We start from the raw sequence: 288,358 nt of genomic DNA, 5'->3' as shown, positions 1-288,358 counted from the left end.
CTGAAGGAGCAACTATCGGAATGCATTTTCGTGGCCCACAGAGCTTACCTGAGCAGGGGGAATATTGGAAATCCGCAGACTATTGTGTTCACCGTGCTGCAGACTGAGAGTGATAAGCAGCTGCTCAAATCGTCTCTAAGTAGAACTTTGTTCCTCCACGTTGATGACAAACCTTCCTTTTGCTCATTCTGTCAGTTTGGTAGATTTACATTTCAACTCTCTTCTCTCTCTCGCTCTCCCTCCCCTCCCCCACTGCCAGTACTTTACTAGAAGCCTCTAGTTGTTCAAGTCAGTCTGTCTGACTCACAATCAAGGCAGCAGTATAATTAGAAAGTCTGCACAGCCCTGATAGAAAATGCATGGTTTGACCTCAGTTTCAACTTTTGATTTTTGTCTAAAAATTGCTGCTATCCCATAATTCCAGGACTAATAGTTGGCACAAATCCCAGCAAAAATATGGACTCGGTGTAGGAATAGGGATCACAACATATCTTGGCCTTCTCCTCTTAGGCTTCAATGCAGAGATGATTGAATGTGGCTCAGTGGACGTCACATTCTACTCCAGAGATTTCAGTGCATACTCTAGGCTGACAGTCCCCAATATTGGAAGTGCCATAATTTGGATGGGCCATGGGAAGGTCCACCTCCTTCTGGAATGTGCCTTTGCAAAGAAAGTGTGGAGCAAGATTAAGTGGTTTTTGTCGAGGTTCATCTCAAGCAGCTCCGTGACACAGGACTCTGTTCTCTAAGGGCCGTCCCCAGGAACACACACCAAGACAAACATTAACTGCTACTTGAGAATCAGCAACTCGGTGAAAGACGCTCTTTGGTCTGTCTGAAACCTGTTGGTCTTCCACGGAAAAGAGTTGTCCCCGACTGACTATTGCAGACTGGCACATTCCGAAGACCACGCCTACATGCTGGGGGACACACTAAAGCTTGGGGCAGCCACCACAGAGACGCAATGGGGAAAGGCTGCTGTCTAAGACCTTTCAGCCAGTGTAGACAAAGGAGCTGTATAATTTGTAGACCTTCTAAGGCTGTATACTTAACAAGGTGCAAGGGTTCATTCCCCGCTTATTCCCTTATTTCCCCTTTCTTTTATTATTGCCGTTACATTTTTGACCCATGGATGATTAAGAGAGCTCTGTCTTTAAGGCAGTCATCCTTTATCTCTAATTCAAGGAGAAGAATCCAAAAGGCTGTGCTGGTTGAAACTGGAGTTCCAGACTGGCCGGCATCAGTGATAGAGAGATGGGCTGGGACTTGGTTTGATTGATTTGGCTGGTGGCCAATGAATTGGTCCAAAAGGCTGTGCTTTGCCTGGTAACCGGTGGTGATTGGATCCTATTCCACTGGGATGCTTTTCAGAGTCCCGAGGTTTCAGTTTAGTTTCAGTTTTGATTCAGCTAACTCTATCTAGAAAGATCCAGCTGACACTCGCCGGAGGCCAGCTGTGAGTGCTGTCTGTCTCTCCAGAAAGCCTGTGGGTGCTGCTTTCCTAAAACTACAGAAGCCTGAATATAAATTACGAACCCGGGAAAAGCTACGAGTAATACATTTCTAACTACAGAAAACCTGAATGAATGAATCTACAGGGTGGCATGGTAGCACAGTGGTTAGCACTGTTGCTTCACAATGCCAGGGTCCCAGGTTCGATTCCCGGCTTGGGTCACTGTCTGTGCGGAGTCTGCACGTTCTCCCCGTGTCTGCGTGGGTTTCCTCCAGGTGCTCCAGTTTCCACCCATAAGTCCCAAAAGACACATTTGTTAGGTGAATTGGACATTCTGAATTCTCCCTCCTTGTACCCAAACAGGCGCCGGAGTGTGGCGACTAGGGGCTTTTAACAGTAACCTCATTGCAGTGTTATTGTAAGACTACTTGTGACAATAATAAAGATTATTATTATACAGAGAAGATCATTACGGGCTGCAAACCAAATATTTTAATTTGCAAGTTTGCTGTGAAGAAAAGTGTGCTAAAGACCCATCCACTTATATTTTATTACCCCTTTCCACCCCTCTGTGTTTGTCTGACTTGTGTGTGTGCAGAGAGTGGGGGAATGTTAATAGTTAACCAGTTGTACTTGCTGCCTCTTATATTATAGCTATTGTTATAAACAAACAGTAATTGTGTTTTTACTAACATTTATATTTACAAACCTGGCAACTGTGATTATTGGGCAGCCCAGGAGCAAAGACTTTCAGTATTTTCTATAAGAATTATTGGTTATTTCATTGTGTTGTTATCCCGGAGCACACTGGCCCAAGGTGTTGTAACAATAGAATAAATATTGCGACAATCAAGAATATTGCATTGATTTTCAGAAGCCTCAGAAAACAAACAGGTTGTATGGAGAAAAAAAGTTCAAATCTTTTGTAATGTACTATAAATAAAGTATATTTTGGGGGGAAAGAAAAGAGGACAAAATCCTTTGGATAAGGAACATAAGAACATAGGAATAGGCCATTCAGCCCCTCGAGCCTGCTCCACCATTCAATGAGATCATGGCTGATCAGTAGTCTAACTCCATTTACCTGCCTTTGGCCCATATCCCTTAATACCTTTGCTTACCAAATATTTATCTATGTCGCATTTAAAATTAACAACTGATCTAGCATCAATTGCCATTTGTGGGAGAGAGTTCAAAACCTCGACTACCTTTTGTGTCCAGAAGTCTGGGCAAGGATTCTCCCCTACCCGGGGGGGCGGGGGGGAGGGCGGTCCCGGCGTGTTGGAGTCGCGTGAACCACTCCGGTGTCGGGCCGCCCCAAAGGTGCGGAAACTTCCGCACCTTTAGGGGTCAGGCTCTCTCATTGAGGGGCTAGGCCCGCGCCGGAGTGGTTGGCACTCCGCCGGCTGGCGTGAACGGCCTTTGGCGCCCCGCCAGCCGGGGCCGAAAGGACTTTGTCAGCCGGCGTAAGTCCGCGCATGCGCCGGAGCGTCAGCAGCTGCTGACTTCATCCCAGCGCATACGCAGGGGAGGGGGTCTCTTCCATCTTCGCCATGGTGAAGACCATGCTGAAGGCGGAAGAAAAAGAGTGTCCCCACGGCACAGACCCGCCCGCCGATCGGTGGGCCCCGATCGCGGGCCAGGCCACCGTGGGGGCACCCCCCCGGGCCAGATGGCCCCGCCCCCCCCAGGACCCTGGAGCCCGCCTGCGCCGCCTGCTCCCGCCGGGCAGGTAGGTGTTTTGATTCCCGCCGGTGGGAGAGGCTTGTCAGCGGTGGGATTTCGGCCCATCGCGGGCCAGAGAATTGTTGCGGGGGGCCCGCCGACTGGCGCGGCGCGATTCCCGCCCCCGCCAAATCTCGGGTGGCGGAGAATTCGGGACACAGCAGGGGCGGGATTGACGCCGGCCCCGGGCGATTCTCCAACCCGGCAGGGGGTCGGAGAATCCCGCCCCTGATGTTAAACTGAAAACTCTTCCTGCCCTCTTGGGTGAATGGGTGGGTCACCAGTCCAGTGAACAGCATGACGCCACTACTCGAGGTATGGGAGGTGTTTCTTGGAATCCATTCTGTCCTGCAGCATTGACTCAGACTGGGTTACACTCTCTTCAATTCCTCACTCATCTGGTCAGTAATCCATTGAGTCCATACCCCAATTTTACAATTATTACAAAATAGAGACCAGGAGCAAGAACGTTGGCAGATATTTTTGCCCCTTCTGAGCCAAGACGAGGTTATGGGTATCAATCTCAAAACCTATTAGTCCCCTCAGTTTAGATCTTGCATCATCATTGAACCTTCTCACACTGTGCCATATACAGCTCACGTTTCTTGCCCGTCAGCAGCTCAGATATCGGGATATAAACGCTGGGTCACTTGAATAAAACAGAACAGAGAAACAGGAGGAGGGCATTCAGCTCATGGAGTTTGATTCAACATTCAATCATATCAATGCTCTTCTATATCTCAACTCCATATATATTCCATTCAGCCCACAGCGCTTCAGGTCTTTACCGACAAGAAAACTAACCAACTAAGCTGTAAAAATTCCAATACAGAGTAAAGGTCCCTCTACACTGTCCCCATCAAACACTCCCAGGACAGGTACAGCACGGGGTTAGATAGAGAGTAAAGCTCCCTCTACACTGTCCCCATCAAACACTCCCAGGACAGGTACAGCACGGGGTTAGATACAGAGTAAAGCTCCCTCTACACTGTCCCCATCAAACACTCCCAGGACAGGTACAGCACGGGGTTAGATACAGAGAAAAGCTCCCTCTACACTGTCCCCATCAAACACTCCCAGGACAGGTACAGCATGGGGTTAGATACAGAGTAAAGCTCCCTCTACACTGTCCCCATCAAACAAACCCAGGACAGGTACAGCACGGGGTTAGATACAGAATAAAGCTCCCTCCACACTGTCTACATCAAACACTCCCAGGGCAAGTACAGCACGGGGTTAGATACAGAGTAAAGCTCCCTCTACACTGTCCCCATCAAACACTCCAGGACAGGTACAGCACGGGGTTAGATACAGAGAAAAGCTCCCTCTACACTGTCCCCATCAAACACTCCCAGGACAGGTACAGCACGGGGTTAGATACAGAGTAAAGCTCCCTCTACACTGTCCCCATCAAACGCTTCCAGCACAGGCACAGCACGGGGTTAGATACAGAGTAAAGCTCCCTCTACACTGTCCCCATCAAACACTCCCAGGACAGGTACAGCATAGGATTAGATACAGAGTAAAGCTCCCTCCACACTGTCCCCATCAAACACTCCCAAGACAGGTAAAACACGGGGTCAGATACAGAGTAAAGATCTCGCTACACTGTCCCCATCAAACACCCACAGGACAGGTACAGCACGGGGTTAGATACAGAGTAAAGATCTCTCTGCACTGTCCCCATCAATCACTCCAAGGACAGGTACAGCACGGGGTTAGATACAGAGTAAAGCTCCCTCTACACTGTCCCCATCAAACACTCCCAGGATAGGTACAGCACGGGGTTAGATACAGAGTAAAGATCTCTCTGCACTGTCCCCATCAAACACTCCCAGGACAGGTACAGCACGGGGTTAGATACAGAGTACAGCTCCCTCTACACTGTCCCCAATAAACACTCCCAGGACAGGTACAGCATGAGGTTAGATACAGTGTAAAGATCTCTCTACACTGTCCCCATCAAACACTCCCAGGACAGGTGCAGCACGGGGTTAGATACAGAGTAAAGCTCCCTCTACACTGTCGCCATCAAACACTCCCAGGACAGGTGCAGCATGAGGTTAGATACAGAGTACAGCTCCCTCTACACTGTCCCCATTAAACACTCCCAGGGCAGGTACAGCATGAGGTTAGATACAGAGTAAAGATCTCTCTACACTGTCCCCATCAAACACTCCCAGGACAGGTGCAGCACGGGGTTAGATACAGAGTAAAGCTCCCTCTACACTGTCGCCATCAAACACTCCCAGGACAGGTGCAGCATGAGGTTAGATACAGAGTACAGCTCCCTCTACACTGTCCCCATTAAACACTCCCAGGGCAGGTACAGCATGAGGTTAGATACAGAGTAAAGATCTCTCTACACTGTCCCCATCAAACACTCCCAGGACAGGTGCAGCATGAGGTTAGATACAGAGTAAAGATCTCTCTGCACTGTCCCCATCAAACACTCCCAGGACAGGTACAGCACGGGGTTAGATACAGAGTAAAGATCTCTCTACACTGTCCCCATCAAACACTCCCAGGACAGGTGCAGCATGAGGTTAGATACAGAGTAAAGATCTCTCTGCACTGTCCCCATCAAACACTCCCAGGACAGGTACAGCACGGGGTTAGATACAGAGTAAAGATCTCTCTACACTGTCCCCATCAAACACTCCCAGGACAGGTGCAGCATGAGGTTAGATACAGAGTAAAGATCTCTCTGCACTGTCCCCATCAAACACTCCCAGGACAGGTACAGCACGGGGTTAGATACAGAGTAAAGATCTCTCTACACTGTCCCCATCAAACACTCCCAGGACAGGTGCAGCATGAGGTTAGATACAGAGTAAAGATCTCTCTGCACTGTCCCCATCAAACACTCCCAGGACAGGTGCAGCATGAGGTTAGATACAGAGTAAAGATCTCTCTACACTGTCCCCATCAAACACTCCCAGGACAGGTGCAGCATGAGGTTAGATACAGAGTAAAGATCTCTCTACACTGTCTGCACCTACACACACCCAGGCTGGTAAAACGGGATTTGAAAGTGAAGAAAATCAGCATTGTTCTTATTTTTCGCAATTTCCTGGATTTTCTTTGATGTGAGCTTGAAAAAGCATAAAGTCCCAGTCCTGTCAGATCTTATCAAAAATTAAACAAAGATTTACTCTGGTTTTTAATTAACACTTACCCTTTTCCCTGAAGTGTTTGGAAATGAGAAGCGGAGACAATTAGTTTTAAGATAACCATTAAAAGGAAATTAAATTATGCAGCAAAGGAACAGAGTGCATTCTTTGAAGTTTGTGGAGATACCTCACTGGATTGCCAATAGCTTTATGGCATCTTTGACACATCACCTTTCCATTTTCTCAGGCAGTTAAGTGTCAACCACATTGCTGTGGGTCTGGAGTCACTTGTAGGCCAGACCGGGTAAGGACGGCAGATTTCCTTCCCCAAAGGACATTAGTGAACCAGGTAGGTTTTTACTATTATATTCCTTGCCTTTTCCTCCAAGATAGCCAGATATGTAGTGTTGACAAAGAATATACAAATAAGAAGATGGAATCAAACCTAATTTATTTTACACTACTAAACTAAATGAAGTTCGAACACTCAATGGAGTTACAGATAATAAACTAATGTTACTGAATCTATAGTACAGTATTCAATATTCTATCTAACTATTACACTACATTATGACTAGATCTTGTGCTATATTTCTCTATTCAATTTTCACTCTACTCTCTTCATGTTCTCTTCAGCTTCTCCCAGAATTCCTTGAGATGCTGTCTTATATACAGTGAATTATTAACGCCCTCTAGTGTTTGATTTATACATAGATTCAGATATTAACCCTTTACTATACTTTCATTATACATATCATCACATTTACAACAATCTAGTTGCTTAATTGTGAGCAATGCCAGATTTGTTTAATTAGACTTAAATCTCCCTGACTGCTTTTGTTTTATTTGAATTCATATTTTCTGATTGGTAACCCAGAATTCTGGATTTCTAGCCCCAGGGACATAACCATTATGCCAATACACCCCAGTATTTGTCCCTTTCCAATCTAAGGTCTTCACAGTTTCCAGTGCCACTTGGGCACCTTGGCAGTGTCAGGCCATGCACCAATGTGGAACTGCCAGGGTGCCAGGCTGGCATGGCCAGGTTGCCCAGGTGGCACCAGCAGGGCACACCCTGCCCAAAGGGCATGGAGCTGGGGGCCTCCAGTTCCCTTGGAGACTCCCTACGAGTGCCATTCCATCTGGTCCCCGTTTGTGGAGACCAGTACCAAATGGCGCTCGCCCGAGGCGAAGGGGTTGATTCTCAAAGCCTCAGACACCTCGGGAATCTGCACATCAGGGTGAGGTTTCCTGCCTCGCTCTAATATGCAGATTTAGCAAGAAGCCCATTCACGCTGAATCACGTGAGCCGGATAGATCCCGGGAGTGGGGGGTCCCGGCTTTCACCAGTGACGCTGCGCTACACGGGCTGTTTTTCTGGCGCAGTGTGGCCATAGGTTCGCTCCATTAGTCTCAGGAATGGAGAATTCCACTGGATGTCTCTGCTTTTGGGAGAGTCCAGAACCAGGGGCTGTAAATATAAGTTCGCCATATAAGATGTTATATGTGGCACATACTGCAAGGAATTCCAAAGAAATGTCTTCACCCAGAGAGAGGTGAGAATGTGGAACTCGCTATCACGGGGAATAGTTGAAGTGAATGGCATTGATACATTTAAGAAGGTAGCTGGATAAATACATGAGGGAGAAAGGAATAGAAGGATGTGCTGATGGAGTGAGATGGAGCAGGAGGAGGCTCATTTGGAGTCTAAACATCAGCAGGGGCCAGATAGGCTATTTCTGTACTGTCAATAGCATTTACCGTGGACCTCAGTCAGTTTTATCAAAGGATTGCCTTTAAATGTCTAAAAATAAAAATCCATTTCTTCCCCCACTTCTTTTTGTGTCACATGATGCAGAGATGTTGCTGAGTCTCGAGTCTTTATGGTTCCTTTTAACATCTCTCAATATCTGACAACACTTTGTGTACATTGAATTAAGTTGAAGTGTAGCTGTTTCACAGCTAAACACCACGGCAAAATCCTGCAATATCAACAACAAGTTGTATTTATATAAATATCCCAAGGTGCTTCAGCAGGGAGTTATTAGTCAAACATTGGCCCTTGGCCAAGGGAGGAGATTTGAGGATAGGTGATCAAAAGACTGGCCAACGAGGGTCTTCAAGGAGGAGAGTGAGATTGAGGAGCAGAGAGGTTTGTGCAGTTCTAGATCCGAGTCCAGGAAATAAATGAATGGTTGTTCTGTTTCTTTTTGATGGGTGGCGAGGAATAGAGTAAACAGCAAAGTTGAACATCCTAGCTGAGGTTTAGATCCCAAAGCCCACCTCATGATCTCGCTCTTCACAGCATCAAAGAAAAAGAACTTGAATTTCCAAAATGCCTTTTACAGACTTCAGGAAGTCTCAAAACACTTTCACAGCCAATGGTTTTGCCACTGTTATAATGTAGTAACTGGTGTCCTGGTGGTGACATCACTAGACCACTAATCCAGTAGCAGTAACATTGAAAGGAAGAACGTGCTCCAATGTGGGTCTCCAGAACAAAGGGGCTTAAAATTAGATCCTGGGCCATTCGGGGTAACGTCAGGTTGAATACTTCTTCGCACACAAGTAACAAAATCATCAACTCATGCAAAAAAGGAAGAAGCATTTCAGTCTATTGTGCCTCTTTTGAAAGAGATAGACAGTTAGTCATATTTTTCTCGCTCTTTGCCCATAACCTTGCAAATATTTAATTTTTAATTAAATATCTAACACCCTTTTGAAGTTATTATTGACTGTGCTCCCATTCGCCTTCCAGACCGATTATTGCAGATCATAACAACATCGGGTGTCAGATTTCTTATCAGTTTGGGGTAACAGCAGCAATCTACCTGTAATTGTGCACTGGATTGCCAATCGCTCTTGGTAAAGTGGCGAGCTAACAGGAGAGAGCTGACCCAGGCACTGAGGGAGCTTCGCTATTGAAACTCTGCATCTCGCCCATGCTGTCAGCACACTGCAATCCTTACTGAATAAACATCACAAAAGGTGAAATAAATTCAAAGTTAGTAAATTGTTTGATTGAGTGGAAAGGTATCGGAGCACCATAATAACAGACAAAGGGAGACCTGCTATAAAATTGTTTATTGAACCATCAGCGAATTGTCAACGTTTAATGAAAATGGAATGAAATGTCTGCACGCTTGGCAGGGTTGTGAGTATACACTCAACATTGTAGTGGGTGTCTTTATTAAATAAGCAATTTCTGTTTGAACATCAATCAGCAGTGTGGTTCACTCTTAACTTCCCTCTAAATGGCCAAGAGAGCCACTCAATTCAAGGGCAATTAGGGATGGGCAAAAAATGTTGACCTTACCAGCAATGCCCACATGAAATGAAAATGAAATGGAAATCGCTTATTGTCACGAGTAGGCTTCAATGAAGTTACTGTGAAAAGTTACTGTGAAAAGCCCCTAGTTGCCACATTCCGGCGCCTGTCCGGGGAGGCTGGTACGGGAATTGAACCGTGCTGCTGGCCTGCTTTACAAGCCAGCGATTTAGCCTGGTGAGCTAAACCATCAAAGAACACTCCGTGCATCATTTTGGGTCAGCCTGGTGGAGGGGGGGGGGGGGGGGGGGGGGGGGGGGGGGGGTCCGACCCGGGGGGGGGGGGGCCTCCTCTGTGGCCGGTCGCAGCCCACATGCGCGAGTTTGCGCCGGTTTCAGCGCACATGCGCAGACCCGCGCCGCCCATTTGATGCCGGTATCGGCAGCTGGAGTGGTGAGGGTCGCTCCAGTGACGTGCTGGCCTCCTGTAGGGCTCAGAATCGCTGCTCCCGGGGGCCTGTCCACACCGTCGTAAAACACAACGGCGTTTACAACGGCGTTTACAACGGCGTTTACAACGGCGTTTACAACGGCCTTTACAACGGCCTTTACAACGGCGTCAACACTTAGCCTCAGGATCAGAGAATCTTGAGCTATAGTCCCTTGAGCAGAAAAGGCTTCTTCTGCACTGTAGCAGTTCTATGGTTCTATGAATGATCTAATTGTGATGTTTATGATGGAAATAAAATCTTGACAGGGTACATCAAGAGAAACTGTTTCATCTGACAGAAAGTGTCCATAATAAAGTGACAGATTGGAAGCAGAGTAAACCAGAGGAAAGATGGGAGGAGATTCAAGTGGAACATAAACATCAGGATGGCTTGGTTGGGCCGAATAGCCTGTTTCTGTCCCGTGTATCCTATGTAATCATTTTTAAAAATGTTTTTTTAAATTTAGTGTACCCAATTCATTTTTTCCAATTAAGGGGCAATTCAGCGTGGTAAATCCACCTAATCTGCGCATCTTTGGTTTGTGGGGGCGAAACCCACCCAAACATGGGGAGAATGTGCAACCTCCACACGGACAGTGACCCAGAGCCGGGATCGAACCCAGGTCCTCGGCGAGGTGAGTCAGCAGTGCTAGCCACTGTGCCACCGTGCCGCCCCTGTATCCCATGCAATCATATATGTGAACTCAACAACAACCTGCATTTATATGGTACTCTAATGTGGTCAGACAAAAAAGCTGATTCAGAGCAACAGAATGAGAGAAGATTTGGCACTGAGCTGTATAGAAGCTATTTCGACAGCTTCCCAAAAGCTTGATCAAAGAGGTAGATTAAAGGAACATCTCAAAGCAGCAGAGGGAGGTCAAGTGGTTTACAGATAAACAAATCTCTCTGTTCAACGCTCCAGCAAGTTGCTTAACTTAAACTGAAGCTGGAGTCAATTACTCTACCTTTTTTAAAATGAAGGTTGATGTGTTATCCGTGTTGGTCTAACATCGACTGCAACTGGATGCAGTAAAATGAGAAACAGGCTTCCGACACAGGAGATGGTCCAACACTGTTTTATTGAACCTGTTGATTGCTGTACATAATCTGCTGTAGGTTGACACTCTATTAACCTAACTGATAACCTCCTACTGGCTTGGCCAGACCAGCTCTCTATCACATGGTGATGATGTTCATTGGCCTGTGCACTGCGACTATCTCCCTGGCCGTGTCCTGTGAGAGAGGGAGAGCCTTAATGCCCTGTGGGCTTTATAGTGGTGGTGTCCTGTCTGGTGATTGGTTGTTCCGAGTCGTGTGTGTTCATTGGTTATCCTGTGTGTCAATCACTGCCTGTCTGCATCTCATGATATACATGAGTGGATATTATTAGAATTAGAATTAGAATTAGAACAGTACAGCACAGAACAGGCCCTTCGGCCCTCAATGTTGTGCCGAGCAATGATCACCCTACCCAAGCCCACGCATCCACCCTATACCAGTAACCCAACAACCCCCATTAACATTATTTTTTAGGACACTAAGGGCAATTTAGCCTGGCCAATCCACCTATGGCAAAGGTATGTTCACAACTTAGTTGAATCTGATGTTCCAGCACTGGCCTAACTGGTGTCTCGTAGGCAAATATTAATAGACTGGAAATCATCTTCTCCAACCAATGCCTCACTATAGCTCGAAGATCTTATGGAATTTTAAAACCTTGAAAATGGTAAATATACTGTGAAGGGGTCATGGCAAATTTTACAGTTGATAGCAGCCATTCATTTTGCACTTTAAAGAGTTGATCACGTCACCTGTTAAAGGAAAATAAGAGGGGGGAAAGGGTGGGAGGCATTTATAATTTATTATTGAAGAGGGAGGGAAGGAATTTAATGCTATTATTGTTATTCTTTGCATTGTTTGTAATTATATTTAATATTTTTTAAATGAATAAAAATATTTCAAAAAGATAGAGAGTGAGAAAGTCGATTCTGAGACTCTTCTGAAACTAAACAAAGAAAACTACAATGATGCGAGGCGTGAGTTGGCTGTGATCGATTGGGAAATGTTACTCAAAGGGATGGGGGCAGATAGGCAATGGCAAAGATTCAAGGAGCGCAAGGGGGAACTGCAACGATTGTTCATTCCTGTCTGCCGCAAAAATAAAACAGGAAAGGCGGCCAAGCCATGGCTTCCAAGGGGAATTAGAGATGGTGTTAGATCCAAGGAAGAGGCAAATTGGTCAGAAAAAAACAGCAGCCCTGAGGTTGGGACCAATTTAGAATTCAGCAAAGGAGGACCAAGGAATTGATTAAGAAGGGAAAATCGAGTATGAGAGTTAGCTTGTGGGGAACATAAAAACTGACTGTAAAAGTTTCTATAGGTAGCTGAGGAGGGGACAATTGGTGAAGACCAATAATTGTAGGTCCTTACACTCAGAAATAAGGACATTTTGAACGGGGAACAAAGAAATGGCTGAACAAAATACATATTTTGGTTCTGTCTTCACAAAGGAGGACACAAATAATATACCAGATAAGTTGGGGAACACAGGATTTAGTGAGAGGGAGGAACTGAAGGAAATCAGTATTAGTAGAGAAATGGTGTTGGGGAAATTGATGGGATTGAAGACTGATAAATCCCCAGGGCCTGATAATCTACATCCCAGAGAGTTTAAGGAAGAAATAATGGATGCATTGGTGGTCATCTACCAGGATTCTATAGACTCTGGGATAGTTCCTATAGATTGGAGGGTAGCTAATGTAACTCCACTATTTAAAAAGGGAGGTAGAGAGAAAACAGGGAATTATAGACCAGTCAGCTTGATGTTGATAGTGGAGAGGAAAATGTTAGAGTTTGTTACAAAAGATTTAATAGCAGAGGGCTTGGAAAACAGTGGCAGGATGGGGCAGAGTCAGCATGGATTTACGTAAGGGAAATCATGCTTGACAAATCTACTGGAATTTTTCAAGAATGTAACCAATAGAGTTAATGAGGGGGATCCAATGGATGTGGTATATTTGGACTTTCAGATGGCTTTTGACAAAGTCCCACATAAAAGATCAGTGTGTAAAGTGCACGGGATTGGGATAGTGAATTTAGATGGATACAAAACTGGTTGGCAGACACGAAATAAAGAGTAGCAATTACCAGGTCTTTTTATGTATGGCAGGCAGTGAATAGAACATAGAACATACAGTGCAGAAGGAGGCCATTCAGCCCATTGAGTCTGCACCGACCCACTTAAGCCTCATTTTCACCCCATCCCCGTAACCCAACAACCCTTGCTAACCTTTTTGGTCACTAAGGGCAATTTATCATGGCCAATCCACCTAACCTGCACGTCTTTGGACTGTGGGAGGAAACCGGAGCACCCGGAGGAAACCCACGCAGACACAGGGAGAACGTGCAGACTCCGCACAGACAGTGACCCAGCGGGGAATCGAACCTGGGACCCTGGAGCTGTTGAATCCACAGTGCTATCCACTTGTGCTACCGTGCTGCCCACAATAATGGGGTATCACAGGGATTGGTGCCGGGACCCCAGCTATTTAGCTGAAGAAACAACAATTAATATCCCCAAATGTGTAGATGACACATTGGGTGGGAGGGTGAGCTGTGAGGAGGATGCAGAGATCCTTCAGTGGGATTTGGACAGGTTGAGTGAGTGGGCAAATGAATGGCAGATGCAGTTTAATATGGATGTGGTGATAACCACTGTCGATATGCATACTTGCAGTAGGGGGATGTATGGCTGTACCTGTAATACAGCTTCCTCCGGTAAGCCCCTGCCGGCTAGCTCCGCCCACAGGGAACTTGTGTATAAATATGCGTGAGTCACTCAGACTCTAGTCTTCAGTTGCAGCCGGAGGAATAGCATCACACAGCAATAAAGCCTGTCTTGTACCCATTCGAGTCTTTAGTACAATTGATAGCGCATCAATGGATAAATGTGAGGTTATCCACTTTGGTAGCAAAAACAAGAAGGCAGATTATTATCTCAATGGCTATAGATTAGCAGAGGGGGATGTGCAACAAGACCTGGGTGCCCTCGTACACCAATCACTGAAGGTAAGCATGCAGGCACAACTGGTAAAGAAGGCAAATGGTATGTTGGCCTTCATTGTGATTCGAGTACAGGGGCAGGGATGTCTTGCTGCAATTATACAGGGCATTGGTGAGGCCACACCTGAAATATTGTTGCAGTTTTGGTCTCCTTTTGGAGAAAGGGGCTGTTTAGCACACTGCGCTAAATCGCTGGCTTTGAAAGCAGACCAAGCAGGCCAGCAGCACAGTTCGATTCCCGTACCAGCCTCCCCGGACAGGCGCCGGAATGTGACGACTAGGGGCTTTTCACAGTAACTTCATTGAAGCCTACTCGTGACAATAAGCGATTTTCATTTCATTTCATTCTTATCGGAGCAAGGATGTTCTTGCGAGAGAAGGAGTGTAGCCAGGGTTTACCAGGCTGATTCCTGGGATGGCAGGACTGACGTATGAGGAGAGACTGAGTTGGTTAGGATTGTATTCGTTGGTGTTTAGAGGGATAAGTGGGATCTCATAGAAACCAATAAAAATCGAACAGGACTGGACAGGGTAGATGCAGGAAGGATGTTCCTGGTTGTGGGGGTGTCCTGGACCAGGGGTCACAGTCTGAAGATACGGGGTGGACCATTTAGGGCACAGGTGAGGAGAAGGTTCCTCACCCAGAGAGTGGTCGGCCTGTGATTCTCTATCACAGAAAACAGTTGACATCAAAACACTGTGGGCAGAATTCGCCAGCCATGGGGATTCTCTGTTGCCGCCGGCAGCGCATGTCCAGACACACAGCTGGAGGGCTGGAGAATCCAGCCCATGTATGTTTTCAGAAATGAGTGTGATACTCAGTGGGCAGCAGGGTAGCATGGTGGTTAGCATAAATGCTTCACAGCTCCATGGTCCCAGGTTCAATTCCCGGCTGGGTCACTGTCTGTGTGGAGTCTGCACGTCCTCCCCCTGTGTGCGTGGGTTTCCTCCGGGTGCTCCGGTTTCCTCCCACAGTCCAAAGATGTGCGGGTTAGGTGGATTGGCCATGCTAAATTGCCCGTAGTGTCCTAATAAAAGTAAGGTTAAAGGGGGGGGGGGTGGTGTTGTTGGGTTACGGGTATAGGGTGGATACGTGGGTTTGAGTAGGGTGATCATGGCTCGGCACAACATTGAGGGCCGAAGGGCCTGTTCTGTGCTGTACTGTTCTATGTTCTATGTTCTATAACTCTTGGGGCTAGAGGGATCAAAGGGTAAGGGGGGAAAGCGGGGACAGGTTACTGACTTGGATGATCAGACCTGATTATAATGAATGGCAGAGATGGGCCGAATGGCCCCTCCCTGCTCCTATTTTCCATGACAGCCGTGAGAATGTGGAGCTCAGTATCATGGAGAGTGTAGATCTGCAGGTCAGGAGGATGTTTGACATGAAGCACAGAGGAGACAGATATATCAATAAGAGTTTCATCTGCAGAATAAATCAGCATGGATTAGTTCAGCCGGATGACCTGTGTCTCAGCTCTGAACCACTGGGGAATTTGAGAAGTGGATGCTATTTTCCACCAATCTGAGCCCACACCCATTCAAACAAATCCCTAACCGTCTAGCATCCAACTCATTTCCTTAAATTCCATAGTTCATCAAGGTTATCATTAATCAGGAACTGAATTGGACTAGCCATATAAATACTATGGATACAAGAACGTGCTAACCAGTCAACGCCAATAAGCAGTACTCCCTCAGTACTGACCCTCTGACAGTGCGGCACTCCCTCAGTACTGACCATCTGACAGTGCGGCACTCCCTCAGTACTGACCCTCTGACAGTGCAGCACTCCCTCAGTACTGACCCTCTCACAGTGCAGCACTCCCTCAGTACTGACCCTCTGACAGTGCGGCACCCCCTCAGTACTGACCCTCTGACAGTGCGGCACTCCCTCAGTACTGACCCTCTGACAGTGCAGCACTCCCTCAGTACTGACCCTCTGACAGTGCAGCACTCCCTCAGTACTGACCCTCTGACAGTGCAGCACTCCCTCAGTACTGACCCTCTGACAGTGAGGCACTCCCTCAGTACTGACCCTCTGACAGTGCAGCACTCCCTCAGTACTGACCCTCTGACAGTGCGGCACTCCCTCAGTACTGACCCTCTGACAGTGCGGCACTCCCTCAGTACTGACCCTCTGACAGTGCAGCACTCCCTCAGTACTGACCCTCTGACAGTGCAGCACTCCCTCAGTACTGACCCTCTGACAGTGCAGCACTCCCTCAGTACTGTACTGACCTAGATTATCTGGTCACATTCTGGCTGGGAATTGAACGTACAAACTCTTGATTTAAAGAGGAACATGCTACTGATTATGATTTCAGATAGACGAACCTTACATTCATGTGTTCAAAGTGGGATATTTTGCTCTTAACAATTAAGGCATGACAATGTATTTTCACCACTGAAACAGGCCATTCAACCCTTCATATTCTATACAAACCTCATCCCACCTTTTGCCATGTAACACAGGCCCAGTCAGTAAAGTAATAAGGACACGTATAGAGACTGAGATATTGCATGGAACATTTTGTTTCTAGTCCTTTTGGAATGTGTGGAATTAAACCCAGGGTTTAATAATGCAGGAGACATGTCAGCTTCATCTGCTGGAGCTCTCTTCTGATTGCATTTTGGAGAGGAGCAGCCAAAAAGTGTTTTATCTTTCTCTGCCAAGTTTTCTTCACAATATTTCTATCTTTGAGACTTTGAGGGAATAAAGGGAAATGGGGAACGGGCAGGAACGTGGGGCTGAGCGAAGATCCTACCGAGTGACATTGTTTATCTTATTTTGACTGTATGGCCTGTGGCCCTCCTTAGGCACCTTTAGCCTTTATTTCCAGAACAATCTGACAGACGGAGCGTCTTTGTTTCTGTTGTGGCTGCTGGCCTCCAGAGCACATTATGGTCGCCCCCATCCCACCCGGAATTATTATACTCTGGCAGAGTTGGTTAGCCTAGCTGGGGGGGGTCTATTCAGCCAGTGGTCTATTCCTGCTTCTATTTCTTCAGATTAATTGGGAGGGACTATCCGTCCCCGCCAGCCCCGTTTTCTGATGCAGCGCACCCACCATTCCCGCAGCCGGCCAATGGGGGGGCTGGATCCGACGGTTGCCGACGCCGAAATCGTGTTCGTCGACCGGCCGGAGAATCCGAGTTCCCGATCAAATCGGGGGGCGGTGCCGTTTTCGCTATGCTCCGGTCCCTCCAAAGCTGCGTGCACGAGGAGTACGCCGCGTGTTGTATCGACGGCCTCAGGAACCCCGATGCTCCGCCCCCCCCCCCCCCCCCCCCCCCATCGGCCAAGATCCTGACAGCGCGGGTCGCGTGTGGTCCCACCCGTCGGGAACTGGGCGTGGCGGCTGCCAACTCAGTCCAGCGCCGCCACAGCCGGGGGAAGGCTGACCCGAGGCTGGGGGCGCTGTGGGGGGGTGATCCGGGCATGCGAGCTGCCATGAAGCACGGAGCAGCCGCTAAATCCCGGTGCTCTGCGCTGCCGTCCTGCTAGCAATACTGGGAATCGGTGGCCGTTTTGCCCCAGTTTTTCTCGCCATTCCCACGCCGGCGTGGGAACAGACCCCAGAATCAGAGAATCCAGCCCCTTGGCTTTTGAAGCAACTGTCTAATTGATCTCCAGGCAAATTTGTTGCTTTCCCACCTAATTCCTTCTTTTCAAGATGTATTTATTGGGAAAAATCACATGCTAGAGAAAGGAATAGCAGGATATGCTGATAGGATGAGATGAAGGGGGGGGGGGGGGGTGGTGAGGGCTGAGGGGCCATAATGCACTTGGTTCCAATGGCCTGCTGTCAGTTCTATGGTAAAAAGCTATTTTTAATTTTCCTTCATAATTCACTGATTTCTTCACGCTTTGTCTATTTACACTGATCCAACAGCTCTGTAACACTTCCCAAATAAATCCTTTCCTCACCATATCACGGAATTGTTACGGGGCAGAAAGAGGCCATTCAGCCCAACGTGTCAGCACAGACTCTCCAAACGAGCATCATGACTTAATGCCAGAGTGTCCACGCCGTTGTAAACGCCGTGGCGTTTTGCGACTGTGTGAACGGGCCGCTCCCAGGGCTAATTCTGGCCCCTCCTGGGGGCCAGCACGGTGCTGGATTGGTTCGCGCTGCTCCAGCTACCGATCCCAGCGCAAACTGTGCGTCGCGGGATCTGCGCAGTTGCGCCGGCACCAACAAGGACATGCGCAGTGCTGCAGGTGCCAATGTGCGCATGCACAGTGGCCTCCTTCAATGCTCCAGCCCCGACGCAACCTGGCGCAGGTCTACAGGGGCCGGCGCGTAGGGAAGGAGGCTCCCAGCCACAGAGGCCGGCCCACCGATCGGTGGACCCCGATCGCGGGCCAGGCCACATCGGAGGCCCCCCCCCCCCCCCCCCCCCCCCGGGGTCGGACTCCCCCACCCGACCCTTCCACGCCGAGGTCCCACCAGCCCACAGCAGGTTAGAACGGCGCCGGAGGGACCTCGGCTCTTTTCTTACAGCTGCTCGGCCAATCCGGGTCGGAGAATCGGCGGGCCGGCTGCGTAGAGCTGCCCACGACTGACGCCGAATTGCGTACCGGCGTCGGGGCAGCGTGGCCTGTTCACGGGGATTCTCCGGCCCGGCCCAGGGCTGGGATAATCCCGCCCACACTTCCTTCATGGCCAGCTCGTCACCAGCACAAAAACATATTTTCATCTGTTCACGTCCCTCCAGATTATATTTAGTTATTTCTCTGTGTAGTCAGAGTGATTTGACAGATTTCTGCAATGTAGGCATTGGGTTTCAGGCAGGAACACACCAGATGCATAGAAATGAGAATAAACGAGAATGACAGCTACAATGTGTGTTGCAGAGACCAGGGCCACAATTGACAGGTTACAGATGGGTTGAGTCCGGATTTCACAGGAGAAGCAAATTCAGCCCAAAAAATAGAGAGCTAATCAACTAGGTCCACATCTCTCAATTCACAAACCCACCAAATCGTCATTGTTGCTGAAGAGTGATTTCTCCTGTCTTTCTTTGCATCTTATCTCTTCACCTATTGTCTTTTAAGATCACAGGTTGTTCTTCAAAGAGCTCGCAAAGGTATAATGGGCTGATTATCTCTCCTGTGCTGTAAGGTTCTATATTCTCTGTGGTGCGAGGGAGTTCCCCTCGACACTTTGCACTGTCCAACATTCCAAGCCGTCTCCTGTTTTCAACCTTGTTTGGAAATTACATTCTGCAGGATGTTGGTCCCTGTGTGTTTCATCTTCATCAGAATGGGAGGAACTCTTGTCACTTTTAGTCCTGGGTTATATCGGTGGACATGTTTCAGTGTGATATGAGACAGCACCTCTCACAGAATAAGCCTCAAAGAGCCGCTTATACATAATTTAGCACAAAAAAAATCAGACAATGCGGGAAAAGCAGGCAGAGCAGCATTGGCGACGAAAGAAACAGAGTTAGTGGGAGTGATCTTCAGGGCAAATCCAACCTCAGGTGACTGTCAGTGTGGAGTTTGCAATTTCTCCCCCTGTCTGCGTGGGTTTCTTCCCACAGTCCAAAGGCGTGAAGGTTAGGTGTTGGCGATGATAAATTGCCCCATTGTGTCCAAAAGGTTAGGTGGGGTTACGGGAAAGGGTGTAGGCATGGGGATTAAGTAGGGTGCTCTTTCCAAGGGCCGGTGAAGACTCAATGGGCCGAACGGCCTCCTTGTGCACTGTAGGGATTCTATGAATCTAGCCCATTATGCTGAGAATGTCCAACATTTCTATTTTTATTCTAGATTTCCTGCATCTGTAGCATTTGTACTTTGTTTAGTTTTGTTCTGCAGCTGTTTATACTCTCCAAATTATAACTAAATGTACCTGCATGTCTATCACGTCTGATGGTTCAGAGGCAATAGACTCTGGCAATTACCCAGTAACTTTCCACCTGGGATTTGGACTATCAGTCTGAACATTGTGTTCAGGCAGGCCATTAGCATGTAGATAGTAACATAGGAACAAGAGGAGGCCCTCCAGCATGTTAAAGCAGCACAGTGTTCAGCACTGCTGCCTCACACCGCCAGGGACCCCGGTTCGATTCCGGCCTCAGGTCACAGTCTGTGTGGAGTCTGCACGTTCTCCCCGTGTCTGCGTGGGTTTCCTCCGGGTGCTCTGGTTTCATCCCACAAGTCCAAAGATGTCCAGGTTAGGTGGATTGGCCATGCTAAATTGCTACTTATGGGGTTACAGGGATAGGGCGGGGGGCTCTTTCAGAAGATCAGTGCAGATTCGATGGGCTGAATGGCCTCATTCCGCACTGTAGGGATTCTATTCCATTCTACCATTCAGTTACATCATGGCTGATCTCCATCTAACTACCTTGCTTCCATAACTCTTTGTAATGATGCACTTTCACAGACTTCATCAGAATCACAAAATAATTTATTAATCAGAAGAACTGCAGAGGAGTGCGGCAGCCAAATAGCTGCACCCAGTCCCCGACGTCTGCTGCCTAATGAGGACTCCACCCCCTGGAGTGATTACCCACTCTGCCTCCCGATTTGACCATCATGCTGCTCGCCCCTTACTCTGTCGTGTTTCACCTAACGGGGCGACCGCCACACTCTTGAACACCTGACTCAACAAAAATCCACCAATCCCATTTGGACATTTTCCAATGACCTTCAGCCTCAGCTGAAAGAGTTTCCGATTTCCCCCCCCCCCCCCCCCCCCTTTGTGCCACAGTGCGTCCTCACACCAGCTCTGATGGGGCCTGGCTCTCATTTCCGGGTTCTGCCCCGTGTTCTGGACTCTCTCAACACCAACCGCCCCCCCACCCCCCCACCTTTGTCCCACAAGAGGAAATAGTTTCTCCCTATTGACCCTATCAGCCTCTTCAATCATTTTCACCCCAAATGTCTGTGAATCCAGTTCTCGCAAGTTAACCCTTTACGTACCGACCCCGTTCTGAAGCCGTCTTACCATTTGAGGGGGAGAGAGGACATGGGGGTCAGCGCAATCCTGGTTTCTATCAAAGCAAGAAAACATTCCTTCAGAGGCGGGGCCTCCTCAACTTCCATTAAACCACATTAAATTAAATAAATATGGACGTATTGCTCTGATGTATCTATTTCGATTGGGAGGAACGTGGCGAGCACCCAGCAACAGGCCTGAAACTGACATATCCCAGGTCACCATTGCAACATTCAGCAATGTGACACTCGATAATGTGTCAGTGAGTGAACTGATAGAACTTGTCAGTGTTATTGTCTAAAAATGAATTAAAGATTGTATCAAGTTCTTCAACAACTGCTTCTCAGCACAGGAACGAAACCAAAAACAGAGCTTATAAAGTTCCCCAGTGAGAGTCAGTGTGTGTGGGACCCCAGTGAGAGTCAGTGTGTGTGGGACCCGTACCCCAGTGAGAGTCAGTGTGTGTGGGGCCCGTACCCCAGTGAGAGTCAGTGCGTGTGGGACCCGTACCCCAGTGAGAGTCAGTGTGTGTGGGACCCGTACCCCAGTGAGAGTCAGTGTGTGCTGGACCCGTACCCCAGTGAGAGTCAGTGTGTGTGGGACCCGTACCCCAGTGAGAGTCAGTGTGTGTGGGACCTGTACCCCAGTGAGAGTCAGTGTGTGTGGGACCTGTACCCCAGTGAGAGTCAGTGTGTGTGGGACCCCAGTGAGAGTCAGTGTGTGTGGGACCTGTACCCCAGTGAGAGTCAGTGTGTGGAACCCGTACCCCAGTGAGAGTCAGTGTGTGTGGGACCTGTACCCCAGTGAGAGTCAGTGTGTGTGGGACCTGTACCCCAGTGAGAGTCAGTGTGTGTGGGACCCCAGTGAGAGTCAGTGTGTGTGGGACCTCAGTGAGAGTCAGTGTGTGTGGGACCCATACCCCAGTGAGAGTCAGTGTGTGTGGGACCCGTACCCCAGTGAGAGTCAGTGTGTGTGGGACCCGTACCCCAGTGAGCGTCAGTGTGTGTGGGACCCGTACCCCAGTGAGAGTCAGTGTGTGTGGGACCCGTACCCCAGTGAGAGTCAGTGTGTGTGGGACCCGGACCCCAGTGAGAGTCAGTGTGTGTGGGACCCCAGTGAGAGTCAGTGTGTGTGGGACCCGTACCCCAGTGAGAGTCAGTGTGTGTGGAACTCTACCCCAGTGAGAGCCAGTGTGTGTGGGACCCGTACCCCAGTGAGAGTCAGTGTGTGTGGGACCCGTACCCCAGTGAGAGTCAGTGTGTGTGGGACCCGTACCCCAGTGAGAGTCAGTGTGTGTGGAACTGTACCCCAGTGAGAGTCAGTGTGTGTGGGACCCGTACCCCAGTGAGAGTCAGTGTGTGTGGGACCCGTACCCCAGTGAGAGTCAGTGTGTGTGGAACTGTACCCCAGTGAGAGTCAGTGTGTGTGGGACCCAGACCCAGTGAGAGTCAGTGTGTGTGGGACCCGTACCCCAGTGAGAGTCAGTGTGTGTGGGACCCGTACCCCAGTGAGAGTCAGTGTGTGTGGGACCCGTACCCCAGTGAGAGTCAGTGTGTGTGGGATCCGTACCCCAGTGAGAGTCAGTGTGTGTGGGACCCGTACCCCAGTGAGAGTCAGTGTGTGTGGGACCCGTACCCCAGTGAGAGTCAGTGTGTGTGGGACCCGTACCCCAGTGAGAGTCAGTGTTTGTGGGACCCGTACCCAGTGAGAGTCAGTGTGTGTGGGACCCGTACCCCAGTGAGAGTCAGTGTGTGTGGGACCCGTACCCCAGTGAGAGTCAGTGTGTATGGGACCCATACCCCAGTGAGAGTCAGTGTGTGTGGAAACCGTACCCCAGTGAGAGTCAGTGTGTGTGGAAACCGTACTCCACATTCAGGCCAGATGCGATGGAAATTTATTAGTAGGAATTTAAATCTCTAGGCCTTGGTTTCAGAACGTACGAAGATTGGGCAGTGTGATTTTAACACTAGTGACATGTTCCTGATGTACCACGGCAAACTGAGTTAAAACGGCTTTAAAACACAGTCGGCTGTGGACTTTAGGATGAAAAATGAAAATCGCTTATTGTCACGAATAGGCTTCAAAATGAAGTTACTGTGAAAAGCCCCTAGTCGCCACATTCCGGGGCCTGTGCGGGGAGGCTGTTACGGGAATCGAACCGTGCTGCTGGCCTGCTTGGTCTGCTTTCAAAGCCAGCGATTTAGCTGTGTGCTAAGATGCATGGTAAACAGAATTAAATGCTTGATTGTATTTTCTGATACCGATATCTGAGGCGTGACTTGGGGAGACAACACAATATAACGTGGACTTATGTTGATATTTTTCTTGAACATTCTTGCAAGTTGAACCCTTTAGACATCGCCATTTCCGGCTCCATTAATATTTGTGTTTCCCTGCCTCATGGAGAATGACATAACTATTTCTTAACCTTTCCAGTAAATTAGAATTTCAACCAATGGGAACATATCCAGCAAAACAGAAATATATACCTCTAATAATCCCGTCCCCTACCAATCAAACTCTCCCAGGACAGGTACAGCACGGGGTTAGATACAGAGTAAAGCTCCCTCTACACTGTCCCCATCAAACACTCCCAGGACAGGTACAGCCCGGGGTTAGATACAGAGTAAAGCTGCCTCTACACTGTCCCCATCAAACACTCCCAGGACAGGTACAGCACGGGGTTAATTACAGAGTAAAGCTCCCTCTACACTGTCCCCATCAACACTCCCAGGACAGGTACAGCACGGGGTTAGATACAGAGTAAAACTCCCTCTACACTGACCCCATCAAACACTCCCAGGACAGGTACAGCACAGGGTTAGATACAGAGTAAAGCTCCCTCTACACTGTCCCCATCAAACACTCCCAGGACAGGTACAGCACGGGGTTAGATACAGGGTAAAGCTCCCTCTACACTGTCCGCATCAAACACTCCCAGGACAGGTACAGCACGGGGTTAGATACAGGGTAAAGCTCCCTCTACACTGTCCCCATCAAACACTCCAGGGCAGGTACAGCACGGGGTTAGAGACAGAGTAAAGCTCCCTCTACACTGTCCCCATCAAACACTCCCAGGACAGGTACAGCATGGGGTTAGATACAGAGTAAAGCTCCCTCTACACTGTCCCTATCAAACACTCCCAGGACAGGTACAGCACGGGGTTAGATAGAGTAAAGCTCCCTCTACACTGTCCCCATCAAACACTCCCAGGACAGGTACAGCACGGGGTTTGATCCAGAGTAAAGCTCCCTCTACACTGTCCCCATCAAACACTCCCAGGACAGGTACAGCACGGGGTTAGATACAGAGCAAAGCTCCCTCTACACTGTCCCCATCAAACACTCCCAGGACAGGTACAGCACGGGGTTAGATACAGAGTAAAGCTCCCTATACACCAGTGTTTCTAACTTTTTGTTGCAGGATCCACTTTTACAAACTGGCTGACCTTCGTGACCCATGCCGGCTGACATTTGTGACCCACCATTGTCCCTTACCTTTGATGTGACAGGTGAGCCTGCTTGGTCCTCACGATCTCACTTGCTTTGTCATTCAATGTTACATTTCTGCTCAGGACTTCAGCTGATTAATTAAGTTCTCGCTGTAATCTTTGAAAAAAATCAAGAGGCTTGTCCTCAAACTCGCCATCCTTAATCTTGAAATGCCTTTGAATTTTTAAGGATGTTAAACTCTCATTTGCCAGTACTTCCCTGCCTATAGCACACATGGGCTTTGCATTTTGATTTGCACTGGCACAATTAACAAAACCATACCTTAAGAAATCATCTTTATCCTGCTTTGTTCCCATCTTCAGTTCTTCACAGTCCTGTTTCCTTGCTTGCTCGCAGTTAGAAATTGATGGAATCTCTCCTCCATGATTTTGCACCAAAAGCTCGGCCGAACAGGGCTTGTGACATCAGTGTATGTGCCGGCCAACGTGACCTGCTCTCTGCCACCCCTTCTGGCCGGAAGACTCCATCGTTCTATTGAAAAGCGAGTCGCAGCCAACATTCTCAATTTGAAAGCCGGTCACAGCCGTTGGGCGCTTCTCTCGCGATCGTGAGCCTCCCGACACCCGCCCACATCCATCCATGGGTCATGACCTGCAGTTTGAAAAACCCTGCTCTACATTGTTCCCATTAAACACTCGCAGGACGAGACCTCTGGCAGCAGCATATAGAAGAAGATCGCACATAAGGTAGCTCCCACCAAAGTCCTTGTGCTTTGGTCCTTTTTGCCCAGTTCCTGGGGGAAATTGGTGAACAAACCGACCCACCGAACTGTATTTGAAGAAAGGATGTTGAAAGCCGCGAGAAAGTCTATTGGAAATAGGGGTAGGAGTGTTAGTCCTTGGATGGAGACAGAGAGAGTGTGGAGGTCATTGGGAGGAAAGATGGCCGAGGTGACCTTGGTGGGAGCGGCCGTTCTGATCACAGTCGAAACGCTGACTGGGGTAATGGCACGCAAATTCGAAAAGCAATTTGGGTAAACACTGAAAGGTAAGGAAAGGAGATGGAGACCCTCAAAACGTCGATTGAGGAGGCGCTGATACTGATAAAAGAGAAGCAAATTGCTGCGGATGCTGAAATCTGAAACCAAAGAGGAAATGCTGGAAAATCTCAGCAGGTGTGGCAGCTTCTGTAGAGAGAGAAAAGAGCTAACGTTTCGAGTCCAGATGCCAAAACCGATAAGAGAGAAGTTGGGAAAGACTTTGGAGGCCATGGGAGAGCACGGAGAGTTGCTTAAGGAGTTTATTGTTGCGGCATAGAGACCAGATTGCCTCATTCGAAGCCGTAAGGCTGATGGTGGGGAGAGGAATAAGGCCCCGAGGGCGAAGGTCGAGGTAGGGTTGGAGGATGGAAGCACTTTCAGCATTTATAGTTTGAACTTTCAACGTCAGCGAAGGATGTTAAGGCCAGGTGGGAGGAACAGTTTGGGGCCCATATTAGATGATGAGATGCTGAGTGAGGCCCTGAAGGGTGAACTCCATGCTCTTCTGTGCGAAGATTGGCTTGTTCCAACTTAAGGTGGTTGTTAGGGAGCAGCTGACCATGTCCAGAATGAGACACCGCTTTGTAGGGGGAAAGACAAGTGCGAGCGCTGTTCAGAGGGTCCGGCCAACCATGTGCACATGTTCTGGTCTTGCCCCAAGTTTCTAGGTTTCTGGATCTCCTTCTTTTGCACCATGTCGGCGATTCTACAGTTGAGCTGGTGTCCTGACCTTTAGTGGCCATATTTGGGGTGTCAGACTTGCCCGAGCTGCAGAACGGTGCGGAGGCCGACATCCTGGCCTTCGCCTCGCTGATTGCCCGGAGGCGGGTATTGCTGGGATGGAGGTCATCATCTCCACTCAGTGCCTGGAGGATCTGATGGAATTCCTATACCTCGAGAAAGTGAAGTACACGGTGAGGGGAGCCATCGGAGGTTCGATCAGAGATAGCAGCTTTATTGTCTATTTCAAGGAATCAGTCACCATTAGTTGTTATGGGGGAGATGGGAAGGGGGAGGGGTTAGATTTTGTGAACGGTTACTTTATGTTTTGGTTTGTTATATATGTAACTGTGTTATTTTGTCTTGTATAAAGTGAAAAATGTGAATAAAATATATATATTTAAAATTACTCCCAGGACAGGTACAGCATGGGGTTAGATACAGAGTAAAGCTCCCTCTACACTGTCTCTATCAAACACTCCCAGGCCAGGTACAGCACGGAGTTAGATACAGAGTAAAGCTCCCTCTACACTGTCTCTATCAAACACTCCCAGGCCAGGTACAGCACGGAGTTAGATACAGAGTAAAGCTCCCTCTGCACTGTCCCCATCAAACACTCCCAGGACAGGTACAGCACGGGGTTAGATACAGAGTAAAGCTCCCTCTACACTGACCCATCAAACACTCCCAGGACAGGTACAGCACGGGGCTAGATACAGAGTAAAGCTCCCTCTACACTGTCCCCATCAAACACTCCCAGGACAGGTACAGCACGGGGTTAGATACAGAGTAAAGCTCCCTCTACACTGTCCCCATCAAACACTCCCAGGACAGGTACAGCACGGGGTTAGATACAGAGTAAAGCTCCCCTTGTCCCAGTCTGATATTAAGTTTATCTACCCGACTGTACAAGTGCGTCATTTACAATTCCCACACTCACCATCTGTGCTTTCTCTCTGTTGATGTTGCCAAGTAGTCGATAGTTCTGAGACTGTATATACTTATGTGTTCTGTTTAGACGATCCAAGATTCACTCCCAATACTCAATATTTGGCTGAGATAGTTTCCTTGTCAAGTTCCACGTTCCTCAATAATATACGTAGATTTGTAAACCTTCCTCTCTCTGACTATCTGCTATGACTCTGCAATTGTCCATCTATTCTGCCACTCTCTCTGCTACCTTTGATGTACCTAGCCCGGATAAAAAAACCTTCCTTGTTCTGTTGGGCGGCATGGTGGCACAGTGGTTGGCACTGCTGCATCACAACGCCAGGGACCCGGGTTCAATTCCGGCCTTGGTCACTGTCTGTGTGGAGTCTGCACGTTCTCTCCGTGTGTGCGTGGGTTTCCTCCGGGTGCTCCGGTTTCCTCCCACAGTCCAAAGATGTACAGGTTAGGTGGGGTTACGGGGATAGGGCGGGCATTCAATATTAACACACAACCCTCCTCACAAACCACCTCTCCTTTGCCACAAAGTCAAGCTTCATCCACTACCTCCCACAATCCTGCAAACTAGCCACTGAAATGCTGATCTAAGCAACGTCTATCCATCTCAACCTTGAAAATATCAAAATATTAATACTCTGCCAGCCTTTTGAGGCGAGACTTTCCAATTTCCAGCACACTTTCTGAAAAAATACTTCCCAATTTGCCTTCGGAGTGCCTTGCTTTAACTTTCAGATTGTTCGCCCTTTCTCGGGACACCCCAGCAGAGGACATCAATTCTTTGTATCGAGCCTAATATTTGAGGATTGTAATCATGCAATTGCCTCTTAATATTCAACCCATATGGTGCATTTGATGACGATTAAGTGGTTGCTTTCGCTACAATACAGCCATATATATCAGCTTGTTGGGGAGCCCCGAGTTCAGCGCTGTACGGGGAGAGCTTTCACTTTCCGAGGCATTCTTGGATCAAATCCTCGGTGCACAAGAAAATTGTCCAAAATGACAGATTTGGTGATGTGCTGATTCTCATTCAAGACAAGCTGCAAATTGCTGGACAGAGGACATTATACACAGGGACATCTCTGTAGCGTGAAGGAATATTTTCAAGCCTTGCGTCATGTTTGAATTACCCTGGGCAGCACGGTGGCACAGTGGTTAGCATTGCTGCCTACGGCGCTGAGGACCCGGGTTCGAATCCCAGTCCTGGGTCACTGTCCGTGTGGAGTTTGCACATTCTCCCCGTGTCTGCGTGGGTTACGCCCCCACAACCCAAAAATATGTGCAGGATAGGTGGATTGGCCGCTCTTAATTGGAAAAAAATAATTGGGTACGATAAATTTTTTTTAAAAAAATGTTTGCATTACCCGGGTGTTTGAGGAGCCTCTCATTCCCTGTTGCTTTCTCCATGGCAACGACTCGGCCAACCAGAGTTGACTTGCCGAATCAATCAGCACCCTTTTTTCCTGTGGTATAAATTGTGGTGATAGTTTAAAATTTGATATTAGAACATAGAACATAGAACAGTACAGCACAGAACAGGCCCTTTGGCCCTCGATGTTGTGCCGAGCAATGATCACCCTACTCAAACCCACGTAGCCACCCTATACCCGTAATCCAACGACCCCCCCCCCCCCCCCTTAACATTACTTTTTAGGACACTACGGGCAATTTAGCACGGCCAATCCACCTAACCCGCACATCTTTGGACTGTGGGAGGAAACCGGAGCACCTGGAGGAAACCCACGCACACACGGGGAGGACGTGCAGACTCCGCACAGACAGTGACCCAGCCGGGAACCGAACCTGGGACCCTGGAGCTGTGAAGCATTTATGCTAACCACCATGATACCGTGCTGCCCCTTGTGTGTCTCCTGATGAAGGCAGGATTAAAAAGCTCGAGCAACACCTCTCTCTTTTCAGCAATGCTCAAGGACTGGAAATTCTTCAACTTCCTGAAGGCAATGTGATTTATTCTGTGCGGAAGCGCAGGAAATATAACCGGAGCCATCACTGAATGATATCCTGGACTTTGGGGATTCCTGCTATTTGGAGGAAAATAAAATGTAGCCGACTCTCAAATTGTTCATGACTTCCCACGGGGAAAGCATTGAAGTCTTTGACTTCTTAGCAAGCCACACCTGCTTGTCACATTCAGACTGACTGATATTCCCTGTGGCAGCCGGGAATGAGCCATACAGCTGCCATAACCTTGACTGCCACAACTACAGCTGCACTTTGCCTTGGGGTGTGGTTCATGTCACACACCTGCGGCCTGCAGCGTGTCTGTCGCAGTCTCTCAGTTCACACTCTGCCCCTCAGACAAGTACAGATAAGTCTGCCGTTTGTGAACTGTTGGGAGGGTAAGATTCCAGTCCTCCTACGATGGAGGTGGACTTGCTCCATTCCTCTTCACTACCCTTGCTGCTTAGACACCATTGACCTGTCCTGTACAAGGCTTTATTAACATTACTGAAATATATACATATTTACAGTCAAGGGTACAGATATGGTGAGGTCTCCATTGTCATAATATACACCAGTATATCATGGTGCAGAGACACACACTGATTGACACACAGCAGGACCAATCAACACACACAACACCGCAGCCAATCACCAGTTAGAGCACGCTCACTATAAAGACAGAGGGCATCAGTTTTCCCGCTCATTCGGGATGCAGCCTCTCAGAAGGACGGAGCTCACAGCTTGTAGCACAGATCTTCACCATGTGCTGAGTGATTAGACTGGTTAGGATAGGCATAGATCTTTAGTTTAATCTAACATCGTGTCCACACACAGTGAAAGTATGTTCAACAGTTTTTAGGTTAATAAAATAGTGTTGTACTATTTCAAGTGTTGGTAGACTGTATGTGTTACTGCAGTCTCCACGGATCCAGAGTACCCAACACATCATCCAGTACATGAGCTTACACAGTAGCACTGTTGCTTCACAGTGTCAGGGTCCCAGGTTCGATTCCCAGCATGGGTGACTGTTCCCAGCGGAGTCTGTACGTTCTCCCTGTGTCTGCGTGGGTTTCCTCCGGGTGCTCCGATTTCCTCCCACAAGTCCCGAAAGATGTGCTGTTAGGTGAATTGGACATTCTGAATTCTCCCTCTGTGTACCCGAACAGGCGCCGGAGTGTGGCGACTAGGGGCTTTTCACAGTAACTTCGTTGCGGTGTTAATGTGAGCCCACTTGTGACAATAACAAAAAAAAAGATTATATAACATGTTGCTACTTAACTTTACACTGCTGACCTAATCTCGTGGTCAGATATTTTCTTACATCCCTGGTGGGCGGTCAGCACTCAGTCCCAGGTTAACCCTTCATGTACCGGATCCAACTACTACACCTTCCCTCTACCTCCGAACAGTCTAAAGACAGAGCCGTTCCCATGGAAACAACCCTTGTCCAACCTTGTATGTGGCTAATAACAAAGTAAGATGACCCACCATCCTCTCCGACCCCGTCAAATATTCTCTTCTGCTACTAAACTGGTCATAAAAGAAACTGTCAGACCCTCCAAGAAAAATCCGTTCAGCTGTATAAAACCTTGGTTAGGCCGCATTGGGAGCATTGAGTGCTGTTCTGATCACCACATTATCAGAAGGACGTGAAAGATTTGGAGAGAGGGCAAAGAAGGTTCACCAGGATGTTGCCTGGTCTCCAGGGTGTTGGCTATGAGGAGAGGGTGAATAAACTGGGATTGTTTTCACTGGAAAGATGAACGCTGAGGGGAGACCTGATAGAGATCGACAAAAGTATGAGAGGCACAGACAGGGTGGACAGTGAGAGGCTTCTACCAAGGGTGGAAGTGTCAATTAGAAGGGGGGCCAGGTTCACGGTGAGAGGGGGAAAGTTTAAGGGAGATGTGCAGGGTAAGTATTTCACACAGAGAGCGGTGGGTGTCTGGAACGCGCTGCCAGAGGATGTGGTGGAAACAGGCACATTAGCGACATTTAAGAGGCATCTGGATAGATACATGAATAGGGAGGAAATGGACAAGTTAAGGGCAGAACGTTTTGTTTTTAGTTAGGGCATCATGATCAGCACAGGCTTGGAGGGCCGAAGGGCCTGTTCCTGTTCTGTACTTTTCTTTGTTTTTTGTTCTAAACATTTGTGTTGTTATAAGCCGCTATTTGGTGTAGGCGTTGCTGAAGGATACTCCAGACCTTGAAGTAAGTTCAACGTATTTATTGAGCGATTAACAAAGCTCCTAAATGCGTTCTACTAATCTGACTCTAGAGTTTCCAGCGACCAACAGGAAGCTGGCCAACAACCCACATCAAACATGTGATAGGCAAAGCCAACCACAACAGTCCGCATTGATATAGCACCTTTAAAGTAGCAAAGCATCCCAAGTTGCTGCACAGGATACTAGTCACATTCGGCAACGCCCAAGACAGGCAATGAAAAAGTTGATCTGAGGGATAGGTTTTAAGGAGTGTCTTCAAATGAGGAGAGGGAGACAGAAAGTGGTATTGTCACTGGACGAGGAATCCAGGGACCAGGGGCATGCTCTGGGGACCCAGGTTCAAATCCCACCACGGCAGAAGTTGAAATTTGAATTCAATATCAGTCTGGAATTTGAAGTCTAATGATGGCCAGGAAACCATCGTCAATTGTTGTAAAAACCCATCTGGTTCATTAGATTCACAGCACCATAGAATCACTCCAGCGCAGAAGGAGGCCATTCGGCCCATCAAGTCTGCATTGACCCTCTGAAAGAGACCCTACCCCATCCCCCAGTAACTCCACCTAACCCTTTGGACACTGGGGGCAATTTAGCATGGCCAATCCACCTAACCTGCACATCTTTGGACTGTGGGAGGAAAGCGGAGCACCCGGAGGAAACCCACGCACACACGGGGAGGACGTGCAAACTCCACACAGACAGTGACCAAAGGCAGGAATTGAACCCGGGTCTCTGGCGCTGTGAGGCAGCGGTGCTAACCACTGTGCCACCATGCCGCCTTCGTTAATGGCCTTTCGAGAAGGAAATCTGCTGTCCTTACCCGGTCTGGCCTACATGTGACTCCAGGTCCACAGCGATGTGGCTGACTCTTCACTGCCCCTCTGAAATGGCCCAGCAAAATACTCAGTTCAAGGGCAATTAGGAATGGGCCTGTGGTAAAATGGGCCTGTGGTAAAATGAACAGCAGCCCGAATTTTAGGCCTGATATGAAATTAAGAATTGGATATTTTAAATTAAACCACAGTCAGCTCCAGGCTGACATTGATGGGAATTTGAAGTTCAAACACACTGAACACAGACAGATTGCCAGGTTTGCCGTGTCAACAACACATCAGGAGATAATCGGCCCCATTCAAATGGATCAATCGTTGTGGATTACCCAGACAAAGCTGGACTTTCTGGCATCCGCTATGCCGTATATGGAGTAAGGTAACATGTGAACAATACACCTAGAGATGGTCCCTGGAGAATTGCAATCACCAACTCCTTTGGGTGTTGAGACCCCCACCTTTAGACCTCATTGGCTGAGGGCCAAAGAACTTTCTGGAAAGGCAGGAAGAGGAGTATAAAGATCGGCCACCCAGGACCTTTGGGGAGGCAGGGTGGCACAGTGGGCAGTACTGCTGCCTCACAGCGCCAGAGACCCAGGTTCAATTCTGGCCTTGGGTCACTGTTGTGCAGAGTCGGCACGTTCTCCCCGTTTCTGTGTGGGTTTCTTCCGGGTACCCCGGTTTCCTCCCATCGTCTAAAGATGTGCGGGTTAGGTGGATTGGCCGTGCTAAATTTCCCCTTAGTGTCCAAAAGGTTATGTGGGGTTACGGGAATAGGGTGGAGGCTAGGGCTCAAGTAGGGCGCTCTTTCCCAGGACCAGTGCAGACTCGATGGGCTGAATGGCCTCCTTCTGCACTATAAATTCTATGATTCCCCAGCAAAGACTCAACACAGAGGTAACAGAGAAGATTCGACAACAGACCAGAGGCGAAAGGGAGCAGCGTGCGAGACCCACCTTCGCGGCCGGAGGCCGTAGGACAGGCGAGACTCAGAGAATTGGACCCGCAGCTGGACCATCAGTCCATCAGCTGGGATAGTATTAGGAACCTTGAGATTATTATCATTTGGGGATATTTAAGTGCGGGGGTGGGGGGAGTGACTCTTTTACTGTGTCTGATAATAAATTTGGTTGAATCATAAACTTGTATTTGCCCTTTGCTCATCTCTCAAATGCGAGCACCTGGGTAAAATGTTGGAGTGATAAACTGGTGAAAGTGTCTGCAGTTTGACAGGCAGCAGGCAACAAATGGCGGCCGAAAGCGAGGCCCACATTCCAGGAGTGAATTAAAATACTGCTGCTGAGGCAAACCGATTGGGCAACCCAGACCCAAACGGGAACAGGAGCCTCAATTCTTGAGATGAAATCCCAGTCCCCAGGGCCGCCTGATTCAAAGGCCCCAAACCACTTAGCAGTGGCCCAAAGATGTGTACAGGTTGGGGCCTGACTGCATTGGGAACAGACTGGGCTGTTATTCAAGGGTAAGGGGAGCTGTTATCATTGAGCCCGTTCCCCAGCCACATCAATTTCGACCCCAAATTCTCCCTCCTTTCAAAAGCTGCGTCAACCAGATTTCAGAATAATAGAAAATAACAAACTATCTAATTGTCGCCTCAGGCACTTTAATTGGGAGAATAATAACAAACTACTTATACAATCAGTGAGAAATCTCAAGCCAAGACAGATTTAATTTCTTGTGGTCAATGTACTTCCTCACTTGACTGATGTTGGTGAGAAATAAAAGAATCAATTGTCACACGTACTGCTCCTCTCCAAGGACTGAACTTCATTGAAAATGACACAATTCTCCCTGAAGGAGGTTGCTCACTCCTCACACTCCATTTTTACAATGCTGTGTCAATGTGACCTCACCCGCTCTGATTGGAATGAGAAACAGGCTCAACAGTTTATTGAGTTAAAAGATAACATACTGACCTAAAACTTTAATTACTTCAGACCTCATACCAAGGTTCATGTGGTGGTATGATTTGCATAGCTGTCTGCCATTGGTGCAGAACACCGGCTTACCATTGGCCCTGGTCGGTCATGTGCCTCTCGACCGATTGGTTGAGACCAGTCATGTGACGGCTCTCCGATTGGTCGAGAGGCTGAGTTAACCACGCCTCCATACCGAGGTATAAATAGTCAAAAAGCCCGGCGGTCGTCCATTTATTGTAGTCGACCGCAGGGCTAAGTTCTAGCTTATTAAAGCCTAACTTTTGTACAGCAACTCGTCTCTCGTGCTATTGATGGCTCATCAATTTAATAAGCTAGATTTTTGAAGGTGGAGTTCCGGATCAAGCCCGAATGCCTCCGCATCAGCCCGCAAACTCCGAACTCTGCAGAAATCTTTAAACATTGGCTGGCATGTCTCGAAGGATACCTGGAGTCTGCAACCAGCCCCCCCACCATGGCACAGAAGCTTCACATCCTCCACTCCAGCGTGGGTATAGCAGCCTACGCGATAATCAAGGAGGAGAAAGATTACGATGCCGCCATGCTAAAGCTGAATGGACAATTCCTTAAACCAGTCAACAGGGTATTCGCCCGACATCTGCTGGCTACCAGACAACAGCTCCCCGGTGAGTCATTAGACCAATTTTACCAGGCCCTCGCTATCCTGGGGAGGAATTGCTCCTGCCTCCAAGTTTCAGCTACGGAGCACATGGAACTGCTGATCAGAGATGCTTACGTGGCTGGGATGCAGTCCCCCGCTATCCGCCAGCGGATGCTGGAGAAAGACGACCTCAGCCTAACTGAGGCACGGACTCTCTCCACCTCCCTGGAGGTCGCCCATTTAAACGCCTGCGCCTATGTCCCCAGCCGCACTGCACCACCCTGGGCCTCCTGGCACGCTTCCCCACCGCCATCCGCCGCTCCCGACCCCCCTCAGGCCTGCGCCGCGGGACGCCCCGACAAGTCCACGGGGCCCCGCTGCTACTTTTGCAGGTTCGCGAAACACCCTCGTCCGTGCTGTCCAGCCCGCGCTGCCCAGCCCGCTCCGCCCTCTGTAAGAGCTGCGGGAAGAAGGGCCACTTCTCCACTGTCTGCCAGGCCAAAACGGTGGCTGCGGCTCCGCGCAGCGACCAGGTATCCCCCCCCCCCCCCCCCCGGGCCCTTGCTGGCCCCTCCTGGACGCCGTGCAACTCACCCCCCGCCCGCCCCTGGGCCCCTGCGCCCGGCCTGTGCGCCTCTCTCTCTCCTCCGGGCCCTCCCGGGACCCTCCGGGACGCCGCGCAACTCTCAGCACTGAGGGAGTGTGTGAGTGTGACAGTGAGGGAGTGTGAGGGACTGTGAGGGAGAGCTGCACTGAGGGAGTGTGAGGGAGTGTGAGGGAGTGTGAGGGAGTGTGGCACTGAGGGAGTGTGAGGGAGAGCGGCACTGAGGGAGTGTGAGGGAGTGTGGCACTGAGGGAGTGTGAGGGAGTGTGAGGGAGTGTGAGGGAGAGCGGCACTGAGGGAGTGTGAGGGAGTGTGGCACTGAGGGAATGTGAGGGAGTGTGAGGGAGTGTGAGGGAGAGCGGCACTGAGGGAGTGTGAGGGAGTGTGAGGGAGTGTGGCACTGAGGGAGTGTGAGGGAGTGCGACGCTGAGGGAGTGTGAGGGAGTGTGAGGGAGTGTGGCACTGAGGGAGTGTGAGGGAGTGCGACGCTGAGGGAGTGTGAGGGAGTGCGGCGCTGAGAGTGTGAGGGAGTGGGGCGCTGAGTGAGTGTGAGGGAGTGAGGGAGTGTGAGGGAGTGTGAGGGAGTGTGAGGGAGCGCGGCGCTGAGGGAGTGTGAGTGAGTGCGGCGCTGAGGGAGTGTGAGGGAGCGCGGCGCTGAGGGAGTGTGAGGGAGTGCGGCGCTGAGGGAGTGTGAGTGAGTGTGGCGCTGAGTGAGTGTGAGGGAGTGTGAGGGAGTGTGAGGGAGTGTGAGGGAGTGCGACACTGAGGGAGTGCGAGGGAGTGCGGCGCTGAGGGAGTGTGAGGGAGTGTGAGGGAGCGCGGCGCTGAGGGAGTGTGAGGGAGCGCGGCGGTGAGGGAGGGTGAGGGAGGGTGAGGGAGTGCGGCACTGAGGGAGTGTGAGGGAGTGTGGCACTGAGGGAGTGTGAGTGAGTGTGGCGCTGAGTGAGTGTGAGGGAGTGTGAGGGAGTGTGAGGGAGCGCGGCGCTGAGGGAGTGTGAGGGAGAGCGGCGCTGAGGGAGTGTGAGGGAGTGTGAGGGAGTGCGGCGCTGAGGGAGTGTGAGGGAGCGCGGCGCTGAGGGAGTGTGAGGGAGTGTGAGGGAGTGTGAGGGAGTGTGAGGGAGCGCGGCGCTGAGGGAGTGTGAGGGAGTGTGAGGGAGTGTGAGGGAGTGCGGTGCTGACGGAGTGTGAGGGAGTGTGAGGGAGTGCGGCACTGAGGGAGTGTGAGGGAGTTTGAGGGAGTGTGGCGCTGAGGGAGTGCGTTATTGAGGGAGTGTGACACTGAGGAAGTGTGGTATTGAGGGAGTACAAAACTGACTTTGTGGGGTACTGAGGGAGTGCGGCACTGAGGGAGTGTGGCGCTGAGGGAGTGTGAGGGAGTGTGAGTGTGGCGCTGAGTGAGTGTGAGGGTGTGAGTGAGTGTGGCGCTGAGTGAGTGTGAGGGAGTGTGAGGGAGTGTGAGGGAGTGTGAGGGAGTGTGAGGGAGTGCGACACTGAGGGAGTGCGAGGGAGTGCGGCGCTGAGGGAGTGTGAGGGAGTGTGAGGGAGCGCGGCGCTGAGGGAGTGTGAGGGAGTGTGAGGGAGTGTGATGGAGTGCGGCGCTGAGGGAGCGCGGCGCTGAGTGAGTGTGAGGGAGTGTGAGGGAGCGCGGCGCTGAGGTAGTGTGAGGGAGTGTGAGGGAGTGTGAGGGAGTGCGGCGCTGAGGGAGTGTGAGGGAGCGCGGCGCTGAGGGAGTGTGAGGGAGTGTGAGGGAGTGTGGCGCTGAGGGAGTGCGTTATTGAGGGAGTGTGACACTGAGGAAGTGTGGTATTGAGGGAGTACAAAACTGACTTTGTGGGGTACTGAGGGAGTGCTGCACTGAGGGAGTGTGAGTGAGTGCGGCGCTGAGGAAGTGTGAGGGAGGGTGAGGGAGTGTGAGGAAGTGTGGCGCTGAGGGAGTGTGAGGGAGTGTGAGGGAGTGTGGCGCTGAGGGAGTGTGAGGGAGTGAGGGTGTGTGAGGGAGTGAGGGAGTGTGAGGGTGTGTGAGGGAGTGAGGGAGTGTGAGGGAGTGTGAGGGAGTGCGGCGCTGAGGGAGTGTGAGGGAATGTGAGGGAGTGTGAGGGAGTGTGAAGGAGTGTGAAGGAGTGTGAAGGAGTGTGAAGGAGTGTGAAGGAGTGTGAAGGAGTGTGAAGGAGTGTGAAGGAGTGTGAGGGAGTGTGAGGGAGTGTGGCGCTGAGGGAGTGTGAGGGAGTGTGAGGGAGTGTGAGGGAATGTGAGGGAGTGTGAGGGAGTGTGGCGCTGAGGGTGTGTGAGGGAGTGAGGGAGTGTGAGGGAGTGTGAAGGAGTGTGAAAGAGTGTGAGGGAGTGTGAGGGAGTGTGGCGCTGAGGGAGTGTGAGGGAATGTGAGGGAGTGTGAAGGAGTGTGAGGGAGTGTGGCGCTGAGGGAGTGTGAGGGAGTGTGAGGGAGCACAGTGCTGAGGGAGTGTGAGGGAGTGTGAGGGAGCGTGGCGCTGAGGGAGTGTGAGGGAGTGTGAGGGAGTTTGAGGGAGTGTGGCGCTGAGGGAGTGCGTTATTGAGGGAGTGTGACACTGAGGAAGTGTGGTATTGAGGGAGTACAAAACTGACTTTGTGGGGTACTGAGGGAGTGCGGCACTGAGGGAGTGTGAGGGAGTGTGAGGAGTGTGAGGGAGTGTGAGGGAGTGTGGCGCTGAGGGAGTGTGAGTGAGTGTGGCGCTGAGGGAGTGTGAGGGAGTGTGAGGGAGTGTGAGGGAGTGTGAGGGAGTGTGAGGGAGTGAGGGTGTGTGAGGGAGTGAGCGAGTGTGAGGGAGTGAGCGTGTGTGAGGGAGTGTGAGGGAGTGTGAGGGAGTGTGAGGGAGTGCGGCGCTGAGGGAGTGTGAGGGAGTGCGGCGCTGAGGGAGTGTGAGGGAGTGTGAGGAGTGTGAGGAGTGTGAGGGAGTGTGGCGCTGAGGGAGCGTGAGGGAGTGTGGCGCTGAGGGAGTGTGAGTGAGTGTGGCGCTGAGGGAGTGTGAGGGAGTGTGAGGAGTGTGAAGGAGTGTGAGGGAGTGTGAGGGAGTGTGGCGCTGAGGGAGTGTGAGGGAATGTGAGGGAATGTGAGGGAGTGTGATGAAGTGTGAGGGAGTGTGGCGCTGAGGGAGTGTGAGGGAGTGCGGCACTGAGGGAGTGTGAGGAGTGTGAGGAGTGTGAGGGAGTGTGAGGGAGTGTGGCGCTGAGGGAGTGTGAGTGAGTGTGGCGCTGAGGGAGTGTGAGGAGTGTGAGGGAATGTGAGGGAGTGCGAGGGAGCGCAGCGCTGAGGGAGTGTGAGGGAGTGTGAGGGAGTGAGGGAGTGTGAGGGAGTGTGAGGGAGTGCGGCACTGAGGGAGCTTCTACCTTTCTGAGTTTATGGGATCTTGCTGTGCACACATTAAGTAACAGATATAATTGGGTTACAGCGATAGAGGAGCGGGTTCACACACCAGGGAACCCGATCTTCACACTCTGATCAGTGAGCAGGTTTTCTGACAAGTTTGCTTTGGGATACAAGAAGGTTTTTTCCCCTCCGGCAATGGTTGATAATCCTGGAGCTCATTTAAAAGCTTTGTTGACAAGGGTGACAGCAAGGACACACGATGTGAAGATCACAGAGTAATTAATGGGCCAGTTGTGGAAGGAGATAAATTGCAGGACAGAGCTAGTTTAAAGGAGTGATTGAGCTGTACGATTGGATTAAAGGCCAACAGAATCTTAAATAATGAGAATAGGAATGAAAGGTCACACATCCAATTAATATTCATGTTATTTTGTATTTTCTTTTATCTTTTGGCCGGTTTCCAGTGATGACATTGTCAGTCCTGCTCAATCTAAATATCCTGTAATATTCCTCCTCCCAGTGTAACGCTCCTCTCATACTGACAAACACTTTCATCATCTGTCTGGACAGTGGCAGATATCGGACGATGGCTGCTGTCCATTTTTCACTCGATGTATAATTCAAAGATGTGCAGGTTATGTGGATTGGCCATGATCCGGGGATATGGAGATAGGGGCGGGATTCTCCGTTATTGGGAATATGGATTGGCCATGATCCGGGGATATGGAGATAGGGGCGGGATTCTCCGTTATTGGGAATATGGATTGGCCATGATCCGGGGATATGGAGATAGGGGCGGGATTCTCCGTTATTGGGAATATGGATTGGCCATGATCCGGGGATATGGAGATAGGGGCGGGATTCTCCATTATTGGGAATATGGATTGGCCATGATCCGGGGATATGGAGATAGGGGCGGGATTCTCCATTATTGGGACTATGGATTGGCCATGATCGGGGATATGGAGATAGGGGCGGGATTCTCCATTATTGGGAATATGGATTGACCATGATCCGGGGATATGGAGATAGGGGCGGGATTCTCCGTTATTGGGACTATGGATTGACCATGATCCGGGGATATGGAGATAGGGGTGGGATGCTCCATTATTGGGACTATGGATTGGCCATGATCCGGGGATATGGAGATAGGGGCGGGATTCTCCGTTATTGGGAATATGGATTGGCCATGATCCGGGGATATGGAGATAGGGGCGGGATTCTCCGTTATTGGGACTATGGATTGGCCATGATCTGGGGATATGGAGATAGGGGCGGGATTCTCCGTTATTGGGAATATGGATTGGCCATGATCCGGGGATATGGAGATAGGGGCGGGATTCTCCGTTATTGGGACTATGTCTCCATACCGTCGCAAAAACTGTGGACTATCGCACCAGAAAAACTGGCATGAAAGGGCCAGATATTCCTCGCCCTGCACAGAGCTAGCAGTGACCTATCGGGCATCTCGCTGCTTTTGCTGCAGATACGGGCCCCCGCACGTCCGGGTCAGAGGCCGCGCATGATCACGGCGGCAGCCTCCAGCGGTCATGCCGTGCTCTATGGTGGATTCAGACTGCGGAGCTGGACCCTAAACATAGTGCCCCCGATCGGCCGCGCGACAGACCCCGCCAGCCTGCCCAAAAATTGGACCCTAAACATAGTGCCCCCGATCCGCCTGCCCAAAAATTGCCCAGCCGCGTATAAGGTCCCCCCTTGCCCTCCGATCGGCCCGCCCAGTGGCCGCAGACTGAGCCGCGCTATTATCCCGACTGGCAGGACCACGCCGTGGGGACTCTGGCCGGTTGGGGGTGGGGAATGACAGGGCGCGCCTCCAGCAATGGCCGCAGGTAGGGGCTACGCGACAAGGTGTACTCTCCGAGTACACTGCGTTTCAGGACCCGGGGAACCAGCGCCGGTCCCAATTCTGTGCTAGGAAGTGGATTCTCCGCCCCGGTGCCAGCCGCAATTTCGACATCGGGGTGCGGAGAACCCAGCCCAGGGTGTGAGAGTGGGCCTAGGTAGGGTGCTCTTTCAGAGGGTCGGTGCAGAGTAGATGGGCCGAATTGCCCTCTTCTGCAGTCTCAGGATTCTATGATTCTACGGTTAAAGACTCTGGGCTGTTGCTAACACATCTTGGTAAAGGCCCTTGACTTGTATTTTTGAATGATGACGCAAATTGTTCAGCCATTGGTTGCTGAGCGATTTGGAGCAGCTTTAATGTTTTGAATACTAATCCCCTTGAAGTAATCTTCAAACTTGAGTCCCATTGTCAACTACAAGTTGCTCCGGCCTTTTGAACCTGACAACCACCTCATCTGGATTCTCAATGGTTTGTCGATAATTTCATGGTTGGGACTTCTGCTCATTTTGATTGTGCGTCAACCATCACTAGGAACGCACTCCCCTCAATTGGACCAGTGTCTATGTGTATTCTCTGCCATTGCTGTGTCAGCCATTCCCAGAGGGGTAAGGGTTGCAGGGATGGAGTATTCCTTTGTGTAGCACAGGATTGGCATTGCCCCACCTTCTTCTCAATTTGGGCCACCAGAAATAACCGTGTGTCAATTCCTTCATCCTCAGCCCACCAGGATGTCCTTCATGCAACTGATCAAGGAGGACGGAGGATTGATCACTTGAATTGCCCATAACAGAACCTCACTCAGAGCTGTAAACTCAAGCCTTCCCGTGATGTAGAGCTTGAGGTCTTATTGTTCCGATGCACATTTGTTAACCTACACTTTAGGGTCATAATCATAACCTTCCCCATCACTGGATCGGTTCTTGTGTACTTCTGTTCTTTAGATGAAGTCATCGGCACATTATCCATGTGAGAGAGATATAATTGGGCTGGAAATTGCGTTCAAGCCTGGCGCCGGTCCAGTGATTCTCCGAGACCCGAAAATGGGCGTGATCGCGGAGCATGCCGCGTGGCTGGGTGCCCATTGACAGAGGCCAGCCCAGCGATCCTCCGCTCCCGACTGGCCGAATTCCCGACGGCGTGGAACTAACCACCTATTGCTGGTTGGGATGCTCGTGTGGCGGCTGCGGACTCAGGCCGCGGTCGCCCTGGTTTGTGGCGAGGGGGGATCGAACACTGGGGAGCCTTACAGGCAGCGGGGGGTTAGATCTGCAGGGTTAGATGATAGGACGCGCAGCCAATTGGGGGGGGGGGGGGGGGGGGTCTCATTTTTGCATCTGGCTCCGCGGTCCGAGTATGCCATGGCGCTCGGCGCGGCCGCTGGAGGCCGCCAGCGTGCGCGTGCGCGGACTGCAAACCAGAAGTGCAGGTGCCCGTATCTGCATCTAAAACTGTGAGATTTACTCCGAGTCCCTGCTCGCCCCCTGCAGGGCATTGAATTAGCTCATCTTTTTTCCAGGAATCTCTGGAGTAAAACTCCACCGTTTTCACGCCGGCGTGGGCACATAGTCCCATTTTGGCAGAATCCAGCCAAAGGTATTTACAACATTTTCTTCAGATTCTTGTGTGGTTTCTGTGACGCATGGAGGATTTTAGGATTATAATTTGGGTATTTAAAGGGTTAAAAGCCTGGAGTTAGAGTGTGTTTGACTGCAGTGGTCATGTTTTTAAAAAGTATTTTGCTTTGCAGGGCCTGGGAGCTTTTAGGAGCCAGAAGGTTAAATTATAGACAATAGAATAGAACATTCCAGCGCAGTACAGGCCCTTCAGCCCTCGATGCTGTGCCGACCTGTGAAACCCCTCTAAAACCCATCTACACTATTCCATTATCATCCATCATTTGACCTGAGGAATGTGTTTTTCAATCTGGGCTAATGCACTGTTTGACTGGGGAGGTCCCTCGAGAGTTAATTTGTTCTCCAACTTGAGGAGATGATGTTAGTGCTGGGTGGAGCTGAGGGATTGAGAGACATTTTGAGAAAGCTTTGGAGAAGAGTTGAAATCTGATGCGGCAGCCCTTGTTTTGATCACAAGTAAAGGCAAGAAATAGAGTAATAATATTTAAAGCAGAACAGTGTTGTCTGAGGACAAGGAAGAAGCTGAAACACGCCAGTTGATCAAGCTTTTCGAAGCTATTCAGCCAGCGTTAGCCATTTTAGTTATGAAGAGAGGTTGGATAGAGGTTGTTTTCGCTGGAGCAGAACAGACTGAGGGGTGACCTGATCGAGGTGCACAAGATTGTGAGGGGTATGGATAGGATGGATAGGGTTAGCGCATCTCTAGTCAACAGCTTCCTTTAGATGACTTCATTTCTGAGTTCACAGACAAACCTGTCTCCAAGTGTATCATCAAGTGTTTGACCAAATTCACAGTGCTTTGCTCATTTATGTAGTGTTCTATCAATAACAAAAGGCATTCCCCTTCCTCTTGACCACAGCTGATTGTTATCCGGAAACCCGGCAAAGAGTCCGGGGGTGCTCGGCTTGCAGCCCCAGTGCTCAGCGGGGGGGGGGGGGGGGAGAGGACCCTCAGCTGGGGCGGGGGGGGCACATTCCGGGGGTTGGGCCGCCATGAGGGGGGGGGGAGGTGCTGGGAGGCTATCGCTAATCGAGAATTAGCAATCGTGGTTAAGAGAGCATTTCACACAACCCAAGTGGATTCCTGTGGGTGGGCGGGTCATGTAGCATGTGGGTGGCATTGCCTAACATCCCAATCACACCTCGATGGCTTGACCACAGATGGCAGCAGCCAACATCCAAACACCCAGGGGATGGGACTCAGCTCCGGGGACATGTCCACAGCCGGAGGGAGGGTGAGTGCCACGTGGAGGGCAAATGCCTGGAGAGATGGGCCAATGGTTCGGAGGTCAGCCTGCATTGCAGAGGAAAGTGACAGAGGCGCCATACTGGTACCCATTGGGCGAGATCCGATTCAGCAGATTTAAATAAGTTGTTTGGCTCATTTAAATATGTCTGCGCCAGAGTCTCCCATTGCCCAGAAATTAACTGTCTCCCCAGTGAATCCCCACATAGGCGGCACGGTAGCACAGTGGTTAGCACAGCTGCTTCACAGCGCCAAGGACCCAGGTTCGATTCCTGGCTTGGGTCACCGTCTGTGTGGAGTCTGCACGTTCTCCCCGTGTGTGCGTGGGTTTCCTCCGGGTGCTCCGGTTTCCTCCCACAGTCCAAAGATGTGCAGGTTAGGTGGATTGGCCGTGCTAAATTGCCCTTAGTGTCCAAAGAGGTGAGGTGGGGTTTACTGGGTTGTGGTGATAGGGTGGAGGCGTGGACTTTACGGTGATCTTTCCAAGGGCTAGTGCAGACTCGATGGACCAAATGGCCTCCTTCTGCGCTGTAAATTGTATGAAAGGGGAGCCGTAAGGCAGCGTGGGAAGTGTCTGAAAAGGGGGGGGGGGGGTAGTTGAGTGACTCCATAACAGGGCGTGGTCATTTGGGGTGGTGTGGTGTAATCCCCATGTGGGGGGGGGGGGGGGGGTGGTGACATGACCCATGGGTGGGGGTGGGGGTGGGGGCGGTGGGGGCCCAACACGCCCATTTAGAGATCGTGGCACCCTTTCAAAATGGTGACCTGGTTTCTGAGGAGCGTGTCTGGTCAGTGAGTTCAGTTCCCCAGTGATGACAATAATTGTAGGGTTGCGATCTACCAGTTGTGGATTGGGGGTTTTCGGGAGTCGCGTTGGGGGCTAGAAAGATCAGACGCCCCCGCTCTTGCCCTGCACGGACAAGTTTCAGCGAGTTGGCCATCTCTGTGCAGGAAACGGGACTAAAGGGCGGTGGCCTCAGCCACGCCTTCCCCGCTGGCGCCCTGCGTCCAACCAACGCCTGAAAGACGTGCATTAACGCACTCGCTATGGGACATAATTCCCATTTGCGTGGGCTAGACCGGTGAGACACTACCCAGGGCCCAAGAAAATGATAAAATGCGGTTAGGAGGCGGTGGGGAACTCACTGACAGAGTCGGGAAGAGACTCTCAGCTAAACCCATCTGAAATGACACAAAGGGCGCGATCTACCTGACTGGGAGCAGAGTCCCGTAGCCCGAGATTATCCGGGTGTTTAGCAGCACTCAGAGCATCGAGAAACACCCCGTTATCTAACCCCCATCTGGGTAGATCAGCGGCCAGCTCCCCAAAGCACTTAGCCCCGTTTTCTGCGCGCGATCGGGGGCCATTTTTAAATGACGCCCTGACATCTCAAGCCCCCGAATGACCCCCGAAGCCCCAACTCACTATAATGAGGGGTTCCCCGGCCCCCCCGGACTCCCCCCACCCACCACTCTCGCTCCCCCCACCCCTCCCCCACTAGCTGCCCCACCCTAATATGCAGATTTGGCAGAAAGTGACCCTGTCCACAATGTGCGGGATTCACATCGTGACGTCTCGCGAGATTGTAAGTGGGATCTCCCCGCGTCCTCTGGTCGTGTTGCACCGTGCCGCACTGCCTTTCGGGCGCAATGTGACCGGTAAATCCCCGTTTAGAAATATTTCCGTTGAATCGTGCACAAAATGTGGATGAATAACGGTGTGGTCCTCACCCCTAGAGCCAGCAGCAAACGCCCACCAAACTCACCCAAAATGACATTTAGACATTTTTTTGGGGTTGAATTCTGCCAAATATTTCAGTCGTTGAAGAAATTCTCTCACTGCTCAGTTTGTTGTAGCAGAATGTAAACCTCATTAAAACATTGTGTGACACACTCCCGACCCCCGGTATATGTGCGAAAACATTCCACTCTAATTATTTGTAAAGGCATTCATAAACGTTACACACTGTTAACAAGGTTTGTAAAGTGTTTTTCTGGTGGATATTGGAATGACAAACTCAATGGTGTCTAAATTTAGTTGATGGCAGAATGGCGCACACAGCCTGGGGATTGTTAATATTTGATATTCCGTTTGAGGAGCTAATGTTTCAACAGCTGCTCCTGAGCAGGTGTCTCCATATTCTCAACCCGAAACGTGAAGCTGAATGGAAAGGGGGTGTGGGGCAGAGGGGGAAGGAGAAGACAGCCATGGGATGGAAGGGTATAGGGCACAGGAACTGGGCAGAGGGGCATGGGGTGGAGGGGTATAAAGTAGAGGGCAGAGGGGCATGGGACAGATGAACAGGGGCAGGGGGCAAAGGAACAAGGAGGGAGAGGAATGGTGGAAGAGAGAGAGGTTTAGGAAAGACACTTTGACAGAAGAACACGTGTCTCCTTTACCAAGCTGCTCTCTGCCTCCAATCTCTCTGCCCCATGTACCTTTGATTTATTGTCATGTGTACTGGGGTACAGTGAAAAGTATTGTTCTGCGTACAGTCCAGACAGATCGTTCCATACATGAAAAAACATAGGGCATACGATAAATACACAATGTAAATACAGAGACACAGACATCGGGTGAAGCATACAGAGTGGAGTACTACTCGGTAGAGAAGATGCGCAGAGAGATCAGTTCAGTCCATAAGAGGGTCATTCAGGAATCTGGTAACAGCGGGTAAGAAGCTGTTTTTGAATCTATACATGCATGTTCTCAGACTTTTGTATCTCTTCCCCGATGGAAGAAGTTGGAAGAGAGAATGGGAGGGGTCTTTGATTATGCTGCCCGCTTTCCCCAGGCAGCGGGAGGTGTAGACGGAGTCAATGGATGGGAGGCAAGTTTGTGTGATGGACTGGGCTGTGTTCACGGCTCTCTGAAGTTTCTTGCGGTCCTGGGCCGAGCAGTTGCCATACCAGGCTGTGATGCAGCCCAATAGGATGCTTTCTATGGTGCATCTGTAAAAATTGGTAAGGGTTAATGTGGACATGCTAAATTTCTTTAGTTTCCTGAGGAAGTAAAGGTGTTGTTGTGCTTTCTTGGTCGTAGTGTCGTCGTGGGTGGACCAGGACAGATTGTTGGTGTTGGGCACACCTCAGAATTTGAAGCTGTCAACCATCTCCACCTCGGCCCTTTGATGCTGTAGCCACCTCGGGTGCCACGTCCCGATTCCAAAATTGATACTCTCAAAGAGTGCAGGAAAAATGGACAGCACTAGAAAAACAAGCACATGCAAGGTTTCCCCTGGATTGGAAATTGCAGAGCCCAGTAAGAACTGAAACTACAAGCCATTAGCATAGTAATGAGCTATCTCCGGGGACAAAAAGAAACATTGAAACAATTGGTACCAGGACAGACTTCCCGGCGCCAATGGAAGCTAAAACAAAGGCAGGCCAACGGTTACCTAGAGCCCGCCCAGCGATCGGGGAACGACCCCGTTATTGGAGAGAATCGATACAAACGATTGGGACATGGTCCAATTAATTGGGACCAAGTCCAGGGTCCGCCCAGAAGGGCGCGAAACCCTGGGGGCTATAAAACAGAGTCCCTAAGGTCAGTTCGCTCTCTTATTTTCTCCATCTTCACCTTCACCTTGGCATTTGGCTCTCAGCGACGAGAGGCCACCAAGCACCAGCCAAGTAAGTCTAAGGTCAACGCACCCTACGAGATAGGCGCTCCTAGCTACTATTCTATACTAGTTCGAAGCCAGCAGTATCAGAACCGGACAACGGCCATTGTTCCTCTGACTGAGTGGGCCACTCGAAGCTAAGTATAGTCTTTTAGTAGTAGTTGTAGTTTAATGAATAGAGTTTGTGCATGAGTAATAATTGACTGTGTGTGTAAATAAATGTGCATTGATTTCAAACTTACTAACTGGCGTATCGAGTCATTGATCAGTATTCGGCTTTGAACCTTGTGGTGGTATCAGAAAGATACCTGGCGACTCTTGAGCAAAGGTAATTAAAACAGAGCAAATTAAGGGAAAGCATAACGAGCAACAATGCAGACAGGGGTGTGTCTGATACTTCACTTCCTGAAGTCAATTACCAGCACCTTGGTTTTGCTGCCATTGACGGAGAGATTGTTGTGGTTAAAACACTCCACTGGGTTCTCTATCGCCCTCCTGTACTCTGTCTCATCGTTGTTCGAGATCTGCCCTTTTGTCTAAGTTCTGAAGTTTCTTAAATGTTGAAGTATTTATGCAATTCTTTGTTCAAAGTTAATATTTGATCTTCTTTCTCTGGCCTTTCAGATAGTGTCAGAGCTGCTTTCCTATTATCCAGTGAGGTACCTGTGTGAAATACAGACAGGGATGACTCGTTTACAAATTGAAAGAGATGTTAAGGTTGATCACTGGCCTGGAAATTAGAACATTAAAATGCAGCATTTCCCAAATGCGGAGGCCTGACATATCTTATTTATTCTGCTGCATTTAATTTCTATCCCATCTTTCCATTATGGTCCATATGTGTATTAATTTTCTAGACATTTAAGAGCATGTATCTCCTGTATGGATAATGAACAGATGGCAGTAAGTCACACAATGACTAAATTATATTAAACTGCATCGGTGCTCAAGGCAAACAGGATGCAACAAGAATATTTGGAGTCATTCCTAACCGGCCTTTTTAAATCTATTTGTTATCTGTTGTTTCTCTGTCTGCAAGGGATCCACTTCTATCTACTTCTGTCACTAACTTCATGAAATATCCTCACTTCCAACTTTTGTTACTGGCTAAAAGAGCCCAAGGGTTAATGAATCAGTCCGGGGGCACATGGAGGAAGGTGTAGGCAACATTCAGGCTGATATGTGGCTGAATCCCTCAGTATCAACATTTGCTAACCAGGAACTGAATTGGACTAGCCACATTAATGCTGTGGCTACCAGAGCAGGTCAGGGGCTGGGAATTCTGTTGCGAGCAACTCACCTCCTGACTCCCCAAAGCCTGTCCACCATCTACAAGGCACAAGTCAGGAGTGTGCAGGAATACTCTCCACTTGCCTGGATGAGTGCAGCTCCAACAATACCATCCAGGCACCACATCCACCACCTTAAATATTCAATCTTTCCACCACCAACACACAGTAGCAGCCGTGTGTACCATCTACAAGATGCACTGCTGCAACTCACTAAGGTTCCTTAGACAGCACCTTCCAAACCCACGACCTCTACCATCTAGAAGGACAAGAGGAGCAGATACCTGGGAACCCCACCACCTGGAGGTTCCCCTCCCAGTCATTCTCAACCATCAAAGGGGCACTTAGAGATGGGGAATAATTACCGGCCTAGTCAGCAAGGCTTACATTGCAGAAAAGAATTTCAGAAAAACAGAGGCAAGGCTAATCAACATAGGCATGGGATCAGAAGTCCCGCATCTTAACACCCCCAACAAGGATGAATCAGCTAAAGTGACAGTCAACGGTCGGGCTAAAATTCAACCAACTTCACCCCTGCCTCAGTTGAACTGTTGCTGAAACCATTATTGACACCCTTCTTATCTCTAAGTTTGGCAACTCCAAGCTGAGCTCCGATTTTCAACTCAACTTTAGCTCACCTGAAACCTGGTTGCTTGTATCCTTAACTTGCACCAAGTTCCAGGTACCCATCAGCCCCTCTGCTCGCTGATGTCCATTCACTCCCTCATTGCTTTCGAATCCTTCTCCCCTCCCTAATTCCGTAACCTCTTCTCCTCCAATTCCGTTCTCTTGAGCATTCCCATTCCCAGTCTTTCCACCATTGGCGGTTCTTCCTTCAGCCGCCTGGGCTCCAAGCTCTGGAATTTCTTCCTGAAAACCGGACCCCTTCTTTCCTCCTTTGAGGCGCTTCTTAAAACCTGCGGGCGGGATTTTCCGACCAACCCACCGGGTGTTTTGGCTGACAGCGGGATTTACTGATCCCACCATGAAATCCGCGGCGGGGGTCCACATCAGCGGAATCAGACGATCCCGCGAGCGTGAACAGCTGGGGTGATCCAGGGTGGGATTCTCCGTCCTGCCAAACGGCCAATGGGGTTTCCCATTGCGGGCAGCCCCACGCCGCCGGGAAAATCCCCGGGCGTGGGTGCACTGCCGGCGAAATGGACAGCGGAGAATCCCAGCCCCCGGTCTGCGTCTCTAACCAAACATTTGCCCAGCTGCCCTCATATCCCCGTCTAGGTACTGATGTCAAAACTTTGTTTGAGAACATTCCTTGCGATGTTTTACCTGGTGTGGTGATATGATTTGCATACCTGTCTGCCATTGGGGCAGAACACCGGCTTACCATTGGCCCTGGTCGGTCATGTGCCTCTCGGCCGATTGGTCGAGAGGCTGTGTTAACCACGCCTCCTTGCCGAGGTATAAATAGTCAAACGTCCGGCGGTCGCCCATTTTATTGTAGACAACCGCAGGGCTAAGTTCTAGTTTATTACAGCCTAACTTTTGTAAAGCAACTCGTCTCTCGTGCAATTGATGGCACATCACCCGGTTCAAAGTGAGCTACAAACCCAACTGGCACGGTTGAAGAAGTCACCGCCATCTTCACAAGGGCAATTGGCAATAAATGCTGCCCGAGCCAGCGATACCCACATCACAAGAATGAATTCTTAAAGAAAGTTGTGAAAATCACAGCTGTCCATTTTCCACAGAACAAGATACCTCAGGTAATAAATAATAAGCCGATAATCTGTCTTTATCGGCTGGTTGAGGTATAAATATCAGCTAGGCCACCAGTACAATCTCTCTGCTTTTCTTCTTCACCTCTGGCATTGGTGAGAAATGTCTTTTCTCTGTTATTTCACCGTCTGCTTTTCCTGTTTTGGTGAATCAGATTACGACATGGATTGAAGTTCCTTAACTCCAGCAGGGCCAAGAGAGGAGTGGTGCAGAGGAGATTGTACAAGGAGTGAAACTGGTCATCTATGCAAGCACGAGATGGACAATTTTACACTGTCCCAAATCCCCCATTATAGAGAACCAAAGTGCATCACCGTGTAAAACGGATCAAACTACTTCATGCTTTCTTCAAAGACCAATTTCACCCCCATAACTTCGTGATCGGAGGGACAAAAGGAGACAAAATTCCTCCAGGAATGGTTTGGAGTCTTCAGGAATTGGAGGTCAAGCTCCAGGACACGGCTGTTGCAAACCTGGAAAAAAAATCATTCGGACGTTAAAATTGATTGTTTTAAAAGCAAAATTACTTGAACATTTCCATCTATCAGATTAAAAATAGGGTAAATGGCTGTTTGGCTGACAGCGAAACATCATCCAATTAGGTACTGGATCTGCTTGTTTCTAATTGGCGTAGGGAGGTCAGTGTGTCACAAAGATGGATAGTATTGGTCGTCTAATGGCTCAAGCATGGGGGGAGGTCGTGTGGTGAAACCTCCAGGAATACATGTCGTCACAGTTGGCAAACCTAAGCCCTCAATGGGGGGTGGGCCTCGAAGAAACAGGGGCCAAGCCTGGGAGGATGATTAGTGGATTGGATGTCCTGCAGTCTTTGATGCCTGAACAGTGTGTTTGTAAATTGTACTCCAGGAAAGTGCAATAGAGGCAGCTGCCAGCAATCAAACAGTAAAGAGCAGGGCTTCAGCAGTGAGGGCCCACTCACAGCCAAAGGGGAACTGTCTGGATGAGCGGAGGGCAGCTGGCACGGCCTCCCTGACGTTGCTGACAGAGATCTGGGATCTCGGGGTTCCTGATCTAGCCGGGAGTGAGTGTGCAGAGTGAGGTTTCCCGAACAACTGGCTTGCCGCATGGCACTTTGAGAGAGAAGGCAGGAGAGTCATAGAATTCCTGCAGTGCAGATGGAGGCCATTCAGCCCAACAGGGAGACAGTGGGAATGGGAATGACACCCTGTGTAGGAGGAGGACATCCCCTCCTGGTGGTCATGAATGTTACTGCAGCCCTCAATTTCTACACCACCAGGTCATTCCATGGTTTGAGTGGGGACTTGTGTGGCATCTCACAATCATCAGCTCACTGGTTGTTGGGGAGTTGGCGGATGCTCTGTATGCCCAGGGTTTCAACTATACCACTTTTGATCTGGACCAGACCCGTCAAGATGCCCGGGCTGCAGGATTCTCCATCACCGCCAGGGTGCATCGGTCCAGGGGGCAATCATGCACGTGTCTGCCTGCTACCCTGGGAGTATGCATGACAGCTACATCCTGGGGCAGTTGGAGTCACCCAGTGTCTTTGAGGACCATCCCATAATGACAGGTTGGCTCGTGGGGGACAAGGAATGGCCACTAAGCTCCTGGCTGATGACGCCGGTGCGGAGGCCAGAGATCGAGGCAGAGGCCCGTTACAATGAGGCCCATGTTGCCACCCATGATCTCATTGAGAGGTGCATTGGGCTGCTGAAAATGTGGTTCTGCTGCCTGGACCACTCTGACAAGGCTTTACAGAGGGTCTCCCGATTTGTGGAGATCTGTTGTGCCCTCCACAACCTGGCACAGCAGCAGGGTGACATGCTGGATGAGGAGGAACATGTGGCCTCGTCTGAGGAGGAGGAGGACCATGAGGGGCTGGAGTACGAGCCCGAAGAGAGGCTGGAGTACCAGCCCGAGGAGGAGCCAGAGGATGGAGAACAGGTGGCAGTAAGGGTCCAAAGTGCCAGGAGGGCCAGGAAGGCCCTCACTCCCAGAGGTGATCTCAGAGGATCAGGCAGGCTTCGTTAAGGTTCGGTAATTGTTGGCCAATAAACGCCACCTGCTGAAAGTTGCCCCTTTTCTCCTCCTCGGTGCGTGAACCCGAGGTGATTGTTTCCCGAGATGCCAAAAAGGCGTTTGATAGAGTTGAGTGGGAATATCTCTTTGAGATTCTGGGGAGGTTTGCATTTGGTCACAGGTTTATCTCCTGGATTTGATTACTGTACAGGGCCCCCACTGCTAGTGTTTGTAGGAATGCTGTGAACTCTGATTACTCCCCATTGAATAGGGGCACGAGACAGGGGTGTCCACTGTCTCTGCTCCTGTTTGCTATAGTGCAGAGGTCCTCTGTTAAGTGGAGGAGATAAATCACGGAGGGGTGGAGCATCTGGTTTCCTTTTACACAGATGACCTGCTTCTCTGTATTATGGACCCAGTACCCTCTATGGACGAGAAAATGAAGCTGCTTGGGAGTTTTGGCTCCTTCTCTGGGTACAAGTTGAACTTGGACAAGAGCGAATGCTTCCCGGTCAACCCTCACGGGGAGGAAAGTCCAACTGGGGACGTTACCTTTTCACCTTGTTAAGACTACCTTTCATTATCTGGGGAACCGGATGTCCCACAATTGGGCCTCACTTCATAAATGAGATTACACCAGTCTGGATGATGGTGTCAAGTCAGATTTACAGAAGTGGAATAACCTCCCCCTGTCCTTGGCGGACAGGGTTCAGGCCATTAAAATTAACATACTCCTGAGATTTTTATTTATCTTTCAATGTCGCCCCATCTTTGCCCCCCAAGTCCTTTTTTGTTAAAATCAATAAATTAATGTCCTCCTTTATTTGGGCGGGTAAGCCTCCCCAGGATCCATGAGCTTCGCTCCAAAGAGACAGACAATTGGACGGCCTGGCTCTACGCAGTTCATAGCTTTACTATTGGGCAGCCAATATTCAGAAGATGTTGTTGTGGTTCAGTGATCCAGGTTCCATGTGGAGACAAATGGAAGGGAGATCCTGCTCTGTTTCTAGCCTTGGTGGAATAGTAACCACATTATTGCCTTTCTCTCCAGTACGACTTTCCCTGAATCCAGGGGTGGTGTCCATCCTGAGAACTTGGAAGCAGTTCAGCATTTCAAGCTCTATTCCCTGTTTTTGCTCGCCCCCATGCAGGGGCTTTGGATTCAACGTTTAAGTCATGGGAGGGGAAGGTTTCGAGAGGTTTGAAGACCTGTTTCTGGAGGGGAGATTTGCCAATTTTAAGGAGTGGACGGAGAAATTCCAACTACTTGGTTCCAGATTTTTCAGATACGAGATTATTTTGTGCAAGGCTTTCCAATCCTTTCCCTTGGCACCACCCTATTCCCTGCTGAAGAGGATTTTGTCTTTGGCTGGGTTTTATAGGGGGACTATTTCGGGCAGAAATGCCATATCCACCAGCAGAGTCAGCTCCGTTGAGTGAGGTGAGGATGGATATGGGAGGCTGAGTTGGATCCCATTCTGGATAGTGAGGTATGGAGTCAGGCCTTTCACAGGGTCAACTCCACATCCTCCCGTGCTCAGTTACGTCTGATCCAGTTCAAGGTTGTGCACAGGATGCATCAGACTAAAGTGAGGATGAGTGGATTTCTCTGGGGGGGGGGGGGGGGGGGATAGGTGTGAGTATTGCTCTCGGGGCCGGCTAACCACACTCGTACGTCCTGGTCTTGTCCCAGGTTGGTAAGCTTCTGGGCTTCCTTCTTCAACACCATGTCAGAGATGCTCAATGTTGATTTGGATCCATGTCCGCTGGTGACCATTTTTTGGGGTATCAGACTCGCCGGTGATACAGACGGGGTGAAGGCGGATGTCACCGTCTTCAACTCTGGATAGCCCGGAGACGAGTTTTGCTTGATTGGAGGTCTTGTGTCTCGGATTGGCTGGGAGACCTCATGTCTGTATTGCATTTGGCGAAGGTCAAGGTCACTATCAGGGGGCCGGTAGAAGGTTCTGCCAAAGGTGGCAGCCATTCATTTCCTTTTTTAAGGAGCTAGTCACCATCAGGGGCTTATATTAGTTTTGGGGGTTAATATATGCTTTTGTTTGTTAGTCGTGTTCTTTGATTGTGTAACTTTGGTTAATTGTTTTGTATGATTTTGTTTATGATGAAAAACCTTTAATAAACATTTTTTTTAAAAACGGAGTCAATAACTACAGTGAGGAGGGTGATATCTTAGTCGCTTCTCAGTTCAGGCCGTATGGGTGGAAAGTAAAAACAAAAAGGGGGCAATCATGTTGCTGGGAGTGGACCGTAGACTGTAGTCAGGGAGAGATAGAGGGGCAGATTTGGAGGCAAATCTTAGAGAAGTGTAAAAATAATGCAGTGCAGAAGAAGGCCATTCGGCCCATTGAGTGCATCGACCCTCTGAAAGAGTACCCTACCTAGGCCCAGTCCCCCGCCCTACCTCTGTAACCACACCTAACCTGCGCATCTTTGGACTGTGGGAGGAAACCGGAGCACCCGGAGGGAACCCACGCACACAGGGGGAGAACATGCAGACTCCGCACAGTCACCCGAGGCCGGAATTGTGCCACCTCTCATAATTGTATGGGATTTCAACTTCCAATATTAACTGGGATAAGCAAAGTGTTAAAGGCTTAGAATTCTTAAAGTGCATCCAGGAGTGGTTTTTGGACCAGCCGGTAGAAAGTCCTACAAGGGGGTGGTACTATACTTAATCTTAGGGAATGAAGCCAGGCATGTGGCAGAGGTGTCAGTGTGGGAGCATTTTAATAATAATAATATAATAATAATCGCTTATTGTCACAAGTAGGCTTCAATGACGTTACTGTGAAAAGCCCCTAGTCGCCACATTCCGGAGCCTGTTCGGGGAGGCCGGTACGGCAATTGAACCCGCGCTGCTGGCCTTGTTCTGCATTACAAGCCAGCTGTTTAGCCCACTGTGCTAAACCAGCCCCTCTGGTGATAGTGACCATAACTCACTAAGGTATGGTAGTTATGGAAAATGACAAAGATGGACCCGAAATAAGGTTTCTGAATGAGGGGAAAGCCAATTTTAATAGCATGAGACAGCGTCTGGCTAAAGTGGACTGGCAGCTACTTGTAGGTAGATCCACATCAGAGTTGATGGGGTCATTCTAAAAGGAAAGAGAGAGAGTACAATCTGTCACATTCCTGGAAAGGTAAAGGGCGGGACCAGAAATTCCAGACAACCCTGAAAGTGTTATCCAGCAGTGGATAAGGAAAGAAAGGGAGGCTTATGGCAGATTCAGGCGGCTCAAGACAGTGCGTCCCCAAGAGGGAGTATAGAAAGTTCGGGGGGGTACTTTAAAAAAATTAGGAGAGAAAAGAGGGAGCATGAAAAAACATTGGTGTGGAAAATAAAGGAAAATTCCAAGGTGTTTAATAAGTATATTAAGAGGGTAACCAGGGAAGGAGTGGGGCCCATTCAGGCCCAAAGCGGCAATGGGTGTAGAGCTGAAAGAGATAGGTGAAATATTAAATGAATATTTTGTCTCTGTGTTCATTGTGGAGAAGAATGACTTCGCTACAGAAAGTGTGGTGGGGGACTGTGATATAACTGAACAGGTTAGTAATGAGAGGTCTTAGGGGCTTTAGTGGGTTTAAAAGTGGATAAATCCCCAGGCCCAGATGTGATGTGTCCCAGGCAGCTGTGTGAGGCAAGGGAAGAGATTACAGGGGCTCTGGTGCTAATTTCCAAATCCTCTTTGGTCACACGAGAGGTGCCAGAGGGCTGGAGGACAGAGGATATGTTATCATTATTCAAGAAGGGAAGTAAGGAAAAACCAAGTAATTGCAGCTAGTGTATCTAACATCAGTGGTAGGGAAATTAATGGAAAACATTCTGAGGAGCATAATTCCTCTCTATTTGAGGAGGCAAGGATATAGCAAGGATATCTTCAGGGGGAAATCATGTCTGACAGATTTGGCTGAAGGAGGCAACTCGATGTGTTGAGGAGGGCAGTGCAGATGATATAGTCTAAATGCTCTTCAGTGAGATTTTTGCCAAGGTCCCGCATGGGAGGCTGATCAATAAGGTGTTAGGAAAACAAAGGCATTTTTAAGGGATTTATATTGGTAAACACTAGAAATAAGCTACAATGTTAAGTGTGCTTAATTTAATGTTTCTGTGTCTAGAAGTTAGATTATTGCTGGACAAAGGTGTATGCATGTATGGGGGGTTGGTTTCAATTCCAACTGTAATTCTATTGTGCTTGAAGAGTGAATAAGCCAGCAGTGGTTGCTTAACAATGGGGGCCTTGCAAGGGAAACAAGCTTTTAAGTTTTAGTTGAGCTAATTTGATTGTAGTTGGGGATAGGGAGTGAGAGAGAAGGCAGCTCTCGCAGCTCTGCTAGAGGCAGTTGGTTTTAAAAGGCTAAAGAGAGAGCATCTCTCTCAGCCTTGATACAAAAAAAGCCAAACTATGGAGTAATGATTAAGAGAACAGATGCCTGGAGTCTAAAGTCCAGCTATTTAGAACATAAGAACGTAAGAACTAGGAACACGAGTAGGCAATTCAGCCCCTCAAGCCCATTCCGCCATCCAATACGAACATGGCTGATCTCTCAGCCTTAACTCCACTTTCCTTCCCCTTCTGCAGAACTCTTTAACCCATTACTAATTCAAAATCTGTCTATCTCCTCCTTAAATTTACTCAAAGTCCCGGCATCCGCTGCTCTCTGGGATAGTGAATTCTACAAATTCACGACCCTTTGAAATAAGTAATTTCTTCTCATTCTCTGTCTTAAATCTTCTGCCCCTTATTCTAAAACTATGACCTCTCATTCTAGATTGACCAACAAGAGGAAGCATTCGCTCTATGTCTACTTTGTCAATGCCTGTTCGCATCTTATATACCTCAATTAGATCTCCTCTCATTCTTCTAAACACGAGAGAGTGTAAGCCTAAGCTACTCAATCTCTCTTCAGACAACAAAGGAACCTAAGGAAATGAAGAGAAGTTTCCAAGAAGTTTGAAGTTAATGGAACAGAGGAAACTGGAAACCAGAACAGATTACCGTTCAGTAAAGTCACAGAGAGTTGAAAAGACATTGGATAGTGAGAGGCCAGAAAGGTACCTGCAGTAGTGCTAATGTTTGTAAGAAATTATCACAGTTTGGGAGACATTTTTTGAAATAATTGTGGAAATTGGAAGGTAGCTGGACTTCAGAGTTTGTGTAAAAGCCTTTAAGAGAAAGGAAAGTGGAAGGAAGAGGTGTAAAACCTGAAAGAGAAATCTTGACGGTAACAGTGGAGGGAAAATATAATTGAAAAGAAGATTTGAAAGTGTGACTTTTGAAAGCAGAGTTCAGGGAGACAAGCTGACTCACGGTACAAGAATCATCTGGGGGGGATTTTGAGGAGAAATCCACAGATATTCACTTGGGTTCAGAGGGGAATGTGTCTGACCACAGTCATCCTGTGTGCTTGAAAGGGACTTTTGTATGAGACCATTGCAATTTAAGATGTACTTTGTAATCCATGTTAATATTAAAACTGTGTGTAATTGCTAAGCTAGATGGGAATTAAATAAGTATTGTATTATAATCCATTTTTTTCGTGTTTAGTACTTTTTTTTCTTGTTGTTAAAACTTTTAAAAATAACTTTAGAGTACCCAATTCATTTTTTTCCGATTAAGGGGAATTTAGCGTGGCCAATCCACCCTACCCTGCACATCTTTGTGTTGTGGGGGTGCGACCTCCTGCTGACTACCATATACTACATATATGGTATATGGTAGAATGTGCAAACTCCACACGGACAGTGACCCAGAGCCAGGATCGAACCTGGGACCTCGGCGCCGTGAGGCAGCAGTGCTAACCATTGCACCACCAAGCCACCCTACACATTGTTAAAACTAATTAGTGGTCTTGTGACTCTCTTCCTCCACATTTTATACAAAAAATAAAAGTTACGCTGGATTCTCCACTGTCGGGATTCTCCGTTGTGCCGGCAGCGCACCCACGCCCGGGGATTTCCCGACAGCGTGGGGCCGCCCACAATGGGAAACCCCTTTGGCCGACTGGCGGGATGGAGAATCCTACTGCCGGGGGGGGTGGGCCCCATCAGAAAACTGGAGCAGCGGGGCGGAGAATCCCACCTATGGTTTTTGAGCCAGGGTCCATTTTGGGATCTTTACGTCCGGTTGTAACATCAACTGGGATGGTAACAAAAGTAATAGCCCACAGGAGCCAGGGCAATTTGGCAAATTGGATCCAAAATTGGCTAAGTGGCAGGAGGCAAAGGCCTGTGTCCAATAGTGTTCCTCAGGGATCGGTGCTGGGTCGCTTGCTGTTTGTAGAGGACGTGAATGATCTAGACATGGTTGGAGGTATGAAAATCAATGGTCTGGTAAATAATGAGGAGGATAGCCTTAGATTACAGGATGATATAGACAGGTTGGTCAGAACGGTGGCAAATGGAATTTAGCCCTGAAAAGTGTGAAGTGATGCATTTTGGAAGGACTAACAAGGTGAGGAAATACACAATGAACAGAAGGATGCTACGATGTACAGACGATCAGAGGAACCTTGGTGCACATGTCCAGAGATCCCTGAAGGCAGCAGGTCAGGTAGATAAAGTGGTTAAGAAGGCAGATGGGACACTTGCCTTTATTAGCCGAGGTATAGAATATAAGAGCAGGGAGGTTATGATGGAGCTGTAGGAAATGCTGGTTAAGCCATAGCTAGAGTATTGTGTGCAGTTCTAGGAAGGATATCATTGCACTAGAGAGGGTGCAGAGGAGATTCAGCAGGATGTTGCCTGGGCTGGAGGGTTTCAGCTATGAAGAGAGGTTGGTTACTCTTGGGTTGTTTTCCTTGGAGCAGAGAAGGATGAGGGGGGGACTGGATTGGAAATATAAAGGATACAGATAGGGCAGCCATGAAGAAACATTTCCCCTTAGTAGAGGGGTCAGTAACCAGGGGGCCCAGATTTAAGGTTAGGGGCAGGAGATTGAGACGGGGGGGGGGGGGGGGGGGAGCTGTGTAGTACATGGTAGTCAGCAGGAGGTTTGACCTGACACCATGAGACTTCATGGGGTTGAGAGTTGATGTTCAGGCTCCCAGGGTAACTCCCTCCAGACTGTAATAATAATAATCGCTTATTGTCACGAGTAGGCTTCAAATGAAGTTACTGTGAAAAGCCCCTAGTCGCCACATTCCGCCGCCTGTTCGGGGAGGCTGGTACGGGAATAGAACCGTGCTGCTGGCCTGCTTGGTCTGCTTTCAAAGCCAGTGATTTAGCCGTGTGCTCCTGTGCTGCCACTTCTGCTGGTTCTGCCTGCCCATCAGATAGGGCATACCCAGGAATAATGATGGTGGTGCCTGAGACATTATGAGATATGATTCTATGAGTATGACTATGTCAGGCTGTTACTTCACTCGCCCGTGTGACAGCTCTCCCAATTTTGACACAAGCCCCCAGATGTGAGCAGGGAGGATTTGCAGGGTCGGCAGGGGCTGAGTTTGCTGTGGTCCTTTCCGCTGCCTGGGTCGATGCCGGGTGGTTCTGTCTGGTTTCTCTGCTTTGAGACTTTTTAGCAGTTTGATAAACTGAGTGGCTTGCTGGGCCATTTCAGAGGGCATTTAAGAATCAATCACATTACTCTGGGTCTGTAGGCCTGACCAGGTAAGGACGGCAGATTTCCTTCCCTGAAGGACATTAGTGAACCAGATGGGTTTTTACGACAATTGACAATGGTTTCATGGTCATCATTAGACTTTTAATTCCAGAGTTTTTTTTTTACATTGAATTTAGATTCCACCAGCTGCCATTAGAACATGGAACATTACAGCGCAGTACAGACCCTTCGGCCCTCGATGTTGCGCCGACCTGTGAAACCCCTCTAAAGTCCCTCTACACTATTCCCTTATCGTCCATATGCCTATCCAATGACCATTTGAATGTGTTTAGTGTTGGCGATTCCACTACTGTTGCAGGCAGGGCATTCCACGCCCTTACTACTCTCTGAGTAAAGAACCTACCTCTGACATCTGTCCTGTATCTATCGCCCCTCAATTTAAAGCTATGTCCCCTCGTGCTGGACATCACCATCCGAGGAAAAAGGCTCTCACTGTCCACCCTATCTAATCCTCTGATTCCTCAATTAAGTCACCTAATCTTCTTCTGTCTAACAAAAACAGCCTCAAGTCCCTCATACACACACACACACGTACGTATGTACGTACACACGCGCACCTGTATACACACACACACACACGTGTATACACACACACGTGTATGTACACACACACACACACACACGTATACACACACACACACACACACACACACCATTGGGGCCTAAGTCTCTGGATTACTCGAGCAGTGAATTTATCACTAGGCCAGCACCGCCCCTGGCCTACTCCATATTCATATGTACGTCCAAATAATATCAATAAATAATCAATAATATCAATAAATAATGCACGCACAAGGGAGCTTGTAATAAAGAAAGGTTAGAGGTGCCTATTAAATAATAAGCAATTGATAGTGTAAAATCCAGGAGATAAACAAATAAATAACAAATGAAATATTAAATATTGGGAAAGAGGGAAGGGTCATAAACAAATCATTGTAATTCTAGCTCTGGGCTTCTGCAACACTGAAAGTGTAGGATGAATTGAGGTACGGCGATAGCACAGTTCCTGTATCAGTCTTTCCATGTCCCTCATCAGCTGAGATTTCAGTGCTGTGAAAATTAAAAAGAAAATAGAAAGCAGCTTGTTCCTGCATCCAGTATCCAACATTCATCTTCACCTGGTATCGATTGAGATTCTAGCTTCAGCATTGACCCAGCTCAGTAATAATCAATGGTCAGGAGCTCGAAGGTTGATTGTAATTAATCAGAAGCGAAGGGACAGAAATCCAGAGCTCGTTCAAGTGAAAATCACCAACAAGTTCCAACTTCCTCCCTAGTTTTCAAGCTTCCCCCCTGGTTTCCTGCCTCCCTCTCCTCAAGGAGCTGGCTTTTATTTGAAGGGACCAGTACTGATTTCCAGTACCTTTCCCAGTGACCATCCTTCATGTCTCTGTATAAGTGGCTGCAGGTTACCTGACCGTAATGGGGATCTGAGCTGTTTGGCCCTCTCCTCGTCTGATAACCACCCACAATAACAGCCTCGTGACCCCCTGGTTAGGGAGCTGATGGGATAGCACATTGTCTGCAATGTTGGATTTACACTCCATCCGGTTTGACTCAATGTTGAACATGTGCTGCGTGGAAAATAAGCATTTCACGAAATTCTGTGGGTGTCACTCCAGGTGAATTAGGTTCCAATGACCCCCTTGAGGTGGAGAACCTTGCCTGATTGTTTGCCTCCTTGTCAGCCCACCAGAAGAAGCAACGTTGCCCAGGATCGAGCTTTGAAGCCGGGATCTAATGCATCCAGCATCACTTGGGCAGTATAAAATCTCATGGCAGTATTTGAAGAGCAAGAGAGTTATCCCGTGTCCTGGACAATAACTATCCCTCAGCATGATGTGGAGATGCCGGCGTTGGACTGGGGTGGGCACAGTAAGAAGTCTTACACCAGGTTAAAGTCCAACAGGTTTGTTCCGAATCACTAGCTTTCAGAGCTTAGCTTCTTCATCAGGTGAATGAAGAGTTAGTTACACAAGGACAGCATCTAAAGGCAAAGTCAATGATGCAAGGCGATACTTTAAATGCGAGTCTTTTCAGGTAATTAAGTCTTTACAGGTCCAGACGGTGTGACTGGAGAGAGAGATAATCACAGGTTAAAGAGAGGGGAAGCTCGGAGAGGTTCTACAAGTCATGGGCACTATTTATTATGCACTTTCAAGAACTGGATAACATCGAACATTAGTTGGGGGGGGGGGGATGGGTGGGTGGGGGAGGGGGGCTATGTATGTTAAAGATGGCTATGGGTAATCTCTGATTCCTTTTGTTCTTTGTCATTTGTTTATGTTAACATGCGGGCCGATGTCTGGGCATGGTGGGTGGGAGGATGGGATCGTTGTTACTGTTATGGGGTTTGAGATATTTGTTGCTGGTTATTGATTGTTGTTGGGTGTAAATTCGGGAGAAAAATCATGAAAAAGGAGAAAGAGGCGTGAATTGTCTCAAGTCAGGAAAATTGGTGGAATTTTGCAAGCCCAGGCCAGATGGTGGGGGGTGAATGTAATGAGACATGAATCCCTCAGCAAACAACATTACAACAGGTTACCTGGTCTCTTATCTCACTGCTGTTTGTGGGAGATTTACATAGAACATACAGTGCAGAAGGAGACCATTCGGCCCATCGAGTCTGCACCGACCCACTTAAGCCCTCACTTCCACCCTATCCCCGTAACCCAATAACCCCTCCTAACCTTTTTTGGACACTAAGGGCAATTTAGCATGGCCAATCCACCTAACCTGCACATTTTAGAGTATTGTGTGCAGTTTTGGTCACCTCATTATAGGAAGGATGTGGAGCATTGGAAAGGGTGCAAAGGAGATTACCAGGACACTGCCTGGATTGGAGGGTAGGTCTTATAAGGAAAGGTTGAGAGAGCTAGGGCTTTTCTCTTTGGAGCGGAGGAGGATGAGAGGCGACTTAATAGAGGTTTATAAGATGATGAGGGGGATAGATAGAGTGGACGTTCAGAGACTATTTCCTCGGCTGGATGCAGCTGTTACAAGGGGGCATAACTATAAGGTTCGGGGTGGAAGATATAGGAGGGATGTCCGAGGTAGGTTCTTTACTCAGAGAGTGGTTAGAGTATGGAATGGACTGCCTGCTGTGATAGTGGAGTCGGACACTTTAGTAACTTTCAAGCGGTTATTGGATAGGCACATGGAGCCCACCAGAATAACAGGGAGTGGGATAGCTTGATCTTGGTTTCAGACAATGCTCGGCACAACATCGAGGGCCGAAGGGCCTGTTCTGTGCTGTACTGTTCTATGTTCTATGTTTTTGGACTGTGGGAGGAAACCAGAGCACCCGGAGGAAACCCACGCAGACACGGGGAGGATGTGCAGACTTCGCACAGACAGTGACCCAGCCGGGAATCGAAACTGGGGCCCTGGCGCTGTGAAGCCACAGTTCTATTCACTTGTGCTACTGTGCTGCCCTTGTGTGCACAAATTGCCTGCTGGATTTCCCTACATTGTGCCCTAGGCCCAAACATCTTTAGCTGCTTCATCAATGACCTTCCATCCATCACAAGTTCAGGAGTGGGGTGTTTATTGACGTTTGCACAATGTTCAGAACCTTTCATTATTTCCATCTACCAATGCAATCTGTACCTATGCAGCAAGACCGGAATACTTTCAAGTTTGTTCTTAGACAATCGTAACATTCGCAACACACAAGTGCCAGGCAATAATCATCTCCAACAAGAAAAGCCGAACCATCTCCATTTGACATTCAATGGCATTGCCATCACTCAATCCCCCACTATCAAATCCTGCGGGTTATCATTGATCAGAAACTGAATTGGACCAGCCACATTCATACTGTGGCTACCAGAGCAGGTCAGACGCTGAGAATTCTGCAGTCAGCCCGCTTGATCAGTATGGGAGAGACACCGTTTAAAAATAAGGGGTCTCCCATTTAAGATGGAGATGAGGAGAATTCTTTTCTCTCGGAAAGTAATGAGTCAGTGGAACTCTCTTCCCCAGAGAGTGGTAGTGGCAGGGTGATGGAATATTGTTAAAGCAGAGGGAGATAGTTTCTTCAGAGGCAAGGGCAGTACTTCTTCAAGGTAGACAGATCCCTGACTAACAAGCGAGTTAAAGTTTATTGGGGGTAGGCAGGAGAATGGAGTCGAGGGCACAATCAAATCAGCCATGGACTTATCGAATGGCTGCCTCGAGGGGCTGAGTCATTACCCCTGCTCATAATTTGTATGTTCATGCGCATCCCATCAACAAACTTATTCACCTTGTTAACCATTGACGCAAAGTGGCAGCCATGTGTACCATCTACAAGATGCACTGCAGCATCACACCAAGACTCCTTAGACAGCCTTCCAAACCCTCAACCGCCCGAGAAGGACAGGAGGAACAGGCACATGTGGACCCCACCATCTGCAAGTTCAGCTCCAAGTTACTCACCATCCTGACTTGAAAATATACCGCCGTTCCTTCACTGTCGCTCGGGCAACATTCTGGAACTCCCTCCCTAACAGCACAGTGGGTGTACCTACACCACATGCAGTTCATATAAAAAATGCAGCAAGACTGGGCATTATCCAGGCTTGGACTGGCAAGTGACAAGTTACATTAGCGCCACACAAGTGCCAAGCAATGACCATCTCCAACAAGAGTGGATCTAACCATCGCCCCTTGACATTCAATGACATTCAACTCTGGCATACCATCTGGCATACCATCGCTGAATCCCCCACAATCAACATCCTGGGGGTTACCATTGATCAGAAACTAAACTGGCCATATAAATACTGTGGCTACAAGAGCAGGTCAGAGGCTAGGAATCCTGCAGCGAGTAACTTACCTCCTGACACCCAAAGCCTGTCCACCATCTACAAGGCACAAGTCAGGAGTGCGATGGAATGCTCTCCACTTGCCTGGATGAGTGCAGCTCCAAGAACACTCAAGAAGCTCAACACCATCCAGGCCAAAGCAGTCCACTTTATTGCTCCCCCTTCCACAACCATTCAATCCCTCCACCACTGACAAACAGTAGCAGCCGTGTGTACCATCTACAAGATGCTCTGCAGGAACTCACCAAGACTCCTTAGGCAGCACCTTGCAAACCCGCGATCGATACCATCGAGAAGGACAAGGGCAGCAGATACCTGGGACACACCACCACCTGGAAGTTCCCCTCCAAGCCACACACCATCGTGACTTGGAAATATATCACCATTTCTTCATTATCATTGGGTCAAAATCCTGGAACCCCCCCCCCCTAACAGCACAGTGGGTGTACCTACACCCCGTGGTTGGCAGCGGTTCAAGATGGCATCTTGTCGTCCCCTTTTATTGGCAATTATGGATGGCCAACTTTCCTGGCATAGCCGGTACACCCGCATTATCTTCTCAAGTGCAATTGGCAATAGGATTAAACATGGGCCGAGCCAGATGACATTCACATCCCGGGAATGAATTAGAATATATGACAAGACTGAGGAGCTGAAGCAAAAGTGGGAGAAGGAGTTGGGGGGAGAGGTAGAGGAGGGCCTTTGGGCGGACGTGTTGGGTAGAGTCAACTAGACCACAAGGTGTGCCAGGCTCAGCCTGATCCAATTTAAGGTTGTTCACCGGGCTCACATGACAGTGGCCCGGATGAGCAGATTCTTTGGGGTGGGGGACAGGTGTGCGAAGTGCGAACCATGTCCATATGTTCTGGGCATGTACAAAACGTGAGTGGGTTTTGGCAGGGGTTTGCTGATGCCATGTCCACGGTATTAAATACCAGGGTGGCCGTGAGTCCGGAGGTGGCGATTTTTGGGGTATCGCAGGATCCGGGAATCCAGGAGGAGAAAGAGGCGGACGTTCTGGCCTTTGCTTCCCTGGTAGCCCGGAGGCACATATTGCTGGCATGCAGGGACTCAAAGCCCCCGGAATCGGAGACCTGGCTTTCAGACATGGCTGGTTTCCTCTGCCTGGAGAAAATTAAGTTCGCCATGAGAGGGTCTCTGTTAGGGTTCGCCCAGAGGTGGCAACCATTCGTCGACTTCCTCGCAGAGAATCAATCATCAGCGAAAGGTGGGGAGGGGGTTAGGCTAGCGTAGATTAGTAGGGTAAACAATGGTAGGACCTGTGGGAGAGGGAGGCGGTATCTGCACTATGTTTGCATCTTCCTTGTCATGTAGATTGTTGATTTTGTTGCTGTTACAATGCCAAAGAAATACCTCAATAAAATGTTTATTAAAAGAAAAGAATATATGACAAGAATCAAAAATATTTAACTGGCTTTGGAACATCACAAAGTGAAAGAAAATGTTTAAATCCTTACATTCCTCCGAACGATTCTACATCAAACGAGACCCTGGTTTGCTGTGGATTGTGGATTGGGAACTTACTGGAGCAAGACAGTCTAAACTCAATTCCATGATTGCTGTCCAACCATTCTCCAGAGATTCCTGGATGAAACACCATCAACAACAACCTTTAGCTACCAGCTTGTCAATCAATTCATTTTCTGGAGGGTAGAAATAAAGGAGCTGGTCCAATTAGTTTGGTCTGCTCTCTCAAGCAATGCTGTACACGTTCCCTGGAGAACGTATCAGGAAACTGGACGTACCATCTCATTCAGACAGACTCAGAGAATTGAGAGAAAAGGAAATGAGTGTCCGAGGAGACACAATTCAAGTCTTTCACTGCTCAAAGTGTGGTCAGTGTCGAAATAAAGTGGTTGTGAGATTATATGATTCAAACACAACTAGAAAGAATGTTTCATTCTCTAACCTGCTCTGCAACTCAGGTCAAATTGAATAAGTAAATAGTGAAAGGTCATCAACCTGAAACTTGGGCGTGGATTCTCCGCTGCCTGATGGGATTGGGAGGAGAATTGAGCATTGGGCTAAAAAAGGACTGCTTCTTCACAGCGCCAGGGTCCCAGGTTCGATTCCCGGCTTGGGTCACTGTCTGTGTGGAGTCTGCACGTTCTCCTCATGTCTACGTGGGTTTGTTCCGGTTTCCTCCCACAAGTCCTGAAAGACGTGCTGTTAGGTGAATTGGACATTCTGAATTCTCCCTCTGTGTACCCGAACAGGCGTCGGAGTGTGGCGACTAGGGGATTTTCACAATAACCTCATTGCAGTATTAATGTAAGCCGACTTGTGACACTAATAAAGATTATTATTATTTAACCGTGTTCAATCCCATTCTGACCCAAAATCCATTCCCTTCACAGCAAGAGTCACCACATAGTGCGGAAACAAACGCTTGGCTTTTTCGAACCTCCGTATATCAGGCCAGCCGTCTTGACTCAAGATAAAGCAAATGACTGCAGATGCTGGAATCTAAAATAAAAGCAGAAAATACTGGACAATCACAGCAGGTCTGACAGCTCTCGAGGGAAGAGAAGGGAGCGAAGATTTCGTGTCTGGGTGACCCTTTCTCAAAGCTGGGGAGAACTGGAAATAGAGTCAGATTTATACTGTTGTTGGGGGGTGGGGGGGGGGGGGGGGGCGTGGGGGTAGGGGGGGTGGGGACAGTGTGGAACGGTGGGGCTGGATAGGGGGTTAGTGACAGGGGGTTAGTGACGGGTGAGGATTGACAAAGATGTCGTGGGCAGAAAGACAAAGGGAATGTAAATGGGGTGATAAAAGCTAAGATGGGGGACACATAAAGAGATTAGAATGTGTGAATTTCAGAGCAAAGGTAAGCAGTGTGTCACAGGGCAACTTTGAACAGGAAACAGCTGGCCCAAGTGGAGTGGGGTGGGGGAGGGGGGACAATGGTGATGGAAAAACAGATCAATGGAAGAAATAAAATAGAATGATAGAAATAAAAATGGGGTGAAGGTGGAGGAGAGAGTTCACAGTCTGAAGTTGTTGAACTCAGTGTTAAGTCCGGAAGGCTGTAATGTGCCTAATCGCAAGAGGAGATGCTGTTTCTCCAGTTTACGCTGGCCTTCAATGGAACATTGCAGCAGGCCAAGGGCGGACATGTGTCTTATCTCAAGTGCTACCTCGGCTAGGGTCAGCAACCACAGCCAGAAAAACTCTCAAAGCTGGGATTCTCTTCAAATGCTCTTCTACTTTATGGCTGCTATATAAATGCAACTTGTTTTTACTGATTTTAATCACCCACTTGGTGATTGTTAAACCTTTTTGCACCAATCAGGTCTTGACCCATCTGAGGGCCAGGTATTAGCTTTTGGAAGGTGGGTGAATAATGTTTGAGAGATGCAGAAAGGTTGTACAAGAATGGTTCCAGAGTTGAGGGAGCTCAGTTACAAGGGTAGGTTGGAAAAGTTGGGTCGTTCTGACAATTAAGAAGAGCTTTGATAGAAAAGTTCAAAATCGTGAGGGGTCTGGAGAGAGCATGTGGGGAAAAGGTTTTCCCATTGTCAAAAGGAGAGCCCGAGGACTCTGATTTATGGCAATTGAGAAAATAACTAAAGGCTGTAAGGGTTTTCCTGTTTATTCTCTTATTTCCCCTTTCTTTTATTTTTGCCGTTACATTTTTGGTCCATGGATGATTAATAGACCTATAACTTTAATGAAAGTGGCCTGTGTCTTTAATTCAAGCAGAAGCCTCTGCTGGTTTGAACTGGAGTTGTTGATTGACCAGCACCAGTGACAGAGATTGTCTGGGACTCGGATTGATTAATTTGACTGGTGCCAATGAATTGGCTCAAAAGACTGTGCTCTGCCTGGTAACCGGTGCTGATTTGATCCCACTAGAATGTTTTTCAGAGCTCCAAGGATTGGGTTTCATTTCAGTTTTGATCTTGGCAATCCCAGGAAGGACCTACTATTCATTCTCCTCCGTTTTCATCCAGAAAGACTACAGTCTTTCTGAACTGGTAGAGAGCCTGGGTGAATATGCGTACGGGAGAACCATTGCAGGCTGTGTAGACAAAGCCCCAAATCTGCCAACTCTCCTCAGAAAACCTAGTGTGAATTGACTACCCTCCTCCAGCAGCCTGCCTGTGAGTACTGCATTTGATGAAACAGGGCATGAAGGCAGGCCATAAACAGAAAGCAATCAGGGACTCAGATCTTCAGGAAAATTGTGAGTACAAGCTGCAAAGTCAAGACTGTAATCTACAAGCTTACTGTGAAGAAAGCATGCTGGGAGCCCTCATCTGAAGCAAAGACTCTTTTCTCTTTCATTTATGTTTTTTCCACTGTTATGATACCCTGGGTTAGTGCGCGGTCAATTCCAGCCCCACATACCCCGGAGTACCAACATAAGGGATTAACCATTGATTTATGCATTTTCCTGAGATCTCTGACCCTGACTGCTCCAATGAGTTTCAGACACCAGGGGCGAAATTCTCCGACCCCCAGCAAGGTCGGAGAATTGCCTGGGGCCGCCGAAAATCCTGCCCCCGCCGTGGCTGAGATTCTCCGCCACCCAGGAAGTGGCAGCGGCGGGAATCTCGCCACTCCGATCGGAGAGGCCCCTGCGGTGATTCTCCGGCCCGGATGGGCCGAAGTCCCGCCGCTGGGAGGCCTCTCCCGCCGCCGAGGTTTAAACCACCTCTAGAACGGCGGGCTCAGCGGCGCGAGCAGGCCCCCGGGGTCCTGGGGGGGCGGGGGGCGGGGGGGGGGGCGATCGAACCCCGGGGGGTGCCCCCACGGTGGCCTGGCCCGCGATCGGGGCCCCCCGCTCAGACACCGGGTCAGTGCCCTGGGTGCACTATTTTCCTCCGCGGCCGCCACGGCCTCCGCCATGGCGGAAGCGGAAGAGAACCCCACATCGCGCATGCGCCAACCGGCGAAAGCCTTTCGGCCAGCCCCGGATTTTTGCGCCAGTCTTCTGGTGCCAACCGCTCCGGCGCGGGGCTGGCCCCCAAAGGTGGGGAGGGAGAATTCCCCACCTTTGGGGAGGCGTGACCCAAGTGGTTGGCGCCACTCCCCTACGCCGGGACCCTCCGTCACGCCGGGTAGGGGAGAATGCCGCCCCAGATCTACTTAGTTTCTGACATGTGATCAACTTGAGCAAACTCGCCAACAGCTTGTCCAAAGAGAATATCAGAGCAGCAGTTTTCACGAGGTCTGGTACCTTTAATGGGAGAGGAATCCTAAAGGTTCCCCCTGCCCACCTCTATCTTTAAGGTTGGAATGCTCACTAACTGCTCTGTTTATCTGAAGGAAGAAAGATTCAAAAGGATTCTTCTCCGTTCTGCAGGTCCAATCAAAACCCCAACTTGGAGAAACAGTCTCACAGAGAATGCCAACCAGCTCAGCTGATGAGAAAACAGAGCTCCAACTGGAGTTTTCCCAGAGAGATCCACCCCTTCAGGGAGAGAGAACTTAAAGCCTTCTTCAGCTCTATCCCAAAAAATAAAACTGGAACCAAACACAGAGATACCCAGCAGGGCATTCCAGAATAAAAAGCACCGATCCACATCGAGGATCTGCTTAAGCCAGGGTTTGCAATGGAGTTGATTAGTTGCTAGCGAAGTCTATCGAAATGGCATCACGGGCTATGCCACAGCCTATCAAGGGAGAGGCCTGGGTCAGTGCATTATACCAGGGGGTTTTTCAGTTTGAACAAAGTCTGCAGTCTAAAACAAAACCTGTAACGTTGCAGGACAGAAATGTTAAAAAAATAAACATGGAACAGAAAAGGATTTAACAAGTTCCTTACACCACCCCTCTGTGTGTTTGTCTGTCTGGTGTGTGTGTGTGTGTATAAAGAGTGGGCAGGCAAGTTAAAGTAGGAGTTAGGTACTCATTAATATTTAACCAACTGTATCTGCTGTGTGTTTCATTATATTTTGTGTTATAGAGTTATAGATGTTTACAGCATAGAAACAGGCCCTTCGGCCCAGCTTGTCCATGCTGCTCAGTTTCTATCACTAAGCTAGTCCCACTTGCCCGCATTTGGCCCATATCCCTCTATACCCACCCTGCCCATGTACCCGCCTCTACCACTGCCTCTGGCAGCTCGTTCCAGACACTCACCACCCCCGGTGTGAAAAACTTTCCCTCTGGCCTCTTTTGTATCTCTCCCCTCTCACCTTAAACCTATGCCCTCTAGCTCTAGATTCCTCTACCTTTGGGAAAAGGTGTTGACTATCTCTATGCTCCTCATTATTTTATGAATAAACTTACAACCCTGGTGACTGTAATTATTGGGCAGCCAAGGACCAAAGACTTTGTGTATTTTCATAAAGATTATTGGTTACTTCACTTGTGCTGTGACTCTGGGGCCTGTAGGGCTGGAATTGACCGCGCATTAACCCATGGTGTCGGAACAAGAGGAAAAGCATTTTTACACGGGAAATGGGTGGTACCGAAATGCAGTGTGTGAAAGCATGATGGAGACAGATTCGACAGAACTTTCCAAAAGACATTGGCCAGTTGCCTCCCACAAGTCCCCCCAAAAAAGACGTGCTTGTTAGGTGAATTGGACATTCTGAATTCTCCCTCTGTGTACCCGAACAGGCGCCGGAATGTGGCGACTAGGGGCTTTTCACAGTAACTTCATTGCAGTGTTAATGTAAGCCCACTTGTGACAACAATAAAGATTATTATTAATTACGAGCAGAGAAACAAATGTCCTGGTTTTATGGGGATAGTGCAGGGTAGTGGGACCAGCTGTGTTGCTTTTCAGAGTGCGGGCCCAGGCGTAATAGGTGGGATGGCCTCCTTCTGTGTTATAATCATGCTATCATTCTATGTGGAGTAAAATAGGTGCGAGGGGAGGTCAACATTTTCAAAATAGAAGCTCGGCAGTCACCCTGGCCAAACACAAATCAGATGATTGATACTAAATGAAAAATGGTCCCCTCCTACAGAAGTAGACCACAGGGCTGAGTGTAAAAACACCAATTTAGTTTATCTGAACCTCTCCATTTTGGAAAAAATCCACAGTCATTTCATAAACAACATGGGGAAAAAAATAGCAATACCGCAGGGGCAGATTAGCGCCAGAAAATGCGTGATGGGCCAAATGGCCTACGCTTATTCTGAAATTTCTACAAATGCATCTGAATGTTTCTCAAATGATTGCTGCAGTGCGCTACCCAGATGTCACATCCATGTGATAGTCACGGGGGTAAGGATTGATGAAATCCTAAATTTAACTTCCACCAGTGTAAACCTACTGTGTTTATGCCTGAAGCTAATCTGGAGGAGCGACTGGGCTTCTATTGATGTCAGCAGAATTCTCTGGACTCAAGATATTGGCAACCAGAGAGTGAGGGCTATTGCATCCCTCGGGACTGGGTTTGTACGAGATAACAGGAGTGGCTCAGATACTCTCTGGGCTCGAATATAATGAGCTGCAGTTCAGACACCGCAAATCTATCAGCACCACCAATTTCTCATCGCACAAATGAAATTTTGCTGAGGAGAAAAATCGATATTAATAAAGCAAAGGACGGTTCACGTTTGGTGACAGGTGGATCTTGGTGAAGGCAAAACAACAACAACTTGCATTTATACAGCCTCTGTAAAGCAACAAGACGTTCCCAAGGCACGTCACAGGAATGTTTCGGGATAAAACCTGACACCAAATAAAGTGATATTAGACCAGGTGATCAAAGGTTTGATCAAAAAAAGAGGTAAATTTTAAGGACCGTCTTAAAGAGGGAAAGAAGGGTGGGGAGGTCCCGGGTGAGAATTCAAGAGCGTAGGGCCCAGAAGCTGATGGCAAGGCTGTCAATGGTGAAATCATTAAAATAGGGAATGCTCAAGAAGACGGTGGGGGGGGGGGGGGGGGGGGGGGGGGGGGTGTCAGTGTATGCAGGACTGGAGCAGATGCCGGGGAGCCGGGTGTATGGAACTTTGCAGCCAGCTGGGAATGTGCTGGAATAGTCAAGTCTAGTGGTAACAAAGGCCTGGCCGAGGGTTTCAGTAGCAGGGGAACTACATCAAGGTTGAAGGCAGAAAATGTAACAGAGGTGGGAACAGCCAGTCTTAGCAGCAGCACAGATTTTGTCTGTAGCTCCTCTCAGAGTCAAGTTTAATACCAAATTTGGTTCTGCCTCAGAAGGTTGCTGTGGTGTTTTGCATCACTGTACATACACAAGGGGTTAATGTAAATACACTACAACTAAGTAAACACTAGAGATGTCATGATATGCAAACATGCAGCTAATGAACACTTAGAATAGGACACAACCAATGAACAGTCAATACACCCAGAGGTGGCATGACCACAAGGGGGCATTACACACCCATATACAAGGACAGGGCACACCTGCTCTGTCTCTTTCCACAGACTCACAACTAGAGAGTACATCAGGGTTGATCAGAAGCATCACACCCAGCACGTGGCTTAGAGCAGGCTGGTTTAGTTAGACTGAGTTACTACAGTTAGATTAGCAGAGAGTCAAACTCATTTAAGAACCGTGTTAATAGTTCAATAAACATATTGAACTCATTACAAAGTCTGGACCTTCCTTTGTCAAAGCATACATCAAGGAAGCTTATGCTACACGAAGCAGCATAACGCAATAGTTGTCAGGGTGAGGGATGGAGAGTTTGAGTCAGGGACAATGCATTCTGATTGGCCAATATTTAATTGGAGGGAATGCTGGGTGCAAACAGTGGTCATGAGAATGCAGTGGTGGGTATTATCAACATTGAGGTGGAGACTAGCACCGTGATTATAGATGATGCCACTGAGCACCAAAACAGAGATGAGATGGAGACGGGGTAAAGGATCAATCCTTGGCGAACACCTGAGCTAGCGGCGTGGGAGAAGGAAGAGAAGCCAGCGATACTCTGGCTACATCATGATCAATAGGAATGAAATCGGGAACAGCCCACAGACAGCAGCAGAGATGTGCTGAAGCAGCATGTCACGGACAACCTTGCCAAAGGCTGAAGATAGATCGAGATGGATGATGAGAGAAAGTTTACCTTTGTCACAGTCACACAGGATGTCACTGTGATTTTGGGAGAGCCACTTCAGTACTGTTCAGAACCAGGGGAGGAAAGATGACTGGAGCAATTTAAACATGGAGTGTCTGTAAATTAGGAATGGATTTGGGAGAGCGCATTCAAGGTAATAAATGGGAGATTTGAAATGGGGCAGGAACTTACAAATGAACATGCAAATTTTAGCAGGAAAAGGCCACTCAGCCCCTCGAGTCTGCTCCTCCACTCAATAAGATCACAGCTCATCTGATTGTAAACTCGACCTCGCACTCCTGCCCACCTCCAATAAACTTTCACCCCCTTGTTAATGAAGAATTTCTATCAGGGCAGCACGGTGGCGCAGTGGTTAGCACTGCAGTCTCACGGCGCCGAGGTCCCAGGTTCGATCCCGGCCCTGGGTCACTGTCCGTGCGGAGTTTGCACATTCTCCCCGTGTTTACGTGGGTTTCGCCCCCACAACCCAAAGATGTGCAGGGTAGGTGGATTGAACATGCTAAATTGCCCCCTAATTGGAAAAAATGAATTGGGTACTCTAAATTAATATTTAAAAAAATCAAGAATCTATCAAGCTGTGCCTTAAAATTATTCAAAGATTCTGCTTCCACTGCCACTAGAGACTCAGAAAAAAATTCTCCTCATCTCTGTCCCCGATTCTGACAAGAAAACATGTCCTCTCAAATCAACCCTGTCGAGACCCCTCAGGATGTTTCAATCAAGTTGCCTCTTACTTTTCTAAACTCCTGTGGATACAACCTAACATGACCATCCTTTCCTCATTAGAGAATACACCAAATTCAGCTATGAGTTTAGTAAACGTTCTCTGAACTGCTTCTAACACACTTACATCTTTCCTTAAATAAGGATACCAATACTGTGCACAATACTCCAAATGTGGTCTCACTAACGCTCTGTACAACTGAAGCATAACCTCCCTACTTTTATAATCAATTCTCCTCATATTAAATAATAAGATTCTATGAGCTTTCCTAATTACCAGCCTTTTGTGATTCATGTACTGGGATACCCAGATCAGTCTGCACCTCAGAATCTCTGCTCTGCAATCTCTCACCATTTAGTCAATTTAGTTAGGGCAGCACAGTAGCATGGTGGTTAGCACAATTGCTTCACAGCTCTAGGGTCCCAGGTTCGATTCCCGGCTTGGGTCACTGTCTGTGTGGAGTCTGCACGTTCTCCCCGTGTGTGCGTGGGTTTCCTCCGGGTGCTCCGGTTTCCTCCCACAGTCCAAAGATGTGCAGGTTAGGTGGATTGACCATGCTAAATTGTCCTTAGTGTCCAAAATTGCCCTTAGTGTTGGGTGGGGTTACTGGGTTATGGGGATAGGGTGGGGGTGTGGGCTTGGGTAGGGTGCTCTTTCCAAGAGCCGGTGCAGACTCGATGGGCCGAATGGCCTCTTTCTGCACTGTAAATTCTGTGAAAGTAATAAGCTTCTTTTTTATTTTTCCTGCCAAAATGGAGAACTTCACATTTGCCCAAATTATATCCCATTTGCCAAATTTTTACCCACTCACTTAACCTCATTGTGTCTTTTTGTGTCCTTACGTCCTCTTCACAATTTACTTTCCTACCCATCTGTGTTGCCAGCAAATTTGGTAATCGTCCCATCCATCCCTTCATAAAAGCCATTTATATAAATTGTAAAGAATTGAGGCCCCAGCACTGATCCCTGTGGCAAGGAGGGATTAAGGGTTTATTTTTTCAGGGAGGGATGATGACAGTAGATTTGAAGGATGGGGGAAAGAAATCTTTGGACCCACGGTAAAGCCCAGCTGGAAATTCCATGGGTGAGATCATCAGGTTTGGGGCAGAATTAGGTCCGGAGTGAGTGATCTTTCCCAGATCGCAGCCTGAAGAATGACCATTTGAAAAAAAAAATGAAAATCGCTTATTGTCACGAGTAGGCTTCAATGAAGTTACTGTGAAAAGCCCCTAGTCACCACATTCCGGCGCCTGTCCGGGGAGGCTGGTACGGGAATCGAACTGTGCTGCTGGCCTGCTTTAAAAGCCAGCGATTTAGCCCAGTGTGCTAAACCAGCCCCTGGGGGGTCAATTTGGGGACCAGGTATCAGAGGAAACAGCAAGGAAATTATATCCTCCTGCAACTCCCCCAGGAGATGCAGGCCAAACCAGCTCTGTACCAATGGACTGAATGCTGTTGACTCAATTTCAACCTCCAGGTGTTCAGCTTCAATAACCACATTATCAGTGGCAGAATTAAAGAACATTAGCAGGCAATGAGATCCTTACTGGAAAGGACCAGCAACTCTCTACTTGATAAAACATTTACAATTCATTCAATATTAATGTGAAAGTGGAAAAGAAAGGCATGATCTTCTATATATTTATATCTGTAAACTAATTTCAGAAGTCAATTACATTTCTGTTATAAATATTCTATCTTTGAAACCATTGCTCCCAGCCACATTGCAACAGAACAGGGATTTGTGGACACAAAACTCTAACACAGCCTGTGCTGTGTAGCTGGCTGGTCAGCCGGCTGACTCTGGCCATTTATTCAGCAGCCGCCACTAAGGATTCCAAGTCTGGAATCGAAAGGGCTATATAGGATCATAATTCCTTGACAGACTAACTCAAACACAATCTATTCAGCACTGATAGCTCCATTGACCCTGACTATCCACAACATTTTAGGGGCAAGAGGACTCCAGATTTGCACTATCCTCTATCGGAAGGAGTGCTTCATGACATCACGTCTACCTTTAGTTTACATCCACGTTCTCTGGACTATATCTTCCCCCACCAACAGAGGTAAGTTTCTCTCAAAAATGTTCGATCAGCTCATATATTGATTCAGTCACCCCTCTCTTCTCCCCTGCCACTGACTGTATCTCGACTGATGTTAACCCAGTTCCCTCACACTGTCACTCAGTAACCCCTCTTTCCCCAGCGTCATGTTACTGACTGTATCTCTACTGATGTTAATTTAGCTCCCTCACACTGTCACTCAGCACCCTGTTTTACTGACTGTATCTCTACTGATGTTAATCCAGCTCCCTCACACTGTCACTCAGTAACCCCTCTCCCCCAGCACCCTGTTTTACTGACTGTATCTCTGCTGATGTTAATCCAGCTCCCTCACACTGTCACTCAGTAACCCCTCTCCCCCAGCACCCTGTTTTACTGACTGTATCTCTACTGATGTTAATCCAGCTCCCTCACACTGTCACTCAGTAACCCCTCTCCCCCAGCACCCTGTTTTACTGACTGTATCTCTACTGATGTTAATCCAGCTCCCTCACACTGTCACTCAGTCACTCCTCTCCCCCAGCTCCCTCACACTGTCACTCAGTAACCCCTCTCCCCCGGCTCCCTCACACTGTCACTCAGTAACCCCTCTCCCCCAGCACCCTGTTTTACTGACTGTATCTCTACTGATGTTAATATAGATCCCTCACACTGTCACTCAGTAACCCCTCTCCCCCAGCTCCCTCACACTGTCACTCAGTAACGCCTCTCCTCCAGCACCCTGTGTTACTGACTGTATCTCTACTGATGTTAATCCAGCTCCCTCACACTGTACTCAATAACCCCTTCCACCAGCACCCTGTGTTACTGACTGTGTATCTACTGATCTTAATCCAGCTCCCTCAGAAACCCCTCTCCCAAGAATTCAATAACAATCTGCTCGACCAGCTATCATTTGTGGTCCCTCTTCAATCATGTTAAAATGCAGATTGCTGCATAGGTGGCACAGGGTGTTAGAAATAGAATTTACAGTGCAGAAGGAGGCCATTCGGCCCATTGAGTCTGCACCGGCTCTTGGAAAGAGCACCCTACCCAAGGTCAACACCTCCACCCTAGCCCCATAACCCAGTAACCCCACCCAACACTAAGGGCAATTTATCATGGCCAATCCACCTAACCTGCACATCTTTGGACTGTGGGAGGAAACCGGAGCACCTGGAGGAAACCCACGCACACATGGGGAGGATGTGCAGACTCCGCACAGACAGTGACCCAAGCTGGAATCGAACCTGGGACCCTGGAGCTGTGAAGCGATTGTGCTATCCACAATGCTACCGTGCTGCCCGTGAGTACTGACTCATACATAAACACTGGGTTCCACATTCAATCTCTGGCTGGCACACACTCTGGGGTCCAATGATGACAGTTCATGTCAGTGCTTCTAGGTTATTGAGTGAATGGTCTCCCAGGGTTCCTGTTCTTGACTATTATTCAGCGACTGACAACGTGCAATCACAATGTCAGCTGAGGGTTGGTTTGCTCTGACCCCATTTACAGTTAGATAGAGAGCGTTTAGCTCACTGACGTGACAGAGAGATCAGAAAGTGCCCTGAAACCATAATCTCAGCAATAGGAAGGGGAATAAACTGAGAATGTTAATCATTCTCTGTGAGATTATTTTACCTTGGAGTCATACTGAGCTGCACCAGGCGTGATCAGAATTACAGATTTGGGAGATGCTGCTGAATTCAATTGATCAAAGCTGCACAATGTGTATTAATACTCTTTGAGTGGCAGTAATGAGCAGTTTTTCACAGAGAAGCCAGGTGTTGGGCAGAGACCTGGTGGAAGAAGCTCCAAGGTTGGATAGAGCAGGGGAGGTGGCAAACGTGCATGTCTTATCACACGCAACTTATAATTAACAGCAGGCGGTCCCAATGTGCAAATCACTCAGTGAGCTGTTGGCCCTTAATAAACACGGCCGACTTCTCACAAAGTAGCAGACTCAAATAAACATCTTTAGAAAATCACATCTTTGATTTCACAATAAAAGACTTCAAGAACAATTTGCTGCTGTTTTAACCCTTCACTGTTAAACACTCCCCATACCTTTTCCCTGTTAACCAGCAACCAATAATTTCATATTTTCTTTCCATTTTTAATATTTAATGGTGGGGAATGTTGGCAGGGAGTTATAATTACCCATTGCAGCATAAAGTTCCCTCTACACTGTCCCCATCAAACACTCCCAGGACAGGTACAGCACGGGGTTAGATGCAGAGTAAAGCCCCCTCTACACTGTCCCCATCAAACACTTCCAGGACAGGTACAGCACGGGGTTAGATACAGAGTAAAGCTCCCTCCCCACTGTCCCCATCAAACACTCCCAGGACAGGTACAGCACGGGGTTAGATACAGAGTAAAGCTCCCTCTACACTGTCCCCATCAAACACTCCCAGGACAGGTACAGCACGGGGTTAGATACAGAGTAAAGCTCCCTCTACACTGTCCCCATCAAACACTCCCAGGACAGGTACAGCACGGGGTTAGATACAGAGTAAATCTCCCTCTACACTGTCCCCATCAAACACTCCCAGGACAGGTACAGCACGGGGTTAGATACAGAGTAAAGCTCCCTCTACACTGTCCCCATCAAACACTCCCAGGACAGGTACAGCACGGGGTTAGATACAGAGTAAAGCTCCCTCTACACTGTCTCCATCAAACACTCCCAGGACAGGTACAGCACGGGGTTAGATACAGAGTAAATCTCCCTCTACACTGTCCCCATCAAACACTCCCAGGACAGGTACAGCACGGGGTTAGATACAGAGTAAAGCTCCCTCTACACTGTCCCCATCAAACACTCCCAGGACAGGTACAGCACGGGGTTAGATACAGAGTAAATCTCCCTCTACACTGTCCCCCATCAAACACTCCCAGGACAGGTACAGCACGGGGTTAGATACAGAGTAAAGCTCCCTCTACACTGTCCCCATCAAACACTCCCAGGACAGGTACAGCACGGGGTTAGATACAGAGTAAAGCTCCCTCTACACTGTCCCCATCAAACACTCCCAGGACAGGTACAGCACGGGGTTAGATACAGAGTAAATCTCCCTCTACACTGTCCCCATCAAACACTCCCAGGACAGGTACAGCACGGGGTTAGATACAGAGTAAAGCTCCCTCTACACTGTCCCCATCAAACACTCCCAGGACAGGTACAGCACGGGGTTAGATACAGAGTAAAGCTCCCTCTACACTGTCCCCCATCAAACACTCCCAGGACAGGTACAGCACGGGGTTAGATACAGCGTAAAGCTCCCTCTACACTGTCCCCATCAAACACTCCCAGGACAGGTACAGCACGGGGTTAGATACAGAGTAAAGCTCCCTCTACACTGTCCCCATCAAACACTCCCAGGACAGGTACAGCACGGGGTTAGATACAGAGTAAATCTCCCTCTACACTGTCCCCATCAAACACTCCCAGGACAGGTACAGCACGGGGTTAGATACAGAGTAAAGCTCCCTCTACACTGTCCCCATCAAACACTCCCAGGACAGGTACAGCACGGGGTTAGATACAGAGTAAAGCTCCCTCTACACTGTCCCCATCAAACACTCCCAGGACAGGTACACATTGCCGAACCTGCTGAATGTTTCCAGGACTTTTTAAAAAAAATTTGAGCCACAGAGATTTGGCTGAATGGTGGGTTTGATTTCAAGTGAACCTCTGAGGCTTGCTTGGTTCGTTGTGAAATATATCTCCTATTGTACCTGAAGTAGGTGACAGTCTTCTGGTGTCCTGCCTCGCTGCAAGAGTCCAGATTGTTATAGGAAAGAGTGATGAGGCAGACTACACCATCCAGTGGTTAGTGGAGTTCCTGTCTTTGTGTCAGCTTTGGCCTCAGAGGGAGAGGCTGCAGCACAGGTCTCAATGAAAGAGGAAGCAATTCAGAGACTTGAAATGTTTAAAATTGATAAGGAGATGGTATTAGATAGGCTGTTCCTTCCGAAAGATTATAAGGCACCAGGACAGGATGAGATGCATCCAGAATTAGAGGGAAGTGAAAGTGGAAATCGAGGAGTCACTGGCCATAGTATTTAAGTCTTCCTTAGACTCAGCACTGGTGCAGGGCACTGAAGAATTCCCAATGTTACAGCCTGGTTCAAAAACTGGTGTCAAGATAAACCCAGGAACTACAGGCCAGTCAGTTTTGGGGGAACTTCTTGAAACAATAATGTGGGACAAAGCTAATAGCCACGGACAAACGTGGGGTAATGAAGGAAAGCTAGCACAGATTTATGTTATGTATTTAAGTAGTAAATCCCTGTTGGTGGAATGTCATGTGATCGGAACAAGAGCACTTGAAGACCTTGGAAGATACACTGGAACGTCTACAAAACCGTAATTCCGGCGTTGAAAAGGAAGAGTGTGACTTTTGAGACATCCACAAACTACTTGGGTCACAGCATTGATAAAGATGGCTGGCATAAGGAACCGAAAAAGATGATAGAAATCTTAGAAGCACCACGTCCTCAAAATGTGTCGCAACTGAGGTAATTTCTGGGATTAATAAACTATTACAGTACATTAGTTCAAAATTTAGCAATGTGATCGATTTTGTTCTGCACCAAACAGGTATGGCACTGGACAGAAGCCCTTGCTACCCAATAATTACAGTCACTAGGTTTGTAAATTTAAACACAATTAAGTTTATTAATAACAAAAGTCCTGATCAAATATGCAGCAAATACAACAGGTTACCTATTACCCAATTCCTAACCACTCATTTAAACTAATCCCACCCTGTACACACACACAAGACAGGCAAACACAAAGGATGGAGATGGGGTAAAGTAATAAGTAAAAGGGATAACAGTTTTGTTTCAGATGGTTGTCTTATAGCACACTTTCTTTCAATCCAGGCTTTCAGTTTGACGCTTTCACTGTAGATTCATGCACATTGTGTGTACAGCTATGCAGCTTTGCTGAAGAAAACACAACGGAGAGAGAGCAACTTCTTTCCTCTGAGTGGCCGGGACTCAACTGTCCAACCCTGATTCTCTGAAAATCATCCCACTCAGGCGGGATCCAATCACCGCCCGTAACCGGGCAGAATCCGGCCTTTTGGCCAATTCGTTGGCCATCAGCCAATCAATCAAACAGAGTCCGACCAATCTCTTGAATGATGAAAAGTCTGAATTCTGCTGCACAAGTTAGCACAGTGTTCTCTTTTGTAACTTTTTAGTTACTTTCTTCCCCTGTTCGAATTAAAGGTATATGTCCAATAAGCATCCATGCATCAAAATGATAACAGCAAAAATAAAGAAATGAGAAATAAGGGCCCTTACACACCTCCGCAAAGGAATGAAACGTTAGGGCACGGACGTTTCATTATGAGGGATGCAATATATAAATCACAAACCTATATCCATTCATCCATCCTCGTTACATAAGTTCCCTTCCTCATCTCTGCATTGGTAGCTAATCAGCTCTTAAACCAGTGACAAAGTCTCCACAATCACATTATCCTTTCTGGAGGTGTGCATGATTTGAACACTGAACTGTTTTAATAATAAACTCCAATGGAATAATAATCTTGCATTCCAGTTTTAAACCTTTCTATAAAAACAAGCGGATTATGGTCTGTTTAACTAAGTTTTGTTTATTGTCCTGCCGGACATATACTTCAAAGTGCTGAAAAGCAATTAGCAATGCTAAGGCTTCCTTTTCAATGGTGGAATACTTTCTTTGGCATGGACTTCATTTTTGTGAGCAATACCCCACTGGCCTCTCTATTCCTGCATTGTCATCTTGTAGTAGCACTGCGTCTACCCTCAGGTCACTGGCATCTGTGGCCATTTGAAATGGTGTGGGGAAGTAAATCCAGGGCAGCCAGCACTGGTTGGCTTATTAATATGGCCTTCAATCTCCCAATTCGGCATTCTGTAGACCACAACGTTTTCGCTTGTTTCCTCAGCATTTCCAACATGCACTGTATTTCAGTCTCCAACTGAGCCATGCTTGTGATTTTGGTCGAGAGGGATGTGGCTTTATTGATTCAGAATTTCTTATGTCTACATCATGATTAGTTAACGCAGGGCATCCTGATGAGTCCCTGCAAATCTGTCTATATTCTTTCAGTGTCTTTATTACATCTCGTCTCTGTTCTTCTGTTGATATGTTTGCATCTTTGGTTTTAAAACTCCCCCGAATATCTTCAAACAGTGTCTTGTTTTCACTCTTGTTCAACATCAAATACAATGCGCTTCCTTTTGTCATGATTCGGACTGTCCAAATTGGAGAAGACCCCCTGAATAAGTTTCTTCTACATTTCTGTCTCTTGTATAATGCAGCCAGTCTTTGTAAGTCGTGTAAGGCAGCACGGTAGCACAAGTGGATAGCAGTGTGGCTTCACAGTGCCAGGGTCCCAGGTTCGATTCCCTGTTGGGTCACTGTCTCTGTGGAGTTTGTACGTTCTCCCCGTGTCTGCGTGGGTTTCCTCCGGGTGCTCCGGTTTCCTCCCGCAGTCCAAAGACGTGCAGGTTAGGTGGATTGTCCGTGCTAAATTGCTCTTAGTGTCCAAAAAAGGTTAGGAGGGGTTATTGGGTTACGGGAATAGGGTGGAAGTGAGGCCTTAAGTGGGTCGGTGCAAGCTCGATGGGCCGAATGGCCTCCTTCTGCACTGTATGTTCTATGTATTTTCTGATTGCCCAATGAATGTTTAAATAAATTGAGGAACTTCTGCAGTGAACTAGGAACTTGTCAAAGCTGAGGGAAATACTTGGTTCATTTTAAATCACAAACACTCTTTAACCCCTCCAGCTTTACATTCTCACTTTTCCTTCACATGGTTACTTTCAGTGAGAAGTAAAGCTGAGGGTTCAATCTTTGCAGGGTTGGTTGGCTGTAAATGCACCATTCTTTGTTTTTCAGCTTTTATGTCTTCATCGGAATCACAGCTTTTATCTCCATTTAGTAATACGGACGGAAACAATTTGTACTTTCCAGATTTTAACCTTTCTTCTCTGCTTTCAGATATACCAAGGTGAAGAAACCTGTAGCTAGGAGCGTCCATCGTGGATGCATTGAATTGAAGAGACATTGTTCCTTTAAATGGAGGTAGCCTGCAACTAATTTTCACATCATTATCAGAGGATAGCACATTGTTGGTTCCATTAACTTTTTTTTTAAACCATTGCATAATCACTGTATGGTTCTTTCTTCACCTTTCTCTTCATTTTCAATACAAATTGATCACTAATGATTTCATCTCCTTTGCTATCTGCTTCCTTTACCTTGAACAATGACTGTGGGCCTTTAAAAGGATGTGTGCTAATGACCTGTTTGCCTGCTATCAGTTCAGTCATTCTGTCCTCATCCTGGATAGCTGATGCCATGCTATTGTGGCTAGTTTCCTTCAAGGCAGGCACTCTCTGGAAAATATTTGTGCTTAAAGTGGATGGCAATGGGCTTACTGCAAGAGGCTGTGACAAGCTACTTTTTGGAAGTCCAATTCACTTCCAATTTGCTGTCTTCTTCCTGAGCTCTGGAAGAATGACTTGCCATCTGTTCAAGATCAGTTAGTGACAGGTCTATTCGACAGCAGTTGTTTATCATTTCTTCAAAATCAGAACCCAAATCAGATTCAGAACTCACGACTGAATCGTCATCACTGTTATTACCATTCGGTTCGGACTCCTCTTTCTTAGGAGTTCTCAGAATCTGGTTTTCTACTAGGGTTTATCTTGTGTGTTCAATCATCCTCGTCGAGATAATTCCACCAGTATCAGCAGAATCGGATTCACTCCCATTGCCATTTGATGCGATTCACATCTTTCAATATTTCTTTCTTTACAGTCATTTACTGCCCAATGGGTTTTCCTAATTCCCACATGCCCGATGGTTGGTATCTCATGTCCTATCTGTAGTACTTCCCTTGGACTCTCTGTAATTATAGGTGAAGCTACAACCTTCACTCCTGCCACATCATTCCTCCAAAGTAAGTCGACTCCATACACTGGTAACGCTTTAACCACTCGGACAACTACTGGACCTGACACTAAATCACATTCCAATTGTACTTTGTACAACAGAACCGGGATATAATCTCCACTTATCCCCTTGGCTTTCATTGAGCTCTCTGAAGCGAAAACCAAATCCTACTCCAGTAAGAGTTTGCGTAGCACCTGTGCCCCTTAAAATAGTTATATGTTTGGCTACCCCTTAGGCAAAATCCCTGTAGAGCTCTCATCTACCCCATTCATCATACCTGCTCCCACAGCCGTGTTTACCTCAGGTCTAAGTCTGTTACAGCTAGTCTGGCCTGTAGCATTTTCCACTTTTGTTCCCTTTTCAGAATTCTCCTTATGAACGCCAACAAGTCTCATGGGCCTTCCTTGCAACTTCCAACATGCTGAATGAATGTGTTCCACCTCATTCCAAAGGTAAAACCTCAGCCTCCGAGTCTCCCCAGGACCCTCAATACATTCTTTCCTGGTTGGAGGAAGAGATCTCGGAGCACTCTCAGCTATCCATTCTTTACCCTGCCTAACTGCCTTCCTTTCAATCTCCCATTTCCTATCCTTTTCAAAATTATGGGGGCGATGGAACAAAAGCTTAAATTTATGGATCAGCTCATAATCATCGGCCATAATTGCTGCTTGTCTAATGGTTTTCACCTTTTGCTCCTCAACATGGGTTCTTATCACAGAAGTTAGGGAATTCCTAAATTCTTCTAAGAGAATGTCCTCTCTCGGAGCCTCCCAATGCTTGAACCCATCTATTAAAACTGTTTTACTTAACCTTTTTGAATTCGACATACTTGTGTCTTGGCCATCTCCTTAAATTCTTAAACTTTTGCCTATATGCTTCAGGAACCAATTCTAATGGACCCAGAATAGCCTTTCGTACCTCGTCATAATCCTTAGACACCCCTGACAGAGATGCATAATCCTCTTGAACTTGCCCCGTCGATTTACTTTGCATGGGTAATGTCCACATTTCTCTTGGCCACTCCATTTGGGTTGCAATTTTCGCAAATGCCCTAAAAAACGTTTCTACCTCCTTCTCTTCAGACGTTAGGAAGGTCTATATAAATTTAAACATATCGCCACTGGGTTACATTCTAGAATTAAGCTTCCCTCTAGCTCTTAATTTCCCATGCCTTAAACTGGAACTCTCTCTCTTTTGCGTCTTCCTCTCTAATTCCAATCTCCGCATTCATTTCCATTTTAAAAGCATTTTTTATTGGTGCATCTCCATTTCTTTTTGCCGCACTTACATTTCTTTGCCCATTCGTTTTAATTCCTTCTCATGCTCGAACGGCAACTGAATTCTCTCCAGCTCAATTTCTCCACCAGAAGATGTATTTGATGCTGCACTTCTTCATGGGCTTCCCTGTGTTTCGAACAGGCCCAAGTATCAGACATCACTGCCTTCTTAGCTTTAGATTGGGGGGGGAGGGGGGGGGGGGAAACGGTAGCACAGTGGTTAGCACTGTTGCTTCACAGCTCCAGGGTCCCAGGTTCGATTCCCAGCTTGAGTCACTGTCTGTGTAGAGTCTGCACGTTCTCCTCGTGTCTGCGTGGGTTTCCTCCGGGTGCTCCGGTTTCCTCCCACAAGTCCTGAAAGGTGTGCTTGTTAGGTGAATTGGACATTATGAATTCTCCCTCTGTGTACCCGAATAGGCACCGGAGTGTGGCAACTAGGGGATTTTCACAGTAACTTCATTGCAGTGTTAATGTCAGCCTACGTGTGACAATAAAGATTATTATATAGCTGGCACCTCTATTTTTAATTCACCTGCCAATTCAATTAGTTTGTCTTTTTGAAGTCCTGTTAAATAAATCAAAGTCAAGTTGCCCACCTGAAGCTTGCAGTCATTCTGTTATATTACTACAAACCTGGTGTCTCTATTTAATTTATACTGAAACCCAAATGTCGCCATCTACCGTTCCAATTATCCCGAAGCAGAGTCCCTAAATTATGTTATGACCCCCTGGGCTAGGGCGCGGTCAATTCCAGTCCGAACTGACCTGGAAACCACCTTAACTGCCCAATAACTAGCCACCAGGTTTGCAAATTTAAACAAAATTAAGTTTATTAACAATAACTTTTATTAAATATGCAGCAAATACAACAGGTTAACTTTTATCCAATTCCTAACCCCCCTACTTAAGCTTGTCCCACCCTCTATACACACACACACACACACATACAAGACAGACAAACACAGAGGGGAGAAGAAAGGGAAAAATAATAAGTAAAAGGGATACAAATATTTGTTTCAGATGGTTGCATTATAGCACGCGTTCCGTCAATGTGGGCTTTCAGTTCAAGGTTTTCACTGTAGATTCATGTAGATTGTGTTCAGTTATGCAGCTCTTCTGGAGAAAACACGAAAGAGAGAGTAAAGCAGGTTCCGTCCTCTGAGCATCCAGGACTGTAACTGCTCTTCCGCAGGCTCTCTGAAAATCATGCCACTAAGGCAGGATCCAATCACCACCTGTCACTGGGCAAAATGCGGCCTTTTGACCAATTCATTGGCAGCAGCCAACTGATCGACTCGAGTCCCACCAACCTCTCGGGTGCCGAAAAGTCAGAGTTCTGGTGTTCTCTTTTGTAACTTTTGTGTTCCTTTCTTCCCCTGCACCACTTAAAGATTTATGTCCATCAAGCATCCATGGATCAAAATGATAACAGCAAAAATAAAGAAATGCCAAAGAAGGGAGTGAAGAGGAAGGGTCCTTACAAGAGTATGGTTTCACCACTACCTTTGTGGACATTATTTTATTCTCTTGATAGATCACCGACCCTTGACAACAATATTCGGGCCATTTAAAGTGTTCCTTCTTTAGGTCACAGCTAGTAATGAAATGAAAAATTGCTTATTGTCACAAGTAGGCTTCAAATGAAGTTACTGTGAAAAGCCCCTAGTCGCCACATTCCGGCGCCTGTTCGGGGAGGCTGGTACGGGAATTGAACCGTGCTGCTGGCCTGCCTTGGTCTGCTTTCAAAGCCAGCGATTTAGCCCTGTGCTAAACAGACATGGCCACTGACATTATTGGCACACACTAATGACATTCACAATCGTAAATCGGAGCAACAAGTGAATGTGGATTCTTCGTCAAGGTTGCCGTTGCAAATCAAGCAAGGCACTGAAGGAAATTTCGTTGACACCCTGTATTTCTCACACGTGAATTAATCTCAAGTACAGAGATACACAAGAACCAATCCAGTGATGGGGAAGGATGTAGTCCTAAAAGAAACAATGACAGACACACATCATGAAAATCCAGATCTCAAGCCCTGCATCAGAAGAAGACTGGAGCTGCCAGTCCAGAATGGAGTTTTATTGTAGGAAAGCTGAGTGATTATTCATCTGTGCTTGTGGAACAAAATCCTTGGTCAACTACATGAGGTGGTGATGAAGAAACTGGCACGCTGTTATTTTTCGTGGCCAGGATTGGATGCTCAAATCGAAGAGAAAATATCAGTCCTGTGTAAAACTAAGAAACGCTCCGTCACTGCAAACCTTACATCTGTGGGAATGGGCGTGCAGCCATGTCAGAGAATACACAGAGACTACACTGGTCTAGTTGTAGATGCCCATTGTAAATGGGCAGAAGTGGTGATTATAAAATCCACGATGACAGAACAAACTATTGAAAAGGTGGATGAAATATTTACGAGATTGGAGAAGGTTGTAATGGCAAAGGAACTCAGTTCACTTCCAAGGAGTCTGAATACTTGTTAAAAGGAAATGGTACACAGCATATCAAGTCAGCTCTGCACCATCCCTCAACAAATGAATAGGCCGAGCGATTCATAGTCACTTAAACACTCAATCAAGACAAAGAATCAAGTTACATTGCCAAGACGAGTGAATCACTTCTTGATATCAAACTGAAACACCGCACACGCAACGACAGAGTTCACCAGCAATGCTGCTTTTCAAAAGAAAGCCAAGGACAAAGTTTGACTTTTTGATACCTCCTGATACTTCAGAGAATGCACAGAACAATACTCCAAAAAGAGTATTTACTCAAGGAGAGGGAGTGCCAGCAAGAAGCTACACTACAAATGAGATATGGGTACCTGCAGTTATCCAAGATAAAACAGCTCTGATATCGTACAGCGTACGGACAGATGGTGAGAGTTTGGCGAAGTCAGACCAACCAAGTACTAGCTTCACAAAGTGAAATCACTGTAACCTCCCGGGGAAGTATTTCCATTGGAAAATCTAGGCAGTGACACTTCTGAACCGACTCTAATGGCAAAGACAAACTCAGATTCCGTTTCTGAGGAATCGTCAACACCAATGGAGACGGACACAGAAGTAACTTCACAGTTACAAGCCACTGAAGAAAGAGGTCTTGAAGGCTTCAAAGGTCTCGAGTAGCCAGGTTTCAGAACGTCGAGTGCATCCCAAAAGGAAAAACGTCCACCTTATTAAATCGTATAAATTTACAAAAAAAATAATGGTTCACAGTATCTAATGTTTAATTGGTCTGTTGTTTAAATATTTAGAAAAGTTGTCATTTGTCATAAAGTAATAAAGGGGGAGGAGTGGTATGTATTTATGTAATACACCCATGCTGGTGGAATGATTGGTAGTGACGGCAGCAGAGTTTGTGTGCGGGTTTTAGTTATCCTCTCCGACGTGTGAGAGCAACATCACCTCAATAAACCTCGCATTGCGTTTTGATGAAATCCAAGCTTGTGGCTCCTCCCAACCTTTTCTCTTTGCGGCAATTTAAGATTCTAACAATTTGTTAAAGGAAAATAGTGTTCAAATAACTTGCTTGAGTTTTTAAATGAGGTTAAGAGACAGAATTGAAATGAAATGAAATGAAAATCGCTTATTGTCACGAGTAGGCTTCATTGAAGTTACTGTGAAAAGCCCCTAGTCGCCACATTCCGGCGCCTGTCCGGGGAGGCTGGTACGGGAATCGAACCGTGCTGCTGGCCTGCTTTAAAAGCCAGCGATTTAGCCGAGTGAGCTAAACCAGCCCCTGGTTAATGCTGTTGATGTTGTGTACATGGACTTCCAAAAGACATTTGAAACAGTTATGCACAACAGGCTTGTGACCAAAGTTAGAGTTCATGGAATAAAAAGGACAGTAGCAACATGGATACAAAGCTGACTGAGTGACAGGAAACAGAGCGTGGCGGATAAGAGATGTTTTTCGGACTGGACGAAGGTATGCAGTGGAGTTCCTCAGGGGTCAGTGTTGGGACTTTTTGCTTTTCCTGATCTGTATGAATGACCTTGGTGTATAGGGCACAATGTCAAATATTTCAGAGGATGCCACCCTGAAGCATTGTAAACTGCGAGGAGGATAGTTTAGAACTTTAAAAGGACCCAGACAAGTTGGTGGAATGGGCAGACAGGCGGCAGATAAAGTTTAACGCAGAGAAGCATGAAGTGATTCACTTTGATGAAAAGAACATGGAGAGAGAATATAAAATAAAGGGTCCAATTCTAAATGGTGTGTGGAGTAGAGGGACCTGGGTGCCCAATAAATCATTGAAGGTGGCGGAGCAGGTTGAGAAAATAGCTAATAAAGCAGACATTATCCCAGGCTTTAGTAACAGGGGTATTGAGTAAAAGAGCAACAAAGCTGCGTTAGACTTGTATAAAACACTGATTTGGCCTGGGCTGGAGTATTGCGTCCAATTCCGTGCACCACACTTTAGGAAGGGTGCAAAGTCATTGAAGAGGGCGCAGGAAAGAGTCACAAGAATGGTCCATGGGACGAGGAACTTCAGCGACATAGGTAGATTGGAGAAGGTGGGAATGTTTTCCTTGAAGAGAAGTTGAGAGAGATTTGATAGAGGTTTTCAAAATCATGAGGGGTTCGGACAGAGTGAGAAACTGTCCCCGCTGCTGGACAGATTGCGAACCAGAAAACAACATTCAAGACAGATTAGATTACCTGAAAAGGAAAACTGTGCAGGGTTATGCGGAGAAGGCGGGGAACTGACACTAGATGAATTGCTCCTTCAGAGATCAACACATATGACAGGCCAAATGGCCTCCTGTTCTGTAGCTATTCTGTGAATTAGAAGGTCATGTGTTTAAGTGACACTCCACAGACCCGAGGACAAAATCCAGCTTGACACTCCAGTGCAGTGGAGTGCAGCACTGTCTGAGGTTTCGTCTTTCAAACATGTCTGCCGCGTTGACTAAAAGATCCCACTATATCGAAGAGCAGGCGAGCACTAACAAAACATGGTTTCAGCATTACAACATTTTAATAGTGGGATCTTGCTGTGTGGAAATGGCTGATGCGTTTCCTACATTACAATGATCACATTTAAAAAAAAAAAAATAATTGTCTAGCCCTTCGAGGTTCCCTGACTTTGTGAAAGGTGTCATAGGAAAGTAAGTTCTTTCTTTCTCCCTTGCTTGTGGGTGGTGATATTTTTTAACCCAAGCTGTGTGCTCCATGTCTGACGGTTCAGCTGTTAAATGTACCACTTCTTGTGGTACTGAGACAGACTAAAGAGGAATACCTGAACTTCAATACGAATGACACTGGCAGCGTACAATGCTACTGTCACTGTATTACAATGCTATCAGCATAAAGCTCTAGTGATGCATTATAATGCAGCACTGTAGACCATGATATATAGTAATCTAATAGAGTTCACTCGCATGAAGCTGAGGACTGAATTATAACAAGCTTTTCCCTTCCCTTGAATTTTATCAGCAAGCAAAAGCCTGCATTCCCAACTGAGACCTGTCACTGGAGCAGCCTCTAACGCAGAGTCATATCCGCCCAATTAGACAAAAAAAGCACTTTTTCCTTTAATGCAGCTCTCCCACCCACACGTCTCTCTTCCCCAGTAGCCATGGACTCACTGTGGGGCAAGGCTTCATGGGCAGTGGGCTACCCTCCGACATCCTATATGGGTTTGAGTGTAGCCGGAGGGAATTGGCAGGGCGCCCAATCGTGCAGGGTGGCAGGTCCAGTCGTGGGCTGCGTGTTAGAGGCTGAGACCATCCTCTCATCATCCACTCGCAGCCCCCACTACCCCTCACCCAGCACATCCGTGTCAAATATTGCTTCTTTGACCCAGAGATGCTGAAGTCGACAGCCTATTCCCTTCCCATTGCCCAGCTGTGATCAGCTGCCTCTATACAGAGTAAAACCAAAGTGAGAACCTACACTGCAGCTCTATTAAATATGAGCAAACCTGTCCGTTCTCTTTTGGATTCTGATGGCCTTCTCTAGACTCGAACAGAGATTTCTGAATTTTAACTGAATGACACCCCTAACCGGAGCTGGAAGAAAGATGGATGCCTAAAAAACATGATATGCTCTCTATTCTCCAAAGCATGTTCCACACTAAAATATGGAAGCTGGAACTTCCAGTAAACACAACAGATTGGGATCAGTGTGAAAAGTTTGAGCCAACGCACAACGAACTGTCACACACTGGCGCGGCCCGGTTCAACTCCTAACACCAAGTTCAGATTGTCCACAGGGATCCCGGTCCCGGCAGGAAGTCACCTCTCTGTCAACGTGTGCTGTGGGTTACCCTGGGAGCTGGTCGTCAGCCTGACAGGGTGGGACTGATAACTCTGAAACACACCAAGCCTCTCACACACAATGTAACTGCAGAATCTAGTCACACAGCCCCGAGGCAAGAGAAGAGAAGAAAAATAATACTCAGGTGACAGCAAGCCTGCATCGCACATTTGCGTCATCTCGCTGTGCTGCCAGTCCCAGGCTTTCAGCTCTACAAAAATCAGCAGCGAGCAATTCAATGAGTTGAACGTAAGCCAGTACCGAGTGTCCGATCCCACGTACCGCAGTGCGAGAGAGCACAGCTCAGGTCCCCCTCTGCCGCTGCCAAGGCAGGCTAGGTATGATGGAATTCAGAATGCCACACACAACATGCACCGTAGGAAGTCAATCGCAGAATCCAACTGTATTTTTTAAAAAATAAATCATTACACAATAATCCACTGGAAAAAGAATCAGAACATTGGTGTGCTAGATAAACCAAAGGTAGAATACGAGGCTGACAGGCAGAGATCACTTTCAGGAGATGGTGGAGAATTCTTTGAGCAATATCTCCTGGCTCAATGTATTCACAGCAAGATTCTTCCTCACATTAAGGCTGATGGAGCGGACCTGTGGGACGAGAAATAAACAACTCAGTGATGGTTTATCCTGCAATGCTGATAGAGAGAGGCTCAGAAAATACTCAGCAGGTCAGGCTGCATCTCTGTACAGAGGTAAGAAGAACTAACAACACCACATATAACTTCCCCCCTCCTGGCCACACACCACCCTGACTTGGAAATGTATCGGCCGTCCCTTCACTATCCCTGGGTCAAAATCCTGGGACTGCCTCTCGAACAGCACTGTGGGTGTACCTACACACACGGGCTTCAGCGGCTCGAGATGGCGGCTCACCATCACCTGATCACGGGTGATTAGGGACGGGCAATAAATGCTCACCTAACCAGCGATGCCCACAAGCTGTAAAATAATTTTTAAAAATTCAGATTTGTGACCTTTCCTCAACTCACAGATCTGAAACATTCCCTCCGCGTCTCTCTCCACATACCCCTGGACCTGCTGTGTTCTTCCAGCATTCTCTGTTTGTATTGCAGATCTTCAGCATCTGCGATATTTAAGCCCACTTGTGACAATAATAAAGATTATTATTATTATTGATTTTGCAGAATCTCCCTTTGTTTTACCAGAGACTTCTCGCCTTGTGGCAGCCATGACTCCGTGAGTGACACTCTGACTTCAGAGACGAAGAATTTTTGGGATCCGGAGACCTGAGCATGAAATCCAGAGCAAACCTTCCCAGTGCAATACTAAGGGAGTGCTGCCATCCCAGGTAGGTTATAGAATCTCTACAGGGCAGGAGGAGGCAAGTTGGCCCATCGAGCCTGCACTGACCCTCTGAAAGAACATCCTACCTAAGCCCAATCCCCAACCTTATCCCTGTAGTCCCACCGAGGGGCAATTGATCATGGCCAATCCACCTGACCTGCATATCTTTGGACTGTGGGAAGAAACCGGAGCACCCGGAGGAAAACCACGCAGACACAGGGAGAACGTGCAAACTCCACACAGTCACCCTAGGTTGGAATCGAACCCGGATCTCTGACGTTGTGAGGCAGCAGTGCCAACCACTGTGCCACCATACCGCCCAATGTGCAAGATTGTACTAGATGTACAAGATGGCAACTGTTCAAAATACAGTAAGGGAATTCTCCTGTGTTGTATAGCCAATATTTAACCCCCAATCAACATTACTAACACAATATTTAATAGGGGCAGCACGGTGGCGCAGTGCATTAGCATTGCAGTCTCACGCCACTGTGGTCCCAGGTTCAATCCTGGCCCTGGGTCACTGTCCGTGTGGAGTTTACACATTCTCCCAGTGTTTGCGTGGGTTTCGTTCCCACAACACAAAGATGTGCAAGATAGGTGGATATAACATGCTAAAGTGCCTTTTAATTTGAAAAAATGAATTGGGTATTCTAAAAACAACAAAATATTTGATCATAATTGCACTCCTGTTTGTGGGATATGCACAATATGTGTGGTGCACATATTGGCTACTGCATGTCCTATACTCAAACAATGACTACATTTCAAGAAGCAATTTATTGCTGTAAAGAGACCAACAAAAAAGGTTTCGAAACACACAATCTTTCTTTCTGTTCTTTAATTGCATGGTTCGTGGTTGAACGGCTGAAAGTTGCCTTCTTACCAGCTCTTTGAAGAAGGCGGCCTCTTTGGGCTGTTCTGAGTAACGTTCGTACTGGTCCAGCCCATCTTGGAGTTTCAGCGTCAATGTGTCATAGTTGGAGCGGACCACCTCCAACACCTGAGGAGACAGGCACACTCGTTACTGAGATATGGAGGCATTAGTTACTGAGATATGGAGGCATTAGTTACTGAGATATGGAGGCATTAGTTACTGAGATATGGAGGCATTAACCTGGGCACCATTCAGGACAAAGATAGTAGGACCATCAGGACCAATGAAGTAAAACTGATTCAATGATCCGGGGACCTTCAAATCCTGGTGAATGTGGGGGTAACTGAGGGAGCCTCGAGGTGAACATAGAACATAGAACATTACAGCGCAGTACGGGCCCTTTGGACCTCGATGTTGCGCCGACCTGTGAAACCATCTGAAGCCTATCTGACCTACACTATTCCATTTTCATCCATATGTCTATCCAGTGACCACTTAAATGCCCTTAAAGTTGGCGAGTCTACTACTATTGCAGGCAGGACGTTCCACACCCCTACTACTCTCTGAGTAAAGAAACTGCCTCTGACATCTGTCCTATATCTACCACCCCTCAATTTAAAGCTATGTCCCCTCGTGCTAGACATCACCATCCGAGGAAAAAGACTCTCACTGTCCACCCTATCTAACCCTCTGACTATCTTATATGTCTCTATCAAGTCACCTCTCAGCCTTCTCCTCTCTAACGAAAACAACTTCAAGTCCCTGAGGCTTTCCTCGTAAGACCTTCCCTCCATACCAGGCAACATCCTAGTAAATCTCCTCTGAACCTTTTTCAAAGCTTCCACATCCTTCCTATAATGTGGTGACCAGAACTGCATGCAGTACTCCATGAGCGGCCGCACCAGAGTTATATACAGCTGCAGCATGACCTTGTGGCTCAGAAACTCAATCCCCCTGCTGATAAAGGCTAGCACACCATATGCCTTCTTAACAGCCCTATTAACCTGGGTGGCAACTTTCAGGGATTTATGTACCTGGATGCCGAGATCTCTCTGTTCATCTACACTACCAAGAATCTTGCCATTAGCCCAGTACTCTGCATTCCTGTTACTCCTTCCAAAGTGAACCACCTCACACTTTTCCGCATTAAACTCCATCTGCCACCTCTCAGCCCTGCTCTGCAGCTTATCTATGTCCCTCTGTATCCTATAACATCCTTCAGCACTATCCACAACTCCACTGACCTTCGTGTCATCTGCAAATTTACTAACCCATCCTTCTACACCCTCTTCCAGGTCATTTATAAAAATGACAAACAGCAGTGGCCCCAAAACAGATCCTTGCAGTACACCACTAGTAACTGAACTCCAGGATGAACATTTGCCATCAACCACCACCCTCTGTCTTCTTTCAGCTAGCCAATTACTGATCCAAACCACTAAATCACCTTCAATCCCATACTTCCTTATTTTCTGCAATAGCCTACCGTGGGGAACCTTATCAAACGCCTTACTGAAATCCATGTACACCACATCAACCGCTTTACCCTCATCCACCTGTTTGGTCACCTTCTCAAAAAACTCAATAAGGTTTGTGAGGCATGACCTACCCTTCACAAAACCGTGTTGACTATCACTAATCAACTTGTTCTTTTCAAGATGATTATAAACCCTATCTCTTATAACCTTTTCCAACATTTTACCCACAACCGAAGTAAGGCTCACAGGTCTATAATTACCAGGGTTGTCTCTACTCCCCTTCTTGAACAAGGGGACAACATTTGCTATCCTCCAGTCTTCCGGCACTACTCCTGTCGACAAAGACGACATAAAGATCAAGGACAAAGGCTCTGCAATCTCCTCCCTGGCTTCCCAGAGAATCCTAGGATAAATCCCATCTGGCCCAGGGGACTTATCTATTTTGACATTTTCCAAAATTGCTAACACCTCCTCCTTTTGAACCCCAATTCCATCTAGCCTGGTCGACTGAACCTGAGTATTCTCCTCGACAACATTGTCTTTCTCCAGTGTAAACACTGACGAAAACCATTTAACGCTTCCCCTATCTCCTGCGAAGGAATGAGTTAAAAAGAACAAGCACACGCTGTCTTTCGATTTGAACGCAGTGGCTGTGAGGAGGGTCAGTTTGGAGTTTGGGAGAAACATTAGAGGTTCAGAAGAGTATGGATTGAGAGTAAGTTTCCATAAAATAAAAGCTGCCATCAAACTGATTTCCAATCAGTTCATAGTATATCATTCTTACACTGTTGTGTGTTTAAACTTTATATTTGAAAGAATTTGAATAATTCAGAATCACATCATTCCTAATATTTCCACAAACTACTGCCCTACAAGTAGCAATTTCAATTTCCATTGCAAGCAGGTTTTATGCTTTAAGACTAACAATAGGAGTGTGGGAACAGATCAGTTTGCGAGGCCTCGCCGCCATTATATTATTGTTCCCGTGTGACATCATAACCCTCTGCCAGTGACATCACGGCCCATATCACATCATTGCCCTCTGTCAGTGACATCGCGGCCCCATATGACATTATAACCCTCTGGCAGGGGCATCATGTCTCATGTGACATCATAACACTCTGCCAGTGACATCACAGCCCCATGTGGCATCATAGCCCTCCACCAGCGACATCACCCCCCCATGTGACATCACCCCAAGTGACATCACCACCCTCTGCTGGTGACATCATTGTCCCATGTTACATCATAACCATCTGTTAATGGCATCACTGCCCCATGTGGGATCATAGTCCTCTGTCAGTGACATCACTACCCCATTGTGACATCACAATCCTCTGCCAGTGGCATCGCAGCCCTGAAATTTTGTACTCTTGCTCTCTTCTGTCCTGATGAACAGAAGACAAAAAGCTTCTGTAATCTGCCTCTCTTTTTTAGGAATATTGATCTTTTATAAGTGGGAGTTTTAACATTAAAAAGGAGAGAAAAATTGAACACCAGCAATCTGGGGCATAAATTTTGAAATAAATTGTTAAACAGAACTTTTTAAACTTAGAACACCTTAAACTTAAAATAAATAGCTATGTCAGAGTATTAACCGGGTTGCTGGAATAAGACTTTGAGGGGTGGGGTGATGTGGGGCTGCTTTGAGAGAAGGACAGGGTAGCTGGTGTTCCTCATGATCCAGGGCAATATCCCATCAGCTGCCTCCAAACCAAACCGAACACAACTGTTGGAACAACTGCTTGAGAAGGCCATCTGTCCCCGATATGAATATTCTCTCCACAGCACTGATTTATACCGTTCCTTGATTTATGCCAGGATGTTTGTGATCTGGGTTGGTCAAAAATAAAACCTAGCTCCCATCAGCCTGTCCTCACACTCTGATTCCTAAAGACACTGAGCTGCTAATAGGACAGAACGGTCCCATAATGCACATGGTGCTGCCTGGGGAACAGGAAAATATACGGTAATTAGAAAAGCCTCAAATTCCCCGAAGTATTGAATTGTCTGACATATTTGGAAATAATGTCAGGCCATTAGAAAACTGGCAAATAATAAATAACAAAAATGTCGGTTGAAATGCATGAATACATAAAATAATTCTAATTATTTTGAATAACATGAACATGTTGCTGTATTACAGGAGCATTAATGTAGTAAATCGCTCTAAGGCACATCACAAGAGGATTATCAAACAAAGTTCGGCAACAAACCATGTAAAGAGATATTAGGACAGATCAGGTCGGTTTTAAGGAGCATAGTTTTTAAATCGGTATCAAATTCAACACTGAATGATCCCATTTTGGTCAGAGACAACGGGCGAGATTTTCCTCCCCCCCCGGTAGCAGAGGTGGCTACCAGTGGGATCTTCCGGGCTGACCGATGTCTAAGGTGTTTTGGCGTGGTTCACGTGTCCTCCCACCAAGGAACCCGCCGCTGGGAGGGGGGGGGGGGGGTCATTTTCGGCTGGACCAGGAGATTCCATCAGCTGGAAGAGCTGGAAAATCCCACCCAAAGTAATTGCGAGTCAAGTTCCAGAATGTTGGAATGCCTCACCATTGGAGATTAATTTGAATCTTATAGCTATGTCACAGCAGCATTGACTGGCCATGCGATAAGTGACTTTACAGGATGTCAACCTAATTGTTTTGCCAGCAGACTAGTACCAAATAGGTGGAACCGTCAATTCTGAAACTTGCACTTCCACTGTACAAGGCTCACCCTAAAGATCACTAAATAAATAAACCCCTATGTGTTCACATCTACAATCTACTCCCAAAGAGGCAAGAGTGCACCCATCAGAGACAAAGGCTCATACAGATCTACAGAGATCCATGGGAAGGAGGCCATCGTGTCAATGCTGTATCAGAAATGTACCACCCAGTCTAATCACATTGTCCGGCTCTGATCTGTAGCCTTGTAGGCTATGGCACTTCATATCCAAGCATTTTTCAAATGTTGAGAGGGTTGCATCCTTTCAGGTAGTGAATTCCAAACTCCCACTGCCCTTTGGATTAAAGTTTCCCCATCAAATTTCTCTAAACCTCCAACCTCTTACTCTAAGCCTATGCCCGCAATTATGGATCCCTCCAGCAAGGGAAATATAGCTTTCCCATCCGCTTTATCTCGACCCTTCATAATTTTATACACTTCAATTAGATCCTCAGCCTCCTCTACTTCAAAGAAAACAACCGTAGCCTAACCAATAGTTTCTCATAACACAGGTTCTCCAGTCAAGGCAACATCGTCAACATCTCTTCTGTACCCTCTCCAGTGCAATTGCATCTCCACTACGCCAGTGGTCTAAACTTCTTTGCCAAGAGAGTGGTGAGAATGTGGAACTCACTGCAGGAGGGAGTGGTTGAAGCAAGTGCTATAGATTCAGTTAAGGGAATAGGGGGTTACGATGGTTGGTTGGAGGAGACTCGAGTGGATCATATACACCAGCAGGGACTGGTTAGGCTGAATGGTCTCTTTTCCTACGTATTCTATATATGAAATGAGATAAGAGTATCGCTGAAAAAAAAGAGATGTCTCTATTTTCAGTAATACTCAAGTTCCATGCTGCCAAACAACTACTTGAATGCGATAGGCTTGTACAGATGCTTCATTGTAACATAGTGGGGCTGCAGGGAGGAAGGAAATCCAATTAGAAGTTGAGGAGGAATGCTCAAAGAAGCAATGATGTGAATATTCATGGCAGTACTGTCATTCTTTTAAGCTGTCAGAGCAATAACCATGGCTAAAAAGCTGTAATGTATTCTAATGGATGGCTCCTACACAGTGACAATATCACATTATTAGCAATACTGAACCGAAATAGAATAATGCGCAGTATAACAGCCCCCGTGTATCAATCTGTAAGAGTTGCCAGAACAGTTTAATGACAATGACCTTGTCACATCCTGTTACACAAGATCTGGACAACGTGTTTGGTTTATAAAAACAAAATTTTCCAATACTGCCCCTCCCAGTGGGGACAGAATCTGCAGCAGTTAAGATCACAGTGAGGTTTGAAACAGACGTCCATCCAGCCCATTGAGGGCATTCTTTCCTCAGAGATCATTATATTGATCGGGAAGTTTTTAAAAAAAAACAAAATTCCCATCTGCGCCACCATCACCGCTAAACTCCCCGCCCCAGTGAATCAAATAGATCTACTGCTGGCTGTATGGCACCCAATTCCCTTCAAATGTACTGAACTAGCTCCTTTTAAAGTTGAGCCAGAATGGGTTCCTTTTACTATTGGCCTCGCAAAATGAGTAATTACATCAGCTGGTGAAGTACCAAGGGCCACAGATCAGGGAGTTCCTGGGCCTGAGGAGTCAGCCCTTCTCAGCCTGGGTGGCATTCCCCAACTTTGGAAAACCAGCACGTCTTCTCTTTACCCTTCAATTCTAGTGACTTGCACTTGGGTGACAGGTCAGTGGCTGTGAACACCAGCGCACCATGGCTGTAGTGTGTCCTATCCGATACAAGGGGGGATGCAGTGGCATAGTGGCCATGGCCATGTCACGGCACTAATAATCCAGAGGGATCGGTCCAAATTCTACAGTGGTTGAGTTTGAATTCAATTAATAAATCAGCCATGATCATATTGAATGGTGGGGCAGACTTGAGGGGCTGAGTTACATACATCTTGTTCTTCTGTTCTGATAAAAGTTATTCTCAGCAATGGCGACCATAAAACCATTGTTGATTAACATAAAAACCCATCTGGTTCACTAATGCCCTCTAAGGGAAGAAAATCCCTTTCTGGAATTTCCACAAGGAAATCTGCCATCCTTACGTAGTTTGGCTCACATACGAGTCCTGACTCTTAAATGCAACTCAGCTGTAGCAAGTCACTCAGTTGTATCAAAAACTGCTGCACGTCTAAAAGGAATGAATTCAGATGGACCCCCCACCATCGACTTTGTTACCGAAGTTACAACAGCAAACCCTAGCCCTGTTGACCCTGCAAAGTGCCCATTACTAGCGTATAGGAGCTTGTGCCAAAATTGGGAGAGCTGTCCCACAAACTAGTCAAACAATAAACCAGAACCTGCTGCAAAATCTCCGGCAAGCTACGTGGAGAGAGAAACAGAGTTATTTTGCACCAGCATGACTCCTCTTCATAAGGCAGCAGGATATAATCAGATTCCCAGAATCAGACCTTCCAGACACAACCATCACGATCCCTGGGTGTGTCCTGTCCCATTAAACACCCACCAGAGGTGACACACAGGGATATACACAGTCGGGAGGGAGTTGCCTTGGGAATCCTCAATGTTGACTCTCGGTCCCATAAAGTCCTATAGGGTCAAGTCAAGCTCCTTCTGAATATCACCACCACGCTGAAGAATTTGCAACTACCTTCAGCCAGAATTGTCGAGTGGATGATCCATCATGGCCTCCTCCTGAGGCTCGCAGCATCACAAATGCCAGACTTCAGCCAATTCAATTCACTCCATAATATCCCGAGCTGAAAGTACTGGATAATGGTTCACTAATTCCCTCAAAGGGAATAAGATCCCTTTCTGGAATTTCCACTGTGTGCCCTCATTCTATTCCAACAACAGTCTTCAAAACATGATCCAGAACTTGCCACGCCCCTAGCCAAGCTGGTCAAGTACAGCTACAACACTGACATCTACCCGATAATGCGGAGAATTGTCCAGGTATGTCCTATCCACAAAAAGGACAAATCCATCCCGGCCAATTAAAGCCTCATCAGTCTACACTCAATCAGCAGCAAAGTGATGGAAGGGATCATCGACAATGCTCTCTAGTGGCACTTACTCAGCAATAACCTACTCGCTGACCTTCAGTTTGGGTTCTGCCAGGGCCACTCAGCTCCTGATCTCATTATAATAATCTTTATTGTCACAAGTAGGCTGACATTAACACTGCAATGAAGTTACTGTCAAAATCCCCTCGTCGCCACACTCCGGTGCCTGTTTGGGTACACTGAGGGAGAATTCAGAATGTCCAAATTATCTAACAGCACATCTTTCGGGACTTATGGGAGGAAACCGGAGCACCCGGAGGAAACCCACGCAGTCACGGGGAGAACGTGCAGACTCCGCACAGACAGTGACCCAAACCGGGAATCGAACCTGGGACCCTGGCGCTGTTAAGCAACAGTGCTAACCACTGAGCTACTGTGCCGCCCATTACAGCCTTGGTCCAAACATGGGAGGGGAGGCAGCAGCATAGTGGCATTGTTGCTGGACTAGTAATTAGAGACCCAGGGTAGTGCTCTGGGGACCTCCACAGCAGATGGTGAAACTTGAATTTGAAAAATATCTGGAACTAAAAGTTCAAAGGTGGCCATTACGATCATCGTGACAACTTCGCTCATGTCCTTTTGGGGAAGGAAATCTGCCATCCTTACCTGGTCTGGCCTATATGTGATTTCAGATTCCCAGCAATGTGGCTGACTCTTAAATGCCCCTCTGAAATGGCCGAGCAAACCACTCCATTCAAGGGCAATTAAGGGACTGGTAATAAATGCTGACCCAGCCAGTGACACCCACATCGAATGAATAAAAAGATGGACAAAAGAGTTGAATTTCAGAGGTGAGCTGACAGCGACTGCCCTTGACATCACTGAAGCACTTGACCAAGTATGGCATCAAAGAGCCCGGAAAGCAATGGGAATCATGAATAAAAACCCTCCACTGGTTGGAATGATAGATCAATCATCTCAGTGCCGGAATGTCACTGCAGGTGTTCCTCAGGGTAGTGTCCTGGCCCAACCATCTTCATCAATGGCCTTCTTTCCATCATAACTTCAGAAACGCGGATGTTTTCTGATGACTGCACAAATGTTCCTGGGAGTAACCATTGACCAGAAACTAACCGGACCGGCCATATATATACACTATGGCTATAAGAGGTCAGAATTCTGACTCCCCTAAGCCTGCCCACCATTTATAAGACCCGAGTCAGGAGCGTCTTGCTTGGATGAGTGCAGTTCCAACAACACTCAAGAAACAAGGCACTATCCAAGACAAAGCAGCCTGCTTGATTGGCATCCGATCCACCTTATTAAACATTCATTCCCTCCACCACCGCTGCACAGTGGCAGCCCTGCGTACCATCTACAAGATGCACTGCAGCAATTCACCAAGGCTTCTTTGAACGCCTTTCCCAAGAGTACCACATAAACCTCTGCAGTTAAAGAAGACGGCTCACCACCACCTTCTCGAGGGAAACTAGAAATGAGCAATAAATTCTGACCATACCAGCACACAGGTTAGGGAGTTTCTGAAAAGCATCTTATAAGTGCAGTGAGGGTGCAGGCAGTGGAAACCAAGTCCTGTGACGGGCCTCAATCAAACGGGCCTGTTTCCTCCTCAATTATTTCAAGCAACTCAAGTGTTGTTGTTGCTGCATCCAGGCAAATGGAGATTGCTCCTTCACGGTGTCATGATATGCAAACATGCAGCTAATGAACACATAGAATAGGACACGACCAATGAGCAGTCAGGACACTCAGGGGTGGTATCTCACTATAAAAGGGATGAGGCACACACCCCACCTCTTTCCACAGACCAACATCTACAGAGTGAGACAGGGTGCAACCTCAGCATCACACCCCAGCATGTGGCTTAGAGCAAGGCAGGTTCAGTCAGACTGAGTTACTACATTTAGATTAGCAGAGAGTCAAACTCATTGAGAACTGTGCTAATAGTTCAATAAAACACATTGAACTCACTTCAAAGTCTGGAGCATCTTTTACTCAAAACTGCATCAAGTGGCAGCTTGTGTTATTCCAAATTATATAACACAACACACGGTGTTGACGTTTAGATGGCTATGCTGAGGAGACAGGCCATTCAAAGCACAGCACTCACTCTGCCTCTAGTCTGCACTTTTAGCCAGCATGTTGGTCAGCTCAGTTATGCTTCTGGTCATGTTGGCAGTGGGGGATTGTGTAACGGTGGAAGGCGAAAAGGAGGTGGTTGGATTATTGAGATGGCCATTATGATTCACGCTGACATTTCTCTGCACCCACTGTGCCTGTTACAAAAGCTATGACTAGGTTCAGTTAGAAGAGGAGGAAACCTATTTTAGATTACACCATATGATAGATTTCCTCCTTTTCTTATTCATGCCCCCAAAAACATTTACACATAGTGAAGTGCTTTTGCAATATAGAAAAAAACTATTTAATGTGGAAAATGCAGCAACCAATTTGCCCACAAACAGCAATGTCTTAATGACTGAAGAACCTGTTTGAGTGATGTTGGCTGAGAAATAAAAGATTTCCCCCACACTTCCTCTCAAAGTTTAGGCCATCTGAGAGAGGAGACAGGGCTATAATTTTAAACCTTATCCGAGAGACGGCAGCTGAGTGCAGCATTCCCTCTTACTGAAGTCTCATCCTGGATTTTGTGCTTGGGTTTCGCAAGTGGGATTTGAAGCCATGACCTTCCGGCTTGAAGGGGAGAGCACAACCCACTGGGCCACTGCTGGTACCAAACGACAAGCCAAATAGCACTGGGAAGTAATAACCTTTGGTTCATTCTCCGAGCGCATTACAAAAGTGTTGCAAGTCTTGTTACTTTAGCTGCAGGGTGTATAATCATAATTGTATCTTTAAAAACCTGTGTATTTTGCTGTCTTTAAATACTTAAGGAAATGGGTCATTAATGTAAGCGACTGGAATTGTCTCTTCCTATTTCTGGAATAGATATCTCTGGAGGTGGCAGGGCAGAATGTCAGGATGATTCCTTTCATCTTGGTTTTATGGATTGGAACTGAGCCAAATCCCAGTTTCAGAAGGCAAATGTTCAGAAGGGTTGAACAATTACCAGCAATGTGCTCTTTTAACTCTGGCAACTGGCTTTCAATCTAAACAGGAATAGGGAAAACCCATCTCACACACCCCTGTGATCATGTTAGCAAATATATTTCTCATCCTCAGACTCCCTCTCCACTGCTGCCCATCTCAGATTTACTTTATAACTATGTAACGTGTTCTTCTGAGCTCCAAATCCACTTCTGTACCCACTCTTCCTCCCACTCTGGATTGCAGTCCAGTGGTCCTAATAGAAGGTACAGGGGAGGACCAGACCAGGCCCCTCCACAACTCTCCTCCTCTGGGCAAACTGAAGGATCTAACAACACTCACTGGGCTGGATTCTTCGGCCGCACCCGCCACAAGATCGTCACGGACGGGACGCCGACCACATAAAGGCCCACTGACCTCGGGCCAGAATCTACGGTTGCCAGGTGAGTGTGGCCGGAGAATCCCGCCCACTGTCTCGGCCCACAGGTGGAAAAATAATCGCCATCTGTATCTTGCTCATGAAGGTGGTTACTATTTCTCCAATTCATTCCCCATTCACCTCGCCCCCAACGTACCTCCAACTGTCTGGGCTCCAGAATTCCCTCCCGAACTCTCACCACCTTAAAATCTACCCAAGCGGCCGTGGTTTTAGTTAAAGGCCTCAATTCCTCGTCATGTGTCAAATTTAGATGGATAACGTAACACTCCTGTGAAATGGCGTGGGAAATTTTCACTACATTGAAGGTGCTATATAAATGCAGGTTATTGTTGATGAAGCAGAATCCAAGGGAAAGCCAGAATTTTGCAGGAGTGAAGCAATCAACACAGGAAACCCAGACACAGCAGCTACTTCATGTAGATTGGAATAAATGGAAAGCAATGCCAGCTAGCTCCAGTTACATCATTCAGCTGGTGCAACATGCCAACTGCACTAAAGGACTAAAGCATTATACTGTGGCAAGGCAGCAATCTTCAGAAAGGGGATGTTAGGGTCAAATGCAGATTTAGGTGAACTGGATGAGCATTTTATCTTCTCATTTTAATAAGCCAATAATATTTTTCATGTATGCATGCTCATCCTCTTTATATTGTATTTCCAGCAACCAAGGCGAAGGATCAAAGTCAACAGCAAGGCTGAGAAGAGTAGAATGAGGCCAGCTGGGAATGAGTGGGTAGGTGACAAGGGGCTGAGCTTTCAAAAACTCTGTTAATTGAAAGAGGAAGGGGGGGTTCCCTCTACTGCCGTCGCGGGGGACGAGGGACAGAGAGTGCTTTCGGGGGTGTGGGTCGGAGAGGGGAAGGTGTCTGACATCTATAAGGTAATGCAGGAGGTGGAGGAGTCGTCAGTGGAGGAGCTGAGGGCTAAATGGGAGGAGGAACTTGGGGAGCAGACAGAGGACGGGACTTGGGCGGATGCCTTGGAGAGAGTCAACTCTTCCTCCTCATGTGCGAGGCTGAGTCTCATCCAATTTAAGGTGCTGCACCGGGCTCACATGTCCGGGACTAGGATGAGTAGGTTCTTTGGGGGTGAGGACAGGTGCACCAGATGTTCGGGGAGTCCAGCGAACCACGCCCATATGTTTTGGGCATGCCCAGCACTGGAAGAATTCTGGAAGGGGGTGGCGGGGACGGTGTCGAGGGTGGTTGGATCCAGGGTCAAACCAGGGTGGGGACTCGCGATCTTTGGAGTTGCGGTAGAGCCGGGAGGGCAGGAGGCAAAAGAGGCCGGTGTCCTGGCCTTTGCGTCCCTAGTAGCCCGACGAAGGATTCTGCTACAGTGGAAGGATGCAAGGCCCCCAAGTGTGGAGACCTGGATCAGTGACATGGCGGGATTTATAAAATTGGAAAGGGTCAAATTTGCCCTGGGAGGATCAATACAAAGGTTCTATAAACGATGGCAGCCTTTTCTGGACTTTGCGTCCCTAGTAGCCCGACGAAGGATTCTGCTACAGTGGAAGGATGCAAGGCCCCCAAGTGTGGAGACCTGGATCAGTGACATGGCGGGATTTATAAAATTGGAAAGGGTCAAATTTGCCCTGAGAGGATCAATACAAGGGTTCTATAAACGATGGCAGCCTTTTCTGGACTTCCTGGCTCAGAGATAGGTATCTTGGTCAATAGCAGCAGCAACCCGGGGGGGGTGTTCCTTATTGTAGTGTCTATTCTGTAACTTTATATTGCGTTAATTTGCGTTGTTGTTAAAATGCTGTGTTGTTCATGGAGGTGGGGCGAATGTTTAAGATTGTTAATATTATTGTTATTTTACTATGCTGCGTTATTGTTGTATAAATTCTAAATTTTTCATTAAAAATTATTTCAAAAAAAAAGAAAGAGGAAGGGGAGATGTTGAAGTAATAATAATCATCTTTACTGTCACAAGTAGGCTCACATTAACTCTGCAGTGAAGTTTCTGTGAAAATCCCCTAGTCGCCACATTCCGGTGCCTGTTCGGGTACACAGAGGGAGAATTCACAATGTTCAATTCACCTAACAAGCACGTCTTTCGGGACTTGTGGGAGGAAACCGGAGCACCCGGAGGAAACCCACGCAGACACGGGGAGAACGTACCGTCTCTGCACAGACAGTAACCCAAGACGGGGAATCGAACCCAAATCCTTGGCGCTGTGACGCAACAGTGCTAACCACCGTGCCGTGAGGAGATTGACAGCTTTAAGCTCAGCTTTTGGAAAATGTGCAGAATTGAAAGTTTGAAAGTAACATGAAAATGGCCCAACTTATGAGCAAATTACCTAATTTCAGACTGATGGATGCCGGTATTTGTGGGCTCTTTGCATAACTTTACCTCCATTAATTTTTAAAAATTCATTTGTAGAAAGTGGGTATCAGTGGCATGTGAGCATTTGTTGCCCTAATTGCCTTGGGCCATTTCAGAGGGCATTTAAGAGTCAACCACATTTCTCTCAGCTACATGTAGGCCAGACCAGTTGAGGGAGGCAGATTTCCCTCTTCCCGTGTCTGCGTGGGTTTCCTCCGGGTGCTCCGGTTTCCTCCCAGAGTCCAAAGATGTGCAGGTTAGGTGGATGGGCCATGCTAAATTACCCTTAGTGTCCAAAAAGGTTAGGTGGGGTTGCTGGGATAGGGTGGAGGTGTGGGGCTTAGGTGGGGGTGCTCTTTCCAAGGGCCAGTGCAGACTCGATGGGCCGAATGGCCTGCTTCTGCACTGTAAATTTGATGATAATTCTATGATAAAGGACATTAGTTTATACAATGATTTCATTCCAGATTTTTTTTATTGGATTCAAATTTCTCAATTAGCCATGGTAGAATTTAAACCCAGATCCCCAGATTATTACCCTGGGTCTCTGCATTACTAGTCCCGTGAAAATACCCCCGCCTCCCCCATACTTTATTTTGGCTGAAGAGTATTCAGGGGCATATGGAGGTTGTGAAAGGCATAATGCCCTCCAAAGTCAGATTTCCTGCTGATGGACATTGTCTAGGCTCATACTGCCGAATGCTGATTGGATTGAAATAGCAGAGTACCACTGGCATTCAGTCTCTGATGGCCCTGGGAGGAAACTAGAAACTCAAACTAAAAAACAAAATCACAAATCAGCCGAACTTCAAAGGGAAAAGCAAATTAGAGAGCTGATAATGTTATTCAACAACAGCTTTAATAAATGTTTCACTGAATGTATCTCGGGAATAAGTGGCAGAAAACAGATGAAGCAGGAAGCAGAGACTGGCGCTTATCATACACATTACTGAAAAGAGCGATATAGCATCAGCCAGCGGTGACACTTCGGAGAATCTGTGCCATTTAATTTCTTGATCCCCTAAACTCACTCTGGGATTGAAGAATTTTAGTTGTCAATCACTGCTTGCTGTTGATCAACCAAAAGGATCGCTGCTACTTAATGCGAAGGAGGAGAAATGTTGATTAACCCTCGCAGCACCAACTGTGACAAAGGGTTGTGCTGCTCCCCTGGCCACCCTTTCTTGCTAACCTTCCTCTCTCCTGTCTGTCAGCACAACTCCTGACTGGGGTAAGCGGTTTCATAAACTCAGATCAATTCTCTAGTGTTGTGCTCATTGGTCAAATGTCCTGCTGACACTCATGTCTATGTACACATAAACAACTTCATGTTTGTATGATCCCTGAACTGGTTTTGATTACCTGAGATATAAGGGGAATTTCCCCCAATTATTTCCACTCATTTTCTTTCACCATAAGATGGGTTGGTTGTGCTTAGTTAGGATGCTCTGGTCATCATGGTGTGAATGGCAGGCTTTCCTGTCTGACAATGCCATATGTTCATAACATGGGCAAGAGGGCCATGGGTTCTTATTGAGATGGACAACTCCTTCATACATTGTTAACACTCCACCCATCATCTCCATCTCCACTCCAGTTATTTGGACCTGCATTTATCATTTTAACTTTTGTGTTGTCACACTCTTCCGCGATATAGAATAATCTCCCCAGGCATCGCTTGGTTAGTACAACATCCTCCCTTTGGAAACCACAGACTGTCCCACCTGGTAAAACAGCAACCACAATATCCTCAGGCATGACAAAGTTAAATTGCGCTACCTTACACTCCAATTCACCTTTGAGATGGAGCAGTCCCTTCCTCGATGAGCTAACTGCAAAATCAGCTAACAATTTCTCCACTGCTAATGGGCGGCACGGTGGCACTCTTGCCTCACAGCTTCAGAGACCCTGGTTCATTTCAACCTTGGGTCACTGTCTGTGTGGAGTCTGCAAGTTCTCCCCGTGTCTGCGTGGGTTTCCTCCGGGTGCTCCGGTTAGGTGGGGTTACGGGGATAGGGCAGGAGAGTGGGCCCAGGAAGAGTGCTCTTTCAGAGGGTTTGTGCAGATTTGATGGGCCGAATGGCCTCCTTCTGCACTGTAGGGTTTCTATGTTCTATCTTCTGCAAACCTACTTTCGCCAGTAATTAGTTTTTAAATAAATTTAGAGTGCCCAATTAATTTTTTTCCAATTAAGGGGCAATTTAGTGTGGCCCAATCCACCTACGCTGCACATCTTTGGGTTGTGGGGGCGAAACCCACACAAACACGGGGAGAATGTGCAAACTCCACACGGACAGTGACCCAGAGCTGGGATTGAACCTGGGACTTCGGCACCGTGAGGCAGCAGTGCTACCCACTGCGCCACCATGCTGCCCTTTTTCACCAGTAATTATAATTATTTAGCTCCATGTGATACAAGATCGGCCTGATTAGCAATCTATAAAATAGGCCCCGGGGCATTTGCAAGCCTGAGAGTGCATTAAAGTGTTCCTGATCACATCAATGGCCACTGTTGATCGTAGAAACTCTCAAGTGGGCCAAAGGCTGCTGATTTTAGATCTGAAAAATGCCCAGTCTACCTTGAGTTACTTGGGCAGAAAAATTATTACAAAAGTTTGAACAAGTTAAGCAAGCCCAACCATCTTCACTGGCTTCGTCAATGACATTCCTCCTATCGAACTGGGAATGTTCGCAGATGACTGCACAAACTTCAGCACCATTCCTCAGATACTGAAGCAGTCAAGAAGCAAGGCTCAGACAATATCTGAGGCTAAGGCTGAAAAGTAACATTCATACCACACAAGTGCCAGGCAATGACCATCCCCAACAAGAGAGAATCTAACCATCTCCCCTTGTCATTCAATGGCATCATCATTGCTGAATCCCTCACTGTCAACATCCTTGGGAGGGGGGGGGGGGGGGGGGGGGGGGGGGTACCATTAACCAGAAGCTGAACTGGACTAGCCATATAAATACTGTAGCTACAAGAGCAGGTCAGAGACTAGGAATCCTGCAGCGAGTAACTCGCTTCCTGACATCCAGGACAAAGCAGCCCACTCGATCGCTTCCCCTTTCACAAACATTCACTTCCTCCACCACCAACGAACAGTTGTGACAGTGTACACCATCCACCATGGTACCATCCACAATGTAACCATCCACAATGTAACCATCCACCATGGTACCATCCACCATGGTACCATCCACCATGGTACCATCCACAATGTAACCATCCACAATGTAACCATCCACAATGTAACCATCCACCATGGTACCATCCACCATGGTACCATCCACAATGTAACCATCCACCATGATACCATCCACCATGGTACCATCCACAATGTAACCATCCACAATGTAACCATCCACCATGGTACCATCCACAATGTAACCATCCACCATGGTACCATCCACCATGGTACCATCCACCATGGTACCATCCACCATGGTACCATCCACAATGTAACCATCCACAATGTAACCATCCACCATGGTACCATCCACCATGGTACCATCCACCATGGTACCATCCACCATGGTACCATCCACCATCCACCATGGTACCATCCACCATGCAATGCAAGACTCACCAAAACAGCACCTTCTAAACTCCTGATTGCCAACAGAGAAGGTCAAGTGCAGCAGACACATGGGAACACCAGCGTCTGGATATTTCCCTCCACACCACTCACCACCCTGACTTGGAAATATATCACCATTCCTTCACTGTCGCTGGGTCAAAATCCTGGAACTTCCTAACAGCACTGTGGGTGCACCTACAACACATGGACTGCAGAGGTTCAAGATGGCGGCCACCACCACCTTCTCAAGGGCAATTAGGAATGGGCATCAAGCAGACATAGAATAGAAGGGCTGAAATGGCTTCCTTCTGTGCTAACTTCTGTGGTTCTAATAGCTACCTTGAAAGCTGAATATTCAGAGAATAATTTTAGTCATGTCTGTAAATACAGTTTGAAATTCCTTTCTTCTGTACTTGCGTTTCATCTCAAAATAAATATAAGTAAAATAATGGAATCCAGGCCGTGCTATCAGCTGTCACAGCTGGGATAAGAGCCAGTAAACCTCCCACAACAGCGCGCATTCTTGTCAACATAATTTAGGGAACTTGATTTATATTTATCAAGGTGAAGGGTGTCAGTTCTTGTGAACAGAATATGTCATCAGCATTGTCAGCATCAAGGACTGAGGGGGCAGGTACAGTTCCTCACTGAATACAATTTGAGCTCTACTTAATCTGAAAAGTCTTATGAAACAGCATAAAATTAGCTTTGCTCTGTATCTAACTCGGTGCTGCACCTATCTGGGAGTGTTTGATGGGGAGAGTGTAGAGGGAGCCTCACGCTGTATCTAACCCCGTGCTGTTCCTGTCCTGGGAGTGTTTGATGGGGACAGTGTAGAGGGAGCTTTACTCTGTATCTAACCCCGTGCTGTAACTGTCCTGGGAGTGTTTGAGGAGGACAGTGTAGAGGGAGCTTTACTCTGTATCTAACCCCGTGCTGTACCTGCCCTGAGAGTGTTTGATGGGGACAGTGTAGAGGGAGCTTTACTCTGTATCTAACCCCGTGCTGTACCTGTCCTGGGAGTGTTTGATGGGGACAGTGTAGAGGGAGCTTTACTCTGTATCTAACCCCGTGCTGTACCTGTCCTGGGAGTGTTTGATGGGGGACAGTGTAGAGGGAGCTTTACTCTGTATCTAACCCCGTGCTGTACCTGTCCTGGGAGTGTTTGATGGGGGACAGTGTGGAGGGAGCTTTACTCTGTATCTAACCCCGTGCTGTACCTGTCCTGGGAGTGTTTGTTGGGGACAGTGTGGAGGGAACTTTACTCTGTATCTAACCCCGTGCTGTACCTGTCCTGGGAGTGTTTGTTGGGGACAGTGTGGAGGGAACTTTACTCTGTATCTAACCCCGTGCTGTACCTGTCCTGGGAGTGTTTGTTGGGGACAATGTGGAGGGAACTTTACTCTGTAACCAATATTGCAGCTCATTTGAGAATGCTGCATACTAACACAAATTTTTGTAAATGATAAATGCTTCATTTCAGAGGCATGACACCTCTTACCTTGATGGGCAAACATTTCACCAAAATATTTGAAAGAAATGAAGGTTCGTTTATTCAGCTTTAATCAACCAATATTCGATTAATCATAATATCTGGGCAAAGAGCCAGTCCCATCTTTCCTCGAGATATACAAAAGGACCTAGAAATAGCTTGGGCAGCACAAATGTAATGCAGTGAGTAATATGCCAGACTTCACTTCTGTTGTAGGAGCTAGCTCGGTTAACCTCCAAATGAAATGAAAATCGCTTATTGTCACGAGTAGGCTTCAATGAAGTTACTGTGAAAAGCCCCTAGTCGCCACATTCCGGCGCCTGTTCGGGGAGGCTGATACGGGAATCGAACTGTGCTGCTGGCCTGCCTTGGTCTGCTTTAAAAGCCAGCGATTTAGCCCAGTGAGCCCTTTGTCGTAGAATTTCGTACTCTGCCTGGAGGGAAATTTCAGTGAGGCAGCACTGTCACAATGGAGTCCCATAACCAGAAACACGGGTTGACAAATGGATTTACAGTGTTCAAGTGCAATCTCAGAGTTGCTCCCAAAACACAGCCTTTCTGAATTTGCCCTGACCTTACTGATGCTGCTGTGATCAGCGCACCTCTGAAGATTCCTCATTTCTCTGGACTCTGAATTTTACCAACTCTTACTCACTTTGAATATCCAACCCTCAATATCTCAGTTTTCTTCACACACAATATTGCGTCCTCCTTGATCTTCATCGTTCCTACATAATGCATACATCTTACACTTTTAATATCGCATCCTGCACAATCTTCCTCACTCTGAAGATCCAATCTTAGGTGCTCGTCCTTGCTCTGAATATTCTATCTCATACAACCTCCCTCACTGAATAGCTGATCATTCTAACTCTGTTGATGCAGCAACCTCCTAATCATTAATAAAAAGATGGAAGTAGGCCATAATGCTGCCATTAAACAATATTACAAAGCAATAAGCAGCTCAGTATCAGAGTCATCACCACAGCCGTAATCTAGACACAGGCTTAAGAGCCAAATGCAGGAAGCTAGGTGGTAGCAGCTGTGCTCAACATCAATTCAGCAAATAACTGAACATGGCAACAAGGAGCCGACCCTCTGAAAGAGCACCCTATCTAGGCCCAGTCCCCCATCCTATCGCTGAAACCCCATAATCCCACCTAACCGTTGGGCAATTTAGGTAACTAAGGGGCAATTTATCATGGCCAATCCACCTAACCTGCACATCTTTGAACTGTGGGAGGAAACCAGAGCACCCGAAGGAAACCCATGCAGACATGGGGAAAACATGCAAACTCAATAGTCACCTGAGATTGGAACTGAACCCAGGTCCCTGACGCTGTGCCACCGTGGTATTCGCTGCCAGTGAGACAGTGTCCAGCTCCATTCACAAGTCTCTTGACAATTAGACAGCCCATTCCCACACGAAGCAAGATCTGGATGGTAAGTGACATGAATTTGACCAAAAGCTTAATGGCGAGATTTACCGGCTGTTCACGCTGGCAGGACATTCCGGTCCCACGCCCGCACGGGTTTCCCGGCGGCAAAGGGTGCTGTCAATGGGAAATCCTGCTGGCGGGCCAACTCCGGCGTCAAAAAACACGAGGCGCGGTGGTCGATAAGTCCCACCCTAAATGCCAGGTAACATCCATCTTGAAAGGGTGAAGGCTCATTAATCTACTCTTGATCTTCGATAGCATCACTAACCCCCGAGTTCCCCACCACTGGCATCGTGTTTGTCACTGACGATCAGAATCTCATCTGGACCAGTCAGATAAATAACATAGCTACAGGAACTGGGCAGACCCTCGGTGCTCGAACAGGAATGGCTCACTCCCTGATCCTGCAACAACTCCTAATCATTAATGAGGCTCAGGTCAGGGATGCAAAAATGGAAAATGAAACATCTGCTTTAAGAACTGCTGACTGTTTGAAAACAGTTTATAGCCAATTACGTATTTTTGAAGTATAGTCATCATTGTAAGCTAGGAAACACTGCAACCAAATTGCACACAGCAAACTCCTACATGCAGCAATGTGATAATAACCTGATCATCTGTTCTTTGTAATGCTGACTGAGGAATAAATATTGGCCACAGGACACTGTGGTCACTCTCTTGCTCTTCATCAGAATAGTGAATGGGTTCCTTTATGCCCACCCGAGAGGGCAGACAGGGCCTTGGCTCTATGTCTTATCCAACAGGTGGCAGATCTGACAGTGTAGCACTCCCTCAGCACTGCACTGGAGTGATTATTGTGCTCAAGTCCAGGAGTGGGACTTCGGGGAGCAAGGTTACCAACTAGGACACGGCTGACGTGCGATAGAATACTCAGGAGATTCAATAACATCCAGGACAGAGCAGTTCATTTGACTGGTGCCCCTATCGCTGGATTCAATAACCATCGACATCACCACCACTGTAGCTCCAGTGTGTATAATCTGTGGCAGGTCTTCCCAAACTGTGGATTGTGATCCCTGATAACAACCTGGGGTTGCAAGCTCTGAGACATCAATGGCTGTTGTGCTGTGGATATCAGACTGATTCTTAACAGCTGCAAGGCCTCTTTATATACTGTCATGGGAGTGCCCCTTTAAGAAATGTTTTGTCTTATCAAATAGCTTCAGTGATGTCATTGTGTGGGTGGAGCTGGGCTGTGGCTCTGGGTTTTACTTTTGTTTTGGTTTGGGCTGTTTTGTAGCTCTGAGTTTTTCTTCTTATTTTTTTACATTTGGCTGCTGGATTCGGACGGAGAAGTCTTGTCTTGTCTCTCTCTCTGCATGTTAAAGGGTGTTTCCAGATCACTTGATAACTTGTAAAGAAATAACTGCTTTCTGGGAGGAATTCAAACCTGATGTATTGAAAAGAAAACAAGAGCATCCAAATGCTGGTCTTAAAGACAGGAAGAGCGCCATATACTGGGCCACACTTTTAGAAAGGGGTTTCTGGTTTATGGGATGTTTTTATTAAATTGAAACAGTTAAGAGAAATTCATTAAGGGTTATAAGTACAGTACTGTAGCTGTGTGGGGTATTTATGTTTGTAGTTGACAAAAATGCTTACTGTGTGTGTTTATAAAAATGTTAACTGAATTCGTAGAATAAACTTTGTTTTTGATTAAAAGTGCTAAAGGTTTTGAATAACCCCTGAAAGGTGCTCCTCATAACCAAAATCGACAAACAGTTTTGGGTCCGGTGAACTCCATGATACACTTTGGAGTTTTCTAAACCCTGGTCCTTAACAATACTTAAGATTGTTTTGTTGGTGGGTGTGGTCTAATGGACTGCCCTCTTGTTGGTAGGCGTGGTCTCGAGGTCTGATTGCTGCTGCAAAAGGTGCCTGTGAACAGGTAGGTGTTTGTTTCTCTGGCAGCAACCCTGTCCCTTCTTCAACTCCCCCATGTTCAACTCCTGTTCATCCCCACCCCACACAAAAGCCCCCTTATGCCCACAACTGAAACCTTCGCAACATCCCCCATTCAAAACAAAGCCACCAGCCCTCTCAAAAACCTGAAGCAAGCTCTCCCAGCCCCCATGTTAATGTTGTAATCCTGTCACAATGAAGTGCAAGCTCCAGCTTTAGTGAGAACAGCTGTTACTAACTGGGCAAAGGTTAGGGCGTTATTGTTAAGTATATATTTGAAATGGCTTCCACCCGTGTGGTGGGTAGAAAAGGGAGTCTGTGTTTGTGTTCTCTGAGTTTTGTGAATAAACCCATGTTAAGGAAAGACTAGCTTCAGATTCCTCCTTTACTCAGCGAATGAGCAGCAATTTATAGTATCCTCGACTCAACAACTCCTGTAACCTACCACATTTTCACTCTGAGCTCACACAAAATCGGAGGCATTAAAATGGGGTCATACCAGGAAAAAGGTGGGTAGCACTTATCTGAGGGATATACTGCAGCATTTTCCCAGTGCAGCAACCGAAACTAAAGAGGACAGAAGCCACAATAACGTGCAAACGTCATCACCTTCCGATTCCCCTCCCAAGTCCCTGGCTGGGACATATATTGCTGTATTGTTTTCAGTTATTGGATCGATATCTTGGAAATCCCTACCTGACACAGCTATTGGAGAACCAGCACCACAAGAACCACAGTGACTGCAGGAAGGAGGTCCATCTCTACCCTTTCCAGGAAACTGGGAATTGGACAATAAATGCGGGTTTGCCTGTGATGCCTGTACCCCAGGAACAAATTGTTAAAAATCGACAGGTTTCTAACTCCCAATTTGCTGCTTCCTCCAATCTGGCTCATCTCCTTTCTGCCATTACCGCTACATGGTTCACTTCCTTCACAACAAACCTTTACAAATATGATGAAGCATTACACAACTGCAGCTCTTCCCTTCAATTTTGAACCTTGCTAGGTTGCTGTATCCATCCCTTCAGAGGGAGAACAGGCAAATGGATGGAAAAACATCCAAACTTGCAGATGATTCTTCAACTTCTCCCAACGTTCTCCTTCAGGAGGTCATTATTGGACTTTCTTACCTCTTTCAGCCTGATCTTCCTGAAATCCAAGAAAGCTCTGAGAATCACTTATTAGTCTGCAAGTTGTTGTGGATTGGACAGAAAATTATGGGTTGCTTGCTGGTACAGGCGACCCACTGTAACTGGCCAATTGGGGTGAGAACGGATGCTTGGCATTTGAGCAGCAACCATCTCATCGTTTACGGAGATAGTAAGTAAACATTTGAGGGCAGCACGTGGTGCAGTGGTTAGCACTGGAACCACGGTGCTGAGGACCCGGGTTCGATTTCCGGCCCTGGGTCACAGTCCGTATGGAGTTTGCACATTCTCCCCGTGTCTGCATGGGTTTTACCCCCACAACCCAAAGATGTGCTGGTTAGGTGGATTGGCCACACTAATTTGCCCCTTAATTGGGAAAAAAAAAAATAATTGGGTACTCTAAATTTATTTTTAAAAAGGTAAACATTTGAAATAAAGATCCAAGTTAGCAGAGCAGTGGCATTAGGTATGAGTTATTCTTGAAAAGGGACAGCTCAGGCAGGAGTGGCTCAATCACCTCCTACACTGTTGCAAATATCCATGCTGGAAATATCCATACTTCGGATTCTGTTGTTCTAATATCTCCTTACAGCCCCGAATGTCAAATTTTGTTTCGATAATACTCATGCGAAACACATCACGAAGTTTACTTATGTTAAGGATGCAAGATAAATCCGGATTGTTATTGTCCTGACCAACATTTCTCCATAACCATCACCACAAAGCAAAGAAATTAAATGAAAATCGCTTACTGTCACAAGTAGGCTTCAAATGAAGTTACTGTGAAAAGCCCCGAGTCGCCACATTCCAGCGCCTGTCCGGGGAGGCTGGTACAGGAATTGAACCGTGCTGTTGGCCTGCCTTGGTCTGCTTTCAAAGCTAACGATTTAGCCCTGTGCTAAACCAGCCCCTGCATTGGATGAACAGAACACCTAAAAAGCAAATCTCTTTCCGTGATTTAAGACCTGCAGTTAGGAATTTTAATTGATCTATTAAAAAATTGAAGACATTTACAGAAATGAATGCCTAGTCCAAGAATGCTTGAAATGAGCGAATTAAAAGTGATCATAATGATATGTGGGAGCGTTAATACCAGCTTGTGCAGTCTTTAGTGACTCCTGCAGAATCTAGCAGATTTATCACTCCCCAAGCACAAGGATAATTTCAAACTTTGTTCCTAACCCATTAATTATGACAGTTTAACATGAGGTGCGAGGAATTTATCACAGTTTTTACAATATTCATGTATAATTCTGGCTTTGAAAATAAGTAAAGATAGATTTGAAAGACATTTTGAAAGGCATCATCTAAATGCATGAATTTCATCTATAAATTAACGGAATTTTACTTTTCTTTAAATATATTGCAATTGGGTGAAATTAAAGCCATTTTTTCTTTGAGCTGGTTTTCTTCCCCCCTAGACGGCAATGGATTGTCTTCCCATTCCCACACTGTTACCTTTAATGTCCTCCAAGGATCCTTTTGTGCCCCTTCTCATTTCCCATCTACATGCTTTCCCTTGGAGACATCATTTGAATATACAGCATCAGTTTCCATTTTACGCAGACAACACCAAGCTACACATCACCACAGCCTCTCGACATTTCTCTGCTTTTTGTTTGTCCGACATCCAGTATTGCGAGACCAGAATCCTCTAATTAAACACTGGGAAGGTCAACCTCACCACACACTTTGCTCCCTGGCCAACTCCATCCCTTTCTTTAGCAGCTGAACCAGGCTGTTTGCAATCTTGAAGGAAGGTCGGACTCCAGAGACGAGCTTCTGTTGCATATTCCATCGTCACAGAGACTGCCTATTTCCGCCACTTTAAAAAAGAATCCCCAATTAAGGGGCAATTTAGCGTGGCCAATCCAACTACTCTGCACATCTTTGGGCTGTGGGAGTGAGACCCACACAGACACGGGGAGAATGTGCGAACTCCACACGGACAGTGACCCGGGGCCGGGATTCAAACCACTGCACCACCGTGCCGCCTCCCAACACTAAATATTATCCCATCTCTACCCTTGCCTCAGCTCAATGCTGCTGAAATCCTTATCTTGCCTGCTACCTCGATACATTACTTTTCAAATGCACTCCTGGCCCGTGCCCTAATTCACACCAAGCCGTGTTCACCCAGCACCCGTGCTCGCTGACCTACACAGGCTCCCAGTTAAGTAAATCCTTGATTTTAAATTCTGCTCCTGGTTTTCAAATCACTCCGTAGCCTCACTCCTTTCTCTGTAATCTCCGAGATATCGACACTCATCTAATTCTCGTCTCCAATTTTCCCGAATTTAATCTCTCCACCATTGGCAACTGCCTTGAATCTACACTCTCGCATACTTTTCCTAGATGCCTGCTGCCTCTCTTTCATCCTGTGAGACACTTTAAGACTATGTTACATGAGTCGTTGTTAGTGACCCTTCTGGCTGGATGCAGTTCCTGGGCAAGCCCGTTATCTGCCAGTCTAGTAGTCTGCTCCGTGATTTAGAAAGACTATGGCTCAACCCCAGTCTCCAGCCCGATTCCTAAATCCCTTCAATCCCTTACTGACAAACTCTCATCGATCTCAGTCATGAATATATACAACTAACCGGAATGGCCAGTGCATGTGAAACAGTTCCTCTGGTCATCTGCTTATCTCCCCTCTGGTTCTTTTGTCAATGACCCTAAATCCCGGCCACCTTGGTACTGATCCTACACTAGCACAGTGGTTAGCACTGTCGCTTCACAGCACCAGGGACCTGGGTTCAATTCTGGCTTGGGTCACTGTGCGGACTCTGCACGTTCTCAACGTGGGTTTCCTCCGGGTGCTCCGGTTACCTCCCACAAGTCCCGAAAGACATGCTGTTCGGTGAATTGGACATTCCGAATTCTCCCTCTGTGTACCCGAACAGGCGCCGGAATGTGGCGACTAGGGGATTTTCACAGTAACTTCATTGCAGTGTTAATGTGAGCCTACTCATGACACTAATAAAGATTATTATTATTACAGTGGAAACCAGTTTGGAATCCCAGTCAAAGACAGGGGAAAAAAGCATTAATGTCAGCACAACTGCAGGGTGGCGTCTCAGGAATGATTCCACTGCTTTAAACCGAGCACAAAGCACAGTCTCAGATCAGGCTAATAAATGCATACAACAACTCATTTTGATTTTGGAAGCTTTGAATTAATGGAGGGAATGAATGCATCAAAATGTCACTGAACTGAACCTAAGCTCCTGGCTGTCCCCCTTCATATTGGCAATCAGTGGCACTGCTTCTTGATCAAAGTGAAACTTGTGATCCAGTAACCTTCTGCTGCAGCATATCATTGCTCCTTTGAATCTTGCTGACAGATACCAGCTGTGCCTCAGTGGGTAACACTCTTGCCTCTGGGTCAGAGGTTTGTGGATTCATGCCCAACTCCAGAGACCTTAGTGCATAAACGTGCCTGACACTCCAGTGCAGGCCTGAGGGGGTGCTGCACTGTCGGTGGTGCCATTTAACGGATGAGATGTTAAACTGAGGCTGTTTCTGCCCTCTCAGGGTGGATGTAAAACATTCAACAGGCACTATTCAAAGAAGAGCAAGAGATTTCTCACCAGTGTCCCTGAACTATCATGAAGAAAAACACATGATCTGGCCATTGCTGTTTGTGAGGGCTTGCTCGGCACAAATTGTCTGACATGTTTGCTGGGTTACACCAGTGACTGCACTTTAACAGGATTGCATTGACTAGAAAGCACTTTTGGGATGTACTGATATAGTGCAAGGTGTTATAGAAAGGTAATTTCTTTCTCTCCTCCCTTGTTATTTGTTCTTCCTGCATCTGACATTTAAATCACAACCCATCACACCATTCCCAATCAAAGGCATTTGTTTCCAGGACCTCAAACCTCTGGAGCTGTTCACCTCCTTCATTCCTTCCTCCTTGCAATCTACAGAGGAACGCATGACTTGGGAGCAGCTAAAGGCCATTTGGCCCTTCAAATCTGCTCACCTACTCTAACTGTGCTTGATCTCAACTCCGCCTTCCCATCTGCCCACCATAAATTCTCATTTCACCTTAATAGGGAAGACCACGTATTCTTAAATTATGCCCCCAAGTTCTAGTCTTCCCCACAAGAGATAACATCTTGCCTGTATCCACCCTACCACCTTATCAAATACCCTCAGAGCCCGTTTCAAAAAGATCACCTCTGATTCTTCTGAACTCCAATTGGTGCAGGCTCAACCCTATTCAACCTTCCTTCAGAACTGTTTCTAATCCAATTATATCCTTTTCCAAATGAGATTGGTATTCCGGATGCAATCTCATCAAGACCCTGTACAACTGCAGTAAAAATCCCCTAATTTTATATTCTCTTCCTCTCGTGTTAGGACACGGTGGTACTGTGGTTAGCACTGCTGCCTCACAGAGCCAGGGACTCGGGTTCAATTCCGGCTTTGGGTGACTGTCTGTATGGAGTTTGCACTTTCTCCCTATGTCTGCGTTTCCTCCAGGTGCTCCGGTTTCCTCCTACAGTCAACAGATGTGCAGGTTAGGTGGCTTGGCCATGCTATTGTCCCTTAGTGTCCAAAGATGTAAGGCTACAGGGCTACAGGGATAGGGTGAGGGAGTAGACCTAGGTACGGTGCTCTTTCAGAGGGTCAGGACAGAATTGATGGGGCAGAACAGTCTCCTTCTGAAGTGTAGAAATTCTATGGTTCCATGACACCGTGGGCTAGTGCACGGTCAATTTCAGCGCCACATGCCCCAGAACATAGAACATAACAGCGCAGTACAGGCCCTTCGGCCCTTGATGTTGCGCCAACTTGTGAAACCCCTCTAAAGCCCATCTACACTATTCCCTTATAGTCCATATGCCTATCCAATGACCATTTGAATGCGTTCAGTGTTGGCGAGTCCACTACTGTTGCAGGCAGGGCATTCCACGCCATTACTACTCTCTGAGTAAAGAACCTACCTCCGACATCTGTCCTATATCTATCTCCCCTCAATTTAAAGCTATGTCCCCTCGTGCTAGACATCACCATCCGAGGAAAAAGGCTCTCACTGTCCACCCTATCTAATCCTCTGATCACAACGCAAGTGAATTACCAATAATTCTTACAAAAATATTTGACGTCTTTGGCCCTTGGCTGCCCAATAATTACAGGCACCAGGTTTGTAAATTTTAAACACAATTCCTGTTTATTTATAACAAGGACTAACGAAATATGCAGTAAATGCAACTGGTTAATGACAAGCTACTACCTGCTACCCACTTTAACTGCCCCACCCTCCACCCACTTGCAGCAGACAGACAAACTCAGAGTGAAGGGTTGAAAAATAATAAGGAGGAAAGTCAAAAGATTAAGAGTCTTTGCTTCAGATAGTTGTATATTTAGCACACTTCCTTTGCAGCAAGTTTGCAGACTAGAATGTTTGGTTTTCAGCTGTTAATGGTCTTCTTGGTGGAGTCATTCAATCAGATCCCTGTAGTTTAGAAAATGCAGTACTCACAGGTAGCAAGTTTTCTGGTGAGACACCTTATTTCTCATCACACTGGACCTTCAGCTCGAGGTTCGCATTCAGGCCTCTATCTTTCTCAAGAGAACAGCACCCAGCCTTGCTGGAGAGAAAGAGAGAGCCAACCCTCTCAGTGCCCTTCTGGGGATAGTTAGCTCGATCCTGGAATTAGTTGGATCTCTCCATTGAGCTTCCCAAATCAAAATTGAAACCAAACTCAACCCGTGGAGCTCTGAAACGCCTTCCAGTAGAATTAGATCCAATCGCCACCTGTTACCAGACAGAGCACGGCCTTTTCGACCAATTTGTTGGCCGCCAGCCAATCAAACCAAGCCCTCACTGATGCTGGCCTGTTTGCAATCATCAGTTTAAACCAGCACAATCTTTTGGATTCTTCTGTTTGAACAAAAGGTACAGGCTTCTTACAGGCTGCTTGCCTTAAAGACTCAAATCCATTAATCATTCATAGATCAAAAATGTAAAGGCATAAATAAAAGGGGAAATAAGGGAATAAACAGGGGAAAACAGGAAGGACCTTACATTTGCAATAAACACTAACATTCCAGTTGCCTTTCTAGTCACTTGCTGTACCTGCAAACTAACCTTATGTGACCATGGCACCCAGATCACTCTGCACCTGAGTTCCATAACCGTTCCCTATTAAAAGAATATGCTGCTTTTCTATTCTTCCTGTCAAAGTGGACAATTTCACATTTCCCACATTATACTCCATTTGCCAAATTTCTGTCCACTCACTTAACCTGCCTATAACCCTTTGTAAATATTTTAAATCCTTTTGACAACTTACCTTCCTATCCACTTTGATGCCTTCAGCAAATTTAGCTGCCATACATTCAGTCCCTTCACCAGGCCATTGTATGTACTGTAAATAGTTGAGGCCCCAACAGTCTTCTAGTTCTTATAGGAGAATGGGGATGAGAAAAACATCAGCCATGATTGAATGGTGGAGCAGACTCGATGGGCCAAGTGGCCTAATTCTGCTCTTATGTCTTATGGTCTTACTACTCCTGTGGTACTCCACTAGTTAGTTTGTGAGCTCGAAAAAGACCCACTTATCCCTATTCTCTGCTTCCTGTTTTCAAACCAATCATTTATCCATGCTAATATGTTTCCCTTTACACTCTGAGCTCTTATTTTGATGTTGCACCTCAGCAACTGCCTTTTGGAAATCCAAGTACACCACATTGACAGGTTCCTCTGTATCCACTTTGCTTGTTACTTCCTCTAAAATTTCGAATAAATTAGTTAAATGCCATTTCCCTTTCACAAAACCATGTTGACTGTGCCTGATCCCATTATGATTTTCTAATTATACAGCTATAACCTCCATAATAATGGATTCTAGCAGTTTCCCTACGACAGATGTTAGGCTAACTGGCCTATAGTTTCCTGCTGTCTGTCTCTCTCCTTTCTTGAATAAAGGTGTTAACATTTGCTATTTCCAATCTGCTGGGACTATTCCAGAATCTAAGGAATTTTGGAAGACTATAATCAATGCCTCAACAAATTCTGCAGCCAGGATGCCAGCCATCAAATTCTGGGGATTTGTCAGCCTTTAGGTCTTTTCCCGAGTGATTTGTTTTAAGTTCCTTCCTCCCTCTCGCCTCTGAGTTTACAAGTATCGTTGGGAAGTTTTGCAAGTCCTCTACAGTGAAGGCAGACACAGAATTACTGTTCAATGCTTCCGCCATTTCCTTATTTTCCATTATTAATTCCCAGACTCCCTGTCCAGAGGACAACACTCGCTTTAGTTACTCTGTTCCTAATTTAAATACTTGTCGAAACTCTCAGTCTGTTTTTATATTTATTGCTAGCTTTCTCTCATATTTTACTTTCTCTCTCCTGATTTTTAGTCATTCTTTGGTGGTTCTTAAAATCTGACCAACCTTTGGGCCTACTATTAATCTGCACAGATTTGTACAGTGTTTCTTTCAATTTGATACCATTCTTGACTTCCTCGTTTAGCCATGGATGACGCATCCTTCTTAAAGAGTCTTTCTCACTGGGATAAATCTTTGCTGATGATTATTAAATATTTCCTTAAAAGTCTGGCACTGCATCTCTACTGTCCAATCTTTCAACCTAGTTTTCCAATTCATTTTAGCCAGCTTTGCCTTCATTGCCTTAGAATTACCTTTATTTAGGACTAAAACAATAGTCTTAGGTCCACACTTCTCACCTTCAACTGAACATGAAATTCTATTCTTATGATTGCTATTGCCTAGAGGCAATGATTAATTCTGTTTATTTGCATGTTAGATTAGTCTGCTCTCTGTTGGAGCTGGAAGGTACTCTTCTAAGAAACTGTAGCAAATACAGTCTACCAACTCATTTTCAAGGTTACCGTTGCCAATCTGAATTGCACAATCTACATGTAAAATCACACATGATTATCGTGGCATCTTTCATACACACCATTTATTTCTTCCTGTTTACCCTGTCCTCCAGTGTAACTACTATTAGGGGGCCCATAAACCACTGTGACCTCTTACCTCTAATATTCTTGCCTCTCTACCTAAACTGATTCTACATCTTGCTTTTTCGAGTTAAGATCACTACTCCCTACTGTGCTAATGGCATCCTTAATTAACAGAACTACCCAATCATCTTTTAATAACTTGATGTATTTTACAGTGTCAAATACCCTTCAATATTTGGGTCCCAGCCTTGGTAACCTTGCAACCATGTCTCTGTAATAGCTGTCAGCCATTTCTATCAGTGCAAACAAATTCATCCATTTTGAATGCTATGCTTTCCGATACAAGGCCTTTAGTTCTTTTTTTAAACATTTTTTCAATCTCTGGTCTCGTCAGTTTGAGTACTCATCGTTGTATGCTTTGTCCCTTCCGCCCACACTCTGTCTTTTCCTGTCACACTATGGTTATCATTACCCATATCGCTACCGTGCTCTATTTCCTTGTGATTTAGCACAACTCCTCTCACATGATCCCTTCCCCCCACTATTTAGTTTTACTCTCTCTCTCTCTACCTCCATAATTATACAACTCATCAGAACACTGGTCCCAGCATGGTTCATGGTGAAGACCGTCCCAGTGGTACAGCTCCCACTTTCCCCAGTACTGGTGCCAGTGCCCCATGAATAAAAACCCATTTCTCCCACGCCAGTCTTTGAGCCACGCATTCATCCCTCTAAATTTATTTACTCTGCACCAATTTACTCATGGCTCAGGTAACAATCCAGTCTTTGAGGTCTTGCTTTTAAATTTAGCTCACAGCTGCTCATAATCCCGTAATTAGATTTTGTGCTGGCCTTGGAAAGAGTCCAGAGGAGGTTCAGAAGAATGATCCCAGGAATGAAGTGGCTTGTCATGTGAGGAGGGGTTGAGGATTCTGGGTCTGTACTCGATGGAGTTTAGAAGGATGGGGGGGGGGGGGGGGTGGGATTCATTGAAACTTACAGAATACTGAGGCCTAGATAGAGTGGACAATGAGAAGATTTTTTTATATTACTTGGGAGTAATATATGTTACTCATTTGTTATGCCAAGTTAAACTTAACTCTGATGATGAAGACTTGAAGTTTTCCAGTGATGACAAATTATTTATTGAGTAACAAACTAATATACTTGTGAGTCGTTTTCTTTAATACTTTTACTAGTAGTCAAATTAGCTAAGATTCAATTAAATTAACAATGAATATAATACACTACACTCTGAGCTTGCTACACTTCTGTTCTCTAGCTACAACACACACGAAGAGAGCAGGAAAACAGCTTGAGCTTGCTTATATACTCCCTGTTAGTGTTGCCCTCTAGTGATCATCTGACTGTACTGACTGCACATTAACCAATCATGTATTTACGTGTACAGTTCCCACTGGTAGCAGAGACTAGAACTCGAGGGCACAGCCTCAGGCTTAAGCAACAATCCTTTAAAACTGAGATGAGGAGGAATTTCTTCAACCAGAGGGTGGTGGATCTGTGGAACTCATTGCCTGTGGAGTCCAAGTCACTGAGTGGCTTTAAGACAGGCTAATAAGGGGATCAGGGGTTACGGGGAGAAGACAGGAGAATGAGGATCAGAAACATATCAGTCATGATTGAATGGCGGACCAGACTCGATGGGCCGAATGACCTAAATTCTGCTCCTATATAGTTTGGTCTTTGGTCTTATAATCCCCGTGTAGACCCTCTTTCCTAGTCCCAGCTATGTCATTGGTTTCTAAGTGGGCCGTGACAACTGGATCCTTGCCCTCCCATTCCAAGTTCCTTTCCAGTTCTGAGCAGATGTCCTGCACCCTGGTACCAGGCAGGCAACACAGTCCTCTGGACTCTCACTCTTGGCTGCAGGGAATAGTGTCTATCACCATGACTATATTGTTCCCTATTACCACAACAATCCTATTTACTCCTTCCGCTTGAACAGTGTTCTGTACCATGCAGCCATGGACAATTTACTCATCCATCTTGCAAGCCCCTGCTCACCTCCCTGCCAGCAGTAGGAACCTCAATCCTTTTCAACAATTGCAAGGGTTGAGACTCACTCAGGCTTTCAAAACTTAAATTTAGGCGAACCTATCTTCTCACCGATCTCATCCTCACCCTGGTGCTTGTCCTGCACCACTGACCTTCACGCTGCTTCTAGCACTTCCCAGAAAAACAAGATGTAATTAAGGTTAGAAGGGGATTTTACCCAGCCGCAGTCACTGATGCTATTCTGTCTATTTAACACACTGGAGTCAGGCTGATTGTTTTTAAAAGTGCAACACTGCTGTCACAGCCAAGACCTTGTGGGTCACGCTGCTGCTGGAGACCCGTTTCCATGGCTACACAGCCTTACATTTAAAGAGGTTAAAAGGTAAAAGCACAAGTGATAAAAATCTGAACCAAAGATTGAAAACACAGCCAGTCTTGGATACATATGAACACCCCCCCATCCCTATCCCCCCATCCCTATCCCCCCTCAAACCCCGCAATCTCCAGCAGTTGTGCAGGTGGAGGAGGAAGCAGCAAATGCAAAAGGTTTCAAAAATAGATCACCAAAAAGAGAGAAAACTGGCCGGGGAGAATCACAGCTGTATTGTATATAGAATCCATTCTTCAGCATCGATCTAGCCAAGGTGTTTGAAATGATTAAATGCGTTTATGAGGTTGATAGAAATAAATCATTTCCTCTAGTGGGGAGCCCAGAACAAAGAGGAATAACCTTAAAATTAAATATTCGCTCGTTAGCACAGAATGTAACATTGTCAACAACCGAATCACCTTGCCAAAGTTTTGCATCTTGGACTCACCACTCTTAAAATTAAAGCTGGGTTGTCCTGGCGTGATGGCAGGAAGCACTTCACAAAAAATGTGTGGGGAAATCTGGAACTTTCTGCCCCAAAAAGCTGTTGAGGCTTGGGGGTGGGGGGGGGAGGGGGGGGGGGGGGGGGGAAGGGGGGGGGGGGGGCAACTGAAATTGGCAGAACTGTGATTATTAATACCCTTCTGCAAAGGGTCATGGAAGCAAGGAGGCTAAATGGAGCTGAGATACAGGATTGGCCATGATCAGGTTTAATGGTGGGACAGGCTCACATGTTACTGAGTGACCTGGTCCTCTTCCAACCCAACCTTTTTCTCTGTGAATTCTCACCCGTGGTGAAGTCACTGACCATCAATGGAACCGGTGAGTGAGTACAGACAAGCAACTTCAGGCATTTTCCCTTGCACTGAAACGTCAGGGCTGGAGGAGGCCCTGAATTATATATCTGCAGAGGTGGGACTAATTTATTTTTGAAAAGGAACACAGCTAGGGTAGATTCTACACAGTAGCGTCACGCTAATGCTATTTTTTTTAAACTCCTTTTCCTGAAGTGTTCGAGCTCCCTGAGTTAAAGTGGCTGCCATGAGTCTTCTATTCCTGGACACAGTGGCTATAAGGTTTGTTCAATTCCCATTAATGGACAACAAGTACGAAGGGCTTAAAGCTATACTCGTTATCTAGGTTGACCCCTTCTTTTTTCAGTTAATAAATCCATATTTAGGGCTACATTAAGAGTTGGCCTCAATTCTTCAGTTCAGAAACACATGTCTAGGGTTATACTGTTGGTGTATGGTATCAAGCAAGCGATGCTAGCCTTGCTGCCAGGAAGATGCTCGGGAATTTAAAACATGCTGACACAGAAGACAGGGCAGGGGCAGCACAGTAGCATAGTGGTTAGCACAGTTGCTTCACAGCTCCAGGGTCCCAAGTTCGATTCCCGGCTTGGGTGACTGTCTGTGTGGAGTCTGCACGTTCTCCCCGTGTCTGCGTGGGTTTCCTCCGGGTGCTCCGGTTTCCTCCCACAGTCCAAAGATGTGCAGGTTAGGTGGATTGGCCACGATAGATTGCCCTTAAGTGTCCAAAAAGGTTAGGTAGGGTTACTAGGTTACGGGGATAGGGTGGAGGTGTGGACTTGAGTGGGGTGCTTTTTCCAAGGGCTGGTGCAGACTCGATGGGCTGAATGGCCTCCTTCTGCACTGTAAATTCTATGAATTCTATGATTCTAAGGCAGCAAATTGCGATTGACGGGTTTTTTCACATTTCGAAAGGGTGACCACCTACACAAACCCCAGTAATTCACATTCTATACTCTGCGTATATTCCCGTTTTCAAAGGTTGACAGACATTGCTGCCTAAGGTAGCCAAGTTCTGATGGGGTGTTATTACGGTCCAAATCCTTAGGTCACAATGGAACACTTAAGGCAATGCACCTTGGGGTAAGTGCACATTGGTCGGATATTCCTGACCCAAACTGGGACAGAATGGAGGCGAGACAGCAGGAAAATGGCACTGGCAGCCTGTGTGTGGCCTGCTGCCTCTGTCCCTGATTCTGATGATTTCCCGAGGGAGAGGAAGCAGGAAAGTGAAGTCACTTTGGTCATGGGGCGGCTTGAGGTAATTAAGAAGGCATGGTGGTACAGTGGTTAGCACTGTTGCTTCACAGCGCCAGGGACCTGGGTTGGATTCCCGGCGTGGGTCACAGTCTGTGTGGAGTCTGCACATTCTCCCCGTGTCTGGGTGGGTTTCCTCTGGGTGCTCCGGTTTCCTCCCCGAAATCCCAAGACATGTTTGTTAGGTAATTTGGACATTCTGAATTCTCCCTCTGTGTACCCGAACAGGCGCCGGAATGTGGCGACTAGGGGCTTTTCACAGTAACTTCATTGCAGTGTTAATGTAAGCCTACTTGTGACAATAAAGATTATTATTAAGGAGCTTGTTATGAATTCATCTTCTAACACCTGGTATCTCCATGGGGGTGGGCGACAATTAGGAGGACTCTGAAACTGACCAGCTACAGCCCAGGTCTGTAATAGCACCGCCACCTGGGATCGAGGACAGCAGCCCCAAAACAGTTTCATTTTATGCAAAAAAAAAGTGAAAGTTTGGACAGAAACGTCCTGAGCAGAAATAAAATTTTCCTAACCAACATATTCCTGACCCTATTTTCCCTACCCACTTTCAGTTCATGAAGACCCTCTCAATTTGTTTTGTCCGCCATGCTCAGGCAGCAGCCACAGCAATGGCTGGTGATTGGGGCACATTTCCCCAGTATCTAACAACCACTCCCACAAACCCGGCAGCTGACCATCTCTCATGCTGGCCTTGGGGGGCCAGTTTTGTGATCCAGAATGGAACCCGCCCTCCAGATTTTTACCGACCTCCAGAGGGAAAATCCAACTCGTGGTGTCAGCCATGGATCACTTTGATTAGAAGGCTGTGGGTTCGAGCCACACATTGGAACCTTGAGCACAAACATCCAGGTTGAGTTGGGGAGTGCCACACTGTCAAAGGTGCCACCTTTAAACCGAATCCCCATCTGCCCATTCAGATGGCCGTAAAAAATCCCATGGCCACTATTTTAAAATGGTCAATTTTCATCTCTCAACCCACATTGTTTGCGGGAGTTTTCTGAGCTCAAATGAGCAACAGTGGCTGGACTTGAAGAAGTATTTCACTGGCTTCAAAGTGCTTTTTATACAGGACTATGTTCCGCTGTGAAGTGTCTCCCTCCCCATTGGCACCAACACAATTCATTATCCTCCCAACACACTCAGCAACTTTCCACGGCTCCTTCAGTCAAACCTCCCAACCTAACGACCTCGACTGCTTCGAAGAACAAGGGCAGTAGTCGCACAGGGACACCACTGTCTGCAAGTTGCCCTCCAACTCACTCATCATCCTGACTTGGAATTATGTTACCGCTGGGTCAGAATTCTATAATAGCATCACCACCTTCTCAGGAGTAATTAGCGCTGGGAAACAACAATTGCCACATTGCAAAAATGAATTTAAAATTCATTCCAGTGGGAGGTGCAGCCTGAGGTAACATACCCAATCAGTCCACCCCCAGCATAGCAAGGAGGCTGAATATTAGGGAAAGGTACATCATCATTAAAAAATGATCAAGTGCAAGGAAAGTGAAAACACAGAATATTCAACAAAGGTTAAAAGGGAGTTTTAATCACAACAGAGAGGGCACGTAATGAAGTGCGACATCCCACAAATTTCTGCATAACCCAGTGTACTTTGCTGCCTGTCATGGGATGTCCCTGGGGCGATCAACATTGCCAATCCATGCAAGAGCAAATCATTTGCCCTATTTAACCTTCCCACAGTCAGTGACGGAATCAAGATACAAATGGAAAAGGTTTACATCTTCTCCAAGAGAAGACCAGGAATCAAGTGCTTGCAATCAGCGATCAGAACTCACAATGACGTAAACATCAAATACATTAAGCCTTTCAATCGGTGCTCTTACCTTTAAATTCAAATGGGGAAACATTATCAACTATAGAAAATAGTATGTAATGCAATGCCAATAGCACAGCTGAATAGAAAGTGAGGTGAGAGTGACTGCCCTTGATATCAAAGCAGCAGTTCACCGAGTATGGCATCAAGGAGCCCTAACTAAACTGGAGCCAATGGAAATCGGAGAAAACTCTCCAGTGGTTGGAGTCATACCCGGCACAAAGGAAGATGGTTGTGGTGGTTGGAGGTCATTCATCTCAATCCCGGCACATCACTGCAGGAGTTCCTCAGGGTCGTGTCCGAGGCCCAACCATCTTCAGTTGCTTCATCAATGACCTTCCTTCCAAGATAAGGTCAGATGGGGCATGTTCGCTGATGACTGTGCCACATTCACCACCATTCACGACTCCTCAGACACTGAAGCAGTCCACATGCAAATGCAGCAAGACCTGGACAAAATCCAGGCTTGGGCTGACAAGTGGCAAGTTACATTCAGACTACACAAGTGCCAAGCAATGACCATTGCCAACAAGAGAGGATCTAAACATCGCCCCTTGACATTCAATGGCATTACCATCATTGAATTCTGGGGGTTACCATTGACCAGAATGCTCTTGTAGCCACATTAATACTGTGGCTACAAGAACAGGTCAGAGGCTAGGAATCCTCCGGCAAATAATTCACCTCCGGACTCCCCAAAGCCTGTCCACTATCTACAAGGCACAAGTCAGGAGTGTGATGAAATACTCCCCATTTTCATGGATGAGTGCAGCTCCAACAACACTGAAGACGCTCGACACCATCCAGCCCACTTGATTGCTCCCCCTTCCACAAATATTCACTCCCTGCACCACCGACGCACAATGGCAGCCGTGTGTACCATGTATAAGATGCACTGCAGTAACTCACCAAGGCTCCTCAGGCAGCACCTTCCAAACCCACGACCGCTAACACATGGAAGGGCAAGAGCAGCACCACCTGGAGGTTCCCCTCAAAGCCACTCACCACCCTGCCTTTGAAATATATGGCTGCTCCTTCACTGTCGCTGGGTCAGAATTCTGGAACTCCCTCCCTAACAGCACTCTGGGTGTACCTACACCACAGGGACTGCAGCGGCTTAAGACGGCAGCTCACCACCACCTTCTCAAAGGAAATTATGGATAGGCAATAAATTTTGTCCTTTATTTAAAAAATAATTTTTATTCAGATTTTCACAAAATATCAATAACAGAAAATATTAACTGCTGCTGCTGCTGGCCTTTTTCCCTACCGTTCTGCCAGGAAATCTAGGAAAGGCTGCCACCGCCTGAAAAACCCCTGTACTGATCCCCTCAGGGCAAATTTCACCCTCTCCAATTTGATAAACCCCACCATATCGTTGATCCAGGCCTCCACACTTGGGGGCCTCGCATCCTTCCACTGAAGAAGAATCCTCCGTCGGGCTACTAGGGACGCAAAGGCCAGAACACCGGCCTCTTTCGCCTCCTGCACTCCTGGCTCCACTGCAACCACAAATATTGCGAGTCCCCAGCCTGGCTTGACCCTGGATCCTACCACCCTCGACACCGTGCTTGCTACCCCCTTCCAAAATTCCCCCAGCGCTGGGCATGCCCAGAACATATGGGCATGGTTCGCTGGGCTCCCCGAGCACCTAGTACACCTGTCCTCGCCCCCAAAGAACCTACTCATCCTCGTCCCGGTCATATGAGCCCTATGTAGCACCTTGAACTGAATGAGGCTAAGCCTAGCACAAGAAGAGGAGGAGTTTACTCTTTCCAGAGCATCCGCCCACGTCCCCTCCTCAATCTCCTCACCCAGCTCCTCTTCCCATTTACCCTTCAGCTCCTCCACCGAGACCTCGTCTACCTCTTGCATCACTTGGTACATGTCCGAAATCCTCCCCTCTCCAACCCTCACCCCCAAGAGCACCCTGTCCTGGACCCCACGCAGGGGCAACAGAAGGAACCCGGCCACCTGCCGCCTGGCAAACACCCTTACCTGCATGTACCTAAAAATGTTCCCCGGGGGGAGCCCGAACTTCCCCTCTAACTCACCCAGGCTCGCAAACCTCCCGTCTACAAACAGGTCCCTCAACCTCCTAACACCTGCCCTGTGCCAACTCAGGAACCCGCCATCGATTCTCCCTGGAACAAACCGGTGGTTCCCCCGTATCGGGGAAATAAATGTTGTCCTAGCCAGCAGTGCCCACATCCTGCACAAAATAAATAATGTTTTAAAACACAATATTGAATGAGACTATTCATCCAATTATGAATGTGACAACACACTTAGACCCTCACCGCCGGGGGTGGGGAGAGGGGTAGGGGATGTTACAAGAGGAGTTGATCAATGGCCATGGGGAGGTAGGAGAGGGAGGGATGGGGCGGAGGGCAGGGAGGGAGGGGGCTGGAGGGCAGGGAGGAAGGGGGCTGGAGGGAGGGGGCTGGAGGAAGGTAGGAAGAGGCAGCAGAGAGGGGTGTGGATGGTGGGGTGGTCACAGGTCGGTGGTGTCATAGACATAGACATAGAATTTACAGTGCAGAAGGTTAGGGTTAGGGTTAGGGTTAGGGAGCAGCGGGAGGGACGGTCACGGGGAGACAGGCCAGGTCAAGGGGAGAGGGGTCGGAGCAAGGGAAGAGAGGAGAGAGGTCGGGGCAAGGGGAGAGAGGAGAGTGGTCGGGGCAAGGGGAGAGAGGAGAGAGGTCGGGGCAAGGGGAGAGAGGAGAGAGGTCCGTGCAAGGGGAGAGAGGGGAGAGGTCCGTGCAAGGGGAGAGAGGGGAGAGGTCCGTGCAAGGGGAGAGAGGTCCGTGCAAGGGGAGAGAGGTCCGGGCAAGGGGAGAGAGGTCCGGGCAAGGGGAGAGAGGTCCGGGCAAGGGGAGAGAGGTCCGGGCAAGGGGAGAGAGGTCCGGGCAAGGGGAGAGAGGTCCGGGCAAGGGGAGAGAGGTCCGGGCAAGGGGAGAGAGGTCCGGGCAAGGGGAGAGAGGTCCGGGCAAGGGGAGAGAGGTCCGGGCAAGGGGAGAGAGGTCCGGGCAAGGGGAGAGAGGTCCGGGCAAGGGGAGAGAGGTCCGGGCAAGGGGAGAGAGGTCCGGGCAAGGGGAGAGAGGTCCGGGCAAGGGGAGAGAGGTCCGGGCAAGGGGAGAGAGGTCCGGGCAAGGGGAGAGAGGTCCGGGCAAGGGGAGAGAGGTCCGGGCAAGGGGAGAGAGGTCCGGGCAAGGGGAGAGAGGTCCGGGCAAGGGGAGAGAGGTCCGGGCAAGGGGAGAGAGGTCCGGGCAAGGGGAGAGAGGTCCGGGCAAGGGGAGAGAGGTCCGGGCAAGGGGAGAGAGGTCCGGGCAAGGGGAGAGAGGTCCGGGCAAGGGGAGAGAGGTCCGGGCAAGGGGAGAGAGGTCCGGGCAAGGGGAGAGAGGTCCGGGCAAGGGGAGAGAGGTCCGGGCAAGGGGAGAGAGGTCCGGGCAAGGGGAGAGAGGTCCGGGCAAGGGGAGAGAGGTCCGGGCAAGGGGAGAGAGGTCCGGGCAAGGGGAGAGAGGTCCGGGCAAGGGGAGAGAGGTCCGGGCAAGGGGAGAGAGGTCCGGGCAAGGGGAGAGAGGTCCGGGCAAGGGGAGAGAGGTCCGGGCAAGGGGAGAGAGGTCCGGGCAAGGGGAGAGAGGTCCGGGCAAGGGGAGAGAGGTCCGGGCAAGGGGAGAGGGGTCCGGGCAAGGGGAGAGGGGTCCGGGCAAGGGGAGAGAGGTCCGGGCAAGGGGAGAGAGGTCCGGGCAAGGGGAGAGAGGTCCGGGCAAGGGGAGAGAGGTCCGGGCAAGGGGAGAGAGGTCCGGGCAAGGGGAGAGAGGTCCGGGCAAGGGGAGAGAGGTCCGGGCAAGGGGAGAGAGGTCCGGGCAAGGGGAGAGAGGTCCGGGCAAGGGGAGAGAGGTCCGGGCAAGGGGAGAGAGGTCCGGGCAAGGGGAGAGAGGTCCGGGCAAGGGGAGAGAGGTCCGGGCAAGGGGAGAGAGGTCCGGGCAAGGGGAGAGAGGTCCGGGCAAGGGGAGAGAGGTCCGGGCAAGGGGAGAGAGGTCCGGGCAAGGGGAGAGAGGTCCGGGCAAGGGGAGAGAGGTCCGGGCAAGGGGAGAGAGGTCCGGGCAAGGGGAGAGGGGTCCGGGCAAGGGGAGAGAGGTCCGGGCAAGGGGAGAGAGGTCCGGGCAAGGGGAGAGAGGTCCGGGCAAGGGGAGAGAGGTCCGGGCAAGGGGAGAGAGGTCCGGGCAAGGGGAGAGAGGTCCGGGCAAGGGGAGAGGGGTCCGGGCAAGGGGAGAGGGGTCCGGGCAAGGGGAGAGAGGTCCGGGCAAGGGGAGAGAGGTCCGGGCAAGGGGAGAGAGGTCCGGGCAAGGGGAGAGAGGTCCGGGCAAGGGGAGAGGGGTCCGGGCAAGGGGAGAGAGGTCCGGGCAAGGGGAGAGAGGTCCGGGCAAGGGGGAGAGAGGTCCGGGCAAGGGGAGAGAGGTCCGGGCAAGGGGAGAGGGGCCGGGCAAGGGGAGAGGGGCCGGGCAAGGGGAGAGAGGTCCGGGCAAGGGGAGAGAGGTCCGGGCAAGGGGAGAGGGGTCCGGGCAAGGGGAGAGGGGTCCGGGCAAGGGGAGAGGGGTCCGGGCAAGGGGAGAGGGGTCCGGGCAAGGGAGAGAGGTCCGGGCAAGGGGAGAGAGGTCCGGGCAAGGGGAGAGAGGTCCGGGCAAGGGGAGAGAGGTCCGGGCAAGGGGAGAGGGGTCCGGGCAAGGGGAGAGAGGTCCGGGCAAGGGGAGAGAGGTCCGGGCAAGGGGAGAGAGGTCCGGGCAAGGGGAGAGAGGTCCGGGCAAGGGGAGAGGGGCCGGGCAAGGGGAGAGGGGCCGGGCAAGGGGCCGGGCAAGGGGAGAGGGGCTGGGCGAGGGGAGAGATGCTGGGCAAGGGGAGAGGGGTTGGCAAGGGGAGAGGGGCTGGGCAAGGGGAGTGGGTGCGGGGCAAAGGGATAGGAACGGGCAAGGGGTGGGGAGCAGGGCGGGGAAGGAGAGGAGGAGGAAAAGGATCCAGCCAATATTGTCACTTCTTATTGCTGTTTTCTGCAAGGTTGTTGCTGTAGACTTGCTGTGGAGGAAGGGACTTGGCTTGGGAGTGTAGCCTCCAATAGACGTACTAAACTCCTGTATGCTTCACCCGATGCCAGTGTCTATGTAGATACATTGTGTACCTTGTGTTGCCCTATTATGTACTTTCTTTTTATTTTATTTTCATGTACTAAATGATCTGTTTGAGCTGCTCGCAGAAAAATACTTTTCACTGTCCCTCGGTACACGTGACAATAAACAATTCCAATCCAATCCAATAATTGCCAAATGGAACAACGGAGGGTTAATAGAACCAAACTGCTCTAAACATCAGAACTGTCGAGGCTTGAAAGCAAACCGAACCAAAAATGAAGAATATCAGCAGTACATACCTGATCTTCAGAGAGCTGTGAGATGTGATTAACTGCCGCATACGACTCTATTTTAGGATTAAAATGGTTTATGATGGCTCTGAAACAGAAAGCGGCCAGCGATGAGCAAAATTGTCAATTGTATAAACCCCTTTATTACTATTCAGTTTGCGAAATTTGTTTTATATTAGCTCACACATGTAGTGATATTTAGGAACTGACTTCTCAAATGGCAATTTTGCCTTTAAATGATGAAACTGCACAAAATGTAATCTCCAATGCCACTGTTTGCATGAACCCAGAAGACAATGCATATAATACGTCTCCCTGCATTTTAATCAAAATCAGGGGGCAAATAACATTTACCACGCTGATACCAGATTCCCTCATCAATCATCACATCGCTTTTACATTACAACAATGACTACACTTCAAAAGTGCTTAATTAGCTGTGGAGATGAGGAAGAGAGTGTGTGGTGAGGAGAAAATTGATATATTTTTATATTCTTGGGCATCGCTCATTGCTCTTATTTAGAGGATATACAAGAGTCAACCACATTGCCGTGGGTCTGGAGCCACGTGTAGGCCAGGCCAGGCAGATTTTGTTCCCTCAAGGACATTAGTGAGCCTGATGGGTTTTTATCACAATCGACAATTTGAAAAAATGAAAAATGAAAATCGCTTATTGTCACGAGTAGGCTTCAATGAAGTTACTGTGAAAAGCCCCTAGTCGCCACATTCCGGCGCCAACCGGGGAGGCTGTTACGGGATTCGAACCGTGCTGCTGGCCTGCTTTAAAAGCCAGCGATTGAGCTAAACCAGCCCCTAAATGAAATGAAAATTGCTTATTGTCACGAGTAGACTTCAATGAAGTTACTGTGAAAAGCCCCTAGTCGCCAAATTCCAGCGCCTGTCCGGGGAGGCTGGTACGGGAATCGAACCGTGCTGCTGGCCGCTTGGTCTGCTTGAAAAGCCAGCGATTTAGCCCAGTGAGCTGGTCATCATTTGACTTTTGATTCCAGATTCCTTTTAATCAATTCAAATTCCACCTTCCATGGTGGGATTCGAACTGACATCCCCAGAGCACTATTACCCTGGGTGTCTGGATTATCAGTCCAATGACAATATCACCATGCCACCACCTCTCCGGATATTGGATATGTCGAAGAAAACATGATAGAGATCCCAAAAAGACTGCAAGGAAGACTTGCATTTATATGGCGCCTTTCTCCATCTCCAGACAACGTAAAGTGCTTTGCAGCCAATGAACTACTCTTGGAGTGTAAACACTGTTGTAATGTAGGAAACACAGAAGACAATGAAAACAAAGCAAGATCCCACAAATAGCAATGTGGTATAATCTGTTGAGGGATAATTATCAGTCAGGACACCGCGACGAACACTCCTGCTATTCTTCGAAACAGTGCCACGAGATTGTTTACATCCGTCCGAGAGAGCAGACAATGCCGCAGTTTAATGTCTTATCCACAAGACAGGACCTTCCAACAAGACAGCATTCCCCCAATGAGCCTGAATTTTCTGCTCAAGTCCTGGAGTGGAGCATGAATGCATGACCTTCTGACTTGGGAGTGAGAGAGAGCAAACTACTGATCCACAGCTGACAAGAATTTGGGACCAGGTCAGACACGGGGGGGGGGGGGGGGATACTCCACAGTGTAGCACCTGTACAAGGCCCCTCCTTCGCCACACACACTTTTTATAGCCTCAATTTCAAAGCTAAATCTCAGAATTTAAAACAAATATCTTTGGTAAGCCCTCTGTTGGATATGTTTACATATGTTTTGAATATCAATCACAGAATTTACAGTGCAGAAGGAAGCTATTCGGCACATCGAGTCTGCACCAGCCCTTGGAAAGAGCACCCTACCCAAGCCCACACCTCCACCCTATCCTCGTAACCCAGTAACCCCACCTAACCTTTTTGGACACTAAGGGCAATTTATCATGGCCAATTCACCCGACCTGCACATCTTTGGACTGTGGGTGGAAAACGGAGCACCCGGAGGAAACCCACGCACACACGGGGAGGACGTGCAGACTCCGCACAGACAGTGGCCAAAGCAGGAATCGAACCTGGGACCCTGTAGCTGTGAAGCAACTGTGCTAACCACCGTGCGGCCGTGCTGTTCAGGACTGCTTCACCATTGGTATTCATGCTCATCAACTAACCCTTTCCTCTAACAAGTGTAGAGTACAACCATCAACAATGTCCAGCACACGCACAGCACAATGCCGGTCTTTCTCTGTGCAATTGTTGAATCACTATGGCTGCAAATTTTCTCAAGAGGGGCTCCCATTCTGCCAGCATAATCTCAACGCCATCGGATAGGTAGAGGAACTGAGTGTGCTGCAGTGCCGCTATGCCAACCAGCCTTGTCTGTCCCATGAAGCACTGTGACGTCAACGCGAGATGGAAAAATCTCTCCCATGACATGCACTCTGGCTTGTGAGCTACGCTGCAGCATAGTCTGCCTGCTGTGCATGTTGTCTTAGCTGAAAGACTCAGCACCAGATGGGGACATTAAAACTGGATCTATTTATGAAGGAGAGATGAATTTGTCACAAGAGACAGCGGGACACGAGGCTGGTAGCTCGCCGAGCAGATAAAACAGCAGGATTCAGCCACAAAGTCATGGAATCAAAGACAAAACAAATGTGGCCCAGATAATTACAGGATGTTGTGCAAGATGGTTTACATCGTGCAGTCAGCTATTTACAAAGGACTGTCTTGTAGGGTAAACTTTCACTGTGCCGCAGTTGGATGCGAGACCTGAACTTACTTATTTATTCACAAGATGTAGGCGTTGCTGCTGAGGCCACCACTTAAGGGTGGTACAGTAGTACAGTGGTGAGCACTGATGCTTCACAGTGCCAGGGATCTGGGTTTGATCCACGGCTTGAGTGACTATCTGTACGGAGTCTGCATGTTGTCCCCGTGGCTGCGTGGGTTTCCTCCGGGTGCTCTGGTTTCCTCCCACAAGTCCCGAAAGACGTGCTGTTAGGTGAAATGGACATTCTGAATTCTCCCTGTGTACCCGAACAGGCCCCAGAATGTGGCGACTAGGGGATTTTCACAGTAACTTCATTTCAGTGTCAATGTAAGCCTACTTGTGACAATAAAGATTATTATGATTCTTATTAATGCCCATCCCGAATTATCCCTTGAGAAGTCGGTGGTGAGCCGCCATTTTGAACTGCTACAGTCCATATGGTGTTGGCACACTAACAATGCCATTGAGGAGGGAATTGTAGGTCTTTGATCCAGCAACAGTAAAGGAATGGCGATATCATTATAAATCAAGATGGTGTGGGGCTTGGAGGGCAACTTGCAAGTGGTACATGATTAGAACTTTTCCGATCTTAAGTTTGAAAAAATAATTTCATTTAGATTTCAAAGTCTATCTGATGGATGATCCACAGCAACTAGTCCCACATCATTATTTTGAACAAGAGCAGGAATTATACCCAGTGCCCTGGCCAATATTTATCCCTCAGTCAAAATCACGAAAACAGAGGACCCGGTCATCATCACACACCTAACCACATTCATAATCATAAAGAAATGTTGGTGGAATACGACTGTTAGTCTGTGATGCCAACACAACCAAAACAGAAGTTAATTACTTGAAGTATAGTTGCTGTTTTAATGCAGTGAACCAGTTCTGTGCACAACAAACCGACTGGCCAGGTGACACAGCTTTGGTGGGAAAAGAAAACAGAAAACCTCTGTTGAATACATCTGTCTTCATTTCAGATTTCTGATTTTCAGCATCGACAGTACTTTCCTCTTGTATTACGGGTTTGGTGGTATCTGGCATGAAGGGACGTGCTGGTCAGACAACAAGAACTCTCCGCCTCTTTCAGCATAACCGCTGGGTCCAACTGAACAGCCGGCTGGGCCCTGGCTTTGAAACTGTGTCTGAAAAATGGAAGGCCAACGGAGCAGCACTCGTCCGCGTGATATCCGACATTCGGCCTGCAGTGGGGCTTGAACCCCCAATCTCCTGACTCAGGAGGGGAGAGAACTTCCAAGGCATAGCTGATGCTCAAGACATTTAATATTTTCCTTTAATGAAGTCTTAATTTCCTTCCAATTCCTCTCCAATTTTCTTTCTTCTAGTCTTGGCCATATTGATCCAGAAGGGTAGAAATTCCAATCATCAAAGCTCATAAGCTGTCTACTGTATTGATATCACAATGACAGCACTGGCTGTTTGTTATGGGGGCTTCAGTAACTGGATTTTCTACCCCATGAGATCTTGCATAAACAGGAGGTGGTGTTTATTTCCAAAAAAACATTATACTTTTATTGAGCTCAATCATACCTCTCTATCTTATTCATATTAAATATCCAACAAGGATATCCTTCTGCAAAAATACATCTAGCTTGTGCTTTAGGTCATTTTATGCCATCTGCTTTATTGCATTCGCTGGAAATTTATCCTTGATGAATTTACCTTCTTACCTATAACTTCCTATTTTTAACTGGTGTCCTTTTATCTCGGATCAGAAGGAGGCTAGCGGCTGCTCGAGGAACACAGGGACAGGAGATGCAATTCATATCTTGTGGTGTCGGCCGACAGCGGCTGTGATGGGGTTGGTCTGATTTGCTAAGCCAAGCCACCACATCATTTTATTCTTGAAAAAGAACAGTCCTCACTGAAGACAGAAGAAGCAGGTGCACTTGAGGGAGTTGAGGAGATTAATCAGAGTCTTGGCAGTCTAGCTAATCTATCTCAGTTATTGACGAACTGCCTGGACCCTTAAGTGAAATGGATGCCTTTGTTTTTCTCCCCCCATAGATTTAGTGACCTAGCCAGCACATTTGTTTTCGTGAGTCTTGGAAAATTAAGGTAAATCATTTTTAAGGGCACTCAATCACAGCTCGCAGGACAGGTACAGTACGGGGTTAGGTACAGAGTAAAGCTCCCACTAAACTATCCCCATCAAACACTCCCAGGACAGGTACAGCACGGGGTTAGGTACAGAGTAAAGCTCCCACTAAACTGTCCCCATCAAACACTCCCAGGACAGGTACAGCACGGGGTTAGATACAGAGTAAAGCTCCCTCTACACTGTCCCCATCAAACACTCCCAGGACAGGTACAGCACGGGGTTAGATACAGAGTAAAGCTCCCGCTACACTGTCCCCATCAAACACTCCCAGGACAGGTACAGCACGGGGTTAGATACAGAGTGAAGCCCCCTCTACGCTGTCGTATAATCAAAGAATTTACAGTGCAGAAGGAGGTCATTCGGCCCATCGAGCCTGCACCAACCCTTGAGCACTAAGCCTACACCACCAACCTATCCGCGTAACCCAGGAACTCCACCTAACCTTTTTGAACACTAGGGACAATTTATCATGGCCAATCCACCTAACCTGCACCTCTTTGGACTGTGGGAGGAAACCGGAGGAAACCCATGCAGACACGGGGAGAACTTGCAGACTCTGCACAGTCAGTGACTCAAGTCGAGAATCCAACCTGGGACCCTGGAGCTGTGAAGCAACAGTGCTAACCACAGTGCTATCAAACACTCCTAGGACAGATACAGTACGATATTAGATACAATACCATATTAGATACAGAGTAAAGCTCCCTCTACACTGTCCCCATCAAACACTCCCAGGACAGGTACAGCACGGGGTTAGATACAGAGTAAAGCTCCCTCTACACTGTCCCCATCAAACACTCCCAGGACAGGTACAGCACGGGGTTAGAGACAGAGTAAAGCTCCCTCTGCACTGTCCCCATCAAACACTCCCAGGACAGGTACAGCACGGGGTTAGAGACTGAGTAAAGCTCCCTCTGCACTGTCCCCATCAAACACTCCCAGGACAGGTACAGCACGGGGTTAGATACAGAGTAAAGCTCCCTCTACACTGTCCCCATCAAACACTCCCAGGACAGGTACAGCACGGGGTTAGATACAGAGTAAAGCTCCCTCTACACTGCCCCATCAAACACTCCCAGGACAGGTACAGCACGGGGTTAGATACAGAGTAAAGCTCCCTCTACACTGTCCCCATCAAATAGTCTGAGTAATTCACATTCCATAGAATGCACAAAGCTTCTTGAATCAGTAATAGTTTGCCAGGGCCAGGATGAGGTAGAGACAGCCACACATTTGCATTGCTGATTGTCCAGAAGGCACAGGGACACAGTGTTGGTGCAATGTTGTTTGAACGCGTACAGAGTCTGTGATAACATCTGTACCCACAACAGCATGGCTTTCATACAAGGCACTGATTAAGTGAAAGTGGACAAAGTGATGATTGATAACTGGCAACGGTGAAGATTTGAAATCAAATAGTACTGCATGAACTTAATAAAATCTATCTGCTATTGTTCATAACAATGCAAAGGTTTCTCAGCAGAGATACATCCATATCAGGCCGTTTTGTGAATTATTCCAATTGCAAAATGCAGTCAATGGCACTAAAGCTGCCTCATTTATTATCTCAATGCAGAACAAGTAATGAGGGTGAATCTGTAACAGCTATAAATAGCATCTTTGTTCGAGAGAGCGTCACTTTTTATAAGTCATAATTTGTGGTTTTGTTTTACGTGAGTAAAATCTATAATGAAGTTTTACTACAGAGATAAACAGATAAATCACGTCAATGGAATGAAGTACCCGAGGGCAGGGCTTAAAATGGATCAAACCAGGGCATTAATAAAAAGCGACTGTAGATATTAAACTCGGTGAAACATGGGCAGTAAGAGCTTCTAGGTGTGGGTATTTGGAGCATTGCGATGTGAATGATGATGGTCGATAGGTACACATTAAAAGTTTGGATTGTAAAACACAAAATAAATTTTAAAATGCTCAATTTCAAAGAAATTTTGAAACTAAGTTAACTTCATAACAAAATTTGTTTCAATTGAATGTTGTTAATAGGTTACGAGCCGTATTCAATAATTAAGAGCATTGCTGATGAAATTTAATTATGTTATTGACTCAATCTAATCATTAAAGTCACTGGCTGGATTTCAAGGATCCATATGTTGAATTAAATTTTGCCAATTAATAACCTGAAGCCTGAAATTAATTCCTCAATGTATTAATTTGTAATCGGAGTTGAGATTGTGAACAGCACACCTTTTGTGCACAGCTGCAGAGCACCGTTTACAGGATGGATCATCACATGAAAAGTGGGACAAACAAATCCTGGAAATATCACACTAGCTTCAGCCCGTCCGAATGGCTGTGCACAGACCTGCAGACTGAGTCAGGAACAGCCTAGAAATAACCCAGCCTTGCGCCACAATACAACGTCAACTCAATAATATTTAAGCTTCTAGTTGCTGACAGTACAGAAGATGAGTAATTCTGAAAAGAGATACATGCATTTGAAGTTTCGCATCGTGCACTCATCAGAACAGACATAAGAATTTCAAAGGGAAAATGATTTATATTGCACCAGAAAAGTGCCGATTGATTGGGGAGTTGCCTCTGATTTGTGGAGACATTGACATGTAGATGGTACCAGGGAACTACTGTCGCCCATGTGTTTGTTTAATTAAAAAAAAAAGGTGCAATGCTTGGGCATGTCCCTTTTGTCTGCAGAGGACAGGTCGATGTGAGAATTTTAAACTTTGCTCACGTTAGCAGATTTTGTTTTCATAATTCATTGTCATGTGAGAGTACCTTTAAGAAATGGGTGTGTACATAAATATCTGTAGTGACAGTACCTTTAAGAAATGGGTGTTTACTACTGCAGTGATGTCAGCGAGTGGGTGGAGCTGGGCTGTCTGTCAGCTTTTTACTTTTGTTTTAGGCTGTTTGCTGCAGTGTGTGTTTTAATTTTGTTTTCAGTGTTGGAGCTGAAGCCAGACAGAGCAGGTGTACTGTTGATCTCTCTGCCATGAAAAGACTATCTCGTGATCATTTGGTGAATTCAGAATTATAAATGTTCTCAGTAGTGAATGTAAACCTAATGTGCTTCTGGTAAAACGTGTTCTAAGTCTTCTGGATGTTAAAAGGACAGCGTACGCATTACTTAGTGTTGTATTCTTTGGGGGTTGTATTTGAATTGATGGTTGCTAAGATGTTCACTGTATGTTTTAAAAAGGTTACCTTGAGTTCATAGAATAATCATTGTTTTGCTTTAAAATATACTTTTCCATTTCTGCTGTACCACACCTGTAGAGTGGGCTGTGTGCTCCCCATACCACAATCTATTAAAAGTTGTGGGTCAGGTGAACTCCATGATACACTTTGGGGTTCTCTAACCCTGGCCCATAACATCATTCCCAGGAGCAGGCAAGGGCTGCCGGTGGTGGCTCAGAGCTTCACTTGGCCACTTCAGAGTGCAGCTCAGAATCAACCCTCGCAAGGTTGGAAAATGGATGTGAAGCTCAGGATCAGTCACGATGGCACTGAATGGTGCAGCAGGCTCGACGGGACGCATGGACAGCTCCTCCTGTTTCTTGTGTTTTTGTACTCGAGGCATGCTGTTATAGAGCGAGGGAGGATTTTGGAGAGAAGTAGCAATATTTACAATGGCTGCTAACACCTTAAGAACCAAGGAAATTGGCGAGAGGGAAGAGAAAACTAAACTGCAGAGGGGAATTTAAATGTCCAGAAATTAAGAGGAATGTTTAGCTGGGCAGCCCGAAGGCAAGTTCAATAGATGAAGACAAGTTAATATTAAAATATTTGGAGGCACATGGTGGTGCAATGGGTTAACACTGCTGCCTCACGGCACCAAGGTCACAGGTTCGATCCCAACCCTGGGTCACTGTCCGTGTGGAGTTTGCACATTCCCCCCGTGTCTGCGTGGGTTTCGCCCCCACAACCCAAAAGATGTGCAGGATAGGTGGATTGGCCACGCTAAATTGCCCCTTAATTGGAAAAAATGAATTGGGTACTCTAAATTTATTTTTTAAATATGAAAATATTTGTCTAATTTTAAGACACTGAGCAATTGGACATCAGGTGGTCCGGTGCTTTAACAGGTCTAATTAAAATTCTAAAAAAACTGACAAAGTAGACAGCATAAACTTTAAATTATCCTAGACAGATACGCACTGGCTGGTTTTACTGGATTATTCAGATAAATTCGGAGTCAACACCTGAAACATGCCAGTGGCCTCTGCTACCTAGAAGGACATGGACAGCAGACGCATGGGACCATCATATTTGCAAGTCCCCCTCACCCCAAGCCACACACATCTGGATTTGGAAATATATCACTGTTCCTTCATCATCGCTGGGTCAAATTCCTCCTAAAGAGCACTATGGTGTACCTACACCATATGGGCTGCAGCGGTTTAATAAGGCACCACCTTCTCGAGGGCAATTAGGGATGGGTAATAAATGATGGCCGAGCTGTCACCTCTGAATCAGGTCATAAGTTCAAGTTCACTCCAGGAGACTTGGGCACAAATGCAAGCTGACGTTTCCAGTGCTGAGGGAGTGCCGTGCTGTCAGAGGTACTGCCTTTTGAATCAGACGTTAAGCCAAGGCCCCATCTACTCTCTCAAGTGGACATACAAAATCCCACTTCATTGTTTGAAGAGCATCTGGGGAGTTCTCCCTTGGTCTCCTGGCCAATAGTTATTATATAACCAGCATCACTAAAACAGAGCATGTCCTTGTATTATTGATGTTTGTGGGATCTTGCTGTGCACAAATTGGCTGGCATGTTTCGTACATTGCAATAGGGACGGCACTTCAGAAAGCACCTCATTGGCTGCAACAAAATCTGGGACATCCTGAGGCTGTGAAAATACAAAAGGTAAGTTTGTTTTTCTGACTCTCCTATATTTATACAATGTACTATGTTGCCAGACATATTTGTGTGTTAAGGGCTAGTAAACTGCACAAGTGATACAACGTTTGTATCATAAGATTCAAACACTAGGTCTGATAAGCCAAAGGAAGACAGTGAAAGTGGTCCCTTCTTGCATTGAGTCAACACTGGTTCAGGCCAGCGTTTAAGCTCTCCACTTGCGTGCGTTCCTTACCTGACGTTGACAAGTGCATGCGTCACTTTGCTTGCTGGCTCCTTCCACTGACCACTGTTCGTCGAAAGTCTTAAAACTGTTACAGAACAAAAATAAGGGTCACAAGCACTCACTTCAAACTCATCTGTGAATATGTTTATTTGAACCTATGTAGACAAAAAGACAAAACGTTGTGCCTGACACATGTCGAGAAACAACCGGCATTAATGTAACATCTTTGACAACGTAAACCATGCAGGGAGTTTCACAGAGACACAAGGAAAAAATAATGGAGAGATTTAGGAGAGGTGGCGAAGTTTTGGGATAAACTTTCAGAAGGTTAGGGAAGAGGAGGAAGTTGAAGGGGGAATTCCAAGGAGTGGGACCTACCAGGCTTAAAGCGCGACTGACAATGGAGGAGTAAATCAAAAGAGACATATAGAGCCCATGTATTAGAAGGCACTAAGTGTACCTTACCTTTCCTCAGTTGCTGCGTACAATACCCAGGTTGACACTCCCACTGCCACACTGTCAGAGGTGCCATCTCTCAGTTGAGACACTTAGATAGATGCAAAAGATCCCGCAACACTCTGGCTCGAAGGGCCGAGTGGCCTACTCCTGCTCCTAGTTCATGCTATTTGAAGAGGAGGAGCGGAGTTCTCCCCAGTGCCCTTGGATCAATATTGATCCCTCAAACAGCAACATCACAAACAAAATGTGTTTAATAATTATCCCATTGCTGTTTATGTGATCTTGCTGTGAGTGAATTAGCTGCCACGTTTACTACATTATAACAATGTCGACACTTAAAGAAGTGTCATTGACTGTGAAGCTCTTTGGGATGTACCAGGGATGTGAAAGAAGCTACAAACTTGCAAGTCTGACTTTCAACTCAGCTTCTCAGTAAGAAAATAAACTCACCCATTGAATATAGGTTATCGAAGACTTGGTGCATTCGAATGATCTCGTAATAAAGTTCATCGTAACTACTTGGCGTGGGGAGGAAAGTGTCACCATACGTAATAAACACGTTGAATAAATTCACAACCTGCAACAAAAGAAAGCTGTTCTATAAGTGCATTAATGGGAAGAGGATAACCAGGAAAGAGGAGGGCCCATTCCAAACCAACAGGGAAATCTGTGGGTGGAGCCAGATGTCATTGGTAGGGTATCGAACGAATACTTCAAATCGGTCTTCACCCGAGAGAATGAGTAGGTGAATATAGAATTCGGGGAGAGAGACTGTGAGATTTTTGAGCAAATTGTCATCGGCAGTGAAAAGCCACTGGGAGTGTTGGCAGGCTTAAAAATGGACAAATCTCCAGGTCCGGATGAATTGTGTCCCAGGATACTGTGGAAGCGAGGAAGGGGATTGCAGGGGCTCTGACTCAATTTTATAATTCCTCTCTGGTCTTGGGGGAGGTGCCAGAGGACTGGAGAACAGCTAATGTGGTCCCACTAATTAAGAAAGGTTGTAAAGATACGCCAGGAAACTACAGGCCAGTGAGTCTCACGTCAGTGGTTGGGAAACTACTGGAGAAGATTCTGAAGGAGAGAACCTATCTCCACTTGGAGAGGCAAGGTTTGATCAGGGACCGTCAGCATAGCTTTTTCAGAGGGAGGTCATGTCTAACAAATTTAACTGCACTTATTGGGCATGTGACCAGGTGTGTGGTTGATGTAGTTCACATGGATTTCAACAAAGTATTTGACAAGATCCCACATTGGGAGACTTGTAAAGAAGGGGGCACATGGGATACAGGGTAACTTGATAGGGTGGTTTCAAAATTGGCTGAGCTGTAGGAGATAGAGGGTGCTGACAGGCGGCTGCTTTAGTGACCGGAAGCCAGTGTCCAGTGGTGTACCCACAGGGATCTGTGCTGGGTCCCCGATTGTTTGTCATTTATATAAACAACATAGATGACTCCGTGGGGGGTAGGATCAGTAAGTTTGCAGATGACACAAAGATTGGCCGGGTGGTTAACAGTGACGTCGAGTGTCTTGGGTTACAGGAAGTTATAGACAGGATGGTCAAATGAGCAGAAAAGTGGCTGGTGGAATTTAACCCTGAAAAGTGTGAGATGATACACTTCGGAAGGAGTAATGTGACAAGAAGTATTCAAAGAATGACATGACACTGGTACATTCTGAAGAACAAAGGACCTTGGCGTGTTTGCCTATAGATCTCTGAAGGCAGAAGGGCAGGTTAATAGGGTGGTAAAAAAGGCAGATGGGACGCTCGCCTTTATCAATCGAGGCATAGATTACAAAAGCAGGGAGGTCATGTTGGAGTTGGCTTGGGTTGTTTTCTCTGGAGCAGAGAAGATTGAGGGGAGACCTGATCGAGGTCTACAGGATTATGAGGGGCATGGACAGGGTGGAGAGAGAGCAGCTGTTCCCATTAGTTGAAGGGTCAGTTATGAGGGGACACAAATTCAGGGTCAGGGGCAGAAGGGTTAGGAGAGATTTGAGGCAAACTTCTTTTACCCAGAAGGATATGACGGTCTGGAATGAACTGCCTGGGAGGATGGTGGAGGCGGGGTAATGGTCAGGAACGCGCTGCCTGGGAGGATGGTAGAGGCGGGTTGCCTCACATTGTTTAGAAAGTACCTGGATGAGCACTTGGCACATCATAACATTCAAGGCTTTGGGCCAAGTGCTGGCAAATTGGATTAGGTGGGCAGGTCAGGTGTTTTTCATGTGTCGGTGCAGACTCGATGGGCCGAAGGGTGTCTTCTGCACTGTATTATTCTGTGACTGCTCGATTATTCTAGCACAGTTGTAGGAAGATGGAGGATGATGGAGCAGCCCTGCCCTACCTCAGTTAATGTGAATCAAAGAGATCTTCAGAGACATTTAGCATTGCCTCAAAGTGAATAGAGTTCCTTCTCCATCTCATTTAGTATCAACTTAATCCAATCATCACCAAAGTTTTAAGGCATTGAGGTTGTCATTACCAACAGACAAACCGGAAACAGTCCCCTGGCTAAAAGAGTCAAATTCTAAAGGCATATTGGCAAGACTGGCACTCCCTTGAATTAGAGAATAAAGCAGTGATCAATTGTGGTGTTAAAAATGATGAGTGGGCCGATGGAAACTATTTCCTCTAGTTTGGGGGTGTATTGAATTATAGTCAGGGTGAGGGAGCAAATCTGGAACTCTGACTGGGAGTCAGTTGAAAATTTCAAAACTTTGATTGCTAAGTTTTTTTGTTGGGTAATGGTATTATGGTTGCAGAACCGAGACCTGCAAATGGAATTAGGATGGAGATCGGCAATGATCGGACTGAATGACAGATTAAGCTGGAGGCTGAATGGCCTCCTCCAGCCTCCTATGCTCTCTGCGTGCTCCGCTAACTCCAGCAATGAGCTCATTTAGTGCCCATGCAGAAATATCAGACAGCAGAACTTCACAGAAGTGCATTAAACTATTGCCTGCTGATATCCGGTTTAATTTGGTGGCTCAGATCATTAAAAAATCCAGCATGAGAAAAGAAGCCAAGGAGGAAGTGCCTGTTATAAAGAGGCTCATGGGACATGGATGTATTTCAAGGTGTGGGGGGGGGGGGGGGGGGGGGGGGGGGGAGAAACCGGGCATGGAGTGAGTGGGGGGGGGGGGGGGGGGGGGTCTGAGATTGAGGTCAATGAAAAATTAACAAGCTGATCAGTCCAGCGGCCTTTCCCTCTTCCGACAGATTATACGTCAATTGTCCATGTGACTTCATCAGCCTTGTTGCTAGGTTTTTGTTGCTAGGTAACTCTGAACAGCAATCCATCACTTGCAAAAATCCTCCTTTTGCTGCAATCTGCAAACTTTAACATTTCATTTAGTGTCGCACTTCTCTTTTTTTAACCATTAATACATACCAGAAGCTGCAGAATGTCTATAGCCAAGTTCAGCGGGAGTCCTGCAAGTTGTCCAATTAGAAATATTGCTACTGTTAGCCAAACCTTCTGCTTTGTATTTTTAAGCCAATTCAGTATCCATTTGTATTGACTGCCTTCAGCCCACAAGCTTTAATTGCAGCCAAGAACTGAAGGAAGCATCTGTGCTCCCAGGGATGTTTTCCACCAGTCAGTCACTCATAGTGACAGGGCCGCACTATCGAGGGGTCAGTCACACAGTGACAGGGCCTCACTATCGAGGGGTCAGTCACATAGTGACAGGGCCACACTATCGAGGGGTCAGTCAGTCAGTGACACAGTGACAGGGCTGCATTATCGAGGGTCAGTCAGTCAGTCAGTGACACAGTGACAGGGCTGCACTATCGAGGGTCAGTCAGTCAGTGACACAGTGACAGGGCTGCACTATCGAGGGGTCAGTCACACAGTGACTGGGCCTCACTATCGAGGGGTCAGTCAGTCAGTGACACAATGTCAGGGCCACACTATCGAGGGGTCAGTCAGTCAGTGACACAGTGACAGGGCCGCACTATCGAGGGGTCAGTCAGTCAGTGACACAGTGACAGGGCTGCACTATCGAGGGTCAGTCAGTCAGTCAGTGACACAGTGACAGGACTGCACTATCGAGGGTCAGTCAGTCAGTGACACAGTGACAGGGCTGCACTATCGAGGGGTCAGTCACACAGTGACTGGGCCTCACTATCGAGGGGTCAGTCAGTCAGTGACACAATGTCAGGGCCACACTATCGAGGGGTCAGTCACACAGTGACAGGGCCGCACTATCGAGGGGTCAGTCAGTGACACAGTGACAGGGCCGCACTATCGAGGGTCAGTCAGTGACACAGTGACAGGGCCGCACTATCGAGGGGTCAGTCAGTCAGTGACACAGTGACAGGGCCGCACTATCGAGGGGTCAGTCAGTGACACAGTGACAGGGCCGCACTATCGAGGTGTCAGTGACACAGTGACAGGGCCGCACTATCGAGGGTCAGTCAGTGACACAGTGACAGGGCCGCACTATCGAGGGGTCAGTCAGTGACACAGTGACAGAGCCGCACTATCGAGGGGTCAGTCAGTGACACAGTGACAGGGCCGAACTATCGAGGGTCAGTCAGTGACACAGTGACAGGGCCGCACTATCGAGGGTCAGTCAGTGACACAGTGACAGGGCCGCACTATCGAAGGGTCAGTCACACAGTGACTGGGCCGCACTATTGAGGGGTCAGTCAGTGACACAATGACAGGGCCGCACTATCGAGGGTCAGTCAGTGACACAGTGAGAGGGCCACGCTATCGAGGGGTCAGTCAGTCACACAGTGACAGGGCCGCACTATCGAGGGATCAGTCAGTGACACAGTGACAGGGCCGCACTATCGAGGGGTCAGCGACACAGTGACAGGGCCGCACTATCGAGGGGTCAGTCAGTCAGTGACACAGTGACAGGGCCGCACTATCGAGGGTCAGTCAGTGACAGGGCCGCAATATCGAGGGGTCAGTCAGTGACACAGTGACAGGGCCGCAATATCGAGGGGTCAGTCAGTGACACAGTGACAGGGCTGCACTATCGAGGGGTCAGTCAGTGACACAGTGACAGGGCCGCACTATCGAGGGGTCAGTCACACAGTGACAGGGCCGCACTATCGAGGGTCAGTCAGTGACACAGTGACAGGGCCGCACTATCGAGGGGTCAGTCAGTGACACAGTGACAGGGCCGCACTATCGAGGGTCATTCAGTCACACAGTGACAGGGCCGCACTATCGAGGGTCAGTCAGTGACACAGTGACAGGGCCGCACTATCGAGGGGTCAGTCAGTCAGTGACACAGTGACAGGGCCGCACTATCGAGGGTCAGTCAGTGACACAGTGACAGGGCCGCACTATCGAGGGTCAGTCAGTGACACAGTGACAGGGCCGCACTATTGAGGGGTCAGTCACACAGTGACAGGGCCGCACTATCGAGGGTCAGTCAGTGACACAGTGACTGGGCCACACTATTGAGGGGTCAGTCACACAGTGACAGGGCCACACTATCGAGGGTCAGTCAGTCAGTGACACAGTGACAGGGCCGCACTATCGAGGGGTCAGTCAGTCAGTGACACAGTGACAGGGCCGCACTATCGAGGGGTCAGTCAGTGACAGGGCCGCACTATCGAGGGGTCAGTCAGTGACAGGGCCACACTATCGAGGGGTCAGTCAGTGACAGGGCCGCACTATCGAGGGTCAGTCAGTCACACAGTGACAGGGCCGCACTATCGAGGGGTCAGTCAGTGACACAGTGACAGGGCCGCACTATTGAGGGGTCAGTCAGTCACACAGTGACAGGGCCGCACTATCGAGGGGTCAGTCAGTGATACATTGATAGGGCCGCACTATCGAGGGTCAGTCAGTCAGTGACACAGTGACAGGGCCGCACTATCGAGGGGTCAGTCAGTGACACAGTGAGAGGGCCGCACTATCGAGGAGTCAGTCAGTCATACAGTGACAGGGCCACACTATTGAGAGGACAGTTTCATACTTAACTGTAAGCATTTGCTGATGATACAATGATAGGTAGGAAAGTAAGTTGTGAAGGGAACATGAAGAGTCTGCAAAGGGATATAGTTTGCTTGCGTGTGTAGGCAAAACTCTGTCAGATAGAGTTCGAGTTTCCTTATTTAAGAAAGGATATCAATGCATTACAACCTGTTCAGAGAAAGTTCACTCCACTGTTTCACGGAATGAAGGCGTTACCGTACGAGGAAAGTTTGGATAGATTAGGCCTGCATTCATTAGAGTTTGGAAGAATGAGAGGTGACCGCATTGAAATATAATGGATGCTTCTGAGGGGATGATTCCCCTTGTGGGACAGACTAGAACGAGGGGACACGGATTAAAAATAAGGGGCCATCCATTTAAGATGGAGAGGAGGAGAAATTTTGTCTCTGAGGGTCGGGGATCAGTGGAAATCTCTTGCTCAGAGAGAGCGATGGAGGCAGAATCACTGAATATTGTGAAGGCGGCGGTAGGCAGATTTTTCACTAACATTGGAGTTGAAGGTTACTGGGTGCAGGCAGGAATGTGGAGTTAAGGCCAAAATCAGATCAACCATGATCTTGTTGATGGTGGAGCAGGTTCGAGGGGCTGAATGGCCTACTCCTGCTCCTAATTCCTATGTTCCTGTCTCTGTGAGTCAGAAAAAACTTAAACATCCTGACAAAAGCATAAGAGGGTTTTGCACTAAGTTGTCTCATTGCACCATCATCTTGGGGCCACTGGGGACCCTGGAGGCAGCAGCAAATGCTACATTGAAAAATGATGGCTCACCATTAAGGCCAAAGCGAAGATGTTGTATTTTCCCAGGAGCACAGTCTCATTCGACATCAGGAACTTCAGCAGATTGATTAGCGCTGAAATCACACGAAAGACACAGTAAGGAAGGTAAGAAAACAAAAAGACATCTGCCAAATTTCTCTCCCACTCCCTTGATATCGGTGCCTAATGGTAGGAAATGATTCACTGGTTTCAGATTCTCACCTGCATATTCACTTCCCAGGATCAGGTCAGATGGATACTCAGACTCAGCATCTCCCCAGTTCAACAAAAAGCCACGGTGTTCCTTTTTCACTCCTGTTTCCTGGCTGTGCTGTGCTGACCCAACATGGACTCTGCATAGTCAGAGTTAACCCCCCCCCCCCCCCCCCCCCTCTCCCCCTCCCCCCCTCCTCCAGCGAGATGTTGTGCATCTTCTGACAAATTGAGCTCTGGACGTTTTCACAATTTCCTCCAGAATCAGCAACAATCTGGCGATGAGGAATTTGTCCCGTGGACATTTACTGTGACATGCTCATCACTAAAAACTTGTGCACTGCTATAAATGTTAATCGAAAAAGCAAAATGGACCTTCACCTTCATCTCAATGGGGTTGGAATTCAGAGAGGAGGAACTGGAGCTTCAGTTGTCCAGGACCCTGGTCTGACACCGACTACAGTAAGTGTTCCGTTCCGGGCACCTCACCTCAGGAAGGATAGGCTAACATTGGAGCTAGTGCCGTGCAAGGTGATCGAATTGAGGTACTTAAATTGATAACGGGGTTTGGTGGGGGGAGGGGGGAAGAGAGAGAGAAGAGAGAAAGAGAAACAGAAGAGAGGGAGGAAAAAGTGAGAGAAGTGGAAGAGAAGAGAGAGAGAAGTGAGAGAAAGAAAGAGAGAGAAACAGACACCTACTATAATAATCGCTTATTGTCACAAGTAGGCTTCAGTGAAGTTACTGTGAAAAGCCCCTAGTAGCCACATCCCGGCGCCTGTTCGGGGAGACCGATACGGGAATTGAACCCGCACTGCTGCCCTTGTTCTGCATTACAAGCCAGCTGTTTTGCCCACTGTGCTAAACCAACCCCTATTTCTCCGGCTTCGGAAATGCAGGATAAGGGCTAGTTCATTCAGGAACTAAATCACATTAAAAAAACAAAATAGGAAAAATAATAAATAAACTAATCAAGTTCAAAGAGAAAAAGAATTGCTTGCCCAGACAGAATGCATCCTGCTTTTTAAAAGAACGTTGGGAAGCAACAGAGAGGCACAAGCACATATATTGAACAGAAAAACATTTAGTGCCAGAGGCCTGGTGGATAGCTAACATTACACCCCCTAAGGCAGACAGAACATGTCTGGGAACTGTAGAAAATCAGGTTAACATCTGGCAGGAGGAAAAGTAATGTAATTCCTATAAAAGGAGAAATCAGAAAAGCACACAGAAACCAAATTTAAAAGAATGAATAGTCAGCCTGCATCGCCAAACAAAAACCTTATTAAATTATGTTGATGTGGCAAGAGAGCAATTAGGTAAAGATAGTATGTTAGATGCCTGCATCGCAAACGTTATTAAATTACTCTGAGGTGGCAATAGAGCTATTAGGTAAGAATAGTAAAGTAGATTTAGTATATTTACATTTCCAAAATGTCTCACGAATGTCAAAGAATGCAAAGAACAAAAAACAGCACAGGAACAGGCCCTTCGGCCCACCAAGCCTGTACCGGTCATAATACCACCAGCAGTCAGTGGACAAGTGGCAGAATGGATTGCTAGTTAGCTTCAAGACAGAAAGCAGATTAAAGGAAGTAAAGGATAGTTTTTCAGAGAGTGGGAGCAGGTGAGAAGTGGGGTCTCCTCAGGATCAATACTGAATGGCAGAGCAGGCTCAAGGAGCCGAGTGGTCTACTCCTGCTCTTCGTTTGTATGTTCACATTTTGTATAATTACAGGAGTTCCTCAGGGAAGTGTTAACTCCACCAGCTTCAACTGCTTCATCAATTACCTACCTTCCATCAGAAGGTCAGAGTTGGGGATGTTTGCTGTTGATTACAAAATGGTCAGCACCATTCATGACTTTTCAGGTACCAGCAGTCCATGCCCACATGCAACAAGACCCGGACAATATCCAGACCTGGGCTAACTAATAGCAAGTAACATTCTTGCCACAGAAGAGCTAGGCAATGACCATCTCCAACAAGAAAGAATCAAACCATCTCCCCTTGACATTCACTGGCATTACCATCACTGAATCCCCCATAATCAACATCCTGGGGGTTTATATTGACCAGAAACCAAATTGGACTAGCCAGAAAAATGCTGTGACTACCTTTTGACTATATGAACAGGTCAGAAGCTAGGAATTCTGTGGCAAGTATCTCATCTCCTGCCCCCCAAAGCTTGCCCACCATCTACAAGGCACAAGTTAGGTGTGTGATGCAATACTCTCCACTTGCCTGGATGAGTGCAGCTCCAACAACACTCAAGAAACTTGATACCATCTAGGAAAAGGAGCTCGCTTGATTGGCACCCCATTCACCACTTTCAACACCCACTCCTTCCACCACCGACGCACAGTAGCAGCCATGTGTACCATCTACAAGATGCACTGCAGCAACTCATTAACACTCTTACAATAGCACCTTCCAAACCTGTGACTACCACCCAGAAAGACAAGGCTAACAGATACCTGGGAACACCAACATCTGCAACTCCCCTTTCAAGTCACTCACCACCCTAACTAGGAAATATATCGCCGTTTCTTCACTGTTGCTGGATCAAGATCCTGGAACTCCCTGCCTAAAAGCACCCTGGGTGTAGCACCACCTTCCCAAGGACAATTAGGGATGGGCAATAAAAATAATGGCCGAGCCCACAACAGCCACATCCTGTGAAATAATAAAAGTATTGATGTCTTTAAAGAGAAGCTCATCATACACACAAAGGAAAACAGAATAGTGGGTTAAGCTAACAACGTTGGAGAAGGAAGGATGGGAGCATAAATGTTGGCGCGGTCTGGTTGGGCCAAATAACCTGTTTGTGTGCTGCATATCCTCATATTTCCATATAGAGCTTGGCCATTCAGGCTTCTGTGTACATCAGAAACACTTCTTCACATCAAGGTTTATCTGATTGGGGGCCAATTGCCATTTTGAAGACCAATGTCGACATCATGAAGAAAGAGAGGGTGAAACAAGTTCAGGTACAAGTCAGCAATGATTTAGTAGAATGGTGGAACAGGCTCAAGCGGCTGGATGGCCTCCTCTTGGCCCCAATTCACTATTCCCAGGTCGGTAGCAAACAAGTTCAGACAGTGAGTAAATCTCGCTCTACATCGCTTGCACACACTTTGACCCCTGCCCAGAATAGTGCCCCATACTTCAAACCAGTGTCACATATGTATTTCAGCTAACAAGCAGTGATGGTGGATGAACCACCAGAAGTCGTCTCCTTCAGATGGGACATTCAACTCCATTTCCTTTTGTACAAAACTTCGTTGAAGGTATTAGCTGAAAATTAACCTCAGGAAGTCAGATATTTACTTTGCTGATTCCAAATAATTTCCGACAAGAGAGGGATCAAATAGAGACATGGCAGATGGAGGTAACAGATGTTCCGTGGATGTAGTGACTGAGCTTCACTGTTGCTGATCTGATTTGGCTGCAAGGCAACCTGATCAGGAGCAAGGCAGCAGAAAGAGGCTGCAGGATGGAAGGCGTACAAAGAAAGGAGCTTAGGAGGAGAGTTTAACCAAACTGCAGGTGAGAAGGAAAAAGGGAAGAAAAGCGAGACCAAGCAAAGTAAAAAGTAAATGAGAAAGAAAAATAAAAAGCAAAAAAGGGGAAGAGCAGAAAAAAGATGGAAAAAAGTTCAGGGTGATTTTTAACAAGCGCTAGGAATGGATTTGAGGATGTAGCTGAGCATGATTGGGTGCAGGAAATGGTCATTCATGATGGAAAGGAGAGATAATGAAATTGCATTTCTGTAGCACCTTTCCTGACCTCAGGACATCCTAAAGCATCTTACAGCCAATTTCTGAAATACAATCTTTGCTGACAGACAAGAAATGCGACAGTCAATTTGCAATCTCCCACAAACAGCAGCAAAGTTAAATCAGCAGCAGTGCTCCCTCAGAAGTGCAATGCATTAGTACTAATCCTCCAGCAGTGCAGCACTCCCTCAGTACTGACCCTCTGACAGTGCGGCACTCCCTCAGTACTGACCCTCTGACAGTGCAGCACTCCCTCAGTACTGAGCCTCTGACAGTGCGGCACTCCCTCAGTACTGACCCTCTGACAGTGCAGCACTCCCTCAGTACTGACCCTCTGACAGTGCGGCACTCCCTCAGTACTGACCCTCTGACAGTGCGGCACTCCCTCAGTACTGACCCTCTGACAGTGCGGCACTCCCTCAGTACTGACCCTCTGACAGTGCAGCACTCCCTCAGTACTGACCCTCTGACAGTGCAGCAGTCCCTCAGTACTGACCCTCTGACAGTGCAGCACTCCCTCAGTACTGACCCTCTGACAGTGCGGCACTCCCTCAGTACTGACCCTCTGACAGTGCGGCACTCCCTCAGTACTGACCCTCTGAAGGTGCAGCACTCCCTCAGTACTGACCCTGTGACAGTGCAGCACTCCTTCAGTACTGACCCTCTGACAGTGCGGCACTCCCTCAGTACTGACCCTCTGACAGTGCAGCACTCCCTCAGTACTGACCCTCTGACAGTGCAGCACTCCCTCAGTACTGACCCTCTGACAGTGCAGCACTCCCTCAGTACTGACCCTCTGACAGTGCAGCACTCCCTCAGTACTGACCCTCTGACAGTGCAGCACTCCCTCAGTACTGATCCTCTGACAGTGCAGCACTCCCTCAGTACTGACCCTCTGACAGTGCAGCACTCCCTCAGTACTGACCCTCTGACAGTGCGGCACTCCCTCAGTACTGACCCTCTGACAGTGCGGCACTCCCTCAGTACTGACCCTCTGACAGTGCAGCACTCCCTCAGTACTGACCCTCTGACAGTGCAGCACTCCCGCAGTATTTACTTTCGATTGGAGCTATGAGGTTTTTCCTCAATCTCAAAAATAATTATCCCCTTTCCGCAAAAGTGCACCATTCCAGTTCCATGTTTAAAAATATGTTTGCGGTGATTACAGGATTTGGCACGGTAGATAGAGAGAAACTATGCTTTTTGGTGTGAAGTAGTTTTTTAATTAGCCTGTTTGGGAATGGGGAAGGGGAATCGGAAAACGCAACTGAACACCAAGGCCGGTAAGTGGAACTGTAAAGCAGATCAGCCATAATCTAATGTCAGCACTGCTTTGAGGGGCAGAATGGCCTCCTTCTGTTCCTGTGCAGCACAGTGATGGCCCTCTGGCCTCCTCTTGATGACCTATTGAAATCTAGTCAAAGGCTCCTGTGCACCAGATATCCCATTACAAACTACTGATTGTGTCCGACTGATTATTTACCATGGAGTGTGGGCATACATTTGCCAATGGAGACCCAAACTACTGACCAATTGCAACAACACGTCACCTTGTTTCTTTTTCTTTCACTTCTTTTGCAGCTTCAGGAAAACCAATGTGAAGTCTTATTCAGTTATGTTTCAGTCTTTCTGGTGCAATCAATTGCAGAACAGCCAAGAAACCTTTGAAGACCTGAAATCATGTGCTGCCTCACCAGGTTTCCAGTTTTATTTTAAAACTTGTGGCCCTGCATCGATTATCATAGAATCATAAAATTTACAGTGGAGAAGGAGGCCATTCGGCCCCTCGAGTCTGCACCAGACTTTGGAAAGAGCACACTACGTAAGCCCACACCTCCACCCTCGTAACCCAGTAACCCTACCTAACCTTTTTGGACACTAAGGACAATTGATCATGGCCAATCCACCTAACCTGCACATCTTTGGACTGTGGGAGGAAACCGGAGCACCCGGAGGAAACCCATGCAGCCACGGGGAGAATGTGCAGACTCAGCACAGACGGAGAATCGCAAGTAAGCCGGGATTCAAACCCAGGTTCCTGGCACTGCAGGGCAACAATGCTAACCACTGTGCCTCCGTGGCGCCCTTGTTAAATTGTTTTAAATAAGTTGTGAGATCTCTATGCTCATGAAGGAGACAGAATCTCAACAGTATATAGGCCCACTATTCTACCCGTTGTACCTGTGCAGTGCTGTCCCAGTGTCCCGCTCTCTTTCCTGTTACCTGGCAAACATTTTCGTTTCAAATATTTATCCAACGTTCTTTTGAAAGTGACAATTGAACCTGTTTCCAGCATTCGTTCAGGGAGTGCGATCCAGATTGTAATGACTCAACGATGAATAAATATTCTCACCTCTCCTGGACATGTTGCCTATTATCCTTGCCCTCTGGTTACCGTCTGCCCTTGAAGCCACTTTGCTTGATTTGTTTATCTAAACCCCTAATTTTGAACACCCCAATTGAACCTCTTTGTAATGATGTGTGACAGGAGGAGGGAATGCCTCGCCAGCTTGAAGTTGTGGCTCTCTGAACAGCAATGATTCAGAAGCATGGACAATCCTGCCAGATGCAGAAATTGAAAATGCCCTCCTGTTATTTGCAACGTACAATGTTTGTTCCCAGAATGCTGTCACCGAGCCGGCTCAATGCCAGCAGCAGTGGTTGTAAATAAGCTTTAATATTCAAGGGCTCGTCTTAACTGCCTCATGCACTCAGCAGTGCTCCCCACACCTCTGCTGAGTCACCCAGTCTCTCTGCTGGGGACACAAATCACCCGTTATTTTACTATGTGAATCAGCTGGGTTCAGAATGTAATTGTGATTGAAGCGCAGAGCGTCTCCAGGTGCAACAGTTGGAAGAGGTGTGGAATTATACCGCATGTAGCTGAGGTGAATAACACAGACAGATTTAAGGGAAAGCAAAGGAGAAAGGAATAAAAGGACATGTAGACAGGGTAAGATGGAGGCGAGGAGAAAGCTCTTGTGGAGCATAAACACTGGCATGGATCAGTTGGGCCAAATGGTCTGTTTCTGTAGACTCAGTGTAATAAAGTTCACCCATATGGCCGATTGGGAATGGGGCGTGTGATCCTTTAACATCCCGTCTCCGCCCCATACCTGGATCATACCCCGTTTGTCCGATGCTCACGTGTGAGCTCATGATTACACAGTAACTCTCTGCTCGGAGGAATTTCTAATATGCCCAGGAAAGCATCTACTGTCCACTGCAGCTTGGCTAACACGAAGGATGATGGATGGTGCTTCTACCATTTAATTTTGCAAAGAAAGGCATTTTTCTTCAGTTGCGAAGGTCATGGAGGAACTCAGGGCTATAAATAAGGAACAGTGAGCATCGCAATCGAGCAGCTAATTAGTTTAAAACACTTTAATTTCTGATGTTAAAATGACCCTACAGCAATCTGAGTTAATATGGAGATGCGGTCACAAACCCGGTCCTCAGTCTCCATGGGTAAAATCAGCCAGACTCTCTGATCCTGATGGACATTCAGTGAAAAGTCACCAAGATGGGAGGACTAGGCACATTAATTGCAGGCCAATAACTGACTGATATATAGGACTGACTTTATCGGCTCAATCACCACAAACCTGCATTTTTACACTGCCTTCCTCAATATCAGGGCTTCTCAAAGTACTTTACAGCCAATTAAGTACTTTTAAAGGTTAATCACAGCTGTAATGTAGGAAAGGTAACAATAAATCCAAATACAGCAAGCTCCCACAACAGCAATGAAATAAATGACCAGATCATGTTCAAATGTTGCTCGAGGCATACATGAAAAAAATCCACTGTTCTCGCTTGAAACAGTGCCATAGGATTGTTATATCCACTGGAGAAGGCTGACAGGCAGCGTCAGTTTAATTTTGTACCTGAAGGTCAGCAGTTCTAACACTGCAGCACTCCCTCAGTACTGCAGTGGGAGGTTCAGCCTCAATTTAATTCCCAAACCCTCAAGGGGGCAACCTGGGCCCATGACTTTCTGATTCAGGGACAAGAGTGCTACAAGAGTGATCAGCAGATGAGTGATATCTGTGGCAACGCGGCAGGAGGGGCAAGGATGGTGGGGGTGGAAATGCTGATGTGGGGCAAGGACTACATTAAGAAATCTCTCCATGATCCATGAGTACTACACTCGTTCAGTAAGTGTTGTAACCCGCACGGAATGATCCACTACCCCGTAGAGCTTGCAGAATGAGAGCTCACCCCGATAATGGGGCGAGTGATCCTTCATTAAGGCAATGTGCCATTGTATAAATAGACAGTCAATCAAGCACTGACTAGAGATGGAGCTGTGTATATAGTTAACATGTGAAATAAAAATAAGGTGTTTTACTCTATACCTCGTTGCGGACTTTCGTTGCCCCTTACGAAACTGGCAACGAGGGTAAAGACCGGTTCGCTATTCACACTGCTGAGCCACCTTCCCAGATCTCTACAATACAGGTTGGAGATATGTTTTCTTCATTATGTCTTTTTGGTCGTTTGGACGTGTTCGATGCCCGGCTGGAAGGTTAGAATCAGTATGCATAGATGATGCGGTACTTTTTCCGTGCCGATAATATCATAGAGAACGACCGCCAGGTAGCCATTTTGCTTACTGCCTGTGGCCCATACGTTCGGAGTGATACGGAGCCTTACCTAACCAGCGGCCCCAGACACTAAAACATTTGATGAGCTTGTGGAGCAATATTTTAACCCAACCCCGTAGGTAATCGTGCAGTTTATTACCTCTGAAAGAATTCCAGGTGAGTCAATCACCGAGTTTTATCAAGGCTGCGAAAAATTGCTGAGTTCTGTGCATATGGCACTGTCTTATCAGAAATGCGATTGAATCGCTTGGTTTGTGGAATAAACAATGCGGCCTGGCAGAAGCAGCTGCTGGCTGAGCCTTCCCTCACTCTGCAACAGGCCATCCAGATTGCGCTGTGAGTGCCGATCGAGGACTGCAGGAAATCCCAGGCATGGAGGTGAACGGCTTAGGGCATGCCCCCTCCCGTCCCACTGCTTTTCCCTGGGCCGAACATCATAAAGGCTCGGCCCAGTGGCCAATGATCAAGCTGTCCTGGCGGGAGACTTCCCCGGAGACCACAGAGGGGAAGCCAGGTCATTGTGGGGTTTGATTTTGATGTGAGCCCAGGCTACGGGTGAAGCAGAGATCTGGACACCCTGGTAGGAGCCGCTGCCAGCCCAAGGCCCATACTTTCCGCTTGAATGAGCCAGAGAAGGAGGACTGCATGCAGTTGCATTGTGTAGCAGCAGACTCCCCCCCCCCCCCAATTCCCGAGTGGCCCCCATTAAGGTTGCGGTACGTGTGAATAGACACTCGCTCGACATGGGAGTTGTACATCGAAGCAGCAGTCTCCGGGATCGGTCAGTGAACAATCAAGACCCTGGATTTGGCGAGTACCCAGACCAAACTGGGTACGTACACAGGAGAACCGTTTGATATTGCGGGTACTACAATGACTTCGTGGTTTATGGGCATTCCTCCTGCTCATCGTGGGAAAAGGCCACGGGCCCAGCTTGTTGGGCCGTGACTGGCTGCGTCACCTACAGCTGCGGCACAGTCTTCAGACACATTCCGGTGGGTTGGCTGAGCTGGGCAAGTACCCAGAGGTGTTCCAACCCAGTTGGGGGAAGTTAAAAGGGGCCATGGCCCGCACACAGGTCGACCCGGAAGCCCCACCTCGATATTTCCAGGTATGCCCGGTTCCCTATGCCTTGCTTGAAAAGGTGGAGACAGAGCTCAGTCGGTTGGAGTCCTTGGATATGATAAAGCCCGTCCGTTTCTCTGATAGGGCAGTGCCGGTGGTACCTGTCATGAAGCCGGACAAAATGGTTTGTCTATGCGGAGACTGCTCGTCAACAGTCATCACGGCTTCGCAGTTGGACCGCTACCCCATGCCCTGCATTGAGATCTCTACGCAAAGCTTTGTGTTCAGAAATTTGACATGAGCCAGGCCTATTTGCAGCTGCAGGTGGATCCTGCCTCTCCCAAGTATGTCACCATCAACACACACCAGGCATATACTCGTATACATAGCTGCCTTCCGGAGTGTCCTCTGCCTGTGCTATTATTCAGTAAGTTATGGAGGCCATCCTGAGGGAGCTCTCATGTGCGGCTGATTATTTGGATGATGTGTTGGTCACGGGTGCCACCAAGAAAGAGCACTTGGGTAAGTTGGAGGCTGCGTGGAAAGAGTTTGCTGAAGCTGGTGTCCGCCTACAGTGAGCCAAGTGCATGTTTCATGTGCAGGAAATAGTCTATATCCCGGCCATTGGGTGGATCGCGAAGATCTCCACCCCGTCGCAGAGAAGGTGCGTGCCACCAAAAATGCCCCAACCCCAATGACTGCCTCGCACCGTCGATCATTCCTTGGTGTCGTAAATTATTATGGAAGAGTTCTCTCCAACTTGATTATCATATTTGCTCCCTTGCACCTCCTCAGCAAAAGGATCACAAATGGGCTTGGGGCCGGCTGCAGGAAACAGCTGTTCGGCAGCTGAAAGGACAGTTGTAGTCTTCCAGTTTACTCACCCATTATGATCCCACCAAGCCCTTTGTACCATATGCGACCATTCCCCCCTTCATATTGGGGCTATTCTGTCCCACCGAATGGAGGACAGAAGGGAATGGTCGATACATTTTGCCTCCATACTTTGGCTGCAACAAAAATAAAGTACGCGCAGATAGAGGAGGTAGGCCCTGGCGGCGCTGTTCACTGTGAAATGCTTTCATTAGTATTTCTACGGCCACCGTTCTGCACTAGTTTCGGATTGTAAACCTTTACTCGGACTTTTCAGGGGATAAAGCAATTCCGCCCATTGCTTCCGCGTACATCCAGCGCCGTGCCCTAACGTTTGTTGTTTACAAGTATTCTTTTGAGCATGGGCCGGGTACTCAAGTTGCAAATTCAGACGCTCTGAGCCAGTTGCCTTTAATCGACAGGCCCTTGTCGACCCCACGACGGCCAAATTGGTGGTGACCCTGAATTTCATGTACTCTTTGCCTGTCACGGCATCACAGATACGTAAATGGGCCCTGATGGACCCGATTCTCTCCAAGGTTCGGCACGTGGTCATATATGGGGGACAGCAATTCAAGGCGAGTTGAAGGCATTTTCCTCGAAACTGTTTGAATTTATATTGAGGTTGATATCCTGCTGTGGGGTAGGGCATAGTCGTTCCAGAAAAGAGGCAAGAGTTAATTCTGAAAGACCTCCACAATTACATCCAGGCGTGTCCAAGCTGACATGCAGTTACGTATGGTGGCCAGGCTTGTTGCTGAAAACGGCACTCCTTTCACGGGTGAGGAATTCTCCGGGTTTCTGAAGGCAAATTGGGTGCGGCATGTTCGTACCGCCCCGTACCACTCAATTTCGAATGGTTTAGTGGAGCGAGTGGTGCAATGTGGCCTTAAGAAGCAGTCGTCGGGATCGATGGACACTGGGCTGACTCGTTTCTTGTTTAGCTGCAGGATCACTCCACACGCAGTGACTGGGGTGGCCCCCACGGAATTGTTGAAGCGCCGGGCACTTCGTACTTGCCTTAGCATGGTTTTTCCAGACATGGGTACGAAGGTACAACACAATTAGGAGCAGCAAGGGCGTTGCCCCTATCGACATCGACCTTCTAGGCATTTTGTACCAGGTGACTCGGTATTTGAAACTAGCTCTCCAGCGTTATCCTCCGCCAAACGGTCATAATTAAAAAGCACCTCAACAATCTTCGGTCCAGGAGACCGCTTCTTCGGCAAGTTCCTCGTCCTCGGAAACTTCTGCCAAACCGCATCTCCTACAAGCTCGGCCTCGCCTCATCTTCAAAGACCTCTTCCAGAGCCGCATCTGCGGATCTGAATGGGTCCCAAGGGGGTCAGCACAGCGAGATAACTGAGGTCGTCGACTCGGACTGAAATGGGGAACCTTCGGATCCACAACCTCTGGAACTGCAGCTATCATGGTGTCTGTGCCGGCGTTCGCCCTGGAGATATATGCCGCCCGATGCCCAGCCAAGCATCAAGAGGGATCCGTTGCCTCCCACACCACGGTGGGGAGGTGGGAGGAGATATAACCCGCACAGTGTTTACGAGGGAGGTGTGATCCACTATCCCATTGAGCTGGCAGAATACGAGCTCCCCTGGTAAGGGGGCGGGAGACCCTTAACTTAGGCAATGTGCCTTTGTATAGAGTCGGCCAGTCAGGCACCGACTTGAGAAGACGCAATAGGCAACTACCACAGCTGTGTTTAGAGTTAATGTGTTAAATAAAAATAAGTCAGGGCAGCGCGGTGGCACAGTGGTTAGCACTGCTGCCTCACTGCGCTGAGGACCCGGGTTCGATCCCGGCTCTGGGTCACTGTCCGTGTGGAGTTTGAACATTCTCCCCATGTCTGTGTGGGTTTCAGCCCCACAACCCAATAGATGTGCAGGGTAGGTGGATTGAACACACTAAATTGCCCCTTAATTGGAAATATTGAATCGGGTACTCTAAATTTATTTTTTTTAAAGTAAGTTGTTTTTCTCTACAACTGGTTGGAAACTCCTTTCGTTGCCCCTTACAAAAGTACCATATACAGCATCCACAATTTCCAAATTTGACGCCACTTCTTGCTCAGAATCTGACCAGCACCCAATCCTCAATCCTGGATCCTTTCTGATCTGTCTTCTCAGTACAGCCACCCGTCATCCTACCACCCTCATCCAAACCACCCCCACCCTCATCCATCCCATCCCCACCCTAAATCTGACCCCCATCCAAGCTTCATCCATCACATCACTCCCTGAGCTTTACCCCCATCCCCATGCATCTCACTACACCCTTATCCATCCCACCCCAACCCTCGCCCTCAGCCATACCATCCTCAACTCATGGGTGAACAAGACAATAGTGAAATGGCAGAACTCCAGCAAATATTTGGAAATATTAAAGTATGGAATTTCTGCCTGTGGATGGCCAACCAATGTTCTGTCCAGTAAAGCTTCCTAAAGCGTATTCTTCTGATCCCAGCCTCAGACCATGCTACCTGAGAAGGTACAACAGGGCACTTACCTGACCAGAGCTCACGCCAGGTATAATGCAACCGTACTCGACACTTCTTCTGATAACAGATAAGCTTGTGAACTATCTGAACGCACCGCCTGCAAACAGAAAATGGAGGAAGTATTACACTAATAACAAAAATATTTTAAAAAAGAGTTAACAAAGTGAGCGTCGGTCCTATAGAACTTGAGTCTGGAGAATTGATAATGGAAAACAAAGAGACGGTAGATGAATTGAACAAGTATTTTGCATAAAGCTTCAGTATAGGAAATATAAAACATCCCAGAATCAGCTGTAAATCGGAAATGGAGGGGAGGGAAGACCTCAGGAAAATTTCAGCCACCAGAAAAGTGGTACTGAGTAAATTGTTGGAGCTGTGGGCTGACAAGAGCCCTCGCACTGATGGACTTTATCCAAGTCTTAAAATAAGTGGATAGTGAGAGATATTGATGCGTTGGTTTTAATTTTCCAAAATTCACTAGATTCGGGGAAGGTCCCATTTGATTGGAAGCTAGCAAATGTAACTCCATTATTGAAAAAAGGAGGGAGACTGAAAATAGGGTGTGATAGGCTGGTTAGCCTGATCTATCATAGGGAAAATGTTACAAACTGTTGTTAAAAAAATTATAGTAGGTCACTTGGATAAGGTCATGATAATCAGGCAGAGTCAACATGGTTTTGTGAAAGGGAAATCATGTTTAACCAAATTGCTGGACTTCTTTGAAGAAATAACGTGCTATGAATAAAGAGGAACAGGTGGATGTACTGTACTTAGATCTCCAGAAGGCATTTGATAAAATGGCACATCAAAGGCTATTGCGTAAAAGTTCTTGTACAGGGGGTAACATATTGGTACAGATAAGATTGACTAGCTAAGTTGGCATAAATGAGTTTTCTTCAGGTTGGCAACATGTAGCAGGTTGTGTGCCACAGGGATCAGTGCTGGGCCCTCAACTGTTTCCAACTTATATAAAAGACTTGGATGAAGGGATGAATCGGTTGAAGGGATGGATGGGATGAAGGGATGAATGGGATGAACGGATGAATGGGATGGTTACCAAATTTGCTGATGAGACAAATATAGGTAGAAAAGTAAGTTGTGAATAGTATATCGGGAGGCTACAAAAATATATAGATACTTTGAGTGAGTGAATATCTGGCAAATTGAGTATAATGTGGGAAAATATGAAATTGTCTATTTTGGCAGGAAGAATAAGAAAAGGCACATTATCAAAATAGGGAGATATTGCAAAACTCTGAGGTGCAAAGGAATCTGGGTGTTCTAAGTGCATAAATCACAAAGTGCTAGCATGCAGGTGCAGCAAGTATTTAGGAAAGTTACATAGAAATATAGAAACACAGAAAATAGGAACAGGAGTAGGCCATTCGACCCTTCAAGCCTGTTCCGCCATTCTTTCAGGTTATAGTTGATTTTCCAATTGTTCCCGCTTTCCCCCAAATCCTTTGATCACTTACGCCCCAAGAGCTATATCTAATTCTTTCTTTTTAAAAAAAAATATTTTATTGAAGCATTTGTAATTTTCACAATTTAACACATTGACATTTCTAAAACAACCGCGCGGGTCGACGCACAAAATGCCCCATAAAATAACAACACACAATAAACCACGTCCCCCACTTCTCCCGCCCTATCCCCAATCACCCATATACTAAATTCCCTGTCTTTATTTAACATTACCAGGCCTCCTATTTTCCTCCCCCCCTCCATCCCTTTTTCCCTTTCCCCCCCTTGCCGCTGACGTTCAGTTTTTGTTAAAGAAATCGATGAACTTCTGGCAACTCCGGGCAAATCCATGTCTTGATCCTCTTAAAGCAAACTTGATTTTCTCCAGACTGAGAAACTCGACCATATCGCTGACCGACACTCCTGATTTCGAGGCTCCGAGTCCCTTCATCTCAGCAAGATCCGTCTCCGGGCCACCAGGGAGGAGAAGGCCAGAATATCGGCCTCGGATATTCCGACACCCCAAATATTGTTAATTCCGGACTCAGAGTTACCCTGCCTTCCAGGACTTCCGACGTAACATTCGCAAATCCCTGCCAGAATTCTCAGTTTTGGACATGCCCAAAACATATGAACATGGTTGGCCGGGCTACCCCCACACCGCCCACATCTGTCCTCCACCTCCTTGAAGAACCTATTCAACCTAATCAGGGCTACCATTATATGGGCCCTGTGGACTACCTAGAACTGAATCAAGCCGAGTCTAGCACAGGACGAGGATGCATTTACCCTTTTCAAGGCTTTTTCCCACAGTTCAGTTTCCAGCTCCCCTCCCAACTCCTCGTCCCACTTCCTCTTCACCTCTCTGATAGGAGCCCCTTCCCACTCTAACAATTCACTGTATATGTCCAAAACCTTCCCACCTCCAACCCGTTTTTGACAGCACTTTATCCTGTAGTCCCCTCAGGGGGAGGCGAGGGAAGCTTGGGACCTGTCTCTGTACAAAGTCCCGCACTTGAAGATACCGAAACCCGTACCCTCCTGGCAAGTCAAATTCCTCCTCTAACGTCTCCAAGGTCGGGAAGTCCTCCTGGATGAATAGATCCCCAAACCTCTCAATCCCTGCTTCCTGCCATACCTTAAAGCCCCCATCCAGCCCATCCCCCCGGGACAAACCGGTGATTGTCACAGATCGGTGACCACACTGATGCCCCCTCCAGTCCCATATGCTGCCTCCATTGCCCCCACACACTCAGGGCTGCCACCAACACAGGACTTGTAGAGTACCGAGGTGGTGAGAGCGGCAGGGGCACCATCAGTAAAGCCTCCAGACTCGTACCTTTTCAGGATGCTGCCTCCATCCGCTGCCAGACCGACTCCTCCCCCACTACCCAGTTCCTGGCCATCGATATGTTGGCAGCCCAGTAATAGTTAATAAAGCTTGGGAGAGCCAATCCCCTCTCCCCCCCCGGGCCCATTCCAGGAGTACCCTCTTTATTCTCGGGGTTTTACCCGCCCATATAAACCTCGATATTGCCACATTAATACTTCTGAAAAAAGCCTTTGGGACAAAAATCGGAATGACAGTCATCTTCACTGTCTGAACCCTCCCCGCCAGCGGGAGCATGTCCCATCTACAAAAATCCCTTCTCATTTGATCCACTGCTTTGCCCAAATTTAACTTGTGAAGCTGCCCCCAATCCTTGGCCACTTGAATCCCCAGATACCTAAAACTCTTCCCAACCACTTTCAAAGGTAGCTCCTTCAGCCTCCTTTCCTGCCCCCGTGCCTGAATCACGAACATCTCGCTTTTTCCCATATTTAACTTATAGCCTGAAAACCACCCAAATTCTCCTAATACCTCCATGATATCTAGCTCTTTCCTGAAAACATTAAATGTTTTGGCCTTAACCGCTCTCCGTGATAGAGAATTCCACAGGCTCACCACTCTCTGCGTGAAGAAATTTCTCCTCATCTCTGTTATAAATTGTCTACCCCGTATCCTCAGACTGTGACCCCTGGTTCTGGACACCCCCACCATCGGGAATATCCTTCTTGCATCTACCATCTTCCCTCTCATTCTTCTGAACTCCAACGAATACAATCCTAACCGACTGAATCTCTCCTCTTCCTGCCATCCCAGGATTCAGCCTGGTAAACCTTCTCTGCACTCCCTCGAGAGCAAGAACATCCTTCCTCAAGTAAGGAGGCCAAAACTGCACAGAATATTCCAGGTCTGGTCTCACCAGGGCCCTGTAAAATTGCAACAAAACATCCCTGCTGCTATACTCGACTCCTATCGTTACGAAGAACAACTATGCCTCCTTTACTGCCTGCTGCACTGAGGGGCTGGTTTAGCACACTGGGCTAAATGGCTGGCTTTTAAAGCAGACCAAGGCAGGCCAACAGCACGGTTCAATTCCCGTACTAGCCTCCCCGAACAGGCACCGGAATGTGGCGACTAGGGGCTTTTCACAGTAACTTCATTGAAGCCTACTCGTGACAATAAGCCATTTTCATTTTTTTCATTTCACCTGCATGCTTACTTTCAGCAACTGGAGTACGAGGACATCCAGGTCTCGTTGCACATTCCCCTCTCACTCTAGAGCAATGCAGATAATAATCTGTCTTCCTGTTCTTGCTACTGAAGTAGCTAACCTCTCATTTATCAAGATAATACTGCACCTGGCTTGGATTTGCCTACTCACTCAGCCTGTCCATATCCCACTGAAGCATCTCTGCATTCTGCTCACAGTTAACCCTGCCACCTAGCTTTGTATCATCTTCAAATTTTGGAATATTACATTTAGTTCCCCCATCAAAATCGTTGATACACATTGTAAATAGCTAGCATGGATGCCTGTGGTACACCATTAGTCACTGTCTGCCACTTGGAAAAAGATCCGTTTAGTCCTTCTCTTTGTTTCATGTCTGCCAACCAGTTTTCTATCCATCTCAATATACGACCCCTGATCCCATGCTATTTAATTTTACACACTAATCTCGTTTGTCAAAAGCTTTCTGAAAATCCAAATAAACCAGATCTACTGGGTCCCCCTCATCAACTCTACTAGATCTCTCCTTGAAGAATTCCAGTAGTTTTGTTAAGCATGGTTTCCCATTCATAAATCCATGCTGCCTCTGTCCGATCCTGCCATTCCAAGTGCTCTGCTATATAATCTTTCATAACGTACTTCAGCATTTTCCCCACTAACGGTGTCTGGCTTACTGGCCTATAATTCCGTTTCTCTCTCCCTCCCTTTTTAAATAGTGGGATTATATTAGCTATCCCCCAATCTGCAGGAACTGTTCCAGAGTCTATAGAATCGAGGAAGATGACCACAAATGCATCCACTATTTCTAGGGCCACTTCCTTCCTTCAGTAGTCCGTAGATTATCCCACGGTCCTTGGGATTTATCAACCTTCAATCCCATCAATTTTCCCAGCACCATTTCCCTATGAGTACTTATTTTCTTCAGTTCCTCCGTCTTGCTAAACCCAGTGTTTCCCCACATTTCTGGTATGTTATTTGTGTCCTCCTTTATGAAGACAAAACCAAAGGATATATTTAGTTGGTCAGCCATTTCTTTGGTCCCCATTATAAATTCCCGTTTTTGACTGTAAGGGGCCTACATTTGTCTTCACCAATCTTTTTCTCTTCTCGTTACAGTCAGTTTTTATGATCCCTGCAAGCTTACATTCATACTTTACAGTCCCCTTAACTAATCCCTTTGTCCTTCTTTGCTGAATTCGAACTATTCCCCATCCTCAGGTCTGCTGTTTTTTCTGGCCAATGTGTATGCCTCTTCCTTGGATACAGGAACAGGAGTAGGTCCATTCCGCCCCTTTAGCCTATCCCGCCATTCAATCAGGTCATGGCTGATGATCTGAGACCTAACCCCATGTACCTGCCTGTGGCCGATGACGCTTAACATCTTTGCTTAACAAAAATCTATCTATCTCAGATTTAAAATTCACTACTGATCTCGCTTCAACTGCAGTTTGTGGAGGGAGTTCCAAATCTCTGCCACCCTTTGAGTGTAGAAGTGCTTCCTCTAACATCTCTCCTGAATGATGTGCCCCTAATTTTTAGACTGTGTTCCCTTAGTTTTAGAACCCCCAACCAGTGGAAATAGTTTATCTTTATCCACTCTGTCTTTCCCTGGTTTCCTTCTCGGCCATGGTTTGGCCACCTTTCCTGTTATATTTTGCACCAGACAGGAATAAATAATTGCTGCAGTTCACCCATGCACTCTTTGAATGTTTGCCATTGCCTATCCACCATCACCCCTTGAGGTACGGGCAGCACGGTGGCACAGCGATTAGCCCTGTTGCCTCACGGCGCTGAGGACCCAGGTTCGATCCCGGCTCTGGGTCACTGACGGCGTGGAGCTTGCACATTCTTCCAGTGTCTACGTGGGTCTCACCCCCACAACCCAAAAAGATGTGCAGAATAGTTGGATTGGCCGCGCTACACTACCCCTTAATTGGGAAAAAAGAATTGCATACTTTAAATTTAAAAAAAGAAAAATTGGTGTCCAGGGGGCAGAGTCTGACAGGGGTGACAAGGGGTGGCAAGTGGCAGGATCCCGGGTTCAATTCTGACCTTGGTCGACTGGCCGTGTCAAGTTTGCACTCCCCCGAGTCTGCGTGGGTTTCCTCCGGGTGCTCCGGTTTCCTCCCACCGTGCAGGTTAGGTGGATTGGCCATGATAAATTGTCCCTTAGTGTCCAAAGGTTAGGTGGGATTACAGGCAGGAGAGTGGGCCTAGGTAGGGTGCTCTGTCAGAGGGTTGGTGCAGACTTGATGGGCTGATTCGCCTTCTACTGCACTGTAGGGATGCTGTGAAGGACAAAAGCTTTGTTTTTCCCAATACTTTATCTCCAGGAGATTGCAACTCACCCAGAACGGATGTCAGACAATTCGACTGAAAAGTAAGGAGTCAAAAAAGATGGTTATGAGGAAGAGCTGGGAGTCTGAAATATAAACATCAGAAAAACTGGATCTACCCAGTGGATCTACGAGCATCAGAAAGGACCCAAAATGTTAATTCTATTTCTCTCTCCAAACAGCTGCCCGACCTGTTGACTATTTCCAGTATTTCTGTTTCGGATATGCAGGATCTGCAGGAAGAGCTGCTGTGTCGTCAGCATCAATGCACAAGCCGACCCCTTATCAACAATTATATCATCAAGAGGCAGGAAATAAATAAGATTGTAGCAGAGGGCCAAAGAGGAGCTCAGGAGGTCATTGCCCCAGTAAGATCGTTTTCTTAAAAAAATCTTTATTAGTGCCACAAGTAGGCTTACATTAACACTGCAATGAAGTTACTGTGAAAAGCCCCTAGTCGCCACACTCCGGCACCTGTTCGGGTAAACAGAGAGAGAATTCAGAATGTCCAATTCACCTAACAGCACGACTTTCGGGACTTGTGGGAGGAAACCGGAGCACCCGGAGAAAACCCACGCAGACACGGGGAGAACGCGCAGACTCCGCACAGACAGTGACCCAAGCAGGGACTCAACCCTGGCGCTGTGAAGCAACAGTGCTACCCACTGTGCTACTAGATGCTATGCAAAGCTGGGTGTTAGATTTGAGGGATTCAAATGAAGCTGAATGAAAGATGAGCAGAGGTTTGGAGGCATCAACATGTTCAAGGAGTTTGGCTCAACATCTGAAGAGAGGGAAGGAACCATTTACCATGTTAGGGAGCATGAGAGTTAGAAAGAAAAATGTGGTGGTCAACAGTTTACTGAGATTGGGTGAAGGGAGAGGAAGGTGGCTCTCAGGGTCAAAATAAGCTCTGATATTATACAAAGGGAAATTGGGAGAAAAAGCAGATTAAGGTTCTGGTTCAACACTCGGGCAGTGAGGGGACAATTTTTGGGAGATAATCAGCGGGATTCTCCGACCCCCCCGCCGGGTCAGCGAATCCCCGGGGGGGGGGGGTATTCTCCGGTGCCAGTTTTCAGGCTGGGGTGCGGATCACGCCACGCCGGTCGGGGGCCGTTGGCAGTGGCCCCCCCCGGCAAGTCTCCGGGCCCCAATGGGCCAAGCGGCCGTCCGTTTCTGGCCAGTCCGCTGGCGTGAAATGGGCATGGTCCCACATGGCGGGACCTGGCTGGTAGGCCGGCTGGTGCGGTCCACGGGATGGCACGGGAGGATCCAACCTCGGGGAAGGCCCCCACGGTGTCCTGGCCATGGGGGCACTCCTTCCTTCCGCGCTGGCCTCCAACATGGCAGGCACGGAGAAGACACCCCCAGTCTGCGCCTGCGCGGAACCATGTCGGCGGTTCTGAGCATGTGCTAACTCGCACAGGCCCTTCAGCACCTAGCCCCTGGAAGTGCGGAGGATTCCACAACTTCCGGTTAGCCCGACGCCGGAGGGGTTCGCGCTATATTTTTACGCTGGTGTCGGGCCATTTGGGGGATTCGGGAGAATCCCGCCCAATGTGTCTAAATGCAATGATAAAAAACACCCCACAGGAGATGAACAGCTGCAGAACTATTGTGGTGATAATAAGTGTATTAAAGAGTCATGTTGTGCTCAATAATGCTCACATGCATTTGAGCGATCCAGACTATAATTAATCCACTCCCAAGGGATCGAACAAATGTCATCAATGGTACTCTCACAGCTCGTCCTCACCAAGTGCACTGTGCCATTTGGGTAGCTGACCACACACAAACAGAAGGAGCTTTCAGGATGGCTGGTTACAGAAGCAGAACTCATCAGTCACATTTTCTGCATCTTGATCATCAGCCAGAGACTCCAGAGGGCTGTTGAGACGTTCCCCATTAACTGCCTCCCAATGTTTACCGTTAGCCTGGGCAGAATGTTTGGGGAGTGACCTCTTACAAGCAGGAGGGCTAAATGTTTTGGGGGAGGTGCAATAAAGAAATGATGTTCAACTTACATGTAAAGGTCCATGGGGAACTCCTTCATCATGTGTGTGACCATAAATTCCACCATTAGATCTGAAAAACAGTGAGTTAAGCTTTGAAATGTCATAAGAGTTTTACAGCACAGAAAGAGGCCTTTCAGCCCACTGTGTCTGCATCGCTATCAAACATCCATCTATCCTAATCCCATTTTCCAGCACCTGGTCCGTAACGTTTTGTGCTGTGGCATTTTACGTGCCCGTCTAAATGCTTCTAAAATGTTGTGAGGGACACCCACAATGTTACCCGCCTGGATCCCCTGTCTAAGCTCATCTGTTGCTGAATCCCTCATCGTGTTCCTGTTCCTTCCAGGCAGGACTATTCCAATGCTCGCCTGGCTGGTCTCCCACCTTCCACACTCCAGAAGCTGGAGTTTATCAAACATTCTGCTGCCTACATTCTAACTTGCACCAAGTCTCATTCACTCATCGCCCATGTTTCTGGGTAAGCATTGATCTATCTCCAAAGTTCTACTGGCTCGAAACGTTAACTCTACTTCTCACTTCACAGATGCTGTCAGACCTGAGTCTTTCCGTCATTTTCTGTTGAGATTTAAAGCATCTGCAGCATTTCGCTTTTATTCAACATTTCCTTCCGTTTTCAAATCCTTCCGTGATCTTTCTCTATCCTATCTCTCTAACCTCCTCCGGCTCTAAAAACACTCAAATATCTGAGCACCATTAACTCTGGCCTCTTGTAACATCCCCGAGGCTCTTGAACATCCCCGATTTTGATCACTCCACCAGTGGCAGACGTGCCTTCAGCTTCCTGGGCCTCAAGCTTTCTCAACCTCTTCTCTGAACCTCTTCATCTCTTCTTTTGAGATGCGCCTTCAGACCTACAATTTTTTTAAAATCCGGTTATGTTCTGCACTCTCGGGACAAAATAACATGAAGTTGTAGCCCGTTGGGATGAACACGAATAACAACGCAGGTTTACTGAGTAGCTGTTAACTCTGCAAGGTTCGATTTAGACTAAGCAAAGCCCGCGAAGCAGCAAATGAGGTCACTAACTATACACATGACTAGACTATTAAAGTGACCATGTGAAAAATGAAATGAAAATCGCTTATTGTCACAAGTAGGTTTCAATGAAGTTACTGTGAAAATCCCCTAGTCGCCACATTCCGGCGCCTGTCCGGGGAGGCTGGTAACAACACAACAACCACCCTAAATATATAACATATCTCCCCCTTTCTTTTTAAGGTCCTAGAACAACAGCTAACCATGGTACTTTTACATAGGGGATGGTTTAGCACACTGGGCTAAATCGCTGGCTTTTAAAGCAGACCAAGGCAGGTCAGCAGCACGGTTCAATTCCCGTACCAGCCTCCCCGAACAGGTGCCGGAATGTGGCGACTAGGGGCTTTTCACAATAACTTAATTTGAAGCCTACTTGCGACAATAAGCGATTTTCATTTAATTTCATTTCACATAGTCATCAAAACATATATACAAGGGCAGGCAATGAATCATTACACAATAATAATAGTTAATAGGAAAGACGATCTGGGAGTTGTCTATTCTTCGCTGGTCACCCTGCGCACTTCAGGGATTTGGTGGTTCTTGACCTTCGAGGTATACTCCGAGTCTTCAGAATATGTTTCTACTCTTCCACAGAAGGAAGGCTAGTAGCAGCAAGGGTTTCTTCAACAATCTCGGTTTCTGCCGATTGACCAGAAGTCACAGTCACATGACCTGGTGGAATGGATGGAGGTTCATCCTGAGGTAGTTCTGGCACACACAGTATTGGAACATTGATGCGAGTAGCTAACAGTTGATCAGCCTGTCGTCTCCACACTAGCTCATCTTCATTTTATACTGCGGAGGAGACGGAGCCAATACAGATGCGGGAACCCACTTCTCGCTGGTTGTATAGCTGTGCCCAAAACTTTCTCTCCTTGTTTAAACAAGCTTCTTTTGAGGCTTATATATTGATAGAAGCATGCGAAAAGTACAATTCAGCAGACCACCAAGCTCAACGAATCTGTGCCGATTCTTTTAAAGAAAAGCCGCTCTCCCTTTCCCCAGAAGTGTTTATCATTTCCCTTTTGAAAGCTGCTATTGAATCTGTAACAATCAGCCTGTCAGAATTTGCTTTCCAAATCCTATTCACTAGCTGTGTTAAAAAATGTTTCCCCATGTTGCCTCTGATTCTTTTGCCAATCACATCAAGTCTATATACCCTTTGGTTTTGACTTTTCAGCCACTGGGAACAGTTCCTCTGTATCTAGTCCATCTAAATACAAAACAAATAGTTCACCTAGCTCAGGTCATGTTGCTGTATCTACTGCTGTCTGATAAGGTGCTACATGAATAGAATGCTTTCTTTTTTCTTTACTTTTTAATACAGCAGAAACAAGAGACCATAAACTACTGCTGTGAGTTCAAGAACCTTCAGAGGTTCAGACTGTGCAGACCCTTACTGAAGTTTGGACACCAGCAAACATGACTCTCTATGATTCTAGCACCAAATCTTCCATCTCTTTAAAAGGGAAAAATATGTGCCACGATTCTTTGTCATCACCTCTTATCTTATTAACAATGTTGAGATAATGTTCTGATACAGCCATTTGCAAAGTCTTAAAATCACACTCCGATCACAATCCACACAAGGAACCTGGAAAGGCATCAATTGTTTTCATTTCATTCCTGATTAACAGAAGAGTTGCTGTACTGGGGTGGCTGTGATACGAAATCCTGAAAATCCAATTAATAAAAGTATCAGAAAAGAGAAGGGGGGGGGGGGAGCAACGTGATTAATAAGGGCTCCAATCAAATGTCAGAGCTGATAGCTCAAGACCCGACCCCCAACCAGTCTGCACGGAGTTAGATGATACCAGAAAGGGATGATAGAATAGTTACAGCACAGGAGGAAGCCATTTAGCCGTTCAAGTCCTTTCCTGCTCTTTGCAAGAGCAACGTAACTAGTCTCACTCCCCCACTCTACCAGCAAAGCACTTTCAATTTTCTCTTCAGTCCTCCTCCAATTCCCTTTTGAAATTCATGATTTGAATCTGCCTCCAGCACACTCTCATGCCTCGCATTCCAGATCCTAACCACTTGCTGCATAAAGAAGGTTTTCCTCATGTTGCCATTGCTCCTTTTGCCAATCACTTTAAACTGGCGTCCTCTGGCTCACGATCCGTGGAACCAATTTCTCTCTCTCTAATCTGTCTCGACCGATCATGGTTTTGAACACTTCCATCACATCTCTCAATCTTCTCGTCCCCAAGAAGTACAACTCCAGCTTCTCTTGCCCATCCATGTAATTGATATAATTGTACTTGATGCTCCAGAGCAGAAAACAAAGGTTGTGAGGAAAGCCACTCCCAATTGCTAACCACTACCGCAAGTTAAAGCCAAGAGAGAACCGGCCCGGCCTTCGCTGTGACAACTTTCAGAGATAGTTTGAAGAGAAAGAAAAACTTGCCTATCGCACCGTTCATGAATGATAAGAGCATTGATTTAGTGATTTATTCACAGTTTTAGCTGCTAATTTTAATGCAGGTAGCAAAGAGGTAAAAATTATTTAAAATGTCCAGACATTGTTTCAGTCAATGTTTCACATGATAAATCAGCCATTGTATTCCAGTGGATTCAGCAAAAGAACTTATCAACTAATCAGTTACAGCAAGGTCTCTGGGCCGAGCTGTGGCGTGAGAAACATATCCAGTAATTTTCCTAAGACTGCGTACGCAGATGCTGAGCTAGGCTTAATAGGCACCAGTCAATCACAAGTAATATCCAATGTTTGATTAATAAATCATCCTCTAAGTACAGACTCCATTTGAACAAACCAGGAGCTGAAAATTAGAAACCAGTGAGAGTAAATGAGGGATTAAACCAGAGTTAAGAGTTCCCTTAAATGTAGGACCGCATGGTCGAGGCCTTGTTCCTGAATGCCTGCATACCTGTATTCTTGAGTCATCTATTTGTTTGTTTATGTTTAAAGTGATTTATTTATGCGTTAATGTTTTATGCTTTTTGCCATGAGTTCGACCCTTTTATGTATTGTTTGATATTTAGTTTCTAAAGTTTTGATTCAGTTCTTAACCAAGTGTATTCAGGTGAATAATTAGCAATAAAATTATATTTTGATACCTCCAATCAACCGGAGTATAGACTCTTATTAGAAGGTAAAATAAGAGCCCCAACAATGACCTTGGGATGTCTCCAACTGCTTTACAACCAATGAAGTACTTTTGAAGTGCAGTCTCTGTTTTAATGTAGAAAATGCAACAACCTATTTGTGAACTGCAGGATCCCATAAACAGCAAGCTAATGGCCAGATAATCTGCTGCTCAGAATGTTGACTGAGGAATAGGCACTGACCCAGGACACGGTACTACCCCCCCTGCTCTTTTTCAAAGTTATGCCATGGCATCTTTTACATCTACCTTATAAGGCAGATGGGATCCCGGTTTGAAGTCTTATCGAACAGACAGGCAGTCCCCCTAGTGCCTGGACTGTGTGCTCAAGTTTCTGGAGTGGAATTTGAAACCCTGACTTTGACTCCCGGGTGAGAGCATGATCCACCCCACTGAATAACAATTTGCACCACCTAGAAAGGACATTGGCCAATGGCTGAGGTATAAGCAATAGGTTTGTGGTGCTGTACTCCAGTAAACAGCAGTAGCTAAAGGAGACACAATATCACAGCTCGGATTCACTTGAATCATATTGCTTCCACTTCACAATTTATAAAGTCCCAATGGTAGCAAACACCTTTTTATTGGGACTTGTTTTTCAGGAGTAATCAGTCTGCATTTTAGAAGCATCACAACTTCTGGCCTGTGATAATACAGGCATAGTGAGAAAGCAAGCGTAACTTCATTACGATTTTAAAAAAAAGAGACAAATTAAAAACTGGTCACATTTACGTCAAACATCAATATTTAGATTTTTATAAAATGAAAGATGCAGCAAATTATTCAAGTATTTCAATATCACAGTAATTCTGATTCCTCTTCACGGTGTCGACATGTCCCTAATTAGTTTTGTCCTATGTGGTGCCAGAGAAATAGCCACAGCCTCAGTTTGCATGCTGGCAAATTAGATTTAATTAGCATAATTCATTCATGTATATTCATCACAAGCTGCAACTAATAAATACTTTGGTCTTAAAGTTGGACTTTTTAAAAAAAGCTTTAGGTGAAAGTCGGTCCTTAAATTTACCTGATTTGCATAGGTATTAATCATACACAGCGGGAAGAGCTGGATACTAGTTGATCCCAGCCGCAGCAACACGGCAAGGCATCTCAGCACCCTCAAACTGAGGGAGTGTTAAAGCTTCCCACTGCTAAACAGTGACCCCCATTGGACAAAGAGAGGGGGTCAGACTCAGTCGGTCAGCTGTGGTGCATTGGGCCGTTCTCTCACCAGGTTCTGGGATCAAGTCTCACCCCAGAGACCTGAACACAAAACCCAGGTTGCCACACCCAACAGCAGTGCTGAAGGAGTGCTGCACTGTCGGGGTGGTGGTGGTGGGGGAATCTTTCTGTCAAGATGTTAAACCGGGTGTGTTGCGTGCAAACGTGCGTCTGTGTGCGTGCATGCCTTGTGCATGCATGTGTGTCTATGCGTGCATGCATGTGCAGCTGCAGTGAGATCTGCCCCCGAGTCAGACGGTGCTTCCAGTTTGACAACGATCAACGCAGTGGGTATAGTTTTGATGAGCGAGTGCAATCAATCAGATAACAGCAAAAGCTAAACATAGCTACTCTTCACTGCTGAACGTGCCGGCTCATTTCAGCAGCAGCAGCCATTCTTTCTGAATCAGACCAGACAGTGGGTGTTGACAAGGATATTAAACTATGCAGGGGCATCATGGCTGAGCACAATGTTTACCTTATCCATGTCCAAACACCATATCAACATCCTGGGGGGGGTTATCATCAACCAGAAACTGATCTGGACGAGCCAAATAAATACGGTAGCCACAAGGGTAGGTCAGTGGCTGGGGTTCTGTACCAAATAACTCCCCTCCTGATTCCCCAAAGTTTGCCCACCATCTACAAGGTTCAAGCCAGGGGTGTAATGGAATAATCTCCACTTGCCTGGATGATAACAACTCCAATAACACTCATCAATCTCAACACCATCCAGGACAAGGTAACCTGATGATTGGCACTTCAGCCACCATCTTAACCATTCATTCCCTATATTGCTGACACGTGGTGGTGGGAATGTGCACCACCTACAAGATGCACTGCAATGACTCACTACCGCTCCTTTGGCTGTAACGTCCAAACCTGTGATCCCAACCACAAGAACAGCAGCAGATATATGGGGTCATAAATTCCCCTCCAAGCCATCAACCATTCTTTTTTTAATTTAGAGTACCTAATTCATTTTTCCCAATTAAATGGCAATTTAGCATCGCCAATTGACCTACCCTGCACATCTTTGGGTTGTGGGGGAGAAACCCACACAAACATGGGGAGAATGTACAATCTCCACACGGACGGTGACCCAGAGCCAGGACCGAACCTGGGACCTCGGCGCCGTGAGGCAGCAATGCTAACCATTGTGCCACCATGCTGCCCGGCCACCAACCATTCTGACTTGGAAATATATCGCCTTTCCTTCACTGTTGCTGAGTCACAATCTTGGAGCTCCCTCCCTAACACCACACGAACTGCAGCAAGTTCAACAAAGCAGCTCACCACCATCTTGTCAAATTAGGGAGGAGCAGTAAATGCTTCTTCACTTGACAGCGGAAGTCATAGGAACCATAGAATACAATATAATACAAGAGGCCATTCAGCCCATCGTGCATGTGCTTGGAAAGAGCTATTTAATCCCACTGCATCTTATTATTTTTAATAGACCTGAAATGCTTTTTTTCTTTTCAAGTCCCCTATACACCTCTGTAAAACTTGAATTTTTGAGACTAATCTTTAGGCACAAATTGTGTTTGTGCTCAATTTGGGCCCATACAGCATCCTGCACATAGACTGGATAGCTAGCTGAGTCCACTGATTGGCCAGTTCTCCTTGGCCTTCTGCTCTGCCGCAGTCGGATTGGTTGCGTTGTTTGGCTCCAAATTGTTGGTCCCCTTGGGGAACACTGTGATTTGGGCTGTCTGCAATAACAGTGCTAGCAGAGCATCAGGTCAAGAAGCTCTCACGGACAAGCAAGGGCGTGTCAACATCGGGGCTGTCCTGGACAGCCTCTCCTACCTATCACCATTTTTGCAGTGAAGGGCTAATGGAAAATGTGGTAGGGGAGTGGGGAGCAAGACAGCTATGGGAACGGATGCCCAAAAAACGATGACTGACATTTACGTGAGGTTTATTCCCTTTTGAAAGCTACTTTGAATAGTTTCCACCAACGCATTCTGATCACAAATACTTGTGCAAAATAGGAACTCTTCTTAGTTTCCACCAGTTACAGACCATCCAGCTACTGAAAACAGCTCATCTTCATTTACTCTTATCAAAAAGGAGTTGGAGCCTTGGCCAATAAATCCCCTTCAGAACTGGAGGAGAATAACTGTAACTGCTACCACTACCCTAACCGAGATCGGGTGCTTTGGCGGTGACCTGGGATGAGGGTGTGAAGAGGTGGGGGCCATGCCACATTTTGCATTTATTAGCAGACCCCCCCAGGAAGCAAATAAGCTATTTAAAATTACAGAATTCAGCAAGAGACAACGAGAATACAAATATTTCCCTAGTAACTCCGAGAATATATTTATATGATAATTGTACATTACACATACCCTTTACAGAGCAGTCAAGCAAAAGACATGTGAAATTTCAATCAAGAGCTGTCGGTGTGTGTGTAACAGCCTCAGGCTTTGATGTGCAGAGGCAGCTGTGAACTGCATTCTCCTATCATTAAATGAGACAGGACGTCAACACAGTTCCACATCAAGTCTGAGGCTGATACCAAAAGCATTCTCTGATTTTTGACAAAGTGAAGCCTTCACTTTCTTCTTTTTTTCCCCCTTTTCCCATCCGGATGGCTCCGGTTACTGGTGGAATGACAGCATCCCTCTCCCAGTTATCTGCTGTGGCTCAACACAGAGCACTCTCGCCTTTAAGTCCTATTGGGTGAAGAGCATGGAGAGTTCTCCCTTCCGCCATGTCAACCACCATCGCTAAAACAGTTTACCTGTTCATTTCAACATTACTGATTGCAGGATCCTCCTGTGTGCAAGTTAGCCGCCACATTCCCTTCATTATAACATGTAGCTACACTTCAAAAGTACTTATTTGGCCGTGAAACAGTTTGGGTTATCCTGACATTGCAAAAGGTTCTTTCTCTGTTATCTCACACAAGATTTTTCTTTATAGGTGAACTCTGGCTATGAGTAATGGTGGGTTATTTGAATGTTATTCAACTTGTCTACTATTGAGACCAGTGAACTCCAGCAAACCTCCCCCCTCGCAAGCTCAGGGATACTGAGACCAATTGCCGTGTCTTTACTGCCAACACCAGCCAAATAGCCTCGCTGTGGGGTGCATTGTCACATGCTGCAATTTCCAATGGGTTTCAACTAAGGTTACATGAGGAGAATGCATCCAATCTGCCAGCACTATGGTAACAATGCATCTAACTGGATAATGCAATATAAAGTACATCTTACAGTTTTGTGTGTGTGGGGAGGGGAGAGGCTGAACAGGATACATGCTGGTTGCGCCAGCTCCTCCAAGATCATGTTCATTCTTCCCACCAATATACTCGTCCCTATCATAGACTCTACCCACTGAATTATTCAACTCCCAAACTCTCCCCTAACAGATATCAAATTTGCAATTTGACCTTTTTATGTTCCTGTCTTGGAAAGTGCGATCCCGATGTTACTGCACAAAATAAGAGTTATTGGTGTCTTGGGTAACATGAATGAATGCAAACAGAGGATTGGTTAGCTAAAGGGAAACTAAGAGCATGGTAAAGTGGGTCATTTTCAGGTTGGCAAGATGTAATCAGTTGAGTATCACAGGGGTGCTGCGATTTCAGTGATTTACAATCTACACCAATGATTTGAGTGAAGGAACCAACTGCATGATAGCTAACTTTGCTGACAACACAACAATACAGATAGTAAATTGCCAAGAGGAGGTAAAGGGTTTACAAAGGGATATAGACAGTTTAAATCAGTGAGCAAATCTTAGGCAGATGGCATATAAAGTGTGAACTTGTCAAATTTGGCAGAAAGAATAGAAAAGCAGCAAATTCTTTCCAGGGAGAACTGCAGAACTCTGAGGTACAGGGAGATCTGGGTGTCCTGTTACATGAATCATAAAACATTAGTTTGCAGGTACAGCAAGTGATTAGGAAGGATAATGGAATGTTGGTGTTTATTAAGAGGAATGGAGTCTGAAAGTAGGGAAGTTATTGCACAACTTTACAGGACCTTAGTTCGACTACATCTGAAGCGCTGTGTACAGTCTTAGTCTCTTAAGAAAGAATATAATTGCATCTCATGCAGTTCAGATAAGGTTCACTTAGTGATTCGTGGGAGGAAGGGGTTACATATGAGGAAAGGCTGAGCAGGTTTGTCCCATACCCATTGGAACTTAGAACAATTGATTGGATTGGATTTGTTTATTGTCAGGTGTACCAAGATACAGTGAAAAGTATTTTTCTGCGAGCAGTTCAACAGATCATTAAGTACATGAAAGAAACTAAAATAAAAAGAAAATACATAATAGGGCAACACAAGGTATACATTGTAACTACATAGACAGCAGCATCGGGTGAAGCATATAGGGGTGTAGTGTTAATCAGGTCAGTCCAGAAGAAGGTCGTTTAGGAGTCTGGTGACAGTGGGGAAGAAGCTGTTTTTGAGTCTGTTTGTGCGTGTTCTCAGATTTTTGTATTTCCTGAAGAGTGAGTAAGCCGGGTGGGAGGGGTCTTTGATTATGCTGCCCGCTTTCCCCAGGCAGCAGGAGGTGCAGATGGAGTCAATGGGTGGGAGGCAGGTTTGTGTGATGGACTGGGCTGTGTTCACGACTCTCTGAAGTTTCTTGCGGTCTTGGGCCGTGCAGTTGCCATACCAGGCTGTGATGCAGCCAGATAGGATGCTTTCTATGGTGTATCTATAAAAGTTGCTAAGAGCCAGTGTGGACATGCCGAATTTCCTTAGTTTCCTGAGGAAGTGTAGGCGCTTTGTGCTTTCTTGGTGGCAGTGTCAACTTGGGTGGACCAGGACAGATTTTTGGAGATGTGACCCCCTAGGAATTTGAAGCTGCTAACCATCTCCACCTCGGCCCCGTTGATGCTGACAGGGGTGTGTACAGTACTTTGCTTCCTGAAGTCAATGACCAGCTCTTTAGTTTTGCTGGCATTGAAAGATAGACTGTTGTCGCTGCACCACTCCATTAGGTTCTCTATCTCCCTTCTGTATTCTGACTCGTCGTTATTCGAGATCCGGTCCACTATGGTCATATCGCCAGAAAACGTGTAGATGGAATTGGAACCAAATTTTGCCACGCAGTCGTGTGTGTACAGGGAGTGTAGTAGGGGACTAAGTATGCAGCCATGTGGGGCCACTGTATTGAGTATTATTGTGGAAGTGCTGTTGTTTATTCTTACTGATTGTGGTCTGTGGGTCAGAAAGTCGATGATCCAGTTGCAGAGGGAGAAGCCAAGTCCTAGATTTTGGAGCTTTGATATGAGCTTGGCTGGGATCATGGTGTTGAAGGCGTAGTTGTAGTCAATAAATAGGAGTCTGACGTAGGAGTCCTTGTTGTTGAGATGCTCTAGGGATGAGTGTAGGGCCAGGGAGATTACATCTGCTGTGGACCGTTTGCGGCGGTATGCGAATTGCAGTGGATCAAGGCGTTTTGGGAGTATGGAGTTGAGCTTCATGACCAATGAGAGGTGATCTTATTGAAACATAAAGGGACTCGACAGTGTGGATGCAGGAAGCCTGTTCCACCTTGTGGGGCAGTCTAGAAATAGGGTACACAGTTTCAAAATAAAGGGTCTCCCACATATAAACGGAGATGAGAATTTGTTCCTCTCAGATTGTCATTGGTCTGTAGGATCCTCCTCCCAGAGGATAATGGAGGCTGACTCATTGAATACTTTCACGGTTGAGTTTGACAGCCTTTGGATTGACAAGGGAGTCCAGGATTATGGGGGTTAGAGAGGAAAGTTGAGAGGAGTTCACAGCCAGATTAGCCATCATCATATGGAATGTCAGAGCAGGCTTAAGGGTTGAATGGCCTACTCCTGCTCTTAATTCTTGTGATGTTCCATGTGGTGCTGTGCAACAGTCTTCCCAGACACACTGGGTTCTGCTCTACAATACAGAGAGCCGAGGTCTATTGGGTCCAAACACCCAGGACTGGCTCTTGACAAATAATCCCATAGCAGCGCTGTAGATGTTGAGTTTGCGATGGCATGGGGCCATTTACACCTCGGAATGAGGGACACCATGCAATAGGCTACCCGTAAAATAACATTAATCCCTGAGCTCAGCAGGCTGTATTCTTAAGATTTATAATTTTTAACTCAGAATCCGGTGTCTTGCTTTCTATTTCTGCAGGGTCATTGTTCAACAAACTCAGATCATCATTCACAGAGGGAAGAGACAAGTAAAGATACTTACCCAAGACAGCACAGACCAGAGGGCGTGAGGGGATGTTCTTCTCCGCAGCCTTCTTCCGATGTCTCATGGGCTAGAAAGTAATTTAAAAGTTAACAGACCGTATTTAGGCAACATGAAGAGAACATCAGTCCATTTTTGAGAGGTCAACTTCACCTCCTGGCTCAACCCCTTCGCACATGGAACACTGGAATACTGTTATTGCAATACTTGTGAACTCCAATCAAAATAAACATCTTTTAAGAAGTTGAAGACTGACAGAGAAAGTAATAATCAACCAAAAAACAAAGCAGGCCCATGATATCTCAGAGCGTATTAGCAGGATGAGTGGGGATCAGTAGTCAGGACTCCGATGACGTCCAGCAGTACTCATTCTAGATTTACCTTCTGGTTCTCTCTCAAAATCTTGATCGACTTGCAGAGATTTCCCTGTTCCCTGCTCTTGCTCCCAGCTTTTCCATTAGAACATAGAACATAGAACAGTACAGCACAGAACAGGCCCTTCAGCCCTCAATGTTGTGCCGAGCCATGATCACCCTACTCAAACCCACATATCCACCCTATACCCGTAACCCAACCCCCCCCCTTAACCTTACTTTTATTAGGACACTACGGGTAATTTAGCATGGCCAATCCACCTAACCCGCACATCTTTGGACTGTGGGAGGAAACCGGAGCACCCGGAGGAAACCCACGCACACAGGGGGAGGACGTGCAGACTCCACACAGACAATGACCCAGCCGGGAATCGAACCTGGGAACCTGGAGCTGTGAAGCATTTATGCTAACCACCATGCTACCCTGCTGCCCCGTAAGTGAGGAAAACGCCCCACAAGGAATGGAAGAGTGTTGGGACCTGTCATCCAGTGATCAATCCAGGGTTTAGTCAATATCAACTGCATATTACTGTCCTGGATAAAGTTTATGTAGCTTCTCAACTTACTTGTGGACAAGATGCCACACAGCGCCAGGGGCCTGCCGCACAGCGCCAGGAAGCTGCTGCCTCACAGCACCAGACAGCATGGCTCAAATCCCACCTCGAGTCACTGTCTGTGCGGAGTCTACAGGTTCTCACGTGTTTGCGTGAGTTTCTTCCGGGTGCTCCGGTTTCCTCCCGCAGTCTAAAGATGTGCAGGTTAGGTGGATTGGCCATCTAAATTGTCCCTTAGTGTCCAAACATTAGGTGGGGTTACTGGGTTACGGGGATAGGGTGGGAGCAGGTAGGGTGCTCTTTTAGAGGGTTGGTGCACACGTGATGGGCCAAATAGCCTCCTTCTGCACTGGAGTGATTTTATGATTCTAATACAGCACTAATTTAGCCATGGGATAGCAGTTAACAAGGGTTCATCCAATTTTGGTTCTGATGTCCATTGTTTGGAAAGTGTGAGAGAGTTTTACTCTGTATCTAACCCCGTGCTGTACATGTCCTGGGAGTGTTTGATTTGGACAGTGTAGAGGGAGCTTTACTCTGTATCTAACCCCGTGCTGTACCTGTCCTGGGAGTGTTTGATGGGGACAGTGTAGAGGGAGCTTTACTCTGTATCTAACCCCGTGCTGTACCTGTCCTGGGAGTGTTTGATGGGGACAGTGTAGAGGGAGCTTTACTCTGTATCTAACCCCGTGCTGTAACTGTCCTGGGAGTGTTTGATGGGAAAACAATGTCCTACAGCAAAATATATTCCTTAACCCACATTAATGAGTGGACAAAGTGAGTCAAAGAAGACATACTAATCCCCAGGATGGGTTGCACTCGTCATGTTCAAGGTTAATATCACTACTCAGTAACTTGAGCTGAAGTACCATCTCTAATGACACTGCAAAAGAGAAGCCAACTCTGAAATAATAGCAGTTCGGAGCACAGTTGCTTCACAGCGGCAGGGACCCGGGTTCGATTCCCGGCTTGGGTCACTGTCTGTGCGGAGTCTGCACGTTCTCCCCGTGTCTGCGTGGGTTTCCTCTGGGTGCTCCGGTTTCCTCCCACAAGTCCCGAAAGACGTGTTTGTTAGGTGAATTAATTCTGAATTCTCCCTCTGTGTACCCGAACAGGCGCCAGAGTGTGGCGACTAGGGGATTTTCACAGTGTCTTCACTGCAATGCTAATGCAAGCCTACTTGTGACACTAATTAAGATTATTATTAGAAAGTTCAGGAAATACAGATCAGACAACAACCGAAAATGAAGGGACAGGTTAGCATTTCAGATGGGACTCCACATACGCACTATTTCCAGTCAGGACTGAATTTCACTTCATTTGTACGCTGACTTGTACTTGATGAATTCTTTTCAGGTTCCTTGGAAAGTCTAGCCATTAAAGAACTATGGCAGCGATGCTGGGAATTTCTACAGTGGGGAATTATTCACCCAGCATCTCACCTCAATACTCACCATTCTGTGCAAGTTAACCCGGAAGTTCATGTTGTCGTCATGCAGGAAGGCATTCGCGTATTGGTCCTGAAATGGAACAAACCAGAAAGAGTGTAAATCATTGGCTTACAGAGCAAATGTCACTGCAGCAGTGAGGTCAAGGCTGTGGCATATTGTTGGGAGCACATGAGATGAAACCCTACCGAATCCACCCTGAACCTGTCCTGGGAGTGTTTGATGGGGACAGTGTAGAGGGAGCTTTACTCTGTATCTAACCCCGTGCTGTACCTGTCCTGGGAGTGTTTGATGGGGACAATGTAGATGGAGCTTTACTCTGTATCTAACCCCGTGCTGTACCTGTCCTGGGAGTGTTTGATGGGGACAGTGTAGATGGAGCTTTACTCTGTATCTAACCCCGTGCTGTACCTGCCCTGGGAGTGTTTGACAGGGACAGTGTACAGGGAGCTTTACTCTGTATCTAACCCCGTGCTGTACCTGTCCTGGGAGTGTTTGATGAGGACAGTGTAGATGGAGCTTTACTCTGTATCTAACCCCGTGCTGTACCTGCCCTGGGAGTGTTTGACAGGGACAGTGTACAGGGAGCTTTACTCTGTATCTAACCCCGTGCTGTACCTGTCCTGGGAGTGTTTGATGGGGACAGTGTAGAGTGAGGTTTATTCTGTATCTAACCCCGCGCTGTACCTGTCCTGGGAGTGTTTGACAGGGACAGTGTAGAGGGAGCTTTACTCTGTATCTCGCCCCGTGCTGTACCTGTCCTGGATGTGTTTGATGGGGACAGTGTAGGGGGAGCTTTCCTCTGTATCTACCCTGCGCCGCACCTGTCCTGGGAGTGTTTGACAGGGACAATATACAGGATGTTCTATTCTGTATCTAATCCGATGGCACCTGCCCAAGGAGTTTTGAATAGGCTACTGTTACAAGTGTTACAAGAACTCAAAATAATGTGGGAACGCAGGTGGTACAGGTATTTTGTATTTACCTCTGCGATACAGGTAAGGATGATCAGACAGAGTTTGGCACTGTTCAACCGATGCTCATCTGAAAGAAGAATTCATGGAATAGATAAGAGAATTACAAGTGGCGTCAATGAGACATTGATTATCGACCGTGAATAAGATAACCTATCTGTCCCACCAACTTCCGAGATCTCGAATGTGACTTCAGAAGGGAGTAATGGAGAAGGGGAGGGTAATACCAGACAGGTTTCTGCTCCTGATCAATACCGGTGACCGATGCTGAAAACTACATGAGTGCAGACAAAGGAGAGAACAGGTGTAGACACAGTTGTAATGCATTCCACAGCTCAAGTTTAATACTCAAAGCCCACGATCACGCAAAGAGAGAAAGGACTTGTATTTCTGTGGCGTCTTTCGCAGCCTCAGATAATCTGAAAGTGCTTTTCAACCAATTAAATCTTTTTTTGAAGTGTGGTCAGTGCTGTATTATAGAAAGCGGGAAGGCCAACATGTGCACAGAAAGCTCCCATGAACAGCAGTGAGAGACTGACTGGATCATCTGCTTTCAGTGGCAATGGTTAAGGGATGGACTGGGGCATCGGATCGACTCTCCAAGCTCAGCATCGAATATTGCCACTGGGCCATTTCCTTCACCCGGGGGGGGCCACAAGGAGCCTCAATTTAAAGTCACAGCTGAAAGACGGCACCTCTGACAGAGTGGAGATCCTTTAATACTGCAGACAGAATGACATGCTCCAGGGTTGTGTGAAGGCATGGCCAACTGAACCAAGCTGGTGCCTTAATGGGCACCGATGGCGAGGGATTGCACGGCTGGCAGCGCCTAAGGAACCAGTAGCCTAGTACGTGAATCGGTGCATTCACAGCGAACGGAAGAATGAGGGTTGGAAACTGATTTTTTATTTTTTAAATCACTTTACAATTGCAACTACCATTTTTTCAGAGCAGTCATTGCTGGCTGCAGATGAGGAGCTCCGAGCAGCACTTACAATACATGTCACTTAAGAGGATACTGCACAGAAACTGGCTGCACTCCAGCAGGATGAAAGCATAAAAACACAATAACAAGGGAAAACTGAGTCACCAGCACAGAATTGCTTATTGTCCTTTACAGCATTTAGAATAATGTGGCACTTCAACAGACTCACCCTTGCCCTTTCACAAGGCTGGATATGCATTGAGAGCTCACAGGGAGATAATAACAAAAGCTCATTTATATTGGAGAGCTGGCAATGGTAAAGTGTTAAATCCACAGGCTTTATTCAAGAACAGGGAGGCACTCAAACTGAGGCAATCGCAAGGATTAACAGAGAATTAGATCAACACTCAAAGAACAGAAATATCAAAAGCTGGCAGGGAAAAGACTTGGTGGGGAGCTAGCCTGGGCACAAAGAGTCAAATGGGCTCCCTTCTGTGCCGTGATTTATATCTGCATACCAGGAATCAGGGATTCTGATATATCACACAAAAGGCATGAAGAGCAATGTAAATGTTTGAAGTATAACATAGCGAATATGGTTACAAAGCTGCACTGTCTCAGAGATAGCACAGAAAACAATAAAAGGCACCAGGAAGCCATGCGGCCCCTGAGGTCTGCCCCGCCATTCAGTCATGGTCGACCTTCTACCTCATCACCACTTTCCTATCATAAACCCCCCCACCCCTCCCCATATTCCCCAATTCCCTCCTTGCACAAAAGTCTATCAATCGCTGCCTTCCAAAGATTCACAGGCCTCTCTGTGAAGAAATGTCTCCTCAACTCGATCATAAACGGCTGTGACTTTGATTCCTGGTTCTGGATTCTCCAACCAAGGAGGCAACAGCCTCTCAGAATCTAACCCAATCAAAAGAAGGGCAAAATGAAGAAGCAAAAAAAAAATCCATCAAATGTTTTCAGTGATTCTGAGGGCTGAAGCCCGGAAAATCTGAGGATGATTTACAGACTTTTGGGACAGATTTTCAGTTCGCGATCGGCAACAGGGAGTGCGGCGACACAGGCGAATAATCCAGATGGAGTCAGGAAACCCAATTCTCTCCAGAGAGATCAGGTTTCACGATTTTCCCCACTCGCCAGCAACGTCACAGTGGATTATAATAGATCATAACATTAACAGGCCTGCACCCCACATGATCCACCCTCAGTAAATATTCATACATCGCCGAAGTGGCGTTATGTCGGTGAAGTGCACAACAGCTTTTTAAAAATGAGAAACAGTCACGGGGATCCCTCCGGGGGCTAAGTCGAGTCCCCATAGAGAGAGGGACATACCTGGGCAGTGCCCTGGTCTTCCCCCTGGCACAGGTTAACACTGCCAGATTGGAAGTGCCAGTGCCGGGGTGGCCCTAATGGAAGCCTGGGAGGGATGGGCGGGGGGAGAAGACAGAGAGAGAATGAGAACAGGTAGTGAGGGGAAAGTCACAGGCACGGACAGATGCGGTCACTGAGGGTGGGGGAATGCCGGTGATCCGGAGAGGAGGGTGGGGGGTGGCTGATTAACACTTCAGTTCTGATCGGGGTGCCAGGAGAGAGCAGGATTCCAGCTCTATCCAGCCCCCGCCAGAACGACAGCGTAAAACACGCTCACTTGGTTTTTTTTTCATATAAAAGAGGCTCAAAATCTGGAGTGAAAGTTCATCTACGCAGCCGGAGAGCTACACGACGGTTTTCAGTCGGAGCCTGACACTAAAGAAATATGGTAGGATACAAAACAGGTTTGACGGCCACATGCACAGTCTAAGCTACGAGTGCACTGCTCACTATTTTAAGGCCTGTCCTGCTAGGTGGTCTCATTATCAAACTAGCTTGCCCAACACACAGTTAGCAGCAGGCCAGCTACCTTCGAGGTGAACAGGGCTGTGAGTTGTCTCGTCTTAAAGGGACCCACCACCATCTAAAATTCTTTAAATGCTACCTCCTGGTTCCTCACAGTTCCATGTTAACATTATGGACTATCCGTGACCAATGCTCGCCTCTGCCTCCCTGCTCTGGATTGCTGAAATTCCCCCTTTCTAAGGCTAGCATCTGACGACACAAGTGGCCTAAAATTGAAATCCCCCATGTCAGGAAGCTGTCCAGGGAGATCCAGCAAGGTTCCCGCTGTTTCCCAGTCGCATACAGTTGTGACCAGAGGCCAGTTTGGAGTGCGAATTATGCACGGCTGCTCTGTCACCCAGTTTGTGTTGGGCTGCAATACCGTTTTATTATCCGTTCATATGATGGGCACCACTCCTGGCAGAGCCACCATGCACTGCTGTACGCAAAATCCCCTCGAGCACCGACTGAGCAGCTTTTGTTTGTGTGGTGCCAGTCTACCAACAAAGCTATTGGATTGGGAGTTGCAGGATTTGATCCACAGAAGTACAGTGGACACCTGAAATTGTCTCTCCCAAAAGACTGGATTCTGGAGGTCAATTAAAAATGACAAGATGGGAGAGATGTTTGCTGGACAAAGGTGTCAAGAGGTGTGGACCAAAGGTAGGTAAATAGCGTTTGGGTACAGATCGGCCATGATATCATTGAATGGCAGAATAGATCAAAGCATTTCTACCAGACACTGGTATTAAATAGGTTCCAAACTCTTTTAGTTTGGTCATAACTTGCTTTCCTTACCTTTCGTATCCTGCATGACAATGGAGCAATACTTGAGGAAAGTGATGAGGAGATTACTGGTGTGCAGGTTGGGATCCAATGGAAGTTCTGAAGAATTCATTACTGCACCGGAAAGAGACAGAGATAAATTAAATGAAACACAATTCTACTTTAATGGCCAGGGCTGTCTGCAGACTGTACCAAGTCACACGATTGCAGTCAGCGCAGTATCTTGCGCCGCAATATCTGAATTTCACAGGAAAAGTGGTCATTCAGTCCAATCAATACGTGTGGGGTGTTCCTGCTCCACTTGACCCTGCTCACATCCTTCCTCATCTAACTCAGCATGATCCTCTATTCCCATCTCCCTCATAAGCTTCTCATTAATTGCATCTTAACTATTCACCTCAACCACTCCCTGAGGCAATGAGCTCCACATGCTTCCCACTCTCTGGATAAAGTTTCTTCTTAATTCTCTGCTTGTGAAGGAACAAAATCCCAGTCCTAATTGTAGAATCCAACGAAGAGACTCACAGAAATGCACGGTAGGATTAAAAATAAGTCTGGTTTATTGAGGTGCACACAACTAACTCTCCTTACACCCAGGTCGGGGTTTTATACAATGAGGTTTCCCTCGTAAACTCGGCCCCATTTAACTGGGGGAGTTCACAATGTGGTGGTCACGGGGAAACGGATGGTGCATAGTCCGTGACTTCAGAGGTGGTCATAACACTCGCCCACCCACTCCCGCCAAGGTCCGGAGAGATGTCCATCGGCTGTGGAGGAGGCCCAGTCATCCTTTTGTAGATGGGGTTGGCCTTCTAGTGTCGACAGAGCAGGGCGGTGAGGTGTGTACCACGCTGGCGACCGTTGTTTGCGTGTGCGGCCGCTGAGGAGGGAGAGGCCGCTCCGGGGAACACGGGCAGAGGCAGGCAGAGCGGGAGCAGGGCAGAGGAGGAGGCCGGGACTGGAGGGCGGCCTGAAGCTGAGGCCTGGGCAGCCACACGAGAGGATACAGGATGAAGGCGATGTGGACATAAAGGAAGATTATGATCAACCAAACAAATTTTCTAGACGCTAAGTAGTTTCAAACAAAGTGATACACAGGAACGCACAGTAGGAGAAAATTAACTCAGGTTTATTTAGGTACACACAACTAACTCTCCTCACCCGGAAGGGACACCATCCCTGACCTGCACCCAGGCCGGGGGTTTTATACAATGAGGTTCTCCCTTGTTAAGGGGAAACCCCGCCCCGTTTTGCCAGGGGAGTTCATACTCTGTGGTGGTCACGGGGAAACGGATGGAATACAGTCCGTCACTTTCGAGGAGGTCATAACACTAATCTAGCTTCCTCTTCCTGGGACGTCCATATTCATAAAAATACACACATGATCCTGAGGGGTACTGACAGGGTGGATGTGGAGGAGATGTTTCCTCCAGTGGGACAACCTAGAGCGAGGGATCACTGATTAAAAATAAGGGTCACCCATTTAAGACGGAGATGAAACAAAGCTTTTTCTCTCAGAGTGACATGAGTCTTTGGAACTCACTTCCGGAAAAGGTGTTAGAAGCCAATGGCAGAGGTGGAGAGATTATTGTTAAGCAAAGGGGTGAAAGGTTATCAGGGGTAGGCAGGATGCAAATTTGAAGTTACTATCAGATCAAACATGACCTTATTAAATGGCGGAGCAGGTTCAAGGGACTGAATGGTCTACCCCTGATCCTCGTTCATATTCGTTACATCGAATTGTGGAATGTAGTAGCACAGGAGGCCATTCAGCCCATCATGCCGATGCCAGCCCACTCCTCTCAGTATCACTCTCCCTGCTCTTTCCCCGTAGTCCTGCAAATGTTTCCTTTTCAAGTATTAATCCAGCTCCCTTCTTACAGTCACTTCCACTGAAGCTGCTTCCACTGCCCTTTCAGGCAGCATGTTCCAGATCACAGACTGCTGCTTAAGAAAAATTCTCATTTCCTCCAGACTTTGATCTTAAATCTGTGTCCTCTGGTCACCGAGTCTCCTGCCAATGGAAACAGTTCATTTTGCCTTTTTCTAAACTTCAGCTATGCAAACAGCCAATGTCAGAATCAAAAGAGTGTGAGACTCGCTAGACAATCTGGATAACACTGGGGATCTGGTCAGGTAATATTTGCAGAACTTTCCCTTAAGGGGTTGAGTTGTTTAGAGAGCAGAGCAGTGCAGAATGGAAGTAACTGGATGGATGGGTTGGATGGATCCTTGTTTTGGTATATGCAGATATACATTCAAACTGCTGGTGAGGGGCTTTTGGGAGCAGGTATTTTGTGTAGAGGCGCAGTTCACAGTGACACCATGGAAACAGTGCTGTGCTGTTCGGTTACATGATGGAATCGTCATTCAACATAACACGATGTCTCCAAATCTGTACCAGGAAATGAAACTTGGCCACCAATAACTCCGATCAAAACAACTTGGGATGTTTGCCCTCCTGCTCAGGTGGGTCACTGACAACCCCAGGGTTTTGCCAAACAGTATTCACCCAGTTGAGCTTCTCTGCCAAGACACAAGCAGAATTGCCAAAACTGGCTTGATGGCTTGCTGGATGGGGCAGTGGGTTTTGTAAAAACTATTTCACAGGATGTGGGGATCACTGGTTAGGCCAGCATTTGTTAGCCATCCCCAATTGGAGTTGAGAACGTGAGTGTCCTTCTTGAACCGCTGCAACATACACATAGACAGACAGACACACAGACAGACCACACAGAGACACAGACAGACACAGAGACAGACCACAAAGACAGACCACACAGACACACACACACAGACAGACCACACAGACAGACCACACAGACAGACCACACAGACAGACCACACAGACAGACCACACAGACAGACCACACAGACAGGCCACACAGACAGACCACACAGACACACACACAGACAGGCCACACAGACAGACCACACAGACACACACACACAGACAGACCACACAGACAGACCACACAGACAGACCACACAGACAGACCACACAGACACGCACACACAGACAGACCACACAGACAGACCACACAGACAGACCAGACAGACCACACAGACACACACACACAGACCACACAGACAGACCACACAGACACACGCACACAGACAGACCACACAGACACACACACACAGACAGACCAGACAGACCACACCGACAGACCACACAGACACACGCACACAGACAGACCACACAGACACACACACACAGACAGACCACACAGACAGACCACACAGACCACACAGACAGACCACACAGACAGACCACACAGACAGACCACACAGACACACACCACAGACAGACACAGAGACAGACCACACAGACAGACCACACAGACAGACCACACAGACACACACACACAGACCACACAGACAGACACACACAGACAGACCACACAGACAGACCACACAGACAGGCCACACAGACAGGCCACACAGACAGGCCACACAGACAGGCCACAGAGACAGACCACACAGACACACACACACACACAGACAGACCACACAGACAGACCACACAGACAGACCACACAGACAGGCCACACAGACAGGCCACACAGACAGACCACACAGACACACGCACACAGACAGACCACACAGACAGGCCACACAGACAGGCCACACAGACAGGCCACACAGACAGGCCACACAGACAGGCCACACAGACAGGCCACACAGACAGGCCACAGAGACAGACCACACAGACACACACACACACACAGACAGACCACACAGACACACACACACAGACAGACCACACAGACACAGACACGCACACACAGACAGACCACACAGACAGACCACACAGACAGACCACACAGACAGACCACACAGACAGACCACACAGACAGACACAGAGACAGACCACACAGACACACACACACAGACACACCACCTTCAAGAAAGAAGGGGAGCAGTTACAGAAGTAAGTAAATAATTTCAGGAAGACTTGCCGTCTGACGAAGGAGACAGGTTTCCCAAAGGCGTGGTCGGAGTTGTAGGCAGTGTTGGTGTTGTTGGAATACTAACCAACCCCATGTCTGGGTGGCTCTGAGTTTAATAAAAAAAAACAACATTGCAATTAGAGACTTTATCCCAAATACAAGTAAATCCCTGCTTTACCAAACGAGTTCATTCCGTGAAAACGGATTTTCCTTAAAACCGAAAAATATGTAGTTCACCCGTAGAATTATCGTAAAATAATCAGAGAACAGTGAGACGGTCAAACAAAAAAGATGAATTTATTTCACAGTGCAGGATCAGAGATAAAAATGATGAGGAATCAGCAAACGATTAAGTATAAAGTAATTCCCGGGAGGGAACGTTTCAGGTGGGCAGCACGGTAGCACAGTGGGTAGCATTGTTGCTTCACAGCGGTCCACGGTTCGATTCCTGGGCTTGGGCCACTGACTTTGCTGAATCTGCACGTTCTCCCCATGTCTGCGTGGGTTTCCTCCGGGTGCTCCGGTTTCCTCCCACAAGTCCAGAAAGGCGTGGTGTAAGGTGAAATGGACATTCTGAATTCTCCCTCTGTGACCCAAACAGGCGCCAGAATGTGGCGACTAGGGGATTTTCACAGTAACTTCATTGCACTGTTAATGTAAGCCTACTTGTGACAATAAAGATTAAGGCTTTTCTAGTACACTGGCATTACGTAAATTCAGGATTTACCTGTACATATCAAAGAATCTTTACAATAACAATTACTAACCTTTTAACAATGTAATTTCCAAACATGTTTTTCTTTTAATTGATGGTATTTATTTGTCAAAATCTGAGGCTGTGTAAGGTTCAAGGACATCTCCCTTCACTAGTGAGACCCTGGGCTAACCTGCTGTTCACTGGACAGCTGAGCGACCATTTACAGCCTATTTGGTTATGAATGGTAGCTGCACTGACATTCAAAACTAATCTCTCTCCTTTCCTTGCTATCCAAATAAATAAATGGGGGCTGGAAATGAAAGTGGAAAATTGGCTCCACAAGTTTCTGGAATGTAAAGATCCCATTAACATATAGGCATTGGGGCCTGTGCTGTTTACTCCACACTGTGAGAAACTGCTCATATCCACCTGGCTATTGCATATGGCAGGGCAGTTCAAATCATGAGTTCACCGTGTGGTGGAAGCACAGACACATGTCCCAGCATTGTGTGGGGAAATGGCTACATGGATCGCCACGTTGGCATGTGCGCTTCAATCATTCCTTGAGCGGTGTTACCGGGAGAGGTGCCAGACAAAGTGCTGCCCAAAATGGTAGGGCAGGTGAAGGAAGATTATGCATCGCACTGGTTGCGGAGGTGGAAGAAGGCAGCAGTAGGAAGGTGGCCCCTGTCATCGTGACTCAACTCGTCACCGAAAACTGACCACCAACCCGTCAAGATCATATGGACAATGATGACGAGATGAGGAGGAATCTCTTCAGCCAGAGGGTGGTGAATCTGTGGAACTCTTTGCTGCAGAAGGTTGTGGAGGCCAAATCACTGAGTGTCTTTTAAGACAGAGACAGATAGATTCTTGATTAATAAGGGGGATCAGGGGTTATGGGGAGAAGGCAGGAGAATGGGGATGAGAAAATATCAGCCATGATTGAATGGCGGAGCAGACTCAATGAGCCAAGTGGCCTAATTCTGCTCCTATGTCTTCTGATCTCATGGTCTAACGGTAGCACCCCTGGGTGTTCACGTTAAACAAAGTAAAGTTCAGGCTTCTACCAGGGTCCACCTGTCAAGTCCTGTAGCGATGGAGAACTTGCGAAACTTGGAGTCCCTAGTCAAGAATCTGCACACAGGCGACAGATGCATGAAGGCTGGTGGACACTTGTGTTGGACCAGACCTATGTCCCATCACCACATAGTGGAATCATAGACACAGATCTGCATCCATCAGGGTCAGGGGGAATAACAGACTCATGTCCTATTATCATGCAGAGGAAATCACAGACGCAGACTCCTGTCATAGATTATCATAGAATTTTACAGTGCAGAAGGAAGCCATTCGGCCCACCGGGTCTGCACCAGCTCTTGGAAAGAGCACCCTACCCAAGCTCAACACCTCCACCCTATCCCCATAACCCCACCCAACACTAAGGGCAATTTTGGACACTAAGGGCAATTTATCATGGCCAATCCACCTAACCTGCACATCTTTGTACTGTGGGAGGAAAACGGAGCACCCGGAGGAAACCCACGCACACATGGGGAGGACTCCACACAGACAGTGACCCAAGCTGGAATCGAACCTGGGACCCCGGAGCTGTGAAGCAATTGTGCTATCCACAATGCTACCGTGCTTTCCTGTCACTAAGAACTGGAGAAGGAGATAGTGGACAGGTTACCAATATTTGAATGTGTAAGAGGCCAGAATGAAAGGAGCACAGAGTTCTCAGTGAGCTGGAGGAGGTGACAGAGCTAGGGTGGGTTCGGCTACAAGGCATTGCCAGACCAGAAGTCAATGTAGGTTAACAAGCACTGGATGATGGGTGAAAGGGACTTGTTAAGTTAAAGACAGGCAGCAGAGTTTTATACGAGTTGAAGCTTATGGAACGTGGAGAATGGAAGGCCAAGCTCCAGGTGCACAATCTGTCCTCTTACTACCTCCCCTAAGTGACCAGTTTTATGCATAAGTGAATGCATCACGTAATGTGGCTGTGGAGGTGAGAATGGGCCAAATCTTATCTTCACAACCACTCATACAGAATAACCAGTGCTTGACTGGTCCCATTCCAATACCTTCACCCCTCCTGTTCTGAAGCTGCTGATTCAGACTAGGAGCTTCACAAATGCTTCTCATCCCAGTGCCTATTCTTCATCTGTGAATCCAGGCATCCAGGCTATTCCACCTTGGGAGGCCACGTAGAAAGGCAGAGGAGATGACATGCAGTTATTCTGGGATAGTGTTTGAAAAAAGGTACCCTGGCTGATTTACCCTTTCTTAGTCGGGACACTCTATTGGGAGAGCTGCTTCTGTAGGTTTTAGACAATACGGTTAGGTTGGGCTCAGAACAAGGTTAGCTCACCTGTGCTAATACCGTGATGAAGTTTCTGTTTAAGTGAACAGCTTCGTACAATGCCAGCAGGATAGCCTCATTAGTCCTAATCAGGAAAAGCACATGAACAATCAGCAGTTGAACAAAGATAGTAATTCCTATTCAACAACAATTTGCATTTAGAGTCCTTAACATGGTGAACCACCACAAGACATCGCACAGGAATGGTATCAGACAATAATAGACAGCCAACCACAAAAGGAGATGTGAGGACAGGTGATCAAAAGCTTAATCAAAGAAGCAGGTTCTGAGGAACATCTTAAAAGGAGGAGAGAGGCAGAGAGGTTCAGGAAGGAAATACCAGAGCTTCGGGCCTTGCCAGCTAAAGGCACGGTCACCAATGTTGGAGCAGTTAAAATTGCGGGGTTCACGAGAGGCCAGAAATGACGGGGCTCGAGGTTCTCGAGCTTGTAGAGCTGGAGTTTAGAGATAGGAAGTGACTATTCCTCATCTTCATGCTTTAACTGAATCTTTTTCCAGACTCAGTTTAAACGGTACCCTGTTGTGTGCAATTCCTTTACAATTTTCAGTCCAGATATACTTTTGCTTCTCAATGTTAAATTCCATTTCCATGGTGGCTCAGTGGTTAGCACTGCTGCCTCACGGCGCTGAGGACCCGGGTTCGATCCCGGCTCTGGGTCACTGCCCGTGTGGAGTTTGCACATTCTCCGTGTCTGCATGGGTCTCACCCCCACAACCCAAAGATGTGGAGGGTAGGTGGATTGGCCACGCCAAATTGCCCCATAATTGGAAAAAATAAATTGAGTACTCTTAAAAAAAAAATTTTTTTAAATTCAATTTCTGATCCCCCGACTCAATCTGTCCGACTATCCCCCTCTTCCTCAGAACATCCTGCTTCCCCATACAACTTAGTACTGCTTTAACATCCCACTCTCAGCCAACACAAACAGATTAATTGGCCAATCATCTAATGCTTGGGATCCTGCTGTGCCTTAAAATGGCTGCCAAGTTTGCCAGCATGACTATGCTAATTACCCCGAGGCATTTATGAGACTTGGTGAACTATTTTACAAATACAATATTTTCTGTTTTTTTTTTAATCTGCAAATTTAAGATCGATTACTTTCTATACCTTTTGAGCTCATCATTTATTCATTTGGTGAAAAGGACAAAACCCCAGATGGAGACTTGACCTGTGGCACTACTCGGCAACAAGCATTAATCACAATTTAGTTATCCTATTACTTTAAGATCTATGAACTTGTTTAAATGTCTGCTTTCTCCCGTTCTAAAGACTTGTTAGCCTCAAGTCTCTTGTGAATGACCTTAATAATTCCAATAATTCTTATGCTGCAGCACTGCTTTACAGAGAGATTACATTCAGTGCCCGAGGGCTGTGTGAACATTGTACCATAAACTTCATCTCCTCTGTCCTTCACCCATCCACGATCACACAATCGGTGTCTTGTCCCAAGGTCCTCATTTCTGACCTCTTGAGCACCCCCTATTTCCTTTGTTCTATGATTGGTGGCTGGGTTATATACAAAAAAAAACTTGACCAACCCTTTGATTACACTCTTTGGGGTTGGCTTTCCAATTGGTTGGGTGGCACAGGGATTAACATCATTAAGGTACTTTTCTTATGTTGCATCATTTACGTACTAATGTTGCTGATCAGAAACTTTGGCTAATGCTAACCCATAGTGCCCCACCAATCTACATGGTTTATATTTAATCATATGCACCACTAGCTAATAACATCAATGCCTCAATTCAGAGCTCCTGCAGGCCCATTCCAGGATATACAGGTAGATTACATCACCCTTCCCAAATGTCAACAATACAATGACGTCCTTGTAATAGTGGATACATTCTCCAGATGGGTGGAAGCTGCTCCAGCTAAAAGAGGGACAGCTGCACATACAGCCAGCGAATTTATCAACAGAAAACTAAGATTCAGCGCAAGATTGGTTCAGTCATATATTCAATAAGTTATTGTGTTTTGATATTTTAAAATAAATGTTTAAAATTAGCCTGGCAATTAAAACTTCAGACAATGTGGAAGCTGTTTTTTCAAAAAAACACACACAACTCTGATTAAAAGCAAATCTATATTCCAAGAGAACACATCGTTCTAAGACACTTGATAACGGGAATTTGGCAGCAATCCAACTTTTACTCCCAGTCCATTTGAGTGACATATATGAAAAACGTTTAGAGATGCAAATGGCATCATTCCAAGTTATCCACCCACTATACGCCCGTTTTGTCTCTGCAAGAAAATTAACCCTTTCAACAGGCTTTTGTGTATAATACAGAAGATGTCAAAGACTTGGCAATTCATATCCAATACAAAGTTTTTTAAAAAACTTGACCAACCCTTTGATTACACTTTTTGGAGTTGACTTTCCAATTGTTTGGGTGGCACAGGAATTAACATCATTGAGGGACTTTTCTTATTTTGCATATTTGGACTTATCATTTACGTACTAATGTTGCTGATCAGAGACTTTGGCTAATGCATGCCTACCCATAGTGCCCCACCAATCCACATGGTTCATATTTATTCATAAGCACCACTAGCCAATAACATCAAAATGGAAAGTTTTTGGTGAACTATTATTTACTGCATTATTATTCATTTATTTGACGGTATTATTAACATATTGTATAATTTATTAATACTGAATCAGTAGAGTCAAATTTGATTAATTTAATAATTGTTATTCTTTCAGAATTATAATAATTATTGCTGAAATGCTTTTAATGCAATGCTTATCCACTCTATTGCTTAAAACTGCAGTGACAATATGAATGAAATGTTCTTTGCGCTTTTACCTATCCTATCGCATTAATAACGTATTTTATCTTATTGTGATAATATCTCACTTATTCTTTCGATTTATCAAAAGGGCCGACTTTAGAAGCCAGTTATTTTCTATAGGTAAAAGATAGCTATTTAGCATTAAGCCCCATGTCTATTAAATACCATTTTAAAACTCACTCTAAACCTCAGGTCATTTCAAAACACACATTCAGCATTTTAGAACATAGCTGCAAACTACAGAACAGCAGAAGTCCTATGCAGCTAACAAATACAATTCCAAGATACAGTAACCCAAGGACAAGGCAAGATCCATGACAACAGCAGGGACCATTGTCCTAATAAGCAAGTTTATGCGATAAGGAAGCCGAACCGCATTCCATAGCTCATACAAGAATACATTTTAGGTTAATGTTGCCTATTAATGACAGCAGCTGAGCGTCAAATCAAACTTATTTGATTCTAACCCAAACCAATTAGGATTACATCGGGATATAGCTAGATGGCTAAAGTCTGATATGATTTAGTATAACTGTGATAGATTGTACGGCCATTTTTTCTTCATGAATCATTCTATACTTTGACTTAACTTACTCGCTGCTGTCTTTCAGATTTCATTTTCTGACTTTGACTTTTTGAAGTTATTGCATGCTGTTTGCCGTAAGCAAGAAAATCATTTCTATATTACTTGAAAGTTGAATTGTCTTCAAGATTGCTTCTCGAGTCCTTTGCTAGCTGGACTTGTTAGAGACTAAGACTTTAAATGATTCTCAATTGTCATCAATAGAGACAAATAAAGCAGATTCTTATTTGCCCCTGAGAAGTTTTAACTCAAATTTCTACTGAGTTTTAGTGATCACAAAGTGCTGCTAAATCTGCATGGTAAATCTAACAGGTTGCCAGTTTCCTGGGTGCTAAACTAGGGCATTCTCTCCCCAAACCTCTGCATCTCCCTTCCCTGCTTTAAGATGCTGCCTTTCAACCTAACTTTTTGAACAAGCTTTTGGCCATCTGTCCTAAAATCTCTTCATCCGGTTGTGTTGAATTTTGTTTTATAATGCTCTTGTGATGTTTAATTACACAGAATGCACTATATATAAATACAAGTTGTGAATCAAATGACCTGCAATGTCTCCTTAGCCCCTCCTTGGCAGGTATTGATCTTGAGCGTCAGGGCGGCAGTGGTTACCGCTGCTGCCTCACAGCTTCAGGGTCCCGGGTTCAATTCCAGCCTTGGGTGACAATCTGTGCGGAGTTTGCACTTTCTCCCCGCATCTGCGTGGGTTTCCTTCAGGTGCTCCGGTTTCCTCCCCTTTTACACAGTCCAAAGGTGTGCAGGTTAGGTTAGGTGGATTGGCCATGATGAATTGCCCCGTAGTGTCCAAAAGGTTTGCCGGGGGGGGGGGGGGGGGGGGGGGGATAGGGTGGAGGTGTGAATTTAAGTAGGGTGTCCTTTCCAAGGGCTGGTGCAGCCTCGATGGGCCGAATGGCTTCCTTTTGCACTGTAAATTCTATGAAAATGTATCAATCGGCCTCATAATGGCTAGTTTCCAACGGTCCATTCAAGTCTCGTTATCCTGATCAGGGTCAGGGGGTGGGGAAGTGTTCTCTTTACTCAGGCTAGGCTTGTGAATCTTGCAAGTGCGTCTTTCAGTGTCTTCATCTCACATCTAACTGCTTCTGACATTCATTGCTCTCACAACCCTACATGTCAGGTTAAGTGCATTGAGGAACAAGAGGCAGAGTACAACGAGGGCATGTGTGAAGTCATTCACTTTGATAGTAAGAGTAGAAAAGCAGATTTGTTTTTAAAGTGTGAAACTTATAAATATTGATGTTCTGAGGGACTTGGTGTACAAGGAAACAAAATTAGCACGCAGGTACAGCAAGCAATTAGTCTCTGTTCACACTGCGCTTTGCACACATGAAACAAACAAATTAGGAGCAGAAATAGGTAATTCAGCTCCACGAAGCTGCTCTGCCATTTAATAAGATCATGGGTGATCAGACTGTGACCTCAAGGCCACTTTCTGCCCATTCCCAATATCTTTTGTCTGCCTCGTTAGCTAAGAATCTATCTCATCAACGCTGGCTCCGTCACTCTGGGGGTCAGCTCCAAATTTTCAGGACCCTCGGAGGAAAGATTCCTCCCGAGTTCTGTCTTAAAACTGTGTCCCCTAGTTCTGATCTCTTTAATAAAAGGGAAACATCCTCTCAGTGCCCACCTTGTTAATTCCCCGCAGGATTTTACATGTTTCTAAAGATCACCTCTCATTCTTCTAAACTCCAATGGATACAGGCACAACCTGTCCAACCTTTCCTGAGAGGGTAAACCTTTCCGCCTCTCAGGAATCAGTCGAGGAATCCGCCTCCGAATTCAATTATGCCCTTTCTTAAGTAAGGAGACAGGAACTGTACTCGGTACCCTAGAGGTGGTCTAACCAGTGCCCTGTACAACTGCAGCAAAATATTCCTACTTTTTTATTCCATTCCACTTGCAACAAACGCCGACATTCCATGCATTCCTGCTCACCTGCTGTGCCTGCATACTAACATTTTATGATTCATGTATCTCAGAGTTCTTCAAACTCCCTCCATTTAGATAATATATTTCCCACTGTTACCAGACCTCTAAATGACCCTTTTATGGACTGTCAGACATCCTCTCTACTGAGTAGTACTACACTCCTGTATGCTTCATCCGATGCCTGTGTCTATGTATTTACATTGTGTATTTTATATTTGCCCTATTACGTAATTTATTTTCATGTACGGAATGATCTGTTTGAGCTGCATGCAGAACAATACTTTTCACTGTACCTCGGTACACGTGACAATAAACAAATCCAATCCAATATGTTGCTTTTCTGTTCTCCCTGCCAAAGTGGAGAAGTTCACATTTTCCTAGGCTATATTCCATCTGTCAAACTTTTGCCCAGTCGTTTAACCTTTCTATGTCCCTTTCCAGCCTCCTTATGTCCTCCTCACAACTTACTTTCCGACCGATCTTTGTGCCATCAACAAATTTAGCAAACGTACAATTAAGTCATTGTAAACAGTTGAGGCTCTAGCATTGACCCTGTGGCACGCCATTCCTTTCATCTTACCAACCCAAAATTGATCCATTAATACCTGCTCTGTTTCCTGTCAGCTGAGCAATCTTCTGTCCAACCTAAAATGCTAGAATGGGGCAGCACGGTGACACAGTGGTTAGCACTGCTGCCTCAGTGCCAGGCACCCAGGTTCGATGCAAGCTTTGGGTCACTGTCTATGCGGAGTCTGCACGTTCTCCCGGTGCCTGCGTGGGTTTCCTCCGGGTGCTCCGGTTTCCTCCCACAGTCCAAAGATGGGCTGGTTAGGTGGATTGGCCATGCTAAATTGCTCCTTAATGTCCAAAAAAGATGTGTAGATTAGGTCAAGGAGTGTCACCGTCAGCATCCCTGTTAAAGAGGGAGTCTCCTGATCAGGAATCCCTGTTAAAGAGGGAGTTTTGCCATCAGGTTCACCTTCTAAAGAGGGAGTCTCACTATCAGGACCCCCTGTTAAAGAGGGAGTCTCACCATCAGGACCCCTGTTAAAGAGGGAGTCTCACCATCAGGACCCCCTGTTAAAGAGGGAGTCTCACAATCAGGATCTCCTGTTAAAGAGGGAGTCTCACAATCAGGATCTCCTGTTAAAGAGGGAGTCTCACCATCAGGATCTCCTGTTAAAACAGAGTATTGCAGTTAGGATTTTGTTTGAAGCCCAGTTTTAAAGAATTTTGATTCAGTGGTAATCACCTACTTGTCTTTTTTAGTCTGTTTGTAACTGCTGATTATATCATCAGGGTCAGTAGCTTTGAAGGGCTGTACAGCTTTGCATTGTGGAAGGGCTATCGTGTGACTCGTGCTTCATACTGATTCACCCTCGGGTTAATTACTGTAGCAGAGCTAATGTTAATTGAACTCCCCCTCACTGCCAATCTGAAGCCTCCGAGGCACAGGCCCGACACCAATCTGCATTTTCATAGAATCATAGAATTCACCGTGCAGAAGGAGGCCATTCAGCCCATCAAGTCTGTACCGGCCCTTGGAAAGAGCACCCTACTCAGCCCACCTCTACCCTATCCCCGTAACCCCACCCAACCTTTTTGGACACTAAGGGCAATTTAGCACGACCAATCCACCTAACCTGCACATCTTTGGACTGTGGGAGGAAACCGGAGCACCCGGAGGAAACCCACGCACACACGGGGAGAACGTGCAGACTCCACACCATCAGTGATCCAAGCCGGGAATCGAACCTGGGACCCTGGAGATGTGAAGCAACTGTGCTAACTACTGTACTACCATGCTGCCCATTTTCACTCTCTCTCTCACACACACACACATTCTCTTCCTCCCCTGAATCTGAGGATTCTCACTGGGGTACGGTTACCCACACATAGGCAGCTACCTAACACTTTGCCTAATTGGCCACTCATATTTGAAGCAAGACTGTGAATTGACTGAGTCAAGGCTATTTCTCTTGTGATATCGTATGGGGTTGGGGATGGTGATAGGTGGGGTGGAGTTCACTCAGTTCAATACTTCCCACAGTTATCCAAATGCAAAAAAAAGGAATGTTTATTTCGAGGTCTTCAGATACTCAGCACAACAGAAAATCAAGGAAAGAAACACCTAGCTCTTCTCTGAGCTAAACTTTATTTCAACCTGCGCGGCTAATCCATTTCCCAGGGGAAACTCAACAGTACAGAACAGCGATAGTCCTTCAGGTGGGCAAGGCAGAACACAGTGGTCAAAACACAGACAAAAAGGAGATCAGAGTGGGTTCCCAGGCAGGCCAAGTTCAATCTAAATCAGAGATTTTGTCGAGTCCAAGGTCAGCCACAAACAGTATGCACACAGCAAATTCTTCACCCTCCAAGGCACCCTCCTCCCTTCAAGTTGGATTCCACCTCTAACGAGACTCAGTGCTCTGCTTATATAGTCTGCTAAGGCCACACAACTGATCCTAGTTGCATTGATTCCTGTTAGAGATTTTCCTCAGTCCATCATGTGACTTCCTGTGGCCATTTGGTGGGGGTTCTATCTAGAAGCTGGATGGTATGAGAGAAATAGCACCCTTCTAGTGCACAGCCCAGAGGCATCACATTGGGCGCTGTTTGTACCTTAATTTGCTTGCAAAAGTCTGGCTTTTTAAAAAATTCATTTACAGCTATCGCTGGTTGGGTCAGCATTTATTGCCCATCCCTCATTGCCCTTCAGAAGGTGGTGATGAGCTTCCTTCTTGAACCACTGCAGTCCTTCAGATTCAGGTCCACCCACTGTGCTGTTAGGGAGGGAGTTCCAGGATGTTGCCCCAGCGACAGTGAAGGAACGGCGGTATATTTTCAAGTCAGGGTGGTGAGTGACTTGGAGGGGAACCTCCAGGTGGTGGGGTTCCCAGGCATCTTCTGCTCTTGTCCTTCTAGATGGTAGTGGTCATGGGTGTGGAAGGTGCTGTCTAAGGAACCTTGGCAAGTTGCTGCAGTGTATCTTGTAGATGGTACACACGGCTGCTACTTTTCGTTGTGGTGGAGGGAGTGAATGTTTGTGGAAGAGGGAGCGATCGAGCGGGCTGATCAAGGGAGCGATCAAGCGAGGGTGGTCAAGAGGTGAGTTACTCGCTGTAGGATTCTGGTACCTGCCCTGGTAGCCACAGTATTAATATGGCTAGACCAGTTCAGCTTCTGATTAATGGTAACCCCCAGGATATTAATTGTGGGGGATTCAGGGATGGTAATGCCATTGAATGTCATGGGGCAAATGGTTAGATCCTCTCTTGTAGGAGATGGTCATTATCAGGCACTTGTGTGGTGCAAATGTAACTTGCCACTTTTCAGCTGAATTTTGTCCAGCTCTTGCTGCATTTGGACATGGACTGCTTCATTATCTGAGGAATCGCGAATGGTGCTGAACATTATGCAGTCATCCTCAAGCATTCCCACTACAGGTACTGACCTTATGGTGAAAGGAAGGTAATTGATAAAGCAGCTGGAGATGGTTGGGCCTGGGACACTACCCTCAGCACTGGGTGGGAGCACAATGCAGAGGGGCAGCAATGGAAACAAAATGGAAAATAAACCACCTGCACTAGTTGGCCAGTCCCAAAATGGCTTGTCTTTTATTAATAGGTTTTGGCCAGCCCTTTATATTTTCTTTTCTCGGGGTAGTATTAATCCTCAACCAATTCTATAACCAAAACAGTTGACCTCACTCATCCCAAGATAGCATTTCTTTGAACTGACTGAAGTCAGGTGCCCTCTATGCAGCTACCATCATCTTCAGATGTTGAAAGTGCACTACCAGGATGCACTGTGGATAAGATGTCATCCAAGTAAGCTGCCACAAATTTCTGATGTGGAAGGAGGATCTGGTCCATCATTCTTTGAAATGTTGCTGGCGCCCCATATAAGCCGAAGGGTAATACCGTGTATCGGCACAGCCCATTTGGTGAGCGATGGCTGTCTTCTCTTTGTCATCTTTCCCAGTTGGAATAACCCTTTGTCAAGACCAGGGTGCTAATAAATGTCGAAGTGCGCACAGCTGTTGTATTAACTCATCTACTCAAGGTGTGGGGTAGGCTTCAAACCGAGAAATGACATTCAGTTTTCTGAAATTGTTACAAAACCTTATGGTCCCGTCTATTAGGAACAAGCACTATTAGGCTAGACCACTCACTGTGCATCTTCACCTCTTTCCTGATAGCTTCCCACTGTGCCTCAGGGATCCCACCTTCTAGTTGGGTGACAATCTTATGTTCTAGGATGTAAGTTTTACCTGAAAGACTTGAAAAGATATCCTTGTTCTGGGACACAAACTCACGTACATCTTGCCTTTGAGGTGATGTGAGGTCTCCCATTTGCATGATACTTCACAAACGGCAAACATTAAGAGTGGTAATAAGTAGTCCCAGTTCTTCACAATGTTTCGTCGCACGCTCTCAAGTGTCTTATTGAGTCGCTCCACAGTTTGTGGGTCGTAAATTGACGTCCTCGCTTGGTGTATGCAGAAGAGACAACATCCTTCCTTCATCACTCGAGACATGAACATGATTCCCTGGTCTGAGAGGATCTTCTTCGGGATGCCAACTCTGGAAAAGAACATCACAAGCTCTCTGGCAAATACTAACTGTGGGTTCCAGATACTCCATTAATTACTTGCATGTTTGCCCAGGAATAACTGATTTGTGTTCTCCAGCTGAGCGGTTCCAAACTCCCATCTCTCCCTCACCTGAAGTCCAGGCAGTTCCCCTGTTGAGAGGATGTCTTTACGCTGATCTTCAGGAGAGCTCAACTCTGCATCCCCTAGTCAGGCCGCAGCTTCTGATGCAGTACCCTCGGGCTGCTCCCATAGTGACTGGAACAAGGGCAATCCCGACCAATCAAAACTTGACATGGCAAGTGCTTTACAACACCAACCTTGGCCTGGTAATCCCCTTAGGGTGTTTGAAAGTGCAGTCGCAATGTGGGTTTGTCCGGGTATCCCCCATACTCATCAAGGTCTCTGCTCCTTCCTACAAAAGGAATGTCTTATCACGCTCGGGTCCACCAGAGATACCATGCTCCCTGAGTCCAAGATGGCTTCTACAACTCCACATGCAGTTGATGGGTTCTTGGGAGTACAGGATTGGGGGTGCGCTATAAGCTACAATGAGATCACAGTCCATATCTTTGGGATCACTCTGGAGGGGACATTGACTGACCAGGTGTCCCATTTCCCGACAAGCGAAGCATTGTCTCGTCTCTGTCTCCTCCGTCACCTTCTGCCATCGCGGTGCGGTGAAAACGTGGTCCGAGTTGGACTCCGTTCTGAGAGACACGGTTTCATGGTCAGCTCCTTGGCAAAGGCTCCGGATGTTGTCATTGGGGAACCACACACTTTGGTACGGGCCCTACTTCCTACAGTATGTTGCTACTTTCACCCTGCCTTCATTACTCCTCCTGTTGTTTGATGAATTCCACGGCTTAATCCACAAGATGGGGATTACTTTGGCTCACCGATCTCCTGTCCAGCGGCAAAGTCCTGAGGAAGCGATCCAGAACATCACTTTGCACAACTTGTCCATTCTGGACCAAATGTATGACATCAAACACCTGAGATCGATGTGCTTTGCCTTCCTGGTATAATAATAATCTTTATTACTGTCACAAAGAACAAAGATAATTACAGCATAGGAACAGGCCCTTCAGCCCTCCCAGCCTGCGCCGATCCAGATCCTTTATCTAAACCTGTCTCCTATTTTCCAAGGTCTACTTCCCTCTGTTCCCCGCCCGTTCATATATCTGTCTAATGCATCTTAAATGATGCTATCGTGCCCGCCTCTACCACCTCCGCTGGCAAAGCGTTCCAGGCACCCACCACCCTCTGCGTAAAAAGCTTTCCACGCACATCTCCCTTAAACTTTCCTCCTCTCACCTTGAAATTGTGTCCCCTTGTAATTGACACCCCCAATCTTGGAAAAAGCTTGTTGCTATCCACCCTGTCTATACATCTCATAATTTAGTAGACCTCAATCAGGTCCCCCCTCAACCTCCACCTTTCCAACAAAAACAATCCTAATCTACTCAACCTTTCTTCATCGCTAGCACCCTCCATACCAGGCAACATCCTGGCGACCTTCCTCTGCACCCTCTCCAAAGCATCCACATCCTTCTGGTAATGTGGCGACCAGAACTGCACGCAGTATTCCAAATCCTCCGGGAACGGAGAATAGCGGCCTTAAAGAAGGCCCCGACGCCGGAGTGATTAACACCGATTTTTTTCGCAGGCAACCCGCGTTACGAAGGGCTACGGAGAATCCCGCCCAGTATTCCAAATGTGGCCTAACCAAAGTCCTATAAAACTGTAACATGACCTGCCGACTCTTGTACTCAATACCCCGTCCGATGAAGGCAAGCATGCTGTATGCCTTCTTGACCACTCTATCGACCTGCGTTGCCACCTTCAGAGTACAATGTACCTGAACTCCCAGATCTCTCTGTACATCAATTTTCCCCAGTACTCTTCCATTGACCATATAGTCCGCTCTTGAATTTTATCTTCCAAAATGCATCACCTCACATTTGCCTGGATTGAACTCCATCTGCCATTTCTCTGCCCAACTCTCCAATTTATCTATATTTTGCTGTATTCTCTAACAGTCCTCCTCGCTATCTGCAACTCCACCAATCTTAGTATCATCTGCAAACTTGCTAATCAGACCACCTGTACCTTCCTCCAGGTCATTTACGTATATCACAAACAACAGTGGTCCGAGCACGGATCCCTGTGGAACACCACTAGTCACCCTTCTCCATTTTGAGACACTCCCTTCCACCACAACTCTCTGTCTCCTGTTGCCCAGCCAGTTCTTTATCCATCTAGCTAGTACACCCTGAACCCCATACGACTTCACTTTTTCCATCAACCTGCCATGGGAAACTTTATCAAACGCCTTACTGAAGTCCATGTATATGACATCTGCAGCCCTTCCCTCATCAATTAACTTTGTCACTTCCTCAAAGAATTCTATTAGGTTTGTAAGACATGACCTTCCCTGCACAAAACCATGCTGGCTATCACTGATAAGTCTATTTTCTTCCAGATGTGAATAGATCCTATCCCTCAGTATCTTCTCCAACAGTTTGCCTACCACTGACGTCAAGCTCACAGGTCTATAATTCCCTGGATCATCCCTGCTACCCTTCTTAAAAAAAGGAACATTAGCAATTCTCCAGTCCTCCGGGTCCTCGCCCGTGCTCAAGGATGCTGCAAAGATATCTGTTAAGGCCCCAGCTATTTCGACCCTCGCTTCCCTCAGTAACCTGGAATAGATCCCATCCGGTCCTGGGGACTTGTCCACCTTAAAGTCTTTTAGAATACCCAAAACTTCCCCCCCTTCCGTATGACAACTTGACCGAGAGTATTTAAACATCCATCCCTAGCCTCAACATCCGTCTTGTCCCTCTCCTTTGTGAATACCGATGCAAAGTACTCATTAAGAATCTCACCCATTTCCTCTGACTCCACGCATAAATTCCCTCTTTTGTCTTTGAGTGGGCTAATCCTTTCTCTAGTTACCCTCTTGCTCCTTATATACGAATATAAGGCTTTGGGATTTTCCTTAACCCTGTTAGCCAATGATATTTCATGACCCCTTTTAGCCCTCTTTATTGTGCGTTTGAGATTCGTCCTACTTTCCCGATATTCCTCCAAAACTTCATCAGTTTTGAGTTGCCTCGATCTTATGTAATGTAAGCCTCCAAGTAGGCTTACATTAACACTGCAATGAAGTTACTGTGAAAAGCCCCTAGTCGCCACATTCCGGCGCCTGTTCAGGTACACAGGGAGAATTCAGAATGTCCCAATCACCTAACAGCACGTCTTTCGGGACTTGTGGGAGGAAACCGGAGCACCCGGAGGAAACCCACGCAGACACGGGGAGAACGTGCAGACTCCGCACAGACAGTGACCCGAGCGGGGAATCGAACCTGGGACCCTGGCGCTGTGAAGCAACAGTGCTAACCACTGTGCTACCGTGCATCCACACAGTATATACCCAGGCATGGAAGTGCTGAGCTTGGGTCGCAGTCATTAGTCCTAGCCACCCGAGGATCACTCGCCAGTGGCTCATAATCCTCAGCCGTTTTCTCCTCCAGGTCATAATAAGCCTTCTGGGCTTCGCTGGCCAAATATGGGGCAATAATTCCAGCTCACTGTTCTTATGACCCGGCATTCCTGGTCGCTGTCTGCTCAAATATCCTCCGGAAAACCTCCACACCGTCTATCTCCCTCACCTTTTGCAGGCCGGCACCTCCTGAAACTGCAGGGATAGGGTGAGTTGTCCGACAGGCGAACTAAGCAGTGATGTTAATGGAGTTCAGCCTGTCGTCGCTGCTGACTCTTCCTTTGCTCTCACAGCAACAAGCTATTAGTCTCCGCTCGAGTGCGAGGGGCTTCTTGCAGCCTTCTGAGAGCCTCATGTTGGGCCGGTGTACCCTCAGCAAGTTGTTGTATTAGGGCTTCTGTTATTCAACTGAGTTTGCTTGGATTCTCAACCAACTGTGATGTCGCAAGGGTGACTGTGATGGGTAGGGTGAGTTCACGCAGTTCAATAACTCACACTGTTGTCCCAATACAAAAAAAAGGAATATCCGGATACTCAGCAAAACAGGAAAAAAAGGAAATAAACACTTTGCTCTTCTCTGAGCCTAACTTTACACAGAGTTTATCCCTATTTAAACCTGGACAGCTAATCCTTTTCCCAGCACACGCCCCCTGGTGGCACCACACTGCACTGTGTGGACAGATCACACATCTAATCCAGACCCTCTCCTCAACCTAATGTCGGGTCACAGGGTGATCAGGGATAGGGAAATCCCTGGCTCTGTTCTTTTCTTACTCCTTCTAAAACAGAGGAACATTAAAAACATCAACTTGCATTTATAAAGTAGCATTAATCTAGTAAAACCTTCCAAAGGCGATTCATTTTCCCAAGGAGAGTTATCAGGGAAAAAAAACGACACTGAGCTCCATATGGAGATATTAAGACAGGAAATTCAGAGCTTGGTCAAAGAGGAAGGTTTAAATGATCAAGTTCAAGGAGAGAGAGGTGGAGGGGCGACGCGGTTTAGGGGATAAGTTCCAGGCAGCCATGAGGGAAATTTCCACTTCACCTGCTGGCCTTACTGCTATTATTTATGGCTTCACCAAGCATGGGTCGTTTCTGGTCTGCGTGGTTCAAGTACCACACAGGCGAGTGTATCAACCAAGTGATACACCAGGGCTTTTGTAGAGTTTCTTGGTTTACTGTCAGTCGTCACAGTCTTGTCAAGGTCAGTGACCCAGCACACTCAGTAACAAGTCTAATTCGAGGGAACATGGATGAGAAAGGAGGTGCGACAATGTTTTATAAACCCCTCTTTCACCCAGTGTGTGCGCTTTTTGAAAAAAATCATTCTCAAGATGTAGTCATTCCTGGAAAGGCAGGCATTTATAACCGGAGAAGGCAATAAACCTACTTTGATGGGTGATGCTACTGGGTGATGACAATTTTTTATAACCTGTGTCCTTGCTGGATCACAGCAGAAGCATTCACAGTTAACCACATAAATATCAGACCAGGAAACAGCAGCACGTTTTCTTCTTTGTGGGGGGTTTTGTTCTATTCCTTCGTGTGACATGAGCGTCACTGACAAGGGCAGAATTAAATGCCCATATATGATCATGTGACCGAGGGTTTACAGACTGAAAACCTAAGTTCCATCTGCAAACCCATTATCTCCATTCCCATTCCCAACTAGAGTTTTAACTCCTTCCAAAGAGATCTAGAAAATCGCCTCAGTCTGGGCCTATTCAGCACCCACTGCTGTGAAGGAATAATAACTTTGTCTAATCTTTAGTTTCAATTTAGTCTCCTCTAGTCCTTGCTTGTAGCCCAATTAAAGCCGACAAATGTTTCATAAAACTTTTGTCCTCGCTGTCTCGGGGCTCTGTCACAGAGTTTGATGAGCCTCAGACCTTTCTCTCAATTACCTTGCCCTCTCCAAGTTGTTCAATGTGCGATCAACGCAGTACATCAGGGTTTCAATTTTATTTCTGATTAGGCGTGGAGAGGAAAAGGGAAAACAAATAGTGCCAGATCCCAATTTTCATTAAATGTCTGTCAGTTGTACTGACGGCAGAGACAGAGCAGAGTGGGGTGATTTATTATATGTCAGAGCCAGAGATGGTGACTTTGAAACAGTCAATAATGCCGCAGGAAGACTGTTTGCCTCCATTTTATATTACTACACTCTGGTGTTCTTTAATTCCCCAGCAGCTGTGGCTCAATGGCGTGGGTCAGGTCCCACTCCAACAGTTTGAGCACAAATCACAGGCCAACATTCCCAGCACAGTACAGATGGTGTGCTGCAGTGTTGGAGGTGCAGCGGCTTGAGTGAGGCATTAAACAGATTTTCTGCCCGTGGGGGCACACAGAATCCCATGGCCACTATTTGAAAGAGTTCTTCCTGTGCCCTAGTCAATACTTATCCCTCAGTCAACATCATTAAAACAGAATATCTAGTCATTATCACACTGTCGTTTTTGGATGTTTGCTGTGTGCCAATTATCTACCTTGTTTCCTACAATAAAATAGTGATTACAGTCTAAAGTTACTTCACCAGCTGTGGCTATCCTGGTTTTAGCAAAGCTTTTTACCTTCTGCCCTCCCACCTGTGTGACAGCTGATCATTAACAGAATATTGATTCTTTAAACCTCTCCACAATCTCAACTTTCTCCAGAACGTATTAACTCATGCCGGAGTTCAGCTGCAAAGGTTTGGGATCTTATCAATGATATCCTCGTGTGTGAAGTGACAGAGTGAATGCTGGAAAGCTATCTGACTATGGAGGGCATCAGCAATGAGTCCAGTTCCATCCTCAAACCCACTCCCGCCTGCACATTTACAAAAGGGTCACGGTCACGACACATTGGTTGGGATTGTGGCCGCTGACAAAGTCAGGGACACCACACAAGAGTAACCTCATAACATGAATTTATATAGCACCTTTAACATGGTGAAATGTTCCCAAGTGCTTCACAGCAACACTTTTTGACATTTGAGTCACATAAGGACATATTAGGACAGATGACCAAAAGCTTGACCAAAGACGTATCTGTTAAGGAGTGTCTTAAAGGAGGAGCCACGATATGGCGATGCCGGCATTGGACTGGGGTGAGCACAGTAAGAAGTCTTACAACACCAGGTTAAAGTCCAACAGGTTTGTTTCAAGCTTCGGAGCACTGCTCCCTCCTCCTGTGAAGGAGGAGAGAAAGAAGGAAAGGCAGAGAGGGAGTTTCACAAGTTAGTTTCTGAGGCAACTAAAGGTACGGTAAAGCAATTAAAATCAAGGGTGCGCAAGAGGTCAAAATTGGAAGAGTAAAGATCCGAGACGTTGCTATGCCACAGGTCAATGTGCATCAGAAAGCACAGGGGAAATGGGCGATGGGAACTCATATGAGCAGCAGATACAAGTTTCAAATGACCTCAAGTGTGCAGAGGATGGATGGTGGGGGGGCCAACCTGGAAAGCAGTGGACAAGTGTCGCGTGTCTCCTCGGGATGGAGATCACGGGGGTTTAAGGAGAATATCCAACAGTCTGACTGCGTCTGTCCCATTTCCCTGGGTTGGGGGTTTATTCCATCTGCGCATCGGGATCTTAGCGGTGCTGCAGCGGGGACCCCATCAGAAGGGGAGGAAAATGACTTGAAAGGGCCTGCTGCAACTTGAGAAGCACATCTCCTCCTGCCTGAGGCCTCAGCCAAGTACGGGATGTGAGTTGCAGCAGTGCAGGCAGCTAAAGACCCTGTGTTCCTCCATCAGGGCCACTTTTCGCTGAATCTTCCAAAGTGGCATGGATGGAATGGAACCCATTGGAAACTCCAGCCTTACATCCCACTGTCACTGCACCTTCCATTTGCAAAGAAGAACATTTTCCTACATTCCCCACCCCACAATTGTGAAGAGAATTCAAAAATAATGGACGGAATTTAACAGACACATTTCTAAATTAATTTGTGGTGGGTTTTTTCCAGGGAGTTTCCCGCCGGCGAGTTCCTCACCGCTATCAAACGACACTTAAGTCACTTTTTTGGGCCCTGAGAGAGTTTGTGACAGGTTTTACCCACACTCAGAATGTTCTTCAGCACTGGGGAGCTGAAGTCCGAGATCAAGCCGCCATTTTGGAAGGGTGCCCCGATCTCTAAGTGAGCTTGTGGGTCCCCACACTCCACACCCATGAGTAATGTCACCCCCCCCCCCCCCTCCCCCCCCCCCCCACACACATGGGCACTACCCCACACCCAAGTGAGGACACCCGTCTGGGGTCCCTGGGGGCCACCTCTCTTCAGCCCCCCACCCCCTCCCAGCCACCCACCTGCCCCCAACCTCCCAGAGACCCACTGATCTGCCTGCATCCCCTCTCCTCCCACCCTTCAACATCCCCTCCACCCTCCTTTCATGGGCATTGCCCTACCCAGGCACTGACACTTGGCAGTCACCTGGGCACCCTTGCACTGCCCCCCTGGAACTGCTCCTGCCAGCTTGGCAGTGCCAAGGTCCGTGCATTCCAGGGGGAGGGCCAGAGAGTCACCCTGCACTATTCCTGGCCACTCAGGTGCCTCCAATGAACCAGGAGCCCCCCCCCCCCCCCCCAACCCCCCACCCCACCCTACCATGTGTCGTTCCGCCTGATCCACGTTTGTGTGGAGCGGTACTGAACGGTATCTGGCTGCGGCCTCCCTGGAGAGGCTGGTAGATTCCGGGTAATCTCGCCGAGGCAGTTTTAAAACCTACTTAAGCGAACGCCATTTGGTCACCTCCCCTTTGGGTGGGATTCCGATTTTGACTCCTCGCGGGATTCCGGTATATTCCGTGGGACGTCAAGGCTATCGGGAATCCCGTAGGGGCTTCTCACGGGATCTACCAGCCACGTTCTCGTTCGAGCACAATCGGCCGCTAGATTGTGTCCAATTTCTACAATGTGTTTCACAAAACATCCAGCTGTGAGGGTACATTTGCAGTACTGTTAAGAAGCCAATCTGTGTACAGAAAGCTCCCAAAACAGTAACAATTTAAATAATCAAATCAATGGTATTATGTTGTTTGCTGGACTACTGGAGAACTCCCATGCTCTTCATTGGAAAGTGCCCATGGAAACAGTCCATCTAAAGCACAGATGGTGCCTCAGGTTAACCTTTATTTATTTGTTCATTGGATGTCGGCATCGCTGGCTGGGCCGGCATTTATTGTCCATCCATTAGGGTATTTAAGAGTCAACCACATTGCTGTGGGTCTGGAGTCACATGTCGGCCAAACCAGGGAAGGACGGCAGATTTCCTTCCCTAAAGGATATTGGTGAACCTGATGGGTTTTTACAACAATCGACAATGATGTCACGATCATCATTACATTTTTAATTCCAAGTTTTCTTTATTGAATTAAAATGTCATTATCTGCCATGGTGGGGTTTGAACCCAGGTCCCCAGAACATTACCCTGGGTCTCCAGACACTGGTCCAGTGAAAATAACACTACGCCACCACCTCCTCTATGCCATCCAAAAGACGGCACTGCCAACAGTGTAGTACTGCATCAATGTCAGTCTGGAATTTGTGCTTCATTCTCTAGAATGGGGTTAGAACAATCAACATTCAGTCTGAACAGGCAAGAGTGCTATCTACTGAGCCATTGCAACAACTTAAATTCCTGCTGAAGCAGTCGGTGATCGGCGATGTCGGTGGGGGGGACGGGGGAGGGTTGTAAGGAGAGAATGTTTAAATGAAAAATGGGAGAAAGAAATGGTGAAGATTTTGCACAATATTACTCACTGGACTGAAATCTTCTCTTCAGCATCTGCTATGAACATGTTGCCCACCTGTACACCGAGAGGGAACAGCTGTTAGTATTTACCCTGCAGGAGGAACAAGGAGAACCAGGCTGGGAACAAGCACAAAGAGAAAGAGGCAGTCGGGCTGAAAAGGATCAGGGTGACACTGAGCTGTGGTGAGGATCTAAACACCCAAGCTGAGAGAGCAAGGGTGAAGAGTAACAGAAACACAATTAACATACGCATACAAGAACTAGGAACAGGAGAGAGAGCTTGTGGTCCATCGAACCTGCTCTGTATTTAATGTGATCACGGTTGACTTTTGGACTTTTTCCCACTTGCTGGTCATATCTTCTAATTCCTTCAAAGATCAAAAATCTGTCTATCCCAGCCTTAAAACGAATTCAATGATGGAGGATGCACAGCCCTCTGGGGTAGAAAATTCCAAAGATTAAACCGCTAAAGCAGCGATAAGCCAATAGAAATAATGGTGAAGGAGCAAAGTGGGAAAGCATTGGAGAGGGAGAGCGAAGGAGAAATTAAAGCAACTTGTATTTATAAAGCGGTATTAAAATAAAATGAAAGTTTGCAGGGACAATCATAACCCAGAATTTCACAAAGACAACAGGACAGGTGACAATAGATTGAATAGGATATGAGTGATAGAAACAGAGAGACAACAGTCTGCAAGAGAGAACAAAAGGAAAAAGCCAAGTAAAGAGCGAAGAATATATGTCACCATTAATAACGTCAAAACACAAACATTTAACCACCGTCTAGTGATTTAGAACAAAGAAAATTACAGCACAGGAACAGGCCCTTCGGCCCTCCATGCCCGTGCCGACCATGCAGCCCGTCTGAACTAAACCCTCTACCCTTCCGGAGACCATATCCCTCTATTCCCATCCTATTCATGTATCTGTCAAGACGTCCCTTAAAAGTCACTATCTCCCTGCTTCAACAACCTTTTCCAGCAGCGGGTTCCAAGCACCCACAACTCTTTGTGTAAAAAAAACGTCCCTCGCGCATCCCCTTTAAACCTTCGCCCTCATACCTTAAACCTGTGCCCCCTAGTAATTGACTCTTCCACTCTGGGGAAAAAAGCTTCTGACTATCCACTCAGTCTATTCCCCTCATAGTTTTGTAGACCTCTATCAGGTCGCCCCTCTACCTTGGTCGTTCCAGTGAGAACAAACCACGTTTATCCAACCTCTCCTCATAGCTAATACCCTCCATACCAGACAACATACTGGTAAATCTTTTCTGCACCCTCTCCAAAGCCTCCACATCCATCTGGTGTGGGGACCAGAATTGAACACTATACTCCAATTATATTATCTAATTGCAATGTTGCTTCACAGCTCTAGGGTACCAGGTTCGATTCCCCAACTTGGGTCACTGTCTGTGCGGAGACTGCACGTTCTCCCTGTGTCTGCGTGGGATTCTTCTGGGTGCTCCGGTTTCCTCCCACAAGTCCCGAAAGACGTGCTGTTAGGTGAATTGGACATTCTGAATTCTCCCTCTGTGTAGCCGAACAGGTGCCGGAATGTGACGACTTGGGGATTTTCACAGTAACTTCATTGCAGTGTTAATGTAAGCCTACTTATGACAATAATAAAGATTATTATTATTATAAATCGGGTCTAAGTGTTTGATGAGTCATTGTAGTATTACTCTGCTTCTAACCCGGTGCTGTACCTGCCCTGGGAATGTTTGATGGGGACAGTGTAGAGGGAGCTTTACTCTGTATCTAACCCCGTGCTGTACCTGCCCTGGGAGTGTTTGATGGGGACAGTGTAGAGGGAGCTTTACTCTGTATCTAACCCTGTGCTGTACCTGCCCTGGGAATGTTTGATGGAGACAGTGTAGAGGGAGCTTAGTCTATATCTAACCCTGTGCTCTACCTGTCCTGGGAGTGTTTGATGGGGACAGTGTAGAGGGAGCTTTACTCTGTATCTAACCCCGTGCTGTACCTGTCCTGGGAGTATTTGATGGGGGCAGTGTAGGGGGAGCTTTATTCTGTATCTAATCCCATACTGTACCTGTCCTGGGAGTGTTTGATGGGACAGTGTAGAGGGAGTTTTGCTCTGTATCTAACCCCGTGCTGTACCTGTCCTCTGAGTGTTCGATGGGGACAGTGTAGAGGGAGCTTTTCTCTATCTAACGGCCATGCTGTATCTATCCTGGGAGTGTTTGATGGAGAGAGTGTAGAGGGAGCTTTTCTCTATCTAACGCATGCTGCCTTGGGAGTCTATGGATGTCATTTGTATGGACTTCCAGAAGGCATTTGATAAAGTCCCACACAAGAGACTGTTAACTAAGTTGGAAGCCCACTGAGGTGAGTGCAAATTATTGACATGGTTAGGAAATTGGTTGACTGGCAGACGAGAGTGGTGATAATGGGCAATTATTCTAATTGACAAGTGGTGCAGCACAGAGATCTGTGTCAGGGCTCAATCATTCACACCATTCATCAATGACTTGAATGATGGCATAGCAGCACGGTAGCACAACTGGCCAGCACTGTGGCTTCACAGCGCCAGGATCCCAGGTTCGATTCCATGCTGGGTCACTGTCTGTGTGGAGTCTGCACATTCTCCCCGTGTCTGCATGGGTTTCCTCCGGGTGCTCCGGTTTCCTCCCACAGTCCAAAGACTTGCAGGTTAGGTGGATTGGCCATGCTAAATTGCCCTTAGTGTCCAAAAGGTTAGATGGGGTTATTGGGTTAAGGGGTTAGGGTGGAATGAGGGCTTAAGTGAGTCAGTGCAGACTCGATGGGCCGAATGGCCTCCTTCTGCACTGTATGTTCTATAGAAAGTCATACATCCAAATTTGCAGATGTTACAAAGTTAGGTGGCTTTGTAGGTAGCCTAGATGATAGCATAAAGTTGCAAGGAGATATTGACAGATTAGGTGAATGGACAAAATTGCGGCAGATGGAATTTAATGTCAGCAAATGTGAGGTTATCCATTTTGGACAAAAAAATATAGAGCAGAGCACTTTCTGAATGGAAAGAATTAACAGTGGGTGTCCAAAGAGACTTGGGAGTTCAGGTGCATAGGTCCTTAAAATGTCAGGGATAAGTGCAGGGAATAATCAAAAAGGCTAATGGAATGCTAGCCTTTATCACTGAATCCCATAAACTCAGGAGGCCATTCAGCCCATCGTGTCTGTACCGGCCTTCCAAAAGAATACCTTACCCAGCCCTATCCCAGAAATCCCATAGCCCCATCTCACCTGTACATCTTTGGACATTAAGGGGCGATTTAGCATGGTCAATCGATCTAACCAGCACGTCTTTGGACTGTGTGAGGAAACCGGAGCACCCGGAGGAAACCCACGCAGACACGGGGAGAACGTGCAGACTCCGCACGAGCAGTTCTGGGCGCCACACCTTGGGAAGGATATTTTGGACTTGGCGGGAGTGCAACGTAGGTTTACAAAAATAATACCTGGATTACAGTGGTTGAGGGTGGGATTGTATTCAGTACTGGCTTTACTCCCCTCCACTGAAGTTAATGGCACGTCTTCCTGGATAATGTCTAAAATATTATTTCACCCCATGCATTAAAATTACCCCATGAATCATAAGTAATAAAGCAGCATTTCATCTACTGGCCCTGGCCTTTTAGAATCACAAGGCCATTCAGCCAATCACTCCTGTGTCAGCTCCTTGAACTAGCTATTCAATCAGTGCCACCCCAGCTCTTTTCCCAGAGACTTGCAAACATTTAAAAATGTTCAAGCATTAATCCAATTCCCTTTTGAAAGTTACTATTCAGTCTACCCATCTAGCAGCAAGTTAATGTGTCAAAAAGATTCTCATAAGAACTAGGAGCAGGAGTAGGCCATCTGGCCCCTCGAGCCTGCTCTGCCATTCAATGAGATTATGGCTGATCTTTTGTGGACTCAGCTCCACTTTCCGGCCCGAACACCATAACCCTTAATCCCTTTATTCTTCAAAAAACTATCTATCTTTATCTTAAAAACATTTGATGAAAGAGCCTCAACTGCTTCACTGGGCAAGGAATTCCATAGATTCACAACCCTTTGGGTGAAGAAGTTCCTCCTAAACTCAGTCCTAAATCTACTTCCCCTTATTTTGAGCCTATGCCCCCTAGTTCTGCTTTCACCCACCAGTGGAAACAACCTGCCCGCATCTATCCTATCTATTTCCTTTATAATTTTATATGTTTCTATAAAATCCCCCCCGCATTCTTCTAAATTCCAACGAGTACAGTCCCAGTCTACTCAACCTCTCCTCGTAATCCAACCCCTTCAGCTCTGGGATTCACATCTCCTCTCCAGTTCTGATGCCAATTATCTTCAAACTACGCCATCTGGTGAACGATCATTTGCCAGCAGAAACAGCTTCTCCTCATCATCACTTAGAATGGACTGGCTTTATTTTAGAGTTTAAACGAAAGGGCTTTGAGGCAATTTTCCGCATTGTGAGATTGGTCTTCAAACTCACGAGCATACAATTCCTGATTTACTGCGATCCGTACCATGTTGGTTAGAGCAGAGAAGAATCCGCCCTGGTTTTCCTCTTCTTTGTCTTTGTACTGCCTGTGAAAATCAGGGGAAAGTAGAAGGCAAGTAAATTTCCCATTGTAAATGCGAATGGGTAAACTCCTAGAACATAGAACATAGAACATTACAGCGCAGTACGGGCCCTTCGGCCCTCGATGTTGCGCCGACCTGTGAAACCATCTGAAGCCTATCTGACCTACACTATTCCATTTTCATCCATATGTCTATCCAGTGACCACTTAAATGCCCTTAAAGTTGGCGAGTCTACTACTGTTGCAGGCAGGGCGTTCCACACCCCTACTACTCTCTGAGTAAAGAAACTGCCTCTGACATCTCTCCTATATCTATCACCCCTCAATTTAAAGCTATGTCCCCTCGTGTTGGTCATCACCATCCGAGGAAAAAGACTCTCACTGTCCACCCTATCTAACCCTCTGACTATCTTATATGTCTCTATTAAGTCACCTCTCAGCCTTCTCCTCTCTAACGAAAACAACCTTAAGTCCCTGAGCCTTTCCTCGTAAGACCTTCCCTCCATACCAGGCAACATCCTAGTAAATCTCCTCTGAACCCTTTCCAAAGCTTCCACATCCTTCCTATAATGTGGTGACCAGAACTGCACGCAGTACTCCAGGTGCGGCCGCACCAGAGTTATGTACAGCTGCAGCATGATCAACGTGACAGTATTTGGTAAAAACTGGTGCTCAACTTCAAACATCTAGCAGACAGCCAACTGCAAAACTACATACAGATCTGCTCATCCCATTAATTCCATCATCTTTATATCCCTCAGATTCCAAACACAGTAGGCCGGATTCACCAATTCTGGGGCTTATGTCCCCACACCAGCGAGGGGACGGTGGCGTTTTACGCCAGAAAAACTGCCGCAAAACGGCCACCGATTCCCCGTTTCGCTGGGGGCTAGCAGGACGGCAGCATAGAGCACCCGGCTTTAGCTGCCGATACGCCCCAGGTAATTGCTGGGTCCATGGCCACGGCAACAGCCTGCAGTGGCCATGCCGTGATACATGGCAGCGACCGCTCGCGGACGCGGCCCACGAAATAGTCCCCCCCCCCCCCCTTCGGCCAGCTTGCGCGGCCCGGACCACCCTCCCACAGTGCTCCCAGCCCCGAATAATGCCCCCCCCCCTTGCCCACAGATCGGCCCTCCCTCGACTGAGGCGGCGTTGGACTGAGTCCACAGCCATCACGCCAAGTCCCCAATGGATTAAAACATGAGAGACCCACGCCGTCGGGAACTAGGCCAGTCGAGGCGGAGCATCGGGGGCGGGCCTCAGGCAACATCCTGAGGCCGTCGATACGTACTCCTAGAATACGCTGCTTTGGAGGGATGGAGTATCGCGTAAGCGGCGCCGCCCCCGATTTCATCACAAACTTGGATTCTCCGACCGGTCGCCGAATGTGATTTCGGCGGCGGGGACCAGAGAATCCAGCCCAGTATCTCAAATTATCTACTCTCCAGGGAATCTCCAGCAATCAAAAGAAAATTCTATTAGGCTGTCTTTGTAAACAAATACAAGGTTGAAATGAATGATGATCTCACTTTTATGACATCTTAGTCGCACCTTTTGCAGATACAATGGCTGCCTGTTAAACCAGTTAAACCAGGATATTTTTTTTTATATTACCACCACAAACATATACACCTTAACCCAGGCTTTTAATAACATTACTGCAACAGATGTATATAATACAATATATATATACATTTCCAACATTCATCACATCTTTTCTACTATCCAAGTTAATACAAACCTGTTATATTCAGTCAGAGCTTGTGAGATGACCAGACCCATGCCCTATAATAGAAAGATGAGGTAGAATTAACCAGTGGCCATGATGAAAGTGGAAAAGTTATTCCTCACACTGGTGACTCCTGGCTATGCTACTCCACGTACATGCTGTGTACCATGTCAGAAATAAGTGCACAGACAGGCGACCACACAGTACAGAGAGAGGTCAATGACTATCATTCACCCACTGTGTATTATACCTGCACTGGATCTCACATGGAGACAACTGAGCTGTACAGTATAGAAGGGAGTGAATCGTTTGCTCTCTCCCTCCCAGTCTGCTGTTTTCCCAGCTTGACCCCTAGTCCAAAAGAACACAGACTCCAACATATCCCACACCAGATCTGACTACACCACTTCAAGTGCCACTGAGTCTCATTCACCTCAGCCAAAACTAGCCACTGCTCAAGAATCGCAGTTTCCTTCACTGCTAATCATTTCCTAAGAGGTCCATCACCCACTCCCTGCAATCTCATTTCCAAGAATTGACCTCTTTGTCCCTGAAACTGGGGCCTCCCATTCAGCTCCCACCTTCCGTAGCCCTCAATTCCTTTTGTCCACCTACACTTATACTCACCATCACCCTAGTCCAGAACCTCAGCCTCTCAGTTTTTCCTCTACCTCCAAGCTCATCTCATCCGAGAGCCACTACCTGCTCATTTGATCCCATGCCTCCTGAACTGCTGCCCAAACACCTTTTCCAGCTGACCATTCACTCAGAACATCATCATCACTTCACACCACGAAGAAAGCACCCTCGGTTGCTGCTGTTCTTACAAACTATCATCCCATATCCAACCTCCCTTTCTTCTTCAAAGTCCTTCAATGCGTTGCCACTTCCCAAATCCCAATTTTGCATTACTCTCAGCACCTCCTGAGAACAGCTGACAAAGGAAAGTCTGAGACTATGGGACCATGTCCTCCGTCCGGCCTTCGCCTATCGTGCCCAATCACCGTCTGCCTGCAGTGCGTCAGAAACTCATACTCACATTTAAAGTCGTCTCGTCATCAATAATTGACAACTTCACAATATACGGGTTCACGGACTGTAAAAAAAGACAGTGGATATTAACTGGATTGTGGCACAGGCAATGGGCACAAACTGAGTTATAACGAAAACACAATAATAATTGATCTGTAATAGATTAAATCGACTGCAATTTACTGGTATTCTAACAGACATAGTACCATGATTGGGCTGAAATAGACTCCACAACAACAATTTGCCTTTATCTATCCAAACCAAATATTAAAAAAGAAAGCAAATTGATCATTTTAGGGTATTTCATTTTGACTTTAAAATTAACAAAAAAATTCTTCAAACTAATCACTTCCTGACGCCAGGCTGACCTTTGAATTTGAACTTAGGGGAAGTCCAGCTTACTCCCAAGTTTATTAATAATAATCGCTTATTGTCACAAGTAGGCTTCAATGAAGTTACGTGAAAAGCCCCTACTCGCCACATTCCGGCTTCATCCAAGTCAAACGATATACCGGATGCTGGCTTGCCACAAAACAGGAAGGGTACAATTTATCACAAACAATGCTACAGGAGGTTGGCTACTGTTACAAATGTTAGTTGATCTTCTTGCTTACAGGCAGTCTTGGCTCCAATGTTAAGGTTAGGCTGCCTTGTTCTGGGCTCCGCCCACCAGAGGAAACAGTTTCTCACTCTTTACCCTGTCAGAACCTTTAATTGTCTGAAACACCTTTGACTAGATCAACCCTTAATCTTCTACACTTCAGAGAACTCAAACCCAGGTTTGCAACCTGTCCTCCGATTGTCACTTTAATGATATTCAAAGTGGGAGCCAGGAGAGAATCATTCATCCCTTCCGAATATACTGACGTACCTCGTACTTTCTGTAATTAACCAGCAGTGCCAGGAGGACCACACCATCGTAGCCATGCTGTACTCTGCTGGATGCCACAGACAGAATCTGAAAAAGAGCAGGAACTTTGTTACAGAGGCAGAAGCCAAACGGCAATTGCTGACTTGCAGAGCAAGGCTTCACAATGTTGCCACCAGAGTTACTTGGTACCAGTCAGTACTTAAGAAACTGACAAAGTTATTCACAGCTTTATCACATCAGCCTGAAATGGTCCAACGCGATTCATTAAGATTGGTTCGACACATTCACTGTTACTTTGGGGGTGTGACGGTTGAGCTGGCCACCCCAGTAAATGAGCCGAGTGTCTTTATGCTGACGGTTGCATTCATGCTGACTAAATATCAAACCATACGATAGCGCCACCCAGCGGTTTGACAATAGACATGTGCGCACTCCTTCAAACTTTTTCTTTCAGAAAGTGCGATCCAGGTCAGAACAATTAATGTCACAATTCTCGTAGGCGATTAAAACGAGTCCGCTCTGGCTCTGATTAACATCGTGTACTACCTGCTGCATTCTTCTAACTATATGAAATGAGTTAGAGAATTCCCATTGCAACTCCTAATGTTATTAAGGGGGAATGGAAAGAGCATCAATCTCCAGAACCATTGGCCTAAATTTCATAAGGAACAATGAGTGTAGGCTGTGGAACATGGCGCCCTCTGTTGGATGTACCTGGCATTCAGATATATTCTCTCAAAGCATTCAGGCGAGCTGGAACCTGACCCGCTTGGGTGTTTAGAGAGGGAGACAAACCCATCAGCCCCAATCAGCTTCTGCCCTAACCCACACTGAATTGCATGAAATTTAATGCATCAAAACCAGCCATTGTGTATGTGTGTGTGTGCCCTGTGCGTAAGGAGAGGGTACGTTTGAGTGTTCATGTCTAGGCGGTTGTGCAGGTGTACATGTGACATACGGCTGGTGGCATGCTGCAAGTTTCACCCACCAGCGGGAAGAATAAGACTATATGACATAGGAGCAAAAGTAGGCCATCCGGTTCATTGAGTCTGCTCTGCTATTCAAAGGTATCATGACTAATCTGATGTGATAATCCTCAAATCCACTTTCCCACCTTGTGGCCATAACCCTAGATTCCCAATGCTGTTTAAAAATCTGCCTATCACAGCATTGAACATAGGGAAAGAAGCCTGCCTTCAGGTGGAAAGTAACAACTTCCATTTATTTGGCAGCTGTCAAGCAGTAAAACGCCCCAAAGGTCTTCACAGGACCGTTATTAAGCAAAGTTCGACTCCAACCCACGTAAAAAATATCTGGGCAGGTGAGTAAAATCTTAAATCAAAGAGGTCAAAGAGGAGAAAACATGAAAGCAGCAAAGAGGTGGAGAGGTTTAGAGAAGCAATTGAATGAAAGCAGGCAGACCACCCTACACACTGGAAACAACAGCAAAACCAGCCCAGTCGAGTTTCCTCCTTACTAACATCTAGAGGCTTGTTCTAAAATAGGGAAAGCTATCTGGATTGGATTTGTTTATTGTCACGTGTACCGAGGTACAGTGAAAAGTATTTTTCTGCAAGCAGCTCAACAGATCATTCAGTACATGGGAAGAAAGGGGAATTAAACAAAATTCAAGAAAATACATAATAGGGCAACACAAGATATACAATGTAACTACATAAGCATTGGCATCGGATGAAGCATATAGGGTGTAGTGTTAATGAGGTCAGTCAATAAGAGGGTCATTTAGGAGTCTGGTGACAGTGGGGAAGAAGCTGTTTTTGAGTCTGTTCGTGCGTGTTCTCAGACTTCTGTATCTCCTGCCCGATGGAAGAAGTTGGAAAAGTGAGTAAGCCGGGTGGGAGGGATCCTTGATAATGCTGCCCGCTTTCCCCCGGCAGCGGGAGGTGTAGAATCCATGGATGGGAGGCAGGTTTGTGTGATGGACTGGGCGGTATTCACGACTCTCTGAAGGTCCTTGCCGTCCTGGGCCGAGCAGTTGCCATACCAGGCTGTGATGCAGCCAGATAGGATGCTTTCTATAGTGCATCTGTAAAAGTTGGTAAGGGTTAATGTGGACATGCCAAATTTCCTTAGTTTCCTGAGGAAATATAGGCGCTGTTGTGCTTTCTTGGTGATAGCGTCAATGTGAGTGGACCAGGACAGATTTTTGGTGATGTGCACCCCGAGGAATTTGAAACTGCTAACCATCTCCACCTCGGCCCCGTTGATGCTGACAGGGGTGTGTACAGTACTTTGCTTCCTGAAGTCAATGACCAGCTCTTTAGTTTTGCTGGCATTGTGGGAGAGATTGTTGTCGTTACACCACTCCACTAGGTTCTCTATCTCCCTCCTGTATTCTGACTCGTCATTGTTCGAGATCCAGCCCACTATGGTCGTATCGTCAGCAAACTTGTAGATGGAGTTGGAACCAAGTTTTGCCATGCAGTCGTGTGTGTACAGGGAGTAGAGTAGGGGGCTAAGTACACAGCCTTGCGGGGCACCGGTATTGAGGACTATTGTGGAGGAGGTATTAGTGTTCATTCTTACTGATTGTGGTCTGTTGGTCAGAAAATCGAGGATCCAGTTGCAGAGTGGTGAGCCAAGTCCTAGGTTTTGGAGCTTTTTGTTTTCGAGATGCTCTAGGGATGAGTGTAGGGCCAGAGAAATGGCGCCTGATGTGGACCGGTTGCGACGGTATGCGAATTGAAGTGAGTCAAGGCGTTCCGGGAGTATGGAGGTGATGCGCTTCATGATCAGCCTCTCGAAGCACTTCATTACAACTGACGTCAGGGCCACCGGGCGGTAGTCATTGAGGCACGTTGTCTGGTTCTTCTTTGGTACCGGTATGATGGTGGTCTTCTTGAAGCAGGTGGGGACCTCGGAGTGGAGTAGGGACAGATTAAAGATGTCTGTGAATACCTCTGTCAGCTGGTCTACGCAGGCTCTGAGTGCACGACCAGGGATCCCGTCCAGGCCCGTCGCCTTCCGTGGGTTCACTTTCAGGAAGGCCGATCTGACTTTGGAAGCTGTGATGGTGGGTATGGGTGAATTATGGGCTGCTGGGGCCCTCGACAGCGGGTTGTTGGTTACCTGCTCGAACCGAGCATAGAATGCATTAAAAGTTCATCGGGCAGGGGTGCGCTGCTGCCAGAGATACTGTTCGGCTTCGCTTTGTAGCCCATTATGTTGTTTAGTCCTTGCCACAACCGCCTAAAGTCTCACAGACTAGTCAAGCAACAGCCTGACATGGTTGTATTGTGATGAAGGTGGAAATTGTTACGTTTTCTATGGCATATTTGTGGCAGTAATGTTATGAAAACCCTGATTTAAAATACATACAGGCAGTGCATCTGCTATAGTTAAGAAGTCCTAAAAGGTAAGGCAGTGACTGATTTTAACTATTTACTTGTTGACAAAGAGATATGGCTAATGGGATAGTGTTATGATTTCTCGTGATTCCCTGGAGAGTACAGAATTTATGAGGGATTGCACTTAATCCTAGCTAAGCAGGCGATGGGACACCTTAGTGGGACACAGATGATGTAATTAATGGGAGAGGCCAGGTCTGTCTGTAGTCTGCAGTTAGTTTGAGCAGAAGAGTCTGACAAGACACTTGGAAGGTCTCTCTCTCTCCAAAGGTCTGCACAGAAAAGCAAATCACCTGTTTTGTTAACTTTATTTATAAGTGTCATTTGAACTGAATTGGGTTGCTTAATTGGAATTAGTGGCAAGTGTAGATAAGACGTTGAAGCTTTTTCTTTAGTTTGTCATGTAGAGTACCTTTAAGAAATGGATGTTTATCATATAGCTGCAGTGATGTCAGAGTGTGGGTGGAGCTGGGCTGCCTGTCAGCTTTTCTTTCGTTTTTGAGCTGGCAGCTACAGTGTGTGTTTGGTTTCGTTTTCAGAGTTGGAGCTGCATCCAGTCAAACATGGTGTAATTTTGATCTCTTTCTGCATGAAAAGAATGTCTTCAGATCACTCGCTAATTTAAAAGTGATAACTGCTCTCAGTAGAGAATTTAAATCTGCTGTCTTTGTTAAAGAGGGTATTTGTTTTATGGATGTTGCTGGGAAAGATTAAGGGTTACTTATAGAGTACTGTATTTTTGGGGGGAATATTTGAGTTGATAGCTGTTAAGATGTTTACTGTGTGTTTACAAAATGTTAACTGGATTCATAGAATAAACATTGTTTTGTTTTAAAAGTGCTTTAGATCTCTGTTGCCTCACACCTGTAGAGTGGGCCCTTGTGCTCCCCATAACCAAAATCTATTAAAACTTGTGGGTCAAGTGAACTCCATGAGACACTGTGGGGTTCTCTAAACTCTGGCCCGTAATCTGTTTAAGAACTGTTTAACTGTTCATTCCAAAGCTATTTCTTTGTTGTAAATGTGTTTAATTCTGTGTTTAAATGAAAGATTTTTTTACATAGATTATATCATAAATTATATCTATTGGTCAGAGTCATCAGTTCTTGGGTGAAGTATTCTTTCCTCACAGTTTTACAAATTGAAAAAAATGTTTGGGGTTCTCCTCCGGTATGTTGGAGTTTGGTCCAGAAACTGAACTGGACTAGCCATATAAATACAAGGGCAGGTCAGAGGCCAAGAATCCTGCAGCGAGTAACTCGCTTTCTGACTCCACAGTCTCGAGATACAAGTCAGGAGTGTGATGGAATACCCTCTCTTTGCCTGGATACAGTTCCAACAACACTGAAGGAACTGGACACCATCCAGGAAAAAGCAGCCCGCTTGCCTGGCACCCTATCCACAAACATTCACTCCCTCCACCGCCAGGCCCAATGGCAGCCATGTGCCCCGTCTACAAGATTCGCTGCAGGAACTCACCAAGGCTGCAGATGCAGAACCTTCCAAACCCATAATCACTGCCATCCAGAAGGAGCCCCTCCAAGCCACTCATCATCCTGACTTGGAAATATATTGGCCGTTCCTTCACTGTCGCTGGATCAAAACTCTAGAACTCTCTCCCTAACAGCGTTGTCAGTGTACCTACATCACATAGACTGCAGCATTTCAAGAACACAGCTCACCACCACCTTCTCAAGGGCAATTAGGGATGGGCAATGAGTGCTGGCCTAACCAGCGACGCCCACCACCCTTGATTGAATTGTTTTTAATCCAGAGTGTAGGACCCAGGCCGTTGAAGGCATAACCACCAATGGTGGCGCGCCTGAGTACTCAACCAAAACCTTAAAAACAATTTGTCTTTGCAGGTGCTATCATTTACAAAATAAATGTACAAAGCTACATGGGTGAAGTACAGTAACATTGCTGCTGGTGGCGCTGCTTAGCCAACAGACATCACTACCCTCTTTACTGCCACTCGGTGGAATGTTGTGGTACTGCCTCTGCCCCATGTTGCCAACAGTCACACACAGCGACTTGAATTCTGGATCTATCCAGAAGCAGGCCCAACTGGTCCATATCAAGTTTCATGCTCAAGCCAAGCCTCCTCTTACCTGATTACTGGAGGTTGTGGTGCCTTTTTCCCTTATTCAGCTTCCCCTTAAAGGCAGCTAAACATTGGCACAAGCTGATAAAAGGTCAAACTGCTGACACAAAATGAACTGCACATTCCCCGTCTTCAGCAAAGGTAGTTACAGAGCTAAACTACAGACTTACCAGGTGCTTTTAAAATCATGTGGATCTAAAGCAATCACCAATCCCCACAGAAAACATAGAACAGTACAGCACAGAACAGGCCCTTCGGCCCTCGATGTTGTGCCGAGCAATGATCACCCTACTCAAACCCACGTATCCACCCTATACCCGTAACCCAACAACCCCCCCCCCCCCCCAACCTTACTTTTTAGGACACTACGGGCAATTTAGCATGGCCAATCCACCTAACCCGCACATCTTTGGACTGTGGGAGGAAACCGGAGCACCCGGAGGAAACCCACACACACACGGGGAGGACGTGCAGACTCCGCACAGACAGTGACCCAAGCTGGGAATCGAACCTGGGACCCTGGAGCTGTGAAGCATTTATGCTAACCACTATGCTACCGTGCTGCCCCCTTAGTGATCAAGGTGGTGTTTACCCCCAAAATATTTTCATAGAATCGCAGAATTTACAGTGCAGGAGGCCATTCTGCCCATCGAGTTTGCACCGGCCCTTGGAAAGAGCACCCTACCTAAGCCCACAACTTCACCCTACCACACACTTTCACCCTATCCCCATAACCCCACCTTACCTTTCTTTTCTGGACACTAAGGGGCAATTTAGCATGGCCAATCCACCTAACCCGCACACCTTTGGACTGTAGGAGGAAACCGGAGCACCTGACGGAAACCCACGCACACAGGGGGAGAACATACAGACTCCGCACAGATAGTGACCCAAGCAGGGAATCGAACCTGGGACCCTGGAGCTGTGAAGCCATTGTGCTAGCCACTATGCTGCCCAAAGATTTTGCTTTATCTTGCTGATTATCACTAAAATGCAGCAAACTTTTTTGGATTATCTATTGCAAACATTTCACAGACTTTCACCTCATTCATTTTTAGCTGATTTCAGCTGTGTATGTTGTATTTGAAACAGAATCTGCATTAAAAACACAGGCACAAGGAGTGTGCCAAGAGAGCAGAGAGTTTCATTTCCTGCCAGTCTGTGCCAGGCACTCATTTGGAGGATTATAGGACTAAACGCTGGTGAGTGGCACTCATGCACAGCCCTTTCAGAGAACCAGCACAGACTCGACAGGCTGAACGGCCTCCTTCTGCCTGTATGATTCTCAGAGTGACTGTGATAACTAAGAACTTAAAAGGTATTGAATACAAGGCGGCAAAACTGCGACATCTTTCAAGTAGCACATACAGCGGCTTCACCAGCAGGCCCCACGTGCTCCTGAAAATACACTCAGAATGTAAATACAAAGGGGTGGCAAGAACAGCACGTTCTCCACTGAAACACAGACCAAGGATGTCTGATCAAACTGCTGGAGGAACAATGCAACATCACAGGACTGAAAGATTTACATTTCTATTGCACCATTTCTGGACTACAGGACAACCCAAATCACCATACAGACAAATGAAGTTATTTTTGATCGTAATGTCGGCAAGGAATTTGCACACAGCAAGATCCCACACACAGCAATGTGATAATGCTCAGATAATCTATATTTACTGATATTGGTTGAGAGATCAATATTGTCCAGACCAATCATATCTCAAGGATATTAATTGCCTGAATGGCCAATTAGGCGGTTAACGGACAACTCAAAGTCCACGGGTCGTGGAATGACAATCCCACTCCTATTTTCCGAACTTCCGAGACTGCAGCTCCACATTTCTCATCTCTCCTTCCAACCCGGGCCTGCTAAGGTAGCTGCTCCTGGAGTCCTTCAGCGTAGCATGAAGCACTGGCAGAAGTAGCGTCATGGCACTGATTACTGTATTCCGGTAAGTTTATATGTCCCAGGCTAGGAGGGAAGGTAAGTGTGTAAGATAAGCAGGAGAGGGAGTAGGGAGGTTTTGGGAAGGGGTGTGGGTTGTAGTTGGGTGGTCAGGATGGATGGGGCACTCATGGTTGCAGTGGGGGGGAGGGTGCTATGTGGGGTAGGAGTCAGTAATATAGTAATCCAGGCGTTAGAAGTGGCTTTAATCCATCTGACGGTTCCTGGGTAACTATTCTGCTAAGTGAGTCGGAATCATCCAAAGTCTCTGAATTTAATTAGTTGAAACTTCCTGAGAAATTCCCATGCGGTCCTTGCACGGGAACGGGACTTCCAAAGGCACTCCCAGCACATCTTCCGGGTTACCTGCAGGATATGACCACCTGGAGAATGTAAAACATTGGCTCAGATCTTCCAATGATTAACGAAATTGATGAACCAAGGGCACTCACCTGAAGAATGGCTTCAAAAATACTGTTAATCATCACATACTCCAGGATAGTGTTCTGGCTGATATTATCTGTAACCTGCCGACAAAAAACAAGCCTGTTCATGATGTGAGAGAGCCTGGAAAACTTCCATTAAAGAACCGGTTTCAGACAGAGACAGAGAAGGGGCGAGAAGGGGCGAGACAGGGAGAGACAGGGAGAGACGGGGAGAGACGGGGAGAGACGGGGAGAGACAGGGAGAGACAGGGAGAGACAGGGAGAGACAGGGAGAGACAGGGAGAGACAGGGAGAGACAGGGAGAGCACAAGGAGATACTTCACCGTGATGGGAGGTTTTCTCACCGTGACTAAACAAAGCAACAGCTTCAGGCAAAGACTCTTCAAACTCTCAGAGCCATCTCCACACAGCAAAGTGTCCAAACTCTCCATCAGGTTCTGGGAATCAAGAAGAGAAGGTTTATCACATGGAATCCATTGCCAAACTATTGAGCACAGACCCAGGGCCATGTGTGATCTGCACTCACCCCCTCATGCATGGAAAGACTGTATTTCATATAAAGCCTTTCCCTACCACAGGATGTCCGAAAGCTTTACAACTCATGAAGTACTATTTGACGGGTCGTACCTGTTTTCATGTAGCAAATGCAACAATTTGTGTACAATAAGCTCTCACGGGTAAACTACCAGTTATCTGATTTTTGATATTTATTGAGATAAATATCGATTGTCGTGGGACCGATGAGCACTCCCCAACTCTTCGCTGAAATAATGCCATGAGACCTTTTACACACGCAGGGAACCTCGATTCAGCATCTCATCCAAAGATGACACCTCAAACAGTGCAACACTTCCTCAGGTCTGTACATTATTGACAGCTGAGATTTCTGTGCTCATAGGGGCCTCACAGTAGCATGGTGGTTAGCATCAATGCTTCACAGCTCCAGGGTCCCAGGTTCGATTCCCGGCTGGGTCACTGTCTGTGTGGAGTCTGCACGTCCTCCCCGTGTGTGCGTGGGCTTCCTCCGGGTGCTCCGGTTTCCTCCCACAGTCCAAAGATGTGCGGGTTAGGTGGATTGGCCATGCTAAATTGCCCGTAGTGTAAGGTTAATGGGGGGATTGTTGGGTTACGGGTATACGGGTTACGTGGGTTTAAGTAGGGTGATCATTGCTCGGCACAACATCGAGGGCCGAAGGGCCTGTTCTGTGCTGTACTATGTTCTATGTTCTATATCCAGGAGTGGGATTTGAACCTGCAACTTGCTGACTCAGAAGTGACTGTGCTACCCATTGAGCCACAGCCCACACCAACACGGTCGAAGTTCGTCAACTGCATTCCACTTCAAGTGGATGAATTGCCTTTGACCTTATGATCTGTAAATGTAATCTCTCTGGTTCAAGTTCACCCAATGTTTAGGGAGCCCAAGAGTCTCCCCTTCCACGTCACCACTCTGCTCACCAGACATCCAGTCCTGGGTGAAATGAAATTTCCTTCAATTATATATGGGGAAGACCCTCCCCACCATCACCAAACTCTGCGCCCTGGCCACTGATTCCATTTCTGTATCTGGCCATTCACTTAGGCTGAACCAGAACCAGTCCATTCGTAACCTCAATGTTCCCATTTGACCCAGAGATGGGTTCCTGACCTCGTATCCTCTCCACCATCTACTAGTCATAGGGTGAAATTCTCCGTCTGGGAGACTAAGTTTTGACGCCAAGACTGAATTACGCGGGGTTCGCGTTCCCCTTGGGGGACGCTATTTCTGGAGCAATTCGTGACATGTCAATGGGCCAGCACTCAAATTCTGGACAATTCGGGCCCAGCAAGCGTCCTAACCGCTGGGAGCGGAGTTAGTGCCAAAGGGCCGGTCTGCTGGAGCTGTTTTTAAGAACGCCACTTACCACTCACTCACTGCGGCCACCAAGACGGCTCAGAGTTTGTAAATACTTGTAACAATTCACACCCACGAGATTTCTGCCAGAGAGGAGTGTGGGAGGGAAGAGCCGACTGTGTGTGAATTGGTGCCGGGCGCAAACATCAATTTTGGCCGGATACTCCATTCTCCGCCCGACTGCGGTTTAGTTTTGAGGTGTCACAAGGTGGAGAATTTAGCCCATAGAGTTTTACAGCACAGATAGAGGCCCTTCAGCTCATTGTCTGTGCCTCCATCAAACACCCATCTATCCTCATCCCAGTTTTCAGCACCTGGTCCGTAACGTTTTGTGCTGTGGCATTTCACTTGCCCGTCTAAATGCTTCTTAAATGTTGTGAGGGACACCCACAATGTTCCTGTTACTTCCGGACAGGACTGATGTGTTGGGTAAGCTGGGTCTACGAGGACTGCGTTTACTGCAGTGGTGAGAGGGACAGGCTTCCAACACTTGAAGAAATGCAACTCGATTTTATTGAACACTTAACTATCATACATACTTTAACTGTGGGTTGACACTATGCTGAGTTGACTGGAGACCTGAGGCTAACCTGACCAGACTATCTTACTACCACATGGTGTATGTTCTGGTTGCTGCTCACGGGCTCTGCCTGTCTCAGAGGCTGGATCCCAAGAGAGCGGGAAAACTGCTGCCCTCTGGCTTTATATTGGCTGTGTCCTGTCTGGTAATTGGCTGCTGTGTTCTGCGTGTTCAATGGTCATCCTGTGTGTCAATCACTGCCTGTCTGTGCGCCTTCATATACCTGGATGTATATTATGACAAGGACTATTCCAATGCTCGCCTGGCTGGTCTCCCACCTTCCTGGAGAATTGCTAATGTTGTCACTTTGTTTAAGAAGGGTAGCAAGGATAATCCAGGGAATTATAGACCTGTGAACTTGACGTCAGTGGTAGGCAAACTGTTGAAGATACTGAGGAATAGGATCTATTCACATTTGGAAGAAAATAGACTTATCAGTGATAGGAAGCATGGTTTTGTGCAGGGAAGGTCCTGTCTTACAAACCTAATAGAATTCTTTCAGGAAGTGACAAAGTTAATTGATGCGAGAAGGGCTGTAGATGTTATACACATGGACTTCAGTAAGGCATTTGATAAAGTTTCCCATGGCAGGTTGATGGAAAAAGTGAAGTCGCATGGGGTTCAGGGTGCACTAGCTAGATGGATAAAGAACTGGCTGGGCAACAGGAGACAGAGAGTAGTGGTGGAAGGGAGTGTCTCAAAATGGACTAGTGGTGTTCCACAGGGATCCGTGCTCGGACCACTGTTGTTTGTGATATACATAAATGATCTGGACGAAGGTATAGGTGGTCTGATTAGCAAGTTTGCAGATGATACTAAGATTGGTGGAGTTGCAGGTAGCGAGGGGGACTGTCAGAAAATATAGATAGATTGGAGAGTTGGGCAGAGAAATGGCAGATGGAGTTCAATCCAGGCAAATGCGAGGTGATGCATTTTGGAAGATCCAATTCAAGAGCGGACTATACGATCAATGGAAGAGTACTGGGGAAAATTGATGTGCAGAGAGATCTGGGAGTTCAGGTCCATTGTACCCTGAAGGTGGCAATGCAGGTTGATAGAGTGGTCAAGAAGGCATACAGCATGCTTGCCTTCACCGGACGGGGTGTTGAGTACAAGAGTCGGCAGGTCATGTTACAGTTGTATAGGACTTTGGTTAGGCCACTTTTGGAATACTGCGTGCAGTTCTGGTCGCCACATTACCAGAAAAGATGTGGATGCTTTAGAGAGGGTGTAGAGGAGGTTCACCAGGATGTTGCCTGGTATGGAGGGTGCTAGCTTTGAAGAAAGGTTGAGTAGATTAGGATTATTTTCGTTGGAAAGACGGAGGTTGAGGGGGGATCTGATTGAGGTCTACAAAATTATGAGAGGTATGGACAGGGTGGATAGCAACAAGCTTTTTCCAAGAGTGGGGGTGTCAATTACAAGGGGTCACGATTTCAAGGTGAGAGGGAGAAAGTTTAAGGGAGATGTGCGTGGAAAGTTTTTTTACGCAGAGGGTGGTGGGTGCCTGGAACGTTTTGCCAGCGGAGGTGGTAGAGGCGGGCACGATAGCATCATTTAAGATGCATCTAGACAGATATATGGACGGGCGGGGAACAGAGGGAAGTAGATCCTTGGAAAATAGGCGACAGGTTCAGATAAAGGATCTGGATCGGCGTAGGCTGGGAGGGCCGAAGGGCCTGTTCCTGTGCTGTAATTTTCTTTGTTCTTTGTTTCACACTCCAGTAGCTCGCGTTTATCAAACATTCTGCTGCTACATTCTAACTTGCACCAAGTCTCATTCACTCATCACCCCTGTTCTTGCTGAATCAGAATTTGTTTCTGGGTAAGCATTGATCTATCTCCAAAGTTCTACCGGCTCGAAACGTTAGCTCTACTTCTCTCTTCACAGATGCTGCCAGACATCTTCCTGCATTTTCTGTTCTTATTTCAAGTTTCCAGCATCTCAGCATTTTGCTTTTATTCAAAATTCCCTTCCGTTTTCAAATCCTTCCTTGCTCTTTCTCCACCTACCTCTCTGGTCTCCTCCAGTTCTAAAACCCTCCGAGATATCTCAGCTCTTTTTTTCCCCCCGGTTAAGGGACAATTTAGCGTGGCCAATCCACCTACCCTGCACCTCTTTGGGTTGTGGGGGTGAGACCCACGCAGACACGGGAAGAATGTGCAAACTCCACACAGACAGTGACCCGGGGCTGGGATCGAACCTGGGTCCTCAGCACCATGAGGCAGCAGTGCTAACCACTGCGTCACCATGCCGGCCCCTATCTGAGCTCCTTTAACTCTGGCCTCTTGCACATCGCCGATTTTAATCGCTTCACCAATGGCAGACAGCCTGGGACTTAAGCTCCCCAATCTCTTCTCTAAACCTCTTTATCTCTAATGCTTTCTCTTCTTTAGAGATGCACCTTAAACATATTTCTTTGACCAAATTTCTGCTTATCTGTCCGAATACCTCCCTCTTCGGCTCAATGTGAAATTTTGCCTGATTTTCGCTCCTGTGGAGTCCTTGTGATGTTTTTCTATGTTAAAGGCTCTGTACAAATGTAAGTTGCTGTTGGCTGGTTTACAAGATTTCTGCAATGTATCCAGCCAGAGCCAGTATAGACTCAATAACACTGGCCTGCAGGGCTGTCCAAACAGTACGTATCTCACCAGAGAGTATTGTATCTCTGAGCCCTCCTTCAATGCCCTGCAGTGCTGCCAACTGTTTAACAGATTTGATTATAGTTCACTCCTCCCCCAACACACACCTTCATCCGGAGTTCAGCTTTGTCAAAGCCCATCAACATGTTGATAATATCAAAGCCAGAGGTCGGTTTGTTTTTCTGGTGAACCCCTCGAATCAGGGCACACAGCGTCTAGAGGGGGAAAAACAGAAAAAGTAAAGGTAACCAAGGGATGATGACAATGAAAGAAAACAACTTAAAAGGGCCACAGAGAGAGAACAAAATAAGAGCAGAGGGAGGACAGAAGGTAGAGAGATGGCAAGGATCAATCACACTCCTTAGGGCTGACAGCACAGCCGCTGACGATGAGGAGACGGGGAGGCACACTGGTTAGCACTGCTGCCTCGCAGCGCCAGGAACCCGGGTTTGATTCTGGCATTGGATGACTGTGTGAAATTTGCACGTTCTCCCATGTCTGTGGGGGTTTCCTCTGGTTGCCCTGGTTTCCTCCCACAGTCCCAAAGATGTGCAGGTTAAGTAGATTGGCCAAGCTAAAAAATTGGCCCTTGGTGTCAAAAGATGTGCAGGTTAGGCGAGGTTACGGGGATAGAGCGGGGGTGTGGGCCTAGGTAGGGTGCTTTTTTGTAGGGTCGGTGCAGACTCGATGGGCTGAATGGTCTCCTTCTGCACTGCAGATATTCTATGGTTCTAAAGGGGGCAGTAGCATCATGCCAATGTTACTGAGCAAGTAATCTAGAAACCTGGGCTAATGCTCCAGGAATAAGATTCAAACACGGCTACTGGGAGAATTCAGTTAGTTAATAAATCCGAATAAAAAAGCTGGTCTGACTGACGATGCTCATGAAACTACTGGATTGTCATTAAAAATCATTGGGTTCGCTGATGTCCTTTAGGGCAGGGGACCTGCCTTCCTTGCCCGACATGATCTAACAAACACACACACGCCTGCACGCCCGGTTAAAACTCTTACCTGCCCTCTGCAGCCTAGCAAACCTCTTAATTACATCAAACTGCTACAGAAAGGTTGCAGTTCAAGACGCCAGCTCACTGCCACCTTCTCAAGGACAGTTAGGGATGGACAATAAATGCCGGCCTTGCCAGCAAAGGTCATGCCCCAAGGATAGATTTCAAAAATGGGGAAAGACTGAGGCCAGAGACAGAGGAGCAGAGAGCTTGCTCTGATTGTGAAGCTGGAGAATATTACAGAGCAAGTACGGGAGATAAGCAGAATGAGAATTACAGATCGGAGGCTTGAGAGCTGATGTCAATTGGCAAGGACATGGGTGGTGGGACAGCAGGAATTGTGCGACATAGAATACCAACAGCAGAGTTCTAAAATGGTTGGACGGTAAAGGCTGTAGGGGGAAAAGATAGGAAAGAACGTGGGTTTCAACAGCAGCAGGGAGAGAGATAGGGTGGGAGGTTAGAGATGAATATAGGCAGTCTTTTCTTGTGCATGTTCATTCTGAGGATGTGTTCACTGTTTTTTGGGAGTCGGTGGGTGATCAATTTAAGGGCATAATCTTTTTTAATTCTTTTCCATGGCTGCGCACACATGGTAACCTCGCCTTGTCTGCTTAGAGACAACACCGGATGTGGCATCATTAGCAAGTTTATTGTCCATCCCTAATTGCTCTCAAGAAGGTGCTGAGACACCTCCTTGAACGGCAGCAGTCCATGTGGTCCGGATGCACCCACAGGGCTGTTAGGGAGGGAGTTCCAGGGTTTTGACCCAGCGATAGTGAAGAAACGGCGACATATTTCCAAGTCAGGATGTTGTGTGACTTGGAAAGCAACTTGCAGGTGGCAGTGTCCCTATGTGTCTGCTGTCCCTGTGTGTCTGCTGTCCCTGTGTGTCTGCTGTCCCTGTGTGTCTGCTGTCCCTGTGTGTCTGCTGTCCCTGTGTGTCTGCTGTCCCTGTGTGTCTGCTGTCCCTGTGTGTCTGCTGTCCCTGTGTGTCTGCTGTCCCTGTGTGTCTGCTGGTCCTGTGTGTCTGCTGTCCCTGTGTGTCTGCTGTCCCTGTGTGTCTGCTGTCCCTGTGTGTCTGCTGTCCCTGTGTGTCTGCTGTCCCTGTGTGTCTGCTGTCCCTGTGTGTCTGCTGTCCCTGTGTGTCTGCTGTCCCTGTGTGTCTGCTGTCCCTATGTGTCTGCTGTCCCTGTGTGTCTGCTGTCCCTGTGTGTCTGCTGTCCCTATGTGTCTGCTGTCCCTGTGTGTCTGCTGTCCCTGTGTGTCTGCTGTCCCTGTGTGTCTGCTGTCCCTGAATGAATGAATGAAAATGAAAATCGCTTATTGTCACGAGTAGGCTTCAAATGAAGTTACTGTGAAAAGCCCCTAGTCGCCACATTCCGGCGCCTGTTCGGGGAGGCTGGTACGGGCTGGTGTGTGTCTGCTGGCCCTGTGTGTCTGCTGTCCCTATGTGTCTGCTGTCCCTGTGTGTCTGCTGTCCCTGTGTGTCTGCTGCCCTATGTGTCTGCTGTCCCTGTGTGTCTGCTGTCCCTGTGTGTCTGCTGTCCCTGTGTGTCTGCTGTCCCTGTGTGTCTGCTGTCCCTGTGTGTCTGCTGGCCCTGTGTGTCTGCTGTCCCTGTGTGTCTGCTGTCCCTGTGTGTCTGCTGGCCCTGTGTCTGCTGGCCCTGTGTGTCTGCTGGCCCTGTGTGTCTGCTGGCCCTGTGTGTCTGCTGTCCCTATGTGTCTGCTGTCCCTGTGTGTCTGCTGTCCCTGTGTGTCTGCTGTCCCTGTGTGTCTGCTGTCCGTGTGTCTGCTGGCCCTGTGTGTCTGCTGGCCCTGTGTGTCTGCTGGCCCTATGTGTCTGCTGGCCCTGTGTGTCTGCTGGCCCTGTGTGTCTGCTGTCCCTGTGTGTCTGCTGTCCCTGTGTGTCTGCTGGCCCTATGTGTCTGCTGTCCCTGTGTGTCTGCTGGCCCTATGTGTCTGCTGGCCCTATGTGTCTGCTGGCCCTATGTGTCTGCTGTCCCTGTGTGTCTGCTGGCCTTATGCTTATGGTATGGCCTTATGGTTATGGTATGGTCTTATGGTGGAGGTCGTGGGTTTGGAGAAGTGAAATGGGAGAGGGGGAGGAGGTCGGACAAAAGGGAAAGTAACCCTGTATGCCACTTGAGTAAAATGCAAATCTGCTCCACTATTCCACACCTTACCTGTAATGCATTCACCACTTTAATCTGATGCTCCTCATTTAGGGACACTATGCAGTGCTGGAACAGACTGTTAATATTATCCTTTAACTTCATCAGCTCATCCCCATCCACAGATTCCAGCTTTGCCTCCAGGTACTCCAGGTTCACCTGAAAGGGCACACGACAAAAGGTCAATAACCATTTCTACCTATTTCTAGGGGTGAGAGCAAGGAGGAATTTGAACATAACGACAGAAATTTAAAGTTAAGCAAAAGTCAATATAGGTCAGCAGCCACCGGTAATCAGCACCTAACGTGATTCAGGAAAGGGGCAGCAGAGTTTTGGATGACCACAGGTTTGTGGAGGGTAGAATGTGGGAGATCAACTAGAATAACTTTGGAATAGTCAAATCTGGAGCAAGAACCACTGGCATGAGGATTTCAGCAGCAGATGAACACAAGCAGGGGCAGAGCGGAGGTGGAAATGACCAATTTTGGTGATGGTGTGGATGTGATTGGAAACTCATCTTTTGGTCAAATATGACATGGTTGCAAACCACTCCCACCATATAATCTCCTTCTAAACTTCATAGAAAATCAGTTCTTCATGGACTCTACTCCACCCATGTCATCCCATTCAACATGCTATGACCAATCCAATTATACAGTCTACCCACAGTCCATGTTCACCTTTTCCCTATTATATTTCATATTTGACCAAAAGATGAGTTTCCAATCACATCCACACCATCACCAAAATTGGTCATTTCCACCTCCGCTCTGCCCCTGCTTGTGTTCATCTGCTGCTGAAATCCTCATGCCAGTGGTTCTTGCTCCAGATTTGACTATTCCAAAGTTATTCTAGTTGATCTCCCACATTCTACCCTCCACAAACCTGTGGTCATCCAAAACACCTATTTAACCTGCAGAATGAAAGTCCTGAATTAATCTATTTCATCCCCTACATGAAACTCCAGAATATTTAATCGTCCTACCATCTGCACAATTCAACCCCTAGCCTGCTGCCCTCCACACATTAATCTCCTCCCAATCCAGTCGCGCTGAGTCCTGACACACACGGAAAGCCCACTAATTAGTCAGTATAACTGCCAGAGAGAATACACAAAATGTACCATCTAACCTTCATCAGGAATAGTTCCTCCCAGAATCGAGGGCAGTTCTTGGCTGGGTCTTCATTCTGTAACAGAAACAGCATTCCCACATTACTCGAGACTCGTCTGGTTTTTCACCAATTTCTTATCCCTGGCAATCTCTGCATTCCCCAACCATTAATACGCAAACCTTCTTCTAATCGCTCTTCCTCTTCCATTCTTCTGTTTGCCTTGCCCCGTCCACCTTCCTCAATCTCCCCTCCCCCCATTCCTTTGCATGTTGCCTCTCCTCATCCTTCAGCTCCTCCCTTTTTCCAACCTTCCTCTCACTCCCCCTCTATTCTACTCACTTTGCAGCCCCTTCCCTCCCCGTTCGTGGAGTGGCCACCAGCAGGAGGGGGTAGTTATAGTATTGATATCACGTCGCTGTTTCTGGGAGATTGCTGTGTGCAAACCAACTGTCACATGTCCCCACATTACAGCAGCAACAATCCTTCAAAAGTGCTTTATTGGCTGTACAGCACATCAGGATCTCTCACGGTTGTGTGAACATGCTATGGTAATGCAAGTTTTTTTTTTTTTACACAGTACGTTCCCTCATAAATGGAGATAAAGGCATTTATGATGACAATATTCACCACCACCTTGTAAAGGTCGCGAGATGAGCAATAAATGCTGGCCGAGCCAGCGACACCACATCCCGTAAATGAATTTCAAATTATATAAAAATAAAGACAATGTGTGCATTACATTTACATTTCAGAGTCCAAATATTCCAGCCTATACTTGGGAGATCTAACCTTGAATTGATGTGAATTTACTCCCCTTGTGAAGTGGTACAAATTATGACTGGTCACAGAGTAAGTAGCTGTGTGCAGTTCCTGTAAACCTTTTGCGTTATAAATTGCCATGTCCATATCGATAATGGAAAATGCCTGTGTGAACCTGTCACATTAACATTACTTCCTACCCCTAACTGGGGGCACCATTTCCATTAGGAATGAGGGCATCAACCCAAGTGTGGTGACATGGCGGGATTTATAAAATTGGAAAGGGTCAAATTTGCCCTGAGAGGATCAATACAAGGTTCTATAAACGATGGCAGCCTTTTCTGGACTTCCTGGCTCAAAGATAGGTGTCTTGGTCAATAGCAGCAGCAGCCCCGGGGGGGGGGTTCCCTTATTGTAGTGTCTATTATGTAACTTAATATTGTGTTAATTTGCGTTGTTGTTAAAATGCTGTGTTGTTCATGGAGATGGGGCGAATGTTTATGATTGCTAATATTATTGTTACTTTTGGTATTTTATTATGGTTCGTTGTTGTTGCATAAATTCAAAATTTTTCAATAAAAATTATTTCAATAAAAAAAGGAATGAGGGCATCAGAATTGATATGGAAATAGATGACAGGACGTCTGCACAGGGGAAAGATTTATAATAAAGCCGTGGAAATATAAACATTCAGATACATTCTGTGTGGAGTCTGCACGTCCTCCCCGTGTGTGCGTGGGTTTCCTCCGGGTGCTCCGGTTTCCTCCCACAGTCCAAAGATGTGCGGGTTAGGTGGATTGGCCATGATAAATTGCCCGTAGTGTCCTAATAGTAAGGTTAAGGGGGGGGGGAGAGTTGTTGGGTTACGGGTATAGGGTGGATACGTGGGTTTGAGTAGGGTGATCATTGCTCGGCACAACATCGAGGGCCGAAGGGCCTGTTCTATGCTGTACTGTTCTATAATAGAAAACTAATGATTCAAATACAATGCTGGATTTGTAGGGCTGGGGAGAGGCACGAGCTGGTTTGATCAAGCACAGGAACAAAGGGCTGAGTGGCCTCCAGCACTGTAACTATTCTCTATTCTAGGATTCTAGCCCCTTAGATATGAATATTCTCAATGACAGCACGGAATTGAAATCGGTCAAATAGAACTAATAATTGCTTTCACATCACACAGGTACATTGCTATCAATTAAGCCAACCCAGTTCTTTTCACTGTAATACACAGCCTCATCGCCAACTAATTCACATTTCATAATACAAACCTTGAAGATCTCATCGTACATTAAAACCACCTTCTCTTTCAGGGGTTTCTTGGTGGACGATGCTTTGCGGAGAAGGCCTCCCTTCTTCTCTACCTGTGCCATTGCATGGATTCTGGAGCAAAAAAATATTGGCCATTAGGAAATGTGTAGCACTCAGCGCTGTCACCACTCAAGATTATTACAGCTCATTCTTACAGATTCACATCAGGCAGAGGGCACACTTAAAGCCAACCTGTATTCATATTGTGTGAAGTACTTGAACATTAATCAAATTTCCCTCACTTCACAATATAGATCCATTACTGAGAGTACTTCCGCGTCAGAGCACAAAGGGCTCTTTCCCCAATTGATCGCACAATCCATAATCATACTTCTGGGTAATTTCCCCACAGGTTAAAAAAAAATAGGATGAAGATTTTATACAAGCTCCAGTCCACTTCACTAAAATCCCAGTGGTAATAGAGTGGCACGGACGCAGAATGTGAACTGTACTCCCTTACGTATAACTATTAATACACTTGGCCTGCCCAAAACCAGCCTTGCACATTCAATTCAGATTAATCATTGGATTATACCACTGGCTTCTGACCCAGTGCATTTCCTTTCCCCTCTCTGTAAATAACTGCCTGATCAATTGTGTGTTGTCCACAATTCTGTCACTGGTTTCCAGTGAAGTGTGACAATGGATGTGGCATTTTGTTACTTAAGATGTGCTCTGGGTAGGGTGGCACCTGGCGCAGTGGTTAGTACTGGGACTGCGGCGCTGAGGACCCGGGTTTGACCTGGGTCACTGTCTATATGGAGTTTGCACATTCTCCCCATGTTTGCGTGGGTTTCGCCCCCACAACCCAAAGATGTGCCGGGTAGGTGGATTGGCCACGTTAAACTGCCCTTTAATTGGAAAAAAATAAAATAATTGGGTACTCTAAATTTTAGGCAAAAAAAGATGTGCTCTGGGTAACATTCTTCATGAAAGGTTATAAGCAGCTGCTTTCTGAATATATTGGTCATGTTAGATGTGGACTTAGGATCCCAAGTGCTCGAAAATGAGATTAGAATGGTTGGGTGTTTGTTTTTGACCAGCGGAGACAGAATGGGCTGAATGGCCTTCTCTGTGCTATAAGGCTGTTGGACTCTATGACTCTACATTTCTAACAAGTGACCACAGCAAGTGTTTCCCATCTGGATCACACAATCAGGTGAATCAAAATTCAGGTTTAATCCAACTCTGCAGTTTAATAAATTAGGAGCATAAGAACAGGAGTAGGCCATTCAGCCCATCAAGCCTTCTTTGCCATTCAATTAAATCCTGGCTGATCAGCTACCTCAATGCTACTTTCCTGCTCTATCTCCATACCCCTTGATGTCATTAGAATCCAGGAATATATCGATTTCTGTCTTGAACGTTGTCAATGATTGAGTTTCTCCGCTCCTCTGGGGCAGAGAATTCCAAAGATTCACCATGCTCGGAGTGAAGAAATTCCTCTTCATCTCAGTCCTAGATGGCATACCCCTTATTCTGAGACAGTGTCCACTAGTTCTCGACTCACCAGCAAGGGTAAACATCCCAGTTACATCCACCCTATCGAGCCCTGTAAGAATTTGATGAGACTCGAGGAGATCACCTCTCATTCTTCGAAACTGGAGCAGGCAATTCCAGTTCCCTCAATCTCTTCTCTGTTGTCCCTTTCAAATATCACATCACTTGAATTCCTACTGACCACTGAGCCCTGATTTCTTGTGTCCTATCAAAACTGGTTCTATTTTCATTTTTAGATTCCGATCACCAGATGCTGGAAGCACAGCACAGACAAACGAGGCGGAAATTAAATTTGCGTGGGACACAATACGAGACATATTCCATTGAACACCCACCCGATAGAAACAAATACTGAGGGTAGACAAAGTGATATGGCTGCATTGTGATCCTGCCCCGCCAATCAATAAAATAATATGAAATTCAAAAAAAATCTAATCCCCACGAATCCATTGTCGGTTGTTGTAAAAACCCATCTGGTTCACTAATGTCCTTCAAGGAAGGAAATCTGCCGTCCTTACCCGGTCTGGCCTACATGTGACTCCAGACCCACAGCAATGTGGTTGATTCTAAAAATGCCCTCAGAGATGGGCAATAAATGCCGGCCCAGCCAGCGATGCCCACGCCCCACAAAAGAATAAAGGAAAAAAAAACGAATAAGGAAAACAGATATCAGCACATATTTCCACGTTAAATGTCTAAAATTGGGGGCCCTAAATATAAAGCAGTCATTAATAAATCCAATAAGGAATTCAGGAAAATGTGGAACTTATTACTTCTGTGAGTTGTTCAGGTGAGATGCATTTAAGGGGATTCAGGACTTTAAAAAAAAAAGGGAGACAGGGATAGGAGGTTGTGCAGATGGGGTGAGATACGCTGGAATCGGAGGAGGCGGGTCTGCGGCAGAACACCAGCATGGGCCAGTTGGGCTGAATGGCCTGTTTCTGCGATCTAAATTCTAAGTAATATTTAGTTCAGGTGCTGAGGAACGAAGTCACCAATGACCATGGGTCACTGCAGAATCTGTCTGATAATCTTCCCCATGGTAGGCTTACGCAGAAAGTAAGGAGGCATGGGGTAGTGGGAAATTTGGCCAGATGGATAACAAACTGGCTAACCGATAGAAGACAGAGAGTGGTGGTTGATGGCAAATATTCAGCCTGGAGCCCAGTTACCAGTAGCGTACCGCAGGGATCAGTTCTGGGTCCTCTGCTGTTTGTGATTTTCATTAATGACTTGGATGAGGGAGTTGAAGGGTGGGTCAGTATATCTGCAGACAATACGAAGATTGGTGGAGTTGTGGATAGTGAGGAGGGCTGTTGTCGGCTGCAAAAAGACATAGATAGGATGCAGAGCTGGGCTGAGAAGTGGCAGATGGAGGTTAACCCTGAAAAGTGTGAGGTTGTCCATATTGGAAGGACAAATATGAATGCGGAATACAGCGTTAACGGTAGGGTTGGGTTCTTGGCAATGTGGAGGAGCAAAGAGATCTTGGGGTCTATGTTCATAGGTCTTTGAAAGTTGCCACTCAAGTGGATAGAGCTGTGAAGAAGGCCTATGGTGTGCTAGCGTTCATTAGCAGAGGGACTGAATTTAAGAGGTGTGAGTGATGATGCAGCTGTACAAAACCTTGGTAACCCCACATTTGGAGTACTGTGTGCAGTGCCCGGAAGGATGTGGAAGTTTTGGAAAAGGTGCAAAGGAGATTTACCAGGATGTTGCCTGGAATGGAGAAGAAAGGTTGAGGGTGCTAGGCCTTTTCTCATTAGAACGGAGAAGGATGAGGGGAGACTTGATAGAGGTTTATAAGGTGATCAGGGGAATAGATAGACAGTCGGAGACTTTTTCCCCAGGTGGAACAAACCATTACAAGGAGACATAAATTTAAGGTGAATGGTGGAAGATATAAGGGGGGGGGGATGTCAGAGGTAGGTTCTTTACCCAGAGTAGTGGGGGCATGGAATGCACTACCTGTGGAAGTAGTTGAGTCGGAATCATTAGGGACCTTCAAGCGGCTATTGGATAGGTACATGGATTACGGTAGAATGATGGGGTGTAGATTAATTTGTTCTTAATCTCGGACAAAAGTTTGGCACAACATCGTGGGCCGAAGGGCCTGTTCTGTGCTGTATTTTTCTATGTTCTCTGTTGTAACAGCTGCAACAGGACAAGAGGTGATGCCAGGAAGATTAAAGGCTGGAGTTAGATCCTGAAAATAAGATCCTGTGTTTGTATGTGCAGCGTTACTCAAACAAAGGAGGATCTGCAGTTACTTACTTAAAGTCACTTTGGCAGAGAGAGAGAGAGCAAGCCCAACTGCAGTGAAACGGGTGAGGGAAGCCATTCAGTCTACAGGTGACTGCCTTCTGAATGACTCCACCACCTCCCCCCCAGGAGACAGCCCCAGGGGGGTGAGCAGGCGTGCCCTGACATCAGACCAAGATTTCAAATCACCTTTGCAGTCATGCAGCCACATGACCTAGAATGAGGTCAATTGGCCCATCAAATTTGTGCAGCCTCGTTAAAAGCTCAATCTAAATAATCCCTCTCCAGGAAACCTTGCAGCTTTATTCTATTTTAAATATTTGTCCAATTTCTTTTTAAAGAATACTAATGAATCTGAATCAATCCCACTATCAGACAGTGCAATCCAAATCCTATCACGCATAGCTTTAAAAATATTTCCTCCTGTCGCCTCTGATTCTTTTCCCAGTTGTCTTAAATCTGCACCCTCTGAATCACAGAATTATAGAATTTACAGTGCAGAAGGGGGCCATTCGGCCCATCGAGTCTGCACCGGTCCTTGTAAAGAGCACCCTACCTAAGCCTACACCTCCACCCTATCCCCATAACCCAGTAACCCAACCTAACCTTTTTTGGACACTAAGGGCAATTTTAGCATGGCCAATCCACCTAACCCGCACATCTTTGGACTGTGGGGGGAAACCGGAGCACCCGGAGAAAACCCACGCAGACACAGGGTAGAAGAGACAGTGACCCAAGCCGGGAATCGAACCTGGGACCCTGGAGTTGTGAAGCAACCGTGCTAACCACTGTGCTACAGTGTCCCCCTCTGGTTATCCACCTGTCAGGCACTGCAAACAGTTTTGCTTTATTTACACAACGTAAACCCTTTAGGATGTTGAGCGCCTCTGTCAATCTCCCCTTAACCGTCTCTGCTCTGTTCAGGCCAGAGGTTGAGGGAATGTATCCTCGGGATATCCAGCACACATCCAACAGCACTCCAAGAGATTGCGTTTCAGCCAAGCAATAGAAAATGTTGAGGAAGCAGATTGTTTATGGGCCAACCTCTTGGAAAGATGACAGTGTAATTTAATGTCCTGTGCCTAAAGGAAGCAGAGAGCTCTCAATATTAAATTAAATGATAAATGAATATAACCCATCTGGAAGTCACCAAGCCACATTTCTCAGCACGGGACAGCAATTACAAGTGGCATCTGCGACTTAAATCAATTACTTTATTGATTAAGTGCACAGTGAAGAGTCCCACTGAAGGCAACTTTTATAGATTAGTCTCTTTGACCAGTGAATAGGCTGCCTTCTATTCTACAGGGCATTCCGCTCGGAGTCAACTTTAAACCCAAATTAGACCAATCTATCAAAGACTCCGAAATTCATAAAGTATCCAGCTACAAGGATTCAAGCAATTTAAATTCACTTCACAAAACTGTTCCTAACTGGCAACTTTGTACTATATTCTCCACAGAATTGCTGGCAAAGGAAACTGAAAACGCTCATAAAAAGAGATTCCCTGGGTATTCAGAGCTTTACACTGCATCTAACCCCGTGCTGTACCTGTCCTGGGAGTGTTTGATGGGGACAGTGTAGAGGGAGCTTTACTCTGTATCTAACCCCGTGCTGTACCTGTCCTGGGAGTGTTTGATGGGAAGAGTGTAGAGGGAGCTTTACTCTGTATCTAACCCCGTGCTGTACCTGTCCTGGGAGTGTTTGATGGGGACAGTGTAGAGGGGGCTTGACTTAGTATCTAACCCCGTGCTGTACCTGTCCTGGGAGTGTTTGATGGGGACAGTGTAGAGGGAGCTTTCCTCTGTATCTAACCCCGTGCAGTACCTATCCTGGAAGTGTTTGAAAGGGACAGTGTAGAGGGAGCTTAACTCTATATGTAACCCCGTGTTGTACCTGTTCTGGGAGTGTTTGATGGGGACAGTGTAGAGGGAGCTTGACTTAGTATCTAACCCCGTGCTGCACATGTCCCGAGAGTGTTTGATGGCGACAGTGTAGAGGGAAGTTTACTCTTTATCTAACCCGTGCTGTACCTGTCCTAGAACATAGAACATTACAGCGCAGTACAGGCCCTTCGGCCCTCGATGTTGCGCCGACCTGTGAAACCCCTCTAAAGCCCATCTACACTATTCCCTTATCATCCATATGTTTATCCAATGACCATTTAAATGTCCTTAGTGTTGGCGAGTCCACTACTGCTGCAGGCAGGGCATTCCACGCCTTTACTTCTCTCGGAGTAAAGAACCTACCTCTGATATCTGTCCTATATCTATCCCCCCTCAATTTAAAGCTATATTCCCTCGTCCTCGACATCACCATCCGAGGAAAAAGGCTCTCACTGTCCACCCTATCTAATCCTCTGATCATCTTGTATGCCTCAATTAAGTCACCTCTTAATCTTCTTCTCTCTAACGAAAACAACCTCAAGTCCATCAGCCTTTCCTCATAAGATCTTCCCTCCATACCAGGCAACATCCTGGTAAATCTCCTCTGCACCCTTTCCAATGCTTCCACATCCTTCCTATAATGCGGCGACCAGAACTGTGGAAAATACTCCAAATGCAGCCGCACCAGAGTTTTGTACAACTGCAACATGACCTCATGGCTTCGAAACTCAATCCCTATACCAATAAAGGCTAACACACCGTACGCCTTCTTAACAACCCTATCAACCCGGGTGGCAACTTTCAGGGATCTATGTACATGGACACCGAGATCTCTCTGCTCATCCACAGTACCAAGAATTCTACCATTAGCCCAGTACTCTGTCTTCCTGTTACTCCTTCCAAAATGAATCACCTCACACTTTTCTGCATTAAACTCCATTTGCCACTTCTCAGCCCAGCTCTGCAGCTTATCTATGTCCCTCTGTAACTTGCAACATCTTTCCGCACTGTCCACAACCCCACCGACTTTAGTGTCATCTGCAAATTTACTCACCCATCCTTCTACGCCCTCCTCCAGGCCATTTACAAAAATGACAAACATCAGTGGCCTCAAAACATATCCTTGTGGTACACCACTAGTAACTGAACTCCAGGCTGAACATTTCCCATCAACCACCACCCTTTGTCTTCTTCCAGCTAGCCAATTTCTGATCCAAACTGCTAAATCACCCTGAATCCCATGCCTCTGTATTTTCTGCAATAGCCAACCATGGGGAACCTTATCAAACGCTTTACTGAAATCCATATACACCACATCAACTGCTTTACCCTTGTCCACCTGTTTGGTCACCTTCTCAAAGAACTCAATAAGGTTTGTGAGGCACGACCTACCCTTCACAAAACCGTGTTGACTATCGTTAATCAAATTATTCCTTTCCAGATGATTATAAATCCTATCTCTTATAAACCTTTCCAAGACTTTGCCCACAACAGAAGTAAGGCTCACTGGTCTATAGTTAACGGGGTTGTCTCTACTCCTCTTCTTGAACAAGGGTACAACATTTGCTATCCTCCAGTCTTATGGCACTATTCCTGTAGACAATGACGACATGAAAATCAAAGCCAAAGGCTCAGCAATCTCCTCCCTAGCTTCCCAGAGAATCCTAGGATAAATCCCATCCAGCCCAGGGGACTTATCTATTTTCACACTTTCCAGAATTGCTAACACCTCCTCCTTATGAACCTCAAGTCCTTCTAGTCTAGTAGCCTGTATCTCAGTATTCTCCTCAACAAGACTGTCTTTTTCCTGTGTGAATACTGACGAAAAATATTAATTTAGCACCCCTCCTATCTCTTCTGACACTACGCACAACTTCCCACTGCTGTCCTTGACTGGCCCTACTCTTACCCTAGTCATTCATTTATTACTGACATACCTATAGAAAACATTAGGGTTATCCTTGATCCTACCTGCCAAAGACTTCTCATGTCCCCTCCTGGCTCTTCTTAGATCTCTCTTTAGGTCCTTCCTAGCTAACTTGTAACTCTCGAGCGCCCTAACTGAACCTTCACGTCTCATCTTTACATAAGCCTCCTTTTTCCTCTTGACAAGTGATTCAACTACTTGAGTAAACCACGGTTCCCTCGCTCAACCACTTCCTCCCTGCCTGACAGGTACATACTTATCAAGGACACACAGTAGCTGTTCCTTGAACGAGCTCCACATTTCAATTGTGCCCATCCCTGCAGTTTCCCTCCCCATCCTATGCATCCTAAGTCTTGCCTCATCGCATCATAATTGCCTTTCCCCCATCTATAACTCTTGCCCTGCGGTATATACCTATCCCTTTCCATTGCTAAAGTAAACGTAACCGAATTGTGGTCACTATCACCAAAGTGCTCACCTACCTCCAAATCTAACACCTGTCCTGGTTCATTACCCAGTACCAAATCCAATATGGCCTCGCCTCTCGTTGGCCTATCTACATACTGTGTCAGGAAATCCTCCTGCACACATTGGACAAAAACTGACCCATCTAAAGTACTCGAACTATAGCGTTTCCAGTCAATATTTGGAAAGTTAAAGTCCCCCATAACAACTACCCTGTTACTTTCGCTCCTATCCAGAATCATCTTTGCAATCCTTTCCTCTACATGGGAGTGCGTGATGGGGACAGTGCAGAGGGAGCTTTACTCTCTATCTAACCCCATGCTGTACGTGTACCTGTATCCAATTTTCCACATTGCCGGGTAGGTGCCGGTGCAAGGGTGCAGCAAGAGCTGAAGCAAAAGTACATTTTTTGCCGAAATGTTGTCAGGGCCCGTAGCCTTTGCAGTATCCAGTGCCTGCAGCCATTAGGGGCTGGTTTAGCACAGTGGGCTAAACAGCTGGCTTGTAATGCAGAACAAGACCACCAGCGGGGGTTCGATTCCCGTATCGGCCTCCCCGAACAGGCGCCATAATGTAGCGACTAGGGGCTTATCACAGTAACTTCACTGAAGCCTACTCGTGACAATAAGCGATTCTTTCTTTGTAACACGTGGAGTGAATCGTATTGGCTGAAGACTGACATCTGTGATGCTGGGGACCTCCAGAGGAGACCGAGATGGATCATCCACTCGGCACTTCTGGCTGAAGATTGTTGCGAATGCCACAGCCTTGTCTTTTGAACTGACGTGCTGGGCTCCTCCATCATTGAAGTTGTTTAATAGTCCACCACCATTCACGGCTGAATATGGCAGGACTGATGCGTTTGTTGTGGAATCGCTTAGCTCTGTCTATCACTTGCTGCTTATGCTGTTTTGCACAAATACTCCTGTGCTGTAGCTTCACCAAGCTGACACCTCATTTTTCAGTATGCCTGATGTTGCTCCTGGCATGCTCTCCTGCACTCTTCATTGAACCAGGGTTGATCCCCTGGCTTGGTGGCAGAGTGGGGGATATGCCGGGCCATGAGGTTGCAGATTGTGGTTGAGTTCAATTCTGCTGCTGTTGATGACCCACAGCCTCATGGATGCCCAGTATCGAGTTGCTAGATCTGTTTGAAATCTATCACATCTAGCGCGGTGGTAGTCACACAACACAATGGAGGGTATCCTCAGTGTGAAGACAGGTCTCCAAGAGGCTGTGCATTGGTTGCTCCTACTGATTGTGTCATTGTAGATGCATCTACAACAGGTAGATCGGGGAGGATGACGTAAACAGTGGAAGGAGGGAACACAATCCAGAGAGTCCCACCCACCCACCTCATCAAACACCTCCTCCCAAATCTGTGACAGAGTCTGCGGATCCAGGATTGGACTATTCAGCCACCGCAGGACCCACCTCCTTGGAGTGGAAGCAAGTCATCCTCCAGCCTGAGGGACTGCCCAAGAGGGAAGAGAAGAGATGTCGGGATCCAGGAGAAACGCATCTTTGATGGAATGGCACCAAACGTCCCACCGCTCGTACATTTCCCATAACTGGATGATACATTTATTATAATTAAATCTGTTACAGCGTATGGTCATTTCCTTGCATGCTTCCCTGCAGAGTAATGGCTACCCTGATCAGATCATTTTGTGCTGTTTCACACAAACCCATTAATGGACCTAAGGCTGCCACGTTGAGCCCTGAAGAGTGTCCAGTCGACCGCAGATCACCCTGGAAGGACAGGGTATCTGGAAAATCTGAGCAACAGCTGCAGCTAGCTGTTTCAGGCTGCTACTATGCAGCAGCAATACAAGTGATATTCGCCACTAACAGGATGCTGTCATCCAGCCAAAAAGACATTCTGTCTATCACGCAAATGAGTAATGTGGTCTATGAATTTCAGAGCCAGTGTGATGCTAGGCCTGTCGGTCATCCATGCTAATGGATCGTATCAAACAGCACGTCCCTTCGCTGTTCACAATACAGACCATGACCAACCAGCCTGTGCTTGTGAATCTCAAAACACTGTCCAGCATTAGATGTGATCCCGTGATTGGACAACATTTGTGAAGTGATCCTCAGTGTGCTAAAAATTGCACTGACAACCAATTTAACGTCAGTCAGCCTCACAGTGTAGCACATTTGCGAATACTGGAAGCTACATATATCAATACACAGGACCCCGTTCTTTGCAGAGAGAAAGTACATGTGCACACATTGCATCTTAACCAAATAAGTGGCAGCCATTTGCGAGCTCATTCCTCAAGGCAATGCCTTGACCAATAGGAGTCAAGCTGCCTAGTTTAAAATTATCAAGCAATACTTGGTAGTTAACTGTCAGTCACCATTAACTGGTGCATTTTGAGGTAGATCAAAAAACCAAGTAAACAAAATCAAATAACCTGAGGAGCAAATTAAAGGGGCAGCACCTTAAAGGGATATTGCCTTAAAGAAAAACAAATCACAAAGAAACTTAAAACAATAAACCAAAATATGATTAAGAGGATTCATAATGAACCCCTGTCCCCGCAGTGGCCAGCGGGCAAGGAAAGACTTGACGAAGCTATGTGCTCTGCGTGCTCCCTCTCCACAGACACCTGGCCGCAAACCTAGCCACTGTAGGGCAAGCAGTCGGTTCAGAAGACCCCTTGGTCACAAACTGCCCGGACATGTTGATGGCAAGTTTTGCCGGGCCCAGGAGCAGGTTCTAAGGAGGTCCTCCTTCCCCGCCTCCCTCCTCACCGGGATAGATCAGAAGTGTGGGGCTGAAGTGCAAATAAAACCGTAACCGGTAACACCTTTACCAAACACAGTTCACTTGCCAACCATTCAGCACTTACTTCTCAAACGACAATGGTGTTCTTGCGATTGTTCTGCTGAGTGCAAGATGCAAAGCTTCAACAAAATGTCTTTTTTCAGCAATACTCAAGTTCTGTATTACCAAACAACAATTTTTTCCTCGTGTTGGTTCCTTCACCACATGCCGCAGACCGAGTTTAGCAGTTATCTCATTTGGGACCCGACCAGCTTGGTCAGTAATGGTGCTATCAAGGCACTCTTGGGGGTGGACATTGAGGTTGCCCACCCAAAGCACACCCTGTGCCACTGACCCCCCACCCCCCCAATATTTACCACTATTACCACAAGTAGATTTCAACATGGAGAACTGATTTGTCAGCTGAGGTGTGTGTGTGTGTGTGTGTGTGGTGGGGTGGGGTGGGGAGCACGAAGTAGTATTCCACAGGACGTTTCCTTGTCCATGTTTCACCTGGTACAATGAAAATTTTAACGATCCTGAGTTGATGCTGAGGGCTGTCAGGACACCTCTCTCCCGTCTATATAGCAATGTGCCGCCACTTCTGCCATCTGTCCTGTTTGTGGGATAGGACTTCGGGAGAGAGACCTGTTCCTCTCACCACATATCAAATGAATTCCTTAAATACTCTACCCCCAAAATGTTATTTTCTGAAAGAAATCTACCTAATTTCCATTTGAGTTGATCAATATTCCTTGCGATCCAGATCCTGTTTTTAAAAATTCATTCTTGGGATGTGGGCTTTGTTGGCTCTTTGGCGCATTTATTGCCCATCCTTAATTGCCCTGTTGGAGAGTTGCTTTCTTGAACCGCTGTAGTCCATGTGGTGTAGGTACACCCACAGTATATTTATTCGGGAGTTCCAATATTTTGACCCAGCAACAGTGAAAGAACGGCGATAAATTTCCAAGTCAGGGTGGCGAGGGGCTGCTGAGATGGTGGTCTCTGGGACACAGGGATACTCACCAACATAATCAGACCTTACAGACAATATCAGACTGTTTCATAACTAGCCTGTGAGACAATTCTCCTCATTTTGGAACAAGCCCCCAAATATTAGTGAGGAGGACTTTAAGTGGTCACCACAGCTGGGTCTGCCGTCGTCATATCCAGTACCTAGGCCAATGCCAGATGAGCCGTCCAGTTTCATTCCTTTTGGTAGACTTTGTATCAATTTTGGTACAATTCAGTGGCTTACTGAGCCATTTCACAGGGCATTAGAGTCAACCACATTACCGTGAGTCTGGAGACTCATGTACGCCACTCCAAGTACGGACATGAGTGAATCAGATGTTTTTTTTACAATAACCAACAATTGACAATAACTTCATGGTCACAATAACCAAGACTAGCTTTTTAATTCCAGATTTATCAACTGAATTTAAATTCCACAAGCTTCTGTGGTGGGATTCAAACCCATGCTTTAAGCCGTTCTCTTTCCAAACAGGATTTAGCTTCTTCAATTACTCTGCTAGGTTACAGCACCAAAGGACATCGAGACCTGGGTAAACAACTGGGAATCAGTCAGCCATGGTTGCTACTTCTGATTACTAAGCAGTAGCCCTTGACAAAAAAAAATTCATTTTGGGATGGGATACATGACAAAAGGTCCAAAAAGTACAATCTAGCCATTGCCGTGGCTGACAACAGTTAACTGCACGTGTGCAATATGCTCACGTCATCTCGTATTAATAATAATCTTTATTGTCGCAAGTAGGCTTACATTATCATTGCAATGAAGTTACTGTGAAAATTCCCTAGTCACCACATTCCGGCGCCTGTCCGGGTACAGAGGAGAATTCAGAATGTCCAAATTACCTAACAGCACATCTTTTGGGACTTATGTGAGGAAACCGGAGCACCCAGAGGAATCCCACGCAGACATGGGGAAACCTGCAGACTCCGCACAGACAGCGACCCAAGCGGGAATCGAACCTGGGACTCTAGTGCTGTGAAAAAACAGTGCTAACCACTGTGCTAGCGTGCCATCCATTACGCCAGGAAAGTTGGGTGGCATTCTATGTACCGCAGGATTCTTTTTCCAGAGGATTGAATTACACACCCAGTTGGTCACTGTGGCTCTGCAGAGGTGGAGCAGTTTAGACAGCGAGAAGTGACAATAGTGGAGCAATCTGAGTTAATGCCAGACTGCCTGCCCTGCTTCGCCCACCTTGTCCTCCCCAATGATGTGGTGATGCTGGTTGCAAAGTATGATTGGTAATTTAACATTGGCAATGACTATTAAAACTCCCTGCTTTAGGTTTAAAGGTCCAGTGTGAGGAACTGGGGGTAAGTGGCTGAAACCTGTTTTATCGACAACACATTGTCTCATATTTCAAGCGTAACTATATTAAACGCAGCGTGCAGGCTGTAAATGTGTCATCAGAGTGTTTTGCAAGGAGTGCTGGATAAGGAACCTCATTGTCTGCTCTCATTGGAAACTGTGGCTGGGGCCTGACCTGACTCCCAATCCCTGGTCTGCCCTGGTTACCCGGATCCCTCTTCACTGCAGCATCCCGGGGTGAGGAGCTGACCCCATTCACCCTCAGGAGAAGGTGAATATCTAACCGGCACCCGGTCTCGGCGCGGTCTCACCTGTCACACCCATTCCAGTCACCAAGCCAGCCTCCGCTCACATACTCCCATCCTCAACCTGTCGCTCCTCCAGCCTCAGTCCGCCACTATCCCACAATCCCCGGCGGCCCGCCAGCCTCAGTCCGCCACTATCCCACAATCCCCGGCGGCTCGCCAGCCTCAGTCCGCCACTATCCCACAATCCCCGGCGGTCCGCCAGCCTCAGTCCGCCACTATCCCACAATCCCCGGCGGCTCGCCAGCCTCAGTCCGCCACTATCCCACAATCCCCGGCGGTCCGCCAGCCTCAGTCCGCCACTATCCCACAATCCCCGGCGGTCCGCCAGCCTCAGTCCGCCACTATCCCACAATCCCCGTCGGCCCACCAGCCGCTGTCCTCCACTTGGCACTGGCCGAGCTAATTTCCGCCAAGATACCACACAATCCCGAGCTCTCCTCCAGCTTCCAGAATCCCACAATGCAACGCCAGGCGCCCCATCTCATTTCCCCAAATCCTGCAGCTTTCTTTACCCCCTCGCCAACCTCCACCGTCCCATAATTTCCAATGGGGCCGCTCAATGAGCCTGTTAATATCCACCGACCTCACCCCGCCTGATAATATGCAGATTTTTAAAAACGAGATGTTGGTAATCGATGGCAGCAAACGCTGGGGATTGTGGGAAACTGGTCGGAAGGAACCCCGGCGGATTGTGGGATACTGGCAGACTGGTCGGGCAGAACCCCGGGGATTGTGGGATACTGGCAGACTGGTCGGGAAGAACCCCGGGGATTGTGGGATACTGGCAGACTGGTCGGGAAGAACCCCGGGGATTGTGGGATACTGGCAGACTGGTCGGGAAGAACCCCGGGGATTGTGGGATGCTGGCAGACTGGTCGGGAGGTCCTCTTGAGGATGGATGCTTTCTTTGATTGAGTTTTTGTTGCTGTGCGGTTATTTTCTTGGTGAATAAATGGCCCTTTTCCGGTAGATTATTATCTTTCGTTATTGTCAGGACAGATCTCCCATAGCAACCAGGAGGGTGGGAGGCCCGGGCTGTGTGGGTGTCGGGTCAGACTGTCTGGGGGTGGGGATCAACAGCAACTTGGACCTAAAATGACCCCAAAGCAGCTTCACCAAACTCCCAGACGGGACAATGTGGCATCCTCCCTCCAGCAGCCAAACAATCCCCTCAGCTTCAAATTAAACCAGAGCTCTGCAACAGGTGAGTTTTACAAATAATAATCTTTATTAGTGTCACAAGTAGGCTTACATTAACTCCGCAATGAAGTTACTGTGAAATCCCTAAAGTGTGTATTGAAGGATTTTAGAGGGAGGTGGGGGTGAGGATTGAAGGTGCTGCCATCCTCCCCGTGTGTGTGTGGGTTTCCTCCCACAGTCCAAAGATGTGCAGGTTAGGTGGATTGGCCATGATAAATTGCCCTTAGTGTCCAAAATTGCCCTTAGTGTTGGGTGGGGTTACTGGGTTATGGGGATAGGGTGGAGGTGTTGACCTTGGGTAGGCTGCTCTTTCCAAGAGCCGGTGCAGACTCGATGGGCCGAATGGCCTCCTTCTGCACTAAATTCTATGGACACATTAATGGTACAGCAATTCAAACCTGGGAGTTTCCAGAGTGCACAGTTAGAGAGGGGGAGGGGCTGCAGCATTAGGGCTGGCATAGATCCTTCGGGCCGAATGGCCTTCGGTCTATTCAATCATTGTGTCCAATTGGGGATGTTTAACAGTCTGTTTACACCCCGTGTCTGTGTGTTTCTGAATATACAATCAAAGGATGCTGACAGCACAGAAGGAAACCATTCGGCCCATCGGCTCTGTGCTGGCCCGATGTGAAGAGTGATTTTTGTATTCAATGTGGAAAGGTGCCCCGTAATCAGATTGATGTGGGTGGTACAGGCTCCGATCTCAGGAGATTGGCGGAGGAGAGGAGGGGGTTTCAGAAGAATGCGGAAGGAGCGGGACTCCGAGAGGCAGCACGGCCTGGGATCGTGCTGTGCGGCCTGGGGTCCTGCTGTGCGGCCTGGGATCGTGCTGTGCGTCCTGGGATCCTGCTGTGCGGCCTGGGATCCTGCTGTGCGGCCTGGGATCCTGCTGTGCGGCCTGGGATCGTGCTGTGCGGCCTGGGATCGTGCTGTGCGGCCTGGGATCGTGCTGTGCGTCCTGGGATCGTGCTGTGCGTCCTGGGATCCTGCTGTGCGGCCTGGGATCCTGCTGTGCGGCCTGGGATCCTGCTGTGCGGCCTGGGATCCTGCTGTGCGGGGTGATCGCAGCTTCTGACCCGGAAAGAGCTCTGGTCCGGAAGGAGAGGCCGGGGGAGAGACACAGAGAGACTGGGGAAGGGAGAGGAGAGGCCGCCCCGGAGCTCAGTCCCCCGGCCCCCGGCGCTCAGTCCCCCGGCCCCCGGAGCTCAGTCCCCCGGCCCCCGGAGCTCAGTCCCCCGGCCCCCGGCGCTCAGTCCCCCGGAGCTCAGTCCCCCGGCCCCCGGAGCTCAGTCCCCCGGCCCCCGGAGCTCAGTCCCCCGGAGCTCAGTCCCCCGGCCCCCGGAACCCAGTCCCCCGGCCCCCGGAGCTCAGTCCCCCGGCCCCCGGAGCTCAGTCCCCCGGCCGCCGGAGCTCAGTCCCCCGGCTCCCGGAGCTCAGGCCCCCGGAGCCCAGTCCCCCGGCCCCCGGAGCTCAGTCCCCCGGCCCCCGGAGCTCAGTCCCCCGGCCCCGATGCCGCCCCCGGGCCGCGCTGGGCTCCGCCGCCTGCCGGACCTGCCGCTCTCCGGGCCGCAGCTGCGGGATTTCCTGCGGCCGGAGCCCGGGTCCCGGCTCCGCTGCTCCTCCCGCCGCCTCCTGCTGTACCGGCCGGGGGAGAACCGGCTGCGGAGCCTGGAGCGGGGCCAGGCCGCGGCGGGGCGGCCGCTGGACAGGAGCTGGCCGCGGGCCGAGCGGCTGCTGGAGGTGCTGGAGCCGGAGTCCGGGCCCGAGGCCCTGGCCGCCCTCCTCAGCCAGCGCGGCCGAGCCGAGTTCTGGAGCTGCCGGCCGGCGGCTGGCTGGCGGCTGCTGCAGGCGGCCGAGCTCAGCTCCCACCCCCGGGCCCGGCTACTGTCCGCCGCCTGGGGCCGGCACTCCATCGCCTGGTGTGAGGAGCGGCCCCGGGCCCGGCCGGCCGGCCCGCAGCGCTGCATCTGCAGCCTGAGCCTGGGCCCCGGGCCTGACCACAGCGGCCTCTCCCTGGGGCCTGTCCGAGTCCTCCTGCACGACAGCCCGGCCTACAGGCTGCTGGCGGCGGGGGAGGCCGTCTACCTGCTGCCCAGCAACGGCGAGGGGCCTGGCAACGGTCCTAGCAACTGCCCGGTGCCTGGTAACCCCCCTAGCAACTGCCCGGTGCCTGGTAACCCCCCTAGCAACTGCCCGGTGCCTGGTGACCCCCCTAGCAACTGCCTGGTGCCTGGTAACCCCCCTAGCAACTGCCCGGTGCCTGGTAACCCCCCTAACAACTGCCCCATGCCCAGCAAGAACCCTAGCAACTGCCCCATGCCCAGCAAGAACCCTAGCAACTGCCCCATGCCCAGCAAGAACCCTAGCAACTGCCCCATGCCCAGCAACAACCCTAGCAACTGCCCCATGCCCAGCAACAACCCTAGCAACTGCCCCATGCCCAGCAAGAACCCTAGCAACTGCCCCATGCCCAGCAACAACCCGAGCAACTGCCCCATGCCCGGCAACAGCCCCATGCCCAGCAACAGCCCCATGGCCAGCAACAGCTCTAGCAACTGCTCAGTGCCGTTAGATATCAGCCGCAGCCCCATGAGCAATGTGGCCAAGTTCATCCTCATCTGGGACCCCCGGGAGGATACAGTGATCATCACCAGCCTGGCCCAAGGCTCCCTGGGCATCAAGAGACTGCTCCCCACAGGCTCTGATTTCAGGGGGTTGGTTGCGGACACTGCAGGCCTCTTGACTTCCCTCCCACCACTGAACATCAGGGCAGTCACCCCCTGTGCAACTGGGCTTCTCCTGGCCACGGACGATGGAGAGGTCAACCTGATGGGAAGTGACGGGAGCGTCCGGCTCCTCTGCCAGCTGAACAGGAACTTGCCGCCTGAGGACTCGGTGATGATGGAGCTCTGCGGGACTACCTTGGCATGCACAGTGGGCAGGACGCTGCACATGTTTGACACTGAGACGGGGAGGATAATGGAGGAGATGACTCTGGAGGTTCAGCCCCTGGCCTTGCTGTCCTGCCGGGAAACTGGTGAGATCCAACTGCTGGCAGAGGATGGTGTCTACGCCCTCGGGATTCCCCCCAGTCAGTCTAACACCACGTCGGGGTGGGGAAAGAACCAATGCCAGGAGACACTGGAGCTGCTGGTTTTGGAGGAAGCGTGCACGTATTACCAGAAAAGAAGCCTGAGCCGCAGCAGGCTGACAGTGGAGAAGCTGAAAAGTGAGGCAATGTTCCAAGCACCTCTTGCCCTCTGCTCCATCTTGGAGAACCAACTCCAAGTCAGGAAGACTGGCCACTGTAACCCCCAGTGCTACAGCAAACTGCACAACATCATGGCAGGGGAAATACAAAGCTACATCAACTTGGAGGAAGCCAAGTCCTTTATCATAAATGGATCGCAGAATGAGGTGGCCACTTACATTGAGGAAATAACTGACCAGGAGATTCAGAGGCTGCTCCACTGTCAGCTTGACCGAGAGACTCTGCTCTATCTGAATTCCATTTTCAACACGTTCCCGAGGCCAGCTTGGAAGGCTGTGAAAAGGACATTGCACCTCCACCAGGACAGTGAAGGGTTCCTCTCTGCCAGAGCCACTGCCGACCTGTGGAAGGTGGTACTGAGCCCAGCTCTCCCTGCTGACCAGTATGATGCCACCAATAGGGCAGTGCCAGTCTTCGAGCTGATCTGCCGCTTGCTCTACCGGTTCAACCCAAAGTGGCTGCCAAAGTTTGTTGAGTTGACCCAGCAGCACCTGGCTACTTCCCGGAACTATGGGGGCAATGAGGGGCCAGAGAATGCCCCTCTGTACAAGAGAGCTCTTTCAGTGATCCCGCCAGCCTGTGAAGGTGGGACTGGAGACCCCACCGAGACAGCCATTGAACTCCTGCTGTGCAGCAAGAGGCCAAATGCCATAATCCAAGCAGTTCGGATCCTGATTGAGCGGAAGATGTGGCAAAGGGCGGTGGAAGCCACGTGCAGGTTCTCTCAGCAAGGGCCCCTACTGAAGAAGGAGCTCTTCACTACCATGCTGGTCCAGCTCTCCCATCACCGAGCCCTGGATCCGTACTTGGAGGAGATTTGGGAACTGTGTCCTGAGGAAGCCACAGCCGCAGACATACTGGACACTATCCTGGGCTCTGTGCCCTCAAACTGCGAGTCTGGGCCATATTCGAATGACAGTCACCAATTGACCATTGGGCTCCTGCGGCCATTGCTAGCCAAAGTATTGACACAGGGCGCATGTCAGCCGAGTGTAGACGTGGCGGAGGGGCTAAAGACCCTGGTGTTCCCCCCACCCACACCACCCAGGCAGAAGAAAGCAGCCAATCAATCCAGCCTTCTGAACTCTGAACCCAGTTTTGAGGCAAACAAGCTATTGTGAACACTACTGTATGAACACTGGAATACAAAAAGGTTTGCACTTTCTGCCACGTGGCCCAGTTGGAAATGGCCCCAATGTATTGTTTATATATCTGTTTAATGTCAAGGATATTTTATAGTAATTGTGCACATGCTGAGTGAAAGCTGAGCTTGAGTGTGAGAACAATGACGTTTATAAGCTCCCCGCCCTCTTCTCACTTGCTATCGAAACAGGCAGCTTAGAAGTGGGCATGTATCTTGGCACGGGTACTGCTGGGTGGACTTGCAGGTACAAAAGCACTCACTCAGGCACCTTTCCTTGAAGCAGGTTATTAAGCGGTTTTGCCAATGCTGGCCCTCGAGATTCTGTTTTAATGATGTGCCATATTATCCTTGCCTTTCTTCCCATTGGGCTGACACCCGGCTCGATTGCGAAGTGAGGTTTGGAAGATGGTTGAGAAAGGAGAGCCTTGAGACATAGGTCAGAAACAAACGATCTGAATGAAGTTCAGAAATAAACAACTGTCTTATTTATTTTAATTGTATGTGCTACTGATATTTTGTTCTCTATTAGTTGTGTTTTTTCATGACGGTTTTACTTGTACTGGGACAGACCTGGACTGCAGTGTGATACAGTTAACATGGTATCTGTGGTTTCAGTCACCGACCCCCCCACCCCACCCCGTCAAAACGACCTGCCCCTTGTGTGTGTGTGTGACTGGCTTCAGAGATCACAAAGCAGGCGCAGGGGTCTCGAGAGTTTGAGCTCAATCCTCCTGACTCACTCTTAATGTGACCTGGCTGGTGGGCTATAGGTTCAGGCACTGCTCTGCTGGTTCAAAGCCGAAGGGGGAAACCCTCCCAGGGTTCAGCGACGGTGACATTTCCTGTTTGTTTTTGTTGCCTGGCTTTGTAATGAGGGCGAGATGTTTACAGCAGCAATAATCTCACTCGCATCATCTTGGGTAAAACTCTTCATTCATCACATCGCACTGCCAAGGGAAGGCCTGGAAACCAAGTCGTGCTATTCTTCCCTGGTTGGCAAAGGGCTTGATTTAATATTCGCCCACCGTGGTTGGACAGTGTTTAACACTCACCATTGCATTGTTACTAGGATCCTGTCTGCAGAGGAGCCATATGTTTTTGCTTTTCTCACCTCCCAAAGGGTTTCTCCGAATGTTCACATCCACAGTCCCCGAACAAGCACTGCTGACTCTTTCTTACCTCGTGGGGCACTCCCAGTTCTATCAGTCTTCACAATCGAATCTTTGAAATGCTGATTTTTTGCATCTGCTTTTATCTTTTAGTTTTAATATAGTGGAGAGTTAGTTTGGGATAATCAGAATATAACCAGCGTTGCGACCAGAAGGCGTGGGCAAGGAGGATCCCACTATTACTGGTTAACGGTTCAGGATCCCCAACCTCGGTGAGGTTGGAGGTGGACAGCTAGTGGAGCCTTGCTTAACCCCCGGATTCAGGGAGAGTGGGTAGGGAACGGTCAGGATTCCTGTTCCAGGACAATGTCATTGACCTCCTTCCCACTGCCCCTCTCCCTACGAGAGCGTCAAGTGAGGGTGGGGTGGAGATTGCGGCGATGCAACATGCAGAGGAATGGCTTTTGGCTGTTGCCACATCGCAAAAGAAAAACTGAGAGTTACTGATTGGTGATGAGTCCTGTGCATCTGGGGCACAGCTAGAGTTTGTGCCTTTCATAAAAGGGAAGGCACTGAACTGTTTTTTACATTTGCTTTCTGCATGTGTGCAAGGAGCAATAAGCCTCAATCCTGTTTCAGAATACTAATCCCAACATGTCTCTTCCTTTTGCACCTGCAGCTGGTTCTTAGAGAATAAGAGTGAAGATAGTCAGAAAACTGTTTGTTTATCGGTGTACCCCAGTTAACATTGTCATGTGCTCTTTCCATTAAAGCTGATGCAATCCCTGATGGTGCTCATGCACATACATAAAATAAACATTTGGGATGTGATCCTGATTTTCAAATCTTTCCTCAGACTCCAAATAAATTGTAAGCACTGTTTTGTTGACGGCGCTTTGTGTTGAAATTATTATTTTCAACTTCAATCAAAACTTAGCTTCCTCATTTTTAAAATAATTGTTGTGCTGATGTGCCACACCTCCTACACTGTTCCCATCAAACACTCCCAGGACAGGTACAGCACAGGGTTAGATACAGAGTAAAGCTCCCTCTACACTGTCCCCATCAAACACTCCCAGGACGGGGTTAGATACAGAGTAAAGCTCCCTCCACATTGTCCCCATCAAACACTCCCAGAACAGGTACAGCACGGGGTTAGATACAGAGTAAAGCTGCCTCTACACTATCCCCATCAAACACTCCCAGGACAGGTACAGCACGGGGTTAGATACAGAGTAAAGCTCCCTCTACACTGTCCCCATCAAACACTCCCAGGACAGGTACAGCACGGGGTTAGATACAGAGTAAAGCTCCCTCTACACTGTCCCCCATCAAACACTCCCAGGACAGGTACAGCACGGGGTTAGATACAGAGTAAAGCTCCCTCTACACTGTCCCCATCAAACACTCCCAGAACAGGTACTGCACGGGGTTAGATACAGAGTAAAGCTCCCTCTACACTGTCCCCATCAAACACTCCCAGGACAGGTACAGCACGGGGTTAGATACAGAGTAAAGCTTCTCTGCACTGTCCCCATCAAACACTCCCAGGACAGGTACAGCACGGGGTTAGATACAAAGTAAAGCTCCCTCTACACTGTCCCCATCCAACACTTCTAGGGCATGTACAGCACGGGGTTAGATACAGAGTAAAGCTCCCTCTACACTGTCCCCATCAAACACTCCCAGGACAGGTACAGCATGGGGTTAGATACAGAGCAAAGCTCCCTCTACACTGTCCCCCATCAAACATTCCCAGGACTGGTACAGCACGGGGTTAGATACAGAGTAAATCTCTCTCATGACGCTCCATTGATGTACATTAGACATCCTCTTTTGATAATGTCAGCTGTCAGTGGAGTGCGACTAATAACATTTAGTTTCTAATTGTTGACATTATGTTCTGTGGCGCGTGATCCTCTGGGAAGGGTTGGAATTTTCTCAAAGTAATTTCACATGGTGCTGATTACAGTCTCCAGTTTTCCCCATGTCAATGCAGACGAGTCGAACCAGGGCCAGAGGAGCTAAAAAGAATATTTGAACCGATTTAAACAATTCACGTACATTCACGTCGGATCAACAGCACCAAAACAGGTCCAACCAGCCTGTACCATTTGACCTTCCTCAACTTACTTCCATCCATCAACCCAATCCTGTTATTTCTACCTCATGTGGTTCTGCAGCTTCCACGTAAACATGTCCGCGATATTCACCTCAACTACTCCTGTGGTAGTGAGTTCAACTTCTCTCAGGAGGAAAAAAAACATTCAGCTAAATTCCTTGTTTGATTTATTCGTGATTGACAAATATTTGTGGCTCCTCGTTTTCAAATTCCTTTTCTTTTAAACTTCTCACATTCAAAGTTTTGGGCGGTGTCACATTTCCCCCCAAAATTAGCTGTCCCGTCAAATGATGTTTCATCCTGACGTCTCAATATTCTTTCAAGCAGGTGACGGGGAGCACGTGAGATTCCGTTTTGTGATGTAGGAGCCAAAGATTAAACCGTTTGAGGAAGATTTGGCTTTCCATTGTCCGTAAATCCAGAAGGTGATAAATCAGGAGGAAGACTCCATTGTTTCGTGTGTAGTTAGTCATAAAAAGTTGGCAGCAAAAAGATGTCAATTAAAATAATGAAAGCCAAAGTAAAAAGAAACTTAACATATCTAGTTTAATATGAAATGACAATTGTCATTGGGGCCATCATTTGGAAACTAGGAGCAGGATTAGGGCAGCAGGGTAGCATAGTGGTTAGCATAATTGCTTCACAGCTCCAAGGTCCCAGGTTCAATTCCCGGCTGGGTCACTGTCTGTGCGGAGTCTGCACATCCTCCCCGCGTGTGCGTGGGTTTCCTCCGGGTGCTCCGGTTTCCTCCCACAGTCCAAACATGAGTGGGTTAGGTGGATTGGCCATGCTAAATTGTCCTTGGTGTCCAAAAAGGCTATGTGGGGGTTGCGGGAATAGGGTAGATGCGTGGGCTTGAGTGGGTTGCTCTTTGTAAGGGCCGGTGCAGACTCGATGGGCCAAATGGCCGCCTCCTGCACTGGAAATTCTATGAAATTAGGCCATTCGTAAAATTACTAAACTCAAAACTAAGACTTCCATGGTGGCACCGTGCTTAGCACTGCTAGCCAGGGACCCGGATTCAATTCCAGCCTTGTGTCACTGGAGTCTGCACGTTCTCCCCGTGTCTGCGTGGGTTTCCTCCGGGTGCTCCAGTTACCTCCCATAGTCCTAATATGTGCAGGTCAGGTCGATTGGTCATGCTAAAAATTGCCCCTTAGTGTCCAACGGTTAGGTGAGGTTACGGGGATAGGGCGAGGTGGGGGCGTAGGCCACGGTATGGTGCTCTTTCAGAGGGTCAGTATGGACTCAATAGGCCGAAAGGCCTTCTTTTGCACTGTAGGGGATCTATGATTCGAAGAGTAGAGCCTGTTTCACCAATAAAACAAACCCACGTTTATGTGGAATTGGATTACAACGGTTAGGAATTTTTCTGATATACATTCTCTCTTATCATATGTACGTTTGTCTTAATTTCACTGTCTGTGCAGAGTCTGCACATTCTCCCCGTGTCTGCGTGGGTTTCCTCCGGGTGCTCCGGTTTCCTCCCACAAGTCCCGAAAGACGTGCTGGTTATTTGAATTCTCCCTCTGTGTACCCGAACAGGCGCTGGAATGTGGCAACTAGAGGATTTTCACAGTAACTTCATTGCAGTGTTAATGTGAGCCTACTTGTGACAATAATGAAGATTATTGTTATTATTATAAAACTGCCTTAAACATTTCACTCCCATTATCTTGAGGGTCTCCTAGTTAGAAGCAGTCTTCCTCCCTAAAAACGAAGGCTGCTTCTGAGTGGCTGGCTCATCAGACCACAGTTAATTGTCAATCACATTGCAAGTCGAGTCACGTGTAGGCCAGACCGGGTAAGGGCGGCAGATTTCCTTCCCTAAAGGACATTAGTGAACCAGATGGGTTTTTACAACAATCCAGTAGATTCATGGTCACTGACACAGGTACAAGTGTTTTTATTCCAGGTTTACTGGCATTTAAATTCTCTATCTACCCCCCCTGGTGTGATTTGTACTTGAGCCTCTGGATTGTTAATCCACATCCTACAAAGTAAGCCACAATGTTCGCATATGCCCGGATTGAAAAAGTATCTCTGGGTGCAAGTAGACAAATAATTAAATGTCAGTAAAATAATTCAAATGCTAACAAACCCCTTATTTCTTGGGATAATGGAATTCAAAAGAATTCCCGTACCAGCCTCCCCGGACAGGCGCCGGAATGTGGCGACTAGGGGCTTTTCACAGTAACTTCATTGAAGCCTACTCGTGACAATAAGCGATTTTCATTTCAAGTGGAAAAGTCAGGTAAGGCTTGTCCAGGATGCTGGTCAGGCCACGGTGGACGGTTTACAGTTCTGGTTTCTATACTGTAAAACAGACTGGGAAGGAGAGAAAGAAATGCGAGTTAGCAATCAGGGGATGGTTCTTGAATGGATAGATGACAGCTATTGGGGAAGATTGAACCCAGCTTAGACCCCCACGCCTTTAAAATGATGAATAGGTTGCACGGGTGGATGTGGGGAGAATGTTTCCTGAAAGAATCTAAAATTAGAGGCAATGACTGGACTTGCGAATCCATTCGGGAAAGGAAGGAGAACTCGGGCAGTGGTTTGAATGTGGAACTTGCTACCGTAGGAACTGGTTGAGGTAAACAGAGGATTTCAAAAGGAAACCAGTACGTGAAAGAAAAGGGAATAGAAATTTAAGCTGAAAGACTGAGTTGAGGTAACGGAATTGGAGGGAGATTCACGTGGAAGATAAATCACAGGTTAAATGAGCTGAGTGGCCCGATTCTGTGGGTATATTTTCTGTGACTGATGGGATTTAAATAGTTTGGCCTCACCAGATTGAGTGTTCTTACTGGGGAGGGTGGGTAATGGGTGTGATTTTGCAACCCGTTGCGCCTGGCACCGATCTCGTTACGCAGGGAGTATTGTAGGAGAGGCCCAAATCGGGCTTCCCGCCAGGCGCAGAACGGCGCGTGAGTCACCTGACCTGCGACACCCGGCACAATCCGAATCACGCCCTCGCTGGGCTTCATTCTCCCGGCAGCCAGGAGTCACCGGCCACACCGGCGAAGCCTCAACTGGGCGCCCATTGGTACTGAGTGTCCGCAAGCAGAGAGTTGGCATGGTGACCACCAGAGGGGTCAGGGGCAGGGCAGTACCTAGCACTCCCCCTGGCAGTGCCAAGCTGGCACCCAGACAATGCTAACCTGGCGGTTCCCGGGGCACTGCCAAGGGTCGAGGCCTGAGGGTGTCCTTGTCCGTGGGGGGGGGGGGGGGGGGAGAAGGAGAGGTATGAAGGGACATCATAACGGTTGGGGGCGGGGGGTATAGCGGGGCCCTCAGCGACCCCGTAGCGTGTGCTGACTTTGTGGGGGGCAGAGGGGTGGTGCCCATGTCTGCGGGCATTAGTATTGTCCATGAGTGGGGGTCCATCAAGCTCACTTAGAGTTTGGGCCACCCTTTCAAAAGGGCAGCCCGATCTCTTTGAGGTGCTGGACTTGCTGACAAGTTCAGCTCCCCACTGGTGAAAACATTTCTAAGTGTGGGCTAGACCAGGGCCCAAAGAAATCACAGCGTGTGGGTGAATACCCGTGTGGGTCTCCCCCAAAAAGCCAGCGAGGAAAAAACCCACCAAAGTCGCCCAAAATGACATTTTGGGAAAATCGCGCCCAATTGCTTTCTGAATTGATGCAAAGGAAGATTGGATCCAAATCATCGGCCAATATCAGATTTGGTCAAAACAATATCTAAACCAGGCAGAGCCATTCCAAGTCATCCGTTGTAAAACCATATGTAAACTGTGCTTCAGTGGGTAGCAATCTCATTCAAACATCACTCTAGGGGCTTGAGCGCATGACCCTAACGATTGGAGTGCTGCACTGCTGGAGGTGGGGTTTCTGGATGGATGACATTAAACTGAGGCCCAGTCTGCCTTCTAAAGTTGATGGAAAAGAATCCCACAGCACAGCTCAGAAAACCAGCAGGGGAGCTCTTCCCAGGGTGACTACCTCTCAACCAAGGTCTCCGAAAGACACATTCCGTGTCATGTTGCTGTTTGTGGAAGCTGTCCATACACTAGCTGCCACATTCCCCACATCGTCTGTCCTCGTAACCCATTCTGTAGCTCAAAGACAAAGGTTTTTTTTTTGTTAAGCACCTTGGGATGTGTTGATGATGCAGTGGGGAGCGCTGGTTTGAATCCCAATCCAGGACTTGGTCACCTAGGAAAATACATTCATAACAGGTTGAGCTTCAACTTGTAAATCCTTCCAACATACTCCAGTGGCAGGCTGCCCTTCAGAAGGTGATGGTGAGCTGCCTTCTTGGACCACTGCAGTCCTTAAAGTGTAGGTACACCCACAGTGCTGTTAGGGAGGGAGTTCCAGGATTTTGTCCCAGTGACAGCGAAAGAACAGCGATATATTTCCAAGTCAGGGTGGTGAGTGACTTGGAGGAGAACCTCCTGGGGGTGGGGTTCCCAGGTATCTGCTGCTCTTGTCCTAGATGGTAGTGGTCATGGGTCTGGAACTTTGGCGAGTTACTGCAGTAAATCTTGTAGATGGCACACACAGCTGTCACTGTACGTTGGCAGTGGAGGGTTTGAATACTTGAGGATGGGGTAGCAATCAAGCGGGGCTGCTTTGTCCTGGATGGTGTTGAGCTTCTTGAGTGTTGTTGGAGCTGCACTCATCCAGGCAAGTGGAGAATATTCCATTGCACTCTGACTTGTGCCTTGTAGATGGTGTACAGGCTTGGGGGGGGGGGGGGGGGGGGGGGGGGGTCAGGAGGTGAGTTATTCGCCGTAGTATTCCCAGCCATTGACCTTCCCTGGTAGCCGCAGTATTAATGTGGCTATGTCCAGTTGAGTTTCTGATCAATGGTAAGCCCCAGGATGTTGATTGTGGGGGATTCAGCGATGATAATGCCGTTGAATGTCAAGGGGCAGTGGTTTGGTCCTTGTAGGAGATGGTCATTGCCCGGCACTTATGTGGCACGAATGTAACTTGTCAGCCCAAGCCTGGATATTGTCCAGGTCTTGCTGCATTTGGACACGGACTGCTTCATTATCTGAGGAGTTGCGAATGGTGCTGAACATTATGCAGTCATCACAAACATCCCCACTTCTGACCTTCTGATGGGAGGGAGGTCATTGATGAAGCAGCTGAAGATGGTTGGGCCGAGGACACGGGCAGAAAGGACTTGCTGGCGTTATTCTATTCCATGTTCCAAGGCTCTGCAGCTGGAGCAGAAATCAGAAGCCTTTTCCATTAGACCACAACTTTATCAGAAGATTGTGGCTCTGAGACCTGTTGTGGTCATTTCGTACAAAAGAAAATCCAAGCTGTTCAAAATTTGAAAAGCACTGTCTGAGTCATAGAAGGAATAGGATTGGTAAGAAAGACTTTACACTCGTCTGGAAGAAAAGTAAGTCAAAGTGCTTCAAAACCAACAATGTACTCGTTAATTGTAGCCATTGTTGTAAGGTAGGGAAAAGCAGCAGATAATTTGCACACAGCTCCCTTGATCTTCCTCCAAGTAGTGCGTGGGATCTTCTGCGTTCACGTGAGAGGGCAGACAGGGCCTCAATTTAATGCCTTATCCAAAAAAAAGGCACCTCAAACAGTGCAGCACTCCCTCAGTTACGCAATAGAATCATAGAATTTACAGTGCGGAAGGAGGCCATTCGGCCCATCGAGTCTGCACCGGCTCTTTTGAAAGAGCATCCTACCAAAGCCCACACCTCCACCCTATCCCCATAACCCCGTAACCCCACCCAACACTAAGGGCAATTTTGGACACTAAGGGGCAATTTAGCATGGCCAATCTACCTAACCTGCACATCTTTGGACTGTGGGAGGAAACCCACGCACACACGGGGAGAACGGGCAGACTCCGCACAGACAGTGACCCAAGCCGGGAATCGAACCTGGGACCCTGGAGTTGTGAAGCAATTGTGCTAACCACCGTGCTACCGTGCTGCCTTGGAGAGTCAGCCTGGAATGAGATTTGAACCCGAAACCATCTGACTGGGAAATAAGGATTGTAGCTTTCTCCATTTCCTGTTACAAAGGAACTGACTAGGTTTTAGATCCCTGACCCACATTGCCCACCCCACCACCAATCAAATGGCCCTGAGGTCACTCAAAGCACTTTCTAACCACCACCTTTGCCTGAGGTAGGGGTTTGTTAACCTTTGTGCTTCTTTCCCATTGTCCTGCCGAATCAGCCAGTAAGCTCACTTTGATATCCTGAGGTGCATTAAAATTAAAATTCCCAGGTGCTTTCCGGATTTGACCAACCCAGGATTCTGATCAAATTTGGCATTTCACCCCCTTCAACGCCAATTGGTTGATATCCAGATCAGACCCACGTGACTGAGATATTGTGATTCTACAGTCAACACACTACTGGTTAAAGCAGTACTCATTAACTAGACTGAGCCTTTTGCAGGGCTGTTCTCAAACACTGCTGTATTCATTGTCAGGCTTGTTATTTTTTAGTTCTGGAGTCATGTGTTCCTATTTATAAAGGGTTTTTGCAACAAGGCAATAAATTTAATTTGAGAAATGTGATATGGATCTCAAGGTATTCCAGAAAATGAATCACCACAGAACATAAATCTGCAGGGGAGGGTGTTGCTGGGCATATGGATAGTAACCCCCAGATCTGAAGTAGAATTTTAGAGTATAAGAGGCCATTCACCTATCGTGCCTACTTTATTAATTTATTTTGTAGTTTGAGGACCAGAAGCTGACATGCAGGCAATATTTGCTCTGGTATTGTGGGATCGAGCCAGAGCAGTAGTTCCCAGTTGTGAAATAACACAGTCTCACATCGACTGCGCTCTCAAGATATGAACCCCATGAACGGTGCAATCGCGGGGTTCCCAGGGTACAAGATTTTCTTTCTATGCTGTTGTGCCCGGTACTTGTGCGATTGAATACTGGGTGCCCCAGTTTTCTATTTGCTCCATGCCTCCACCTCATGGCCTGTGGCTGCAACTGCGTGCCGGCACTAACGCTGTTTAACTGGGGGACCTGCAGTCTGTCAGGATTGTGGCAGTGTACACCGTGACCAGGAACATCACGGTACATGGGCGGCACGCTGGCACAGTGGTTACCACTGTTGCTTCACAGCGCCAGGGACCCGGGTTCGATTCCCGGCTTGGGTCACTGTCTGTGCGGAGTCTGCACGTTCTCCCCGTGTCTGCGTGGGTTTCCTCCGGGTGCTCCGGTTTCCTCCCACAGTCCCAAAGACGTGCGGTTAGGTGAATTGGACATTCCCTCAGTGTACGTGAACAGGTGCCAGAATGTGGTGACTAGGGGATTTTCACAGTAACTTCATTGCAGTGTTAATATAAGCCTGCTTGTGACAATAATAATGATTGTTATTATTATCAAGCTGGAGCTGGATGGAATTTTCACCAGGAGTCTTGGCCAAATCGTGAATTTTATACTCATCGCTCAGCAATGAATTTGGCGAGAAATAGCGAAGCAAACAGAAAGTCTATTTCCAGAGTCTGTACTAACTGTAGCAACAGAGATAGAGAGGAAGAGTAATTTAGGGAGAGAATTGTGGGCCTGGGTCCAGGCTGCTGAAGACGCAGTCACTAATGATTAACATCAGGCTGCAGAGCCACCGCCAAGTGGAACAGGCAGAATGAAGTCACATTTTATTGCACTTTCTCTCATTTTCTAGTCGAAATGTTTGGTAATGAACTTTTACAAATTTTACGAATGAAGTATACTTTTAAAGAAAAAAGATTGGGGTTTCTCAAATGGCTGGAGTTAAACGAGCACCAGAGGTTTTATAGTCTGTGGGTTACAGAGATGGAGGGGGTCAAGGGCAAGGGGAATTTTAGAATTTTGAAATCAAGAAAACCGGGAAATCTCCATCACGTTGCAGGAACCGCCCACATTTCCACACCGAGCAGATTAGCTCAGCAATGGGTGACATTGAAAACCCCACCTGCTTACATAGGGGAAGAAGTCAGACACACCCATTTTAGTGATGATACGCAAAACTTCTACTGCCCAGATTCAAATAAAAATGTCTCTTGTACGTAGCGGAGTGGCTGAGATACCCTCGACTTTGAACATCTGGCCTCTCCGGAACCTGCATATGTTTGAAAATGTTGCGTTGGGCTATCCAAAGTCTATTACTAGGGGGGCAAAGCAAGAAGAACACGTATATATTTAATGTAACATGTTTCCCAATGTCAGAACATCCAGCAATGGGGTTTAGAATCCAATTAGAGTGACAGATGGAAACAAAAACATAAAATCCTGGAAATATTCAGAGATTCATTTTTCAGGTCTGTGATCTTTTCGTCAGAACTTAGGATGGTTTGAAATGTTTTGAACAAGTTACAAGGAGGGAGAAGGTTAAATGGGAGGGCCTGTAATAGTGCAAATTCTTTGGACTCTGGAATGATTCCTACAGATTGGAGGGTAGCGAATATAACCCCGCTATTCAAAAAGGGAGGTAGAGAGAAAATCGGAAACTATAGACTAGTGAGCCTTATGTAGGTAGAAGGGAAGTTGCTGGAGTCTGTTATCAAGGATTTCACAGCACAGCATTTAGAAAACTGGTATAATCAGACAAAGTTGGCATAGATTTATGAAAGAAAAATCATGCTTGACAAATCTACCAGAATTCTTTGAAGGTGTAACTAATAGAGTTGACCAGGGAGAACCAGCGGATGTGGTTTATTTAGACTTTCAGAAGTCTTTCGACAAGGTCTCACACAACAGATTACTATGTAAAGTTAAAGCGCATGAGATTACGGGTAGTGCCTTGAGATGGATAGAAAGCTGGTTAGCAGACAGGAAGCAAAAAGTTGGAATAAATGGGTCTTTTCCTGATTGGCAGGCAGTGACTAGCGGGGTACCACAGGGATCTGTGCTAGGACCCCGACTGTTCACATTATATATTAATGATTTGAACGAGGGAAGTAAATGTATTATCTCCAAATTTGCTGATGATACAACGTTGGGTGTGAGGGTGAGCTGTGAGGAAGATGCGGAGATGCTTCAGTGGGATTTGGACAGGCTGAGTGAGTGGGCACATGCACGGCAGATGCAGTATAATGTGGATAAATGTGAGGTTATCCACTTTGGTAGCAAAAATAGGGAGGCAGATTATTATTTGAATGGATGTAAATTGAGAGTGGCGGATACTCAGTGGGACCTTGGTATCCTCGTGCATCAGTCGCTGAAAGTAAGCGTGCAGGTACAGCAGGCAGTAAAGAAGGCAAATGATATGTTGGCCTTCATAAGGAGAGGATTTGAGTATAGGATTAGGGATGTTTTACTGCAATTGTATAGGGCATTGGTGAGGCCACACCTGGAGTATTGTGTGCAGTTTTGGTGTCCTCAACTGAGGAAGGATGTTCTTGCTCTCGAGGGAGTGCAGCGAAGGTTTACCCGGCTGATTCCTGGGATGGGGGGGACTGTCAGATGAGGAGAGACTAAGTCAGTTAGGGTTATATTCATTGGCGTTGGAGGGGATCTCATAGGAACTTACAAAATTCTAACAGGAAGACAGAGTAGATTCGGAAAGAATGTTCCAGATAATAATAATCGCTCATTGTCAGATGATGGGGGCACCAGAGCCAGGGGTCATAGTTTGAGGATAAGGGGTAAACCTTTTAGGACTGAGGTGAGGAGAAATTTCTTCACCCAGAGAGTGGTGAATCTGTGGAATTCGCTACCACAGAAAGTAGTTGAGGCCAAAACATTGTGTAATTTCAAAAAGGAATTCGATATAGCTCTTGGGGCTAAGGGAATCAAGGGATATAGGGGTAGGCAGGATCAGGATATTGAACTTGATGATCAGCCATGATCATAATGAATGGTGGAACAGCCTCGAAGGGCCAAATGGCCTCCTCCTGCTTCTATTTTGTATGTTTCCATGATAGGGCGGGAGGCCTGCGATAGGCTGGAAGGCCTGCGATAGGGTGGAAGGCCTGCGATAGGGCGGAAGGCCTGCGATTGGGCGGAAGGCCTGCGATAGGGCGGAAGGCCTGCGATAGGGCGGAAGGCCTGCGATAGGGTGAAGGCCTGCGATAGGGTGAAGGCCTGCCATAGGCTGGAAGGCCTGCGATAGGGCGGAAGGCCTGCCATAGAGCGGAAGGCCTGCGATAGGGCGGAAGGCCTGCGATAGGGTGAAGGCCTGCGATAGGGTGAAGGCCTGCCATAGGCTGGAAGGCCTGCGATAGGGCGGAAGGCCTGCCATAGAGCGGAAGGCCTGCGATAGGCTGGAAGGCCTGCGATAGGCTGGAAGGCCTGCGATAGGGTGGAAGGCCTGCCATAGGCTGGAAGGCCTGCGATAGGCTGGAAGGCCTGCGATAGGGCGGAAGGCCTGCCATAGGGCGGAAGGCCTGCGATAGGACGGAAGGCCTGCGATAGGGCGGAAGGCCTGCCCTAGGGTAAAGGCCTGCGATAGGCTGGAAGGCCTGCGATAGGGTGGAAGGCCTGTGATAGGGTGAAGGCCTGCCATAGGGCGGAAGGCCTGCCATAGGGCGGAAGGCCTGCCATAGGGCGGAAGGCCTGCGATAGGGCGGAAGGCCTGCGATAGGGCGGAAGGCCTGCGATAGGGTGGAAGGCCTGCCATAGGGCGGAAGGCCTGCCATAGGGCGGAAGGCCTGCGATAGGGCGGAAGGCCTGCCATAGGCTGGAAGGCCTGCGATAGGGTGGAAGGCCTGCGATAGGGTGGAAGGCCTGTGATAGGGTGAAGGCCTGCCATAGGGCGGAAGGCCTGCCATAGGGCGGAAGGCCTGCCATAGGGCGGAAGGCCTGCGATAGGGCGGAAGGCCTGCCATAGGCTGGAAGGCCTGTGATAGGGTGGAAGGCCTGCGATAGGGTGGAAGGCCTGTGATAGGGTGAAGGCCTGCCATAGGGCGGAAGGCCTGCCATAGGGCGGAAGGCCTGCCATAGGGCGGAAGGCCTGCGATAGGGTAAAGGCCTGTGATAGGGCGGAAGGCCTGCGATAGGGCGGAAGGCCTGCGATAGGCTGGAAGGCCACCCATAGGCTGGAAGGCCTGCCATAGGGCGGAAGGCCTGCCATAGGGCGGAAGGCCTGCGATAGGGCGGAAGGCCTGCCATAGGCTGGAAGGTCTGCGATAGGGTGGAAGGCCTGCGATAGGGTGGAAGGCCTGTGATAGGGTGAAGGCCTGCCATAGGGCGGAAGGCCTGCCATAGGGCGGAAGGCCTGCGATAGGGTAAAGGCCTGCGATAGGGCGGAAGGCCTGCGATAGGGCGGAAGGCCTGCGATAGGGCGGAAGGCCTGTGATAGGGTGAAGGCCTGCCATAGGGCGGAAGGCCTGCCATAGGGCGGAAGGCCTGCGATAGGGTAAAGGCCTGCGATAGGGCGGAAGGCCTGCGATAGGGCGGAAGGCCTGCGATAGGGCGGAAGGCCTGCGATAGGGCGGAAGGCCTGCGATAGGGCGGAAGGCCTGCGATAGGGCGGAAGGCCTGCGATAGGGCGGAAGGCCTGCGATAGGCTGGAAGGCCTGCCATAGGGCGGAAGGCGTGCCATAGGGCGGAAGGCGTGCCATAGGGCGGAAGGCGTGCCATAGGGCGGAAGGCCTGCGATAGGGCTGGAAGGCCTGCCATAGGCTGGAAGGCCTGCCATAGGCTGGAAGGCCTGCCATAGGGTGGAAGGCCTGCCATAGGCTGGAAGGCCTGCGATAGGGTGAAGGCCTGCGATAGGGTGAAGGCCTGCGATAGCCTGGAAGGCCTGCGATAGGCTGGAAGGCCTGCGATAAGCTGGAAGGCCTGCGATAGGCTGGAAGGCCTGCGATAGGCTGGAAGGCCTGCGATAGGCTGGAAGGCCTGCCATAGGGCGGAAGGCCTGCCATAGGGCGGAAGGCCTGCCATAGGGCGGAAGGCCTGCCATAGGCTGGAAGGCCTGCCATAGGCTGGAAGGCCTGCCATAGGGTGGAAGGCCTGCCATAGGGTGGAAGGCCTGCGATAGGGTGAAGGCCTGCGATAGGCTGGAAGGCCTGCGATAGGCTGGAAGGCCTGCCATAGGCTGGAAGGCCTGCCATAAGCTGGAAGGCCTGCCATAGGCTGGAAGGCCTGCCATAGGCTGGAAGGCCTGCCATAGGGCGGAAGGCCTGCGATAGGCTGGAAGGCCTGCGATAGGCTGGAAGGCCTGCGATAGGGTAAAGGCCTGCCATAGGGCGGAAGGCCTGCCATAGGGCGGAAGGCCTGCGATAGGACGGAAGGCTTGCGATAGGGCGGAAGGCCTGCCCTAGGGTAAAGGCCTGCGATAGGGTAAAGGCCTGCGATAGGGCGGAAGGCCTGCCATAGGGCGGAAGGCCTGCCATAGGGCGGAAGGCCTGCCATAGGGCGGAAGGCCTGCCATAGGGTAGAAATCAGGAGAAATTCAATTTGAAAAGTGGTCTTAAGGCACAAAAGGCACTGGGAATGTTACGGGGTAAAGAAACATGAATATTAATGAAGTGGTGAATGGCTATATAAAAGCTATTCAAATGCACGGCAGACAGAAGTTGTCTACTGCCTGTGTTGCAACCATCCCAGTTCCTTCTGGCAATTTAACCACATTGTTGTGGGCACAAATTTACAAGACACAATTGCATATAATTGGCAGTCTGTCTCTGACCACAAGACTGACATTCGTGGGAACTAAATGTCAGGGTAATTGTCTTTGCATCTCATTGGATATAACAACACCAAAATGACTTTGGTAGTTGGGCAGTATGGTGGCATGGTGCTTAGCACTGCTGCCTCACAGTGCCAGGGACCCGGATTCAATTCAGGCCTTGGGTGATTGTCCATGTGGAGTTTGCACGTTCTCCCCATGTGTGCGTGGGTTTTCTCCGGGTGCTCCAGTTTCCTCCTACAGTCCAAAGATGTGTAGGTTAGGTGGATTGGCCATGATAAATTAGAGTCCAAAAAGGTCAAGTGGGTTCAGGGATAGGGCGGGGAAGTGGGCCGAGGTACGGTGATCTTTCAGAAGGTTGGTGCAGATTAGCTGGGCCGAATGGCCTACTTCTGCACTGTCGGCTACTCTATCGTAACCTTAAAGCAGCTTCACAGAACATCCCAGAGATTGTCGCTAATTGGATGATGTTATTGAGAAACCATTAGAATGACTCGTGCAAGACATGTGATGAGCTTGAGGTTGAAAACATTGACACACCAGATCCAGGGTGTGTCTGATTGTCCTGGACACACAACTTTTCTCCAGCGATGACATTTACCGAACATATGGATCAGGAGCAGTAGGCCATTCAGCCCCTCGAGCCTACTCTGCATTTCAATAAGATAATGGATGATCTGACTGTAGCTTCAATTCCACTTTCCTGTCGCCCTGACAACCTTTGAGTCCCTTGTTAGTCAAAAATCCATTAACCTCAGCCTAAAAATATTCAGTGACCCTGGGCGGGATTATTGCCGGGGGGGGGGGGGCAGCATGAATCCCGTCCCCGCCGACTGCTGAATTCTCCGGTGCCGGGGGCAGGAATCGCGCTGCGCCGGTCGGCGATGGCCGGCGGAGGCCCTTCGGCGCCAGTTGGCGTGGCGCTAAGCCCCTTCCACACCAGCCTCTCCCACAGAATTCCTACAGTGCCGAAGGAGATCATTCAGCCCATCGAGAGTTCAGGCTGGGCAGGAGGCCAGTGTGAAGACCACTCAAGGAATTTTACAGACCCCACCACCCAACCCCCTTTCCCCCGTCCCCACCCCTCACCACGCCCCTACTCCCACCCTCACCACCCCTTCCCCTCAACACTCTCCTACCCACACTACCCCTCCACCCCTCATCAGCCCCTACCCTCCACCGCCCTCCTATTCCCCAGCCCACACTACCCCCTCACCACCCGCAGACCCTCCAGCAGGGAAATGTGAAACTCTGACCCAAATATTTTTGCTGGGAGTCTGTTGTGGAACTGAGTGAGTTCAGTCCACTGACTGCAGACCAAACCCAGTGCACACAGCCTAATAGATTCTGGATAACACTCACCCTCAAGGAGAGTGTCTGTTAATTGTTCTAATTAGCATCCCTCAGTGATATTTGAAGTATCTGGATTCTCAAAATGGCTAAGGGTTGACAGTAAACATCTGAAAATCCCACTGATTTGTTGAGATTGTCTCAGGATCTCTGCTCACGAGGAAGGGTCTCTCTTGCCATATGTTCTTCCGTTATCTTCAGCTCTCCAGGGAATTCACTCCAGCAGGGACATAGAGAGAGGGACAGAGAGAGGGAGAGGCAGAGAGAGAGTTAGAGACAGAGAGAGGGGGAGAGAGAGAGAGAGGGAGAGACAGAGAGAGGCAGAGATAGAGACAGAGAGGAGGAGAGACAGAGAGAGGGAGACGGAGGTAGAGACAGAGAGGGGAGAGACCGAGAGAGGGAGAGACAAAGAGAGGGAGACGGAGGTAGAGACAGAGAGGGGAGAGACAGAGAGAGAGGGGGAGAGACAGAGAGAGATGGGGGGGGGGGGGGAGACAGAGAGGGGGAGAGACAGAGAGAGAGGGGGAGAGGCAGAGAGAGAGGGGGAGAGGCAGAGAGAGAGGGGGAGAGGCAGAGAGAGAGGGGGAGAGGCAGAGAGAGAGGGGGAGAGACAGAGAGAGAGGGGGAGAGACAGAGAGAGAGGGGGAGAGACAGAGAAGGAGAGGCAGAGAGAGAGGGGGAGAGACAGCGAGAGAGGGGGAGAGATAGAGAGAGAGGGGGAGAGACAGAGAGAGAGGGGGAGAGACAGAGAGAGAGAGAGGGAGAGACAGAGAGAGAGGGGGGAGAGACAGAGAGAGGGAGACAGAGGGAGGGAGACAGACAGAGAGAAACACAGTGGGGCCTGCGAGAATCACTGAGGACCTCGATGGTTTTGAGCACTGCCACCCGATCTCCTCAAGGTTTTCCCTGCTCCAGGAAGTGAATTCAGCTTCTCCAGTCTCTCCAGGCAGCTGTACGTTCTCATCCCTGGTACCATTCTGGTGGATTTCCACTGAACCCTCGTCAAAACCGTCCTGTGTTGTGGTGTTGCAATTGAATACAGTGCTCCAGTTGGGAATGAATGAGTGTTGTACAAGTTGCAGCATAACTCCCTGGGTTATGTACTCTCTGCACCCAGTCATGAAGAACATCTGAGATACTCGCGTTCCATACCCCTGCCCTCCTTCACCTTAATGTACCACCATCTGCTCAGTGTCAATCCTTTGAAAAGTGCCGAGGTAGCTCGATGTGAGGAGTGCTCCTCGAAAAGATCTGCTGTTTGTTTAACTGATATACTCATTCCCTCTGATAAAACTGCTCCAGCTATTGTCTCAAATGCAAAGGTAACCTTCCCAGACCACCCTCATCCTCAGTAGAGCCAGTGCACCTTGGAAGGTATGATATGAAAAGTGGTATCTACAGTGTCTAAGGAAGGATAGACTTACCTTGAAGGGAATGCACAAAGATTTACTCAATTGCCTCCTGGGCTGAGGGTATTATCCTATGAAGAATTGGATAGAATATGCTCTAAGTTTAGGAGATGTAATCAAATTGTAACTTATAAAATGGTTACGAATTATGACAGGGTAGACGCCAAGAGGCTGTTTGCCATTGCTGGAGAGTCTAGGTTACAAACTCAGTATCAGGATAAGGAGGAGACCATTGTGGACTGAGATGAGGAGACATTTCTTCACTCGGTGGGTGTTGTGAATCTTTGCAATTCTCTACCTCTTCACAGGGGGGTGGGTGTCAGTGCATCATGGCTGTCATGTTTGTGATGGATTTCTCCAATCTCTTCCCAATGGTACTGGAAATGCTGGCAGAACCGCAGTCAGCTTCTGCTGAGTCACCAAGCTGGAGGGTCCTTCACCATCTGATGGGGTCTTCACCATCAACAACCAAGAAACAAATCACCCCAAAGCCCTGACAGTCGTGGCTGGAGACTTCAACCAGGCCAATCTCAGGAAGGTCTTACCCACACTCCATCAACATATCTCCTGCCCCACCAGAGGTGCAAACACCCTGGACCACTGCTAGACGAGCATCAAAGGAGCCGACCGCTCCATTCCCCAACCTCACTTTGGCAAATCCAACCACAAGTCGGTATTCCTACTTCCGGCTTTACAAACAGCAACTCAAGCTTGCTGAGCCAGTCAAGAAAACCGTGCAGTGCCGGTCCGAGGAATCTAAGGTCATCCTCCGCGACTGCTTGGAGATTGTGGACTGGTCCATATTCAAGGCCGCGGCAGCTAACCTGGACGAGTACGCAACCACCGTCACAGACTACATCAGGAAGTGTGTCGAGGAATTGTGGACTTGACCCCTCCCTGTGCAGCTGGATCCTCGACTTACTCACCAACAGACCCCAATCTGTCAGGATAGGCAACAGCACCTCCTCCACAATAATCCTCAACAACGGAGCCCTGCAAGGATGTGTTCTCAGCCCTCTACTGTACTCCCTATACACACATGACTGTGTGGCAAGATTTAACTCCAACTCAATCTATAAGTGTGCGGATGATATGGCTGTGGTGGGCTGTATCTCAAACAACGACGAATCAGACTACAGGAGGGAGATAGATCACTTGGTTGCATGGTGCACCGAAATCAACCTCTCTCTAAATGGTGGAAAGACCAAGGAACTGATCATCGACTTCAGAAAGTGTAGCCCGACACACACTCCCGTCTGCATCAATGGCTCCGAAGTGCAGATGGTCGATAGATTCAAGTTCCTGGGGGTCACCATCATCGACAGTCTGTCCTGGTCCACTCACGTTGATGCAACAGATAAGAAAGCCCAACAACGTCTCTACTTCCTACGGAAACTAAAGAAATTTGGCATGTCTGCATCGACTCTCACAAACATCTGCAGATGTGCGATAGAGAGCATCCTATCCGGCTGCATCACAGCCTGGGTATGGCAACTGCTCGGCCCAAGACCGCAAGAAACCGCCGAGTGTGGTGAACTCAGCCCAACACATCACACAAGCTTGCCACCCCCACATTGATTCTGTCTACACCTCCCGCTGCCTCAGGAAGGCAGACAGCATTGTCAGAGACCCCTCCCACCCAGGCATTGCCTTCTTCCAGACCCTTCCATCAGGCAGAAGGTACAGAAGTCTGAAGACCCGCACATCCAGACATAGGAGCAGCTTCTTCCCCACAGCTACAATACTCCTCAACGACTCCCCCTCGGACTGATCTGTTCCCTGTAAGAACACTATTCATAATTCCCTATGCTGCTCTTGCTCATGTATTGCTGTTTGGCTCCTTGTTCTGCACTGTAACCAATCACTGTTTTGTCGATGTACCATTTGTCAATGTTCTCTGTTGATTATTTTTGTGTCTATGATGTACGTACTGTGTACATTCCTCGGCTGCAGAAAAATACTTTTCACTGTACTTAGGTACATGTGACAATAAATCAAATCAAAATCAAATCCACTGTCATCCCTGCCTGTAGCCCCTGCTCGCTTCTGATGTGAACCTCACCATATGATGACCTGACTCCTTTCCCGGCCTCACTGAGGTGTGTGTGTGTATCTGCACTGGTGGAGGGTGTGCCAAAGTCATGTGACAGTGTGACCTCCTCGGAGGATTCCTGGGCTTCTTCCCAATCCTGCCCTGTGCCATGTTTGTGGGAGCTTATAGACATGAGTTGGAATTGGGGAGAGAGCTAATATACATCAGCAATATCAGATCACCTGTCTCTAGAATTCAGAGATGTTTCTGAACCATCCCTGTACATAATTATTTAGTTAATAAAGTCCCCAGTGCCTCCTTTGATACAACAAAAGCAGTTCATTTTCTCTAAGAAGAAAGAAAATAGTCAGATATAGTAACACAACAGCGCACCTTTATTTATTTACAATTTTATTTAATGTCATTGGCACTAGACTTATTGCTTAACAGAGTTAACATAAGTGGTTTGTATTATGTCAAATACACTATGCCCTATTCACAGGAGCATGATCAAAAAGAAAATTGGCTTTGAGTGAAAGAATAGATATTAACGAAGGCAGGTGGTCAAAGGCTTGTTCAAAGCGGTAGGTTTTAGAGGAGAGAGTGAGGTGGAGAATTTTGGAAAGGGAATTCCAAAGCCCAGGCTCCAGGAAGGTGAACCCAGAGCTGGCGATGATGGACTGATTAAAATCAGGCATCTGCATGAGGTTAACATTGAAGAAGTCCAGAGCAGAACCTGAGGAGGTTACAGAAACAGTGAAAGGGTTCACGGGGGGGGGGGGGGGGGGGGGCATAGATAGAACACAGAGGTGAGAAATTTAAACCAGAGGAGTTACTGGACCAGGGCCAACACTGGTTAGTCAGCACGGGGGTGGTGGGCGAATTGGCACTGCTGGGGTCAGGAAAGGAGGGGAGGGAGGGGAAGGGTTGGGGAGGGAGGGGAGGGGTTGGGGAGGGAGGGGAGGGGTTGGGAAGGGAGGGGAGAGGTTAGGGGGGAGGGGTTGGGAAGAGAGGGGAGGGGTTCGCCATTGGCTGGCTGCTGGGCTAAGTGAGGTCAAGGTCCAGGTGAATTAAAACTTGTCCACTATAAAGAGCCATCTGCAAAGAGCCTATGCTGGACGGTCTTGTTTACTCTGTTGGGTTCCGGGAAAGATGGGACATGGGGCAATGCCACCCAATAATGTGAGTTATTATTGTGAGTTAAGGTTTAAATCAGCTCAAATCCAGGGAAAGTGGGAGCTAGTAGTTCGGCTCGGACAGCTTTCAAACAGCCAGGTCTGGAAATGGCGGATACGCCAGAGATGCGAGTGGTCAGGTTTGGTGATAGGAAGGGGCAGCATGGTGGCACAGTGGTTAGCACTGCTGCCTCACGCCGCCGAGGTCCCAG

General features: G+C 47.6%; 2 protein-coding genes and 1 long non-coding RNA gene across 3 annotated transcripts; 2 read left to right on the top strand and 1 right to left on the bottom strand.

Moving 5' to 3' along the window:
* Window positions 1-86,464: 86,464 nt before the first annotated feature.
* Window positions 86,465-260,897, bottom strand: armh3 (armadillo like helical domain containing 3). The gene is made up of 26 exons (XM_038821510.1): window positions 260,753-260,897; window positions 247,242-247,353; window positions 245,233-245,289; window positions 244,114-244,260; window positions 241,028-241,135; window positions 236,148-236,240; window positions 235,810-235,884; window positions 227,938-228,024; window positions 227,074-227,130; window positions 226,047-226,090; window positions 224,246-224,306; window positions 219,738-219,784; window positions 200,550-200,625; window positions 197,488-197,584; window positions 193,538-193,639; window positions 189,933-189,991; window positions 188,954-189,019; window positions 186,572-186,641; window positions 174,979-175,039; window positions 166,605-166,693; window positions 153,565-153,647; window positions 147,281-147,407; window positions 146,381-146,456; window positions 136,407-136,485; window positions 94,116-94,232; window positions 86,465-92,512 (listed from the first exon to the last, which is right to left on the bottom strand). The coding sequence occupies exons 2-26, from the start codon at window positions 247,341-247,343 to the stop codon at window positions 92,420-92,422; spliced, it is 2,073 nt and encodes a 690-aa protein (XP_038677438.1). The 5' UTR covers window positions 247,344-247,353; window positions 260,753-260,897; the 3' UTR covers window positions 86,465-92,419.
* A 208-nt stretch (window positions 260,898-261,105) lies between these two features.
* LOC119979355 lies at window positions 261,106-286,202 on the top strand. The gene is made up of 3 exons (XR_005463707.1): window positions 261,106-261,953; window positions 269,920-270,020; window positions 285,333-286,202. It is a non-coding gene; the product is annotated as an uncharacterized LOC119979355 (long non-coding RNA).
* On the top strand, window positions 263,451-268,323 carry LOC119979351 (Hermansky-Pudlak syndrome 6 protein). Its single transcript, XM_038821451.1, has one exon. It carries the CDS (start codon window positions 263,459-263,461, stop codon window positions 266,339-266,341), a length of 2,883 nt encoding a protein of 960 aa, XP_038677379.1. The 5' UTR covers window positions 263,451-263,458; the 3' UTR covers window positions 266,342-268,323.
* Window positions 286,203-288,358: the final 2,156 nt, after the last annotated feature.

Source organism: Scyliorhinus canicula, chromosome 16, assembly GCF_902713615.1.
Source record: "Scyliorhinus canicula chromosome 16, sScyCan1.1, whole genome shotgun sequence".
Taxonomy (NCBI): domain Eukaryota; kingdom Metazoa; phylum Chordata; class Chondrichthyes; order Carcharhiniformes; family Scyliorhinidae; genus Scyliorhinus; species Scyliorhinus canicula.
The sequence above is the reverse complement of the archived record's forward strand: the minus strand, read 5'-3'. Positions and strand labels throughout refer to the sequence as shown.

Excerpts from the sequence above, each read along its gene's own strand:
- armh3 (XM_038821510.1), bottom strand. The coding sequence starts at position 247,343 with ATGGCACAGGTAGAGAAGAAGGGAGGCCTTCTCCGCAAAGCATCGTCC. Across the intron at positions 244,261-245,232 it reads AGGAACTATTCCTGATGAAG|GTGAACCTGGAGTACCTGGA; the intron begins GTTAGATGGTAC and ends GTGCCCTTTCAG. Across the intron at positions 189,020-189,932 it reads TCCTTACCTGTATCGCAGAG|GACCAATACGCGAATGCCTT; the intron begins GTAAATACAAAA and ends GTTCCATTTCAG.
- LOC119979351 (XM_038821451.1), top strand. The coding sequence starts at position 263,459 with ATGCCGCCCCCGGGCCGCGCTGGGCTCCGCCGCCTGCCGGACCTGCCG.